Raw genomic sequence first — 288358 nt, 5'->3', positions numbered from 1 at the left:
GGGCTCTTCTGAGCCTTGCTGCTACATGGGGATTCAGTTGTCTGAAAAAACGCGTTTATTTCGGGCTGAAAAACACGTTTTGAAAAGTGTGCTGTTACTGCCCCATAACTTACATGGGGTTGACCAAACTTGCAGAAACATGTTTATTTCTGCTGAAAAACATGTTTTGAACCTTTCTGCACACTGGGGTTAAGATCTGAGTGTGTGGGCTCTTCTGAGCCTTGCTGCTACATGGGGATTCAGTTGTCTGAAAAAACGCGTTTATTTCGGGCTGAAAAACACGTTTTGCAGAGTGTACTGTTACTGCCCCATAACTTACATGGGGTTGACCAAACTTGCAGAAACATGTTTATTTCTGCTGAAAAACATGTTTTGACACTTTCAGCACACTGGGGTTAAGATCTGAGTGTGTGGGCTCTTCTGAGCCTTGTTGCTACATGGGGATTCAGTTGTCTGAAAAAACGCGTTTATTTCGGGCTGAAAAACACGTTTTGAAAAGTGTACTGTTACTGCCCCATAACTTACATGGGGTTGACCAAACTTGCAGAAACATGTTTATTTCTGCTGAAAAACATGTTTTGACACTTTCAGCACACTGGGGTTAAGATCTGAGTGTGTGGGCTCTTCTGAGCCTTGCTGCTACATGGGTATTCAGTTGTCTGAAAAAACGCGTTTATTTCGGGCTGAAAAACACGTTTTGAAAAGTGTACTGTTACTGCCCCATAACTTACATGGGGTTGACCAAACTTGCAGAAACATGTTTATTTCTGCTGAAAAACATGTTTTGACACTTTCAGCACACTGGGGTTAAGATCTGAGTGTGTGGGCTCTTCTGAGCCTTGTTGCTACATGGGGATTCAGTTGTCTGAAAAAACGCGTTTATTTCGGGCTGAAAAACACGTTTTGAAAAGTGTACTGTTACTGCCCCATAACTTACATGGGGTTGACCAAACTTGCAGAAACATGTTTATTTCTGCTGAAAAACATGTTTTGACACTTTCAGCACACTGGGGTTAAGATCTGAGTGTGTGGGCTCTTCTGAGCCTTGTTGCTACATGGGGATTCAGTTGTCTGAAAAAACGCGTTTATTTCGGGCTGAAAAACACGTTTTGAAAAGTGTACTGTTACTGCCCCATAACTTACATGGGGTTGACCAAACTTGCAGAAACATGTTTATTTCTGCTGAAAAACATGTTTTGACACTTTCAGCACACTGGGGTTAAGATCTGAGTGTGTGGGCTCTTCTGAGCCTTGCTGCTACATGGATATTCAGTTGTCTGAAAAAACGCGTTTATTTCGGGCTGAAAAACACGTTTTGAAAAGTGTACTGTTACTGCCCCATAACTTACATGGGGTTGACCAAACTTGCAGAAACATGTTTATTTCTGCTGAAAAACATGTTTTGACACTTTCAGCACACTGGGGTTAAGATCTGAGTGTGTGGGCTCTTCTGAGCCTTGTTGCTACATGGGGATTCAGTTGTCTGAAAAAACGCGTTTATTTCGGGCTGAAAAACACGTTTTGAAAAGTGTACTGTTACTGCCCCATAACTTACATGGGGTTGACCAAACTTGCAGAAACATGTTTATTTCTGCTGAAAAACATGTTTTGACACTTTCAGCACACTGGGGTTCAGATCTGAGTGTGTGGGCTCTTCTGAGCCTTGCTGCTACATGGGGATTCAGTTGTCTGAAAAAACGCGTTTATTTCGGGCTGAAAAACACGTTTTGCAGAGTGTACTGTTACTGCCCCATAACTTACATGGGGTTGACCAAACTTGCAGAAACATGTTTATTTCTGCTGAAAAACATGTTTTGACACTTTCAGCACACTGGGGTTAAGATCTGAGTGTGTGGGCTCTTCTGAGCCTTGCTGCTACATGGGGATTCAGTTGTCTGAAAAAACGCGTTTATTTCGGGCTGAAAAACACGTTTTGCAGAGTGTACTGTTACTGCCCCATAACTTACATGGGGTTGACCAAACTTGCAGAAACATGTTTATTTCTGCTGAAAAACACGTTTTGACCCTTTCTGCACACTGGGGTTAAGATCTGAGTGTGTGGGCTCTTCTGAGCCTTGCTGCTACATGGGTATTCAGTTGTCTGAAAAAACGCGTTTATTTCGGGCTGAAAAACACGTTTTGAAAAGTGTACTGTTACTGCCCCATAACTTACATGGGGTTGACCAAACTTGCAGAAACATGTTTATTTCTGCTGAAAAACATGTTTTGACACTTTCAGCACACTGGGGTTAAGATCTGAGTGTGTGGGCTCTTCTGAGCCTTGTTGCTACATGGGGATTCAGTTGTCTGAAAAAACGCGTTTATTTCGGGCTGAAAAACACGTTTTGAAAAGTGTACTGTTACTGCCCCATAACTTACATGGGGTTGACCAAACTTGCAGAAACATGTTTATTTCTGCTGAAAAACATGTTTTGACACTTTCAGCACACTGGGGTTAAGATCTGAGTGTGTGGGCTCTTCTGAGCCTTGCTGCTACATGGGGATTCAGTTGTCTGAAAAAACGCGTTTATTTCGGGCTGAAAAACACGTTTTGCAGAGTGTACTGTTACTGCCCCATAACTTACATGGGATTGACCAAACTTGCAGAAACATGTTTATTTCTGCTGAAAAACACGTTTTGACCCTTTCTGCACACTGGGGTTAAGAGCTGAGTGTGTGGGCTCTTCTGAGACTTGCTGCTACATGGGTATTCAGTTGTCTGAAAAAACGCGTTTATTTCGGGCTGAAAAACACGTTTTGAAAAGTGTAGTGTTACTGCCCCATAACTTACATGGGGTTGACCAAACTTGCAGAAACATGTTTATTTCTGCTGAAAAACATGTTTTGACACTTTCAGCACACTGGGGTTAAGATCTGAGTGTGTGGGCTCTTCTGAGCCTTGTTGCTACATGGGGATTCAGTTGTCTGAAAAAACGCGTTTATTTCGGGCTGAAAAACACGTTTTGAAAAGTGTACTGTTACTGCCCCATAACTTACATGGGGTTGACCAAACTTGCAGAAACATGTTTATTTCTGCTGAAAAACATGTTTTGACACTTTCAGCACACTGGGGTTAAGATCTGAGTGTGTGGGCTCTTCTGAGCCTTGCTGCTACATGGGTATTCAGTTGTCTGAAAAAACGCGTTTATTTCGGTCTGAAAAACACGTTTTGAAAAGTGTACTGTTACTGCCCCATAACTTACATGGGGTTGACCAAACTTGCAGAAACATGTTTATTTCTGCTGAAAAACATGTTTTGAACCTTTCTGCACACTGGGGTTAAGATCTGAGTGTGTGGGCTCTTCTGAGCCTTGCTGCTACATGGGGATTCAGTTGTCTGAAAAAACGCGTTTATTTCGGGCTGAAAAACACGTTTTGCAGAGTGTACTGTTACTGCCCCATAACTTACATGGGGTTGACCAAACTTGCAGAAACATGTTTATTTCTGCTGAAAAACACGTTTTGACCCTTTCTGCACACTGGGGTTAAGAGCTGAGTGTGTGGGCTCTTCTGAGACTTGTTGCTACATGGGGATTCAGTTGTCTGAAAAAAGGCGTTTATTTCGGGCTGAAAAACACGTTTTGAAAAGTGTACTGTTACTGCCCCATAACTTACATGGGGTTGACCAAACTTGCAGAAACATGTTTATTTCTGCTGAAAAACATGTTTTGACACTTTCAGCACACTGGGGTTAAGATCTGAGTGTGTGGGCTATTCTGAGCCTTGCTGCTACATGGGTATTCAGTTGTCTGAAAAAACGCGTTTATTTCGGGCTGAAAAACACGTTTTGAAAAGTGTACTGTTACTGCCCCATAACTTACATGGGGTTGACCAAACTTGCAGAAACATGTTTATTTCTGCTGAAAAACATGTTTTGACACTTTCAGCACACTGGGGTTAAGATCTGACTGTGTGGGCTCTTCTGAGCCTTGTTGCTACATGGGGATTCAGTTGTCTGAAAAAACGCGTTTATTTCGGGCTGAAAAACACGTTTTGAAAAGTGTACTGTTACTGCCCCATAACTTACATGGGGTTGACCAAACTTGCAGAAACATGTTTATTTCTGCTGAAAAACATGTTTTGACACTTTCAGCACACTGGGGTTAAGATCTGAGTGTGTGGGCTATTCTGAGCGTTGCTGCTACATGGGTATTCAGTTGTCTGAAAAAACGCGTTTATTTCGGGCTGAAAAACACGTTTTGAAAAGTGTACTGTTACTGCCCCATAACTTACATGGGGTTGACCAAACTTGCAGAAACATGTTTATTTCTGCTGAAAAACATGTTTTGACACTTTCAGCACACTGGGGTTAAGATCTGAGTGTGTGGGCTCTTCTGAGCCTTGTTGCTACATGGGGATTCAGTTGTCTGAAAAAACGCGTTTATTTCGGGCTGAAAAACACGTTTTGAAAAGTGTACTGTTACTGCCCCATAACTTACATGGGGTTGACCAAACTTGCAGAAACATGTTTATTTCTGCTGAAAAACACGTTTTGACACTTTCAGCACACTGGGGTTAAGATCTGAGTGTGTGGGCTCTTCTGAGCCTTGTTGCTACATGGGGATTCAGTTGTCTGAAAAAACGCGTTTATTTCGGGCTGAAAAACACGTTTTGAAAAGTGTACTGTTACTGCCCCATAACTTACATGGGGTTGACCAAACTTGCAGAAACATGTTTATTTCTGCTGAAAAACATGTTTTGACACTTTCAGCACACTGGGGTTAAGATCTGAGTGTGTGGGCTCTTCTGAGCCTTGCTGCTACATGGGTATTCAGTTGTCTGAAAAAACGCGTTTATTTCGGGCTGAAAAACACGTTTTGAAAAGTGTACTGTTACTGCCCCATAACTTACATGGGGTTGACCAAACTTGCAGAAACATGTTTATTTCTGCTGAAAAACATGTTTTGACACTTTCAGCACACTGGGGTTAAGATCTGAGTGTGTGGGCTCTTCTGAGCCTTGTTGCTACATGGGGATTCAGTTGTCTGAAAAAACGCTTTTATTTCGGGCTGAAAAACACGTTTTGAAAAGTGTACTGTTACTGCCCCATAACTTACATGGGGTTGACCAAACTTGCAGAAACATGTTTATTTCTGCTGAAAAACATGTTTTGACACTTTCAGCACACTGGGGTTAAGATCTGAGTGTGTGGGCTCTTCTGAGCCTTGCTGCTACATGGGTATTCAGTTGTCTGAAAAAACGCGTTTATTTCGGGCTGAAAAACACGTTTTGAAAAGTGTACTGTTACTGCCCCATAACTTACATGGGGTTGACCAAACTTGCAGAAACATGTTTATTTCTGCTGAAAAACATGTTTTGACACTTTCAGCACACTGGGGTTAAGAGCTGAGTGTGTGGGCTCTTCTGAGCCTTGCTGCTACATGGGTATTCAGTTGTCTGAAAAAACGCGTTTATTTCGGGCTGAAAAACACGTTTTGAAAAGTGTACTGTTACTGCCCCATAACTTACATGGGGTTGACCAAACTTGCAGAAACATGTTTATTTCTGCTGAAAAACACGTTTTGACCCTTTCTGCACACTGGGGTTAAGATCTGAGTGTGTGGGCTCTTCTGAGCCTTGCTGCTACATGGGGATTCAGTTGTCTGAAAAAACGCGTTTATTTCGGGCTGAAAAACACGTTTTGCAGAGTGTACTGTTACTGCCCCATAACTTACATGGGATTGACCAAACTTGCAGAAACATGTTTATTTCTGCTGAAAAACACGTTTTGACCCTTTCTGCACACTGGGGTTAAGAGCTGAGTGTGTGGGCTCTTCTGAGACTTGCTGCTACATGGGTATTCAGTTGTCTGAAAAAACGCGTTTATTTCGGGCTGAAAAACACGTTTTGAAAAGTGTACTGTTACTGCCCCATAACTTACATGGGGTTGACCAAACTTGCAGAAACATGTTTATTTCTGCTGAAAAACATGTTTTGACACTTTCAGCACACTGGGGTTAAGATCTGAGTGTGTGGGCTCTTCTGAGCCTTGCTGCTACATGGGTATTCAGTTGTCTGAAAAAACGCGTTTATTTCGGTCTGAAAAACACGTTTTGAAAAGTGTACTGTTACTGCCCCATAACTTACATGGGGTTGACCAAACTTGCAGAAACATGTTTATTTCTGCTGAAAAACACGTTTTGACCCTTTCTGCACACTGGGGTTAAGAGCTGAGTGTGTGGGCTCTTCTGAGACTTGTTGCTACATGGGGATTCAGTTGTCTGAAAAAACGCGTTTATTTCGGGCTGAAAAACACGTTTTGAAAAGTGTACTGTTACTGCCCCATAACTTACATGGGGTTGACCAAACTTGCAGAAACATGTTTATTTCTGCTGAAAAACATGTTTTGACACTTTCAGCACACTGGGGTTAAGATCTGAGTGTGTGGGCTATTCTGAGCCTTGCTGCTACATGGGTATTCAGTTGTCTGAAAAAACGCGTTTATTTCGGGCTGAAAAACACGTTTTGAAAAGTGTACTGTTACTGCCCCATAACTTACATGGGGTTGACCAAACTTGCAGAAACATGTTTATTTCTGCTGAAAAACATGTTTTGACACTTTCAGCACACTGGGGTTAAGATCTGAGTGTGTGGGCTCTTCTGAGCCTTGTTGCTACATGGGGATTCAGTTGTCTGAAAAAACGCGTTTATTTCGGGCTGAAAAACACGTTTTGAAAAGTGTACTGTTACTGCCCCATAACTTACATGGGGTTGACCAAACTTGCAGAAACATGTTTATTTCTGCTGAAAAACATGTTTTGACACTTTCAGCACACTGGGGTTAAGATCTGAGTGTGTGGGCTATTCTGAGCGTTGCTCCTACATGGGTATTCAGTTGTCTGAAAAAACGCGTTTATTTCGGGCTGAAAAACACGTTTTGAAAAGTGTACTGTTACTGCCCCATAACTTACATGGGGTTGACCAAACTTGCAGAAACATGTTTATTTCTGCTGAAAAACATGTTTTGACACTTTCAGCACACTGGGGTTAAGATCTGAGTGTGTGGGCTCTTCTGAGCCTTGTTGCTACATGGGGATTCAGTTGTCTGAAAAAACGCGTTTATTTCGGGCTGAAAAACACGTTTTGAAAAGTGTACTGTTACTGCCCCATAACTTACATGGGGTTGACCAAACTTGCAGAAACATGTTTATTTCTGCTGAAAAACATGTTTTGACACTTTCAGCACACTGGGGTTAAGATCTGAGTGTGTGGGCTCTTCTGAGCCTTGTTGCTACATGGGGATTCAGTTGTCTGAAAAAACGCGTTTATTTCGGGCTGAAAAACACGTTTTGAAAAGTGTACTGTTACTGCCCCATAACTTACATGGGGTTGACCAAACTTGCAGAAACATGTTTATTTCTGCTGAAAAACATGTTTTGACACTTTCAGCACACTGGGGTTAAGATCTGAGTGTGTGGGCTCTTCTGAGCCTTGCTGCTACATGGGTATTCAGTTGTCTGAAAAAACGCGTTTATTTCGGGCTGAAAAACACGTTTTGAAAAGTGTACTGTTACTGCCCCATAACTTACATGGGGTTGACCAAACTTGCAGAAACATGTTTATTTCTGCTGAAAAACATGTTTTGACACTTTCAGCACACTGGGGTTAAGATCTGAGTGTGTGGGCTCTTCTGAGCCTTGTTGCTACATGGGGATTCAGTTGTCTGAAAAAACGCTTTTATTTCGGGCTGAAAAACACGTTTTGAAAAGTGTACTGTTACTGCCCCATAACTTACATGGGGTTGACCAAACTTGCAGAAACATGTTTATTTCTGCTGAAAAACATGTTTTGACACTTTCAGCACACTGGGGTTAAGATCTGAGTGTGTGGGCTCTTCTGAGCCTTGCTGCTACATGGGTATTCAGTTGTCTGAAAAAACGCGTTTATTTCGGGCTGAAAAACACGTTTTGAAAAGTGTACTGTTACTGCCCCATAACTTACATGGGGTTGACCAAACTTGCAGAAACATGTTTATTTCTGCTGAAAAACACGTTTTGACACTTTCAGCACACTGGGGTTAAGAGCTGAGTGTGTGGGCTCTTCTGAGCCTTGCTGCTACATGGGTATTCAGTTGTCTGAAAAAACGCGTTTATTTCGGGCTGAAAAACACGTTTTGAAAAGTGTACTGTTACTGCCCCATAACTTACATGGGGTTGACCAAACTTGCAGAAACATGTTTATTTCTGCTGAAAAACACGTTTTGACCCTTTCTGCACACTGGGGTTAAGAGCTGAGTGTGTGGGCTCTTCTGAGACTTGTTGCTACATGGGGATTCAGTTGTCTGAAAAAACGCGTTTATTTCGGGCTGAAAAACACGTTTTGAAAAGTGTACTGTTACTGCCCCATAACTTACATGGGGTTGACCAAACTTGCAGAAACATGTTTATTTCTGCTGAAAAACATGTTTTGACACTTTCAGCACACTGGGGTTAAGATCTGAGTGTGTGGGCTATTCTGAGCCTTGCTGCTACATGGGTATTCAGTTGTCTGAAAAAACGCGTTTATTTCGGGCTGAAAAACACGTTTTGAAAAGTGTACTGTTACTGCCCCATAACTTACATGGGGTTGACCAAACTTGCAGAAACATGTTTATTTCTGCTGAAAAACATGTTTTGACACTTTCAGCACACTGGGGTTAAGATCTGAGTGTGTGGGCTCTTCTGAGCCTTGTTGCTACATGGGGATTCAGTTGTCTGAAAAAACGCGTTTATTTCGGGCTGAAAAACACGTTTTGAAAAGTGTACTGTTACTGCCCCATAACTTACATGGGGTTGACCAAACTTGCAGAAACATGTTTATTTCTGCTGAAAAACATGTTTTGACACTTTCAGCACACTGGGGTTAAGATCTGAGTGTGTGGGCTCTTCTGAGCCTTGTTGCTACATGGGGATTCAGTTGTCTGAAAAAACGCGTTTATTTCGGGCTGAAAAACACGTTTTGAAAAGTGTACTGTTACTGCCCCATAACTTACATGGGGTTGACCAAACTTGCAGAAACATGTTTATTTCTGCTGAAAAACATGTTTTGACACTTTCAGCACACTGGGGTTAAGATCTGAGTGTGTGGGCTCTTCTGAGCCTTGTTGCTACATGGGGATTCAGTTGTCTGAAAAAACGCGTTTATTTCGGGCTGAAAAACACGTTTTGAAAAGTGTACTGTTACTGCCCCATAACTTACATGGGGTTGACCAAACTTGCAGAAACATGTTTATTTCTGCTGAAAAACATGTTTTGACACTTTCAGCACACTGGGGTTAAGATCTGAGTGTGTGGGCTCTTCTGAGCCTTACTGCTACATGGGGATTCAGTTGTCTGAAAAAACGCGTTTATTTCGGGCTGAAAAACACGTTTTGCAGAGTGTACTGTTACTGCCCCATAACTTACATGGGGTTGACCAAACTTGCAGAAACATGTTTATTTCTGCTGAAAAACACGTTTTGACCCTTTCTGCACACTGGGGTTAAGATCTGAGTGTGTGGGCTCTTCTGAGCCTTGCTGCTACATGGGTATTCAGTTGTCTGAAAAAACGCGTTTATTTCGGGCTGAAAAACACGTTTTGAAAAGTGTACTGTTACTGCCCCATAACTTACATGGGGTTGACCAAACTTGCAGAAACATGTTTATTTCTGCTGAAAAACACGTTTTGACCCTTTCTGCACACTGGGGTTAAGATCTGAGTGTGTGGGCTCTTCTGAGCCTTGCTGCTACATGGGTATTCAGTTGTCTGAAAAAACGCGTTTATTTCGGGCTGAAAAACACGTTTTGAAAAGTGTACTGTTACTGCCCCATAACTTACATGGGGTTGACCAAACTTGCAGAAACATGTTTATTTCTGCTGAAAAACATGTTTTGACACTTTCAGCACACTGGGGTTAAGATCTGAGTGTGTGGGCTCTTCTGAGCCTTGTTGCTACATGGGGATTCAGTTGTCTGAAAAAACGCGTTTATTTCGGGCTGAAAAACACGTTTTGAAAAGTGTACTGTTACTGCCCCATAACTTACATGGGGTTGACCAAACTTGCAGAAACATGTTTATTTCTGCTGAAAAACATGTTTTGACACTTTCAGCACACTGGGGTTAAGATCTGAGTGTGTGGGCTATTCTGAGCCTTGCTGCTACATGGGTATTCAGTTGTCTGAAAAAACGCGTTTATTTCGGGCTGAAAAACACGTTTTGAAAAGTGTACTGTTACTGCCCCATAACTTACATGGGGTTGACCAAACTTGCAGAAACATGTTTATTTCTGCTGAAAAACATGTTTTGACACTTTCAGCACACTGGGGTTAAGATCTGAGTGTGTGGGCTCTTCTGAGCCTTGTTGCTACATGGGGATTCAGTTGTCTGAAAAAACGCGTTTATTTCGGGCTGAAAAACACGTTTTGAAAAGTGTACTGTTACTGCCCCATAACTTACATGGGGTTGACCAAACTTGCAGAAACATGTTTATTTCTGCTGAAAAACATGTTTTGACACTTTCAGCACACTGGGGTTAAGATCTGAGTGTGTGGGCTCTTCTGAGCCTTGTTGCTACATGGGGATTCAGTTGTCTGAAAAAACGCGTTTATTTCGGGCTGAAAAACACGTTTTGAAAAGTGTACTGTTACTGCCCCATAACTTACATGGGGTTGACCAAACTTGCAGAAACATGTTTATTTCTGCTGAAAAACATGTTTTGACACTTTCAGCACACTGGGGTTAAGATCTGAGTGTGTGGGCTCTTCTGAGCCTTACTGCTACATGGGGATTCAGTTGTCTGAAAAAACGCGTTTATTTCGGGCTGAAAAACACGTTTTGCAGAGTGTACTGTTACTGCCCCATAACTTACATGGGGTTGACCAAACTTGCAGAAACATGTTTATTTCTGCTGAAAAACACGTTTTGACCCTTTCTGCACACTGGGGTTAAGATCTGAGTGTGTGGGCTCTTCTGAGCCTTGCTGCTACATGGGTATTCAGTTGTCTGAAAAAACGCGTTTATTTCGGGCTGAAAAACACGTTTTGAAAAGTGTACTGTTACTGCCCCATAACTTACATGGGGTTGACCAAACTTGCAGAAACATGTTTATTTCTGCTGAAAAACATGTTTTGACACTTTCAGCACACTGGGGTTAAGATCTGAGTGTGTGGGCTCTTCTGAGCCTTGCTGCTACATGGGGATTCAGTTGTCTGAAAAAACGCGTTTATTTCGGGCTGAAAAACACGTTTTGAAAAGTGTACTGTTACTGCCCCATAACTTACATGGGGTTGACCAAACTTGCAGAAACATGTTTATTTCTGCTGAAAAACATGTTTTGACACTTTCAGCACACTGGGGTTAAGAGCTGAGTGTGTGGGCTCTTCTGAGCCTTGCTGCTACATGGGTATTCAGTTGTCTGAAAAAACGCGTTTATTTCGGGCTGAAAAACACGTTTTGAAAAGTGTACTGTTACTGCCCCATAACTTACATGGGGTTGACCAAACTTGCAGAAACATGTTTATTTCTGCTGAAAAACATGTTTTGACACTTTCAGCACACTGGGGTTAAGATCTGAGTGTGTGGGCTCTTCTGAGCCTTGCTGCTACATGGGGATTCAGTTGTCTGAAAAAACGCGTTTATTTCGGGCTGAAAAACACGTTTTGCAGAGTGTACTGTTACTGCCCCATAACTTACATGGGGTTGACCAAACTTGCAGAAACATGTTTATTTCTGCTGAAAAACATGTTTTGACACTTTCAGCACACTGGGGTTAAGATCTGAGTGTGTGGGCTCTTCTGAGCCTTGTTGCTACATGGGGATTCAGTTGTCTGAAAAAACGCGTTTATTTCGGGCTGAAAAACATGTTTTGAAAAGTGTACTGTTACTGCCCCATAACTTACATGGGGTTGACCAAACTTGCAGAAACATGTTTATTTCTGCTGAAAAACATGTTTTGACACTTTCAGCACACTGGGGTTAAGATCTGAGTGTGTGGGCTCTTCTGAGCCTTGCTGCTACATGGGGATTCAGTTGTCTGAAAAAACGCGTTTATTTCGGGCTGAAAAACACGTTTTGCAGAGTGTACTGTTACTGCCCCATAACTTACATGGGGTTGACCAAACTTGCAGAAACATGTTTATTTCTGCTGAAAAACACGTTTTGACCCTTTCTGCACACTGGGGTTAAGATCTGAGTGTGTGGGCTCTTCTGAGCCTTGCTGCTACATGGGTATTCAGTTGTCTGAAAAAACGCGTTTATTTCGGGCTGAAAAACACGTTTTGAAAAGTGTACTGTTACTGCCCCATAACTTACATGGGGTTGACCAAACTTGCAGAAACATGTTTATTTCTGCTGAAAAACATGTTTTGACACTTTCAGCACACTGGGGTTAAGATCTGAGTGTGTGGGCTCTTCTGAGCCTTGCTGCTACATGGGGATTCAGTTGTCTGAAAAAACGCGTTTATTTCGGGCTGAAAAACACGTTTTGCAGAGTGTACTGTTACTGCCCCATAACTTACATGGGGTTGACCAAACTTGCAGAAACATGTTTATTTCTGCTGAAAAACACGTTTTGACCCTTTCTGCACACTGGGGTTAAGATCTGAGTGTGTGGGCTCTTCTGAGCCTTGCTGCTACATGGGTATTCAGTTGTCTGAAAAAACGCGTTTATTTCGGGCTGAAAAACACGTTTTGAAAAGTGTACTGTTACTGCCCCATAACTTACATGGGGTTGACCAAACCTGCAGAAACATGTTTATATCTGCTGAAAAACATGTTTTGACACTTTCAGCACACTGGGGTTAAGATCTGAGTGTGTGGGCTCTTCTGAGCCTTGCTGCTACATGGGGATTCAGTTGTCTGAAAAAACGCGTTTATTTCGGGCTGAAAAACACGTTTTGAAAAGTGTGCTGTTACTGCCCCATAACTTACATGGGGTTGACCAAACTTGCAGAAACATGTTTATTTCTGCTGAAAAACATGTTTTGAACCTTTCTGCACACTGGGGTTAAGATCTGAGTGTGTGGGCTCTTCTGAGCCTTGCTGCTACATGGGGATTCAGTTGTCTGAAAAAACGCGTTTATTTCGGGCTGAAAAACACGTTTTGCAGAGTGTACTGTTACTGCCCCATAACTTACATGGGGTTGACCAAACTTGCAGAAACATGTTTATTTCTGCTGAAAAACATGTTTTGACACTTTCAGCACACTGGGGTTAAGATCTGAGTGTGTGGGCTCTTCTGAGCCTTGTTGCTACATGGGGATTCAGTTGTCTGAAAAAACGCGTTTATTTCGGGCTGAAAAACACGTTTTGAAAAGTGTACTGTTACTGCCCCATAACTTACATGGGGTTGACCAAACTTGCAGAAACATGTTTATTTCTGCTGAAAAACATGTTTTGACACTTTCAGCACACTGGGGTTAAGATCTGAGTGTGTGGGCTCTTCTGAGCCTTGCTGCTACATGGGTATTCAGTTGTCTGAAAAAACGCGTTTATTTCGGGCTGAAAAACACGTTTTGAAAAGTGTACTGTTACTGCCCCATAACTTACATGGGGTTGACCAAACTTGCAGAAACATGTTTATTTCTGCTGAAAAACATGTTTTGACACTTTCAGCACACTGGGGTTAAGATCTGAGTGTGTGGGCTCTTCTGAGCCTTGTTGCTACATGGGGATTCAGTTGTCTGAAAAAACGCGTTTATTTCGGGCTGAAAAACACGTTTTGAAAAGTGTACTGTTACTGCCCCATAACTTACATGGGGTTGACCAAACTTGCAGAAACATGTTTATTTCTGCTGAAAAACATGTTTTGACACTTTCAGCACACTGGGGTTAAGATCTGAGTGTGTGGGCTCTTCTGAGCCTTGTTGCTACATGGGGATTCAGTTGTCTGAAAAAACGCGTTTATTTCGGGCTGAAAAACACGTTTTGAAAAGTGTACTGTTACTGCCCCATAACTTACATGGGGTTGACCAAACTTGCAGAAACATGTTTATTTCTGCTGAAAAACATGTTTTGACACTTTCAGCACACTGGGGTTAAGATCTGAGTGTGTGGGCTCTTCTGAGCCTTGCTGCTACATGGATATTCAGTTGTCTGAAAAAACGCGTTTATTTCGGGCTGAAAAACACGTTTTGAAAAGTGTACTGTTACTGCCCCATAACTTACATGGGGTTGACCAAACTTGCAGAAACATGTTTATTTCTGCTGAAAAACATGTTTTGACACTTTCAGCACACTGGGGTTAAGATCTGAGTGTGTGGGCTCTTCTGAGCCTTGTTGCTACATGGGGATTCAGTTGTCTGAAAAAACGCGTTTATTTCGGGCTGAAAAACACGTTTTGAAAAGTGTACTGTTACTGCCCCATAACTTACATGGGGTTGACCAAACTTGCAGAAACATGTTTATTTCTGCTGAAAAACATGTTTTGACACTTTCAGCACACTGGGGTTCAGATCTGAGTGTGTGGGCTCTTCTGAGCCTTGCTGCTACATGGGGATTCAGTTGTCTGAAAAAACGCGTTTATTTCGTGCTGAAAAACACGTTTTGCAGAGTGTACTGTTACTGCCCCATAACTTACATGGGGTTGACCAAACTTGCAGAAACATGTTTATTTCTGCTGAAAAACATGTTTTGACACTTTCAGCACACTGGGGTTAAGATCTGAGTGTGTGGGCTCTTCTGAGCCTTGCTGCTACATGGGGATTCAGTTGTCTGAAAAAACGCGTTTATTTCGGGCTGAAAAACACGTTTTGCAGAGTGTACTGTTACTGCCCCATAACTTACATGGGGTTGACCAAACTTGCAGAAACATGTTTATTTCTGCTGAAAAACACGTTTTGACCCTTTCTGCACACTGGGGTTAAGATCTGAGTGTGTGGGCTCTTCTGAGCCTTGCTGCTACATGGGTATTCAGTTGTCTGAAAAAACGCGTTTATTTCGGGCTGAAAAACACGTTTTGAAAAGTGTACTGTTACTGCCCCATAACTTACATGGGGTTGACCAAACTTGCAGAAACATGTTTATTTCTGCTGAAAAACATGTTTTGACACTTTCAGCACACTGGGGTTAAGATCTGAGTGTGTGGGCTCTTCTGAGCCTTGTTGCTACATGGGGATTCAGTTGTCTGAAAAAACGCGTTTATTTCGGGCTGAAAAACACGTTTTGAAAAGTGTACTGTTACTGCCCCATAACTTACATGGGGTTGACCAAACTTGCAGAAACATGTTTATTTCTGCTGAAAAACATGTTTTGACACTTTCAGCACACTGGGGTTAAGATCTGAGTGTGTGGGCTCTTCTGAGCCTTGCTGCTACATGGGGATTCAGTTGTCTGAAAAAACGCGTTTATTTCGGGCTGAAAAACACGTTTTGCAGAGTGTACTGTTACTGCCCCATAACTTACATGGGATTGACCAAACTTGCAGAAACATGTTTATTTCTGCTGAAAAACACGTTTTGACCCTTTCTGCACACTGGGGTTAAGAGCTGAGTGTGTGGGCTCTTCTGAGACTTGCTGCTACATGGGTATTCAGTTGTCTGAAAAAACGCGTTTATTTCGGGCTGAAAAACACGTTTTGAAAAGTGTACTGTTACTGCCCCATAACTTACATGGGGTTGACCAAACTTGCAGAAACATGTTTATTTCTGCTGAAAAACATGTTTTGACACTTTCAGCACACTGGGGTTAAGATCTGAGTGTGTGGGCTCTTCTGAGCCTTGTTGCTACATGGGGATTCAGTTGTCTGAAAAAACGCGTTTATTTCGGGCTGAAAAACACGTTTTGAAAAGTGTACTGTTACTGCCCCATAACTTACATGGGGTTGACCAAACTTGCAGAAACATGTTTATTTCTGCTGAAAAACATGTTTTGACACTTTCAGCACACTGGGGTTAAGATCTGAGTGTGTGGGCTCTTCTGAGCCTTGCTGCTACATGGATATTCAGTTGTCTGAAAAAACGCGTTTATTTCGGGCTGAAAAACACGTTTTGAAAAGTGTACTGTTACTGCCCCATAACTTACATGGGGTTGACCAAACTTGCAGAAACATGTTTATTTCTGCTGAAAAACATGTTTTGACACTTTCAGCACACTGGGGTTAAGATCTGAGTGTGTGGGCTCTTCTGAGCCTTGTTGCTACATGGGGATTCAGTTGTCTGAAAAAACGCGTTTATTTCGGGCTGAAAAACACGTTTTGAAAAGTGTACTGTTACTGCCCCATAACTTACATGGGGTTGACCAAACTTGCAGAAACATGTTTATTTCTGCTGAAAAACATGTTTTGACACTTTCAGCACACTGGGGTTCAGATCTGAGTGTGTGGGCTCTTCTGAGCCTTGCTGCTACATGGGGATTCAGTTGTCTGAAAAAACGCGTTTATTTCGGGCTGAAAAACACGTTTTGCAGAGTGTACTGTTACTGCCCCATAACTTACATGGGGTTGACCAAACTTGCAGAAACATGTTTATTTCTGCTGAAAAACATGTTTTGACACTTTCAGCACACTGGGGTTAAGATCTGAGTGTGTGGGCTCTTCTGAGCCTTGCTGCTACATGGGGATTCAGTTGTCTGAAAAAACGCGTTTATTTCGGGCTGAAAAACACGTTTTGCAGAGTGTACTGTTACTGCCCCATAACTTACATGGGGTTGACCAAACTTGCAGAAACATGTTTATTTCTGCTGAAAAACACGTTTTGACCCTTTCTGCACACTGGGGTTAAGATCTGAGTGTGTGGGCTCTTCTGAGCCTTGCTGCTACATGGGTATTCAGTTGTCTGAAAAAACGCGTTTATTTCGGGCTGAAAAACACGTTTTGAAAAGTGTACTGTTACTGCCCCATAACTTACATGGGGTTGACCAAACTTGCAGAAACATGTTTATTTCTGCTGAAAAACATGTTTTGACACTTTCAGCACACTGGGGTTAAGATCTGAGTGTGTGGGCTCTTCTGAGCCTTGTTGCTACATGGGGATTCAGTTGTCTGAAAAAACGCGTTTATTTCGGGCTGAAAAACACGTTTTGAAAAGTGTACTGTTACTGCCCCATAACTTACATGGGGTTGACCAAACTTGCAGAAACATGTTTATTTCTGCTGAAAAACATGTTTTGACACTTTCAGCACACTGGGGTTAAGATCTGAGTGTGTGGGCTCTTCTGAGCCTTGCTGCTACATGGGGATTCAGTTGTCTGAAAAAACGCGTTTATTTCGGGCTGAAAAACACGTTTTGCAGAGTGTACTGTTACTGCCCCATAACTTACATGGGATTGACCAAACTTGCAGAAACATGTTTATTTCTGCTGAAAAACACGTTTTGACCCTTTCTGCACACTGGGGTTAAGAGCTGAGTGTGTGGGCTCTTCTGAGACTTGCTGCTACATGGGTATTCAGTTGTCTGAAAAAACGCGTTTATTTCGGGCTGAAAAACACGTTTTGAAAAGTGTACTGTTACTGCCCCATAACTTACATGGGGTTGACCAAACTTGCAGAAACATGTTTATTTCTGCTGAAAAACATGTTTTGACACTTTCAGCACACTGGGGTTAAGATCTGAGTGTGTGGGCTCTTCTGAGCCTTGTTGCTACATGGGGATTCAGTTGTCTGAAAAAACGCGTTTATTTCGGGCTGAAAAACACGTTTTGAAAAGTGTACTGTTACTGCCCCATAACTTACATGGGGTTGACCAAACTTGCAGAAACATGTTTATTTCTGCTGAAAAACATGTTTTGACACTTTCAGCACACTGGGGTTAAGATCTGAGTGTGTGGGCTCTTCTGAGCCTTGCTGCTACATGGGTATTCAGTTGTCTGAAAAAACGCGTTTATTTCGGTCTGAAAAACACGTTTTGAAAAGTGTACTGTTACTGCCCCATAACTTACATGGGGTTGACCAAACTTGCAGAAACATGTTTATTTCTGCTGAAAAACACGTTTTGACCCTTTCTGCACACTGGGGTTAAGAGCTGAGTGTGTGGGCTCTTCTGAGACTTGTTGCTACATGGGGATTCAGTTGTCTGAAAAAACGCGTTCATTTCGGGCTGAAAAACACGTTTTGAAAAGTGTACTGTTACTGCCCCATAACTTACATGGGGTTGACCAAACTTGCAGAAACATGTTTATTTCTGCTGAAAAACATGTTTTGACAGTTTCAGCACACTGGGGTTAAGATCTGAGTGTGTGGGCTCTTCTGAGCCTTGCTGCTACATGGGGATTCAGTTGTCTGAAAAAACGCGTTTATTTCGGGCTGAAAAACACGTTTTGCAGAGTGTACTGTTACTGCCCCATAACTTACATGGGGTTGACCAAACTTGCAGAAACATGTTTATTTCTGCTGAAAAACATGTTTTGACACTTTCAGCACACTGGGGTTAAGATCTGAGTGTGTGAGCTCTTCTGAGCCTTGTTGCTACATGGGGATTCAGTTGTCTGAAAAAACGCGTTTATTTCGGGCTGAAAAACACGTTTTGAAAAGTGTACTGTTACTGCCCCATAACTTACATGGGGTTGACCAAACTTGCAGAAACATGTTTATTTCTGCTGAAAAACATGTTTTGACACTTTCAGCACACTGGGGTTAAGATCTGAGTGTGTGGGCTCTTCTGAGCCTTGCTGCTACATGGGGATTCAGTTGTCTGAAAAAACGCGTTTATTTCGGGCTGAAAAACACGTTTTGCAGAGTGTACTGTTACTGCCCCATAACTTACATGGGGTTGACCAAACTTGCAGAAACATGTTTATTTCTGCTGAAAAACACGTTTTGACCCTTTCTGCACACTGGGGTTAAGATCTGAGTGTGTGGGCTCTTCTGAGCCTTGCTGCTACATGGGTATTCAGTTGTCTGAAAAAACGCGTTTATTTCGGGCTGAAAAACACGTTTTGAAAAGTGTACTGTTACTGCCCCATAACTTACATGGGGTTGACCAAACTTGCAGAAACATGTTTATTTCTGCTGAAAAACATGTTTTGACACTTTCAGCACACTGGGGTTAAGATCTGAGTGTGTGGGCTCTTCTGAGCCTTGTTGCTACATGGGGATTCAGTTGTCTGAAAAAACGCGTTTATTTCGGGCTGAAAAACACGTTTTGAAAAGTGTACTGTTACTGCCCCATAACTTACATGGGGTTGACCAAACTTGCAGAAACATGTTTATTTCTGCTGAAAAACATGTTTTGACACTTTCAGCACACTGGGGTTAAGATCTGAGTGTGTGGGCTCTTCTGAGCCTTGCTGCTACATGGGGATTCAGTTGTCTGAAAAAACGCGTTTATTTCGGGCTGAAAAACACGTTTTGCAGAGTGTACTGTTACTGCCCCATAACTTACATGGGGTTGACCAAACTTGCAGAAACATGTTTATTTCTGCTGAAAAACACGTTTTGACCCTTTCTGCACACTGGGGTTAAGATCTGAGTGTGTGGGCTCTTCTGAGCCTTGCTGCTACATGGGTATTCAGTTGTCTGAAAAAACGCGTTTATTTCGGGCTGAAAAACACGTTTTGAAAAGTGTACTGTTACTGCCCCATAACTTACATGGGGTTGACCAAACCTGCAGAAACATGTTTATTTCTGCTGAAAAACATGTTTTGACACTTTCAGCACACTGGGGTTAAGATCTGAGTGTGTGGGCTCTTCTGAGCCTTGCTGCTACATGGGGATTCAGTTGTCTGAAAAAACGCGTTTATTTCGGGCTGAAAAACACGTTTTGAAAAGTGTGCTGTTACTGCCCCATAACTTACATGGGGTTGACCAAACTTGCAGAAACATGTTTATTTCTGCTGAAAAACATGTTTTGAACCTTTCTGCACACTGGGGTTAAGATCTGAGTGTGTGGGCTCTTCTGAGCCTTGCTGCTACATGGGGATTCAGTTGTCTGAAAAAACGCGTTTATTTCGGGCTGAAAAACACGTTTTGCAGAGTGTACTGTTACTGCCCCATAACTTACATGGGGTTGACCAAACTTGCAGAAACATGTTTATTTCTGCTGAAAAACATGTTTTGACACTTTCAGCACACTGGGGTTAAGATCTGAGTGTGTGGGCTCTTCTGAGCCTTGTTGCTACATGGGGATTCAGTTGTCTGAAAAAACGCGTTTATTTCGGGCTGAAAAACACGTTTTGAAAAGTGTACTGTTACTGCCCCATAACTTACATGGGGTTGACCAAACTTGCAGAAACATGTTTATTTCTGCTGAAAAACATGTTTTGACACTTTCAGCACACTGGGGTTAAGATCTGAGTGTGTGGGCTCTTCTGAGCCTTGCTGCTACATGGGTATTCAGTTGTCTGAAAAAACGCGTTTATTTCGGGCTGAAAAACGTTTTGAAAAGTGTACTGTTACTGCCCCATAACTTACATGGGGTTGACCAAACTTGCAGAAACATGTTTATTTCTGCTGAAAAACATGTTTTGACACTTTCAGCACACTGGGGTTAAGATCTGAGTGTGTGGGCTCTTCTGAGCCTTGTTGCTACATGGGGATTCAGTTGTCTGAAAAAACGCGTTTATTTCGGGCTGAAAAACACGTTTTGAAAAGTGTACTGTTACTGCCCCATAACTTACATGGGGTTGACCAAACTTGCAGAAACATGTTTATTTCTGCTGAAAAACATGTTTTGACACTTTCAGCACACTGGGGTTAAGATCTGAGTGTGTGGGCTCTTCTGAGCCTTGTTGCTACATGGGGATTCAGTTGTCTGAAAAAACGCGTTTATTTCGGGCTGAAAAACACGTTTTGAAAAGTGTACTGTTACTGCCCCATAACTTACATGGGGTTGACCAAACTTGCAGAAACATGTTTATTTCTGCTGAAAAACATGTTTTGACACTTTCAGCACACTGGGGTTAAGATCTGAGTGTGTGGGCTCTTCTGAGCCTTGCTGCTACATGGATATTCAGTTGTCTGAAAAAACGCGTTTATTTCGGGCTGAAAAACACGTTTTGAAAAGTGTACTGTTACTGCCCCATAACTTACATGGGGTTGACCAAACTTGCAGAAACATGTTTATTTCTGCTGAAAAACATGTTTTGACACTTTCAGCACACTGGGGTTAAGATCTGAGTGTGTGGGCTCTTCTGAGCCTTGTTGCTACATGGGGATTCAGTTGTCTGAAAAAACGCGTTTATTTCGGGCTGAAAAACACGTTTTGAAAAGTGTACTGTTACTGCCCCATAACTTACATGGGGTTGACCAAACTTGCAGAAACATGTTTATTTCTGCTGAAAAACATGTTTTGACACTTTCAGCACACTGGGGTTCAGATCTGAGTGTGTGGGCTCTTCTGAGCCTTGCTGCTACATGGGGATTCAGTTGTCTGAAAAAACGCGTTTATTTCGGGCTGAAAAACACGTTTTGCAGAGTGTACTGTTACTGCCCCATAACTTACATGGGGTTGACCAAACTTGCAGAAACATGTTTATTTCTGCTGAAAAACATGTTTTGACACTTTCAGCACACTGGGGTTAAGATCTGAGTGTGTGGGCTCTTCTGAGCCTTGCTGCTACATGGGGATTCAGTTGTCTGAAAAAACGCGTTTATTTCGGGCTGAAAAACACGTTTTGCAGAGTGTACTGTTACTGCCCCATAACTTACATGGGGTTGACCAAACTTGCAGAAACATGTTTATTTCTGCTGAAAAACACGTTTTGACCCTTTCTGCACACTGGGGTTAAGATCTGAGTGTGTGGGCTCTTCTGAGCCTTGCTGCTACATGGGTATTCAGTTGTCTGAAAAAACGCGTTTATTTCGGGCTGAAAAACACGTTTTGAAAAGTGTACTGTTACTGCCCCATAACTTACATGGGGTTGACCAAACTTGCAGAAACATGTTTATTTCTGCTGAAAAACATGTTTTGACACTTTCAGCACACTGGGGTTAAGATCTGAGTGTGTGGGCTCTTCTGAGCCTTGTTGCTACATGGGGATTCAGTTGTCTGAAAAAACGCGTTTATTTCGGGCTGAAAAACACGTTTTGAAAAGTGTACTGTTACTGCCCCATAACTTACATGGGGTTGACCAAACTTGCAGAAACATGTTTATTTCTGCTGAAAAACATGTTTTGACACTTTCAGCACACTGGGGTTAAGATCTGAGTGTGTGGGCTCTTCTGAGCCTTGCTGCTACATGGGGATTCAGTTGTCTGAAAAAACGCGTTTATTTCGGGCTGAAAAACACGTTTTGCAGAGTGTACTGTTACTGCCCCATAACTTACATGGGATTGACCAAACTTGCAGAAACATGTTTATTTCTGCTGAAAAACACGTTTTGACCCTTTCTGCACACTGGGGTTAAGAGCTGAGTGTGTGGGCTCTTCTGAGACTTGCTGCTACATGGGTATTCAGTTGTCTGAAAAAACGCGTTTATTTCGGGCTGAAAAACACGTTTTGAAAAGTGTACTGTTACTGCCCCATAACTTACATGGGGTTGACCAAACTTGCAGAAACATGTTTATTTCTGCTGAAAAACATGTTTTGACACTTTCAGCACACTGGGGTTAAGATCTGAGTGTGTGGGCTCTTCTGAGCCTTGTTGCTACATGGGGATTCAGTTGTCTGAAAAAACGCGTTTATTTCGGGCTGAAAAACACGTTTTGAAAAGTGTACTGTTACTGCCCCATAACTTACATGGGGTTGACCAAACTTGCAGAAACATGTTTATTTCTGCTGAAAAACATGTTTTGACACTTTCAGCACACTGGGGTTAAGATCTGAGTGTGTGGGCTCTTCTGAGCCTTGCTGCTACATGGGTATTCAGTTGTCTGAAAAAACGCGTTTATTTCGGGCTGAAAAACACGTTTTGAAAAGTGTACTGTTACTGCCCCATAACTTACATGGGGTTGACCAAACTTGCAGAAACATGTTTATTTCTGCTGAAAAACATGTTTTGACACTTTCAGCACACTGGGGTTAAGAGCTGAGTGTGTGGGCTCTTCTGAGCCTTGCTGCTACATGGGTATTCAGTTGTCTGAAAAAACGCGTTTATTTCGGGCTGAAAAACACGTTTTGAAAAGTGTACTGTTACTGCCCCATAACTTACATGGGGTTGACCAAACTTGCAGAAACATGTTTATTTCTGCTGAAAAAAACGTTTTGACCCTTTCTGCACACTGGGGTTAAGAGCTGAGTGTGTGGGCTCTTCTGAGACTTGTTGCTACATGGGGATTCAGTTGTCTGAAAAAACGCGTTTATTTCGGGCTGAAAAACACGTTTTGAAAAGTGTACTGTTACTGCCCCATAACTTACATGGGGTTGACCAAACTTGCAGAAACATGTTTATTTCTGCTGAAAAACATGTTTTGACACTTTCAGCACACTGGGGTTAAGATCTGAGTGTGTGGGCTATTCTGAGCCTTGCTGCTACATGGGTATTCAGTTGTCTGAAAAAACGCGTTTATTTCGGGCTGAAAAACACGTTTTGAAAAGTGTACTGTTACTGCCCCATAACTTACATGGGGTTGACCAAACTTGCAGAAACATGTTTATTTCTGCTGAAAAACATGTTTTGACACTTTCAGCACACTGGGGTTAAGATCTGAGTGTGTGGGCTCTTCTGAGCCTTGTTGCTACATGGGGATTCAGTTGTCTGAAAAAACGCGTTTATTTCGGGCTGAAAAACACGTTTTGAAAAGTGTACTGTTACTGCCCCATAACTTACATGGGGTTGACCAAACTTGCAGAAACATGTTTATTTCTGCTGAAAAACATGTTTTGACACTTTCAGCACACTGGGGTTAAGATCTGAGTGTGTGGGCTCTTCTGAGCCTTGTTGCTACATGGGGATTCAGTTGTCTGAAAAAACGCGTTTATTTCGGGCTGAAAAACACGTTTTGAAAAGTGTACTGTTACTGCCCCATAACTTACATGGGGTTGACCAAACTTGCAGAAACATGTTTATTTCTGCTGAAAAACATGTTTTGACACTTTCAGCACACTGGGGTTAAGATCTGAGTGTGTGGGCTCTTCTGAGCCTTGTTGCTACATGGGGATTCAGTTGTCTGAAAAAACGCGTTTATTTCGGGCTGAAAAACACGTTTTGAAAAGTGTACTGTTACTGCCCCATAACTTACATGGGGTTGACCAAACTTGCAGAAACATGTTTATTTCTGCTGAAAAACATGTTTTGACACTTTCAGCACACTGGGGTTAAGATCTGAGTGTGTGGGCTCTTCTGAGCCTTACTGCTACATGGGGATTCTGTTGTCTGAAAAAACGCGTTTATTTCGGGCTGAAAAACACGTTTTGCAGAGTGTACTGTTACTGCCCCATAACTTACATGGGGTTGACCAAACTTGCAGAAACATGTTTATTTCTGCTGAAAAACACGTTTTGACCCTTTCTGCACACTGGGGTTAAGATCTGAGTGTGTGGGCTCTTCTGAGCCTTGCTGCTACATGGGTATTCAGTTGTCTGAAAAAACGCGTTTATTTCGGGCTGAAAAACACGTTTTGAAAAGTGTACTGTTACTGCCCCATAACTTACATGGGGTTGACCAAACTTGCAGAAACATGTTTATTTCTGCTGAAAAACATGTTTTGACACTTTCAGCACACTGGGGTTAAGATCTGAGTGTGTGGGCTCTTCTGAGCCTTGCTGCTACATGGGGATTCAGTTGTCTGAAAAAACGCGTTTATTTCGGGCTGAAAAACACGTTTTGCAGAGTGTACTGTTACTGCCCCATAACTTACATGGGGTTGACCAAACTTGCAGAAACATGTTTATTTCTGCTGAAAAACACGTTTTGACCCTTTCTGCACACTGGGGTTAAGATCTGAGTGTGTGGGCTCTTCTGAGCCTTGCTGCTACATGGGTATTCAGTTGTCTGAAAAAACGCGTTTATTTCGGGCTGAAAAACACGTTTTGAAAAGTGTACTGTTACTGCCCCATAACTTACATGGGGTTGACCAAACTTGCAGAAACATGTTTATTTCTGCTGAAAAACATGTTTTGACACTTTCAGCACACTGGGGTTAAGATCTGAGTGTGTGGGCTCTTCTGAGCCTTGTTGCTACATGGGTATTCAGTTGTCTGAAAAAACGCGTTTATTTCGGGCTGAAAAACACGTTTTGAAAAGTGTACTGTTACTGCCCCATAACTTACATGGGGTTGACCAAACTTGCAGAAACATGTTTATTTCTGCTGAAAAACATGTTTTGACACTTTCAGCACACTGGGGTTAAGAGCTGAGTGTGTGGGCTCTTCTGAGCCTTGCTGCTACATGGGTATTCAGTTGTCTGAAAAAACGCGTTTATTTCGGGCTGAAAAACACGTTTTGAAAAGTGTACTGTTACTGCCCCATAACTTACATGGGGTTGACCAAACTTGCAGAAACATGTTTATTTCTGCTGAAAAACATGTTTTGACACTTTCAGCACACTGGGGTTAAGATCTGAGTGTGTGGGCTCTTCTGAGCCTTGTTGCTACATGGGGATTCAGTTGTCTGAAAAAACGCGTTTATTTCGGGCTGAAAAACACGTTTTGAAAAGTGTACTGTTACTGCCCCATAACTTACATGGGGTTGACCAAACTTGCAGAAACATGTTTATTTCTGCTGAAAAACATGTTTTGACACTTTCAGCACACTGGGGTTAAGATCTGAGTGTGTGGGCTCTTCTGAGCCTTGCTGCTACATGGGTATTCAGTTGTCTGAAAAAACGCGTTTATTTCGGGCTGAAAAACACGTTTTGAAAAGTGTACTGTTACTGCCCCATAACTTACATGGGGTTGACCAAACTTGCAGAAACATGTTTATTTCTGCTGAAAAACATGTTTTGAACCTTTCTGCACACTGGGGTTAAGATCTGAGTGTGTGGGCTCTTCTGAGCCTTGCTGCTACATGGGGATTCAGTTGTCTGAAAAAACGCGTTTATTTCGGGCTGAAAAACACGTTTTGAAAAGTGTACTGTTACTGCCCCATAACTTACATGGGGTTGACCAAACTTGCAGAAACATGTTTATTTCTGCTGAAAAACATGTTTTGACACTTTCAGCACACTGGGGTTAAGATCTGAGTGTGTGGGCTCTTCTGAGCCTTGCTGCTACATGGGTATTCAGTTGTCTGAAAAAACGCGTTTATTTCGGGCTGAAAAACACGTTTTGAAAAGTGTACTGTTACTGCCCCATAACTTACATGGGGTTGACCAAACTTGCAGAAACATGTTTATTTCTGCTGAAAAACATGTTTTGACACTTTCAGCACACTGGGGTTAAGATCTGAGTGTGTGGGCTCTTCTGAGCCTTGTTGCTACATGGGGATTCAGTTGTCTGAAAAAACGCGTTTATTTCGGGCTGAAAAACACGTTTTGAAAAGTGTACTGTTACTGCCCCATAACTTACATGGGGTTGACCAAACTTGCAGAAACATGTTTATTTCTGCTGAAAAACATGTTTTGACACTTTCAGCACACTGGGGTTAAGAGCTGAGTGTGTGGGCTCTTCTGAGCCTTGCTGCTACATGGGTATTCAGTTGTCTGAAAAAACGCGTTTATTTCGGGCTGAAAAACACGTTTTGAAAAGTGTACTGTTACTGCCCCATAACTTACATGGGGTTGACCAAACTTGCAGAAACATGTTTATTTCTGCTGAAAAACACGTTTTGACCCTTTCTGCACACTGGGGTTAAGAGCTGAGTGTGTGGGCTCTTCTGAGCCTTGTTGCTACATGGGGATTCAGTTGTCTGAAAAAACGCGTTTATTTCGGGCTGAAAAACACGTTTTGAAAAGTGTACTGTTACTGCCCCATAACTTACATGGGGTTGACCAAACTTGCAGAAACATGTTTATTTCTGCTGAAAAACATGTTTTGACACTTTCAGCACACTGGGGTTAAGATCTGAGTGTGTGGGCTCTTCTGAGCCTTGCTGCTACATGGATATTCAGTTGTCTGAAAAAACGCGTTTATTTCGGGCTGAAAAACACGTTTTGAAAAGTGTACTGTTACTGCCCCATAACTTACATGGGGTTGACCAAACTTGCAGAAACATGTTTATTTCTGCTGAAAAACATGTTTTGACACTTTCAGCACACTGGGGTTAAGATCTGAGTGTGTGGGCTCTTCTGAGCCTTGTTGCTACATGGGGATTCAGTTGTCTGAAAAAACGCGTTTATTTCGGGCTGAAAAACACGTTTTGAAAAGTGTACTGTTACTGCCCCATAACTTACATGGGGTTGACCAAACTTGCAGAAACATGTTTATTTCTGCTGAAAAACATGTTTTGACACTTTCAGCACACTGGGGTTCAGATCTGAGTGTGTGGGCTCTTCTGAGCCTTGCTGCTACATGGGGATTCAGTTGTCTGAAAAAACGCGTTTATTTCGGGCTGAAAAACACGTTTTGCAGAGTGTACTGTTACTGCCCCATAACTTACATGGGGTTGACCAAACTTGCAGAAACATGTTTATTTCTGCTGAAAAACATGTTTTGACACTTTCAGCACACTGGGGTTAAGATCTGAGTGTGTGGGCTCTTCTGAGCCTTGCTGCTACATGGGGATTCAGTTGTCTGAAAAAACGCGTTTATTTCGGGCTGAAAAACACGTTTTGCAGAGTGTACTGTTACTGCCCCATAACTTACATGGGGTTGACCAAACTTGCAGAAACATGTTTATTTCTGCTGAAAAACACGTTTTGACCCTTTCTGCACACTGGGGTTAAGATCTGAGTGTGTGGGCTCTTCTGAGCCTTGCTGCTACATGGGTATTCAGTTGTCTGAAAAAACGCGTTTATTTCGGGCTGAAAAACACGTTTTGAAAAGTGTACTGTTACTGCCCCATAACTTACATGGGGTTGACCAAACTTGCAGAAACATGTTTATTTCTGCTGAAAAACATGTTTTGACACTTTCAGCACACTGGGGTTAAGATCTGAGTGTGTGGGCTCTTCTGAGCCTTGTTGCTACATGGGGATTCAGTTGTCTGAAAAAACGCGTTTATTTCGGGCTGAAAAACACGTTTTGAAAAGTGTACTGTTACTGCCCCATAACTTACATGGGGTTGACCAAACTTGCAGAAACATGTTTATTTCTGCTGAAAAACATGTTTTGACACTTTCAGCACACTGGGGTTAAGATCTGAGTGTGTGGGCTCTTCTGAGCCTTGCTGCTTCATGGGGATTCAGTTGTCTGAAAAAACGCGTTTATTTCGGGCTGAAAAACACGTTTTGCAGAGTGTACTGTTACTGCCCCATAACTTACATGGGATTGACCAAACTTGCAGAAACATGTTTATTTCTGCTGAAAAACACGTTTTGACCCTTTCTGCACACTGGGGTTAAGAGCTGAGTGTGTGGGCTCTTCTGAGACTTGCTGCTACATGGGTATTCAGTTGTCTGAAAAAACGCGTTTATTTCGGGCTGAAAAACACGTTTTGAAAAGTGTACTGTTACTGCCCCATAACTTACATGGGGTTGACCAAACTTGCAGAAACATGTTTATTTCTGCTGAAAAACATGTTTTGACACTTTCAGCACACTGGGGTTAAGATCTGAGTGTGTGGGCTCTTCTGAGCCTTGTTGCTACATGGGGATTCAGTTGTCTGAAAAAACGCGTTTATTTCGGGCTGAAAAACACGTTTTGAAAAGTGTACTGTTACTGCCCCATAACTTACATGGGGTTGACCAAACTTGCAGAAACATGTTTATTTCTGCTGAAAAACATGTTTTGACACTTTCAGCACACTGGGGTTAAGATCTGAGTGTGTGGGCTCTTCTGAGCCTTGCTGCTACATGGGTATTCAGTTGTCTGAAAAAACGCGTTTATTTCGGTCTGAAAAACACGTTTTGAAAAGTGTACTGTTACTGCCCCATAACTTACATGGGGTTGACCAAACTTGCAGAAACATGTTTATTTCTGCTGAAAAACATGTTTTGAACCTTTCTGCACACTGGGGTTAAGATCTGAGTGTGTGGGCTCTTCTGAGCCTTGCTGCTACATGGGGATTCAGTTGTCTGAAAAAACGCGTTTATTTCGGGCTGAAAAACACGTTTTGCAGAGTGTACTGTTACTGCCCCATAACTTACATGGGGTTGACCAAACTTGCAGAAACATGTTTATTTCTGCTGAAAAACACGTTTTGACCCTTTCTGCACACTGGGGTTAAGAGCTGAGTGTGTGGGCTCTTCTGAGACTTGTTGCTACATGGGGATTCAGTTGTCTGAAAAAACGCGTTCATTTCGGGCTGAAAAACACGTTTTGAAAAGTGTACTGTTACTGCCCCATAACTTACATGGGGTTGACCAAACTTGCAGAAACATGTTTATTTCTGCTGAAAAACATGTTTTGACACTTTCAGCACACTGGGGTTAAGATCTGAGTGTGTGGGCTATTCTGAGCCTTGCTGCTACATGGGTATTCAGTTGTCTGAAAAAACGCGTTTATTTCGGGCTGAAAAACACGTTTTGAAAAGTGTACTGTTACTGCCCCATAACTTACATGGGGTTGACCAAACTTGCAGAAACATGTTTATTTCTGCTGAAAAACATGTTTTGACACTTTCAGCACACTGGGGTTAAGATCTGAGTGTGTGGGCTCTTCTGAGCCTTGTTGCTACATGGGGATTCAGTTGTCTGAAAAAACGCGTTTATTTCGGGCTGAAAAACACGTTTTGAAAAGTGTACTGTTACTGCCCCATAACTTACATGGGGTTGACCAAACTTGCAGAAACATGTTTATTTCTGCTGAAAAACATGTTTTGACACTTTCAGCACACTGGGGTTAAGATCTGAGTGTGTGGGCTATTCTGAGCGTTGCTGCTACATGGGTATTCAGTTGTCTGAAAAAACGCGTTTATTTCGGGCTGAAAAACACGTTTTGAAAAGTGTACTGTTACTGCCCCATAACTTACATGGGGTTGACCAAACTTGCAGAAACATGTTTATTTCTGCTGAAAAACATGTTTTGACACTTTCAGCACACTGGGGTTAAGATCTGAGTGTGTGGGCTCTTCTGAGCCTTGTTGCTACATGGGGATTCAGTTGTCTGAAAAAACGCGTTTATTTCGGGCTGAAAAACACGTTTTGAAAAGTGTACTGTTACTGCCCCATAACTTACATGGGGTTGACCAAACTTGCAGAAACATGTTTATTTCTGCTGAAAAACATGTTTTGACACTTTCAGCACACTGGGGTTAAGATCTGAGTGTGTGGGCTATTCTGAGCGTTGCTGCTACATGGGTATTCAGTTGTCTGAAAAAACGCGTTTATTTCGGGCTGAAAAACACGTTTTGAAAAGTGTACTGTTACTGCCCCATAACTTACATGGGGTTGACCAAACTTGCAGAAACATGTTTATTTCTGCTGAAAAACATGTTTTGACACTTTCAGCACACTGGGGTTAAGATCTGAGTGTGTGGGCTCTTCTGAGCCTTGTTGCTACATGGGGATTCAGTTGTCTGAAAAAACGCGTTTATTTCGGGCTGAAAAACACGTTTTGAAAAGTGTACTGTTACTGCCCCATAACTTACATGGGGTTGACCAAACTTGCAGAAACATGTTTATTTCTGCTGAAAAACATGTTTTGACACTTTCAGTACACTGGGGTTAAGATCTGAGTGTGTGGGCTCTTCTGAGCCTTGTTGCTACATGGGGATTCAGTTGTCTGAAAAAACGCGTTTATTTCGGGCTGAAAAACACGTTTTGAAAAGTGTACTGTTACTGCCCCATAACTTACATGGGGTTGACCAAACTTGCAGAAACATGTTTATTTCTGCTGAAAAACATGTTTTGACACTTTCAGCACACTGGGGTTAAGATCTGAGTGTGTGGGCTCTTCTGAGCCTTGCTGCTACATGGGTATTCAGTTGTCTGAAAAAACGCGTTTATTTCGGGCTGAAAAACACGTTTTGAAAAGTGTACTGTTACTGCCCCATAACTTACATGGGGTTGACCAAACTTGCAGAAACATGTTTATTTCTGCTGAAAAACATGTTTTGACACTTTCAGCACACTGGGGTTAAGATCTGAGTGTGTGGGCTCTTCTGAGCCTTGCTGCTACATGGGTATTCAGTTGTCTGAAAAAACGCGTTTATTTCGGGCTGAAAAACACGTTTTGAAAAGTGTACTGTTACTGCCCCATAACTTACATGGGGTTGACCAAACTTGCAGAAACATGTTTATTTCTGCTGAAAAACATGTTTTGACACTTTCAGCACACTGGGGTTAAGAGCTGAGTGTGTGGGCTCTTCTGAGCCTTGCTGCTACATGGGTATTCAGTTGTCTGAAAAAACGCGTTTATTTCGGGCTGAAAAACACGTTTTGAAAAGTGTACTGTTACTGCCCCATAACTTACATGGGGTTGACCAAACTTGCAGAAACATGTTTATTTCTGCTGAAAAAAACGTTTTGACCCTTTCTGCACACTGGGGTTAAGAGCTGAGTGTGTGGGCTCTTCTGAGACTTGTTGCTACATGGGGATTCAGTTGTCTGAAAAAACGCGTTTATTTCGGGCTGAAAAACACGTTTTGAAAAGTGTACTGTTACTGCCCCATAACTTACATGGGGTTGACCAAACTTGCAGAAACATGTTTATTTCTGCTGAAAAACATGTTTTGACACTTTCAGCACACTGGGGTTAAGATCTGAGTGTGTGGGCTATTCTGAGCCTTGCTGCTACATGGGTATTCAGTTGTCTGAAAAAACGCGTTTATTTCGGGCTGAAAAACACGTTTTGAAAAGTGTACTGTTACTGCCCCATAACTTACATGGGGTTGACCAAACTTGCAGAAACATGTTTATTTCTGCTGAAAAACATGTTTTGACACTTTCAGCACACTGGGGTTAAGATCTGAGTGTGTGGGCTCTTCTGAGCCTTGTTGCTACATGGGGATTCAGTTGTCTGAAAAAACGCGTTTATTTCGGGCTGAAAAACACGTTTTGAAAAGTGTACTGTTACTGCCCCATAACTTACATGGGGTTGACCAAACTTGCAGAAACATGTTTATTTCTGCTGAAAAACATGTTTTGACACTTTCAGCACACTGGGGTTAAGATCTGAGTGTGTGGGCTCTTCTGAGCCTTGTTGCTACATGGGGATTCAGTTGTCTGAAAAAACGCGTTTATTTCGGGCTGAAAAACACGTTTTGAAAAGTGTACTGTTACTGCTCCATAACTTACATGGGGTTGACCAAACTTGCAGAAACATGTTTATTTCTGCTGAAAAACATGTTTTGACACTTTCAGCACACTGGGGTTAAGATCTGAGTGTGTGGGCTCTTCAGAGCCTTGTTGCTACATGGGGATTCAGTTGTCTGAAAAAACGCGTTTATTTCGGGCTGAAAAACACGTTTTGAAAAGTGTACTGTTACTGCCCCATAACTTACATGGGGTTGACCAAACTTGCAGAAACATGTTTATTTCTGCTGAAAAACATGTTTTGACACTTTCAGCACACTGGGGTTAAGATCTGAGTGTGTGGGCTCTTCTGAGCCTTACTGCTACATGGGGATTCTGTTGTCTGAAAAAACGCGTTTATTTCGGGCTGAAAAACACGTTTTGCAGAGTGTACTGTTACTGCCCCATAACTTACATGGGGTTGACCAAACTTGCAGAAACATGTTTATTTCTGCTGAAAAACACGTTTTGACCCTTTCTGCACACTGGGGTTAAGATCTGAGTGTGTGGGCTCTTCTGAGCCTTGCTGCTACATGGGTATTCAGTTGTCTGAAAAAACGCGTTTATTTCGGGCTGAAAAACACGTTTTGAAAAGTGTACTGTTACTGCCCCATAACTTACATGGGGTTGACCAAACTTGCAGAAACATGTTTATTTCTGCTGAAAAACATGTTTTGACACTTTCAGCACACTGGGGTTAAGATCTGAGTGTGTGGGCTCTTCTGAGCCTTGCTGCTACATGGGGATTCAGTTGTCTGAAAAAACGCGTTTATTTCGGGCTGAAAAACACGTTTTGCAGAGTGTACTGTTACTGCCCCATAACTTACATGGGGTTGACCAAACTTGCAGAAACATGTTTATTTCTGCTGAAAAACACGTTTTGACCCTTTCTGCACACTGGGGTTAAGATCTGAGTGTGTGGGCTCTTCTGAGCCTTGCTGCTACATGGGTATTCAGTTGTCTGAAAAAACGCGTTTATTTCGGGCTGAAAAACACGTTTTGAAAAGTGTACTGTTACTGCCCCATAACTTACATGGGGTTGACCAAACTTGCAGAAACATGTTTATTTCTGCTGAAAAACATGTTTTGACACTTTCAGCACACTGGGGTTAAGATCTGAGTGTGTGGGCTCTTCTGAGCCTTGTTGCTACATGGGTATTCAGTTGTCTGAAAAAACGCGTTTATTTCGGGCTGAAAAACACGTTTTGAAAAGTGTACTGTTACTGCCCCATAACTTACATGGGGTTGACCAAACTTGCAGAAACATGATTATTTCTGCTGAAAAACATGTTTTGACACTTTCAGCACACTGGGGTTAAGAGCTGAGTGTGTGGGCTCTTCTGAGCCTTGCTGCTACATGGGTATTCAGTTGTCTGAAAAAACGCGTTTATTTCGGGCTGAAAAACACGTTTTGAAAAGTGTACTGTTACTGCCCCATAACTTACATGGGGTTGACCAAACTTGCAGAAACATGTTTATTTCTGCTGAAAAACATGTTTTGACACTTTCAGCACACTGGGGTTAAGATCTGAGTGTGTGGGCTCTTCTGAGCCTTGTTGCTACATGGGGATTCAGTTGTCTGAAAAAACGCGTTTATTTCGGGCTGAAAAACACGTTTTGAAAAGTGTACTGTTACTGCCCCATAACTTACATGGGGTTGACCAAACTTGCAGAAACATGTTTATTTCTGCTGAAAAACATGTTTTGACACTTTCAGCACACTGGGGTTAAGATCTGAGTGTGTGGGCTCTTCTGAGCCTTGCTGCTACATGGGTATTCAGTTGTCTGAAAAAACGCGTTTATTTCGGGCTGAAAAACACGTTTTGAAAAGTGTACTGTTACTGCCCCATAACTTACATGGGGTTGACCAAACTTGCAGAAACATGTTTATTTCTGCTGAAAAACATGTTTTGAACCTTTCTGCACACTGGGGTTAAGATCTGAGTGTGTGGGCTCTTCTGAGCCTTGCTGCTACATGGGGATTCAGTTGTCTGAAAAAACGCGTTTATTTCGGGCTGAAAAACACGTTTTGAAAAGTGTACTGTTACTGCCCCATAACTTACATGGGGTTGACCAAACTTGCAGAAACATGTTTATTTCTGCTGAAAAACATGTTTTGACACTTTCAGCACACTGGGGTTAAGATCTGAGTGTGTGGGCTCTTCTGAGCCTTGCTGCTACATGGGTATTCAGTTGTCTGAAAAAACGCGTTTATTTCGGGCTGAAAAACACGTTTTGAAAAGTGTACTGTTACTGCCCCATAACTTACATGGGGTTGACCAAACTTGCAGAAACATGTTTATTTCTGCTGAAAAACATGTTTTGACACTTTCAGCACACTGGGGTTAAGATCTGAGTGTGTGGGCTCTTCTGAGCCTTGTTGCTACATGGGGATTCAGTTGTCTGAAAAAACGCGTTTATTTCGGGCTGAAAAACACGTTTTGAAAAGTGTACTGTTACTGCCCCATAACTTACATGGGGTTGACCAAACTTGCAGAAACATGTTTATTTCTGCTGAAAAACATGTTTTGACACTTTCAGCACACTGGGGTTAAGAGCTGAGTGTGTGGGCTCTTCTGAGCCTTGCTGCTACATGGGTATTCAGTTGTCTGAAAAAACGCGTTTATTTCGGGCTGAAAAACACGTTTTGAAAAGTGTACTGTTACTGCCCCATAACTTACATGGGGTTGACCAAACTTGCAGAAACATGTTTATTTCTGCTGAAAAACACGTTTTGACCCTTTCTGCACACTGGGGTTAAGAGCTGAGTGTGTGGGCTCTTCTGAGACTTGTTGCTACATGGGGATTCAGTTGTCTGAAAAAACGCGTTTATTTCGGGCTGAAAAACACGTTTTGAAAAGTGTACTGTTACTGCCCCATAACTTACATGGGGTTGACCAAACTTGCAGAAACATGTTTATTTCTGCTGAAAAACATGTTTTGACACTTTCAGCACACTGGGGTTAAGATCTGAGTGTGTGGGCTCTTCTGAGCCTTGCTGCTACATGGGTATTCAGTTGTCTGAAAAAACGCGTTTATTTCGGGCTGAAAAACACGTTTTGAAAAGTGTACTGTTACTGCCCCATAACTTACATGGGGTTGACCAAACTTGCAGAAACATGTTTATTTCTGCTGAAAAACATGTTTTGAACCTTTCTGCACACTGGGGTTAAGATCTGAGTGTGTGGGCTCTTCTGAGCCTTGCTGCTACATGGGGATTCAGTTGTCTGAAAAAACGCGTTTATTTCGGGCTGAAAAACACGTTTTGAAAAGTGTACTGTTACTGCCCCATAACTTACATGGGGTTGACCAAACTTGCAGAAACATGTTTATTTCTGCTGAAAAACATGTTTTGACACTTTCAGCACACTGGGGTTAAGATCTGAGTGTGTGGGCTCTTCTGAGCCTTGTTGCTACATGGGGATTCAGTTGTCTGAAAAAACGCGTTTATTTCGGGCTGAAAAACACGTTTTGAAAAGTGTACTGTTACTGCCCCATAACTTACATGGGGTTGACCAAACTTGCAGAAACATGTTTATTTCTGCTGAAAAACATGTTTTGACACTTTCAGCACACTGGGGTTAAGATCTGAGTGTGTGGGCTCTTCTGAGCCTTACTGCTACATGGGGATTTAGTTGTCTGAAAAAACGCGTTTATTTCGGGCTGAAAAACACGTTTTGAAAAGTGTACTGTTACTGCCCCATAACTTACATGGGGTTGACCAAACTTGCAGAAACATGTTTATTTCTGCTGAAAAACACGTTTTGACCCTTTCTGCACACTGGGGTTAAGATCTGAGTGTGTGGGCTCTTCTGAGCCTTGCTGCTACATGGGTATTCAGTTGTCTGAAAAAACGCGTTTATTTCGGGCTGAAAAACACGTTTTGAAAAGTGTACTGTTACTGCCCCATAACTTACATGGGGTTGACCAAACTTGCAGAAACATGTTTATTTCTGCTGAAAAACATGTTTTGACACTTTCAGCACACTGGGGTTAAGATCTGAGTGTGTGGGCTATTCTGAGCCTTGCTGCTACATGGGGATTCAGTTGTCTGAAAAAACGCGTTTATTTCGGGCTGAAAAACACGTTTTGCAGAGTGTACTGTTACTGCCCCATAACTTACATGGGGTTGACCAAACTTGCAGAAACATGTTTATTTCTGCTGAAAAACATGTTTTGAACCTTTCTGCACACTGGGGTTAAGATCTGAGTGTGTGGGCTCTTCTGAGCCTTGCTGCTACATGGGGATTCAGTTGTCTGAAAAAACGCGTTTATTTCGGGCTGAAAAACACGTTTTGCAGAGTGTACTGTTACTGCCCCATAACTTACATGGGGTTGACCAAACTTGCAGAAACATGTTTATTTCTGCTGAAAAACATGTTTTGACACTTTCAGCACACTGGGGTTAAGATCTGAGTGTGTGGGCTCTTCTGAGCCTTGTTGCTACATGGGGATTCAGTTGTCTGAAAAAACGCGTTTATTTCGGGCTGAAAAACACGTTTTGAAAAGTGTACTGTTACTGCCCCATAACTTACATGGGGTTGACCAAACTTGCAGAAACATGTTTATTTCTGCTGAAAAACATGTTTTGACACTTTCAGCACACTGGGGTTAAGATCTGAGTGTGTGGGCTCTTCTGAGCCTTGCTGCTACATGGGTATTCAGTTGTCTGAAAAAACGCGTTTATTTCGGGCTGAAAAACACGTTTTGAAAAGTGTACTGTTACTGCCCCATAACTTACATGGGGTTGACCAAACTTGCAGAAACATGTTTATTTCTGCTGAAAAACATGTTTTGACACTTTCAGCACACTGGGGTTAAGATCTGAGTGTGTGGGCTCTTCTGAGCCTTGTTGCTACATGGGGATTCAGTTGTCTGAAAAAACGCGTTTATTTCGGGCTGAAAAACACGTTTTGAAAAGTGTACTGTTACTGCCCCATAACTTACATGGGGTTGACCAAACTTGCAGAAACATGTTTATTTCTGCTGAAAAACATGTTTTGACACTTTCAGCACACTGGGGTTAAGATCTGAGTGTGTGGGCTCTTCTGAGCCTTGTTGCTACATGGGGATTCAGTTGTCTGAAAAAACGCGTTTATTTCGGGCTGAAAAACACGTTTTGAAAAGTGTACTGTTACTGCCCCATAACTTACATGGGGTTGACCAAACTTGCAGAAACATGTTTATTTCTGCTGAAAAACATGTTTTGACACTTTCAGCACACTGGGGTTCAGATCTGAGTGTGTGGGCTCTTCTGAGCCTTGCTGCTACATGGGGATTCAGTTGTCTGAAAAAACGCGTTTATTTCGGGCTGAAAAACACGTTTTGCAGAGTGTACTGTTACTGCCCCATAACTTACATGGGGTTGACCAAACTTGCAGAAACATGTTTATTTCTGCTGAAAAACATGTTTTGACACTTTCAGCACACTGGGGTTAAGATCTGAGTGTGTGGGCTCTTCTGAGCCTTGCTGCTACATGGGGATTCAGTTGTCTGAAAAAACGCGTTTATTTCGGGCTGAAAAACACGTTTTGCAGAGTGTACTGTTACTGCCCCATAACTTACATGGGGTTGACCAAACTTGCAGAAACATGTTTATTTCTGCTGAAAAACACGTTTTGACCCTTTCTGCACACTGGGGTTAAGATCTGAGTGTGTGGGCTCTTCTGAGCCTTGCTGCTACATGGGTATTCAGTTGTCTGAAAAAACGCGTTTATTTCGGGCTGAAAAACACGTTTTGAAAAGTGTACTGTTACTGCCCCATAACTTACATGGGGTTGACCAAACTTGCAGAAACATGTTTATTTCTGCTGAAAAACATGTTTTGACACTTTCAGCACACTGGGGTTAAGATCTGAGTGTGTGGGCTCTTCTGAGCCTTGCTGCTACATGGGGATTCAGTTGTCTGAAAAAACGCGTTTATTTCGGGCTGAAAAACACGTTTTGCAGAGTGTACTGTTACTGCCCCATAACTTACATGGGATTGACCAAACTTGCAGAAACATGTTTATTTCTGCTGAAAAACACGTTTTGACCCTTTCTGCACACTGGGGTTAAGAGCTGAGTGTGTGGGCTCTTCTGAGACTTGCTGCTACATGGGTATTCAGTTGTCTGAAAAAACGCGTTTATTTCGGGCTGAAAAACACGTTTTGAAAAGTGTACTGTTACTGCCCCATAACTTACATGGGGTTGACCAAACTTGCAGAAACATGTTTATTTCTGCTGAAAAACATGTTTTGACACTTTCAGCACACTGGGGTTAAGATCTGAGTGTGTGGGCTCTTCTGAGCCTTGTTGCTACATGGGGATTCAGTTGTCTGAAAAAACGCGTTTATTTCGGGCTGAAAAACACGTTTTGAAAAGTGTACTGTTACTGCCCCATAACTTACATGGGGTTGACCAAACTTGCAGAAACATGTTTATTTCTGCTGAAAAACATGTTTTGACACTTTCAGCACACTGGGGTTAAGATCTGAGTGTGTGGGCTCTTCTGAGCCTTGCTGCTACATGGGTATTCAGTTGTCTGAAAAAACGCGTTTATTTCGGTCTGAAAAACACGTTTTGAAAAGTGTACTGTTACTGCCCCATAACTTACATGGGGTTGACCAAACTTGCAGAAACATGTTTATTTCTGCTGAAAAACATGTTTTGAACCTTTCTGCACACTGGGGTTAAGATCTGAGTGTGTGGGCTCTTCTGAGCCTTGCTGCTACATGGGGATTCAGTTGTCTGAAAAAACGCGTTTATTTCGGGCTGAAAAACACGTTTTGCAGAGTGTACTGTTACTGCCCCATAACTTACATGGGGTTGACCAAACTTGCAGAAACATGTTTATTTCTGCTGAAAAACACGTTTTGACCCTTTCTGCACACTGGGGTTAAGAGCTGAGTGTGTGGGCTCTTCTGAGACTTGTTGCTACATGGGGATTCAGTTGTCTGAAAAAACGCGTTCATTTCGGGCTGAAAAACACGTTTTGAAAAGTGTACTGTTACTGCCCCATAACTTACATGGGGTTGACCAAACTTGCAGAAACATATTTATTTCTGCTGAAAAACATGTTTTGACACTTTCAGCACACTGGGGTTAAGATCTGAGTGTGTGGGCTCTTCTGAGCCTTGCTGCTACATGGGGATTCAGTTGTCTGAAAAAACGCGTTTATTTCGGGCTGAAAAACACGTTTTGCAGAGTGTACTGTTACTGCCCCATAACTTACATGGGGTTGACCAAACTTGCAGAAACATGTTTATTTCTGCTGAAAAACATGTTTTGACACTTTCAGCACACTGGGGTTAAGATCTGAGTGTGTGGGCTCTTCTGAGCCTTGTTGCTACATGGGGATTCAGTTGTCTGAAAAAACGCGTTTATTTCGGGCTGAAAAACACGTTTTGAAAAGTGTACTGTTACTGCCCCATAACTTACTTGGGGTTGACCAAACTTGCAGAAACATGTTTATTTCTGCTGAAAAACACGTTTTGACCCTTTCTGCACACTGGGGTTAAGATCTGAGTGTGTGGGCTCTTCTGAGCCTTGCTGCTACATGGGTATTCAGTTGTCTGAAAAAACGCGTTTATTTCGGGCTGAAAAACACGTTTTGAAAAGTGTACTGTTACTGCCCCATAACTTACATGGGGTTGACCAAACTTGCAGAAACATGTTTATTTCTGCTGAAAAACATGTTTTGACACTTTCAGCACACTGGGGTTAAGATCTGAGTGTGTGGGCTCTTCTGAGCCTTGTTGCTACATGGGGATTCAGTTGTCTGAAAAAACGCGTTTATTTCGGGCTGAAAAACACGTTTTGAAAAGTGTACTGTTACTGCCCCATAACTTACATGGGGTTGACCAAACTTGCAGAAACATGTTTATTTCTGCTGAAAAACATGTTTTGACACTTTCAGCACACTGGGGTTAAGATCTGAGTGTGTGGGCTCTTCTGAGCCTTGCTGCTACATGGGGATTCAGTTGTCTGAAAAAACGCGTTTATTTCGGGCTGAAAAACACGTTTTGCAGAGTGTACTGTTACTGCCCCATAACTTACATGGGGTTGACCAAACTTGCAGAAACATGTTTATTTCTGCTGAAAAACACGTTTTGACCCTTTCTGCACACTGGGGTTAAGATCTGAGTGTGTGGGCTCTTCTGAGCCTTGCTGCTACATGGGGATTCAGTTGACTGAAAAAACGCGTTTATTTCGGGCTGAAAAACACGTTTTGAAAAGTGTGCTGTTACTGCCCCATAACTTACATGGGGTTGACCAAACTTGCAGAAACATGTTTATTTCTGCTGAAAAACATGTTTTGACACTTTCAGCACACTGGGGTTAAGATCTGAGTGTGTGGGCTCTTCTGAGCCTTGCTGCTACATGGATATTCAGTTGTCTGAAAAAACGCGTTTATTTCGGGCTGAAAAACACGTTTTGAAAAGTGTACTGTTACTGCCCCATAACTTACATGGGGTTGACCAAACTTGCAGAAACATGTTTATTTCTGCTGAAAAACATGTTTTGACACTTTCAGCACACTGGGGTTAAGATCTGAGTGTGTGGGCTCTTCTGAGCCTTGTTGCTACATGGGGATTCAGTTGTCTGAAAAAACGCGTTTATTTCGGGCTGAAAAACACGTTTTGAAAAGTGTACTGTTACTGCCCCATAACTTACATGGGGTTGACCAAACTTGCAGAAACATGTTTATTTCTGCTGAAAAACATGTTTTGACACTTTCAGCACACTGGGGTTCAGATCTGAGTGTGTGGGCTCTTCTGAGCCTTGCTGCTACATGGGGATTCAGTTGTCTGAAAAAACGCGTTTATTTCGGGCTGAAAAACACGTTTTGCAGAGTGTACTGTTACTGCCCCATAACTTACATGGGGTTGACCAAACTTGCAGAAACATGTTTATTTCTGCTGAAAAACATGTTTTGACACTTTCAGCACACTGGGGTTAAGATCTGAGTGTGTGGGCTCTTCTGAGCCTTGCTGCTACATGGGGATTCAGTTGTCTGAAAAAACGCGTTTATTTCGGGCTGAAAAACACGTTTTGCAGAGTGTACTGTTACTGCCCCATAACTTACATGGGGTTGACCAAACTTGCAGAAACATGTTTATTTCTGCTGAAAAACACGTTTTGACCCTTTCTGCACACTGGGGTTAAGATCTGAGTGTGTGGGCTCTTCTGAGCCTTGCTGCTACATGGGTATTCAGTTGTCTGAAAAAACGCGTTTATTTCGGGCTGAAAAACACGTTTTGAAAAGTGTACTGTTACTGCCCCATAACTTACATGGGGTTGACCAAACTTGCAGAAACATGTTTATTTCTGCTGAAAAACATGTTTTGACACTTTCAGCACACTGGGGTTAAGATCTGAGTGTGTGGGCTCTTCTGAGCCTTGTTGCTACATGGGGATTCAGTTGTCTGAAAAAACGCGTTTATTTCGGGCTGAAAAACACGTTTTGAAAAGTGTACTGTTACTGCCCCATAACTTACATGGGGTTGACCAAACTTGCAGAAACATGTTTATTTCTGCTGAAAAACATGTTTTGACACTTTCAGCACACTGGGGTTAAGATCTGAGTGTGTGGGCTCTTCTGAGCCTTGCTGCTACATGGGGATTCAGTTGTCTGAAAAAACGCGTTTATTTCGGGCTGAAAAACACGTTTTGCAGAGTGTACTGTTACTGCCCCATAACTTACATGGGATTGACCAAACTTGCAGAAACATGTTTATTTCTGCTGAAAAACACGTTTTGACCCTTTCTGCACACTGGGGTTAAGAGCTGAGTGTGTGGGCTCTTCTGAGACTTGCTGCTACATGGGTATTCAGTTGTCTGAAAAAACGCGTTTATTTCGGGCTGAAAAACACGTTTTGAAAAGTGTACTGTTACTGCCCCATAACTTACATGGGGTTGACCAAACTTGCAGAAACATGTTTATTTCTGCTGAAAAACATGTTTTGACACTTTCAGCACACTGGGGTTAAGATCTGAGTGTGTGGGCTCTTCTGAGCCTTGTTGCTACATGGGGATTCAGTTGTCTGAAAAAACGCGTTTATTTCGGGCTGAAAAACACGTTTTGAAAAGTGTACTGTTACTGCCCCATAACTTACATGGGGTTGACCAAACTTGCAGAAACATGTTTATTTCTGCTGAAAAACATGTTTTGACACTTTCAGCACACTGGGGTTAAGATCTGAGTGTGTGGGCTCTTCTGAGCCTTGCTGCTACATGGGTATTCAGTTGTCTGAAAAAACGCGTTTATTTCGGTCTGAAAAACACGTTTTGAAAAGTGTACTGTTACTGCCCCATAACTTACATGGGGTTGACCAAACTTGCAGAAACATGTTTATTTCTGCTGAAAAACATGTTTTGAACCTTTCTGCACACTGGGGTTAAGATCTGAGTGTGTGGGCTCTTCTGAGCCTTGCTGCTACATGGGGATTCAGTTGTCTGAAAAAACGCGTTTATTTCGGGCTGAAAAACACGTTTTGCAGAGTGTACTGTTACTGCCCCATAACTTACATGGGGTTGACCAAACTTGCAGAAACATGTTTATTTCTGCTGAAAAACACGTTTTGACCCTTTCTGCACACTGGGGTTAAGAGCTGAGTGTGTGGGCTCTTCTGAGACTTGTTGCTACATGGGGATTCAGTTGTCTGAAAAAACGCGTTCATTTCGGGCTGAAAAACACGTTTTGAAAAGTGTACTGTTACTGCCCCATAACTTACATGGGGTTGACCAAACTTGCAGAAACATGTTTATTTCTGCTGAAAAACATGTTTTGACACTTTCAGCACACTGGGGTTAAGATCTGAGTGTGTGGGCTCTTCTGAGCCTTGTTGCTACATGGGGATTCAGTTGTCTGAAAAAACGCGTTTATTTCGGGCTGAAAAACACGTTTTGAAAAGTGTACTGTTACTGCCCCATAACTTACATGGGGTTGACCAAACTTGCAGAAACATGTTTATTTCTGCTGAAAAACATGTTTTGACACTTTCAGCACACTGGGGTTAAGATCTGAGTGTGTGGGCTATTCTGAGCGTTGCTGCTACATGGGTATTCAGTTGTCTGAAAAAACGCGTTTATTTCGGGCTGAAAAACACGTTTTGAAAAGTGTACTGTTACTGCCCCATAACTTACATGGGGTTGACCAAACTTGCAGAAACATGTTTATTTCTGCTGAAAAACATGTTTTGACACTTTCAGCACACTGGGGTTAAGATCTGAGTGTGTGGGCTCTTCTGAGCCTTGTTGCTACATGGGGATTCAGTTGTCTGAAAAAACGCGTTTATTTCGGGCTGAAAAACACGTTTTGAAAAGTGTACTGTTACTGCCCCATAACTTACATGGGGTTGACCAAACTTGCAGAAACATGTTTATTTCTGCTGAAAAACATGTTTTGACACTTTCAGCACACTGGGGTTAAGATCTGAGTGTGTGGGCTCTTCTGAGCCTTGCTGCTACATGGGGATTCAGTTGTCTGAAAAAACGCGTTTATTTCGGGCTGAAAAACACGTTTTGAAAAGTGTACTGTTACTGCCCCATAACTTACATGGGGTTGACCAAACTTGCAGAAACATGTTTATTTCTGCTGAAAAACATGTTTTGACACTTTCAGCACACTGGGGTTAAGATCTGAGTGTGTGGGCTCTTCTGAGCCTTGTTGCTACATGGGGATTCAGTTGTCTGAAAAAACGCTTTTATTTCGGGCTGAAAAACACGTTTTGAAAAGTGTACTGTTACTGCCCCATAACTTACATGGGGTTGACCAAACTTGCAGAAGCATGTTTATTTCTGCTGAAAAACATGTTTTGACACTTTCAGCACACTGGGGTTAAGATCTGAGTGTGTGGGCTCTTCTGAGCCTTGCTGCTACATGGGTATTCAGTTGTCTGAAAAAACGCGTTTATTTCGGGCTGAAAAACACGTTTTGAAAAGTGTACTGTTACTGCCCCATAACTTACATGGGGTTGACCAAACTTGCAGAAACATGTTTATTTCTGCTGAAAAACATGTTTTGACACTTTCAGCACACTGGGGTTAAGAGCTGAGTGTGTGGGCTCTTCTGAGCCTTGCTGCTACATGGGTATTCAGTTGTCTGAAAAAACGCGTTTATTTCGGGCTGAAAAACACGTTTTGAAAAGTGTACTGTTACTGCCCCATAACTTACATGGGGTTGACCAAACTTGCAGAAACATGTTTATTTCTGCTGAAAAACACGTTTTGACCCTTTCTGCACACTGGGGTTAAGAGCTGAGTGTGTGGGCTCTTCTGAGACTTGTTGCTACATGGGGATTCAGTTGTCTGAAAAAACGCGTTTATTTCGGGCTGAAAAACACGTTTTGAAAAGTGTACTGTTACTGCCCCATAACTTACATGGGGTTGACCAAACTTGCAGAAACATGTTTATTTCTGCTGAAAAACATGTTTTGACACTTTCAGCACACTGGGGTTAAGATCTGAGTGTGTGGGCTATTCTGAGCCTTGCTGCTACATGGGTATTCAGTTGTCTGAAAAAACGCGTTTATTTCAGGCTGAAAAACACGTTTTGAAAAGTGTACTGTTACTGCCCCATAACTTACATGGGGTTGACCAAACTTGCAGAAACATGTTTATTTCTGCTGAAAAACATGTTTTGACACTTTCAGCACACTGGGGTTAAGATCTGAGTGTGTGGGCTCTTCTGAGCCTTGTTGCTACATGGGGATTCAGTTGTCTGAAAAAACGCGTTTATTTCGGGCTGAAAAACACGTTTTGAAAAGTGTACTGTTACTGCCCCATAACTTACATGGGGTTGACCAAACTTGCAGAAACATGTTTATTTCTGCTGAAAAACATGTTTTGACACTTTCAGCACACTGGGGTTAAGATCTGAGTGTGTGGGCTCTTCTGAGCCTTGTTGCTACATGGGGATTCAGTTGTCTGAAAAAACGCGTTTATTTCGGGCTGAAAAACACGTTTTGAAAAGTGTACTGTTACTGCCCCATAACTTACATGGGGTTGACCAAACTTGCAGAAACATGTTTATTTCTGCTGAAAAACATGTTTTGACACTTTCAGCACACTGGGGTTAAGATCTGAGTGTGTGGGCTCTTCTGAGCCTTGTTGCTACATGGGGATTCAGTTGTCTGAAAAAACGCGTTTATTTCGGGCTGAAAAACACGTTTTGAAAAGTGTACTGTTACTGCCCCATAACTTACATGGGGTTGACCAAACTTGCAGAAACATGTTTATTTCTGCTGAAAAACATGTTTTGACACTTTCAGCACACTGGGGTTAAGATCTGAGTGTGTGGGCTCTTCTGAGCCTTACTGCTACATGGGGATTCTGTTGTCTGAAAAAACGCGTTTATTTCGGGCTGAAAAACACGTTTTGCAGAGTGTACTGTTACTGCCCCATAACTTACATGGGGTTGACCAAACTTGCAGAAACATGTTTATTTCTGCTGAAAAACACGTTTTGACCCTTTCTGCACACTGGGGTTAAGATCTGAGTGTGTGGGCTCTTCTGAGCCTTGCTGCTACATGGGTATTCAGTTGTCTGAAAAAACGCGTTTATTTCGGGCTGAAAAACACGTTTTGAAAAGTGTACTGTTACTGCCCCATAACTTACATGGGGTTGACCAAACTTGCAGAAACATGTTTATTTCTGCTGAAAAACATGTTTTGACACTTTCAGCACACTGGGGTTAAGATCTGAGTGTGTGGGCTCTTCTGAGCCTTGCTGCTACATGGGGATTCAGTTGTCTGAAAAAACGTGTTTATTTCGGGCTGAAAAACACGTTTTGCAGAGTGTACTGTTACTGCCCCATAACTTACATGGGGTTGACCAAACTTGCAGAAACATGTTTATTTCTGCTGAAAAACACGTTTTGACCCTTTCTGCACACTGGGGTTAAGATCTGAGTGTGTGGGCTCTTCTGAGCCTTGCTGCTACATGGGTATTCAGTTGTCTGAAAAAACGCGTTTATTTCGGGCTGAAAAACACGTTTTGAAAAGTGTACTGTTACTGCCCCATAACTTACATGGGGTTGACCAAACTTGCAGAAACATGTTTATTTCTGCTGAAAAACATGTTTTGACACTTTCAGCACACTGGGGTTAAGATCTGAGTGTGTGGGCTCTTCTGAGCCTTGTTGCTACATGGGTATTCAGTTGTCTGAAAAAACGCGTTTATTTCGGGCTGAAAAACACGTTTTGAAAAGTGTACTGTTACTGCCCCATAACTTACATGGGGTTGACCAAACTTGCAGAAACATGTTTATTTCTGCTGAAAAACATGTTTTGACACTTTCAGCACACTGGGGTTAAGAGCTGAGTGTGTGGGCTCTTCTGAGCCTTGCTGCTACATGGGTATTCAGTTGTCTGAAAAAACGCGTTTATTTCGGGCTGAAAAACACGTTTTGAAAAGTGTACTGTTACTGCCCCATAACTTACATGGGGTTGACCAAACTTGCAGAAACATGTTTATTTCTGCTGAAAAACATGTTTTGACACTTTCAGCACACTGGGGTTAAGATCTGAGTGTGTGGGCTCTTCTGAGCCTTGTTGCTACATGGGGATTCAGTTGTCTGAAAAAACGCGTTTATTTCGGGCTGAAAAACACGTTTTGAAAAGTGTACTGTTACTGCCCCATAACTTACATGGGGTTGACCAAACTTGCAGAAACATGTTTATTTCTGCTGAAAAACATGTTTTGACACTTTCAGCACACTGGGGTTAAGATCTGAGTGTGTGGGCTCTTCTGAGCCTTGCTGCTACATGGGTATTCAGTTGTCTGAAAAAACGCGTTTATTTCGGGCTGAAAAACACGTTTTGAAAAGTGTACTGTTACTGCCCCATAACTTACATGGGGTTGACCAAACTTGCAGAAACATGTTTATTTCTGCTGAAAAACATGTTTTGAACCTTTCTGCACACTGGGGTTAAGATCTGAGTGTGTGGGCTCTTCTGAGCCTTGCTGCTACATGGGGATTCAGTTGTCTGAAAAAACGCGTTTATTTCGGGCTGAAAAACACGTTTTGAAAAGTGTACTGTTACTGCCCCATAACTTACATGGGGTTGACCAAACTTGCAGAAACATGTTTATTTCTGCTGAAAAACATGTTTTGACACTTTCAGCACACTGGGGTTAAGATCTGAGTGTGTGGGCTCTTCTGAGCCTTGCTGCTACATGGGTATTCAGTTGTCTGAAAAAACGCGTTTATTTCGGGCTGAAAAACACGTTTTGAAAAGTGTACTGTTACTGCCCCATAACTTACATGGGGTTGACCAAACTTGCAGAAACATGTTTATTTCTGCTGAAAAACATGTTTTGACACTTTCAGCACACTGGGGTTAAGATCTGAGTGTGTGGGCTCTTCTGAGCCTTGTTGCTACATGGGGATTCAGTTGTCTGAAAAAACGCGTTTATTTCGGGCTGAAAAACACGTTTTGAAAAGTGTACTGTTACTGCCCCATAACTTACATGGGGTTGACCAAACTTGCAGAAACATGTTTATTTCTGCTGAAAAACATGTTTTGACACTTTCAGCACACTGGGGTTAAGAGCTGAGTGTGTGGGCTCTTCTGAGCCTTGCTGCTACATGGGTATTCAGTTGTCTGAAAAAACGCGTTTATTTCGGGCTGAAAAACACGTTTTGAAAAGTGTACTGTTACTGCCCCATAACTTACATGGGGTTGACCAAACTTGCAGAAACATGTTTATTTCTGCTGAAAAACACGTTTTGACCCTTTCTGCACACTGGGGTTAAGAGCTGAGTGTGTGGGCTCTTCTGAGACTTGTTGCTACATGGGGATTCAGTTGTCTGAAAAAACGCGTTTATTTCGGGCTGAAAAACACGTTTTGAAAAGTGTACTGTTACTGCCCCATAACTTACATGGGGTTGACCAAACTTGCAGAAACATGTTTATTTCTGCTGAAAAACATGTTTTGACACTTTCAGCACACTGGGGTTAAGATCTGAGTGTGTGGGCTATTCTGAGCCTTGCTGCTACATGGGTATTCAGTTGTCTGAAAAAACGCGTTTATTTCGGGCTGAAAAACACGTTTTGAAAAGTGTACTGTTACTGCCCCATAACTTACATGGGGTTGACCAAACTTGCAGAAACATGTTTATTTCTGCTGAAAAACATGTTTTGACACTTTCAGCACACTGGGGTTAAGATCTGAGTGTGTGGGCTCTTCTGAGCCTTGTTGCTACATGGGGATTCAGTTGTCTGAAAAAACGCGTTTATTTCGGGCTGAAAAACACGTTTTGAAAAGTGTACTGTTACTGCCCCATAACTTACATGGGGTTGACCAAACTTGCAGAAACATGTTTATTTCTGCTGAAAAACATGTTTTGACACTTTCAGCACACTGGGGTTAAGATCTGAGTGTGTGGGCTCTTCTGAGCCTTGTTGCTACATGGGGATTCAGTTGTCTGAAAAAACGCGTTTATTTCGGGCTGAAAAACACGTTTTGAAAAGTGTACTGTTACTGCCCCATAACTTACATGGGGTTGACCAAACTTGCAGAAACATGTTTATTTCTGCTGAAAAACATGTTTTGACACTTTCAGCACACTGGGGTTAAGATCTGAGTGTGTGGGCTCTTCTGAGCCTTGTTGCTACATGGGGATTCAGTTGTCTGAAAAAACGCGTTTATTTCGGGCTGAAAAACACGTTTTGAAAAGTGTACTGTTACTGCCCCATAACTTACATGGGGTTGACCAAACTTGCAGAAACATGTTTATTTCTGCTGAAAAACATGTTTTGACACTTTCAGCACACTGGGGTTAAGATCTGAGTGTGTGGGCTCTTCTGAGCCTTACTGCTACATGGGGATTTAGTTGTCTGAAAAAACGCGTTTATTTCGGGCTGAAAAACACGTTTTGCAGAGTGTACTGTTACTGCCCCATAACTTACATGGGGTTGACCAAACTTGCAGAAACATGTTTATTTCTGCTGAAAAACACGTTTTGACCCTTTCTGCACACTGGGGTTAAGATCTGAGTGTGTGGGCTCTTCTGAGCCTTACTGCTACATGGGGATTTAGTTGTCTGAAAAAACGCGTTTATTTCGGGCTGAAAAACACGTTTTGCAGAGTGTACTGTTACTGCCCCATAACTTACATGGGGTTGACCAAACTTGCAGAAACATGTTTATTTCTGCTGAAAAACATGTTTTGACACTTTCAGCACACTGGGGTTAAGATCTGAGTGTGTGGGCTCTTCTGAGCCTTGTTGCTACATGGGGATTCAGTTGTCTGAAAAAACGCGTTTATTTCGGGCTGAAAAACACGTTTTGAAAAGTGTACTGTTACTGCCCCATAACTTACATGGGGTTGACCAAACTTGCAGAAACATGTTTATTTCTGCTGAAAAACATGTTTTGACACTTTCAGCACACTGGGGTTAAGATCTGAGTGTGTGGGCTCTTCTGAGCCTTGCTGCTACATGGGTATTCAGTTGTCTGAAAAAACGCGTTTATTTCGGGCTGAAAAACACGTTTTGAAAAGTGTACTGTTACTGCCCCATAACTTACATGGGGTTGACCAAACTTGCAGAAACATGTTTATTTCTGCTGAAAAACATGTTTTGACACTTTCAGCACACTGGGGTTAAGATCTGAGTGTGTGGGCTCTTCTGAGCCTTGTTGCTACATGGGGATTCAGTTGTCTGAAAAAACGCGTTTATTTCGGGCTGAAAAACACGTTTTGAAAAGTGTACTGTTACTGCCCCATAACTTACATGGGGTTGACCAAACTTGCAGAAACATGTTTATTTCTGCTGAAAAACATGTTTTGACACTTTCAGCACACTGGGGTTCAGATCTGAGTGTGTGGGCTCTTCTGAGCCTTGCTGCTACATGGGGATTCAGTTGTCTGAAAAAACGCGTTTATTTCGGGCTGAAAAACACGTTTTGCAGAGTGTACTGTTACTGCCCCATAACTTACATGGGGTTGACCAAACTTGCAGAAACATGTTTATTTCTGCTGAAAAACATGTTTTGACACTTTCAGCACACTGGGGTTAAGATCTGAGTGTGTGGGCTCTTCTGAGCCTTGCTGCTACATGGGGATTCAGTTGTCTGAAAAAACGCGTTTATTTCGGGCTGAAAAACACGTTTTGCAGAGTGTACTGTTACTGCCCCATAACTTACATGGGGTTGACCAAACTTGCAGAAACATGTTTATTTCTGCTGAAAAACACGTTTTGACCCTTTCTGCACACTGGGGTTAAGATCTGAGTGTGTGGGCTCTTCTGAGCCTTGCTGCTACATGGGTATTCAGTTGTCTGAAAAAACGCGTTTATTTCGGGCTGAAAAACACGTTTTGAAAAGTGTACTGTTACTGCCCCATAACTTACATGGGGTTGACCAAACTTGCAGAAACATGTTTATTTCTGCTGAAAAACATGTTTTGACACTTTCAGCACACTGGGGTTAAGATCTGAGTGTGTGGGCTCTTCTGAGCCTTGCTGCTACATGGGGATTCAGTTGTCTGAAAAAACGCGTTTATTTCGGGCTGAAAAACACGTTTTGCAGAGTGTACTGTTACTGCCCCATAACTTACATGGGATTGACCAAACTTGCAGAAACATGTTTATTTCTGCTGAAAAACACGTTTTGACCCTTTCTGCACACTGGGGTTAAGAGCTGAGTGTGTGGGCTCTTCTGAGACTTGCTGCTACATGGGTATTCAGTTGTCTGAAAAAACGCGTTTATTTCGGGCTGAAAAACACGTTTTGAAAAGTGTACTGTTACTGCCCCATAACTTACATGGGGTTGACCAAACTTGCAGAAACATGTTTATTTCTGCTGAAAAACATGTTTTGACACTTTCAGCACACTGGGGTTAAGATCTGAGTGTGTGGGCTCTTCTGAGCCTTGTTGCTACATGGGGATTCAGTTGTCTGAAAAAACGCGTTTATTTCGGGCTGAAAAACACGTTTTGAAAAGTGTACTGTTACTGCCCCATAACTTACATGGGGTTGACCAAACTTGCAGAAACATGTTTATTTCTGCTGAAAAACATGTTTTGACACTTTCAGCACACTGGGGTTAAGATCTGAGTGTGTGGGCTCTTCTGAGCCTTGCTGCTACATGGGTATTCAGTTGTCTGAAAAAACGCGTTTATTTCGGTCTGAAAAACACGTTTTGAAAAGTGTACTGTTACTGCCCCATAACTTACATGGGGTTGACCAAACTTGCAGAAACATGTTTATTTCTGCTGAAAAACATGTTTTGAACCTTTCTGCACACTGGGGTTAAGATCTGAGTGTGTGGGCTCTTCTGAGCCTTGCTGCTACATGGGGATTCAGTTGTCTGAAAAAACGCGTTTATTTCGGGCTGAAAAACACGTTTTGCAGAGTGTACTGTTACTGCCCCATAACTTACATGGGGTTGACCAAACTTGCAGAAACATGTTTATTTCTGCTGAAAAACACGTTTTGACCCTTTCTGCACACTGGGGTTAAGAGCTGAGTGTGTGGGCTCTTCTGAGACTTGTTGCTACATGGGGATTCAGTTGTCTGAAAAAACGCGTTCATTTCGGGCTGAAAAACACGTTTTGAAAAGTGTACTGTTACTGCCCCATAACTTACATGGGGTTGACCAAACTTGCAGAAACATATTTATTTCTGCTGAAAAACATGTTTTGACACTTTCAGCACACTGGGGTTAAGATCTGAGTGTGTGGGCTCTTCTGAGCCTTGCTGCTACATGGGGATTCAGTTGTCTGAAAAAACGCGTTTATTTCGGGCTGAAAAACACGTTTTGCAGAGTGTACTGTTACTGCCCCATAACTTACATGGGGTTGACCAAACTTGCAGAAACATGTTTATTTCTGCTGAAAAACATGTTTTGACACTTTCAGCACACTGGGGTTAAGATCTGAGTGTGTGGGCTCTTCTGAGCCTTGTTGCTACATGGGGATTCAGTTGTCTGAAAAAACGCGTTTATTTCGGGCTGAAAAACACGTTTTGAAAAGTGTACTGTTACTGCCCCATAACTTACTTGGGGTTGACCAAACTTGCAGAAACATGTTTATTTCTGCTGAAAAACACGTTTTGACCCTTTCTGCACACTGGGGTTAAGATCTGAGTGTGTGGGCTCTTCTGAGCCTTGCTGCTACATGGGTATTCAGTTGTCTGAAAAAACGCGTTTATTTCGGGCTGAAAAACACGTTTTGAAAAGTGTACTGTTACTGCCCCATAACTTACATGGGGTTGACCAAACTTGCAGAAACATGTTTATTTCTGCTGAAAAACATGTTTTGACACTTTCAGCACACTGGGGTTAAGATCTGAGTGTGTGGGCTCTTCTGAGCCTTGTTGCTACATGGGGATTCAGTTGTCTGAAAAAACGCGTTTATTTCGGGCTGAAAAACACGTTTTGAAAAGTGTACTGTTACTGCCCCATAACTTACATGGGGTTGACCAAACTTGCAGAAACATGTTTATTTCTGCTGAAAAACATGTTTTGACACTTTCAGCACACTGGGGTTAAGATCTGAGTGTGTGGGCTCTTCTGAGCCTTGCTGCTACATGGGGATTCAGTTGTCTGAAAAAACGCGTTTATTTCGGGCTGAAAAACACGTTTTGCAGAGTGTACTGTTACTGCCCCATAACTTACATGGGGTTGACCAAACTTGCAGAAACATGTTTATTTCTGCTGAAAAACACGTTTTGACCCTTTCTGCACACTGGGGTTAAGATCTGAGTGTGTGGGCTCTTCTGAGCCTTGCTGCTACATGGGTATTCAGTTGTCTGAAAAAACGCGTTTATTTCGGGCTGAAAAACACGTTTTGAAAAGTGTACTGTTACTGCCCCATAACTTACATGGGGTTGACCAAACCTGCAGAAACATGTTTATTTCTGCTGAAAAACATGTTTTGACACTTTCAGCACACTGGGGTTAAGATCTGAGTGTGTGGGCTCTTCTGAGCCTTGCTGCTACATGGGGATTCAGTTGACTGAAAAAACGCGTTTATTTCGGGCTGAAAAACACGTTTTGAAAAGTGTGCTGTTACTGCCCCATAACTTACATGGGGTTGACCAAACTTGCAGAAACATGTTTATTTCTGCTGAAAAACATGTTTTGAACCTTTCTGCACACTGGGGTTAAGATCTGAGTGTGTGGGCTCTTCTGAGCCTTGCTGCTACATGGGGATTCAGTTGTCTGAAAAAACGCGTTTATTTCGGGCTGAAAAACACGTTTTGCAGAGTGTACTGTTACTGCCCCATAACTTACATGGGGTTGACCAAACTTGCAGAAACATGTTTATTTCTGCTGAAAAACATGTTTTGACACTTTCAGCACACTGGGGTTAAGATCTGAGTGTGTGGGCTCTTCTGAGCCTTGTTGCTACATGGGGATTCAGTTGTCTGAAAAAACGCGTTTATTTCGGGCTGAAAAACACGTTTTGAAAAGTGTACTGTTACTGCCCCATAACTTACATGGGGTTGACCAAACTTGCAGAAACATGTTTATTTCTGCTGAAAAACATGTTTTGACACTTTCAGCACACTGGGGTTAAGATCTGAGTGTGTGGGCTCTTCTGAGCCTTGCTGCTACATGGGTATTCAGTTGTCTGAAAAAACGCGTTTATTTCGGGCTGAAAAACACGTTTTGAAAAGTGTACTGTTACTGCCCCATAACTTACATGGGGTTGACCAAACTTGCAGAAACATGTTTATTTCTGCTGAAAAACATGTTTTGACACTTTCAGCACACTGGGGTTAAGATCTGAGTGTGTGGGCTCTTCTGAGCCTTGTTGCTACATGGGGATTCAGTTGTCTGAAAAAACGCGTTTATTTCGGGCTGAAAAACACGTTTTGAAAAGTGTACTGTTACTGCCCCATAACTTACATGGGGTTGACCAAACTTGCAGAAACATGTTTATTTCTGCTGAAAAACATGTTTTGACACTTTCAGCACACTGGGGTTAAGATCTGAGTGTGTGGGCTCTTCTGAGCCTTGTTGCTACATGGGGATTCAGTTGTCTGAAAAAACGCGTTTATTTCGGGCTGAAAAACACGTTTTGAAAAGTGTACTGTTACTGCCCCATAACTTACATGGGGTTGACCAAACTTGCAGAAACATGTTTATTTCTGCTGAAAAACATGTTTTGACACTTTCAGCACACTGGGGTTAAGATCTGAGTGTGTGGGCTCTTCTGAGCCTTGCTGCTACATGGATATTCAGTTGTCTGAAAAAACGCGTTTATTTCGGGCTGAAAAACACGTTTTGAAAAGTGTACTGTTACTGCCCCATAACTTACATGGGGTTGACCAAACTTGCAGAAACATGTTTATTTCTGCTGAAAAACATGTTTTGACACTTTCAGCACACTGGGGTTAAGATCTGAGTGTGTGGGCTCTTCTGAGCCTTGTTGCTACATGGGGATTCAGTTGTCTGAAAAAACGCGTTTATTTCGGGCTGAAAAACACGTTTTGAAAAGTGTACTGTTACTGCCCCATAACTTACATGGGGTTGACCAAACTTGCAGAAACATGTTTATTTCTGCTGAAAAACATGTTTTGACACTTTCAGCACACTGGGGTTCAGATCTGAGTGTGTGGGCTCTTCTGAGCCTTGCTGCTACATGGGGATTCAGTTGTCTGAAAAAACGCGTTTATTTCGGGCTGAAAAACACGTTTTGCAGAGTGTACTGTTACTGCCCCATAACTTACATGGGGTTGACCAAACTTGCAGAAACATGTTTATTTCTGCTGAAAAACATGTTTTGACACTTTCAGCACACTGGGGTTAAGATCTGAGTGTGTGGGCTCTTCTGAGCCTTGCTGCTACATGGGGATTCAGTTGTCTGAAAAAACGCGTTTATTTCGGGCTGAAAAACACGTTTTGCAGAGTGTACTGTTACTGCCCCATAACTTACATGGGGTTGACCAAACTTGCAGAAACATGTTTATTTCTGCTGAAAAACACGTTTTGACCCTTTCTGCACACTGGGGTTAAGATCTGAGTGTGTGGGCTCTTCTGAGCCTTGCTGCTACATGGGTATTCAGTTGTCTGAAAAAACGCGTTTATTTCGGGCTGAAAAACACGTTTTGAAAAGTGTACTGTTACTGCCCCATAACTTACATGGGGTTGACCAAACTTGCAGAAACATGTTTATTTCTGCTGAAAAACATGTTTTGACACTTTCAGCACACTGGGGTTAAGATCTGAGTGTGTGGGCTCTTCTGAGCCTTGTTGCTACATGGGGATTCAGTTGTCTGAAAAAACGCGTTTATTTCGGGCTGAAAAACACGTTTTGAAAAGTGTACTGTTACTGCCCCATAACTTACATGGGGTTGACCAAACTTGCAGAAACATGTTTATTTCTGCTGAAAAACATGTTTTGACACTTTCAGCACACTGGGGTTAAGATCTGAGTGTGTGGGCTCTTCTGAGCCTTGCTGCTACATGGGGATTCAGTTGTCTGAAAAAACGCGTTTATTTCGGGCTGAAAAACACGTTTTGCAGAGTGTACTGTTACTGCCCCATAACTTACATGGGATTGACCAAACTTGCAGAAACATGTTTATTTCTGCTGAAAAACACGTTTTGACCCTTTCTGCACACTGGGGTTAAGAGCTGAGTGTGTGGGCTCTTCTGAGACTTGCTGCTACATGGGTATTCAGTTGTCTGAAAAAACGCGTTTATTTCGGGCTGAAAAACACGTTTTGAAAAGTGTACTGTTACTGCCCCATAACTTACATGGGGTTGACCAAACTTGCAGAAACATGTTTATTTCTGCTGAAAAACATGTTTTGACACTTTCAGCACACTGGGGTTAAGATCTGAGTGTGTGGGCTCTTCTGAGCCTTGTTGCTACATGGGGATTCAGTTGTCTGAAAAAACGCGTTTATTTCGGGCTGAAAAACACGTTTTGAAAAGTGTACTGTTACTGCCCCATAACTTACATGGGGTTGACCAAACTTGCAGAAACATGTTTATTTCTGCTGAAAAACATGTTTTGACACTTTCAGCACACTGGGGTTAAGATCTGAGTGTGTGGGCTCTTCTGAGCCTTGCTGCTACATGGGTATTCAGTTGTCTGAAAAAACGCGTTTATTTCGGTCTGAAAAACACGTTTTGAAAAGTGTACTGTTACTGCCCCATAACTTACATGGGGTTGACCAAACTTGCAGAAACATGTTTATTTCTGCTGAAAAACATGTTTTGAACCTTTCTGCACACTGGGGTTAAGATCTGAGTGTGTGGGCTCTTCTGAGCCTTGCTGCTACATGGGGATTCAGTTGTCTGAAAAAACGCGTTTATTTCGGGCTGAAAAACACGTTTTGCAGAGTGTACTGTTACTGCCCCATAACTTACATGGGGTTGACCAAACTTGCAGAAACATGTTTATTTCTGCTGAAAAACACGTTTTGACCCTTTCTGCACACTGGGGTTAAGAGCTGAGTGTGTGGGCTCTTCTGAGACTTGTTGCTACATGGGGATTCAGTTGTCTGAAAAAACGCGTTCATTTCGGGCTGAAAAACACGTTTTGAAAAGTGTACTGTTACTGCCCCATAACTTACATGGGGTTGACCAAACTTGCAGAAACATGTTTATTTCTGCTGAAAAACATGTTTTGACACTTTCAGCACACTGGGGTTAAGATCTGAGTGTGTGGGCTATTCTGAGCCTTGCTGCTACATGGGTATTCAGTTGTCTGAAAAAACGCGTTTATTTCGGGCTGAAAAACACGTTTTGAAAAGTGTACTGTTACTGCCCCATAACTTACATGGGGTTGACCAAACTTGCAGAAACATGTTTATTTCTGCTGAAAAACATGTTTTGACACTTTCAGCACACTGGGGTTAAGATCTGAGTGTGTGGGCTCTTCTGAGCCTTGTTGCTACATGGGGATTCAGTTGTTTGAAAAAACGCGTTTATTTCGGGCTGAAAAACACGTTTTGAAAAGTGTACTGTTACTGCCCCATAACTTACATGGGGTTGACCAAACTTGCAGAAACATGTTTATTTCTGCTGAAAAACATGTTTTGACACTTTCAGCACACTGGGGTTAAGATCTGAGTGTGTGGGCTATTCTGAGCGTTGCTGCTACATGGGTATTCAGTTGTCTGAAAAAACGCGTTTATTTCGGGCTGAAAAACACGTTTTGAAAAGTGTACTGTTACTGCCCCATAACTTACATGGGGTTGACCAAACTTGCAGAAACATGTTTATTTCTGCTGAAAAACATGTTTTGACACTTTCAGCACACTGGGGTTAAGATCTGAGTGTGTGGGCTCTTCTGAGCCTTGTTGCTACATGGGGATTCAGTTGTCTGAAAAAACGCGTTTATTTCGGGCTGAAAAACACGTTTTTAAAAGTGTACTGTTACTGCCCCATAACTTACATGGGGTTGACCAAACTTGCAGAAACATGTTTATTTCTGCTGAAAAACATGTTTTGACACTTTCAGCACACTGGGGTTAAGATCTGAGTGTGTGGGCTCTTCTGAGCCTTGCTGCTACATGGGGATTCAGTTGTCTGAAAAAACGCGTTTATTTCGGGCTGAAAAACACGTTTTGAAAAGTGTACTGTTACTGCCCCATAACTTACATGGGGTTGACCAAACTTGCAGAAACATGTTTATTTCTGCTGAAAAACATGTTTTGACACTTTCAGCACACTGGGGTTAAGATCTGAGTGTGTGGGCTCTTCTGAGCCTTGTTGCTACATGGGGATTCAGTTGTCTGAAAAAACGCTTTTATTTCGGGCTGAAAAACACGTTTTGAAAAGTGTACTGTTACTGCCCCATAACTTACATGGGGTTGACCAAACTTGCAGAAGCATGTTTATTTCTGCTGAAAAACATGTTTTGACACTTTCAGCACACTGGGGTTAAGATCTGAGTGTGTGGGCTCTTCTGAGCCTTGCTGCTACATGGGTATTCAGTTGTCTGAAAAAACGCGTTTATTTCGGGCTGAAAAACACGTTTTGAAAAGTGTACTGTTACTGCCCCATAACTTACATGGGGTTGACCAAACTTGCAGAAACATGTTTATTTCTGCTGAAAAACATGTTTTGACACTTTCAGCACACTGGGGTTAAGAGCTGAGTGTGTGGGCTCTTCTGAGCCTTGCTGCTACATGGGTATTCAGTTGTCTGAAAAAACGCGTTTATTTCGGGCTGAAAAACACGTTTTGAAAAGTGTACTGTTACTGCCCCATAACTTACATGGGGTTGACCAAACTTGCAGAAACATGTTTATTTCTGCTGAAAAACACGTTTTGACCCTTTCTGCACACTGGGGTTAAGAGCTGAGTGTGTGGGCTCTTCTGAGACTTGTTGCTACATGGGGATTCAGTTGTCTGAAAAAACGCGTTTATTTCGGGCTGAAAAACACGTTTTGAAAAGTGTACTGTTACTGCCCCATAACTTACATGGGGTTGACCAAACTTGCAGAAACATGTTTATTTCTGCTGAAAAACATGTTTTGACACTTTCAGCACACTGGGGTTAAGATCTGAGTGTGTGGGCTATTCTGAGCCTTGCTGCTACATGGGTATTCAGTTGTCTGAAAAAACGCGTTTATTTCAGGCTGAAAAACACGTTTTGAAAAGTGTACTGTTACTGCCCCATAACTTACATGGGGTTGACCAAACTTGCAGAAACATGTTTATTTCTGCTGAAAAACATGTTTTGACACTTTCAGCACACTGGGGTTAAGATCTGAGTGTGTGGGCTCTTCTGAGCCTTGTTGCTACATGGGGATTCAGTTGTCTGAAAAAACGCGTTTATTTCGGGCTGAAAAACACGTTTTGAAAAGTGTACTGTTACTGCCCCATAACTTACATGGGGTTGACCAAACTTGCAGAAACATGTTTATTTCTGCTGAAAAACATGTTTTGACACTTTCAGCACACTGGGGTTAAGATCTGAGTGTGTGGGCTCTTCTGAGCCTTGTTGCTACATGGGGATTCAGTTGTCTGAAAAAACGCGTTTATTTCGGGCTGAAAAACACGTTTTGAAAAGTGTACTGTTACTGCCCCATAACTTACATGGGGTTGACCAAACTTGCAGAAACATGTTTATTTCTGCTGAAAAACATGTTTTGACACTTTCAGCACACTGGGGTTAAGATCTGAGTGTGTGGGCTCTTCTGAGCCTTGTTGCTACATGGGGATTCAGTTGTCTGAAAAAACGCGTTTATTTCGGGCTGAAAAACACGTTTTGAAAAGTGTACTGTTACTGCCCCATAACTTACATGGGGTTGACCAAACTTGCAGAAACATGTTTATTTCTGCTGAAAAACATGTTTTGACACTTTCAGCACACTGGGGTTAAGATCTGAGTGTGTGGGCTCTTCTGAGCCTTACTGCTACATGGGGATTCTGTTGTCTGAAAAAACGCGTTTATTTCGGGCTGAAAAACACGTTTTGCAGAGTGTACTGTTACTGCCCCATAACTTACATGGGGTTGACCAAACTTGCAGAAACATGTTTATTTCTGCTGAAAAACACGTTTTGACCCTTTCTGCACACTGGGGTTAAGATCTGAGTGTGTGGGCTCTTCTGAGCCTTGCTGCTACATGGGTATTCAGTTGTCTGAAAAAACGCGTTTATTTCGGGCTGAAAAACACGTTTTGAAAAGTGTACTGTTACTGCCCCATAACTTACATGGGGTTGACCAAACTTGCAGAAACATGTTTATTTCTGCTGAAAAACATGTTTTGACACTTTCAGCACACTGGGGTTAAGATCTGAGTGTGTGGGCTCTTCTGAGCCTTGCTGCTACATGGGGATTCAGTTGTCTGAAAAAACGCGTTTATTTCGGGCTGAAAAACACGTTTTGCAGAGTGTACTGTTACTGCCCCATAACTTACATGGGGTTGACCAAACTTGCAGAAACATGTTTATTTCTGCTGAAAAACACGTTTTGACCCTTTCTGCACACTGGGGTTAAGATCTGAGTGTGTGGGCTCTTCTGAGCCTTGCTGCTACATGGGTATTCAGTTGTCTGAAAAAACGCGTTTATTTCGGGCTGAAAAACACGTTTTGAAAAGTGTACTGTTACTGCCCCATAACTTACATGGGGTTGACCAAACTTGCAGAAACATGTTTATTTCTGCTGAAAAACATGTTTTGACACTTTCAGCACACTGGGGTTAAGATCTGAGTGTGTGGGCTCTTCTGAGCCTTGTTGCTACATGGGTATTCAGTTGTCTGAAAAAACGCGTTTATTTCGGGCTGAAAAACACGTTTTGAAAAGTGTACTGTTACTGCCCCATAACTTACATGGGGTTGACCAAACTTGCAGAAACATGTTTATTTCTGCTGAAAAACATGTTTTGACACTTTCAGCACACTGGGGTTAAGAGCTGAGTGTGTGGGCTCTTCTGAGCCTTGCTGCTACATGGGTATTCAGTTGTCTGAAAAAACGCGTTTATTTCGGGCTGAAAAACACGTTTTGAAAAGTGTACTGTTACTGCCCCATAACTTACATGGGGTTGACCAAACTTGCAGAAACATGTTTATTTCTGCTGAAAAACATGTTTTGACACTTTCAGCACACTGGGGTTAAGATCTGAGTGTGTGGGCTCTTCTGAGCCTTGTTGCTACATGGGGATTCAGTTGTCTGAAAAAACGCGTTTATTTCGGGCTGAAAAACACGTTTTGAAAAGTGTACTGTTACTGCCCCATAACTTACATGGGGTTGACCAAACTTGCAGAAACATGTTTATTTCTGCTGAAAAACATGTTTTGACACTTTCAGCACACTGGGGTTAAGATCTGAGTGTGTGGGCTCTTCTGAGCCTTGCTGCTACATGGGTATTCAGTTGTCTGAAAAAACGCGTTTATTTCGGGCTGAAAAACACGTTTTGAAAAGTGTACTGTTACTGCCCCATAACTTACATGGGGTTGACCAAACTTGCAGAAACATGTTTATTTCTGCTGAAAAACATGTTTTGAACCTTTCAGCACACTGGGGTTAAGATCTGAGTGTGTGGGCTCTTCTGAGCCTTGCTGCTACATGGGTATTCAGTTGTCTGAAAAAACGCGTTTATTTCGGGCTGAAAAACACGTTTTGAAAAGTGTACTGTTACTGCCCCATAACTTACATGGGGTTGACCAAACTTGCAGAAACATGTTTATTTCTGCTGAAAAACATGTTTTGACACTTTCAGCACACTGGGGTTAAGATCTGAGTGTGTGGGCTCTTCTGAGCCTTGTTGCTACATGGGGATTCAGTTGTCTGAAAAAACGCGTTTATTTCGGGCTGAAAAACACGTTTTGAAAAGTGTACTGTTACTGCCCCATAACTTACATGGGGTTGACCAAACTTGCAGAAACATGTTTATTTCTGCTGAAAAACATGTTTTGACACTTTCAGCACACTGGGGTTAAGAGCTGAGTGTGTGGGCTCTTCTGAGCCTTGCTGCTACATGGGTATTCAGTTGTCTGAAAAAACGCGTTTATTTCGGGCTGAAAAACACGTTTTGAAAAGTGTACTGTTACTGCCCCATAACTTACATGGGGTTGACCAAACTTGCAGAAACATGTTTATTTCTGCTGAAAAACACGTTTTGACCCTTTCTGCACACTGGGGTTAAGAGCTGAGTGTGTGGGCTCTTCTGAGACTTGTTGCTACATGGGGATTCAGTTGTCTGAAAAAACGCGTTTATTTCGGGCTGAAAAACACGTTTTGAAAAGTGTACTGTTACTGCCCCATAACTTACATGGGGTTGACCAAACTTGCAGAAACATGTTTATTTCTGCTGAAAAACATGTTTTGACACTTTCAGCACACTGGGGTTAAGATCTGAGTGTGTGGGCTATTCTGAGCCTTGCTGCTACATGGGTATTCAGTTGTCTGAAAAAACGCGTTTATTTCGGGCTGAAAAACACGTTTTGAAAAGTGTACTGTTACTGCCCCATAACTTACATGGGGTTGACCAAACTTGCAGAAACATGTTTATTTCTGCTGAAAAACATGTTTTGACACTTTCAGCACACTGGGGTTAAGATCTGAGTGTGTGGGCTCTTCTGAGCCTTGTTGCTACATGGGGATTCAGTTGTCTGAAAAAACGCGTTTATTTCGGGCTGAAAAACACGTTTTGAAAAGTGTACTGTTACTGCCCCATAACTTACATGGGGTTGACCAAACTTGCAGAAACATGTTTATTTCTGCTGAAAAACATGTTTTGACACTTTCAGCACACTGGGGTTAAGATCTGAGTGTGTGGGCTCTTCTGAGCCTTGTTGCTACATGGGGATTCAGTTGTCTGAAAAAACGCGTTTATTTCGGGCTGAAAAACACGTTTTGAAAAGTGTACTGTTACTGCCCCATAACTTACATGGGGTTGACCAAACTTGCAGAAACATGTTTATTTCTGCTGAAAAACATGTTTTGACACTTTCAGCACACTGGGGTTAAGATCTGAGTGTGTGGGCTCTTCTGAGCCTTGTTGCTACATGGGGATTCAGTTGTCTGAAAAAACGCGTTTATTTCGGGCTGAAAAACACGTTTTGAAAAGTGTACTGTTACTGCCCCATAACTTACATGGGGTTGACCAAACTTGCAGAAACATGTTTATTTCTGCTGAAAAACATGTTTTGACACTTTCAGCACACTGGGGTTAAGATCTGAGTGTGTGGGCTCTTCTGAGCCTTACTGCTACATGGGGATTTAGTTGTCTGAAAAAACGCGTTTATTTCGGGCTGAAAAACACGTTTTGCAGAGTGTACTGTTACTGCCCCATAACTTACATGGGGTTGACCAAACTTGCAGAAACATGTTTATTTCTGCTGAAAAACACGTTTTGACCCTTTCTGCACACTGGGGTTAAGATCTGAGTGTGTGGGCTCTTCTGAGCCTTGCTGCTACATGGGTATTCAGTTGTCTGAAAAAACGCGTTTATTTCGGGCTGAAAAACACGTTTTGAAAAGTGTACTGTTACTGCCCCATAACTTACATGGGGTTGACCAAACTTGCAGAAACATGTTTATTTCTGCTGAAAAACATGTTTTGACACTTTCAGCACACTGGGGTTAAGATCTGAGTGTGTGGGCTCTTCTGAGCCTTGCTGCTACATGGGGATTCAGTTGTCTGAAAAAACGCGTTTATTTCGGGCTGAAAAACACGTTTTGCAGAGTGTACTGTTACTGCCCCATAACTTACATGGGGTTGACCAAACTTGCAGAAACATGTTTATTTCTGCTGAAAAACACGTTTTGACCCTTTCTGCACACTGGGGTTAAGATCTGAGTGTGTGGGCTCTTCTGAGCCTTGCTGCTACATGGGTATTCAGTTGTCTGAAAAAACGCGTTTATTTCGGGCTGAAAAACACGTTTTGAAAAGTGTACTGTTACTGCCCCATAACTTACATGGGGTTGACCAAACCTGCAGAAACATGTTTATTTCTGCTGAAAAACATGTTTTGACACTTTCAGCACACTGGGGTTAAGATCTGAGTGTGTGGGCTCTTCTGAGCCTTGCTGCTACATGGGGATTCAGTTGTCTGAAAAAACGCGTTTATTTCGGGCTGAAAAACACGTTTTGAAAAGTGTGCTGTTACTGCCCCATAACTTACATGGGGTTGACCAAACTTGCAGAAACATGTTTATTTCTGCTGAAAAACATGTTTTGAACCTTTCTGCACACTGGGGTTAAGATCTGAGTGTGTGGGCTCTTCTGAGCCTTGCTGCTACATGGGGATTCAGTTGTCTGAAAAAACGCGTTTATTTCGGGCTGAAAAACACGTTTTGCAGAGTGTACTGTTACTGCCCCATAACTTACATGGGGTTGACCAAACTTGCAGAAACATGTTTATTTCTGCTGAAAAACATGTTTTGACACTTTCAGCACACTGGGGTTAAGATCTGAGTGTGTGGGCTCTTCTGAGCCTTGTTGCTACATGGGGATTCAGTTGTCTGAAAAAACGCGTTTATTTCGGGCTGAAAAACACGTTTTGAAAAGTGTACTGTTACTGCCCCATAACTTACATGGGGTTGACCAAACTTGCAGAAACATGTTTATTTCTGCTGAAAAACATGTTTTGACACTTTCAGCACACTGGGGTTAAGATCTGAGTGTGTGGGCTCTTCTGAGCCTTGCTGCTACATGGGTATTCAGTTGTCTGAAAAAACGCGTTTATTTCGGGCTGAAAAACACGTTTTGAAAAGTGTACTGTTACTGCCCCATAACTTACATGGGGTTGACCAAACTTGCAGAAACATGTTTATTTCTGCTGAAAAACATGTTTTGACACTTTCAGCACACTGGGGTTAAGATCTGAGTGTGTGGGCTCTTCTGAGCCTTGTTGCTACATGGGGATTCAGTTGTCTGAAAAAACGCGTTTATTTCGGGCTGAAAAACACGTTTTGAAAAGTGTACTGTTACTGCCCCATAACTTACATGGGGTTGACCAAACTTGCAGAAACATGTTTATTTCTGCTGAAAAACATGTTTTGACACTTTCAGCACACTGGGGTTAAGATCTGAGTGTGTGGGCTCTTCTGAGCCTTGCTGCTACATGGGGATTCAGTTGTCTGAAAAAACGCGTTTATTTCGGGCTGAAAAACACGTTTTGAAAAGTGTACTGTTACTGCCCCATAACTTACATGGGGTTGACCAAACTTGCAGAAACATGTTTATTTCTGCTGAAAAACATGTTTTGACACTTTCAGCACACTGGGGTTAAGATCTGAGTGTGTGGGCTCTTCTGAGCCTTGCTGCTACATGGGTATTCAGTTGTCTGAAAAAACGCGTTTATTTCGGGCTGAAAAACACGTTTTGAAAAGTGTACTGTTACTGCCCCATAACTTACATGGGGTTGACCAAACTTGCAGAAACATGTTTATTTCTGCTGAAAAACATGTTTTGACACTTTCAGCACACTGGGGTTAAGATCTGAGTGTGTGGGCTCTTCTGAGCCTTGTTGCTACATGGGGATTCAGTTGTCTGAAAAAACGCGTTTATTTCGGGCTGAAAAACACGTTTTGAAAAGTGTACTGTTACTGCCCCATAACTTACATGGGGTTGACCAAACTTGCAGAAACATGTTTATTTCTGCTGAAAAACATGTTTTGACACTTTCAGCACACTGGGGTTAAGAGCTGAGTGTGTGGGCTCTTCTGAGCCTTGCTGCTACATGGGTATTCAGTTGTCTGAAAAAACGCGTTTATTTCGGGCTGAAAAACACGTTTTGAAAAGTGTACTGTTACTGCCCCATAACTTACATGGGGTTGACCAAACTTGCAGAAACATGTTTATTTCTGCTGAAAAACACGTTTTGACCCTTTCTGCACACTGGGGTTAAGAGCTGAGTGTGTGGGCTCTTCTGAGACTTGTTGCTACATGGGGATTCAGTTGTCTGAAAAAACGCGTTTATTTCGGGCTGAAAAACACGTTTTGAAAAGTGTACTGTTACTGCCCCATAACTTACATGGGGTTGACCAAACTTGCAGAAACATGTTTATTTCTGCTGAAAAACATGTTTTGACACTTTCAGCACACTGGGGTTAAGATCTGAGTGTGTGGGCTATTCTGAGCCTTGCTGCTACATGGGTATTCAGTTGTCTGAAAAAACGCGTTTATTTCGGGCTGAAAAACACGTTTTGAAAAGTGTACTGTTACTGCCCCATAACTTACATGGGGTTGACCAAACTTGCAGAAACATGTTTATTTCTGCTGAAAAACATGTTTTGACACTTTCAGCACACTGGGGTTAAGATCTGAGTGTGTGGGCTCTTCTGAGCCTTGTTGCTACATGGGGATTCAGTTGTCTGAAAAAACGCGTTTATTTCGGGCTGAAAAACACGTTTTGAAAAGTGTACTGTTACTGCCCCATAACTTACATGGGGTTGACCAAACTTGCAGAAACATGTTTATTTCTGCTGAAAAACATGTTTTGACACTTTCAGCACACTGGGGTTAAGATCTGAGTGTGTGGGCTCTTCTGAGCCTTGTTGCTACATGGGGATTCAGTTGTCTGAAAAAACGCGTTTATTTCGGGCTGAAAAACACGTTTTGAAAAGTGTACTGTTACTGCCCCATAACTTACATGGGGTTGACCAAACTTGCAGAAACATGTTTATTTCTGCTGAAAAACATGTTTTGACACTTTCAGCACACTGGGGTTAAGATCTGAGTGTGTGGGCTCTTCTGAGCCTTGTTGCTACATGGGGATTCAGTTGTCTGAAAAAACGCGTTTATTTCGGGCTGAAAAACACGTTTTGAAAAGTGTACTGTTACTGCCCCATAACTTACATGGGGTTGACCAAACTTGCAGAAACATGTTTATTTCTGCTGAAAAACATGTTTTGACACTTTCAGCACACTGGGGTTAAGATCTGAGTGTGTGGGCTCTTCTGAGCCTTACTGCTACATGGGGATTTAGTTGTCTGAAAAAACGCGTTTATTTCGGGCTGAAAAACACGTTTTGCAGAGTGTACTGTTACTGCCCCATAACTTACATGGGGTTGACCAAACTTGCAGAAACATGTTTATTTCTGCTGAAAAACACGTTTTGACCCTTTCTGCACACTGGGGTTAAGATCTGAGTGTGTGGGCTCTTCTGAGCCTTGCTGCTACATGGGTATTCAGTTGTCTGAAAAAACGCGTTTATTTCGGGCTGAAAAACACGTTTTGAAAAGTGTACTGTTACTGCCCCATAACTTACATGGGGTTGACCAAACTTGCAGAAACATGTTTATTTCTGCTGAAAAACATGTTTTGACACTTTCAGCACACTGGGGTTAAGATCTGAGTGTGTGGGCTCTTCTGAGCCTTGCTGCTACATGGGGATTCAGTTGTCTGAAAAAACGCGTTTATTTCGGGCTGAAAAACACGTTTTGCAGAGTGTACTGTTACTGCCCCATAACTTACATGGGGTTGACCAAACTTGCAGAAACATGTTTATTTCTGCTGAAAAACACGTTTTGACCCTTTCTGCACACTGGGGTTAAGATCTGAGTGTGTGGGCTCTTCTGAGCCTTGCTGCTACATGGGTATTCAGTTGTCTGAAAAAACGCGTTTATTTCGGGCTGAAAAACACGTTTTGAAAAGTGTACTGTTACTGCCCCATAACTTACATGGGGTTGACCAAACCTGCAGAAACATGTTTATTTCTGCTGAAAAACATGTTTTGACACTTTCAGCACACTGGGGTTAAGATCTGAGTGTGTGGGCTCTTCTGAGCCTTGCTGCTACATGGGGATTCAGTTGTCTGAAAAAACGCGTTTATTTCGGGCTGAAAAACACGTTTTGAAAAGTGTGCTGTTACTGCCCCATAACTTACATGGGGTTGACCAAACTTGCAGAAACATGTTTATTTCTGCTGAAAAACATGTTTTGAACCTTTCTGCACACTGGGGTTAAGATCTGAGTGTGTGGGCTCTTCTGAGCCTTGCTGCTACATGGGGATTCAGTTGTCTGAAAAAACGCGTTTATTTCGGGCTGAAAAACACGTTTTGCAGAGTGTACTGTTACTGCCCCATAACTTACATGGGGTTGACCAAACTTGCAGAAACATGTTTATTTCTGCTGAAAAACATGTTTTGACACTTTCAGCACACTGGGGTTAAGATCTGAGTGTGTGGGCTCTTCTGAGCCTTGTTGCTACATGGGGATTCAGTTGTCTGAAAAAACGCGTTTATTTCGGGCTGAAAAACACGTTTTGAAAAGTGTACTGTTACTGCCCCATAACTTACATGGGGTTGACCAAACTTGCAGAAACATGTTTATTTCTGCTGAAAAACATGTTTTGACACTTTCAGCACACTGGGGTTAAGATCTGAGTGTGTGGGCTCTTCTGAGCCTTGCTGCTACATGGGTATTCAGTTGTCTGAAAAAACGCGTTTATTTCGGGCTGAAAAACACGTTTTGAAAAGTGTACTGTTACTGCCCCATAACTTACATGGGGTTGACCAAACTTGCAGAAACATGTTTATTTCTGCTGAAAAACATGTTTTGACACTTTCAGCACACTGGGGTTAAGATCTGAGTGTGTGGGCTCTTCTGAGCCTTGTTGCTACATGGGGATTCAGTTGTCTGAAAAAACGCGTTTATTTCGGGCTGAAAAACACGTTTTGAAAAGTGTACTGTTACTGCCCCATAACTTACATGGGGTTGACCAAACTTGCAGAAACATGTTTATTTCTGCTGAAAAACATGTTTTGACACTTTCAGCACACTGGGGTTAAGATCTGAGTGTGTGGGCTCTTCTGAGCCTTGTTGCTACATGGGGATTCAGTTGTCTGAAAAAACGCGTTTATTTCGGGCTGAAAAACACGTTTTGAAAAGTGTACTGTTACTGCCCCATAACTTACATGGGGTTGACCAAACTTGCAGAAACATGTTTATTTCTGCTGAAAAACATGTTTTGACACTTTCAGCACACTGGGGTTCAGATCTGAGTGTGTGGGCTCTTCTGAGCCTTGCTGCTACATGGGGATTCAGTTGTCTGAAAAAACGCGTTTATTTCGGGCTGAAAAACACGTTTTGCAGAGTGTACTGTTACTGCCCCATAACTTACATGGGGTTGACCAAACTTGCAGAAACATGTTTATTTCTGCTGAAAAACATGTTTTGACACTTTCAGCACACTGGGGTTAAGATCTGAGTGTGTGGGCTCTTCTGAGCCTTGCTGCTACATGGGGATTCAGTTGTCTGAAAAAACGCGTTTATTTCGGGCTGAAAAACACGTTTTGCAGAGTGTACTGTTACTGCCCCATAACTTACATGGGGTTGACCAAACTTGCAGAAACATGTTTATTTCTGCTGAAAAACACGTTTTGACCCTTTCTGCACACTGGGGTTAAGATCTGAGTGTGTGGGCTCTTCTGAGCCTTGCTGCTACATGGGTATTCAGTTGTCTGAAAAAACGCGTTTATTTCGGGCTGAAAAACACGTTTTGAAAAGTGTACTGTTACTGCCCCATAACTTACATGGGGTTGACCAAACTTGCAGAAACATGTTTATTTCTGCTGAAAAACATGTTTTGACACTTTCAGCACACTGGGGTTAAGATCTGAGTGTGTGGGCTCTTCTGAGCCTTGTTGCTACATGGGGATTCAGTTGTCTGAAAAAACGCGTTTATTTCGGGCTGAAAAACACGTTTTGAAAAGTGTACTGTTACTGCCCCATAACTTACATGGGGTTGACCAAACTTGCAGAAACATGTTTATTTCTGCTGAAAAACATGTTTTGACACTTTCAGCACACTGGGGTTAAGATCTGAGTGTGTGGGCTCTTCTGAGCCTTGCTGCTACATGGGGATTCAGTTGTCTGAAAAAACGCGTTTATTTCGGGCTGAAAAACACGTTTTGCAGAGTGTACTGTTACTGCCCCATAACTTACATGGGATTGACCAAACTTGCAGAAACATGTTTATTTCTGCTGAAAAACACGTTTTGACCCTTTCTGCACACTGGGGTTAAGAGCTGAGTGTGTGGGCTCTTCTGAGACTTGCTGCTACATGGGTATTCAGTTGTCTGAAAAAACGCGTTTATTTCGGGCTGAAAAACACGTTTTGAAAAGTGTACTGTTACTGCCCCATAACTTACATGGGGTTGACCAAACTTGCAGAAACATGTTTATTTCTGCTGAAAAACATGTTTTGACACTTTCAGCACACTGGGGTTAAGATCTGAGTGTGTGGGCTCTTCTGAGCCTTGTTGCTACATGGGGATTCAGTTGTCTGAAAAAACGCGTTTATTTCGGGCTGAAAAACACGTTTTGAAAAGTGTACTGTTACTGCCCCATAACTTACATGAGGTTGACCAAACTTGCAGAAACATGTTTATTTCTGCTGAAAAACATGTTTTGACACTTTCAGCACACTGGGGTTAAGATCTGAGTGTGTGGGCTCTTCTGAGCCTTGCTGCTACATGGGTATTCAGTTGTCTGAAAAAACGCGTTTATTTCGGTCTGAAAAACACGTTTTGAAAAGTGTACTGTTACTGCCCCATAACTTACATGGGGTTGACCAAACTTGCAGAAACATGTTTATTTCTGCTGAAAAACATGTTTTGAACCTTTCTGCACACTGGGGTTAAGATCTGAGTGTGTGGGCTCTTCTGAGCCTTGCTGCTACATGGGGATTCAGTTGTCTGAAAAAACGCGTTTATTTCGGGCTGAAAAACACGTTTTGCAGAGTGTACTGTTACTGCCCCATAACTTACATGGGGTTGACCAAACTTGCAGAAACATGTTTATTTCTGCTGAAAAACACGTTTTGACCCTTTCTGCACACTGGGGTTAAGAGCTGAGTGTGTGGGCTCTTCTGAGACTTGTTGCTACATGGGGATTCAGTTGTCTGAAAAAACGCGTTCATTTCGGGCTGAAAAACACGTTTTGAAAAGTGTACTGTTACTGCCCCATAACTTACATGGGGTTGACCAAACTTGCAGAAACATATTTATTTCTGCTGAAAAACATGTTTTGACACTTTCAGCACACTGGGGTTAAGATCTGAGTGTGTGGGCTCTTCTGAGCCTTGCTGCTACATGGGGATTCAGTTGTCTGAAAAAACGCGTTTATTTCGGGCTGAAAAACACGTTTTGCAGAGTGTACTGTTACTGCCCCATAACTTACATGGGGTTGACCAAACTTGCAGAAACATGTTTATTTCTGCTGAAAAACATGTTTTGACACTTTCAGCACACTGGGGTTAAGATCTGAGTGTGTGGGCTCTTCTGAGCCTTGTTGCTACATGGGGATTCAGTTGTCTGAAAAAACGCGTTTATTTCGGGCTGAAAAACACGTTTTGAAAAGTGTACTGTTACTGCCCCATAACTTACTTGGGGTTGACCAAACTTGCAGAAACATGTTTATTTCTGCTGAAAAACACGTTTTGACCCTTTCTGCACACTGGGGTTAAGATCTGAGTGTGTGGGCTCTTCTGAGCCTTGCTGCTACATGGGTATTCAGTTGTCTGAAAAAACGCGTTTATTTCGGGCTGAAAAACACGTTTTGAAAAGTGTACTGTTACTGCCCCATAACTTACATGGGGTTGACCAAACTTGCAGAAACATGTTTATTTCTGCTGAAAAACATGTTTTGACACTTTCAGCACACTGGGGTTAAGATCTGAGTGTGTGGGCTCTTCTGAGCCTTGTTGCTACATGGGGATTCAGTTGTCTGAAAAAACGCGTTTATTTCGGGCTGAAAAACACGTTTTGAAAAGTGTACTGTTACTGCCCCATAACTTACATGGGGTTGACCAAACTTGCAGAAACATGTTTATTTCTGCTGAAAAACATGTTTTGACACTTTCAGCACACTGGGGTTAAGATCTGAGTGTGTGGGCTCTTCTGAGCCTTGCTGCTACATGGGGATTCAGTTGTCTGAAAAAACGCGTTTATTTCGGGCTGAAAAACACGTTTTGCAGAGTGTACTGTTACTGCCCCATAACTTACATGGGGTTGACCAAACTTGCAGAAACATGTTTATTTCTGCTGAAAAACACGTTTTGACCCTTTCTGCACACTGGGGTTAAGATCTGAGTGTGTGGGCTCTTCTGAGCCTTGCTGCTACATGGGTATTCAGTTGTCTGAAAAAACGCGTTTATTTCGGGCTGAAAAACACGTTTTGAAAAGTGTACTGTTACTGCCCCATAACTTACATGGGGTTGACCAAACCTGCAGAAACATGTTTATTTCTGCTGAAAAACATGTTTTGACACTTTCAGCACACTGGGGTTAAGATCTGAGTGTGTGGGCTCTTCTGAGCCTTGCTGCTACATGGGGATTCAGTTGACTGAAAAAACGCGTTTATTTCGGGCTGAAAAACACGTTTTGAAAAGTGTGCTGTTACTGCCCCATAACTTACATGGGGTTGACCAAACTTGCAGAAACATGTTTATTTCTGCTGAAAAACATGTTTTGAACCTTTCTGCACACTGGGGTTAAGATCTGAGTGTGTGGGCTCTTCTGAGCCTTGCTGCTACATGGGGATTCAGTTGTCTGAAAAAACGCGTTTATTTCGGGCTGAAAAACACGTTTTGCAGAGTGTACTGTTACTGCCCCATAACTTACATGGGGTTGACCAAACTTGCAGAAACATGTTTATTTCTGCTGAAAAACATGTTTTGACACTTTCAGCACACTGGGGTTAAGATCTGAGTGTGTGGGCTCTTCTGAGCCTTGTTGCTACATGGGGATTCAGTTGTCTGAAAAAACGCGTTTATTTCGGGCTGAAAAACACGTTTTGAAAAGTGTACTGTTACTGCCCCATAACTTACATGGGGTTGACCAAACTTGCAGAAACATGTTTATTTCTGCTGAAAAACATGTTTTGACACTTTCAGCACACTGGGGTTAAGATCTGAGTGTGTGGGCTCTTCTGAGCCTTGCTGCTACATGGGTATTCAGTTGTCTGAAAAAACGCGTTTATTTCGGGCTGAAAAACACGTTTTGAAAAGTGTACTGTTACTGCCCCATAACTTACATGGGGTTGACCAAACTTGCAGAAACATGTTTATTTCTGCTGAAAAACATGTTTTGACACTTTCAGCACACTGGGGTTAAGATCTGAGTGTGTGGGCTCTTCTGAGCCTTGTTGCTACATGGGGATTCAGTTGTCTGAAAAAACGCGTTTATTTCGGGCTGAAAAACACGTTTTGAAAAGTGTACTGTTACTGCCCCATAACTTACATGGGGTTGACCAAACTTGCAGAAACATGTTTATTTCTGCTGAAAAACATGTTTTGACACTTTCAGCACACTGGGGTTAAGATCTGAGTGTGTGGGCTCTTCTGAGCCTTGTTGCTACATGGGGATTCAGTTGTCTGAAAAAACGCGTTTATTTCGGGCTGAAAAACACGTTTTGAAAAGTGTACTGTTACTGCCCCATAACTTACATGGGGTTGACCAAACTTGCAGAAACATGTTTATTTCTGCTGAAAAACATGTTTTGACACTTTCAGCACACTGGGGTTAAGATCTGAGTGTGTGGGCTCTTCTGAGCCTTGCTGCTACATGGATATTCAGTTGTCTGAAAAAACGCGTTTATTTCGGGCTGAAAAACACGTTTTGAAAAGTGTACTGTTACTGCCCCATAACTTACATGGGGTTGACCAAACTTGCAGAAACATGTTTATTTCTGCTGAAAAACATGTTTTGACACTTTCAGCACACTGGGGTTAAGATCTGAGTGTGTGGGCTCTTCTGAGCCTTGTTGCTACATGGGGATTCAGTTGTCTGAAAAAACGCGTTTATTTCGGGCTGAAAAACACGTTTTGAAAAGTGTACTGTTACTGCCCCATAACTTACATGGGGTTGACCAAACTTGCAGAAACATGTTTATTTCTGCTGAAAAACATGTTTTGACACTTTCAGCACACTGGGGTTCAGATCTGAGTGTGTGGGCTCTTCTGAGCCTTGCTGCTACATGGGGATTCAGTTGTCTGAAAAAACGCGTTTATTTCGGGCTGAAAAACACGTTTTGCAGAGTGTACTGTTACTGCCCCATAACTTACATGGGGTTGACCAAACTTGCAGAAACATGTTTATTTCTGCTGAAAAACATGTTTTGACACTTTCAGCACACTGGGGTTAAGATCTGAGTGTGTGGGCTCTTCTGAGCCTTGCTGCTACATGGGGATTCAGTTGTCTGAAAAAACGCGTTTATTTCGGGCTGAAAAACACGTTTTGCAGAGTGTACTGTTACTGCCCCATAACTTACATGGGGTTGACCAAACTTGCAGAAACATGTTTATTTCTGCTGAAAAACACGTTTTGACCCTTTCTGCACACTGGGGTTAAGATCTGAGTGTGTGGGCTCTTCTGAGCCTTGCTGCTACATGGGTATTCAGTTGTCTGAAAAAACGCGTTTATTTCGGGCTGAAAAACACGTTTTGAAAAGTGTACTGTTACTGCCCCATAACTTACATGGGGTTGACCAAACTTGCAGAAACATGTTTATTTCTGCTGAAAAACATGTTTTGACACTTTCAGCACACTGGGGTTAAGATCTGAGTGTGTGGGCTCTTCTGAGCCTTGTTGCTACATGGGGATTCAGTTGTCTGAAAAAACGCGTTTATTTCGGGCTGAAAAACACGTTTTGAAAAGTGTACTGTTACTGCCCCATAACTTACATGGGGTTGACCAAACTTGCAGAAACATGTTTATTTCTGCTGAAAAACATGTTTTGACACTTTCAGCACACTGGGGTTAAGATCTGAGTGTGTGGGCTCTTCTGAGCCTTGTTGCTACATGGGGATTCAGTTGTCTGAAAAAACGCGTTTATTTCGGGCTGAAAAACACGTTTTGAAAAGTGTACTGTTACTGCCCCATAACTTACATGGGGTTGACCAAACTTGCAGAAACATGTTTATTTCTGCTGAAAAACATGTTTTGACACTTTCAGCACACTGGGGTTAAGATCTGAGTGTGTGGGCTCTTCTGAGCCTTGTTGCTACATGGGGATTCAGTTGTCTGAAAAAACGCGTTTATTTCGGGCTGAAAAACACGTTTTGAAAAGTGTACTGTTACTGCCCCATAACTTACATGGGGTTGACCAAACTTGCAGAAACATGTTTATTTCTGCTGAAAAACATGTTTTGACACTTTCAGCACACTGGGGTTAAGATCTGAGTGTGTGGGCTCTTCTGAGCCTTGTTGCTACATGGGGATTCAGTTGTCTGAAAAAACGCGTTTATTTCGGGCTGAAAAACACGTTTTGAAAAGTGTACTGTTACTGCCCCATAACTTACATGGGGTTGACCAAACTTGCAGAAACATGTTTATTTCTGCTGAAAAACATGTTTTGACACTTTCAGCACACTGGGGTTAAGATCTGAGTGTGTGGGCTCTTCTGAGCCTTACTGCTACATGGGGATTCTGTTGTCTGAAAAAACGCGTTTATTTCGGGCTGAAAAACACGTTTTGAAAAGTGTACTGTTACTGCCCCATAACTTACATGGGGTTGACCAAACTTGCAGAAACATGTTTATTTCTGCTGAAAAACATGTTTTGACACTTTCAGCACACTGGGGTTAAGATCTGAGTGTGTGGGCTCTTCTGAGCCTTGTTGCTACATGGGGATTCAGTTGTCTGAAAAAACGCGTTTATTTCGGGCTGAAAAACACGTTTTGAAAAGTGTACTGTTACTGCCCCATAACTTACATGGGGTTGACCAAACTTGCAGAAACATGTTTATTTCTGCTGAAAAACATGTTTTGACACTTTCAGCACACTGGGGTTAAGATCTGAGTGTGTGGGCTCTTCTGAGCCTTGCTGCTACATGGGTATTCAGTTGTCTGAAAAAACGCGTTTATTTCGGGCTGAAAAACACGTTTTGAAAAGTGTACTGTTACTGCCCCATAACTTACATGGGGTTGACCAAACTTGCAGAAACATGTTTATTTCTGCTGAAAAACATGTTTTGACACTTTCAGCACACTGGGGTTAAGATCTGAGTGTGTGGGCTCTTCTGAGCCTTGTTGCTACATGGGGATTCAGTTGTCTGAAAAAACGCTTTTATTTCGGGCTGAAAAACACGTTTTGAAAAGTGTACTGTTACTGCCCCATAACTTACATGGGGTTGACCAAACTTGCAGAAACATGTTTATTTCTGCTGAAAAACATGTTTTGACACTTTCAGCACACTGGGGTTAAGATCTGAGTGTGTGGGCTCTTCTGAGCCTTGCTGCTACATGGGTATTCAGTTGTCTGAAAAAACGCGTTTATTTCGGGCTGAAAAACACGTTTTGAAAAGTGTACTGTTACTGCCCCATAACTTACATGGGGTTGACCAAACTTGCAGAAACATGTTTATTTCTGCTGAAAAACATGTTTTGACACTTTCAGCACACTGGGGTTAAGAGCTGAGTGTGTGGGCTATTCTGAGCCTTGCTGCTACATGGGTATTCAGTTGTCTGAAAAAACGCGTTTATTTCGGGCTGAAAAACACGTTTTGAAAAGTGTACTGTTACTGCCCCATAACTTACATGGGGTTGACCAAACTTGCAGAAACATGTTTATTTCTGCTGAAAAACACGTTTTGACCCTTTCTGCACACTGGGGTTAAGAGCTGAGTGTGTGGGCTCTTCTGAGACTTGTTGCTACATGGGGATTCAGTTGTCTGAAAAAACGCGTTTATTTCGGGCTGAAAAACACGTTTTGAAAAGTGTACTGTTACTGCCCCATAACTTACATGGGGTTGACCAAACTTGCAGAAACATGTTTATTTCTGCTGAAAAACATGTTTTGACACTTTCAGCACACTGGGGTTAAGATCTGAGTGTGTGGGCTATTCTGAGCCTTGCTGCTACATGGGTATTCAGTTGTCTGAAAAAACGCGTTTATTTCGGGCTGAAAAACACGTTTTGAAAAGTGTACTGTTACTGCCCCATAACTTACATGGGGTTGACCAAACTTGCAGAAACATGTTTATTTCTGCTGAAAAACATGTTTTGACACTTTCAGCACACTGGGGTTAAGATCTGAGTGTGTGGGCTCTTCTGAGCCTTGTTGCTACATGGGGATTCAGTTGTCTGAAAAAACGCGTTTATTTCGGGCTGAAAAACACGTTTTGAAAAGTGTACTGTTACTGCCCCATAACTTACATGGGGTTGACCAAACTTGCAGAAACATGTTTATTTCTGCTGAAAAACATGTTTTGACACTTTCAGCACACTGGGGTTAAGATCTGAGTGTGTGGGCTCTTCTGAGCCTTGTTGCTACATGGGGATTCAGTTGTCTGAAAAAACGCGTTTATTTCGGGCTGAAAAACACGTTTTGAAAAGTGTACTGTTACTGCCCCATAACTTACATGGGGTTGACCAAACTTGCAGAAACATGTTTATTTCTGCTGAAAAACATGTTTTGACACTTTCAGCACACTGGGGTTAAGATCTGAGTGTGTGGGCTCTTCTGAGCCTTGTTGCTACATGGGGATTCAGTTGTCTGAAAAAACGCGTTTATTTCGGGCTGAAAAACACGTTTTGAAAAGTGTACTGTTACTGCCCCATAACTTACATGGGGTTGACCAAACTTGCAGAAACATGTTTATTTCTGCTGAAAAACATGTTTTGACACTTTCAGCACACTGGGGTTAAGATCTGAGTGTGTGGGCTCTTCTGAGCCTTACTGCTACATGGGGATTTAGTTGTCTGAAAAAACGCGTTTATTTCGGGCTGAAAAACACGTTTTGCAGAGTGTACTGTTACTGCCCCATAACTTACATGGGGTTGACCAAACTTGCAGAAACATGTTTATTTCTGCTGAAAAACACGTTTTGACCCTTTCTGCACACTGGGGTTAAGATCTGAGTGTGTGGGCTCTTCTGAGCCTTGCTGCTACATGGGTATTCAGTTGTCTGAAAAAACGCGTTTATTTCGGGCTGAAAAACACGTTTTGAAAAGTGTACTGTTACTGCCCCATAACTTACATGGGGTTGACCAAACTTGCAGAAACATGTTTATTTCTGCTGAAAAACATGTTTTGACACTTTCAGCACACTGGGGTTAAGATCTGAGTGTGTGGGCTCTTCTGAGCCTTGCTGCTACATGGGGATTCAGTTGTCTGAAAAAACGCGTTTATTTCGGGCTGAAAAACACGTTTTGCAGAGTGTACTGTTACTGCCCCATAACTTACATGGGGTTGACCAAACTTGCAGAAACATGTTTATTTCTGCTGAAAAACACGTTTTGACCCTTTCTGCACACTGGGGTTAAGATCTGAGTGTGTGGGCTCTTCTGAGCCTTGCTGCTACATGGGTATTCAGTTGTCTGAAAAAACGCGTTTATTTCGGGCTGAAAAACACGTTTTGAAAAGTGTACTGTTACTGCCCCATAACTTACATGGGGTTGACCAAACCTGCAGAAACATGTTTATTTCTGCTGAAAAACATGTTTTGACACTTTCAGCACACTGGGGTTAAGATCTGAGTGTGTGGGCTCTTCTGAGCCTTGCTGCTACATGGGGATTCAGTTGTCTGAAAAAACGCGTTTATTTCGGGCTGAAAAACACGTTTTGAAAAGTGTGCTGTTACTGCCCCATAACTTACATGGGGTTGACCAAACTTGCAGAAACATGTTTATTTCTGCTGAAAAACATGTTTTGAACCTTTCTGCACACTGGGGTTAAGATCTGAGTGTGTGGGCTCTTCTGAGCCTTGCTGCTACATGGGGATTCAGTTGTCTGAAAAAACGCGTTTATTTCGGGCTGAAAAACACGTTTTGCAGAGTGTACTGTTACTGCCCCATAACTTACATGGGGTTGACCAAACTTGCAGAAACATGTTTATTTCTGCTGAAAAACATGTTTTGACACTTTCAGCACACTGGGGTTAAGATCTGAGTGTGTGGGCTCTTCTGAGCCTTGTTGCTACATGGGGATTCAGTTGTCTGAAAAAACGCGTTTATTTCGGGCTGAAAAACACGTTTTGAAAAGTGTACTGTTACTGCCCCATAACTTACATGGGGTTGACCAAACTTGCAGAAACATGTTTATTTCTGCTGAAAAACATGTTTTGACACTTTCAGCACACTGGGGTTAAGATCTGAGTGTGTGGGCTCTTCTGAGCCTTGCTGCTACATGGGTATTCAGTTGTCTGAAAAAACGCGTTTATTTCGGGCTGAAAAACACGTTTTGAAAAGTGTACTGTTACTGCCCCATAACTTACATGGGGTTGACCAAACTTGCAGAAACATGTTTATTTCTGCTGAAAAACATGTTTTGACACTTTCAGCACACTGGGGTTAAGATCTGAGTGTGTGGGCTCTTCTGAGCCTTGTTGCTACATGGGGATTCAGTTGTCTGAAAAAACGCGTTTATTTCGGGCTGAAAAACACGTTTTGAAAAGTGTACTGTTACTGCCCCATAACTTACATGGGGTTGACCAAACTTGCAGAAACATGTTTATTTCTGCTGAAAAACATGTTTTGACACTTTCAGCACACTGGGGTTAAGATCTGAGTGTGTGGGCTCTTCTGAGCCTTGCTGCTACATGGGGATTCAGTTGTCTGAAAAAACGCGTTTATTTCGGGCTGAAAAACACGTTTTGAAAAGTGTACTGTTACTGCCCCATAACTTACATGGGGTTGACCAAACTTGCAGAAACATGTTTATTTCTGCTGAAAAACATGTTTTGACACTTTCAGCACACTGGGGTTAAGATCTGAGTGTGTGGGCTCTTCTGAGCCTTGCTGCTACATGGGTATTCAGTTGTCTGAAAAAACGCGTTTATTTCGGGCTGAAAAACACGTTTTGAAAAGTGTACTGTTACTGCCCCATAACTTACATGGGGTTGACCAAACTTGCAGAAACATGTTTATTTCTGCTGAAAAACATGTTTTGACACTTTCAGCACACTGGGGTTAAGATCTGAGTGTGTGGGCTCTTCTGAGCCTTGTTGCTACATGGGGATTCAGTTGTCTGAAAAAACGCGTTTATTTCGGGCTGAAAAACACGTTTTGAAAAGTGTACTGTTACTGCCCCATAACTTACATGGGGTTGACCAAACTTGCAGAAACATGTTTATTTCTGCTGAAAAACATGTTTTGACACTTTCAGCACACTGGGGTTAAGAGCTGAGTGTGTGGGCTCTTCTGAGCCTTGCTGCTACATGGGTATTCAGTTGTCTGAAAAAACGCGTTTATTTCGGGCTGAAAAACACGTTTTGAAAAGTGTACTGTTACTGCCCCATAACTTACATGGGGTTGACCAAACTTGCAGAAACATGTTTATTTCTGCTGAAAAACACGTTTTGACCCTTTCTGCACACTGGGGTTAAGAGCTGAGTGTGTGGGCTCTTCTGAGACTTGTTGCTACATGGGGATTCAGTTGTCTGAAAAAACGCGTTTATTTCGGGCTGAAAAACACGTTTTGAAAAGTGTACTGTTACTGCCCCATAACTTACATGGGGTTGACCAAACTTGCAGAAACATGTTTATTTCTGCTGAAAAACATGTTTTGACACTTTCAGCACACTGGGGTTAAGATCTGAGTGTGTGGGCTATTCTGAGCCTTGCTGCTACATGGGTATTCAGTTGTCTGAAAAAACGCGTTTATTTCGGGCTGAAAAACACGTTTTGAAAAGTGTACTGTTACTGCCCCATAACTTACATGGGGTTGACCAAACTTGCAGAAACATGTTTATTTCTGCTGAAAAACATGTTTTGACACTTTCAGCACACTGGGGTTAAGATCTGAGTGTGTGGGCTCTTCTGAGCCTTGTTGCTACATGGGGATTCAGTTGTCTGAAAAAACGCGTTTATTTCGGGCTGAAAAACACGTTTTGAAAAGTGTACTGTTACTGCCCCATAACTTACATGGGGTTGACCAAACTTGCAGAAACATGTTTATTTCTGCTGAAAAACATGTTTTGACACTTTCAGCACACTGGGGTTAAGATCTGAGTGTGTGGGCTCTTCTGAGCCTTGTTGCTACATGGGGATTCAGTTGTCTGAAAAAACGCGTTTATTTCGGGCTGAAAAACACGTTTTGAAAAGTGTACTGTTACTGCCCCATAACTTACATGGGGTTGACCAAACTTGCAGAAACATGTTTATTTCTGCTGAAAAACATGTTTTGACACTTTCAGCACACTGGGGTTAAGATCTGAGTGTGTGGGCTCTTCTGAGCCTTGTTGCTACATGGGGATTCAGTTGTCTGAAAAAACGCGTTTATTTCGGGCTGAAAAACACGTTTTGAAAAGTGTACTGTTACTGCCCCATAACTTACATGGGGTTGACCAAACTTGCAGAAACATGTTTATTTCTGCTGAAAAACATGTTTTGACACTTTCAGCACACTGGGGTTAAGATCTGAGTGTGTGGGCTCTTCTGAGCCTTACTGCTACATGGGGATTTAGTTGTCTGAAAAAACGCGTTTATTTCGGGCTGAAAAACACGTTTTGCAGAGTGTACTGTTACTGCCCCATAACTTACATGGGGTTGACCAAACTTGCAGAAACATGTTTATTTCTGCTGAAAAACACGTTTTGACCCTTTCTGCACACTGGGGTTAAGATCTGAGTGTGTGGGCTCTTCTGAGCCTTGCTGCTACATGGGTATTCAGTTGTCTGAAAAAACGCGTTTATTTCGGGCTGAAAAACACGTTTTGAAAAGTGTACTGTTACTGCCCCATAACTTACATGGGGTTGACCAAACTTGCAGAAACATGTTTATTTCTGCTGAAAAACATGTTTTGACACTTTCAGCACACTGGGGTTAAGATCTGAGTGTGTGGGCTCTTCTGAGCCTTGCTGCTACATGGGGATTCAGTTGTCTGAAAAAACGCGTTTATTTCGGGCTGAAAAACACGTTTTGCAGAGTGTACTGTTACTGCCCCATAACTTACATGGGGTTGACCAAACTTGCAGAAACATGTTTATTTCTGCTGAAAAACACGTTTTGACCCTTTCTGCACACTGGGGTTAAGATCTGAGTGTGTGGGCTCTTCTGAGCCTTGCTGCTACATGGGTATTCAGTTGTCTGAAAAAACGCGTTTATTTCGGGCTGAAAAACACGTTTTGAAAAGTGTACTGTTACTGCCCCATAACTTACATGGGGTTGACCAAACCTGCAGAAACATGTTTATTTCTGCTGAAAAACATGTTTTGACACTTTCAGCACACTGGGGTTAAGATCTGAGTGTGTGGGCTCTTCTGAGCCTTGCTGCTACATGGGGATTCAGTTGTCTGAAAAAACGCGTTTATTTCGGGCTGAAAAACACGTTTTGAAAAGTGTGCTGTTACTGCCCCATAACTTACATGGGGTTGACCAAACTTGCAGAAACATGTTTATTTCTGCTGAAAAACATGTTTTGAACCTTTCTGCACACTGGGGTTAAGATCTGAGTGTGTGGGCTCTTCTGAGCCTTGCTGCTACATGGGGATTCAGTTGTCTGAAAAAACGCGTTTATTTCGGGCTGAAAAACACGTTTTGCAGAGTGTACTGTTACTGCCCCATAACTTACATGGGGTTGACCAAACTTGCAGAAACATGTTTATTTCTGCTGAAAAACATGTTTTGACACTTTCAGCACACTGGGGTTAAGATCTGAGTGTGTGGGCTCTTCTGAGCCTTGTTGCTACATGGGGATTCAGTTGTCTGAAAAAACGCGTTTATTTCGGGCTGAAAAACACGTTTTGAAAAGTGTACTGTTACTGCCCCATAACTTACATGGGGTTGACCAAACTTGCAGAAACATGTTTATTTCTGCTGAAAAACATGTTTTGACACTTTCAGCACACTGGGGTTAAGATCTGAGTGTGTGGGCTCTTCTGAGCCTTGCTGCTACATGGGTATTCAGTTGTCTGAAAAAACGCGTTTATTTCGGGCTGAAAAACACGTTTTGAAAAGTGTACTGTTACTGCCCCATAACTTACATGGGGTTGACCAAACTTGCAGAAACATGTTTATTTCTGCTGAAAAACATGTTTTGACACTTTCAGCACACTGGGGTTAAGATCTGAGTGTGTGGGCTCTTCTGAGCCTTGTTGCTACATGGGGATTCAGTTGTCTGAAAAAACGCGTTTATTTCGGGCTGAAAAACACGTTTTGAAAAGTGTACTGTTACTGCCCCATAACTTACATGGGGTTGACCAAACTTGCAGAAACATGTTTATTTCTGCTGAAAAACATGTTTTGACACTTTCAGCACACTGGGGTTAAGATCTGAGTGTGTGGGCTCTTCTGAGCCTTGTTGCTACATGGGGATTCAGTTGTCTGAAAAAACGCGTTTATTTCGGGCTGAAAAACACGTTTTGAAAAGTGTACTGTTACTGCCCCATAACTTACATGGGGTTGACCAAACTTGCAGAAACATGTTTATTTCTGCTGAAAAACATGTTTTGACACTTTCAGCACACTGGGGTTCAGATCTGAGTGTGTGGGCTCTTCTGAGCCTTGCTGCTACATGGGGATTCAGTTGTCTGAAAAAACGCGTTTATTTCGGGCTGAAAAACACGTTTTGCAGAGTGTACTGTTACTGCCCCATAACTTACATGGGGTTGACCAAACTTGCAGAAACATGTTTATTTCTGCTGAAAAACATGTTTTGACACTTTCAGCACACTGGGGTTAAGATCTGAGTGTGTGGGCTCTTCTGAGCCTTGCTGCTACATGGGGATTCAGTTGTCTGAAAAAACGCGTTTATTTCGGGCTGAAAAACACGTTTTGCAGAGTGTACTGTTACTGCCCCATAACTTACATGGGGTTGACCAAACTTGCAGAAACATGTTTATTTCTGCTGAAAAACACGTTTTGACCCTTTCTGCACACTGGGGTTAAGATCTGAGTGTGTGGGCTCTTCTGAGCCTTGCTGCTACATGGGTATTCAGTTGTCTGAAAAAACGCGTTTATTTCGGGCTGAAAAACACGTTTTGAAAAGTGTACTGTTACTGCCCCATAACTTACATGGGGTTGACCAAACTTGCAGAAACATGTTTATTTCTGCTGAAAAACATGTTTTGACACTTTCAGCACACTGGGGTTAAGATCTGAGTGTGTGGGCTCTTCTGAGCCTTGTTGCTACATGGGGATTCAGTTGTCTGAAAAAACGCGTTTATTTCGGGCTGAAAAACACGTTTTGAAAAGTGTACTGTTACTGCCCCATAACTTACATGGGGTTGACCAAACTTGCAGAAACATGTTTATTTCTGCTGAAAAACATGTTTTGACACTTTCAGCACACTGGGGTTAAGATCTGAGTGTGTGGGCTCTTCTGAGCCTTGCTGCTACATGGGGATTCAGTTGTCTGAAAAAACGCGTTTATTTCGGGCTGAAAAACACGTTTTGCAGAGTGTACTGTTACTGCCCCATAACTTACATGGGATTGACCAAACTTGCAGAAACATGTTTATTTCTGCTGAAAAACACGTTTTGACCCTTTCTGCACACTGGGGTTAAGAGCTGAGTGTGTGGGCTCTTCTGAGACTTGCTGCTACATGGGTATTCAGTTGTCTGAAAAAACGCGTTTATTTCGGGCTGAAAAACACGTTTTGAAAAGTGTACTGTTACTGCCCCATAACTTACATGGGGTTGACCAAACTTGCAGAAACATGTTTATTTCTGCTGAAAAACATGTTTTGACACTTTCAGCACACTGGGGTTAAGATCTGAGTGTGTGGGCTCTTCTGAGCCTTGTTGCTACATGGGGATTCAGTTGTCTGAAAAAACGCGTTTATTTCGGGCTGAAAAACACGTTTTGAAAAGTGTACTGTTACTGCCCCATAACTTACATGAGGTTGACCAAACTTGCAGAAACATGTTTATTTCTGCTGAAAAACATGTTTTGACACTTTCAGCACACTGGGGTTAAGATCTGAGTGTGTGGGCTCTTCTGAGCCTTGCTGCTACATGGGTATTCAGTTGTCTGAAAAAACGCGTTTATTTCGGTCTGAAAAACACGTTTTGAAAAGTGTACTGTTACTGCCCCATAACTTACATGGGGTTGACCAAACTTGCAGAAACATGTTTATTTCTGCTGAAAAACATGTTTTGAACCTTTCTGCACACTGGGGTTAAGATCTGAGTGTGTGGGCTCTTCTGAGCCTTGCTGCTACATGGGGATTCAGTTGTCTGAAAAAACGCGTTTATTTCGGGCTGAAAAACACGTTTTGCAGAGTGTACTGTTACTGCCCCATAACTTACATGGGGTTGACCAAACTTGCAGAAACATGTTTATTTCTGCTGAAAAACACGTTTTGACCCTTTCTGCACACTGGGGTTAAGAGCTGAGTGTGTGGGCTCTTCTGAGACTTGTTGCTACATGGGGATTCAGTTGTCTGAAAAAACGCGTTCATTTCGGGCTGAAAAACACGTTTTGAAAAGTGTACTGTTACTGCCCCATAACTTACATGGGGTTGACCAAACTTGCAGAAACATATTTATTTCTGCTGAAAAACATGTTTTGACACTTTCAGCACACTGGGGTTAAGATCTGAGTGTGTGGGCTCTTCTGAGCCTTGCTGCTACATGGGGATTCAGTTGTCTGAAAAAACGCGTTTATTTCGGGCTGAAAAACACGTTTTGCAGAGTGTACTGTTACTGCCCCATAACTTACATGGGGTTGACCAAACTTGCAGAAACATGTTTATTTCTGCTGAAAAACATGTTTTGACACTTTCAGCACACTGGGGTTAAGATCTGAGTGTGTGGGCTCTTCTGAGCCTTGTTGCTACATGGGGATTCAGTTGTCTGAAAAAACGCGTTTATTTCGGGCTGAAAAACACGTTTTGAAAAGTGTACTGTTACTGCCCCATAACTTACTTGGGGTTGACCAAACTTGCAGAAACATGTTTATTTCTGCTGAAAAACACGTTTTGACCCTTTCTGCACACTGGGGTTAAGATCTGAGTGTGTGGGCTCTTCTGAGCCTTGCTGCTACATGGGTATTCAGTTGTCTGAAAAAACGCGTTTATTTCGGGCTGAAAAACACGTTTTGAAAAGTGTACTGTTACTGCCCCATAACTTACATGGGGTTGACCAAACTTGCAGAAACATGTTTATTTCTGCTGAAAAACATGTTTTGACACTTTCAGCACACTGGGGTTAAGATCTGAGTGTGTGGGCTCTTCTGAGCCTTGTTGCTACATGGGGATTCAGTTGTCTGAAAAAACGCGTTTATTTCGGGCTGAAAAACACGTTTTGAAAAGTGTACTGTTACTGCCCCATAACTTACATGGGGTTGACCAAACTTGCAGAAACATGTTTATTTCTGCTGAAAAACATGTTTTGACACTTTCAGCACACTGGGGTTAAGATCTGAGTGTGTGGGCTCTTCTGAGCCTTGCTGCTACATGGGGATTCAGTTGTCTGAAAAAACGCGTTTATTTCGGGCTGAAAAACACGTTTTGCAGAGTGTACTGTTACTGCCCCATAACTTACATGGGGTTGACCAAACTTGCAGAAACATGTTTATTTCTGCTGAAAAACACGTTTTGACCCTTTCTGCACACTGGGGTTAAGATCTGAGTGTGTGGGCTCTTCTGAGCCTTGCTGCTACATGGGTATTCAGTTGTCTGAAAAAACGCGTTTATTTCGGGCTGAAAAACACGTTTTGAAAAGTGTACTGTTACTGCCCCATAACTTACATGGGGTTGACCAAACCTGCAGAAACATGTTTATTTCTGCTGAAAAACATGTTTTGACACTTTCAGCACACTGGGGTTAAGATCTGAGTGTGTGGGCTCTTCTGAGCCTTGCTGCTACATGGGGATTCAGTTGACTGAAAAAACGCGTTTATTTCGGGCTGAAAAACACGTTTTGAAAAGTGTGCTGTTACTGCCCCATAACTTACATGGGGTTGACCAAACTTGCAGAAACATGTTTATTTCTGCTGAAAAACATGTTTTGAACCTTTCTGCACACTGGGGTTAAGATCTGAGTGTGTGGGCTCTTCTGAGCCTTGCTGCTACATGGGGATTCAGTTGTCTGAAAAAACGCGTTTATTTCGGGCTGAAAAACACGTTTTGCAGAGTGTACTGTTACTGCCCCATAACTTACATGGGGTTGACCAAACTTGCAGAAACATGTTTATTTCTGCTGAAAAACATGTTTTGACACTTTCAGCACACTGGGGTTAAGATCTGAGTGTGTGGGCTCTTCTGAGCCTTGTTGCTACATGGGGATTCAGTTGTCTGAAAAAACGCGTTTATTTCGGGCTGAAAAACACGTTTTGAAAAGTGTACTGTTACTGCCCCATAACTTACATGGGGTTGACCAAACTTGCAGAAACATGTTTATTTCTGCTGAAAAACATGTTTTGACACTTTCAGCACACTGGGGTTAAGATCTGAGTGTGTGGGCTCTTCTGAGCCTTGCTGCTACATGGGTATTCAGTTGTCTGAAAAAACGCGTTTATTTCGGGCTGAAAAACACGTTTTGAAAAGTGTACTGTTACTGCCCCATAACTTACATGGGGTTGACCAAACTTGCAGAAACATGTTTATTTCTGCTGAAAAACATGTTTTGACACTTTCAGCACACTGGGGTTAAGATCTGAGTGTGTGGGCTCTTCTGAGCCTTGTTGCTACATGGGGATTCAGTTGTCTGAAAAAACGCGTTTATTTCGGGCTGAAAAACACGTTTTGAAAAGTGTACTGTTACTGCCCCATAACTTACATGGGGTTGACCAAACTTGCAGAAACATGTTTATTTCTGCTGAAAAACATGTTTTGACACTTTCAGCACACTGGGGTTAAGATCTGAGTGTGTGGGCTCTTCTGAGCCTTGTTGCTACATGGGGATTCAGTTGTCTGAAAAAACGCGTTTATTTCGGGCTGAAAAACACGTTTTGAAAAGTGTACTGTTACTGCCCCATAACTTACATGGGGTTGACCAAACTTGCAGAAACATGTTTATTTCTGCTGAAAAACATGTTTTGACACTTTCAGCACACTGGGGTTAAGATCTGAGTGTGTGGGCTCTTCTGAGCCTTGCTGCTACATGGATATTCAGTTGTCTGAAAAAACGCGTTTATTTCGGGCTGAAAAACACGTTTTGAAAAGTGTACTGTTACTGCCCCATAACTTACATGGGGTTGACCAAACTTGCAGAAACATGTTTATTTCTGCTGAAAAACATGTTTTGACACTTTCAGCACACTGGGGTTAAGATCTGAGTGTGTGGGCTCTTCTGAGCCTTGTTGCTACATGGGGATTCAGTTGTCTGAAAAAACGCGTTTATTTCGGGCTGAAAAACACGTTTTGAAAAGTGTACTGTTACTGCCCCATAACTTACATGGGGTTGACCAAACTTGCAGAAACATGTTTATTTCTGCTGAAAAACATGTTTTGACACTTTCAGCACACTGGGGTTCAGATCTGAGTGTGTGGGCTCTTCTGAGCCTTGCTGCTACATGGGGATTCAGTTGTCTGAAAAAACGCGTTTATTTCGGGCTGAAAAACACGTTTTGCAGAGTGTACTGTTACTGCCCCATAACTTACATGGGGTTGACCAAACTTGCAGAAACATGTTTATTTCTGCTGAAAAACATGTTTTGACACTTTCAGCACACTGGGGTTAAGATCTGAGTGTGTGGGCTCTTCTGAGCCTTGCTGCTACATGGGGATTCAGTTGTCTGAAAAAACGCGTTTATTTCGGGCTGAAAAACACGTTTTGCAGAGTGTACTGTTACTGCCCCATAACTTACATGGGGTTGACCAAACTTGCAGAAACATGTTTATTTCTGCTGAAAAACACGTTTTGACCCTTTCTGCACACTGGGGTTAAGATCTGAGTGTGTGGGCTCTTCTGAGCCTTGCTGCTACATGGGTATTCAGTTGTCTGAAAAAACGCGTTTATTTCGGGCTGAAAAACACGTTTTGAAAAGTGTACTGTTACTGCCCCATAACTTACATGGGGTTGACCAAACTTGCAGAAACATGTTTATTTCTGCTGAAAAACATGTTTTGACACTTTCAGCACACTGGGGTTAAGATCTGAGTGTGTGGGCTCTTCTGAGCCTTGTTGCTACATGGGGATTCAGTTGTCTGAAAAAACGCGTTTATTTCGGGCTGAAAAACACGTTTTGAAAAGTGTACTGTTACTGCCCCATAACTTACATGGGGTTGACCAAACTTGCAGAAACATGTTTATTTCTGCTGAAAAACATGTTTTGACACTTTCAGCACACTGGGGTTAAGATCTGAGTGTGTGGGCTCTTCTGAGCCTTGTTGCTACATGGGGATTCAGTTGTCTGAAAAAACGCGTTTATTTCGGGCTGAAAAACACGTTTTGAAAAGTGTACTGTTACTGCCCCATAACTTACATGGGGTTGACCAAACTTGCAGAAACATGTTTATTTCTGCTGAAAAACATGTTTTGACACTTTCAGCACACTGGGGTTAAGATCTGAGTGTGTGGGCTCTTCTGAGCCTTGTTGCTACATGGGGATTCAGTTGTCTGAAAAAACGCGTTTATTTCGGGCTGAAAAACACGTTTTGAAAAGTGTACTGTTACTGCCCCATAACTTACATGGGGTTGACCAAACTTGCAGAAACATGTTTATTTCTGCTGAAAAACATGTTTTGACACTTTCAGCACACTGGGGTTAAGATCTGAGTGTGTGGGCTCTTCTGAGCCTTGTTGCTACATGGGGATTCAGTTGTCTGAAAAAACGCGTTTATTTCGGGCTGAAAAACACGTTTTGAAAAGTGTACTGTTACTGCCCCATAACTTACATGGGGTTGACCAAACTTGCAGAAACATGTTTATTTCTGCTGAAAAACATGTTTTGACACTTTCAGCACACTGGGGTTAAGATCTGAGTGTGTGGGCTCTTCTGAGCCTTACTGCTACATGGGGATTCTGTTGTCTGAAAAAACGCGTTTATTTCGGGCTGAAAAACACGTTTTGAAAAGTGTACTGTTACTGCCCCATAACTTACATGGGGTTGACCAAACTTGCAGAAACATGTTTATTTCTGCTGAAAAACATGTTTTGACACTTTCAGCACACTGGGGTTAAGATCTGAGTGTGTGGGCTCTTCTGAGCCTTGTTGCTACATGGGGATTCAGTTGTCTGAAAAAACGCGTTTATTTCGGGCTGAAAAACACGTTTTGAAAAGTGTACTGTTACTGCCCCATAACTTACATGGGGTTGACCAAACTTGCAGAAACATGTTTATTTCTGCTGAAAAACATGTTTTGACACTTTCAGCACACTGGGGTTAAGATCTGAGTGTGTGGGCTCTTCTGAGCCTTGCTGCTACATGGGTATTCAGTTGTCTGAAAAAACGCGTTTATTTCGGGCTGAAAAACACGTTTTGAAAAGTGTACTGTTACTGCCCCATAACTTACATGGGGTTGACCAAACTTGCAGAAACATGTTTATTTCTGCTGAAAAACATGTTTTGACACTTTCAGCACACTGGGGTTAAGATCTGAGTGTGTGGGCTCTTCTGAGCCTTGTTGCTACATGGGGATTCAGTTGTCTGAAAAAACGCTTTTATTTCGGGCTGAAAAACACGTTTTGAAAAGTGTACTGTTACTGCCCCATAACTTACATGGGGTTGACCAAACTTGCAGAAACATGTTTATTTCTGCTGAAAAACATGTTTTGACACTTTCAGCACACTGGGGTTAAGATCTGAGTGTGTGGGCTCTTCTGAGCCTTGCTGCTACATGGGTATTCAGTTGTCTGAAAAAACGCGTTTATTTCGGGCTGAAAAACACGTTTTGAAAAGTGTACTGTTACTGCCCCATAACTTACATGGGGTTGACCAAACTTGCAGAAACATGTTTATTTCTGCTGAAAAACATGTTTTGACACTTTCAGCACACTGGGGTTAAGAGCTGAGTGTGTGGGCTATTCTGAGCCTTGCTGCTACATGGGTATTCAGTTGTCTGAAAAAACGCGTTTATTTCAGGCTGAAAAACACGTTTTGAAAAGTGTACTGTTACTGCCCCATAACTTACATGGGGTTGACCAAACTTGCAGAAACATGTTTATTTCTGCTGAAAAACATGTTTTGACACTTTCAGCACACTGGGGTTAAGATCTGAGTGTGTGGGCTCTTCTGAGCCTTGTTGCTACATGGGGATTCAGTTGTCTGAAAAAACGCGTTTATTTCGGGCTGAAAAACACGTTTTGAAAAGTGTACTGTTACTGCCCCATAACTTACATGGGGTTGACCAAACTTGCAGAAACATGTTTATTTCTGCTGAAAAACATGTTTTGACACTTTCAGCACACTGGGGTTAAGATCTGAGTGTGTGGGCTCTTCTGAGCCTTGTTGCTACATGGGGATTCAGTTGTCTGAAAAAACGCGTTTATTTCGGGCTGAAAAACACGTTTTGAAAAGTGTACTGTTACTGCCCCATAACTTACATGGGGTTGACCAAACTTGCAGAAACATGTTTATTTCTGCTGAAAAACATGTTTTGACACTTTCAGCACACTGGGGTTAAGATCTGAGTGTGTGGGCTCTTCTGAGCCTTGTTGCTACATGGGGATTCAGTTGTCTGAAAAAACGCGTTTATTTCGGGCTGAAAAACACGTTTTGAAAAGTGTACTGTTACTGCCCCATAACTTACATGGGGTTGACCAAACTTGCAGAAACATGTTTATTTCTGCTGAAAAACATGTTTTGACACTTTCAGCACACTGGGGTTAAGATCTGAGTGTGTGGGCTCTTCTGAGCCTTACTGCTACATGGGGATTCTGTTGTCTGAAAAAACGCGTTTATTTCGGGCTGAAAAACACGTTTTGCAGAGTGTACTGTTACTGCCCCATAACTTACATGGGGTTGACCAAACTTGCAGAAACATGTTTATTTCTGCTGAAAAACACGTTTTGACCCTTTCTGCACACTGGGGTTAAGATCTGAGTGTGTGGGCTCTTCTGAGCCTTGCTGCTACATGGGTATTCAGTTGTCTGAAAAAACGCGTTTATTTCGGGCTGAAAAACACGTTTTGAAAAGTGTACTGTTACTGCCCCATAACTTACATGGGGTTGACCAAACTTGCAGAAACATGTTTATTTCTGCTGAAAAACATGTTTTGACACTTTCAGCACACTGGGGTTAAGATCTGAGTGTGTGGGCTCTTCTGAGCCTTGCTGCTACATGGGGATTCAGTTGTCTGAAAAAACGCGTTTATTTCGGGCTGAAAAACACGTTTTGCAGAGTGTACTGTTACTGCCCCATAACTTACATGGGGTTGACCAAACTTGCAGAAACATGTTTATTTCTGCTGAAAAACACGTTTTGACCCTTTCTGCACACTGGGGTTAAGATCTGAGTGTGTGGGCTCTTCTGAGCCTTGCTGCTACATGGGTATTCAGTTGTCTGAAAAAACGCGTTTATTTCGGGCTGAAAAACACGTTTTGAAAAGTGTACTGTTACTGCCCCATAACTTACATGGGGTTGACCAAACTTGCAGAAACATGTTTATTTCTGCTGAAAAACATGTTTTGACACTTTCAGCACACTGGGGTTAAGATCTGAGTGTGTGGGCTCTTCTGAGCCTTGTTGCTACATGGGTATTCAGTTGTCTGAAAAAACGCGTTTATTTCGGGCTGAAAAACACGTTTTGAAAAGTGTACTGTTACTGCCCCATAACTTACATGGGGTTGACCAAACTTGCAGAAACATGTTTATTTCTGCTGAAAAACATGTTTTGACACTTTCAGCACACTGGGGTTAAGAGCTGAGTGTGTGGGCTCTTCTGAGCCTTGCTGCTACATGGGTATTCAGTTGTCTGAAAAAACGCGTTTATTTCGGGCTGAAAAACACGTTTTGAAAAGTGTACTGTTACTGCCCCATAACTTACATGGGGTTGACCAAACTTGCAGAAACATGTTTATTTCTGCTGAAAAACATGTTTTGACACTTTCAGCACACTGGGGTTAAGATCTGAGTGTGTGGGCTCTTCTGAGCCTTGTTGCTACATGGGGATTCAGTTGTCTGAAAAAACGCGTTTATTTCGGGCTGAAAAACACGTTTTGAAAAGTGTACTGTTACTGCCCCATAACTTACATGGGGTTGACCAAACTTGCAGAAACATGTTTATTTCTGCTGAAAAACATGTTTTGACACTTTCAGCACACTGGGGTTAAGATCTGAGTGTGTGGGCTCTTCTGAGCCTTGCTGCTACATGGGTATTCAGTTGTCTGAAAAAACGCGTTTATTTCGGGCTGAAAAACACGTTTTGAAAAGTGTACTGTTACTGCCCCATAACTTACATGGGGTTGACCAAACTTGCAGAAACATGTTTATTTCTGCTGAAAAACATGTTTTGAACCTTTCTGCACACTGGGGTTAAGATCTGAGTGTGTGGGCTCTTCTGAGCCTTGCTGCTACATGGGGATTCAGTTGTCTGAAAAAACGCGTTTATTTCGGGCTGAAAAACACGTTTTGAAAAGTGTACTGTTACTGCCCCATAACTTACATGGGGTTGACCAAACTTGCAGAAACATGTTTATTTCTGCTGAAAAACATGTTTTGACACTTTCAGCACACTGGGGTTAAGATCTGAGTGTGTGGGCTCTTCTGAGCCTTGCTGCTACATGGGTATTCAGTTGTCTGAAAAAACGCGTTTATTTCGGGCTGAAAAACACGTTTTGAAAAGTGTACTGTTACTGCCCCATAACTTACATGGGGTTGACCAAACTTGCAGAAACATGTTTATTTCTGCTGAAAAACATGTTTTGACACTTTCAGCACACTGGGGTTAAGAGCTGAGTGTGTGGGCTCTTCTGAGACTTGTTGCTACATGGGGATTCAGTTGTCTGAAAAAACGCGTTTATTTCGGGCTGAAAAACACGTTTTGAAAAGTGTACTGTTACTGCCCCATAACTTACATGGGGTTGACCAAACTTGCAGAAACATGTTTATTTCTGCTGAAAAACATGTTTTGACACTTTCAGCACACTGGGGTTAAGATCTGAGTGTGTGGGCTATTCTGAGCCTTGCTGCTACATGGGTATTCAGTTGTCTGAAAAAACGCGTTTATTTCGGGCTGAAAAACACGTTTTGAAAAGTGTACTGTTACTGCCCCATAACTTACATGGGGTTGACCAAACTTGCAGAAACATGTTTATTTCTGCTGAAAAACATGTTTTGACACTTTCAGCACACTGGGGTTAAGATCTGAGTGTGTGGGCTCTTCTGAGCCTTGTTGCTACATGGGGATTCAGTTGTCTGAAAAAACGCGTTTATTTCGGGCTGAAAAACACGTTTTGAAAAGTGTACTGTTACTGCCCCATAACTTACATGGGGTTGACCAAACTTGCAGAAACATGTTTATTTCTGCTGAAAAACATGTTTTGACACTTTCAGCACACTGGGGTTAAGATCTGAGTGTGTGGGCTCTTCTGAGCCTTGTTGCTACATGGGGATTCAGTTGTCTGAAAAAACGCGTTTATTTCGGGCTGAAAAACACGTTTTGAAAAGTGTACTGTTACTGCCCCATAACTTACATGGGGTTGACCAAACTTGCAGAAACATGTTTATTTCTGCTGAAAAACATGTTTTGACACTTTCAGCACACTGGGGTTAAGATCTGAGTGTGTGGGCTCTTCTGAGCCTTGTTGCTACATGGGGATTCAGTTGTCTGAAAAAACGCGTTTATTTCGGGCTGAAAAACACGTTTTGAAAAGTGTACTGTTACTGCCCCATAACTTACATGGGGTTGACCAAACTTGCAGAAACATGTTTATTTCTGCTGAAAAACATGTTTTGACACTTTCAGCACACTGGGGTTAAGATCTGAGTGTGTGGGCTCTTCTGAGCCTTACTGCTACATGGGGATTCAGTTGTCTGAAAAAACGCGTTTATTTCGGGCTGAAAAACACGTTTTGCAGAGTGTACTGTTACTGCCCCATAACTTACATGGGGTTGACCAAACTTGCAGAAACATGTTTATTTCTGCTGAAAAACACGTTTTGACCCTTTCTGCACACTGGGGTTAAGATCTGAGTGTGTGGGCTCTTCTGAGCCTTGCTGCTACATGGGTATTCAGTTGTCTGAAAAAACGCGTTTATTTCGGGCTGAAAAACACGTTTTGAAAAGTGTACTGTTACTGCCCCATAACTTACATGGGGTTGACCAAACTTGCAGAAACATGTTTATTTCTGCTGAAAAACATGTTTTGACACTTTCAGCACACTGGGGTTAAGATCTGAGTGTGTGGGCTCTTCTGAGCCTTGCTGCTACATGGGGATTCAGTTGTCTGAAAAAACGCGTTTATTTCGGGCTGAAAAAACACGTTTTGCAGAGTGTACTGTTACTGCCCCATAACTTACATGGGGTTGACCAAACTTGCAGAAACATGTTTATTTCTGCTGAAAAACACGTTTTGACCCTTTCTGCACACTGGGGTTAAGATCTGAGTGTGTGGGCTCTTCTGAGCCTTGCTGCTACATGGGTATTCAGTTGTCTGAAAAAACGCGTTTATTTCGGGCTGAAAAACACGTTTTGAAAAGTGTACTGTTACTGCCCCATAACTTACATGGGGTTGACCAAACTTGCAGAAACATGTTTATTTCTGCTGAAAAACATGTTTTGACACTTTCAGCACACTGGGGTTAAGATCTGAGTGTGTGGGCTCTTCTGAGCCTTGTTGCTACATGGGGATTCAGTTGTCTGAAAAAACGCGTTTATTTCGGGCTGAAAAACACGTTTTGAAAAGTGTACTGTTACTGCCCCATAACTTACATGGGGTTGACCAAACTTGCAGAAACATGTTTATTTCTGCTGAAAAACATGTTTTGACACTTTCAGCACACTGGGGTTAAGATCTGAGTGTGTGGGCTCTTCTGAGCCTTACTGCTACATGGGGATTCAGTTGTCTGAAAAAACGCGTTTATTTCGGGCTGAAAAACACGTTTTGCAGAGTGTACTGTTACTGCCCCATAACTTACATGGGGTTGACCAAACTTGCAGAAACATGTTTATTTCTGCTGAAAAACACGTTTTGACCCTTTCTGCACACTGGGGTTAAGATCTGAGTGTGTGGGCTCTTCTGAGCCTTGCTGCTACATGGGTATTCAGTTGTCTGAAAAAACGCGTTTATTTCGGGCTGAAAAACACGTTTTGAAAAGTGTACTGTTACTGCCCCATAACTTACATGGGGTTGACCAAACTTGCAGAAACATGTTTATTTCTGCTGAAAAACATGTTTTGACACTTTCAGCACACTGGGGTTAAGATCTGAGTGTGTGGGCTCTTCTGAGCCTTGCTGCTACATGGGGATTCAGTTGTCTGAAAAAACGCGTTTATTTCGGGCTGAAAAACACGTTTTGCAGAGTGTACTGTTACTGCCCCATAACTTACATGGGGTTGACCAAACTTGCAGAAACATGTTTATTTCTGCTGAAAAACACGTTTTGACCCTTTCTGCACACTGGGGTTAAGATCTGAGTGTGTGGGCTCTTCTGAGCCTTGCTGCTACATGGGTATTCAGTTGTCTGAAAAAACGCGTTTATTTCGGGCTGAAAAACACGTTTTGAAAAGTGTACTGTTACTGCCCCATAACTTACATGGGGTTGACCAAACTTGCAGAAACATGTTTATTTCTGCTGAAAAACATGTTTTGACACTTTCAGCACACTGGGGTTAAGATCTGAGTGTGTGGGCTCTTCTGAGCCTTGTTGCTACATGGGTATTCAGTTGTCTGAAAAAACGCGTTTATTTCGGGCTGAAAAACACGTTTTGAAAAGTGTACTGTTACTGCCCCATAACTTACATGGGGTTGACCAAACTTGCAGAAACATGTTTATTTCTGCTGAAAAACATGTTTTGACACTTTCAGCACACTGGGGTTAAGAGCTGAGTGTGTGGGCTCTTCTGAGCCTTGCTGCTACATGGGTATTCAGTTGTCTGAAAAAACGCGTTTATTTCGGGCTGAAAAACACGTTTTGAAAAGTGTACTGTTACTGCCCCATAACTTACATGGGGTTGACCAAACTTGCAGAAACATGTTTATTTCTGCTGAAAAACATGTTTTGACACTTTCAGCACACTGGGGTTAAGATCTGAGTGTGTGGGCTCTTCTGAGCCTTGTTGCTACATGGGGATTCAGTTGTCTGAAAAAACGCGTTTATTTCGGGCTGAAAAACACGTTTTGAAAAGTGTACTGTTACTGCCCCATAACTTACATGGGGTTGACCAAACTTGCAGAAACATGTTTATTTCTGCTGAAAAACATGTTTTGACACTTTCAGCACACTGGGGTTAAGATCTGAGTGTGTGGGCTCTTCTGAGCCTTGCTGCTACATGGGTATTCAGTTGTCTGAAAAAACGCGTTTATTTCGGGCTGAAAAACACGTTTTGAAAAGTGTACTGTTACTGCCCCATAACTTACATGGGGTTGACCAAACTTGCAGAAACATGTTTATTTCTGCTGAAAAACATGTTTTGAACCTTTCTGCACACTGGGGTTAAGATCTGAGTGTGTGGGCTCTTCTGAGCCTTGCTGCTACATGGGGATTCAGTTGTCTGAAAAAACGCGTTTATTTCGGGCTGAAAAACACGTTTTGCAGAGTGTACTGTTACTGCCCCATAACTTACATGGGGTTGACCAAACTTGCAGAAACATGTTTATTTCTGCTGAAAAACATGTTTTGACACTTTCAGCACACTGGGGTTAAGATCTGAGTGTGTGGGCTCTTCTGAGCCTTGTTGCTACATGGGGATTCAGTTGTCTGAAAAAACGCGTTTATTTCGGGCTGAAAAACACGTTTTGAAAAGTGTACTGTTACTGCCCCATAACTTACATGGGGTTGACCAAACTTGCAGAAACATGTTTATTTCTGCTGAAAAACATGTTTTGACACTTTCAGCACACTGGGGTTAAGATCTGAGTGTGTGGGCTCTTCTGAGCCTTGTTGCTACATGGGGATTCAGTTGTCTGAAAAAACGCGTTTATTTCGGGCTGAAAAACACGTTTTGAAAAGTGTACTGTTACTGCCCCATAACTTACATGGGGTTGACCAAACTTGCAGAAACATGTTTATTTCTGCTGAAAAACATGTTTTGACACTTTCAGCACACTGGGGTTAAGATCTGAGTGTGTGGGCTCTTCTGAGCCTTGCTGCTACATGGGGATTCAGTTGTCTGAAAAAACGCGTTTATTTCGGGCTGAAAAACACGTTTTGCAGAGTGTACTGTTACTGCCCCATAACTTACATGGGGTTGACCAAACTTGCAGAAACATGTTTATTTCTGCTGAAAAACACGTTTTGACCCTTTCTGCACACTGGGGTTAAGATCTGAGTGTGTGGGCTCTTCTGAGCCTTGCTGCTACATGGGTATTCAGTTGTCTGAAAAAACGCGTTTATTTCGGGCTGAAAAACACGTTTTGAAAAGTGTACTGTTACTGCCCCATAACTTACATGGGGTTGACCAAACTTGCAGAAACATGTTTATTTCTGCTGAAAAACATGTTTTGACACTTTCAGCACACTGGGGTTAAGAGCTGAGTGTGTGGGCTCTTCTGAGCCTTGCTGCTACATGGGTATTCAGTTGTCTGAAAAAACGCGTTTATTTCGGGCTGAAAAACACGTTTTGAAAAGTGTACTGTTACTGCCCCATAACTTACATGGGGTTGACCAAACTTGCAGAAACATGTTTATTTCTCTGAAAAACATGTTTTGACACTTTCAGCACACTGGGGTTAAGATCTGAGTGTGTGGGCTCTTCTGAGCCTTGCTGCTACATGGGTATTCAGTTGTCTGAAAAAACGCGTTTATTTCGGGCTGAAAAACACGTTTTGAAAAGTGTACTGTTACTGCCCCATAACTTACATGGGGTTGACCAAACTTGCAGAAACATGTTTATTTCTGCTGAAAAACATGTTTTGAACCTTTCTGCACACTGGGGTTAAGATCTGAGTGTGTGGGCTCTTCTGAGCCTTGCTGCTACATGGGGATTCAGTTGTCTGAAAAAACGCGTTTATTTCGGGCTGAAAAACACGTTTTGCAGAGTGTACTGTTACTGCCCCATAACTTACATGGGGTTGACCAAACTTGCAGAAACATGTTTATTTCTGCTGAAAAACATGTTTTGACACTTTCAGCACACTGGGGTTAAGATCTGAGTGTGTGGGCTCTTCTGAGCCTTGTTGCTACATGGGGATTCAGTTGTCTGAAAAAACGCGTTTATTTCGGCTGAAAAACACGTTTTGAAAAGTGTACTGTTACTGCCCCATAACTTACATGGGGTTGACCAAACTTGCAGAAACATGTTTATTTCTGCTGAAAAACATGTTTTGACACTTTCAGCACACTGGGGTTAAGATCTGAGTGTGTGGGCTCTTCTGAGCCTTGTTGCTACATGGGGATTCAGTTGTCTGAAAAAACGCGTTTATTTCGGGCTGAAAAACACGTTTTGAAAAGTGTACTGTTACTGCCCCATAACTTACATGGGGTTGACCAAACTTGCAGAAACATGTTTATTTCTGCTGAAAAACATGTTTTGACACTTTCAGCACACTGGGGTTAAGATCTGAGTGTGTGGGCTCTTCTGAGCCTTGCTGCTACATGGGGATTCAGTTGTCTGAAAAAACGCGTTTATTTCGGGCTGAAAAACACGTTTTGCAGAGTGTACTGTTACTGCCCCATAACTTACATGGGGTTGACCAAACTTGCAGAAACATGTTTATTTCTGCTGAAAAACACGTTTTGACCCTTTCTGCACACTGGGGTTAAGATCTGAGTGTGTGGGCTCTTCTGAGCCTTGCTGCTACATGGGTATTCAGTTGTCTGAAAAAACGCGTTTATTTCGGGCTGAAAAACACGTTTTGAAAAGTGTACTGTTACTGCCCCATAACTTACATGGGGTTGACCAAACTTGCAGAAACATGTTTATTTCTGCTGAAAAACATGTTTTGACACTTTCAGCACACTGGGGTTAAGATCTGAGTGTGTGGGCTCTTCTGAGCCTTGTTGCTACATGGGGATTCAGTTGTCTGAAAAAACGCGTTTATTTCGGGCTGAAAAACACGTTTTGAAAAGTGTACTGTTACTGCCCCATAACTTACATGGGGTTGACCAAACTTGCAGAAACATGTTTATTTCTGCTGAAAAACATGTTTTGACACTTTCAGCACACTGGGGTTAAGATCTGAGTGTGTGGGCTCTTCTGAGCCTTGTTGCTACATGGGGATTCAGTTGTCTGAAAAAACGCGTTTATTTCGGGCTGAAAAACACGTTTTGAAAAGTGTACTGTTACTGCCCCATAACTTACATGGGGTTGACCAAACTTGCAGAAACATGTTTATTTCTGCTGAAAAACATGTTTTGACACTTTCAGCACACTGGGGTTAAGATCTGAGTGTGTGGGCTCTTCTGAGCCTTGCTGCTACATGGGTATTCAGTTGTCTGAAAAAACGCGTTTATTTCGGGCTGAAAAACACGTTTTGAAAAGTGTACTGTTACTGCCCCATAACTTACATGGGGTTGACCAAACTTGCAGAAACATGTTTATTTCTGCTGAAAAACATGTTTTGAACCTTTCTGCACACTGGGGTTAAGATCTGAGTGTGTGGGTTCTTCTGAGCCTTGCTGCTACATGGGGATTCAGTTGTCTGAAAAAACGCGTTTATTTCGGGCTGAAAAACACGTTTTGCAGAGTGTACTGTTACTGCCCCATAACTTACATGGGGTTGACCAAACTTGCAGAAACATGTTTATTTCTGCTGAAAAACATGTTTTGACACTTTCAGCACACTGGGGTTAAGATCTGAGTGTGTGGGCTCTTCTGAGCCTTGTTGCTACATGGGGATTCAGTTGTCTGAAAAAACGCGTTTATTTCGGGCTGAAAAACACGTTTTGAAAAGTGTACTGTTACTGCCCCATAACTTACATGGGGTTGACCAAACTTGCAGAAACATGTTTATTTCTGCTGAAAAACATGTTTTGACACTTTCAGCACACTGGGGTTAAGATCTGAGTGTGTGGGCTCTTCTGAGCCTTGCTGCTACATGGGTATACAGTTGTCTGAAAAAACGCGTTTATTTCGGGCTGAAAAACACGTTTTGCATAGTGTACTGTTACTGCCCCATAACTTACATGGGGTTGACCAAACTTGCAGAAACATGTTTATTTCTGCTGAAAAACACGTTTTGACCCTTTCTGCACACTGGGGTTAAGATCTGAGTGTGTGGGCTCTTCTGAGCCTTGCTGCTACATGGGTATTCAGTTGTCTGAAAAAACGCGTTTATTTCGGGCTGAAAAACACGTTTTGAAAAGTGTACTGTTACTGCCCCATAACTTACATGGGGTTGACCAAACTTGCAGAAACATGTTTATTTCTGCGGAAAAACATGTTTTGACACTTTCAGCACACTGGGGTTAAGATCTGAGTGTGTGGGCTCTTCTGAGCCTTGCTGCTACATGGGGATTCAGTTGTCTGAAAAAACGCGTTTATTTCGGGCTGAAAAACACGTTTTGCAGAGTGTACTGTTACTGCCCCATAACTTACATGGGGTTGACCAAACTTGCAGAAACATGTTTATTTCTGCTGAAAAACACGTTTTGACCCTTTCTGCACACTGGGGTTAAGATCTGAGTGTGTGGGCTCTTCTGAGCATTGCTGCTACATGGGTATTCAGTTGTCTGAAAAAACGCGTTTATTTCGGGCTGAAAAACACGTTTTGAAAAGTGTACTGTTACTGCCCCATAACTTACATGGGGTTGACCAAACTTGCAGAAACATGTTTATTTCTGCTGAAAAACATGTTTTGAAACTTTCTGCACACTGGGGTTAAGATCTGAGTGTGTGGGCTCTTCTGAGCCTTGCTGCTACATGGGGATTCAGTTGTCTGAAAAAACGCGTTTATTTCGGGCTGAAAAACACGTTTTGAAAAGTGTACTGTTACTGCCCCATAACTTACATGGGGTTGACCAAACTTGCAGAAACATGTTTATTTCTGCTGAAAAACATGTTTTGACACTTTCAGCACACTGGGGTTAAGATCTGAGTGTGTGGGCTCTTCTGAGCCTTGCTGCTACATGGGGATTCAGTTGTCTGAAAAAACGCGTTTATTTCGGGCTGAAAAACACGTTTTGAAAAGTGTACTGTTACTGCCCCATAACTTACATGGGGTTGACCAAACTTGCAGAAACATGTTTATTTCTGCTGAAAAACATGTTTTGACACTTTCAGCACACTGGGGTTAAGATCTGAGTGTGTGGGCTCTTCTGAGCCTTGCTGCTACATGGGGATTCAGTTGTCTGAAAAAACGCGTTTATTTCGGGCTGAAAAACACGTTTTGCAGAGTGTACTGTTACTGCCCCATAACTTACATGGGATTGACCAAACTTGCAGAAACATGTTTATTTCTGCTGAAAAACACGTTTTGACCCTTTCTGCACACTGGGGTTAAGAGCTGAGTGTGTGGGCTCTTCTGAGACTTGCTGCTACATGGGTATTCAGTTGTCTGAAAAAACGCGTTTATTTCGGGCTGAAAAACACGTTTTGAAAAGTGTACTGTTACTGCCCCATAACTTACATGGGGTTGACCAAACTTGCAGAAACATGTTTATTTCTGCTGAAAAACATGTTTTGACACTTTCAGCACACTGGGGTTAAGATCTGAGTGTGTGGGCTCTTCTGAGCCTTGTTGCTACATGGGGATTCAGTTGTCTGAAAAAACGCGTTTATTTCGGGCTGAAAAACACGTTTTGAAAAGTGTTCTGTTACTGCCCCATAACTTACATGGGGTTGACCAAACTTGCAGAAACATGTTTATTTCTGCTGAAAAACATGTTTTGACACTTTCAGCACACTGGGGTTAAGATCTGAGTGTGTGGGCTCTTCTGAGCCTTGCTGCTACATGGGTATTCAGTTGTCTGAAAAAACGCGTTTATTTCGGGCTGAAAAACACGTTTTGAAAAGTGTGCTGTTACTGCCCCATAACTTACATGGGGTTGACCAAACTTGCAGAAACATGTTTATTTCTGCTGAAAAACATGTTTTGAACCTTTCTGCACACTGGGGTTAAGATCTGAGTGTGTGGGCTCTTCTGAGCCTTGCTGCTACATGGGGATTCAGTTGTCTGAAAAAACGCGTTTATTTCGGGCTGAAAAACACGTTTTGCAGAGTGTACTGTTACTGCCCCATAACTTACATGGGGTTGACCAAACTTGCAGAAACATGTTTATTTCTGCTGAAAAACATGTTTTGACACTTTCAGCACACTGGGGTTAAGATCTGAGTGTGTGGGCTCTTCTGAGCCTTACTGCTACATGGGGATTCAGTTGTCTGAAAAAACGCGTTTATTTCGGGCTGAAAAACACGTTTTGCAGAGTGTACTGTTACTGCCCCATAACTTACATGGGGTTGACCAAACTTGCAGAAACATGTTTATTTCTGCTGAAAAACACGTTTTGACCCTTTCTGCACACTGGGGTTAAGATCTGAGTGTGTGGGCTCTTCTGAGCCTTGCTGCTACATGGGTATTCAGTTGTCTGAAAAAACGCGTTTATTTCGGGCTGAAAAACACGTTTTGAAAAGTGTACTGTTACTGCCCCATAACTTACATGGGGTTGACCAAACTTGCAGAAACATGTTTATTTCTGCTGAAAAACATGTTTTGACACTTTCAGCACACTGGGGTTAAGATCTGAGTGTGTGGGCTCTTCTGAGCCTTGCTGCTACATGGGGATTCAGTTGTCTGAAAAAACGCGTTTATTTCGGGCTGAAAAACACGTTTTGCAGAGTGTACTGTTACTGCCCCATAACTTACATGGGGTTGACCAAACTTGCAGAAACATGTTTATTTCTGCTGAAAAACACGTTTTGACCCTTTCTGCACACTGGGGTTAAGATCTGAGTGTGTGGGCTCTTCTGAGCCTTGCTGCTACATGGGTATTCAGTTGTCTGAAAAAACGCGTTTATTTCGGGCTGAAAAACACGTTTTGAAAAGTGTACTGTTACTGCCCCATAACTTACATGGGGTTGACCAAACTTGCAGAAACATGTTTATTTCTGCTGAAAAACATGTTTTGACACTTTCAGCACACTGGGGTTAAGAGCTGAGTGTGTGGGCTCTTCTGAGCCTTGCTGCTACATGGGTATTCAGTTGTCTGAAAAAACGCGTTTATTTCGGGCTGAAAAACACGTTTTGAAAAGTGTACTGTTACTGCCCCATAACTTACATGGGGTTGACCAAACTTGCAGAAACATGTTTATTTCTGCTGAAAAACACGTTTTGACCCTTTCTGCACACTGGGGTTAAGAGCTGAGTGTGTGGGCTCTTCTGAGACTTGTTGCTACATGGGGATTCAGTTGTCTGAAAAAACGCGTTTATTTCGGGCTGAAAAACACGTTTTGAAAAGTGTACTGTTACTGCCCCATAACTTACATGGGGTTGACCAAACTTGCAGAAACATGTTTATTTCTGCTGAAAAACATGTTTTGACACGTTCAGCACACTGGGGTTAAGATCTGAGTGTGTGGGCTATTCTGAGCCTTGCTGCTACATGGGTATTCAGTTGTCTGAAAAAACGCGTTTATTTCGGGCTGAAAAACACGTTTTGAAAAGTGTACTGTTACTGCCCCATAACTTACATGGGGTTGACCAAACTTGCAGAAACATGTTTATTTCTGCTGAAAAACATGTTTTGACACTTTCAGCACACTGGGGTTAAGATCTGAGTGTGTGGGCTCTTCTGAGCCTTGTTGCTACATGGGGATTCAGTTGTCTGAAAAAACGCGTTTATTTCGGGCTGAAAAACACGTTTTGAAAAGTGTACTGTTACTGCCCCATAACTTACATGGGGTTGACCAAACTTGCAGAAACATGTTTATTTCTGCTGAAAAACATGTTTTGACACTTTCAGCACACTGGGGTTAAGATCTGAGTGTGTGAGCTCTTCTGAGCCTTGTTGCTACATGGGGATTCAGTTGTCTGAAAAAACGCGTTTATTTCGGGCTGAAAAACACGTTTTGCAGAGTGTACTGTTACTGCCCCATAACTTACATGGGGTTGACCAAACTTGCAGAAACATGTTTATTTCTGCTGAAAAACACGTTTTGACCCTTTCTGCACACTGGGGTTAAGATCTGAGTGTGTGGGCTCTTCTGAGCCTTGCTGCTACATGGGTATTCAGTTGTCTGAAAAAACGCGTTTATTTCGGGCTGAAAAACACGTTTTGAAAAGTGTACTGTTACTGCCCCATAACTTACATGGGGTTGACCAAACTTGCAGAAACATGTTTATTTCTGCTGAAAAACATGTTTTGACACTTTCAGCACACTGGGGTTAAGATCTGAGTGTGTGGGCTCTTCTGAGCCTTGCTGCTACATGGGGATTCAGTTGTCTGAAAAAACGCGTTTATTTCGGGCTGAAAAACACGTTTTGCAGAGTGTACTGTTACTGCCCCATAACTTACATGGGGTTGACCAAACTTGCAGAAACATGTTTATTTCTGCTGAAAAACACGTTTTGACCCTTTCTGCACACTGGGGTTAAGATCTGAGTGTGTGGGCTCTTCTGAGCCTTGCTGCTACATGGGTATTCAGTTGTCTGAAAAAACGCGTTTATTTCGGGCTGAAAAACACGTTTTGAAAAGTGTACTGTTACTGCCCCATAACTTACATGGGGTTGACCAAACTTGCAGAAACATGTTTATTTCTGCTGAAAAACATGTTTTGACACTTTCAGCACACTGGGGTTAAGATCTGAGTGTGTGGGCTCTTCTGAGCCTTGTTGCTACATGGGTATTCAGTTGTCTGAAAAAACGCGTTTATTTCGGGCTGAAAAACACGTTTTGAAAAGTGTACTGTTACTGCCCCATAACTTACATGGGGTTGACCAAACTTGCAGAAACATGTTTATTTCTGCTGAAAAACATGTTTTGACACTTTCAGCACACTGGGGTTAAGAGCTGAGTGTGTGGGCTCTTCTGAGCCTTGCTGCTACATGGGTATTCAGTTGTCTGAAAAAACGCGTTTATTTCGGGCTGAAAAACACGTTTTGAAAAGTGTACTGTTACTGCCCCATAACTTACATTGGGTTGACCAAACTTGCAGAAACATGTTTATTTCTGCTGAAAAACATGTTTTGACACTTTCAGCACACTGGGGTTAAGATCTGAGTGTGTGGGCTCTTCTGAGCCTTGTTGCTACATGGGGATTCAGTTGTCTGAAAAAACGCGTTTATTTCGGGCTGAAAAACACGTTTTGAAAAGTGTACTGTTACTGCCCCATAACTTACATGGGGTTGACCAAACTTGCAGAAACATGTTTATTTCTGCTGAAAAACATGTTTTGACACTTTCAGCACACTGGGGTTAAGATCTGAGTGTGTGGGCTCTTCTGAGCCTTGCTGCTACATGGGTATTCAGTTGTCTGAAAAAACGCGTTTATTTCGGGCTGAAAAACACGTTTTGAAAAGTGTACTGTTACTGCCCCATAACTTACATGGGGTTGACCAAACTTGCAGAAACATGTTTATTTCTGCTGAAAAACATGTTTTGAACCTTTCTGCACACTGGGGTTAAGATCTGAGTGTGTGGGCTCTTCTGAGCCTTGCTGCTACATGGGGATTCAGTTGTCTGAAAAAACGCGTTTATTTCGGGCTGAAAAACACGTTTTGCAGAGTGTACTGTTACTGCCCCATAACTTACATGGGGTTGACCAAACTTGCAGAAACATGTTTATTTCTGCTGAAAAACATGTTTTGACACTTTCAGCACACTGGGGTTAAGATCTGAGTGTGTGGGCTCTTCTGAGCCTTGTTGCTACATGGGGATTCAGTTGTCTGAAAAAACGCGTTTATTTTGGGCTGAAAAACACATTTTGAAAAGTGTACTGTTACTGCCCCATAACTTACATGGGGTTGACCAAACTTGCAGAAACATGTTTATTTCTGCTGAAAAACATGTTTTGACACTTTCAGCACACTGGGGTTAAGATCTGAGTGTGTGGGCTCTTCTGAGCCTTGTTGCTACATGGGGATTCAGTTGTCTGAAAAAACGCGTTTATTTCGGGCTGAAAAACACGTTTTGAAAAGTGTACTGTTACTGCCCCATAACTTACATGGGGTTGACCAAACTTGCAGAAACATGTTTATTTCTGCTGAAAAACATGTTTTGACACTTTCAGCACACTGGGGTTAAGATCTGAGTGTGTGAGCTCTTCTGAGCCTTGTTGCTACATGGGGATTCAGTTGTCTGAAAAAACGCGTTTATTTCGGGCTGAAAAACACGTTTTGCAGAGTGTACTGTTACTGCCCCATAACTTACATGGGGTTGACCAAACTTGCAGAAACATGTTTATTTCTGCTGAAAAACACGTTTTGACCCTTTCTGCACACTGGGGTTAAGATCTGAGTGTGTGGGCTCTTCTGAGCCTTGCTGCTACATGGGTATTCAGTTGTCTGAAAAAACGCGTTTATTTCGGGCTGAAAAACACGTTTTGAAAAGTGTACTGTTACTGCCCCATAACTTACATGGGGTTGACCAAACTTGCAGAAACATGTTTATTTCTGCTGAAAAACATGTTTTGACACTTTCAGCACACAGGGGTTAAGATCTGAGTGTGTGGGCTCTTCTGAGCCTTGCTGCTACATGGGGATTCAGTTGTCTGAAAAAACGCGTTTATTTCGGGCTGAAAAACACGTTTTGCAGAGTGTACTGTTACTGCCCCATAACTTACATGGGGTTGACCAAACTTGCAGAAACATGTTTATTTCTGCTGAAAAACACGTTTTGACCCTTTCTGCACACTGGGGTTAAGATCTGAGTGTGTGGGCTCTTCTGAGCCTTGCTGCTACATGGGTATTCAGTTGTCTGAAAAAACGCGTTTATTTCGGGCTGAAAAACACGTTTTGAAAAGTGTACTGTTACTGCCCCATAACTTACATGGGGTTGACCAAACTTGCAGAAACATGTTTATTTCTGCTGAAAAACATGTTTTGACACTTTCAGCACACTGGGGTTAAGATCTGAGTGTGTGGGCTCTTCTGAGCCTTGTTGCTACATGGGTATTCAGTTGTCTGAAAAAACGCGTTTATTTCGGGCTGAAAAACACGTTTTGAAAAGTGTACTGTTACTGCCCCATAACTTACATGGGGTTGACCAAACTTGCAGAAACATGTTTATTTCTGCTGAAAAACATGTTTTGACACTTTCAGCACACTGGGGTTAAGAGCTGAGTGTGTGGGCTCTTCTGAGCCTTGCTGCTACATGGGTATTCAGTTGTCTGAAAAAACGCGTTTATTTCGGGCTGAAAAACACGTTTTGAAAAGTGTACTGTTACTGCCCCATAACTTACATTGGGTTGACCAAACTTGCAGAAACATGTTTATTTCTGCTGAAAAACATGTTTTGACACTTTCAGCACACTGGGGTTAAGATCTGAGTGTGTGGGCTCTTCTGAGCCTTGTTGCTACATGGGGATTCAGTTGTCTGAAAAAACGCGTTTATTTCGGGCTGAAAAACACGTTTTGAAAAGTGTACTGTTACTGCCCCATAACTTACATGGGGTTGACCAAACTTGCAGAAACATGTTTATTTCTGCTGAAAAACATGTTTTGACACTTTCAGCACACTGGGGTTAAGATCTGAGTGTGTGGGCTCTTCTGAGCCTTGCTGCTACATGGGTATTCAGTTGTCTGAAAAAACGCGTTTATTTCGGGCTGAAAAACACGTTTTGAAAAGTGTACTGTTACTGCCCCATAACTTACATGGGGTTGACCAAACTTGCAGAAACATGTTTATTTCTGCTGAAAAACATGTTTTGAACCTTTCTGCACACTGGGGTTAAGATCTGAGTGTGTGGGCTCTTCTGAGCCTTGCTGCTACATGGGGATTCAGTTGTCTGAAAAAACGCGTTTATTTCGGGCTGAAAAACACGTTTTGCAGAGTGTACTGTTACTGCCCCATAACTTACATGGGGTTGACCAAACTTGCAGAAACATGTTTATTTCTGCTGAAAAACATGTTTTGACACTTTCAGCACACTGGGGTTAAGATCTGAGTGTGTGGGCTCTTCTGAGCCTTGTTGCTACATGGGGATTCAGTTGTCTGAAAAAACGCGTTTATTTTGGGCTGAAAAACACATTTTGAAAAGTGTACTGTTACTGCCCCATAACTTACATGGGGTTGACCAAACTTGCAGAAACATGTTTATTTCTGCTGAAAAACATGTTTTGACACTTTCAGCACACTGGGGTTAAGATCTGAGTGTGTGGGCTCTTCTGAGCCTTGTTGCTACATGGGGATTCAGTTGTCTGAAAAAACGCGTTTATTTCGGGCTGAAAAACACGTTTTGCAGAGTGTACTGTTACTGCCCCATAACTTACATGGGGTTGACCAAACTTGCAGAAACATGTTTATTTCTGCTGAAAAACACGTTTTGACCCTTTCTGCACACTGGGGTTAAGATCTGAGTGTGTGGGCTCTTCTGAGCCTTGCTGCTACATGGGTATTCAGTTGTCTGAAAAAACGCGTTTATTTCGGGCTGAAAAACACGTTTTGAAAAGTGTACTGTTACTGCCCCATAACTTACATGGGGTTGACCAAACTTGCAGAAACATGTTTATTTCTGCTGAAAAACATGTTTTGACACTTTCAGCACACTGGGGTTAAGATCTGAGTGTGTGGGCTCTTCTGAGCCTTGTTGCTACATGGGTATTCAGTTGTCTGAAAAAACGCGTTTATTTCGGGCTGAAAAACACGTTTTGAAAAGTGTACTGTTACTGCCCCATAACTTACATGGGGTTGACCAAACTTGCAGAAACATGTTTATTTCTGCTGAAAAACATGTTTTGACACTTTCAGCACACTGGGGTTAAGAGCTGAGTGTGTGGGCTCTTCTGAGCCTTGCTGCTACATGGGTATTCAGTTGTCTGAAAAAACGCGTTTATTTCGGGCTGAAAAACACGTTTTGAAAAGTGTACTGTTACTGCCCCATAACTTACATTGGGTTGACCAAACTTGCAGAAACATGTTTATTTCTGCTGAAAAACATGTTTTGACACTTTCAGCACACTGGGGTTAAGATCTGAGTGTGTGGGCTCTTCTGAGCCTTGTTGCTACATGGGGATTCAGTTGTCTGAAAAAACGCGTTTATTTCGGGCTGAAAAACACGTTTTGAAAAGTGTACTGTTACTGCCCCATAACTTACATGGGGTTGACCAAACTTGCAGAAACATGTTTATTTCTGCTGAAAAACATGTTTTGACACTTTCAGCACACTGGGGTTAAGATCTGAGTGTGTGGGCTCTTCTGAGCCTTGCTGCTACATGGGTATTCAGTTGTCTGAAAAAACGCGTTTATTTCGGGCTGAAAAACACGTTTTGAAAAGTGTACTGTTACTGCCCCATAACTTACATGGGGTTGACCAAACTTGCAGAAACATGTTTATTTCTGCTGAAAAACATGTTTTGAACCTTTCTGCACACTGGGGTTAAGATCTGAGTGTGTGGGCTCTTCTGAGCCTTGCTGCTACATGGGGATTCAGTTGTCTGAAAAAACGCGTTTATTTCGGGCTGAAAAACACGTTTTGCAGAGTGTACTGTTACTGCCCCATAACTTACATGGGGTTGACCAAACTTGCAGAAACATGTTTATTTCTGCTGAAAAACATGTTTTGACACTTTCAGCACACTGGGGTTAAGATCTGAGTGTGTGGGCTCTTCTGAGCCTTGTTGCTACATGGGGATTCAGTTGTCTGAAAAAACGCGTTTATTTTGGGCTGAAAAACACATTTTGAAAAGTGTACTGTTACTGCCCCATAACTTACATGGGGTTGACCAAACTTGCAGAAACATGTTTATTTCTGCTGAAAAACATGTTTTGACACTTTCAGCACACTGGGGTTAAGATCTGAGTGTGTGGGCTCTTCTGAGCCTTGTTGCTACATGGGGATTCAGTTGTCTGAAAAAACGCGTTTATTTCGGGCTGAAAAACACGTTTTGAAAAGTGTACTGTTACTGCCCCATAACTTACATGGGGTTGACCAAACTTGCAGAAACATGTTTATTTCTGCTGAAAAACATGTTTTGACACTTTCAGCACACTGGGGTTAAGATCTGAGTGTGTGGGCTCTTCTGAGCCTTGCTGCTACATGGGGATTCAGTTGTCTGAAAAAACGCGTTTATTTCGGGCTGAAAAACACGTTTTGCAGAGTGTACTGTTACTGCCCCATAACTTACATGGGGTTGACCAAACTTGCAGAAACATGTTTATTTCTGCTGAAAAACACGTTTTGACCCTTTCTGCACACTGGGGTTAAGATCTGAGTGTGTGGGCTCTTCTGAGCCTTGCTGCTACATGGGTATTCAGTTGTCTGAAAAAACGCGTTTATTTCGGGCTGAAAAACACGTTTTGAAAAGTGTACTGTTACTGCCCCATAACTTACATGGGGTTGACCAAACTTGCAGAAACATGTTTATTTCTGCTGAAAAACATGTTTTGACACTTTCAGCACACTGGGGTTAAGATCTGAGTGTGTGGGCTCTTCTGAGCCTTGTTGCTACATGGGGATTCAGTTGTCTGAAAAAACGCGTTTATTTCGGGCTGAAAAACACGTTTTGAAAAGTGTACTGTTACTGCCCCATAACTTACATGGGGTTGACCAAACTTGCAGAAACATGTTTATTTCTGCTGAAAAACATGTTTTGACACTTTCAGCACACTGGGGTTAAGAGCTGAGTGTGTGGGCTCTTCTGAGCCTTGCTGCTACATGGGTATTCAGTTGTCTGAAAAAACGCGTTTATTTCGGGCTGAAAAACACGTTTTGAAAAGTGTACTGTTACTGCCCCATAACTTACATGGGGTTGACCAAACTTGCAGAAACATGTTTATTTCTCTGAAAAACATGTTTTGACACTTTCAGCACACTGGGGTTAAGATCTGAGTGTGTGGGCTCTTCTGAGCCTTGCTGCTACATGGGTATTCAGTTGTCTGAAAAAACGCGTTTATTTCGGGCTGAAAAACACGTTTTGAAAAGTGTACTGTTACTGCCCCATAACTTACATGGGGTTGACCAAACTTGCAGAAACATGTTTATTTCTGCTGAAAAACATGTTTTGAACCTTTCTGCACACTGGGGTTAAGATCTGAGTGTGTGGGCTCTTCTGAGCCTTGCTGCTACATGGGGATTCAGTTGTCTGAAAAAACGCGTTTATTTCGGGCTGAAAAACACGTTTTGCAGAGTGTACTGTTACTGCCCCATAACTTACATGGGGTTGACCAAACTTGCAGAAACATGTTTATTTCTGCTGAAAAACATGTTTTGACACTTTCAGCACACTGGGGTTAAGATCTGAGTGTGTGGGCTCTTCTGAGCCTTGTTGCTACATGGGGATTCAGTTGTCTGAAAAAACGCGTTTATTTCGGGCTGAAAAACACGTTTTGAAAAGTGTACTGTTACTGCCCCATAACTTACATGGGGTTGACCAAACTTGCAGAAACATGTTTATTTCTGCTGAAAAACATGTTTTGACACTTTCAGCACACTGGGGTTAAGATCTGAGTGTGTGGGCTCTTCTGAGCCTTGTTGCTACATGGGGATTCAGTTGTCTGAAAAAACGCGTTTATTTCGGGCTGAAAAACACGTTTTGAAAAGTGTACTGTTACTGCCCCATAACTTACATGGGGTTGACCAAACTTGCAGAAACATGTTTATTTCTGCTGAAAAACATGTTTTGACACTTTCAGCACACTGGGGTTAAGATCTGAGTGTGTGGGCTCTTCTGAGCCTTGCTGCTACATGGGGATTCAGTTGTCTGAAAAAACGCGTTTATTTCGGGCTGAAAAACACGTTTTGCAGAGTGTACTGTTACTGCCCCATAACTTACATGGGGTTGACCAAACTTGCAGAAACATGTTTATTTCTGCTGAAAAACACGTTTTGACCCTTTCTGCACACTGGGGTTAAGATCTGAGTGTGTGGGCTCTTCTGAGCCTTGCTGCTACATGGGTATTCAGTTGTCTGAAAAAACGCGTTTATTTCGGGCTGAAAAACACGTTTTGAAAAGTGTACTGTTACTGCCCCATAACTTACATGGGGTTGACCAAACTTGCAGAAACATGTTTATTTCTGCTGAAAAACATGTTTTGACACTTTCAGCACACTGTGGTTAAGATCTGAGTGTGTGGGCTCTTCTGAGCCTTGTTGCTACATGGGGATTCAGTTGTCTGAAAAAACGCGTTTATTTCGGGCTGAAAAACACGTTTTGAAAAGTGTACTGTTACTGCCCCATAACTTACATGGGGTTGACCAAACTTGCAGAAACATGTTTATTTCTGCTGAAAAACATGTTTTGACACTTTCAGCACACTGGGGTTAAGATCTGAGTGTGTGGGCTCTTCTGAGCCTTGTTGCTACATGGGGATTCAGTTGTCTGAAAAAACGCGTTTATTTCGGGCTGAAAAACACGTTTTGAAAAGTGTACTGTTACTGCCCCATAACTTACATGGGGTTGACCAAACTTTCAGAAACATGTTTATTTCTGCTGAAAAACATGTTTTGACACTTTCAGCACACTGGGGTTAAGATCTGAGTGTGTGGGCTCTTCTGAGCCTTGCTGCTACATGGGTATTCAGTTGTCTGAAAAAACGCGTTTATTTCGGGCTGAAAAACACGTTTTGAAAAGTGTACTGTTACTGCCCCATAACTTACATGGGGTTGACCAAACCTGCAGAAACATGTTTATTTCTGCTGAAAAACATGTTTTGACACTTTCAGCACACTGGGGTTAAGATCTGAGTGTGTGGGCTCTTCTGAGCCTTGCTGCTACATGGGGATTCAGTTGTCTGAAAAAACGCGTTTATTTCGGGCTGAAAAACACGTTTTGAAAAGTGTGCTGTTACTGCCCCATAACTTACATGGGGTTGACCAAACTTGCAGAAACATGTTTATTTCTGCTGAAAAACATGTTTTGAACCTTTCTGCACACTGGGGTTAAGATCTGAGTGTGTGGGCTCTTCTGAGCCTTGCTGCTACATGGGGATTCAGTTGTCTGAAAAAACGCGTTTATTTCGGGCTGAAAAACACGTTTTGCAGAGTGTACTGTTACTGCCCCATAACTTACATGGGGTTGACCAAACTTGCAGAAACATGTTTATTTCTGCTGAAAAACATGTTTTGACACTTTCAGCACACTGGGGTTAAGATCTGAGTGTGTGGGCTCTTCTGAGCCTTGTTGCTACATGGGGATTCAGTTGTCTGAAAAAACGCGTTTATTTCGGGCTGAAAAACACGTTTTGAAAAGTGTACTGTTACTGCCCTATAACTTACATGGGGTTGACCAAACTTGCAGAAACATGTTTATTTCTGCTGAAAAACATGTTTTGACACTTTCAGCACACTGGGGTTAAGATCTGAGTGTGTGGGCTCTTCTGAGCCTTGCTGCTACATGGGGATTCAGTTGTCTGAAAAAACGCGTTTATTTCGGGCTGAAAAACACGTTTTGAAAAGTGTACTGTTACTGCCCCATAACTTACATGGGGTTGACCAAACTTGCAGAAACATGTTTATTTCTGCTGAAAAACATGTTTTGACACTTTCAGCACACTGGGGTTAAGATCTGAGTGTGTGGGCTCTTCTGAGCCTTGTTGCTACATGGGGATTCAGTTGTCTGAAAAAACGCGTTTATTTCGGGCTGAAAAACACGTTTTGAAAAGTGTACTGTTACTGCCCCATAACTTACATGGGGTTGACCAAACTTGCAGAAACATGTTTATTTCTGCTGAAAAACATGTTTTGACACTTTCAGCACACTGGGGTTAAGATCTGAGTGTGTGGGCTCTTCTGAGCCTTGTTGCTACATGGGGATTCAGTTGTCTGAAAAAACGCGTTTATTTCGGGCTGAAAAACACGTTTTGAAAAGTGTACTGTTACTGCCCCATAACTTACATGGGGTTGACCAAACTTGCAGAAACATGTTTATTTCTGCTGAAAAACATGTTTTGACACTTTCAGCACACTGGGGTTAAGATCTGAGTGTGTGGGCTCTTCTGAGCCTTGCTGCTACATGGATATTCAGTTGTCTGAAAAAACGCGTTTATTTCGGGCTGAAAAACACGTTTTGAAAAGTGTACTGTTACTGCCCCATAACTTACATGGGGTTGACCAAACTTGCAGAAACATGTTTATTTCTGCTGAAAAACATGTTTTGACACTTTCAGCACACTGGGGTTAAGATCTGAGTGTGTGGGCTCTTCTGAGCCTTGTTGCTACATGGGGATTCAGTTGTCTGAAAAAACGCGTTTATTTCGGGCTGAAAAACACGTTTTGAAAAGTGTACTGTTACTGCCCCATAACTTACATGGGGTTGACCAAACTTGCAGAAACATGTTTATTTCTGCTGAAAAACATGTTTTGACACTTTCAGCACACTGGGGTTCAGATCTGAGTGTGTGGGCTCTTCTGAGCCTTGCTGCTACATGGGGATTCAGTTGTCTGAAAAAACGCGTTTATTTCGGGCTGAAAAACACGTTTTGCAGAGTGTACTGTTACTGCCCCATAACTTACATGGGGTTGACCAAACTTGCAGAAACATGTTTATTTCTGCTGAAAAACACGTTTTGACCCTTTCTGCACACTGGGGTTAAGATCTGAGTGTGTGGGCTCTTCTGAGCCTTGCTGCTACATGGGTATTCAGTTGTCTGAAAAAACGCGTTTATTTCGGGCTGAAAAACACGTTTTGAAAAGTGTACTGTTACTGCCCCATAACTTACATGGGGTTGACCAAACTTGCAGAAACATGTTTATTTCTGCTGAAAAACACGTTTTGACCCTTTCTGCACACTGGGGTTAAGAGCTGAGTGTGTGGGCTCTTCTGAGACTTGCTGCTACATGGGTATTCAGTTGTCTGAAAAAACGCGTTTATTTCGGGCTGAAAAACACGTTTTGAAAAGTGTACTGTTACTGCCCCATAACTTACATGGGGTTGACCAAACTTGCAGAAACATGTTTATTTCTGCTGAAAAACATGTTTTGACACTTTCAGCACACTGGGGTTAAGATCTGAGTGTGTGGGCTCTTCTGAGCCTTGTTGCTACATGGGGATTCAGTTGTCTGAAAAAACGCGTTTATTTCGGGCTGAAAAACACGTTTTGAAAAGTGTACTGTTACTGCCCCATAACTTACATGGGGTTGACCAAACTTGCAGAAACATGTTTATTTCTGCTGAAAAACATGTTTTGACACTTTCAGCACACTGGGGTTAAGATCTGAGTGTGTGGGCTCTTCTGAGCCTTGCTGCTACATGGGTATTCAGTTGTCTGAAAAAACGCGTTTATTTCGGTCTGAAAAACACGTTTTGAAAAGTGTACTGTTACTGCCCCATAACTTACATGGGGTTGACCAAACTTGCAGAAACATGTTTATTTCTGCTGAAAAACATGTTTTGAACCTTTCTGCACACTGGGGTTAAGATCTGAGTGTGTGGGCTCTTCTGAGCCTTGCTGCTACATGGGGATTCAGTTGTCTGAAAAAACGCGTTTATTTCGGGCTGAAAAACACGTTTTGCAGAGTGTACTGTTACTGCCCCATAACTTACATGGGGTTGACCAAACTTGCAGAAACATGTTTATTTCTGCTGAAAAACACGTTTTGACCCTTTCTGCACACTGGGGTTAAGAGCTGAGTGTGTGGGCTCTTCTGAGACTTGTTGCTACATGGGGATTCAGTTGTCTGAAAAAACGCGTTTATTTCGGGCTGAAAAACACGTTTTGAAAAGTGTACTGTTACTGCCCCATAACTTACATGGGGTTGACCAAACTTGCAGAAACATGTTTATTTCTGCTGAAAAACATGTTTTGACACTTTCAGCACACTGGGGTTAAGATCTGAGTGTGTGGGCTATTCTGAGCCTTGCTGCTACATGGGTATTCAGTTGTCTGAAAAAACGCGTTTATTTCGGGCTGAAAAACACGTTTTGAAAAGTGTACTGTTACTGCCCCATAACTTACATGGGGTTGACCAAACTTGCAGAAACATGTTTATTTCTGTTGAAAAACATGTTTTGACACTTTCAGCACACTGGGGTTAAGATCTGAGTGTGTGGGCTCTTCTGAGCCTTGTTGCTACATGGGGATTCAGTTGTCTGAAAAAACGCGTTTATTTCGGGCTGAAAAACACGTTTTGAAAAGTGTACTGTTACTGCCCCATAACTTACATGGGGTTGACCAAACTTGCAGAAACATGTTTATTTCTGCTGAAAAACATGTTTTGACACTTTCAGCACACTGGGGTTAAGATCTGAGTGTGTGGGCTATTCTGAGCGTTGCTGCTACATGGGTATTCAGTTGTCTGAAAAAACGCGTTTATTTCGGGCTGAAAAACACGTTTTGAAAAGTGTACTGTTACTGCCCCATAACTTACATGGGGTTGACCAAACTTGCAGAAACATGTTTATTTCTGCTGAAAAACATGTTTTGACACTTTCAGCACACTGGGGTTAAGATCTGAGTGTGTGGGCTCTTCTGAGCCTTGTTGCTACATGGGGATTCAGTTGTCTGAAAAAACGCGTTTATTTCGGGCTGAAAAACACGTTTTGAAAAGTGTACTGTTACTGCCCCATAACTTACATGGGGTTGACCAAACTTGCAGAAACATGTTTATTTCTGCTGAAAAACATGTTTTGACACTTTCAGCACACTGGGGTTAAGATCTGAGTGTGTGGGCTCTTCTGAGCCTTGTTGCTACATGGGGATTCAGTTGTCTGAAAAAACGCGTTTATTTCGGGCTGAAAAACACGTTTTGAAAAGTGTACTGTTACTGCCCCATAACTTACATGGGGTTGACCAAACTTGCAGAAACATGTTTATTTCTGCTGAAAAACATGTTTTGACACTTTCAGCACACTGGGGTTAAGATCTGAGTGTGTGGGCTCTTCTGAGCCTTGCTGCTACATGGGTATTCAGTTGTCTGAAAAAACGCGTTTATTTCGGGCTGAAAAACACGTTTTGAAAAGTGTACTGTTACTGCCCCATAACTTACATGGGGTTGACCAAACTTGCAGAAACATGTTTATTTCTGCTGAAAAACATGTTTTGACACTTTCAGCACACTGGGGTTAAGATCTGAGTGTGTGGGCTCTTCTGAGCCTTGTTGCTACATGGGGATTCAGTTGTCTGAAAAAACGCTTTTATTTCGGGCTGAAAAACACGTTTTGAAAAGTGTACTGTTACTGCCCCATAACTTACATGGGGTTGACCAAACTTGCAGAAACATGTTTATTTCTGCTGAAAAACATGTTTTGACACTTTCAGCACACTGGGGTTAAGATCTGAGTGTGTGGGCTCTTCTGAGCCTTGCTGCTACATGGGTATTCAGTTGTCTGAAAAAACGCGTTTATTTCGGGCTGAAAAACACGTTTTGAAAAGTGTACTGTTACTGCCCCATAACTTACATGGGGTTGACCAAACTTGCAGAAACATGTTTATTTCTGCTGAAAAACATGTTTTGACACTTTCAGCACACTGGGGTTAAGAGCTGAGTGTGTGGGCTCTTCTGAGCCTTGCTGCTACATGGGTATTCAGTTGTCTGAAAAAACGCGTTTATTTCGGGCTGAAAAACACGTTTTGAAAAGTGTACTGTTACTGCCCCATAACTTACATGGGGTTGACCAAACTTGCAGAAACATGTTTATTTCTGCTGAAAAACACGTTTTGACCCTTTCTGCACACTGGGGTTAAGAGCTGAGTGTGTGGGCTCTTCTGAGACTTGTTGCTACATGGGGATTCAGTTGTCTGAAAAAACGCGTTTATTTCGGGCTGAAAAACACGTTTTGAAAAGTGTACTGTTACTGCCCCATAACTTACATGGGGTTGACCAAACTTGCAGAAACATGTTTATTTCTGCTGAAAAACATGTTTTGACACTTTCAGCACACTGGGGTTAAGATCTGAGTGTGTGGGCTATTCTGAGCCTTGCTGCTACATGGGTATTCAGTTGTCTGAAAAAACGCGTTTATTTCGGGCTGAAAAACACGTTTTGAAAAGTGTACTGTTACTGCCCCATAACTTACATGGGGTTGACCAAACTTGCAGAAACATGTTTATTTCTGCTGAAAAACATGTTTTGACACTTTCAGCACACTGGGGTTAAGATCTGAGTGTGTGGGCTCTTCTGAGCCTTGTTGCTACATGGGGATTCAGTTGTCTGAAAAAACGCGTTTATTTCGGGCTGAAAAACACGTTTTGAAAAGTGTACTGTTACTGCCCCATAACTTACATGGGGTTGACCAAACTTGCAGAAACATGTTTATTTCTGCTGAAAAACATGTTTTGACACTTTCAGCACACTGGGGTTAAGATCTGAGTGTGTGGGCTCTTCTGAGCCTTGTTGCTACATGGGGATTCAGTTGTCTGAAAAAACGCGTTTATTTCGGGCTGAAAAACACGTTTTGAAAAGTGTACTGTTACTGCCCCATAACTTACATGGGGTTGACCAAACTTGCAGAAACATGTTTATTTCTGCTGAAAAACATGTTTTGACACTTTCAGCACACTGGGGTTAAGATCTGAGTGTGTGGGCTCTTCTGAGCCTTGTTGCTACATGGGGATTCAGTTGTCTGAAAAAACGCGTTTATTTCGGGCTGAAAAACACGTTTTGAAAAGTGTACTGTTACTGCCCCATAACTTACATGGGGTTGACCAAACTTGCAGAAACATGTTTATTTCTGCTGAAAAACATGTTTTGACACTTTCAGCACACTGGGGTTAAGATCTGAGTGTGTGGGCTCTTCTGAGCCTTACTGCTACATGGGGATTCTGTTGTCAGAAAAAACGCGTTTATTTCGGGCTGAAAAACACGTTTTGCAGAGTGTACTGTTACTGCCCCATAACTTACATGGGGTTGACCAAACTTGCAGAAACATGTTTATTTCTGCTGAAAAACACGTTTTGACCCTTTCTGCACACTGGGGTTAAGATCTGAGTGTGTGGGCTCTTCTGAGCCTTGCTGCTACATGGGTATTCAGTTGTCTGAAAAAACGCGTTTATTTCGGGCTGAAAAACACGTTTTGAAAAGTGTACTGTTACTGCCCCATAACTTACATGGGGTTGACCAAACTTGCAGAAAAATGTTTATTTCTGCTGAAAAACATGTTTTGACACTTTCAGCACACTGGGGTTAAGATCTGAGTGTGTGGGCTCTTCTGAGCCTTGCTGCTACATGGGGATTCAGTTGTCTGAAAAAACGCGTTTATTTCGGGCTGAAAAACACGTTTTGCAGAGTGTACTGTTACTGCCCCATAACTTACATGGGGTTGACCAAACTTGCAGAAACATGTTTATTTCTGCTGAAAAACACGTTTTGACCCTTTCTGCACACTGGGGTTAAGATCTGAGTGTGTGGGCTCTTCTGAGCCTTGCTGCTACATGGGTATTCAGTTGTCTGAAAAAACGCGTTTATTTCGGGCTGAAAAACACGTTTTGAAAAGTGTACTGTTACTGCCCCATAACTTACATGGGGTTGACCAAACTTGCAGAAACATGTTTATTTCTGCTGAAAAACATGTTTTGACACTTTCAGCACACTGGGGTTAAGATCTGAGTGTGTGGGCTCTTCTGAGCCTTGTTGCTACATGGGTATTCAGTTGTCTGAAAAAACGCGTTTATTTCGGGCTGAAAAACACGTTTTGAAAAGTGTACTGTTACTGCCCCATAACTTACATGGGGTTGACCAAACTTGCAGAAACATGTTTATTTCTACTGAAAAACATGTTTTGACACTTTCAGCACACTGGGGTTAAGAGCTGAGTGTGTGGGCTCTTCTGAGCCTTGCTGCTACATGGGTATTCAGTTGTCTGAAAAAACGCGTTTATTTCGGGCTGAAAAACACGTTTTGAAAAGTGTACTGTTACTGCCCCATAACTTACATGGGGTTGACCAAACTTGCAGAAACATGTTTATTTCTGCTGAAAAACATGTTTTGACACTTTCAGCACACTGGGGTTAAGATCTGAGTGTGTGGGCTCTTCTGAGCCTTGTTGCTACATGGGGATTCAGTTGTCTGAAAAAACGCGTTTATTTCGGGCTGAAAAACACGTTTTGAAAAGTGTACTGTTACTGCCCCATAACTTACATGGGGTTGACCAAACTTGCAGAAACATGTTTATTTCTGCTGAAAAACATGTTTTGACACTTTCAGCACACTGGGGTTAAGATCTGAGTGTGTGGGCTCTTCTGAGCCTTGCTGCTACATGGGTATTCAGTTGTCTGAAAAAACGCGTTTATTTCGGGCTGAAAAACACGTTTTGAAAAGTGTACTGTTACTGCCCCATAACTTACATGGGGTTGACCAAACTTGCAGAAACATGTTTATTTCTGCTGAAAAACATGTTTTGAACCTTTCTGCACACTGGGGTTAAGATCTGAGTGTGTGGGCTCTTCTGAGCCTTGCTGCTACATGGGGATTCAGTTGTCTGAAAAAACGCGTTTATTTCGGGCTGAAAAACACGTTTTGAAAAGTGTACTGTTACTGCCCCATAACTTACATGGGGTTGACCAAACTTGCAGAAACATGTTTATTTCTGCTGAAAAACATGTTTTGACACTTTCAGCACACTGGGGTTAAGATCTGAGTGTGTGGGCTCTTCTGAGCCTTGCTGCTACATGGGTATTCAGTTGTCTGAAAAAACGCGTTTATTTCGGGCTGAAAAACACGTTTTGAAAAGTGTACTGTTACTGCCCCATAACTTACATGGGGTTGACCAAACTTGCAGAAACATGTTTATTTCTGCTGAAAAACACGTTTTGACCCTTTCTGCACACTGGGGTTAAGATCTGAGTGTGTGGGCTCTTCTGAGCCTTGCTGCTACATGGGTATTCAGTTGTCTGAAAAAACGCGTTTATTTCGGGCTGAAAAACACGTTTTGAAAAGTGTACTGTTACTGCCCCATAACTTACATGGGGTTGACCAAACTTGCAGAAACATGTTTATTTCTGCTGAAAAACATGTTTTGACACTTTCAGCACACTGGGGTTAAGATCTGAGTGTGTGGGCTCTTCTGAGCCTTGCTGCTACATGGGGATTCAGTTGTCTGAAAAAACGCGTTTATTTCGGGCTGAAAAACACGTTTTGCAGAGTGTACTGTTACTGCCCCATAACTTACATGGGGTTGACCAAACTTGCAGAAACATGTTTATTTCTGCTGAAAAACACGTTTTGACCCTTTCTGCACACTGGGGTTAAGATCTGAGTGTGTGGGCTCTTCTGAGCCTTGCTGCTACATGGGTATTCAGTTGTCTGAAAAAACGCGTTTATTTCGGGCTGAAAAACACGTTTTGAAAAGTGTACTGTTACTGCCCCATAACTTACATGGGGTTGACCAAACTTGCAGAAACATGTTTATTTCTGCTGAAAAACATGTTTTGACACTTTCAGCACACTGGGGTTAAGATCTGAGTGTGTGGGCTCTTCTGAGCCTTGTTGCTACATGGGGATTCAGTTGTCTGAAAAAACGCGTTTATTTCGGGCTGAAAAACACGTTTTGAAAAGTGTACTGTTACTGCCCCATAACTTACATGGGGTTGACCAAACTTGCAGAAACATGTTTATTTCTGCTGAAAAACATGTTTTGACACTTTCAGCACACTGGGGTTAAGATCTGAGTGTGTGGGCTCTTCTGAGCCTTACTGCTACATGGGGATTCAGTTGTCTGAAAAAACGCGTTTATTTCGGGCTGAAAAACACGTTTTGCAGAGTGTACTGTTACTGCCCCATAACTTACATGGGGTTGACCAAACTTGCAGAAACATGTTTATTTCTGCTGAAAAACACGTTTTGACCCTTTCTGCACACTGGGGTTAAGATCTGAGTGTGTGGGCTCTTCTGAGCCTTGCTGCTACATGGGTATTCAGTTGTCTGAAAAAACGCGTTTATTTCGGGCTGAAAAACACGTTTTGAAAAGTGTACTGTTACTGCCCCATAACTTACATGGGGTTGACCAAACTTGCAGAAACATGTTTATTTCTGCTGAAAAACATGTTTTGACACTTTCAGCACACTGGGGTTAAGATCTGAGTGTGTGGGCTCTTCTGAGCCTTGCTGCTACATGGGGATTCAGTTGTCTGAAAAAACGCGTTTATTTCGGGCTGAAAAACACGTTTTGCAGAGTGTACTGTTACTGCCCCATAACTTACATGGGGTTGACCAAACTTGCAGAAACATGTTTATTTCTGCTGAAAAACACGTTTTGACCCTTTCTGCACACTGGGGTTAAGATCTGAGTGTGTGGGCTCTTCTGAGCCTTGCTGCTACATGGGTATTCAGTTGTCTGAAAAAACGCGTTTATTTCGGGCTGAAAAACACGTTTTGAAAAGTGTACTGTTACTGCCCCATAACTTACATGGGGTTGACCAAACTTGCAGAAACATGTTTATTTCTGCTGAAAAACATGTTTTGACACTTTCAGCACACTGGGGTTAAGATCTGAGTGTGTGGGCTCTTCTGAGCCTTGTTGCTACATGGGTATTCAGTTGTCTGAAAAAACGCGTTTATTTCGGGCTGAAAAACACGTTTTGAAAAGTGTACTGTTACTGCCCCATAACTTACATGGGGTTGACCAAACTTGCAGAAACATGTTTATTTCTGCTGAAAAACATGTTTTGACACTTTCAGCACACTGGGGTTAAGAGCTGAGTGTGTGGGCTCTTCTGAGCCTTGCTGCTACATGGGTATTCAGTTGTCTGAAAAAACGCGTTTATTTCGGGCTGAAAAACACGTTTTGAAAAGTGTACTGTTACTGCCCCATAACTTACATGGGGTTAACCAAACTTGCAGAAACATGTTTATTTCTGCTGAAAAACATGTTTTGACACTTTCAGCACACTGGGGTTAAGATCTGAGTGTGTGGGCTCTTCTGAGCCTTGTTGCTACATGGGGATTCAGTTGTCTGAAAAAACGCGTTTATTTCGGGCTGAAAAACACGTTTTGAAAAGTGTACTGTTACTGCCCCATAACTTACATGGGGTTGACCAAACTTGCAGAAACATGTTTATTTCTGCTGAAAAACATGTTTTGACACTTTCAGCACACTGGGGTTAAGATCTGAGTGTGTGGGCTCTTCTGAGCCTTGCTGCTACATGGGTATTCAGTTGTCTGAAAAAACGCGTTTATTTCGGGCTGAAAAACACGTTTTGAAAAGTGTACTGTTACTGCCCCATAACTTACATGGGGTTGACCAAACTTGCAGAAACATGTTTATTTCTGCTGAAAAACATGTTTTGAACCTTTCTGCACACTGGGGTTAAGATCTGAGTGTGTGGGCTCTTCTGAGCCTTGCTGCTACATGGGGATTCAGTTGTCTGAAAAAACGCGTTTATTTCGGGCTGAAAAACACGTTTTGCAGAGTGTACTGTTACTGCCCCATAACTTACATGGGGTTGACCAAACTTGCAGAAACATGTTTATTTCTGCTGAAAAACATGTTTTGACACTTTCAGCACACTGGGGTTAAGATCTGAGTGTGTGGGCTCTTCTGAGCCTTGTTGCTACATGGGGATTCAGTTGTCTGAAAAAACGCGTTTATTTCGGGCTGAAAAACACGTTTTGAAAAGTGTACTGTTACTGCCCCATAACTTACATGGGGTTGACCAAACTTGCAGAAACATGTTTATTTCTGCTGAAAAACATGTTTTGACACTTTCAGCACACTGGGGTTAAGATCTGAGTGTGTGGGCTCTTCTGAGCCTTGTTGCTACATGGGGATTCAGTTGTCTGAAAAAACGCGTTTATTTCGGGCTGAAAAACACGTTTTGAAAAGTGTACTGTTACTGCCCCATAACTTACATGGGGTTGACCAAACTTGCAGAAACATGTTTATTTCTGCTGAAAAACATGTTTTGACACTTTCAGCACACTGGGGTTAAGATCTGAGTGTGTGGGCTCTTCTGAGCCTTGCTGCTACATGGGGATTCAGTTGTCTGAAAAAACGCGTTTATTTCGGGCTGAAAAACACGTTTTGCAGAGTGTACTGTTACTGCCCCATAACTTACATGGGGTTGACCAAACTTGCAGAAACATGTTTATTTCTGCTGAAAAACACGTTTTGACCCTTTCTGCACACTGGGGTTAAGATCTGAGTGTGTGGGCTCTTCTGAGCCTTGCTGCTACATGGGTATTCAGTTGTCTGAAAAAACGCGTTTATTTCGGGCTGAAAAACACGTTTTGAAAAGTGTACTGTTACTGCCCCATAACTTACATGGGGTTGACCAAACTTGCAGAAACATGTTTATTTCTGCTGAAAAACATGTTTTGACACTTTCAGCACACTGGGGTTAAGAGCTGAGTGTGTGGGCTCTTCTGAGCCTTGCTGCTACATGGGTATTCAGTTGTCTGAAAAAACGCGTTTATTTCGGGCTGAAAAACACGTTTTGAAAAGTGTACTGTTACTGCCCCATAACTTACATGGGGTTGACCAAACTTGCAGAAACATGTTTATTTCTCTGAAAAACATGTTTTGACACTTTCAGCACACTGGGGTTAAGATCTGAGTGTGTGGGCTCTTCTGAGCCTTGCTGCTACATGGGTATTCAGTTGTCTGAAAAAACGCGTTTATTTCGGGCTGAAAAACACGTTTTGAAAAGTGTACTGTTACTGCCCCATAACTTACATGGGGTTGACCAAACTTGCAGAAACATGTTTATTTCTGCTGAAAAACATGTTTTGAACCTTTCTGCACACTGGGGTTAAGATCTGAGTGTGTGGGCTCTTCTGAGCCTTGCTGCTACATGGGGATTCAGTTGTCTGAAAAAACGCGTTTATTTCGGGCTGAAAAACACGTTTTGCAGAGTGTACTGTTACTGCCCCATAACTTACATGGGGTTGACCAAACTTGCAGAAACATGTTTATTTCTGCTGAAAAACATGTTTTGACCCTTTCAGCACACTGGGGTTAAGATCTGAGTGTGTGGGCTCTTCTGAGCCTTGTTGCTACATGGGGATTCAGTTGTCTGAAAAAACGCGTTTATTTCGGCTGAAAAACACGTTTTGAAAAGTGTACTGTTACTGCCCCATAACTTACATGGGGTTGACCAAACTTGCAGAAACATGTTTATTTCTGCTGAAAAACATGTTTTGACACTTTCAGCACACTGGGGTTAAGATCTGAGTGTGTGGGCTCTTCTGAGCCTTGTTGCTACATGGGGATTCAGTTGTCTGAAAAAACGCGTTTATTTCGGGCTGAAAAACACGTTTTGAAAAGTGTACTGTTACTGCCCCATAACTTACATGGGGTTGACCAAACTTGCAGAAACATGTTTATTTCTGCTGAAAAACATGTTTTGACACTTTCAGCACACTGGGGTTAAGATCTGAGTGTGTGGGCTCTTCTGAGCCTTGCTGCTACATGGGGATTCAGTTGTCTGAAAAAACGCGTTTATTTCGGGCTGAAAAACACGTTTTGCAGAGTGTACTGTTACTGCCCCATAACTTACATGGGGTTGACCAAACTTGCAGAAACATGTTTATTTCTGCTGAAAAACACGTTTTGACCCTTTCTGCACACTGGGGTTAAGATCTGAGTGTGTGGGCTCTTCTGAGCCTTGCTGCTACATGGGTATTCAGTTGTCTGAAAAAACGCGTTTATTTCGGGCTGAAAAACACGTTTTGAAAAGTGTACTGTTACTGCCCCATAACTTACATGGGGTTGACCAAACTTGCAGAAACATGTTTATTTCTGCTGAAAAACATGTTTTGACACTTTCAGCACACTGGGGTTAAGATCTGAGTGTGTGGGCTCTTCTGAGCCTTGCTGCTACATGGGTATTCAGTTGTCTGAAAAAACGCGTTTATTTCGGGCTGAAAAACACGTTTTGAAAAGTGTACTGTTACTGCCCCATAACTTACATGGGGTTGACCAAACTTGCAGAAACATGTTTATTTCTGCTGAAAAACATGTTTTGACACTTTCAGCACACTGGGGTTAAGATCTGAGTGTGTGGGCTCTTCTGAGCCTTGTTGCTACATGGGGATTCAGTTGTCTGAAAAAACGCGTTTATTTCGGGCTGAAAAACACGTTTTGAAAAGTGTACTGTTACTGCCCCATAACTTACATGGGGTTGACCAAACTTGCAGAAACATGTTTATTTCTGCTGAAAAACATGTTTTGACACTTTCAGCACACTGGGGTTAAGATCTGAGTGTGTGGGCTCTTCTGAGCCTTGCTGCTACATGGGGATTCAGTTGTCTGAAAAAACGCGTTTATTTCGGGCTGAAAAACACGTTTTGCAGAGTGTACTGTTACTGCCCCATAACTTACATGGGATTGACCAAACTTGCAGAAACATGTTTATTTCTGCTGAAAAACACGTTTTGACCCTTTCTGCACACTGGGGTTAAGAGCTGAGTGTGTGGGCTCTTCTGAGACTTGCTGCTACATGGGTATTCAGTTGTCTGAAAAAACGCGTTTATTTCGGGCTGAAAAACACGTTTTGAAAAGTGTACTGTTACTGCCCCATAACTTACATGGGGTTGACCAAACTTGCAGAAACATGTTTATTTCTGCTGAAAAACATGTTTTGACACTTTCAGCACACTGGGGTTAAGATCTGAGTGTGTGGGCTCTTCTGAGCCTTGTTGCTACATGGGGATTCAGTTGTCTGAAAAAACGCGTTTATTTCGGGCTGAAAAACACGTTTTGAAAAGTGTTCTGTTACTGCCCCATAACTTACATGGGGTTGACCAAACTTGCAGAAACATGTTTATTTCTGCTGAAAAACATGTTTTGACACTTTCAGCACACTGGGGTTAAGATCTGAGTGTGTGGGCTCTTCTGAGCCTTGCTGCTACATGGGTATTCAGTTGTCTGAAAAAACGCGTTTATTTCGGGCTGAAAAACACGTTTTGAAAAGTGTGCTGTTACTGCCCCATAACTTACATGGGGTTGACCAAACTTGCAGAAACATGTTTATTTCTGCTGAAAAACATGTTTTGAACCTTTCTGCACACTGGGGTTAAGATCTGAGTGTGTGGGCTCTTCTGAGGCTTGCTGCTACATGGGGATTCAGTTGTCTGAAAAAACGCGTTTATTTCGGGCTGAAAAACACGTTTTGCAGAGTGTACTGTTACTGCCCCATAACTTACATGGGGTTGACCAAACTTGCAGAAACATGTTTATTTCTGCTGAAAAACATGTTTTGACACTTTCAGCACACTGGGGTTAAGATCTGAGTGTGTGGGCTTTTCTGAGCCTTGTTGCTACATGGGGATTCAGTTGTCTGAAAAAACGCGTTTATTTCGGGCTGAAAAACACGTTTTGAAAAGTGTACTGTTACTGCCCCATAACTTACATGGGGTTGACCAAACTTGCAGAAACATGTTTATTTCTGCTGAAAAACATGTTTTGACACTTTCAGCACACTGGGGTTAAGATCTGAGTGTGTGGGCTCTTCTGAGCCTTGCTGCTACATGGGGATTCAGTTGTCTGAAAAAACGCGTTTATTTCGGGCTGAAAAACACGTTTTGAAAAGTGTACTGTTACTGCCCCATAACTTACATGGGGTTGACCAAACTTGCAGAAACATGTTTATTTCTGCTGAAAAACATGTTTTGACACTTTCAGCACACTGGGGTTAAGATCTGAGTGTGTGGGCTCTTCTGAGCCTTGTTGCTACATGGGGATTCAGTTGTCTGAAAAAACGCGTTTATTTCGGGCTGAAAAACACGTTTTGAAAAGTGTACTGTTACTGCCCCATAACTTACATGGGGTTGACCAAACTTGCAGAAACATGTTTATTTCTGCTGAAAAACATGTTTTGACACTTTCAGCACACTGGGGTTAAGATCTGAGTGTGTGGGCTCTTCTGAGCCTTGTTGCTACATGGGGATTCAGTTGTCTGAAAAAACGCGTTTATTTCGGGCTGAAAAACACGTTTTGAAAAGTGTACTGTTACTGCCCCATAACTTACATGGGGTTGACCAAACTTGCAGAAACATGTTTATTTCTGCTGAAAAACATGTTTTGACACTTTCAGCACACTGGGGTTAAGATCTGAGTGTGTGGGCTCTTCTGAGCCTTGTTGCTACATGGGGATTCAGTTGTCTGAAAAAACGCGTTTATTTCGGGCTGAAAAACACGTTTTGAAAAGTGTACTGTTACTGCCCCATAACTTACATGGGGTTGACCAAACTTGCAGAAACATGTTTATTTCTGCTGAAAAACATGTTTTGACACTTTCAGCACACTGGGGTTAAGATCTGAGTGTGTGGGCTCTTCTGAGCCTTGCTGCTACATGGGGATTCAGTTGTCTGAAAAAACGCGTTTATTTCGGGCTGAAAAACACGTTTTGCAGAGTGTACTGTTACTGCCCCATAACTTACATGGGGTTGACCAAACTTGCAGAAACATGTTTATTTCTGCTGAAAAACACGTTTTGACCCTTTCTGCACACTGGGGTTAAGATCTGAGTGTGTGGGCTCTTCTGAGCCTTGCTGCTACATGGGTATTCAGTTGTCTGAAAAAACGCGTTTATTTCGGGCTGAAAAACACGTTTTGAAAAGTGTACTGTTACTGCCCCATAACTTACATGGGGTTGACCAAACTTGCAGAAACATGTTTATTTCTGCTGAAAAACATGTTTTGACACTTTCAGCACACTGGGGTTAAGATCTGAGTGTGTGGGCTCTTCTGAGCCTTGTTGCTACATGGGGATTCAGTTGTCTGAAAAAACGCGTTTATTTCGGGCTGAAAAACACGTTTTGAAAAGTGTACTGTTACTGCCCCATAACTTACATGGGGTTGACCAAACTTGCAGAAACATGTTTATTTCTGCTGAAAAACATGTTTTGACACTTTCAGCACACTGGGGTTAAGATCTGAGTGTGTGGGCTCTTCTGAGCCTTGCTGCTACATGGGGATTCAGTTGTCTGAAAAAACGCGTTTATTTCGGGCTGAAAAACACGTTTTGCAGAGTGTACTGTTACTGCCCCATAACTTACATGGGATTGACCAAACTTGCAGAAACATGTTTATTTCTGCTGAAAAACACGTTTTGACCCTTTCTGCACACTGGGGTTAAGAGCTGAGTGTGTGGGCTCTTCTGAGACTTGCTGCTACATGGGTATTCAGTTGTCTGAAAAAACGCGTTTATTTCGGGCTGAAAAACACGTTTTGAAAAGTGTACTGTTACTGCCCCATAACTTACATGGGGTTGACCAAACTTGCAGAAACATGTTTATTTCTGCTGAAAAACATGTTTTGACACTTTCAGCACACTGGGGTTAAGATCTGAGTGTGTGGGCTCTTCTGAGCCTTGTTGCTACATGGGGATTCAGTTGTCTGAAAAAACGCGTTTATTTCGGGCTGAAAAACACGTTTTGAAAAGTGTACTGTTACTGCCCCATAACTTACATGGGGTTGACCAAACTTGCAGAAACATGTTTATTTCTGCTGAAAAACATGTTTTGACACTTTCAGCACACTGGGGTTAAGATCTGAGTGTGTGGGCTCTTCTGAGCCTTGCTGCTACATGGGTATTCAGTTGTCTGAAAAAACGCGTTTATTTCGGGCTGAAAAAAACGTTTTGAAAAGTGTACTGTTACTGCCCCATAACTTACATGGGGTTGACCAAACTTGCAGAAACATGTTTATTTCTGCTGAAAAACATGTTTTGACACTTTCAGCACACTGGGGTTAAGATCTGAGTGTGTGGGCTCTTCTGAGCCTTGTTGCTACATGGGGATTCAGTTGTCTGAAAAAAACGCGTTTATTTCGGGCTGAAAAACACGTTTTGAAAAGTGTACTGTTACTGCCCCATAACTTACATGGGGTTGACCAAACTTGCAGAAACATGTTTATTTCTGCTGAAAAACATGTTTTGACACTTTCAGCACACTGGGGTTAAGATCTGAGTGTGTGGGCTCTTCTGAGCCTTGTTGCTACATGGGGATTCAGTTGTCTGAAAAAACGCGTTTATTTCGGGCTGAAAAACACGTTTTGAAAAGTGTACTGTTACTGCCCCATAACTTACATGGGGTTGACCAAACTTGCAGAAACATGTTTATTTCTGCTGAAAAACATGTTTTGACACTTTCAGCACACTGGGGTTAAGATCTGAGTGTGTGGGCTCTTCTGAGCCTTGCTGCTACATGGGGATTCAGTTGTCTGAAAAAACGCGTTTATTTCGGGCTGAAAAACACGTTTTGCAGAGTGTACTGTTACTGCCCCATAACTTACATGGGATTGACCAAACTTGCAGAAACATGTTTATTTCTGCTGAAAAACACGTTTTGACCCTTTCTGCACACTGGGGTTAAGAGCTGTGTGTGTGGGCTCTTCTGAGACTTGCTGCTACATGGGTATTCAGTTGTCTGAAAAAACGCGTTTATTTCGGGCTGAAAAACACGTTTTGAAAAGTGTACTGTTACTGCCCCATAACTTACATGGGGTTGACCAAACTTGCAGAAACATGTTTATTTCTGCTGAAAAACATGTTTTGAACCTTTCTGCACACTGGGGTTAAGATCTGAGTGTGTGGGCTCTTCTGAGCCTTGCTGCTACATGGGGATTCAGTTGTCTGAAAAAACGCGTTTATTTCGGGCTGAAAAACACGTTTTGAAAAGTGTACTGTTACTGCCCCATAACTTACATGGGGTTGACCAAACTTGCAGAAACATGTTTATTTCTGCTGAAAAACATGTTTTGACACTTTCAGCACACTGGGGTTAAGATCTGAGTGTGTGGGCTCTTCTGAGCCTTGCTGCTACATGGGGATTCAGTTGTCTGAAAAAACGCGTTTATTTCGGGCTGAAAAACACGTTTTGCAGAGTGTACTGTTACTGCCCCATAACTTACATGGGGTTGACCAAACTTGCAGAAACGTTTATTTCTGCTGAAAAACACGTTTTGACCCTTTCTGCACACTGGGGTTAAGATCTGAGTGTGTGGGCTCTTCTGAGCCTTGCTGCTACATGGGTATTCAGTTGTCTGAAAAAACGCGTTTATTTCGGGCTGAAAAACACGTTTTGAAAAGTGTACTGTTACTGCCCCATAACTTACATGGGGTTGACCAAACTTGCAGAAACATGTTTATTTCTGCTGAAAAACATGTTTTGACACTTTCAGCACACTGGGGTTAAGATCTGAGTGTGTGGGCTCTTCTGAGCCTTGTTGCTACATGGGGATTCAGTTGTCTGAAAAAACGCGTTTATTTCGGGCTGAAAAACACGTTTTGCAGAGTGTACTGTTACTGCCCCATAACTTACATGGGGTTGACCAAACTTGCAGAAACATGTTTATTTCTGCTGAAAAACACGTTTTGACCCTTTCTGCACACTGGGGTTAAGATCTGAGTGTGTGGGCTCTTCTGAGCCTTGCTGCTACATGGGTATTCAGTTGTCTGAAAAAACGCGTTTATTTCGGGCTGAAAAACACGTTTTGAAAAGTGTACTGTTACTGCCCCATAACTTACATGGGGTTGACCAAACTTGCAGAAACATGTTTATTTCTGCTGAAAAACATGTTTTGAACCTTTCTGCACACTGGGGTTAAGATCTGAGTGTGTGGGCTCTTCTGAGCCTTGCTGCTACATGGGGATTCAGTTGTCTGAAAAAACGCGTTTATTTCGGGCTGAAAAACACGTTTTGCAGAGTGTACTGTTACTGCCCCATAACTTACATGGGGTTGACCAAACTTGCAGAAACATGTTTATTTCTGCTGAAAAACATGTTTTGACACTTTCAGCACACTGGGGTTAAGATCTGAGTGTGTGGGCTCTTCTGAGCCTTGTTGCTACATGGGGATTCAGTTGTCTGAAAAAACGCGTTTATTTCGGGCTGAAAAACACGTTTTGAAAAGTGTACTGTTACTGCCCCATAACTTACATGGGGTTGACCAAACTTGCAGAAACATGTTTATTTCTGCTGAAAAACATGTTTTGACACTTTCAGCACACTGGGGTTAAGATCTGAGTGTGTGGGCTCTTCTGAGCCTTGCTGCTACATGGGGATTCAGTTGTCTGAAAAAACGCGTTTATTTCGGGCTGAAAAACACGTTTTGCAGAGTGTACTGTTACTGCCCCATAACTTACATGGGGTTGACCAAACTTGCAGAAACATGTTTATTTCTGCTGAAAAACACGTTTTGACCCTTTCTGCACACTGGGGTTAAGATCTGAGTGTGTGGGCTCTTCTGAGCCTTGCTGCTACATGGGTATTCAGTTGTCTGAAAAAACGCGTTTATTTCGGGCTGAAAAACACGTTTTGAAAAGTGTACTGTTACTGCCCCATAACTTACATGGGGTTGACCAAACTTGCAGAAACATGTTTATTTCTGCTGAAAAACATGTTTTGACACTTTCAGCACACTGGGGTTAAGATCTGAGTGTGTGGGCTCTTCTGAGCCTTGTTGCTACATGGGGATTCAGTTGTCTGAAAAAACGCGTTTATTTCGGGCTGAAAAACACGTTTTGAAAAGTGTACTGTTACTGCCCCATAACTTACATGGGGTTGACCAAACTTGCAGAAACATGTTTATTTCTGCTGAAAAACATGTTTTGACACTTTCAGCACACTGGGGTTAAGATCTGAGTGTGTGGGCTCTTCTGAGCCTTGCTGCTACATGGGGATTCAGTTGTCTGAAAAAACGCGTTTATTTCGGGCTGAAAAACACGTTTTGCAGAGTGTACTGTTACTGCCCCATAACTTACATGGGGTTGACCAAACTTGCAGAAACATGTTTATTTCTGCTGAAAAACACGTTTTGACCCTTTCTGCACACTGGGGTTAAGATCTGAGTGTGTGGGCTCTTCTGAGCCTTGCTGCTACATGGGTATTCAGTTGTCTGAAAAAACGCGTTTATTTCGGGCTGAAAAACACGTTTTGAAAAGTGTACTGTTACTGCCCCATAACTTACATGGGGTTGACCAAACCTGCAGAAACATGTTTATTTCTGCTGAAAAACATGTTTTGACACTTTCAGCACACTGGGGTTAAGATCTGAGTGTGTGGGCTCTTCTGAGCCTTGCTGCTACATGGGTATTCAGTTGTCTGAAAAAACGCGTTTATTTCGGGCTGAAAAACACGTTTTGAAAAGTGTGCTGTTACTGCCCCATAACTTACATGGGGTTGTCCAAACTTGCAGAAACATGTTTATTTCTGCTGAAAAACATGTTTTGAACCTTTCTGCACACTGGGGTTAAGATCTGAGTGTGTGGGCTCTTCTGAGCCTTGCTGCTACATGGGGATTCAGTTGTCTGAAAAAACGCGTTTATTTCGGGCTGAAAAACACGTTTTGCAGAGTGTACTGTTACTGCCCCATAACTTACATGGGGTTGACCAAACTTGCAGAAACATGTTTATTTCTGCTGAAAAACATGTTTTGACACTTTCAGCACACTGGGGTTAAGATCTGAGTGTGTGGGCTCTTCTGAGCCTTGTTGCTACATGGGGATTCAGTTGTCTGAAAAAACGCGTTTATTTCGGGCTGAAAAACACGTTTTGAAAAGTGTACTGTTACTGCCCCATAACTTACATGGGGTTGACCAAACTTGCAGAAACATGTTTATTTCTGCTGAAAAACATGTTTTGACACTTTCAGCACACTGGGGTTAAGATCTGAGTGTGTGGGCTCTTCTGAGCCTTGCTGCTACATGGGTATTCAGTTGTCTGAAAAAACGCGTTTATTTCGGGCTGAAAAACACGTTTTGAAAAGTGTACTGTTACTGCCCCATAACTTACATGGGGTTGACCAAACTTGCAGAAACATGTTTATTTCTGCTGAAAAACATGTTTTGACACTTTCAGCACACTGGGGTTAAGATCTGAGTGTGTGGGCTCTTCTGAGCCTTGTTGCTACATGGGGATTCAGTTGTCTGAAAAAACGCGTTTATTTCGGGCTGAAAAACACGTTTTGAAAAGTGTACTGTTACTGCCCCATAACTTACATGGGGTTGACCAAACTTGCAGAAACATGTTTATTTCTGCTGAAAAACATGTTTTGACACTTTCAGCACACTGGGGTTAAGATCTGAGTGTGTGGGCTCTTCTGAGCCTTGTTGCTACATGGGGATTCAGTTGTCTGAAAAAACGCGTTTATTTCGGGCTGAAAAACACGTTTTGAAAAGTGTACTGTTACTGCCCCATAACTTACATGGGGTTGACCAAACTTGCAGAAACATGTTTATTTCTGCTGAAAAACATGTTTTGACACTTTCAGCACACTGGGGTTAAGATCTGAGTGTGTGGGCTCTTCTGAGCCTTGCTGCTACATGGGGATTCAGTTGTCTGAAAAAACGCGTTTATTTCGGGCTGAAAAACACGTTTTGCAGAGTGTACTGTTACTGCCCCATAACTTACATGGGATTGACCAAACTTGCAGAAACATGTTTATTTCTGCTGAAAAACACGTTTTGACCCTTTCTGCACACTGGGGTTAAGAGCTGTGTGTGTGGGCTCTTCTGAGACTTGCTGCTACATGGGTATTCAGTTGTCTGAAAAAACGCGTTTATTTCGGGCTGAAAAACACGTTTTGAAAAGTGTACTGTTACTGCCCCATAACTTACATGGGGTTGACCAAACTTGCAGAAACATGTTTATTTCTGCTGAAAAACATGTTTTGACACTTTCAGCACACTGGGGTTAAGATCTGAGTGTGTGGGCTCTTCTGAGCCTTGCTGCTACATGGGGATTCAGTTGTCTGAAAAAACGCGTTTATTTCGGGCTGAAAAACACGTTTTGCAGAGTGTACTGTTACTGCCCCATAACTTACATGGGGTTGACCAAACTTGCAGAAACATGTTTATTTCTGCTGAAAAACACGTTTTGACCCTTTCTGCACACTGGGGTTAAGATCTGAGTGTGTGGGCTCTTCTGAGCCTTGCTGCTACATGGGTATTCAGTTGTCTGAAAAAACGCGTTTATTTCGGGCTGAAAAACACGTTTTGAAAAGTGTACTGTTACTGCCCCATAACTTACATGGGGTTGACCAAACTTGCAGAAACATGTTTATTTCTGCTGAAAAACATGTTTTGACACTTTCAGCACACTGGGGTTAAGATCTGAGTGTGTGGGCTCTTCTGAGCCTTGTTGCTACATGGGGATTCAGTTGTCTGAAAAAACGCGTTTATTTCGGGCTGAAAAACACGTTTTGAAAAGTGTACTGTTACTGCCCCATAACTTACATGGGGTTGACCAAACTTGCAGAAACATGTTTATTTCTGCTGAAAAACATGTTTTGACACTTTCAGCACACTGGGGTTAAGATCTGAGTGTGTGGGCTCTTCTGAGCCTTGCTGCTACATGGGGATTCAGTTGTCTGAAAAAACGCGTTTATTTCGGGCTGAAAAACACGTTTTGCAGAGTGTACTGTTACTGCCCCATAACTTACATGGGATTGACCAAACTTGCAGAAACATGTTTATTTCTGCTGAAAAACACGTTTTGACCCTTTCTGCACACTGGGGTTAAGAGCTGAGTGTGTGGGCTCTTCTGAGACTTGCTGCTACATGGGTATTCAGTTGTCTGAAAAAACGCGTTTATTTCGGGCTGAAAAACACGTTTTGAAAAGTGTACTGTTACTGCCCCATAACTTACATGGGGTTGACCAAACTTGCAGAAACATGTTTATTTCTGCTGAAAAACATGTTTTGACACTTTCAGCACACTGGGGTTAAGATCTGAGTGTGTGGGCTCTTCTGAGCCTTGTTGCTACATGGGGATTCAGTTGTCTGAAAAAACGCGTTTATTTCGGGCTGAAAAACACGTTTTGAAAAGTGTACTGTTACTGCCCCATAACTTACATGGGGTTGACCAAACTTGCAGAAACATGTTTATTTCTGCTGAAAAACATGTTTTGACACTTTCAGCACACTGGGGTTAAGATCTGAGTGTGTGGGCTCTTCTGAGCCTTGCTGCTACATGGGTATTCAGTTGTCTGAAAAAACGCGTTTATTTCGGGCTGAAAAAAACGTTTTGAAAAGTGTACTGTTACTGCCCCATAACTTACATGGGGTTGACCAAACTTGCAGAAACATGTTTATTTCTGCTGAAAAACATGTTTTGACACTTTCAGCACACTGGGGTTAAGATCTGAGTGTGTGGGCTCTTCTGAGCCTTGTTGCTACATGGGGATTCAGTTGTCTGAAAAAAACGCGTTTATTTCGGGCTGAAAAACACGTTTTGAAAAGTGTACTGTTACTGCCCCATAACTTACATGGGGTTGACCAAACTTGCAGAAACATGTTTATTTCTGCTGAAAAACATGTTTTGAACCTTTCTGCACACTGGGGTTAAGATCTGAGTGTGTGGGCTCTTCTGAGCCTTGCTGCTACATGGGGATTCAGTTGTCTGAAAAAACGCGTTTATTTCGGGCTGAAAAACACGTTTTGAAAAGTGTACTGTTACTGCCCCATAACTTACATGGGGTTGACCAAACTTGCAGAAACATGTTTATTTCTGCTGAAAAACATGTTTTGACACTTTCAGCACACTGGGGTTAAGATCTGAGTGTGTGGGCTCTTCTGAGCCTTGCTGCTACATGGGGATTCAGTTGTCTGAAAAAACGCGTTTATTTCGGGCTGAAAAACACGTTTTGCAGAGTGTACTGTTACTGCCCCATAACTTACATGGGGTTGACCAAACTTGCAGAAACATGTTTATTTCTGCTGAAAAACACGTTTTGACCCTTTCTGCACACTGGGGTTAAGATCTGAGTGTGTGGGCTCTTCTGAGCCTTGCTGCTACATGGGTATTCAGTTGTCTGAAAAAACGCGTTTATTTCGGGCTGAAAAACACGTTTTGAAAAGTGTACTGTTACTGCCCCATAACTTACATGGGGTTGACCAAACTTGCAGAAACATGTTTATTTCTGCTGAAAAACATGTTTTGACACTTTCAGCACACTGGGGTTAAGATCTGAGTGTGTGGGCTCTTCTGAGCCTTGTTGCTACATGGGGATTCAGTTGTCTGAAAAAACGCGTTTATTTCGGGCTGAAAAACACGTTTTGAAAAGTGTACTGTTACTGCCCCATAACTTACATGGGGTTGACCAAACTTGCAGAAACATGTTTATTTCTGCTGAAAAACATGTTTTGACACTTTCAGCACACTGGGGTTAAGATCTGAGTGTGTGGGCTCTTCTGAGCCTTGTTGCTACATGGGGATTCAGTTGTCTGAAAAAACGCGTTTATTTCGGGCTGAAAAACACGTTTTGAAAAGTGTACTGTTACTGCCCCATAACTTACATGGGGTTGACCAAACTTGCAGAAACATGTTTATTTCTGCTGAAAAACATGTTTTGACACTTTCAGCACACTGGGGTTAAGATCTGAGTGTGTGGGCTCTTCTGAGCCTTGCTGCTACATGGGGATTCAGTTGTCTGAAAAAACGCGTTTATTTAGGGCTGAAAAACACGTTTTGCAGAGTGTACTGTTACTGCCCCATAACTTACATGGGGTTGACCAAACTTGCAGAAACATGTTTATTTCTGCTGAAAAACACGTTTTGACCCTTTCTGCACACTGGGGTTAAGATCTGAGTGTGTGGGCTCTTCTGAGCCTTGCTGCTACATGGGTATTCAGTTGTCTGAAAAAACGCGTTTATTTCGGGCTGAAAAACACGTTTTGAAAAGTGTACTGTTACTGCCCCATAACTTACATGGGGTTGACCAAACTTGCAGAAACATGTTTATTTCTGCTGAAAAACATGTTTTGACACTTTCAGCACACTGGGGTTAAGATCTGAGTGTGTGGGCTCTTCTGAGCCTTGTTGCTACATGGGGATTCAGTTGTCTGAAAAAACGCGTTTATTTCGGGCTGAAAAACACGTTTTGAAAAGTGTACTGTTACTGCCCCATAACTTACATGGGGTTGACCAGACTTGCAGAAACATGTTTATTTCTGCTGAAAAACATGTTTTGACACTTTCAGCACACTGGGGTTAAGATCTGAGTGTGTGGGCTCTTCTGAGCCTTGCTGCTACATGGGGATTCAGTTGTCTGAAAAAACGCGTTTATTTCGGGCTGAAAAACACGTTTTGCAGAGTGTACTGTTACTGCCCCATAACTTACATGGGGTTGACCAAACTTGCAGAAACATGTTTATTTCTGCTGAAAAACACGTTTTGACCCTTTCTGCACACTGGGGTTAAGATCTGAGTGTGTGGGCTCTTCTGAGCCTTGCTGCTACATGGGTATTCAGTTGTCTGAAAAAACGCGTTTATTTCGGGCTGAAAAACACGTTTTGAAAAGTGTACTGTTACTGCCCCATAACTTACATGGGGTTGACCAAACTTGCAGAAACATGTTTATTTCTGCTGAAAAACATGTTTTGACACTTTCAGCACACTGGGGTTAAGATCTGAGTGTGTGGGCTCTTCTGAGCCTTGTTGCTACATGGGGATTCAGTTGTCTGAAAAAACGCGTTTATTTCGGGCTGAAAAACACGTTTTGAAAAGTGTACTGTTACTGCCCCATAACTTACATGGGGTTGACCAAACTTGCAGAAACATGTTTATTTCTGCTGAAAAACATGTTTTGACACTTTCAGCACACTGGGGTTAAGATCTGAGTGTGTGGGCTCTTCTGAGCCTTGCTGCTACATGGGGATTCAGTTGTCTGAAAAAACGCGTTTATTTCGGGCTGAAAAACACGTTTTGCAGAGTGTACTGTTACTGCCCCATAACTTACATGGGGTTGACCAAACTTGCAGAAACATGTTTATTTCTGCTGAAAAACACGTTTTGACCCTTTCTGCACACTGGGGTTAAGATCTGAGTGTGTGGGCTCTTCTGAGCCTTGCTGCTACATGGGTATTCAGTTGTCTGAAAAAACGCGTTTATTTCGGGCTGAAAAACACGTTTTGAAAAGTGTACTGTTACTGCCCCATAACTTACATGGGGTTGACCAAACCTGCAGAAACATGTTTATTTCTGCTGAAAAACATGTTTTGACACTTTCAGCACACTGGGGTTAAGATCTGAGTGTGTGGGCTCTTCTGAGCCTTGCTGCTACATGGGTATTCAGTTGTCTGAAAAAACGCGTTTATTTCGGGCTGAAAAACACGTTTTGAAAAGTGTGCTGTTACTGCCCCATAACTTACATGGGGTTGTCCAAACTTGCAGAAACATGTTTATTTCTGCTGAAAAACATGTTTTGAACCTTTCTGCACACTGGGGTTAAGATCTGAGTGTGTGGGCTCTTCTGAGCCTTGCTGCTACATGGGGATTCAGTTGTCTGAAAAAACGCGTTTATTTCGGGCTGAAAAACACGTTTTGCAGAGTGTACTGTTACTGCCCCATAACTTACATGGGGTTGACCAAACTTGCAGAAACATGTTTATTTCTGCTGAAAAACATGTTTTGACACTTTCAGCACACTGGGGTTAAGATCTGAGTGTGTGGGCTCTTCTGAGCCTTGTTGCTACATGGGGATTCAGTTGTCTGAAAAAACGCGTTTATTTCGGGCTGAAAAACACGTTTTGAAAAGTGTACTGTTACTGCCCCATAACTTACATGGGGTTGACCAAACTTGCAGAAACATGTTTATTTCTGCTGAAAAACATGTTTTGACACTTTCAGCACACTGGGGTTAAGATCTGAGTGTGTGGGCTCTTCTGAGCCTTGCTGCTACATGGGTATTCAGTTGTCTGAAAAAACGCGTTTATTTCGGGCTGAAAAACACGTTTTGAAAAGTGTACTGTTACTGCCCCATAACTTACATGGGGTTGACCAAACTTGCAGAAACATGTTTATTTCTGCTGAAAAACATGTTTTGACACTTTCAGCACACTGGGGTTAAGATCTGAGTGTGTGGGCTCTTCTGAGCCTTGTTGCTACATGGGGATTCAGTTGTCTGAAAAAACGCGTTTATTTCGGGCTGAAAAACACGTTTTGAAAAGTGTACTGTTACTGCCCCATAACTTACATGGGGTTGACCAAACTTGCAGAAACATGTTTATTTCTGCTGAAAAACATGTTTTGACACTTTCAGCACACTGGGGTTAAGATCTGAGTGTGTGGGCTCTTCTGAGCCTTGTTGCTACATGGGGATTCAGTTGTCTGAAAAAACGCGTTTATTTCGGGCTGAAAAACACGTTTTGAAAAGTGTACTGTTACTGCCCCATAACTTACATGGGGTTGACCAAACTTGCAGAAACATGTTTATTTCTGCTGAAAAACATGTTTTGACACTTTCAGCACACTGGGGTTAAGATCTGAGTGTGTGGGCTCTTCTGAGCCTTGCTGCTACATGGGGATTCAGTTGTCTGAAAAAACGCGTTTATTTCGGGCTGAAAAACACGTTTTGCAGAGTGTACTGTTACTGCCCCATAACTTACATGGGGTTGACCAAACTTGCAGAAACATGTTTATTTCTGCTGAAAAACATGTTTTGACACTTTCAGCACACTGGGGTTAAGATCTGAGTGTGTGGGCTCTTCTGAGCCTTGTTGCTACATGGGGATTCAGTTGTCTGAAAAAACGCGTTTATTTCGGGCTGAAAAACACGTTTTGAAAAGTGTACTGTTACTGCCCCATAACTTACATGGGGTTGACCAAACTTGCAGAAACATGTTTATTTCTGCTGAAAAACATGTTTTGACACTTTCAGCACACTGGGGTTAAGATCTGAGTGTGTGGGCTCTTCTGAGCCTTGCTGCTACATGGGGATTCAGTTGTCTGAAAAAACGCGTTTATTTCGGGCTGAAAAACACGTTTTGCAGAGTGTACTGTTACTGCCCCATAACTTACATGGGGTTGACCAAACTTGCAGAAACATGTTTATTTCTGCTGAAAAACACGTTTTGACCCTTTCTGCACACTGGGGTTAAGATCTGAGTGTGTGGGCTCTTCTGAGCCTTGCTGCTACATGGGTATTCAGTTGTCTGAAAAAACGCGTTTATTTCGGGCTGAAAAACACGTTTTGAAAAGTGTACTGTTACTGCCCCATAACTTACATGGGGTTGACCAAACTTGCAGAAACATGTTTATTTCTGCTGAAAAACATGTTTTGACACTTTCAGCACACTGGGGTTAAGATCTGAGTGTGTGGGCTCTTCTGAGCCTTGTTGCTACATGGGGATTCAGTTGTCTGAAAAAACGCGTTTATTTCGGGCTGAAAAACACGTTTTGAAAAGTGTACTGTTACTGCCCCATAACTTACATGGGGTTGACCAAACTTGCAGAAACATGTTTATTTCTGCTGAAAAACACGTTTTGACCCTTTCTGCACACTGGGGTTAAGATCTGAGTGTGTGGGCTCTTCTGAGCCTTGCTGCTACATGGGTATTCAGTTGTCTGAAAAAACGCGTTTATTTCGGGCTGAAAAACACGTTTTGAAAAGTGTACTGTTACTGCCCCATAACTTACATGGGGTTGACCAAACCTGCAGAAACATGTTTATTTCTGCTGAAAAACATGTTTTGACACTTTCAGCACACTGGGGTTAAGATCTGAGTGTGTGGGCTCTTCTGAGCCTTGCTGCTACATGGGTATTCAGTTGTCTGAAAAAACGCGTTTATTTCGGGCTGAAAAACACGTTTTGAAAAGTGTGCTGTTACTGCCCAATAACTTACATGGGGTTGTCCAAACTTGCAGAAACATGTTTATTTCTGCTGAAAAACATGTTTTGAACCTTTCTGCACACTGGGGTTAAGATCTGAGTGTGTGGGCTCTTCTGAGCCTTGCTGCTACATGGGGATTCAGTTGTCTGAAAAAACGCGTTTATTTCGGGCTGAAAAACACGTTTTGCAGAGTGTACTGTTACTGCCCCATAACTTACATGGGGTTGACCAAACTTGCAGAAACATGTTTATTTCTGCTGAAAAACATGTTTTGACACTTTCAGCACACTGGGGTTAAGATCTGAGTGTGTGGGCTCTTCTGAGCCTTGTTGCTACATGGGGATTCAGTTGTCTGAAAAAACGCGTTTATTTCGGGCTGAAAAACACGTTTTGAAAAGTGTACTGTTACTGCCCCATAACTTACATGGGGTTGACCAAACTTGCAGAAACATGTTTATTTCTGCTGAAAAACATGTTTTGACACTTTCAGCACACTGGGGTTAAGATCTGAGTGTGTGGGCTCTTCTGAGCCTTGCTGCTACATGGGTATTCAGTTGTCTGAAAAAACGCGTTTATTTCGGGCTGAAAAACACGTTTTGAAAAGTGTACTGTTACTGCCCCATAACTTACATGGGGTTGACCAAACTTGCAGAAACATGTTTATTTCTGCTGAAAAACATGTTTTGACACTTTCAGCACACTGGGGTTAAGATCTGAGTGTGTGGGCTCTTCTGAGCCTTGTTGCTACATGGGGATTCAGTTGTCTGAAAAAACGCGTTTATTTCGGGCTGAAAAACACGTTTTGAAAAGTGTACTGTTACTGCCCCATAACTTACATGGGGTTGACCAAACTTGCAGAAACATGTTTATTTCTGCTGAAAAACATGTTTTGACACTTTCAGCACACTGGGGTTAAGATCTGAGTGTGTGGGCTCTTCTGAGCCTTGTTGCTACATGGGGATTCAGTTGTCTGAAAAAACGCGTTTATTTCGGGCTGAAAAACACGTTTTGAAAAGTGTACTGTTACTGCCCCATAACTTACATGGGGTTGACCAAACTTGCAGAAACATGTTTATTTCTGCTGAAAAACATGTTTTGACACTTTCAGCACACTGGGGTTAAGATCTGAGTGTGTGGGCTCTTCTGAGCCTTGCTGCTACATGGGGATTCAGTTGTCTGAAAAAACGCGTTTATTTCGGGCTGAAAAACACGTTTTGCAGAGTGTACTGTTACTGCCCCATAACTTACATGGGATTGACCAAACTTGCAGAAACATGTTTATTTCTGCTGAAAAACACGTTTTGACCCTTTCTGCACACTGGGGTTAAGAGCTGTGTGTGTGGGCTCTTCTGAGACTTGCTGCTACATGGGTATTCAGTTGTCTGAAAAAACGCGTTTATTTCGGGCTGAAAAACACGTTTTGAAAAGTGTACTGTTACTGCCCCATAACTTACATGGGGTTGACCAAACTTGCAGAAACATGTTTATTTCTGCTGAAAAACATGTTTTGACACTTTCAGCACACTGGGGTTAATATCTGAGTGTGTGGGCTCTTCTGAGCCTTGCTGCTACATGGGTATTCAGTTGTCTGAAAAAACGCGTTTATTTCGGTCTGAAAAACACGTTTTGAAAAGTGTACTGTTACTGCCCCATAACTTACATGGGGTTGACCAAACTTGCAGAAACATGTTTATTTCTGCTGAAAAACATGTTTTGAACCTTTCTGCACACTGGGGTTAAGATCTGAGTGTGTGGGCTCTTCTGAGCCTTGCTGCTACATGGGGATTCAGTTGTCTGAAAAAACGCGTTTATTTCGGGCTGAAAAACACGTTTTGCAGAGTGTACTGTTACTGCCCCATAACTTACATGGGGTTGACCAAACTTGCAGAAACATGTTTATTTCTGCTGAAAAACATGTTTTGACACTTTCAGCACACTGGGGTTAAGATCTGAGTGTGTGGGCTCTTCTGAGCCTTGTTGCTACATGGGGATTCAGTTGTCTGAAAAAACGCGTTTATTTCGGGCTGAAAAACACGTTTTGAAAAGTGTACTGTTACTGCCCCATAACTTACATGGGGTTGACCAAACTTGCAGAAACATGTTTATTTCTGCTGAAAAACATGTTTTGACACTTTCAGCACACTGGGGTTAAGATCTGAGTGTGTGGGCTATTCTGAGCCTTGCTGCTACATGGGTATTCAGTTGTCTGAAAAAACGCGTTTATTTCGGGCTGAAAAACACGTTTTGAAAAGTGTACTGTTACTGCCCCATAACTTACATGGGGTTGACCAAACTTGCAGAAACATGTTTATTTCTGCTGAAAAACATGTTTTGACACTTTCAGCACACTGGGGTTAAGATCTGAGTGTGTGGGCTCTTCTGAGCCTTGTTGCTACATGGGGATTCAGTTGTCTGAAAAAACGCGTTTATTTCGGGCTGAAAAACACGTTTTGAAAAGTGTACTGTTACTGCCCCATAACTTACATGGGGTTGACCAAACTTGCAGAAACATGTTTATTTCTGCTGAAAAACATGTTTTGACACTTTCAGCACACTGGGGTTAAGATCTGAGTGTGTGGGCTCTTCTGAGCCTTGTTGCTACATGGGGATTCAGTTGTCTGAAAAAACGCGTTTATTTCGGGCTGAAAAACACGTTTTGAAAAGTGTACTGTTACTGCCCCATAACTTACATGGGGTTGACCAAACTTGCAGAAACATGTTTATTTCTGCTGAAAAACATGTTTTGACACTTTCAGCACACTGGGGTTAAGATCTGAGTGTGTGGGCTCTTCTGAGCCTTGTTGCTACATGGGGATTCAGTTGTCTGAAAAAACGCGTTTATTTCGGGCTGAAAAACACGTTTTGAAAAGTGTACTGTTACTGCCCCATAACTTACATGGGGTTGACCAAACTTGCAGAAACATGTTTATTTCTGCTGAAAAACATGTTTTGACACTTTCAGCACACTGGGGTTAAGATCTGAGTGTGTGGGCTCTTCTGAGCCTTACTGCTACATGGGGATTCAGTTGTCTGAAAAAACGCGTTTATTTCGGGCTGAAAAACACGTTTTGCAGAGTGTACTGTTACTGCCCCATAACTTACATGGGGTTGACCAAACTTGCAGAAACATGTTTATTTCTGCTGAAAAACACGTTTTGACCCTTTCTGCACACTGGGGTTAAGATCTGAGTGTGTGGGCTCTTCTGAGCCTTGCTGCTACATGGGTATTCAGTTGTCTGAAAAAACGCGTTTATTTCGGGCTGAAAAACACGTTTTGAAAAGTGTACTGTTACTGCCCCATAACTTACATGGGGTTGACCAAACTTGCAGAAACATGTTTATTTCTGCTGAAAAACATGTTTTGACACTTTCAGCACACTGGGGTTAAGATCTGAGTGTGTGGGCTCTTCTGAGCCTTGCTGCTACATGGGGATTCAGTTGTCTGAAAAAACGCGTTTATTTCGGGCTGAAAAACACGTTTTGCAGAGTGTACTGTTACTGCCCCATAACTTACATGGGGTTGACCAAACTTGCAGAAACATGTTTATTTCTGCTGAAAAACACGTTTTGACCCTTTCTGCACACTGGGGTTAAGATCTGAGTGTGTGGGCTCTTCTGAGCCTTGCTGCTACATGGGTATTCAGTTGTCTGAAAAAACGCGTTTATTTCGGGCTGAAAAACACGTTTTGAAAAGTGTACTGTTACTGCCCCATAACTTACATGGGGTTGACCAAACTTGCAGAAACATGTTTATTTCTGCTGAAAAACATGTTTTGACACTTTCAGCACACTGGGGTTAAGATCTGAGTGTGTGGGCTATTCTGAGCCTTGCTGCTACATGGGTATTCAGTTGTCTGAAAAAACGCGTTTATTTCGGGCTGAAAAACACGTTTTGAAAAGTGTACTGTTACTGCCCCATAACTTACATGGGGTTGACCAAACTTGCAGAAACATGTTTATTTCTGCTGAAAAACATGTTTTGACACTTTCAGCACACTGGGGTTAAGATCTGAGTGTGTGGGCTCTTCTGAGCCTTGTTGCTACATGGGGATTCAGTTGTCTGAAAAAACGCGTTTATTTCGGGCTGAAAAACACGTTTTGAAAAGTGTACTGTTACTGCCCCATAACTTACATGGGGTTGACCAAACTTGCAGAAACATGTTTATTTCTGCTGAAAAACATGTTTTGACACTTTCAGCACACTGGGGTTAAGATCTGAGTGTGTGGGCTCTTCTGAGCCTTGTTGCTACATGGGGATTCAGTTGTCTGAAAAAACGCGTTTATTTCGGGCTGAAAAACACGTTTTGAAAAGTGTACTGTTACTGCCCCATAACTTACATGGGGTTGACCAAACTTGCAGAAACATGTTTATTTCTGCTGAAAAACATGTTTTGACACTTTCAGCACACTGGGGTTAAGATCTGAGTGTGTGGGCTCTTCTGAGCCTTGCTGCTACATGGGTATTCAGTTGTCTGAAAAAACGCGTTTATTTCGGGCTGAAAAACACGTTTTGAAAAGTGTACTGTTACTGCCCCATAACTTACATGGGGTTGACCAAACTTGCAGAAACATGTTTATTTCTGCTGAAAAACATGTTTTGACACTTTCAGCACACTGGGGTTAAGATCTGAGTGTGTGGGCTCTTCTGAGCCTTGCTGCTACATGGGGATTCAGTTGTCTGAAAAAACGCGTTTATTTCGGGCTGAAAAACACGTTTTGAAAAGTGTACTGTTACTGCCCCATAACTTACATGGGGTTGACCAAACTTGCAGAAACATGTTTATTTCTGCTGAAAAACATGTTTTGACACTTTCAGCACACTGGGGTTAAGATCTGAGTGTGTGGGCTCTTCTGAGCCTTGTTGCTACATGGGGATTCAGTTGTCTGAAAAAACGCGTTTATTTCGGGCTGAAAAACACGTTTTGAAAAGTGTACTGTTACTGCCCCATAACTTACATGGGGTTGACCAAACTTGCAGAAACATGTTTATTTCTGCTGAAAAACATGTTTTGACACTTTCAGCACACTGGGGTTAAGATCTGAGTGTGTGGGCTCTTCTGAGCCTTGCTGCTACATGGGGATTCAGTTGTCTGAAAAAACGCGTTTATTTCGGGCTGAAAAACACGTTTTGCAGAGTGTACTGTTACTGCCCCATAACTTACATGGGGTTGACCAAACTTGCAGAAACATGTTTATTTCTGCTGAAAAACATGTTTTGACACTTTCAGCACACTGGGGTTAAGATCTGAGTGTGTGGGCTCTTCTGAGCCTTGCTGCTACATGGGGATTCAGTTGTCTGAAAAAACGCGTTTATTTCGGGCTGAAAAACACGTTTTGCAGAGTGTACTGTTACTGCCCCATAACTTACATGGGGTTGACCAAACTTGCAGAAACATGTTTATTTCTGCTGAAAAACACGTTTTGACCCTTTCTGCACACTGGGGTTAAGATCTGAGTGTGTGGGCTCTTCTGAGCCTTGCTGCTACATGGGTATTCAGTTGTCTGAAAAAACGCGTTTATTTCGGGCTGAAAAACACGTTTTGAAAAGTGTACTGTTACTGCCCCATAACTTACATGGGGTTGACCAAACTTGCAGAAACATGTTTATTTCTGCTGAAAAACATGTTTTGACACTTTCAGCACACTGGGGTTAAGATCTGAGTGTGTGGGCTCTTCTGAGCCTTGTTGCTACATGGGGATTCAGTTGTCTGAAAAAACGCGTTTATTTCGGGCTGAAAAACACGTTTTGAAAAGTGTACTGTTACTGCCCCATAACTTACATGGGGTTGACCAAACTTGCAGAAACATGTTTATTTCTGCTGAAAAACATGTTTTGACACTTTCAGCACACTGGGGTTAAGATCTGAGTGTGTGGGCTATTCTGAGCCTTGCTGCTACATGGGTATTCAGTTGTCTGAAAAAACGCGTTTATTTCGGGCTGAAAAACACGTTTTGAAAAGTGTACTGTTACTGCCCCATAACTTACATGGGGTTGACCAAACTTGCAGAAACATGTTTATTTCTGCTGAAAAACATGTTTTGACACTTTCAGCACACTGGGGTTAAGATCTGAGTGTGTGGGCTCTTCTGAGCCTTGTTGCTACATGGGGATTCAGTTGTCTGAAAAAACGCGTTTATTTCGGGCTGAAAAACACGTTTTGAAAAGTGTACTGTTACTGCCCCATAACTTACATGGGGTTGACCAAACTTGCAGAAACATGTTTATTTCTGCTGAAAAACATGTTTTGACACTTTCAGCACACTGGGGTTAAGATCTGAGTGTGTGGGCTCTTCTGAGCCTTGTTGCTACATGGGGATTCAGTTGTCTGAAAAAACGCGTTTATTTCGGGCTGAAAAACACGTTTTGAAAAGTGTACTGTTACTGCCCCATAACTTACATGGGGTTGACCAAACTTGCAGAAACATGTTTATTTCTGCTGAAAAACATGTTTTGACACTTTCAGCACACTGGGGTTAAGATCTGAGTGTGTGGGCTCTTCTGAGCCTTGTTGCTACATGGGGATTCAGTTGTCTGAAAAAACGCGTTTATTTCGGGCTGAAAAACACGTTTTGAAAAGTGTACTGTTACTGCCCCATAACTTACATGGGGTTGACCAAACTTGCAGAAACATGTTTATTTCTGCTGAAAAACATGTTTTGACACTTTCAGCACACTGGGGTTAAGATCTGAGTGTGTGGGCTCTTCTGAGCCTTGTTGCTACATGGGGATTCAGTTGTCTGAAAAAACGCGTTTATTTCGGGCTGAAAAACACGTTTTGCAGAGTGTACTGTTACTGCCCCATAACTTACATGGGGTTGACCAAACTTGCAGAAACATGTTTATTTCTGCTGAAAAACACGTTTTGACCCTTTCTGCACACTGGGGTTAAGATCTGAGTGTGTGGGCTCTTCTGAGCCTTGCTGCTACATGGGTATTCAGTTGTCTGAAAAAACGCGTTTATTTCGGGCTGAAAAACACGTTTTGAAAAGTGTACTGTTACTGCCCCATAACTTACATGGGGTTGACCAAACTTGCAGAAACATGTTTATTTCTGCTGAAAAACATGTTTTGACACTTTCAGCACACTGGGGTTAAGATCTGAGTGTGTGGGCTCTTCTGAGCCTTGTTGCTACATGGGGATTCAGTTGTCTGAAAAAACGCGTTTATTTCGGGCTGAAAAACACGTTTTGAAAAGTGTACTGTTACTGCCCCATAACTTACATGGGGTTGACCAAACTTGCAGAAACATGTTTATTTCTGCTGAAAAACATGTTTTGACACTTTCAGCACACTGGGGTTAAGATCTGAGTGTGTGGGCTATTCTGAGCCTTGCTGCTACATGGGTATTCAGTTGTCTGAAAAAACGCGTTTATTTCGGGCTGAAAAACACGTTTTGAAAAGTGTACTGTTACTGCCCCATAACTTACATGGGGTTGACCAAACTTGCAGAAACATGTTTATTTCTGCTGAAAAACATGTTTTGACACTTTCAGCACACTGGGGTTAAGATCTGAGTGTGTGGGCTCTTCTGAGCCTTGTTGCTACATGGGGATTCAGTTGTCTGAAAAAACGCGTTTATTTCGGGCTGAAAAACACGTTTTGAAAAGTGTACTGTTACTGCCCCATAACTTACATGGGGTTGACCAAACTTGCAGAAACATGTTTATTTCTGCTGAAAAACATGTTTTGACACTTTCAGCACACTGGGGTTAAGATCTGAGTGTGTGGGCTCTTCTGAGCCTTGTTGCTACATGGGGATTCAGTTGTCTGAAAAAACGCGTTTATTTCGGGCTGAAAAACACGTTTTGAAAAGTGTACTGTTACTGCCCCATAACTTACATGGGGTTGACCAAACTTGCAGAAACATGTTTATTTCTGCTGAAAAACATGTTTTGACACTTTCAGTACACTGGGGTTAAGATCTGAGTGTGTGGGCTCTTCTGAGCCTTGCTGCTACATGGGTATTCAGTTGTCTGAAAAAACGCGTTTATTTCGGGCTGAAAAACACGTTTTGAAAAGTGTACTGTTACTGCCCCATAACTTACATGGGGTTGACCAAACTTGCAGAAACATGTTTATTTCTGCTGAAAAACATGTTTTGACACTTTCAGCACACTGGGGTTAAGATCTGAGTGTGTGGGCTCTTCTGAGCCTTGTTGCTACATGGGGATTCAGTTGTCTGAAAAAACGCGTTTATTTCGGGCTGAAAAACACGTTTTGAAAAGTGTACTGTTACTGCCCCATAACTTACATGGGGTTGACCAAACTTGCAGAAACATGTTTATTTCTGCTGAAAAACATGTTTTGACACTTTCAGCACACTGGGGTTAAGATCTGAGTGTGTGGGCTCTTCTGAGCCTTGTTGCTACATGGGGATTCAGTTGTCTGAAAAAACGCGTTTATTTCGGGCTGAAAAACACGTTTTGAAAAGTGTACTGTTACTGCCCCATAACTTACATGGGGTTGACCAAACTTGCAGAAACATGTTTATTTCTGCTGAAAAACATGTTTTGACACTTTCAGCACACTGGGGTTAAGATCTGAGTGTGTGGGCTCTTCTGAGCCTTGCTGCTACATGGGGATTCAGTTGTCTGAAAAAACGCGTTTATTTCGGGCTGAAAAACACGTTTTGCAGAGTGTACTGTTACTGCCCCATAACTTACATGGGGTTGACCAAACTTGCAGAAACATGTTTATTTCTGCTGAAAAACACGTTTTGACCCTTTCTGCACACTGGGGTTAAGATCTGAGTGTGTGGGCTCTTCTGAGCCTTGCTGCTACATGGGTATTCAGTTGTCTGAAAAAACGCGTTTATTTCGGGCTGAAAAACACGTTTTGAAAAGTGTACTGTTACTGCCCCATAACTTACATGGGGTTGACCAAACTTGCAGAAACATGTTTATTTCTGCTGAAAAACATGTTTTGACACTTTCAGCACACTGGGGTTAAGATCTGAGTGTGTGGGCTCTTCTGAGCCTTGTTGCTACATGGGGATTCAGTTGTCTGAAAAAACGCGTTTATTTCGGGCTGAAAAACACGTTTTGAAAAGTGTACTGTTACTGCCCCATAACTTACATGGGGTTGACCAAACTTGCAGAAACATGTTTATTTCTGCTGAAAAACATGTTTTGACACTTTCAGCACACTGGGGTTAAGATCTGAGTGTGTGGGCTCTTCTGAGCCTTGCTGCTACATGGGGATTCAGTTGTCTGAAAAAACGCGTTTATTTCGGGCTGAAAAACACGTTTTGCAGAGTGTACTGTTACTGCCCCATAACTTACATGGGATTGACCAAACTTGCAGAAACATGTTTATTTCTGCTGAAAAACACGTTTTGACCCTTTCTGCACACTGGGGTTAAGAGCTGAGTGTGTGGGCTCTTCTGAGACTTGCTGCTACATGGGTATTCAGTTGTCTGAAAAAACGCGTTTATTTCGGGCTGAAAAACACGTTTTGAAAAGTGTACTGTTACTGCCCCATAACTTACATGGGGTTGACCAAACTTGCAGAAACATGTTTATTTCTGCTGAAAAACATGTTTTGACACTTTCAGCACACTGGGGTTAAGATCTGAGTGTGTGGGCTCTTCTGAGCCTTGTTGCTACATGGGGATTCAGTTGTCTGAAAAAACGCGTTTATTTCGGGCTGAAAAACACGTTTTGAAAAGTGTACTGTTACTGCCCCATAACTTACATGGGGTTGACCAAACTTGCAGAAACATGTTTATTTCTGCTGAAAAACATGTTTTGACACTTTCAGCACACTGGGGTTAAGATCTGAGTGTGTGGGCTCTTCTGAGCCTTGCTGCTACATGGGTATTCAGTTGTCTGAAAAAACGCGTTTATTTCGGTCTGAAAAACACGTTTTGAAAAGTGTACTGTTACTGCCCCATAACTTACATGGGGTTGACCAAACTTGCAGAAACATGTTTATTTCTGCTGAAAAACATGTTTTGAACCTTTCTGCACACTGGGGTTAAGATCTGAGTGTGTGGGCTCTTCTGAGCCTTGCTGCTACATGGGGATTCAGTTGTCTGAAAAAACGCGTTTATTTCGGGCTGAAAAACACGTTTTGCAGAGTGTACTGTTACTGCCCCATAACTTACATGGGGTTGACCAAACTTGCAGAAACATGTTTATTTCTGCTGAAAAACACGTTTTGACCCTTTCTGCACACTGGGGTTAAGAGCTGAGTGTGTGGGCTCTTCTGAGACTTGTTGCTACATGGGGATTCAGTTGTCTGAAAAAACGCGTTTATTTCGGGCTGAAAAACACGTTTTGAAAAGTGTACTGTTACTGCCCCATAACTTACATGGGGTTGACCAAACTTGCAGAAACATGTTTATTTCTGCTGAAAAACATGTTTTGACACTTTCAGCACACTGGGGTTAAGATCTGAGTGTGTGGGCTATTCTGAGCCTTGCTGCTACATGGGTATTCAGTTGTCTGAAAAAACGCGTTTATTTCGGGCTGAAAAACACGTTTTGAAAAGTGTATTGTTACTGCCCCATAACTTACATGGGGTTGACCAAACTTGCAGAAACATGTTTATTTCTGCTGAAAAACATGTTTTGACACTTTCAGCACACTGGGGTTAAGATCTGAGTGTGTGGGCTCTTCTGAGCCTTGTTGCTACATGGGGATTCAGTTGTCTGAAAAAACGCGTTTATTTCGGGCTGAAAAACACGTTTTGAAAAGTGTACTGTTACTGCCCCATAACTTACATGGGGTTGACCAAACTTGCAGAAACATGTTTATTTCTGCTGAAAAACATGTTTTGACACTTTCAGCACACTGGGGTTAAGATCTGAGTGTGTGGGCTCTTCTGAGCCTTGTTGCTACATGGGGATTCAGTTGTCTGAAAAAACGCGTTTATTTCGGGCTGAAAAACACGTTTTGAAAAGTGTACTGTTACTGCCCCATAACTTACATGGGGTTGACCAAACTTGCAGAAACATGTTTATTTCTGCTGAAAAACATGTTTTGACACTTTCAGCACACTGGGGTTAAGATCTGAGTGTGTGGGCTCTTCTGAGCCTTGCTGCTACATGGGTATTCAGTTGTCTGAAAAAACGCGTTTATTTCGGGCTGAAAAACACGTTTTGAAAAGTGTACTGTTACTGCCCCATAACTTACATGGGGTTGACCAAACTTGCAGAAACATGTTTATTTCTGCTGAAAAACACGTTTTGACCCTTTCTGCACACTGGGGTTAAGAGCTGAGTGTGTGGGCTCTTCTGAGACTTGTTGCTACATGGGGATTCAGTTGTCTGAAAAAACGCGTTTATTTCGGGCTGAAAAACACGTTTTGAAAAGTGTACTGTTACTGCCCCATAACTTACATGGGGTTGACCAAACTTGCAGAAACATGTTTATTTCTGCTGAAAAACATGTTTTGACACTTTCAGCACACTGGGGTTAAGATCTGAGTGTGTGGGCTATTCTGAGCCTTGCTGCTACATGGGTATTCAGTTGTCTGAAAAAACGCGTTTATTTCGGGCTGAAAAACACGTTTTGAAAAGTGTACTGTTACTGCCCCATAACTTACATGGGGTTGACCAAACTTGCAGAAACATGTTTATTTCTGCTGAAAAACATGTTTTGACACTTTCAGCACACTGGGGTTAAGATCTGAGTGTGTGGGCTCTTCTGAGCCTTGTTGCTACATGGGGATTCAGTTGTCTGAAAAAACGCGTTTATTTCGGGCTGAAAAACACGTTTTGAAAAGTGTACTGTTACTGCCCCATAACTTACATTGGGTTGACCAAACTTGCAGAAACATGTTTATTTCTGCTGAAAAACATGTTTTGACACTTTCAGCACACTGGGGTTAAGATCTGAGTGTGTGGGCTCTTCTGAGCCTTTTTGCTACATGGGGATTCAGTTGTCTGAAAAAACGCGTTTATTTCGGGCTGAAAAACACGTTTTGAAAAGTGTACTGTTACTGCCCCATAACTTACATGGGGTTGACCAAACTTGCAGAAACATGTTTATTTCTGCTGAAAAACATGTTTTGACACTTTCAGCACACTGGGGTTAAGATCTGAGTGTGTGGGCTCTTCTGAGCCTTGTTGCTACATGGGGATTCAGTTGTCTGAAAAAACGCGTTTATTTCGGGCTGAAAAACACGTTTTGAAAAGTGTACTGTTACTGCCCCATAACTTACATGGGGTTGACCAAACTTGCAGAAACATGTTTATTTCTGCTGAAAAACATGTTTTGACACTTTCAGCACACTGGGGTTAAGATCTGAGTGTGTGGGCTCTTCTGAGCCTTACTGCTACATGGGGATTCAGTTGTCTGAAAAAACGCGTTTATTTCGGGCTGAAAAACACGTTTTGCAGAGTGTACTGTTACTGCCCCATAACTTACATGGGGTTGACCAAACTTGCAGAAACATGTTTATTTCTGCTGAAAAACACGTTTTGACCCTTTCTGCACACTGGGGTTAAGATCTGAGTGTGTGGGCTCTTCTGAGCCTTGCTGCTACATGGGTATTCAGTTGTCTGAAAAAACGCGTTTATTTCGGGCTGAAAAACACGTTTTGAAAAGTGTACTGTTACTGCCCCATAACTTACATGGGGTTGACCAAACTTGCAGAAACATGTTTATTTCTGCTGAAAAACATGTTTTGACACTTTCAGCACACTGGGGTTAAGATCTGAGTGTGTGGGCTCTTCTGAGCCTTGCTGCTACATGGGGATTCAGTTGTCTGAAAAAACGCGTTTATTTCGGGCTGAAAAACACGTTTTGCAGAGTGTACTGTTACTGCCCCATAACTTACATGGGATTGACCAAACTTGCAGAAACATGTTTATTTCTGCTGAAAAACACGTTTTGACCCTTTCTGCACACTGGGGTTAAGAGCTGAGTGTGTGGGCTCTTCTGAGACTTGCTGCTACATGGGTATTCAGTTGTCTGAAAAAACGCGTTTATTTCGGGCTGAAAAACACGTTTTGAAAAGTGTACTGTTACTGCCCCATAACTTACATGGGGTTGACCAAACTTGCAGAAACATGTTTATTTCTGCTGAAAAACATGTTTTGACACTTTCAGCACACTGGGGTTAAGATCTGAGTGTGTGGGCTCTTCTGAGCCTTGTTGCTACATGGGGATTCAGTTGTCTGAAAAAACGCGTTTATTTCGGGCTGAAAAACACGTTTTGAAAAGTGTACTGTTACTGCCCCATAACTTACATGGGGTTGACCAAACTTGCAGAAACATGTTTATTTCTGCTGAAAAACATGTTTTGACACTTTCAGCACACTGGGGTTAAGATCTGAGTGTGTGGGCTCTTCTGAGCCTTGCTGCTACATGGGTATTCAGTTGTCTGAAAAAACGCGTTTATTTCGGGCTGAAAAACACGTTTTGAAAAGTGTACTGTTACTGCCCCATAACTTACATGGGGTTGACCAAACTTGCAGAAACATGTTTATTTCTGCTGAAAAACATGTTTTGAACCTTTCTGCACACTGGGGTTAAGATCTGAGTGTGTGGGCTCTTCTGAGCCTTGCTGCTACATGGGGATTCAGTTGTCTGAAAAAACGCGTTTATTTCGGGCTGAAAAACACGTTTTGCAGAGTGTACTGTTACTGCCCCATAACTTACATGGGGTTGACCAAACTTGCAGAAACATGTTTATTTCTGCTGAAAAACATGTTTTGACACTTTCAGCACACTGGGGTTAAGATCTGAGTGTGTGGGCTCTTCTGAGCCTTGTTGCTACATGGGGATTCAGTTGTCTGAAAAAACGCGTTTATTTCGGGCTGAAAAACACGTTTTGAAAAGTGTACTGTTACTGCCCCATAACTTACATGGGGTTGACCAAACTTGCAGAAACATGTTTATTTCTGCTGAAAAACACGTTTTGACACTTTCAGCACACTGGGGTTAAGAGCTGAGTGTGTGGGCTCTTCTGAGCCTTGCTGCTACATGGGTATTCAGTTGTCTGAAAAAACGCGTTTATTTCGGGCTGAAAAACACGTTTTGAAAAGTGTACTGTTACTGCCCCATAACTTACATGGGGTTGACCAAACTTGCAGAAACATGTTTATTTCTGCTGAAAAACATGTTTTGACACTTTCAGCACACTGGGGTTAAGATCTGAGTGTGTGGGCTCTTCTGAGCCTTGTTGCTACATGGGGATTCAGTTGTCTGAAAAAACGCGTTTATTTCGGGCTGAAAAACACGTTTTGAAAAGTGTACTGTTACTGCCCCATAACTTACATGGGGTTGACCAAACTTGCAGAAACATGTTTATTTCTGCTGAAAAACATGTTTTGACACTTTCAGCACACTGGGGTTAAGATCTGAGTGTGTGGGCTCTTCTGAGCCTTGCTGCTACATGGGTATTCAGTTGTCTGAAAAAACGCGTTTATTTCGGGCTGAAAAACACGTTTTGAAAAGTGTACTGTTACTGCCCCATAACTTACATGGGGTTGACCAAACTTGCAGAAACATGTTTATTTCTGCTGAAAAACATGTTTTGAACCTTTCTGCACACTGGGGTTAAGATCTGAGTGTGTGGGCTCTTCTGAGCCTTGCTGCTACATGGGGATTCAGTTGTCTGAAAAAACGCGTTTATTTCGGGCTGAAAAACACGTTTTGAAAAGTGTACTGTTACTGCCCCATAACTTACATGGGGTTGACCAAACTTGCAGAAACATGTTTATTTCTGCTGAAAAACATGTTTTGAAACTTTCTGCACACTGGGGTTAAGATCTGAGTGTGTGGGCTCTTCTGAGCCTTGCTGCTACATGGGGATTCAGTTGTCTGAAAAAACGCGTTTATTTCGGGCTGAAAAACACGTTTTGAAAAGTGTACTGTTACTGCCCCATAACTTACATGGGGTTGACCAAACTTGCAGAAACATGTTTATTTCTGCTGAAAAACATGTTTTGACACTTTCAGCACACTGGGGTTAAGATCTGAGTGTGTGGGCTCTTCTGAGCCTTGCTGCTACATGGGGATTCAGTTGTCTGAAAAAACGCGTTTATTTCGGGCTGAAAAACACGTTTTGCAGAGTGTACTGTTACTGCCCCATAACTTACATGGGGTTGACCAAACTTGCAGAAACATGTTTATTTCTGCTGAAAAACACGTTTTGACCCTTTCTGCACACTGGGGTTAAGATCTGAGTGTGTGGGCTCTTCTGAGCCTTGCTGCTACATGGGTATTCAGTTGTCTGAAAAAACGCGTTTATTTCGGGCTGAAAAACACGTTTTGAAAAGTGTACTGTTACTGCCCCATAACTTACATGGGGTTGACCAAACTTGCAGAAACATGTTTATTTCTGCTGAAAAACATGTTTTGACACTTTCAGCACACTGGGGTTAAGATCTGAGTGTGTGGGCTCTTCTGAGCCTTGTTGCTACATGGGGATTCAGTTGTCTGAAAAAACGCGTTTATTTCGGGCTGAAAAACACGTTTTGAAAAGTGTACTGTTACTGCCCCATAACTTACATGGGGTTGACCAAACTTGCAGAAACATGTTTATTTCTGCTGAAAAACATGTTTTGACACTTTCAGCACACTGGGGTTAAGATCTGAGTGTGTGGGCTCTTCTGAGCCTTGCTGCTACATGGGTATTCAGTTGTCTGAAAAAACGCGTTTATTTCGGTCTGAAAAACACGTTTTGAAAAGTGTACTGTTACTGCCCCATAACTTACATGGGGTTGACCAAACTTGCAGAAACATGTTTATTTCTGCTGAAAAACATGTTTTGAACCTTTCTGCACACTGGGGTTAAGATCTGAGTGTGTGGGCTCTTCTGAGCCTTGCTGCTACATGGGGATTCAGTTGTCTGAAAAAACGCGTTTATTTCGGGCTGAAAAACACGTTTTGCAGAGTGTACTGTTACTGCCCCATAACTTACATGGGGTTGACCAAACTTGCAGAAACATGTTTATTTCTGCTGAAAAACACGTTTTGACCCTTTCTGCACACTGGGGTTAAGAGCTGAGTGTGTGGGCTCTTCTGAGACTTGTTGCTACATGGGGATTCAGTTGTCTGAAAAAACGCGTTTATTTCGGGCTGAAAAACACGTTTTGAAAAGTGTACTGTTACTGCCCCATAACTTACATGGGGTTGACCAAACTTGCAGAAACATGTTTATTTCTGCTGAAAAACATGTTTTGACACTTTCAGCACACTGGGGTTAAGATCTGAGTGTGTGGGCTATTCTGAGCCTTGCTGCTACATGGGTATTCAGTTGTCTGAAAAAACGCGTTTATTTCGGGCTGAAAAACACGTTTTGAAAAGTGTACTGTTACTGCCCCATAACTTACATGGGGTTGACCAAACTTGCAGAAACATGTTTATTTCTGCTGAAAAACATGTTTTGACACTTTCAGCACACTGGGGTTAAGATCTGAGTGTGTGGGCTCTTCTGAGCCTTGTTGCTACATGGGGATTCAGTTGTCTGAAAAAACGCGTTTATTTCGGGCTGAAAAACACGTTTTGAAAAGTGTACTGTTACTGCCCCATAACTTACATGGGGTTGACCAAACTTGCAGAAACATGTTTATTTCTGCTGAAAAACACGTTTTGACCCTTTCTGCACACTGGGGTTAAGAGCTGAGTGTGTGGGCTCTTCTGAGACTTGTTGCTACATGGGGATTCAGTTGTCTGAAAAAACGCGTTTATTTCGGGCTGAAAAACACGTTTTGAAAAGTGTACTGTTACTGCCCCATAACTTACATGGGGTTGACCAAACTTGCAGAAACATGTTTATTTCTGCTGAAAAACATGTTTTGACACTTTCAGCACACTGGGGTTAAGATCTGAGTGTGTGGGCTATTCTGAGCCTTGCTGCTACATGGGTATTCAGTTGTCTGAAAAAACGCGTTTATTTCGGGCTGAAAAACACGTTTTGAAAAGTGTACTGTTACTGCCCCATAACTTACATGGGGTTGACCAAACTTGCAGAAACATGTTTATTTCTGCTGAAAAACATGTTTTGACACTTTCAGCACACTGGGGTTAAGATCTGAGTGTGTGGGCTCTTCTGAGCCTTGTTGCTACATGGGGATTCAGTTGTCTGAAAAAACGCGTTTATTTCGGGCTGAAAAACACGTTTTGAAAAGTGTACTGTTACTGCCCCATAACTTACATTGGGTTGACCAAACTTGCAGAAACATGTTTATTTCTGCTGAAAAACATGTTTTGACACTTTCAGCACACTGGGGTTAAGATCTGAGTGTGTGGGCTCTTCTGAGCCTTTTTGCTACATGGGGATTCAGTTGTCTGAAAAAACGCGTTTATTTCGGGCTGAAAAACACGTTTTGAAAAGTGTACTGTTACTGCCCCATAACTTACATGGGGTTGACCAAACTTGCAGAAACATGTTTATTTCTGCTGAAAAACATGTTTTGACACTTTCAGCACACTGGGGTTAAGATCTGAGTGTGTGGGCTCTTCTGAGCCTTGTTGCTACATGGGGATTCAGTTGTCTGAAAAAACGCGTTTATTTCGGGCTGAAAAACACGTTTTGAAAAGTGTACTGTTACTGCCCCATAACTTACATGGGGTTGACCAAACTTGCAGAAACATGTTTATTTCTGCTGAAAAACATGTTTTGACACTTTCAGCACACTGGGGTTAAGATCTGAGTGTGTGGGCTCTTCTGAGCCTTACTGCTACATGGGGATTCAGTTGTCTGAAAAAACGCGTTTATTTCGGGCTGAAAAACACGTTTTGCAGAGTGTACTGTTACTGCCCCATAACTTACATGGGGTTGACCAAACTTGCAGAAACATGTTTATTTCTGCTGAAAAACACGTTTTGACCCTTTCTGCACACTGGGGTTAAGATCTGAGTGTGTGGGCTCTTCTGAGCCTTGCTGCTACATGGGTATTCAGTTGTCTGAAAAAACGCGTTTATTTCGGGCTGAAAAACACGTTTTGAAAAGTGTACTGTTACTGCCCCATAACTTACATGGGGTTGACCAAACTTGCAGAAACATGTTTATTTCTGCTGAAAAACATGTTTTGACACTTTCAGCACACTGGGGTTAAGATCTGAGTGTGTGGGCTCTTCTGAGCCTTGCTGCTACATGGGGATTCAGTTGTCTGAAAAAACGCGTTTATTTCGGGCTGAAAAACACGTTTTGCAGAGTGTACTGTTACTGCCCCATAACTTACATGGGATTGACCAAACTTGCAGAAACATGTTTATTTCTGCTGAAAAACACGTTTTGACCCTTTCTGCACACTGGGGTTAAGAGCTGAGTGTGTGGGCTCTTCTGAGACTTGCTGCTACATGGGTATTCAGTTGTCTGAAAAAACGCGTTTATTTCGGGCTGAAAAACACGTTTTGAAAAGTGTACTGTTACTGCCCCATAACTTACATGGGGTTGACCAAACTTGCAGAAACATGTTTATTTCTGCTGAAAAACATGTTTTGACACTTTCAGCACACTGGGGTTAAGATCTGAGTGTGTGGGCTCTTCTGAGCCTTGTTGCTACATGGGGATTCAGTTGTCTGAAAAAACGCGTTTATTTCGGGCTGAAAAACACGTTTTGAAAAGTGTACTGTTACTGCCCCATAACTTACATGGGGTTGACCAAACTTGCAGAAACATGTTTATTTCTGCTGAAAAACATGTTTTGACACTTTCAGCACACTGGGGTTAAGATCTGAGTGTGTGGGCTCTTCTGAGCCTTGCTGCTACATGGGTATTCAGTTGTCTGAAAAAACGCGTTTATTTCGGGCTGAAAAACACGTTTTGAAAAGTGTACTGTTACTGCCCCATAACTTACATGGGGTTGACCAAACTTGCAGAAACATGTTTATTTCTGCTGAAAAACATGTTTTGAACCTTTCTGCACACTGGGGTTAAGATCTGAGTGTGTGGGCTCTTCTGAGCCTTGCTGCTACATGGGGATTCAGTTGTCTGAAAAAACGCGTTTATTTCGGGCTGAAAAACACGTTTTGCAGAGTGTACTGTTACTGCCCCATAACTTACATGGGGTTGACCAAACTTGCAGAAACATGTTTATTTCTGCTGAAAAACATGTTTTGACACTTTCAGCACACTGGGGTTAAGATCTGAGTGTGTGGGCTCTTCTGAGCCTTGTTGCTACATGGGGATTCAGTTGTCTGAAAAAACGCGTTTATTTCGGGCTGAAAAACACGTTTTGAAAAGTGTACTGTTACTGCCCCATAACTTACATGGGGTTGACCAAACTTGCAGAAACATGTTTATTTCTGCTGAAAAACACGTTTTGACACTTTCAGCACACTGGGGTTAAGAGCTGAGTGTGTGGGCTCTTCTGAGCCTTGCTGCTACATGGGTATTCAGTTGTCTGAAAAAACGCGTTTATTTCGGGCTGAAAAACACGTTTTGAAAAGTGTACTGTTACTGCCCCATAACTTACATGGGGTTGACCAAACTTGCAGAAACATGTTTATTTCTGCTGAAAAACATGTTTTGACACTTTCAGCACACTGGGGTTAAGATCTGAGTGTGTGGGCTCTTCTGAGCCTTGTTGCTACATGGGGATTCAGTTGTCTGAAAAAACGCGTTTATTTCGGGCTGAAAAACACGTTTTGAAAAGTGTACTGTTACTGCCCCATAACTTACATGGGGTTGACCAAACTTGCAGAAACATGTTTATTTCTGCTGAAAAACATGTTTTGACACTTTCAGCACACTGGGGTTAAGATCTGAGTGTGTGGGCTCTTCTGAGCCTTGCTGCTACATGGGTATTCAGTTGTCTGAAAAAACGCGTTTATTTCGGGCTGAAAAACACGTTTTGAAAAGTGTACTGTTACTGCCCCATAACTTACATGGGGTTGACCAAACTTGCAGAAACATGTTTATTTCTGCTGAAAAACATGTTTTGAACCTTTCTGCACACTGGGGTTAAGATCTGAGTGTGTGGGCTCTTCTGAGCCTTGCTGCTACATGGGGATTCAGTTGTCTGAAAAAACGCGTTTATTTCGGGCTGAAAAACACGTTTTGAAAAGTGTACTGTTACTGCCCCATAACTTACATGGGGTTGACCAAACTTGCAGAAACATGTTTATTTCTGCTGAAAAACATGTTTTGAAACTTTCTGCACACTGGGGTTAAGATCTGAGTGTGTGGGCTCTTCTGAGCCTTGCTGCTACATGGGGATTCAGTTGTCTGAAAAAACGCGTTTATTTCGGGCTGAAAAACACGTTTTGAAAAGTGTACTGTTACTGCCCCATAACTTACATGGGGTTGACCAAACTTGCAGAAACATGTTTATTTCTGCTGAAAAACATGTTTTGACACTTTCAGCACACTGGGGTTAAGATCTGAGTGTGTGGGCTCTTCTGAGCCTTGTTGCTACATGGGGATTCAGTTGTCTGAAAAAACGCGTTTATTTCGGGCTGAAAAACACGTTTTGAAAAGTGTACTGTTACTGCCCCATAACTTACATGGGGTTGACCAAACTTGCAGAAACATGTTTATTTCTGCTGAAAAACATGTTTTGACACTTTCAGCACACTGGGGTTAAGATCTGAGTGTGTGGGCTCTTCTGAGCCTTGCTGCTACATGGGGATTCAGTTGTCTGAAAAAACGCGTTTATTTCGGGCTGAAAAACACGTTTTGCAGAGTGTACTGTTACTGCCCCATAACTTACATGGGGTTGACCAAACTTGCAGAAACATGTTTATTTCTGCTGAAAAACACGTTTTGACCCTTTCTGCACACTGGGGTTAAGATCTGAGTGTGTGGGCTCTTCTGAGCCTTGCTGCTACATGGGTATTCAGTTGTCTGAAAAAACGCGTTTATTTCGGGCTGAAAAACACGTTTTGAAAAGTGTACTGTTACTGCCCCATAACTTACATGGGGTTGACCAAACTTGCAGAAACATGTTTATTTCTGCTGAAAAACATGTTTTGAACCTTTCTGCACACTGGGGTTAAGATCTGAGTGTGTGGGCTCTTCTGAGCCTTGCTGCTACATGGGGATTCAGTTGTCTGAAAAAACGCGTTTATTTCGGGCTGAAAAACACGTTTTGCAGAGTGTACTGTTACTGCCCCATAACTTACATGGGGTTGACCAAACTTGCAGAAACATGTTTATTTCTGCTGAAAAACATGTTTTGACACTTTCAGCACACTGGGGTTAAGATCTGAGTGTGTGGGCTCTTCTGAGCCTTGTTGCTACATGGGGATTCAGTTGTCTGAAAAAACGCGTTTATTTCGGGCTGAAAAACACGTTTTGAAAAGTGTACTGTTACTACCCCATAACTTACATGGGGTTGACCAAACTTGCAGAAACATGTTTATTTCTGCTGAAAAACATGTTTTGACACTTTCAGCACACTGGGGTTAAGATCTGAGTGTGTGGGCTCTTCTGAGCCTTGCTGCTACATGGGGATTCAGTTGTCTGAAAAAACGCGTTTATTTCGGGCTGAAAAACACGTTTTGCAGAGTGTACTGTTACTGCCCCATAACTTACATGGGGTTGACCAAACTTGCAGAAACATGTTTATTTCTGCTGAAAAACACGTTTTGACCCTTTCTGCACACTGGGGTTAAGATCTGAGTGTGTGGGCTCTTCTGAGCCTTGCTGCTACATGGGTATTCAGTTGTCTGAAAAAACGCGTTTATTTCGGGCTGAAAAACACGTTTTGAAAAGTGTACTGTTACTGCCCCATAACTTACATGGGGTTGACCAAACTTGCAGAAACATGTTTATTTCTGCTGAAAAACATGTTTTGACACTTTCAGCACACTGGGGTTAAGATCTGAGTGTGTGGGCTCTTCTGAGCCTTTTTGCTACATGGGGATTCAGTTGTCTGAAAAAACGCGTTTATTTCGGGCTGAAAAACACGTTTTGAAAAGTGTACTGTTACTGCCCCATAACTTACATGGGGTTGACCAAACTTGCAGAAACATGTTTATTTCTGCTGAAAAACATGTTTTGACACTTTCAGCACACTGGGGTTAAGATCTGAGTGTGTGGGCTCTTCTGAGCCTTGCTGCTACATGGGGATTCAGTTGTCTGAAAAAACGCGTTTATTTCGGGCTGAAAAACACGTTTTGCAGAGTGTACTGTTACTGCCCCATAACTTACATGGGGTTGACCAAACTTGCAGAAACATGTTTATTTCTGCTGAAAAACACGTTTTGACCCTTTCTGCACACTGGGGTTAAGATCTGAGTGTGTGGGCTCTTCTGAGCCTTGCTGCTACATGGGTATTCAGTTGTCTAAAAAAACGCGTTTATTTCGGGCTGAAAAACACGTTTTGAAAAGTGTACTGTTACTGCCCCATAACTTACATGGGGTTGACCAAACCTGCAGAAACATGTTTATTTCTGCTGAAAAACATGTTTTGACACTTTCAGCACACTGGGGTTAAGATCTGAGTGTGTGGGCTCTTCTGAGCCTTGCTGCTACATGGGGATTCAGTTGTCTGAAAAAACGCGTTTATTTCGGGCTGAAAAACACGTTTTGAAAAGTGTGCTGTTACTGCCCCATAACTTACATGGGGTTGACCAAACTTGCAGAAACATGTTTATTTCTGCTGAAAAACATGTTTTGAACCTTTCTGCACACTGGGGTTAAGATCTGAGTGTGTGGGCTCTTCTGAGCCTTGCTGCTACATGGGGATTCAGTTGTCTGAAAAAACGCGTTTATTTCGGGCTGAAAAACACGTTTTGCAGAGTGTACTGTTACTGCCCCATAACTTACATGGGGTTGACCAAACTTGCAGAAACATGTTTATTTCTGCTGAAAAACATGTTTTGACACTTTCAGCACACTGGGGTTAAGATCTGAGTGTGTGGGCTCTTCTGAGCCTTGTTGCTACATGGGGATTCAGTTGTCTGAAAAAACGCGTTTATTTCGGGCTGAAAAACACGTTTTGAAAAGTGTACTGTTACTGCCCCATAACTTACATGGGGTTGACCAAACTTGCAGAAACATGTTTATTTCTGCTGAAAAACATGTTTTGACACTTTCTGCACACTGGGGTTAAGAGCTGAGTGTATGGGCTCTTTTGAGCCTTGCAGTTACATAGGGATTCAGTTGTCTGAAAAAACGCGTTTATTTCGGGCTGAAAAACACGTTTTCAAAAGTGTGCTGTTACTGCCCCATAACTTACATGGGGTTGACCAAACTTGCAGAAACATGTTTATTTCTGCTGAAAAACATGTTTTGACACTTTCAGCACACTGGGGTTAAGATCTGAGTGTGTGGGCTCTTCTGAGCCTTGCTGCTACATGGGTATTCAGTTGTCTGAAAAAACGCGTTTATTTCGGGCTGAAAAACACGTTTTGAAAAGTGTACTGTTACTGCCCCATAACTTACATGGGGTTGACCAAACTTGCAGAAACATGTTTATTTCTGCTGAAAAACATGTTTTGACACTTTCAGCACACTGGGGTTAAGATCTGAGTGTGTGGGCTCTTCTGAGCCTTGTTGCTACATGGGGATTCAGTTGTCTGAAAAAACGCGTTTATTTCGGGCTGAAAAACACGTTTTGAAAAGTGTACTGTTACTGCCCCATAACTTACATGGGGTTGACCAAACTTGCAGAAACATGTTTATTTCTGCTGAAAAACATGTTTTGACACTTTCAGCACACTGGGGTTAAGATCTGAGTGTGTGGGCTCTTCTGAGCCTTGCTGCTACATGGGGATTCAGTTGTCTGAAAAAACGCGTTTATTTCGGGCTGAAAAACACGTTTTGCAGAGTGTACTGTTACTGCCCCATAACTTACATGGGGTTGACCAAACTTGCAGAAACATGTTTATTTCTGCTGAAAAACATGTTTTGACACTTTCTGCACACTGGGGTTAAGAGCTGATTGTATGGGCTCTTTTGAGCCTTGCAGTTACATAGGGATTCAGTTGTCTGAAAAAACGCGTTTATTTCGGGCTGAAAAACACGTTTTCAAAAGTGTGCTGTTACTGCCCCATAACTTACATGGGGTTGACCAAACTTGCAGAAACATGTTTATTTCTGCTGAAAAACATGTTTTGACACTTTCAGCACACTGGGGTTAAGATCTGAGTGTGTGGGCTCTTCTGAGCCTTGCTGCTACATGGGTATTCAGTTGTCTGAAAAAACGCGTTTATTTCGGGCTGAAAAACACGTTTTGAAAAGTGTACTGTTACTGCCCCATAACTTACATGGGGTTGACCAAACTTGCAGAAACATGTTTATTTCTGCTGAAAAACATGTTTTGACACTTTCAGCACACTGGGGTTAAGATCTGAGTGTGTGGGCTCTTCTGAGCCTTGTTGCTACATGGGGATTCAGTTGTCTGAAAAAACGCGTTTATTTCGGGCTGAAAAACACGTTTTGAAAAGTGTACTGTTACTGCCCCATAACTTACATGGGGTTGACCAAACTTGCAGAAACATGTTTATTTCTGCTGAAAAACATGTTTTGACACTTTCAGCACACTGGGGTTAAGATCTGAGTGTGTGGGCTCTTCTGAGCCTTGCTGCTACATGGGGATTCAGTTGTCTGAAAAAACGCGTTTATTTCGGGCTGAAAAACACGTTTTGCAGAGTGTACTGTTACTGCCCCATAACTTACATGGGGTTGACCAAACTTGCAGAAACATGTTTATTTCTGCTGAAAAACATGTTTTGACACTTTCAGCACACTGGGGTTAAGATCTGAGTGTGTGGGCTCTTCTGAGCCTTGCTGCTACATGGGGATTCAGTTGTCTGAAAAAAACGCGTTTATTTCGGGCTGAAAAACACGTTTTGCAGAGTGTACTGTTACTGCCCCATAACTTACATGGGGTTGACCAAACTTGCAGAAACATGTTTATTTCTGCTGAAAAACACGTTTTGACCCTTTCTGCACACTGGGGTTAAGATCTGAGTGTGTGGGCTCTTCTGAGCCTTGCTGCTACATGGGTATTCAGTTGTCTGAAAAAACGCGTTTATTTCGGGCTGAAAAACACGTTTTGAAAAGTGTACTGTTACTGCCCCATAACTTACATGGGGTTGACCAAACTTGCAGAAACATGTTTATTTCTGCTGAAAAACATGTTTTGACACTTTCAGCACACTGGGGTTAAGATCTGAGTGTGTGGGCTCTTCTGAGCCTTGTTGCTACATGGGGATTCAGTTGTCTGAAAAAACGCGTTTATTTCGGGCTGAAAAACACGTTTTGAAAAGTGTACTGTTACTGCCCCATAACTTACATGGGGTTGACCAAACTTGCAGAAACATGTTTATTTCTGCTGAAAAACACGTTTTGACCCTTTCTGCACACTGGGGTTAAGAGCTGAGTGTGTGGGCTCTTCTGAGACTTGCTGCTACATGGGTATTCAGTTGTCTGAAAAAACGCGTTTTTTTCGGGCTGAAAAACACGTTTTGAAAAGTGTACTGTTACTGCCCCATAACTTACATGGGGTTGACCAAACTTGCAGAAACATGTTTATTTCTGCTGAAAAACATGTTTTGACACTTTCAGCACACTGGGGTTAAGATCTGAGTGTGTGGGCTCTTCTGAGCCTTGTTGCTACATGGGGATTCAGTTGTCCGAAAAAACGCGTTTATTTCGGGCTGAAAAACACGTTTTGAAAAGTGTACTGTTACTGCCCCATAACTTACATGGGGTTGACCAAACTTGCAGAAACATGTTTATTTCTGCTGAAAAACATGTTTTGACACTTTCTGCACACTGGGGTTAAGAGCTGAGTGTATGGGCTCTTTTGAGCCTTGCAGTTACATAGGGATTCAGTTGTCTGAAAAAACGCGTTTATTTCGGGCTGAAAAACACGTTTTCAAAAGTGTGCTGTTACTGCCCCATAACTTACATGGGGTTGACCAAACTTGCAGAAACATGTTTATTTCTGCTGAAAAACATGTTTTGACACTTTCAGCACACTGGGGTTAAGATCTGAGTGTGTGGGCTCTTCTGAGCCTTGCTGCTACATGGGTATTCAGTTGTCTGAAAAAACGCGTTTATTTCGGGCTGAAAAACACGTTTTGAAAAGTGTACTGTTACTGCCCCATAACTTACATGGGGTTGACCAAACTTGCAGAAACATGTTTATTTCTGCTGAAAAACATGTTTTGACACTTTCAGCACACTGGGGTTAAGATCTGAGTGTGTGGGCTCTTCTGAGCCTTGTTGCTACATGGGGATTCAGTTGTCTGAAAAAACGCGTTTATTTCGGGCTGAAAAACACGTTTTGAAAAGTGTACTGTTACTGCCCCATAACTTACATGGGGTTGACCAAACTTGCAGAAACATGTTTATTTCTGCTGAAAAACATGTTTTGACACTTTCAGCACACTGGGGTTAAGATCTGAGTGTGTGGGCTCTTCTGAGCCTTGCTGCTACATGGGGATTCAGTTGTCTGAAAAAACGCGTTTATTTCGGGCTGAAAAACACGTTTTGCAGAGTGTACTGTTACTGCCCCATAACTTACATGGGGTTGACCAAACTTGCAGAAACATGTTTATTTCTGCTGAAAAACATGTTTTGACACTTTCAGCACACTGGGGTTAAGATCTGAGTGTGTGGGCTCTTCTGAGCCTTGTTGCTACATGGGGATTCAGTTGTCTGAAAAAACGCGTTTATTTCGGGCTGAAAAACACGTTTTGAAAAGTGTACTGTTACTGCCCCATAACTTACATGGGGTTGACCAAACTTGCAGAAACATGTTTATTTCTGCTGAAAAACATGTTTTGACACTTTCTGCACACTGGGGTTAAGAGCTGAGTGTATGGGCTCTTCTGAGCCTTGCAGTTACATAGGGATTCAGTTGTCTGAAAAAACGCGTTTATTTCGGGCTGAAAAACACGTTTTCAAAAGTGTGCTGTTACTGCCCCATAACTTACATGGGGTTGACCAAACTTGCAGAAACATGTTTATTTCTGCTGAAAAACATGTTTTGACACTTTCAGCACACTGGGGTTAAGATCTGAGTGTGTGGGCTCTTCTGAGCCTTGCTGCTACATGGGTATTCAGTTGTCTGAAAAAACGCGTTTATTTCGGGCTGAAAAACACGTTTTGAAAAGTGTACTGTTACTGCCCCATAACTTACATGGGGTTGACCAAACTTGCAGAAACATGTTTATTTCTGCTGAAAAACATGTTTTGACACTTTCAGCACACTGGGGTTAAGATCTGAGTGTGTGGGCTCTTCTGAGCCTTGTTGCTACATGGGGATTCAGTTGTCTGAAAAAACGCGTTTATTTCGGGCTGAAAAACACGTTTTGAAAAGTGTACTGTTACTGCCCCATAACTTACATGGGGTTGACCAAACTTGCAGAAACATGTTTATTTCTGCTGAAAAACATGTTTTGACACTTTCAGCACACTGGGGTTAAGATCTGAGTGTGTGGGCTCTTCTGAGCCTTGCTGCTACATGGGGATTCAGTTGTCTGAAAAAACGCGTTTATTTCGGGCTGAAAAACACGTTTTGCAGAGTGTACTGTTACTGCCCCATAACTTACATGGGGTTGACCAAACTTGCAGAAACATGTTTATTTCTGCTGAAAAACATGTTTTGACACTTTCAGCACACTGGGGTTAAGATCTGAGTGTGTGGGCTCTTCTGAGCCTTGCTGCTACATGGGGATTCAGTTGTCTGAAAAAAACGCGTTTATTTCGGGCTGAAAAACACGTTTTGCAGAGTGTACTGTTACTGCCCCATAACTTACATGGGGTTGACCAAACTTGCAGAAACATGTTTATTTCTGCTGAAAAACACATTTTGACCCTTTCTGCACACTGGGGTTAAGATCTGAGTGTGTGGGCTCTTCTGAGCCTTGCTGCTACATGGGTATTCAGTTGTCTGAAAAAACGCGTTTATTTCGGGCTGAAAAACACGTTTTGAAAAGTGTACTGTTACTGCCCCATAACTTACATGGGGTTGACCAAACTTGCAGAAACATGTTTATTTCTGCTGAAAAACATGTTTTGACACTTTCAGCACACTGGGGTTAAGATCTGAGTGTGTGGGCTCTTCTGAGCCTTGTTGCTACATGGGGATTCAGTTGTCTGAAAAAACGCGTTTATTTCGGGCTGAAAAACACGTTTTGAAAAGTGTACTGTTACTGCCCCATAACTTACATGGGGTTGACCAAACTTGCAGAAACATGTTTATTTCTGCTGAAAAACATGTTTTGACACTTTCAGCACACTGGGGTTAAGATCTGAGTGTGTGGGCTCTTCTGAGCCTTGCTGCTACATGGGGATTCAGTTGTCTGAAAAAACGCGTTTATTTCGGGCTGAAAAACACGTTTTGCAGAGTGTACTGTTACTGCCCCATAACTTACATGGGATTGACCAAACTTGCAGAAACATGTTTATTTCTGCTGAAAAACACGTTTTGACCCTTTCTGCACACTGGGGTTAAGAGCTGAGTGTGTGGGCTCTTCTGAGACTTGCTGCTACATGGGTATTCAGTTGTCTGAAAAAACGCGTTTTTTTCGGGCTGAAAAACACGTTTTGAAAAGTGTACTGTTACTGCCCCATAACTTACATGGGGTTGACCAAACTTGCAGAAACATGTTTATTTCTGCTGAAAAACATGTTTTGACACTTTCAGCACACTGGGGTTAAGATCTGAGTGTGTGGGCTCTTCTGAGCCTTGTTGCTACATGGGGATTCAGTTGTCTGAAAAAACGCGTTTATTTCGGGCTGAAAAACACGTTTTGAAAAGTGTACTGTTACTGCCCCATAACTTACATGGGGTTGACCAAACTTGCAGAAACATGTTTATTTCTGCTGAAAAACATGTTTTGACACTTTCAGCACACTGGGGTTAAGATCTGAGTGTGTGGGCTCTTCTGAGCCTTGCTGCTACATGGGTATTCAGTTGTCTGAAAAAACGCGTTTATTTCGGTCTGAAAAACACGTTTTCAAAAGTGTGCTGTTACTGCCCCATAACTTACATGGGGGTGACCAAACTTGCAGAAACATGTTTATTTCTGCTGAAAAACACGTTTTGACACTTTCTGCACACTGGGGTTAAGAGCTGAGTGCGTGGGCTCTTTTGAGCCTTTCAGATACATAGGGATTCAGTTGTCTGAAAAAACATGTTTATTTCGGGCTGAAAAACACGTTTTCAAAAGTGTGCTGTTACTGCCCCATAACTTACATGGGGGTGACCAAACTTGCAGAAACATGTTTATTTCTGCTGAAAAAACATGTTTTGACACTTTCTGCACACTGGGGTTAAGAGCTGAGTGTGTGGGCTCTTTTGAGCCTTGCAGTTACACAGGGATTCAGTTGTCTGAAAAAACGCGTTCATTTCGGGCTGAAAAACACGTTTTTAAAAGTGTCCTGTTACTGCCCCATAACTTACATGGGGGTGACCAAACTTGCAGAAACATGTTTATTTCTGCTGAAAAACACGTTTTGACACTTTCTGCACACTGGGGTTAAGAGCTGAGTGTGTGGGCTCTTTTGAGCCTTTCAGTTACATAAGGATTCAGTTGTCTGAAAAAACGCGTTTATTTCGGGCTGAAAAACACGTTTTCAAAAGTGTGCTGTTACTGCCCCATAACTTACATGGGGGTGACCAAACTTGCAGAAACATGTTTATTTCTGCTGAAAAACATGTTTTGACACTTTCTGCACACTGGGGTTAAGAGCTGAGTGTGTGGGCTCTTTTGAGCCTTTCAGTTACATAGGGATTCAGTTGTCTGAAAAAACACGTTTATTTCGGGCTGAAAAACACGTTTTCAAAAGTGTGCTGTTACTGCCCCATAACTTACATGGGGGTGACCAAACTTGCAGAAACTTGTTTATTTCTGCTGAAAAACATGTTTTGACACTTTCTGCACACTGGGGTTAAGAGCTGAGTGTGTGGGCTCTTTTGAGCCTTGCAGTTACACAGGGATTCAGTTGTCTGAAAAAACGCGTTTATTTCGGGCTGAAAAACACGTTTTTAAAAGTGTCCTGTTACTGTCCCATAACTTACATGGGGGTGACCAAACTTGCAGAAACATGTTTATTTCTGCTGAAAAACACGTTTTGACACTTTCTGCACACTGGGGTTAAGAGCTGAGTGTGTGGGCTCTTTTGAGCCTTTCAGTTACATAGGGATTCAGTTGTCTGAAAAAACGCGTTTATTTCGGGCTGAAAAACACGTTTTCAAAAGTGTGCTGTTACTGCCCCATAACTTACATGGGGGTGACCAAACTTGCAGAAACATGTTTATTTCTGCTGAAAAACATGTTTTGACACTTTCTGCACACTGGGGTTAAGAGCTGAGTGTGTGGGCTCTTTTGAGCCTTGCAGTTACATAGGGATTCAGTTGTCTGAAAAAACGCGTTTATTTCGGGCTGAAAAACACGTTTTCAAAAGTGTGCTGTTACTGCCCCATAACTTACATGGGGTTGACCAAACTTGCAGAAACATGTTTATTTCTGCTGAAAAACACGTTTTGACACTTTCTGCACACTGGGGTTAAGAGCTGAGTGTGTGGGCTCTTTTGAGCCTTTCAGTTACATAGGGATTCAGTTGTCTGAAAAAACACGTTTATTTCGGGCTGAAAAACACGTTTTCAAAAGTGTGCTGTTACTGCCCCATAACTTACATGGGGGTGACCAAACTTGCAGAAACTTGTTTATTTCTGCTGAAAAACATGTTTTGACACTTTCTGCACACTGGGGTTAAGAGCTGAGTGTGTGGGCTCTTTTGTGCCTTGCAGTTACATAGGGATTCAGTTGTCTGAAAAAACGCGTTTATTTCGGGCTGAAAAACACGTTTTCAAAAGTGTGCTGTTACTGCCCCATAACTTACATGGGGTTGACCAAACTTGCAGAAACATGTTTATTTCTGCTGAAAAACACGTTTTGACACTTTCTGCACACTGGGGTTAAGAGCTGAGTGTGTGGGCTCTTTTGAGCCTTTCAGTTACATAGGGATTCAGTTGTCTGAAAAAACGCGTTTATTTCGGGCTGAAAAACACGTTTTGAAAAGTGTACTGTTACTGCCCCATAACTTACATGGGGTTGACCAAACTTGCAGAAACATGTTTATTTCTGCTGAAAAACATGTTTTGACACTTTCAGCACACTGGGGTTAAGATCTGAGTGTGTGGGCTCTTCTGATCCTTGTTGCTACATGGGGATTCAGTTGTCTGAAAAAACGCGTTTATTTCGGGCTGAAAAACACGTTTTGAAAAGTGTACTGTTACTGCCCCATAACTTACATGGGGTTGACCAAACTTGCAGAAACATGTTTATTTCTGCTGAAAAACATGTTTTGACACTTTCAGCACACTGGGGTTAAGATCTGAGTGTGTGGGCTCTTCTGAGCCTTGTTGCTACATGGGGATTCAGTTGTCTGAAAAAACGCGTTTATTTCGGGCTGAAAAACACGTTTTGAAAAGTGTACTGTTACTGCCCCATAACTTACATGGGGTTGACCAAACTTGCAGAAACATGTTTATTTCTGCTGAAAAACATGTTTTGACACTTTCAGCACACTGGGGTTAAGATCTGAGTGTGTGGGCTCTTCTGAGCCTTGTTGCTACATGGGGATTCAGTTGTCTGAAAAAACGCGTTTATTTCGGGCTGAAAAACACGTTTTGAAAAGTGTACTGTTACTGCCCCATAACTTACATGGGGTTGACCAAACTTGCAGAAACATGTTTATTTCTGCTGAAAAACATGTTTTGACACTTTCAGCACACTGGGGTTAAGATCTGAGTGTGTGGGCTCTTCTGAGCCTTGCTGCTACATGGGGATTCAGTTGTCTGAAAAAACGCGTTTATTTCGGGCTGAAAAACACGTTTTGCAGAGTGTACTGTTACTGCCCCATAACTTACATGGGGTTGACCAAACTTGCAGAAACATGTTTATTTCTGCTGAAAAACACGTTTTGTCCCTTTCTGCACACTGGGGTTAAGATCTGAGTGTGTGGGCTCTTCTGAGCCTTGCTGCTACATGGGTATTCAGTTGTCTGAAAAAACGCGTTTATTTCGGGCTGAAAAACACGTTTTGAAAAGTGTACTGTTACTGCCCCATAACTTACATGGGGTTGACCAAACTTGCAGAAACATGTTTATTTCTGCTGAAAAACATGTTTTGACACTTTCAGCACACTGGGGTTAAGATCTGAGTGTGTGGGCTCTTCTGAGCCTTGTTGCTACATGGGGATTCAGTTGTCTGAAAAAACGCGTTTATTTCGGGCTGAAAAACACGTTTTGAAAAGTGTACTGTTACTGCCCCATAACTTACATGGGGTTGACCAAACTTGCAGAAACATGTTTATTTCTGCTGAAAAACATGTTTTGACACTTTCAGCACACTGGGGTTAAGATCTGAGTGTGTGGGCTCTTCTGAGCCTTGCTGCTACATGGGGATTCAGTTGTCTGAAAAAACGCGTTTATTTCGGGCTGAAAAACACGTTTTGCAGAGTGTACTGTTACTGCCCCATAACTTACATGGGATTGACCAAACTTGCAGAAACATGTTTATTTCTGCTGAAAAACACGTTTTGACCCTTTCTGCACACTGGGGTTAAGAGCTGAGTGTGTGGGCTCTTCTGAGACTTGCTGCTACATGGGTATTCAGTTGTCTGAAAAAACGCGTTTATTTCGGGCTGAAAAACACGTTTTGAAAAGTGTACTGTTACTGCCCCATAACTTACATGGGGTTGACCAAACTTGCAGAAACATGTTTATTTCTGCTGAAAAACATGTTTTGACACTTTCAGCACACTGGGGTTAAGATCTGAGTGTGTGGGCTCTTCTGAGCCTTGTTGCTACATGGGGATTCAGTTGTCTGAAAAAACGCGTTTATTTCGGGCTGAAAAACACGTTTTGAAAAGTGTACTGTTACTGCCCCATAACTTACATGGGGTTGACCAAACTTGCAGAAACATGTTTATTTCTGCTGAAAAACATGTTTTGAACCTTTCTGCACACTGGGGTTAAGATCTGAGTGTGTGGGCTCTTCTGAGCCTTGCTGCTACATGGGGATTCAGTTGTCTGAAAAAACGCGTTTATTTCGGGCTGAAAAACACGTTTTGAAAAGTGTACTGTTACTGCCCCATAACTTACATGGGGTTGACCAAACTTGCAGAAACATGTTTATTTCTGCTGAAAAACATGTTTTGACACTTTCAGCACACTGGGGTTAAGATCTGAGTGTGTGGGCTCTTCTGAGCCTTGCTGCTACATGGGGATTCAGTTGTCTGAAAAAACGCGTTTATTTCGGGCTGAAAAACACGTTTTGCAGAGTGTACTGTTACTGCCCCATAACTTACATGGGGTTGACCAAACTTGCAGAAACATGTTTATTTCTGCTGAAAAACACGTTTTGACCCTTTCTGCACACTGGGGTTAAGATCTGAGTGTGTGGGCTCTTCTGAGCCTTGCTGCTACATGGGTATTCAGTTGTCTGAAAAAACGCGTTTATTTCGGGCTGAAAAACACGTTTTGAAAAGTGTACTGTTACTGCCCCATAACTTACATGGGGTTGACCAAACTTGCAGAAACATGTTTATTTCTGCTGAAAAACATGTTTTGACACTTTCAGCACACTGGGGTTAAGATCTGAGTGTGTGGGCTCTTCTGAGCCTTGTTGCTACATGGGGATTCAGTTGTCTGAAAAAACGCGTTTATTTCGGGCTGAAAAACACGTTTTGAAAAGTGTACTGTTACTGCCCCATAACTTACATGGGGTTGACCAAACTTGCAGAAACATGTTTATTTCTGCTGAAAAACATGTTTTGACACTTTCAGCACACTGGGGTTAAGATCTGAGTGTGTGGGCTCTTCTGAGCCTTGTTGCTACATGGGGATTCAGTTGTCTGAAAAAACGCGTTTATTTCGGGCTGAAAAACACGTTTTGAAAAGTGTACTGTTACTGCCCCATAACTTACATGGGGTTGACCAAACTTGCAGAAACATGTTTATTTCTGCTGAAAAACATGTTTTGACACTTTCAGCACACTGGGGTTAAGATCTGAGTGTGTGGGCTCTTCTGAGCCTTGCTGCTACATGGGGATTCAGTTGTCTGAAAAAACGCGTTTATTTAGGGCTGAAAAACACGTTTTGCAGAGTGTACTGTTACTGCCCCATAACTTACATGGGGTTGACCAAACTTGCAGAAACATGTTTATTTCTGCTGAAAAACACGTTTTGACCCTTTCTGCACACTGGGGTTAAGATCTGAGTGTGTGGGCTCTTCTGAGCCTTGCTGCTACATGGGTATTCAGTTGTCTGAAAAAAACGCGTTTATTTCGGGCTGAAAAACACGTTTTGAAAAGTGTACTGTTACTGCCCCATAACTTACATGGGGTTGACCAAACTTGCAGAAACATGTTTATTTCTGCTGAAAAACATGTTTTGAACCTTTCTGCACACTGGGGTTAAGATCTGAGTGTGTGGGCTCTTCTGAGCCTTGCTGCTACATGGGGATTCAGTTGTCTGAAAAAACGCGTTTATTTCGGGCTGAAAAACACGTTTTGCAGAGTGTACTGTTACTGCCCCATAACTTACATGGGGTTGACCAAACTTGCAGAAACATGTTTATTTCTGCTGAAAAACATGTTTTGACACTTTCAGCACACTGGGGTTAAGATCTGAGTGTGTGGGCTCTTCTGAGCCTTGTTGCTACATGGGGATTCAGTTGTCTGAAAAAACGCGTTTATTTCGGGCTGAAAAACACGTTTTGAAAAGTGTACTGTTACTGCCCCATAACTTACATGGGGTTGACCAAACTTGCAGAAACATGTTTATTTCTGCTGAAAAACATGTTTTGACACTTTCAGCACACTGGGGTTAAGATCTGAGTGTGTGGGCTCTTCTGAGCCTTGCTGCTACATGGGGATTCAGTTGTCTGAAAAAACGCGTTTATTTCGGGCTGAAAAACACGTTTTGCAGAGTGTACTGTTACTGCCCCATAACTTACATGGGGTTGACCAAACTTGCAGAAACATGTTTATTTCTGCTGAAAAACACGTTTTGACCCTTTCTGCACACTGGGGTTAAGATCTGAGTGTGTGGGCTCTTCTGAGCCTTGCTGCTACATGGGTATTCAGTTGTCTGAAAAAACGCGTTTATTTCGGGCTGAAAAACACGTTTTGAAAAGTGTACTGTTACTGCCCCATAACTTACATGGGGTTGACCAAACTTGCAGAAACATGTTTATTTCTGCTGAAAAACATGTTTTGACACTTTCAGCACACTGGGGTTAAGATCTGAGTGTGTGGGCTCTTCTGAGCCTTGTTGCTACATGGGGATTCAGTTGTCTGAAAAAACGCGTTTATTTCGGGCTGAAAAACACGTTTTGAAAAGTGTACTGTTACTGCCCCATAACTTACATGGGGTTGACCAAACTTGCAGAAACATGTTTATTTCTGCTGAAAAACATGTTTTGACACTTTCAGCACACTGGGGTTAAGATCTGAGTGTGTGGGCTCTTCTGAGCCTTGCTGCTAAATGGGGATTCAGTTGTCTGAAAAAACGCGTTTATTTCGGGCTGAAAAACACGTTTTGCAGAGTGTACTGTTACTGCCCAATAACTTACATGGGGTTGACCAAACTTGCAGAAACATGTTTATTTCTGCTGAAAAACACGTTTTGACCCTTTCTGCACACTGGGGTTAAGATCTGAGTGTGTGGGCTCTTCTGAGCCTTGCTGCTACATGGGTATTCAGTTGTCTGAAAAAACGCGTTTATTTCGGGCTGAAAAACACGTTTTGAAAAGTGTACTGTTACTGCCCCATAACTTACATGGGGTTGACCAAACCTGCAGAAACATGTTTATTTCTGCTGAAAAACATGTTTTGACACTTTCAGCACACTGGGGTTAAGATCTGAGTGTGTGGGCTCTTCTGAGCCTTGCTGCTACATGGGTATTCAGTTGTCTGAAAAAACGCGTTTATTTCGGGCTGAAAAACACGTTTTGAAAAGTGTGCTGTTACTGCCCCATAACTTACATGGGGTTGACCAAACTTGCAGAAACATGTTTATTTCTGCTGAAAAACATGTTTTGAACTTTTCTGCACACTGGGGTTAAGATCTGAGTGTGTGGGCTCTTCTGAGCCTTGCTGCTACATGGGGATTCAGTTGTCTGAAAAAACGCGTTTATTTCGGGCTGAAAAACACGTTTTGCAGAGTGTACTTTTACTGCCCCATAACTTACATGGGGTTGACCAAACTTGCAGAAACATGTTTATTTCTGCTGAAAAACATGTTTTGACACTTTCAGCACACTGGGGTTAAGATCTGAGTGTGTGGGCTCTTCTGAGCCTTGTTGCTACATGGGGATTCAGTTGTCTGAAAAAACGCGTTTATTTCGGGCTGAAAAACACGTTTTGAAAAGTGTACTGTTACTGCCCCATAACTTACATGGGGTTGACCAAACTTGCAGAAACATGTTTATTTCTGCTGAAAAACATGTTTTGACACTTTCAGCACACTGGGGTTAAGATCTGAGTGTGTGGGCTCTTCTGAGCCTTGCTGCTACATGGGTATTCAGTTGTCTGAAAAAACGCGTTTATTTCGGGCTGAAAAACACGTTTTGAAAAGTGTACTGTTACTGCCCCATAACTTACATGGGGTTGACCAAACTTGCAGAAACATGTTTATTTCTGCTGAAAAACATGTTTTGACACTTTCAGCACACTGGGGTTAAGATCTGAGTGTGTGGGCTCTTCTGAGCCTTGCTGCTACATGGGGATTCAGTTGTCTGAAAAAACGCGTTTATTTCGGGCTGAAAAACACGTTTTGCAGAGTGTACTGTTACTGCCCCATAACTTACATGGGGTTGACCAAACTTGCAGAAACATGTTTATTTCTGCTGAAAAACATGTTTTGACACTTTCAGCACACTGGGGTTAAGATCTGAGTGTGTGGGCTCTTCTGAGCCTTGCTGCTACATGGGGATTCAGTTGTCTGAAAAAACGCGTTTATTTCGGGCTGAAAAACACGTTTTGCAGAGTGTACTGTTACTGCCCCATAACTTACATGGGGTTGACCAAACTTGCAGAAACATGTTTATTTCTGCTGAAAAACACGTTTTGACCCTTTCTGCACACTGGGGTTAAGATCTGAGTGTGTGGGCTCTTCTGAGCCTTGCTGCTACATGGGTATTCAGTTGTCTGAAAAACCGCGTTTATTTCGGGCTGAAAAACACGTTTTGAAAAGTGTACTGTTACTGCCCCATAACTTACATGGGGTTGACCAAACTTGCAGAAACATGTTTATTTCTGCTGAAAAACATGTTTTGACACTTTCAGCACACTGGGGTTAAGATCTGAGTGTGTGGGCTCTTCTGAGCCTTGTTGCTACATGGGGATTCAGTTGTCTGAAAAAACGCGTTTATTTCGGGCTGAAAAACACGTTTTGAAAAGTGTACTGTTACTGCCCCATAACTTACATGGGGTTGACCAAACTTGCAGAAACATGTTTATTTCTGCTGAAAAACATGTTTTGACACTTTCAGCACACTGGGGTTAAGATCTGAGTGTGTGGGCTCTTCTGAGCCTTGCTGCTACATGGGGATTCAGTTGTCTGAAAAAACGCGTTTATTTCGGGCTGAAAAACACGTTTTGCAGAGTGTACTGTTACTGCCCCATAACTTACATGGGATTGACCAAACTTGCAGAAACATGTTTATTTCTGCTGAAAAACACGTTTTGACCCTTTCTGCACACTGGGGTTAAGAGCTGAGTGTGTGGGCTCTTCTGAGACTTGCTGCTACATGGGTATTCAGTTGTCTGAAAAAACGCGTTTATTTCGGGCTGAAAAACACGTTTTGAAAAGTGTACTGTTACTGCCCCATAACTTACATGGGGTTGACCAAACTTGCAGAAACATGTTTATTTCTGCTGAAAAACATGTTTTGACACTTTCAGCACACTGGGGTTAAGATCTGAGTGTGTGGGCTCTTCTGAGCCTTGCTGCTACATGGGGATTCAGTTGTCTGAAAAAACGCGTTTATTTCGGGCTGAAAAACACGTTTTGCAGAGTGTACTGTTACTGCCCAATAACTTACATGGGGTTGACCAAACTTGCAGAAACATGTTTATTTCTGCTGAAAAACACGTTTTGACCCTTTCTGCACACTGGGGTTAAGATCTGAGTGTGTGGGCTCTTCTGAGCCTTGCTGCTACATGGGTATTCAGTTGTCTGAAAAAACGCGTTTATTTCGGGCTGAAAAACACGTTTTGAAAAGTGTACTGTTACTGCCCCATAACTTACATGGGGTTGACCAAACCTGCAGAAACATGTTTATTTCTGCTGAAAAACATGTTTTGACACTTTCAGCACACTGGGGTTAAGATCTGAGTGTGTGGGCTCTTCTGAGCCTTGCTGCTACATGGGTATTCAGTTGTCTGAAAAAACGCGTTTATTTCGGGCTGAAAAACACGTTTTGAAAAGTGTGCTGTTACTGCCCCATAACTTACATGGGGTTGACCAAACTTGCAGAAACATGTTTATTTCTGCTGAAAAACATGTTTTGAACTTTTCTGCACACTGGGGTTAAGATCTGAGTGTGTGGGCTCTTCTGAGCCTTGCTGCTACATGGGGATTCAGTTGTCTGAAAAAACGCGTTTATTTCGGGCTGAAAAACACGTTTTGCAGAGTGTACTGTTACTGCCCCATAACTTACATGGGGTTGACCAAACTTGCAGAAACATGTTTATTTCTGCTGAAAAACATGTTTTGACACTTTCAGCACACTGGGGTTAAGATCTGAGTGTGTGGGCTCTTCTGAGCCTTGTTGCTACATGGGGATTCAGTTGTCTGAAAAAACGCGTTTATTTCGGGCTGAAAAACACGTTTTGAAAAGTGTACTGTTACTGCCCCATAACTTACATGGGGTTGACCAAACTTGCAGAAACATGTTTATTTCTGCTGAAAAACATGTTTTGACACTTTCAGCACACTGGGGTTAAGATCTGAGTGTGTGGGCTCTTCTGAGCCTTGCTGCTACATGGGTATTCAGTTGTCTGAAAAAACGCGTTTATTTCGGGCTGAAAAACACGTTTTGAAAAGTGTACTGTTACTGCCCCATAACTTACATGGGGTTGACCAAACTTGCAGAAACATGTTTATTTCTGCTGAAAAACATGTTTTGACACTTTCAGCACACTGGGGTTAAGATCTGAGTGTGTGGGCTCTTCTGAGCCTTGCTGCTACATGGGGATTCAGTTGTCTGAAAAAACGCGTTTATTTCGGGCTGAAAAACACGTTTTGCAGAGTGTACTGTTACTGCCCCATAACTTACATGGGGTTGACCAAACTTGCAGAAACATGTTTATTTCTGCTGAAAAACATGTTTTGACACTTTCAGCACACTGGGGTTAAGATCTGAGTGTGTGGGCTCTTCTGAGCCTTGCTGCTACATGGGGATTCAGTTGTCTGAAAAAACGCGTTTATTTCGGGCTGAAAAACACGTTTTGCAGAGTGTACTGTTACTGCCCCATAACTTACATGGGGTTGACCAAACTTGCAGAAACATGTTTATTTCTGCTGAAAAACACGTTTTGACCCTTTCTGCACACTGGGGTTAAGATCTGAGTGTGTGGGCTCTTCTGAGCCTTGCTGCTACATGGGTATTCAGTTGTCTGAAAAACCGCGTTTATTTCGGGCTGAAAAACACGTTTTGAAAAGTGTACTGTTACTGCCCCATAACTTACATGGGGTTGACCAAACTTGCAGAAACATGTTTATTTCTGCTGAAAAACATGTTTTGACACTTTCAGCACACTGGGGTTAAGATCTGAGTGTGTGGGCTCTTCTGAGCCTTGTTGCTACATGGGGATTCAGTTGTCTGAAAAAACGCGTTTATTTCGGGCTGAAAAACACGTTTTGAAAAGTGTACTGTTACTGCCCCATAACTTACATGGGGTTGACCAAACTTGCAGAAACATGTTTATTTCTGCTGAAAAACATGTTTTGACACTTTCAGCACACTGGGGTTAAGATCTGAGTGTGTGGGCTCTTCTGAGCCTTGCTGCTACATGGGGATTCAGTTGTCTGAAAAAACGCGTTTATTTCGGGCTGAAAAACACGTTTTGCAGAGTGTACTGTTACTGCCCCATAACTTACATGGGATTGACCAAACTTGCAGAAACATGTTTATTTCTGCTGAAAAACACGTTTTGACCCTTTCTGCACACTGGGGTTAAGAGCTGAGTGTGTGGGCTCTTCTGAGACTTGCTGCTACATGGGTATTCAGTTGTCTGAAAAAACGCGTTTATTTCGGGCTGAAAAACACGTTTTGAAAAGTGTACTGTTACTGCCCCATAACTTACATGGGGTTGACCAAACTTGCAGAAACATGTTTATTTCTGCTGAAAAACATGTTTTGACACTTTCAGCACACTGGGGTTAAGATCTGAGTGTGTGGGCTCTTCTGAGCCTTGTTGCTACATGGGGATTCAGTTGTCTGAAAAAACGCGTTTATTTCGGGCTGAAAAACACGTTTTGAAAAGTGTACTGTTACTGCCCCATAACTTACATGGGGTTGACCAAACTTGCAGAAACATGTTTATTTCTGCTGAAAAACATGTTTTGACACTTTCAGCACACTGGGGTTAAGATCTGAGTGTGTGGGCTCTTCTGAGCCTTGCTGCTACATGGGGATTCAGTTGTCTGAAAAAACGCGTTTATTTCGGGCTGAAAAACACGTTTTGAAAAGTGTACTGTTACTGCCCCATAACTTACATGGGGTTGACCAAACTTGCAGAAACATGTTTATTTCTGCTGAAAAACATGTTTTGACACTTTCAGCACACTGGGGTTAAGATCTGAGTGTGTGGGCTCTTCTGAGCCTTGCTGCTACATGGGGATTCAGTTGTCTGAAAAAACGCGTTTATTTCGGGCTGAAAAACACGTTTTGCAGAGTGTACTGTTACTGCCCCATAACTTACATGGGGTTGACCAAACTTGCAGAAACATGTTTATTTCTGCTGAAAAACACGTTTTGACCCTTTCTGCACACTGGGGTTAAGATCTGAGTGTGTGGGCTCTTCTGAGCCTTGCTGCTACATGGGTATTCAGTTGTCTGAAAAAACGCGTTTATTTCGGGCTGAAAAACACGTTTTGAAAAGTGTACTGTTACTGCCCCATAACTTACATGGGGTTGACCAAACTTGCAGAAACATGTTTATTTCTGCTGAAAAACATGTTTTGAACCTTTCTGCACACTGGGGTTAAGATCTGAGTGTGTGGGCTCTTCTGAGCCTTGCTGCTACATTGGGATTCAGTTGTCTGAAAAAACGCGTTTATTTCGGGCTGAAAAACACGTTTTGCAGAGTGTACTGTTACTGCCCCATAACTTACATGGGGTTGACCAAACTTGCAGAAACATGTTTATTTCTGCTGAAAAACATGTTTTGACACTTTCAGCACACTGGGGTTAAGATCTGAGTGTGTGGGCTCTTCTGAGCCTTGTTGCTACATGGGGATTCAGTTGTCTGAAAAAACGCGTTTATTTCGGGCTGAAAAACACGTTTTGAAAAGTGTACTGTTACTGCCCCATAACTTACATGGGGTTGACCAAACTTGCAGAAACATGTTTATTTCTGCTGAAAAACATGTTTTGACACTTTCAGCACACTGGGGTTAAGATCTGAGTGTGTGGGCTCTTCTGAGCCTTGCTGCTACATGGGGATTCAGTTGTCTGAAAAAACGCGTTTATTTCGGGCTGAAAAACACGTTTTGCAGAGTGTACTGTTACTGCCCCATAACTTACATGGGGTTGACCAAACTTGCAGAAACATGTTTATTTCTGCTGAAAAACACGTTTTGACCCTTTCTGCACACTGGGGTTAAGATCTGAGTGTGTGGGCTCTTCTGAGCCTTGCTGCTACATGGGTATTCAGTTGTCTGAAAAAACGCGTTTATTTCGGGCTGAAAAACACGTTTTGAAAAGTGTACTGTTACTGCCCCATAACTTACATGGGGTTGACCAAACTTGCAGAAACATGTTTATTTCTGCTGAAAAACATGTTTTGACACTTTCAGCACACTGGGGTTAAGATCTGAGTGTGTGGGCTCTTCTGAGCCTTGCTGCTACATGGGTATTCAGTTGTCTGAAAAAACGCGTTTATTTCGGGCTGAAAAACACGTTTTGAAAAGTGTACTGTTACTGCCCCATAACTTACATGGGGTTGACCAAACTTGCAGAAACATGTTTATTTCTGCTGAAAAACATGTTTTGACACTTTCAGCACACTGGGGTTAAGATCTGAGTGTGTGGGCTCTTCTGAGCCTTGTTGCTACATGGGGATTCAGTTGTCTGAAAAAACGCGTTTATTTCGGGCTGAAAAACACGTTTTGAAAAGTGTACTGTTACTGCCCCATAACTTACATGGGGTTGACCAAACTTGCAGAAACATGTTTATTTCTGCTGAAAAACATGTTTTGACACTTTCAGCACACTGGGGTTAAGATCTGAGTGTGTGGGCTCTTCTGAGCCTTGCTGCTACATGGGGATTCAGTTGTCTGAAAAAACGCGTTTATTTCGGGCTGAAAAACACGTTTTGCAGAGTGTACTGTTACTGCCCAATAACTTACATGGGGTTGACCAAACTTGCAGAAACATGTTTATTTCTGCTGAAAAACACGTTTTGACCCTTTCTGCACACTGGGGTTAAGATCTGAGTGTGTGGGCTCTTCTGAGCCTTGCTGCTACATGGGTATTCAGTTGTCTGAAAAAACGCGTTTATTTCGGGCTGAAAAACACGTTTTGAAAAGTGTACTGTTACTGCCCCATAACTTACATGGGGTTGACCAAACCTGCAGAAACATGTTTATTTCTGCTGAAAAACATGTTTTGACACTTTCAGCACACTGGGGTTAAGATCTGAGTGTGTGGGCTCTTCTGAGCCTTGCTGCTACATGGGTATTCAGTTGTCTGAAAAAACGCGTTTATTTCGGGCTGAAAAACACGTTTTGAAAAGTGTGCTGTTACTGCCCCATAACTTACATGGGGTTGACCAAACTTGCAGAAACATGTTTATTTCTGCTGAAAAACATGTTTTGAACTTTTCTGCACACTGGGGTTAAGATCTGAGTGTGTGGGCTCTTCTGAGCCTTGCTGCTACATGGGGATTCAGTTGTCTGAAAAAACGCGTTTATTTCGGGCTGAAAAACACGTTTTGCAGAGTGTACTGTTACTGCCCCATAACTTACATGGGGTTGACCAAACTTGCAGAAACATGTTTATTTCTGCTGAAAAACATGTTTTGACACTTTCAGCACACTGGGGTTAAGATCTGAGTGTGTGGGCTCTTCTGAGCCTTGTTGCTACATGGGGATTCAGTTGTCTGAAAAAACGCGTTTATTTCGGGCTGAAAAACACGTTTTGAAAAGTGTACTGTTACTGCCCCATAACTTACATGGGGTTGACCAAACTTGCAGAAACATGTTTATTTCTGCTGAAAAACATGTTTTGACACTTTCAGCACACTGGGGTTAAGATCTGAGTGTGTGGGCTCTTCTGAGCCTTGCTGCTACATGGGTATTCAGTTGTCTGAAAAAACGCGTTTATTTCGGGCTGAAAAACACGTTTTGAAAAGTGTACTGTTACTGCCCCATAACTTACATGGGGTTGACCAAACTTGCAGAAACATGTTTATTTCTGCTGAAAAACATGTTTTGACACTTTCAGCACACTGGGGTTAAGATCTGAGTGTGTGGGCTCTTCTGAGCCTTGCTGCTACATGGGGATTCAGTTGTCTGAAAAAACGCGTTTATTTCGGGCTGAAAAACACGTTTTGCAGAGTGTACTGTTACTGCCCCATAACTTACATGGGGTTGACCAAACTTGCAGAAACATGTTTATTTCTGCTGAAAAACATGTTTTGACACTTTCAGCACACTGGGGTTAAGATCTGAGTGTGTGGGCTCTTCTGAGCCTTGCTGCTACATGGGGATTCAGTTGTCTGAAAAAACGCGTTTATTTCGGGCTGAAAAACACGTTTTGCAGAGTGTACTGTTACTGCCCCATAACTTACATGGGGTTGACCAAACTTGCAGAAACATGTTTATTTCTGCTGAAAAACACGTTTTGACCCTTTCTGCACACTGGGGTTAAGATCTGAGTGTGTGGGCTCTTCTGAGCCTTGCTGCTACATGGGTATTCAGTTGTCTGAAAAACCGCGTTTATTTCGGGCTGAAAAACACGTTTTGAAAAGTGTACTGTTACTGCCCCATAACTTACATGGGGTTGACCAAACTTGCAGAAACATGTTTATTTCTGCTGAAAAACATGTTTTGACACTTTCAGCACACTGGGGTTAAGATCTGAGTGTGTGGGCTCTTCTGAGCCTTGTTGCTACATGGGGATTCAGTTGTCTGAAAAAACGCGTTTATTTCGGGCTGAAAAACACGTTTTGAAAAGTGTACTGTTACTGCCCCATAACTTACATGGGGTTGACCAAACTTGCAGAAACATGTTTATTTCTGCTGAAAAACATGTTTTGACACTTTCAGCACACTGGGGTTAAGATCTGAGTGTGTGGGCTCTTCTGAGCCTTGCTGCTACATGGGGATTCAGTTGTCTGAAAAAACGCGTTTATTTCGGGCTGAAAAACACGTTTTGCAGAGTGTACTGTTACTGCCCCATAACTTACATGGGATTGACCAAACTTGCAGAAACATGTTTATTTCTGCTGAAAAACACGGATTGACCCTTTCTGCACACTGGGGTTAAGAGCTGAGTGTGTGGGCTCTTCTGAGACTTGCTGCTACATGGGTATTCAGTTGTCTGAAAAAACGCGTTTATTTCGGGCTGAAAAACACGTTTTGAAAAGTGTACTGTTACTGCCCCATAACTTACATGGGGTTGACCAAACTTGCAGAAACATGTTTATTTCTGCTGAAAAACATGTTTTGACACTTTCAGCACACTGGGGTTAAGATCTGAGTGTGTGGGCTCTTCTGAGCCTTGCTGCTACATGGGGATTCAGTTGTCTGAAAAAACGCGTTTATTTCGGGCTGAAAAACACGTTTTGAAAAGTGTACTGTTACTGCCCCATAACTTACATGGGGTTGACCAAACTTGCAGAAACATGTTTATTTCTGCTGAAAAACATGTTTTGACACTTTCAGCACACTGGGGTTAAGATCTGAGTGTGTGGGCTCTTCTGAGCCTTGCTGCTACATGGGGATTCAGTTGTCTGAAAAAACGCGTTTATTTCGGGCTGAAAAACACGTTTTGCAGAGTGTACTGTTACTGCCCCATAACTTACATGGGGTTGACCAAACTTGCAGAAACATGTTTATTTCTGCTGAAAAACATGTTTTGACCCTTTCTGCACACTGGGGTTAAGATCTGAGTGTGTGGGCTCTTCTGAGCCTTGCTGCTACATGGGTATTCAGTTGTCTGAAAAAACGCGTTTATTTCGGGCTGAAAAACACGTTTTGAAAAGTGTACTGTTACTGCCCCATAACTTACATGGGGTTGACCAAACTTGCAGAAACATGTTTATTTCTGCTGAAAAACATGTTTTGAACCTTTCTGCACACTGGGGTTAAGATCTGAGTGTGTGGGCTCTTCTGAGCCTTGCTGCTACATTGGGATTCAGTTGTCTGAAAAAACGCGTTTATTTCGGGCTGAAAAACACGTTTTGCAGAGTGTACTGTTACTGCCCCATAACTTACATGGGGTTGACCAAACTTGCAGAAACATGTTTATTTCTGCTGAAAAACATGTTTTGACACTTTCAGCACACTGGGGTTAAGATCTGAGTGTGTGGGCTCTTCTGAGCCTTGTTGCTACATGGGGATTCAGTTGTCTGAAAAAACGCGTTTATTTCGGGCTGAAAAACACGTTTTGAAAAGTGAACTGTTACTGCCCCATAACTTACATGGGGTTGACCAAACTTGCAGAAACATGTTTATTTCTGCTGAAAAACATGTTTTGACACTTTCAGCACACTGGGGTTAAGATCTGAGTGTGTGGGCTCTTCTGAGCCTTGCTGCTACATGGGTATTCAGTTGTCTGAAAAAACGCGTTTATTTCGGGCTGAAAAACACGTTTTGAAAAGTGTACTGTTACTGCCCCATAACTTACATGGGGTTGACCAAACTTGCAGAAACATGTTTATTTCTGCTGAAAAACATGTTTTGACACTTTCAGCACACTGGGGTTAAGATCTGAGTGTGTGGGCTCTTCTGAGCCTTGTTGCTACATGGGGATTCAGTTGTCTGAAAAAACGCGTTTATTTCGGGCTGAAAAACACGTTTTGAAAAGTGTACTGTTACTGCCCCATAACTTACATGGGGTTGACCAAACTTGCAGAAACATGTTTATTTCTGCTGAAAAACATGTTTTGACACTTTCAGCACACTGGGGTTAAGATCTGAGTGTGTGGGCTCTTCTGAGCCTTGCTGCTACATGGGGATTCATTTGTCTGAAAAAACGCGTTTATTTCGGGCTGAAAAACACGTTTTGCAGAGTGTACTGTTACTGCCCCATAACTTACATGGGGTTGACCAAACTTGCAGAAACATGTTTATTTCTGCTGAAAAACATGTTTTGACACTTTCAGCACACTGGGGTTAAGATCTGAGTGTGTGGGCTCTTCTGAGCCTTGTTGCTACATGGGGATTCAGTTGTCTGAAAAAACGCGTTTATTTCGGGCTGAAAAACACGTTTTGAAAAGTGTACTGTTACTGCCCCATAACTTACATGGGGTTGACCAAACTTGCAGAAGCATGTTTATTTCTGCTGAAAAACATGTTTTGACACTTTCTGCACACTGGGGTTAAGAGCTGAGTGTATGGGCTCTTTTGAGCCTTGCAGTTACATAGGGATTCAGTTGTCTGAAAAAACGCGTTTATTTCGGGCTGAAAAACACGTTTTCAAAAGTGTGCTGTTACTGCCCCATAACTTACATGGGGTTGACCAAACTTGCAGAAACATGTTTATTTCTGCTGAAAAACATGTTTTGACACTTTCAGCACACTGGGGTTAAGATCTGAGTGTGTGGGCTCTTCTGAGCCTTGCTGCTACATGGGTATTCAGTTGTCTGAAAAAACGCGTTTATTTCGGGCTGAAAAACACGTTTTGAAAAGTGTACTGTTACTGCCCCATAACTTACATGGGGTTGACCAAACTTGCAGAAACATGTTTATTTCTGCTGAAAAACATGTTTTGACACTTTCAGCACACTGGGGTTAAGATCTGAGTGTGTGGGCTCTTCTGAGCCTTGTTGCTACATGGGGATTCAGTTGTCTGAAAAAACGCGTTTATTTCGGGCTGAAAAACACGTTTTGAAAAGTGTACTGTTACTGCCCCATAACTTACATGGGGTTGACCAAACTTGCAGAAACATGTTTATTTCTGCTGAAAAACATGTTTTGACACTTTCAGCACACTGGGGTTAAGATCTGAGTGTGTGGGCTCTTCTGAGCCTTGCTGCTACATGGGGATTCAGTTGTCTGAAAAAACGCGTTTATTTCGGGCTGAAAAACACGTTTTGCAGAGTGTACTGTTACTGCCCCATAACTTACATGGGGTTGACCAAACTTGCAGAAACATGTTTATTTCTGCTGAAAAACATGTTTTGACACTTTCAGCACACTGGGGTTAAGATCTGAGTGTGTGGGCTCTTCTGAGCCTTGCTGCTACATGGGGATTCAGTTGTCTGAAAAAAACGCGTTTATTTCGTGCTGAAAAACACGTTTTGCAGAGTGTACTGTTACTGCCCCATAACTTACATGGGGTTGACCAAACTTGCAGAAACATGTTTATTTCTGCTGAAAAACACGTTTTGACCCTTTCTGCACACTGGGGTTAAGATCTGAGTGTGTGGGCTCTTCTGAGCCTTGCTGCTACATGGGTATTCAGTTGTCTGAAAAAACGCGTTTATTTCGGGCTGAAAAACACGTTTTGAAAAGTGTACTGTTACTGCCCCATAACTTACATGGGGTTGACCAAACTTGCAGAAACATGTTTATTTCTGCTGAAAAACATGTTTTGACACTTTCAGCACACTGGGGTTAAGATCTGAGTGTGTGGGCTCTTCTGAGCCTTGTTGCTACATGGGGATTCAGTTGTCTGAAAAAACGCGTTTATTTCGGGCTGAAAAACACGTTTTGAAAAGTGTACTGTTACTGCCCCATAACTTACATGGGGTTGACCAAACTTGCAGAAACATGTTTATTTCTGCTGAAAAACATGTTTTGACACTTTCAGCACACTGGGGTTAAGATCTGAGTGTGTGGGCTCTTCTGAGCCTTGCTGCTACATGGGGATTCAGTTGTCTGAAAAAACGCGTTTATTTCGGGCTGAAAAACACGTTTTGCAGAGTGTACTGTTACTGCCCCATAACTTACATGGGATTGACCAAACTTGCAGAAACATGTTTATTTCTGCTGAAAAACACGTTTTGACCCTTTCTGCACACTGGGGTTAAGAGCTGAGTGTGTGGGCTCTTCTGAGCCTTGCTGCTACATGGGGATTCAGTTGTCTGAAAAAACGCGTTTATTTCGGGCTGAAAAACACGTTTTGCAGAGTGTACTGTTACTGCCCCATAACTTACATGGGGTTGACCAAACTTGCAGAAACATGTTTATTTCTGCTGAAAAACACGTTTTGACCCTTTCTGCACACTGGGGTTAAGAGCTGAGTGTGTGGGCTCTTCTGAGACTTGTTGCTACATGGGGATTCAGTTGTCTGAAAAAACGCGTTTATTTCGGGCTGAAAAACACGTTTTGAAAAGTGTACTGTTACTGCCCCATAACTTACATGGGGTTGACCAAACTTGCAGAAACATGTTTATTTCTGCTGAAAAACATGTTTTGACACTTTCAGCACACTGGGGTTAAGATCTGAGTGTGTGGGCTATTCTGAGCCTTGCTGCTACATGGGTATTCAGTTGTCTGAAAAAACGCGTTTATTTCGGGCTGAAAAACACGTTTTGAAAAGTGTACTGTTACTGCCCCATAACTTACATGGGGTTGACCAAACTTGCAGAAACATGTTTATTTCTGCTGAAAAACATGTTTTGACACTTTCAGCACACTGGGGTTAAGATCTGAGTGTGTGGGCTCTTCTGAGCCTTGTTGCTACATGGGGATTCAGTTGTCTGAAAAAACGCGTTTATTTCGGGCTGAAAAACACGTTTTGAAAAGTGTACTGTTACTGCCCCATAACTTACATGGGGTTGACCAAACTTGCAGAAACATGTTTATTTCTGCTGAAAAACATGTTTTGACACTTTCAGCACACTGGGGTTAAGATCTGAGTGTGTGGGCTATTCTGAGCGTTGCTGCTACATGGGTATTCAGTTGTCTGAAAAAACGCGTTTATTTCGGGCTGAAAAACACGTTTTGAAAAGTGTACTGTTACTGCCCCATAACTTACATGGGGTTGACCAAACTTGCAGAAACATGTTTATTTCTGCTGAAAAACATGTTTTGACACTTTCAGCACACTGGGGTTAAGATCTGAGTGTGTGGGCTCTTCTGAGCCTTGTTGCTACATGGGGATTCAGTTGTCTGAAAAAACGCGTTTATTTCGGGCTGAAAAACACGTTTTGAAAAGTGTACTGTTACTGCCCCATAACTTACATGGGGTTGACCAAACTTGCAGAAACATGTTTATTTCTGCTGAAAAACATGTTTTGACACTTTCAGCACACTGGGGTTAAGATCTGAGTGTGTGGGCTCTTCTGAGCCTTGTTGCTACATGGGGATTCAGTTGTCTGAAAAAACGCGTTTATTTCGGGCTGAAAAACACGTTTTGAAAAGTGTACTGTTACTGCCCCATAACTTACATGGGGTTGACCAAACTTGCAGAAACATGTTTATTTCTGCTGAAAAACATGTTTTGACACTTTCAGCACACTGGGGTTAAGATCTGAGTGTGTGGGCTCTTCTGAGCCTTGCTGCTACATGGGTATTCAGTTGTCTGAAAAAACGCGTTTATTTCGGGCTGAAAAACACGTTTTGAAAAGTGTACTGTTACTGCCCCATAACTGACATGGGGTTGACCAAACTTGCAGAAACATGTTTATTTCTGCTGAAAAACACGTTTTGACCCTTTCTGCACACTGGGGTTAAGAGCTGAGTGTGTGGGCTCTTCTGAGACTTGTTGCTACATGGGGATTCAGTTGTCTGAAAAAACGCGTTTATTTCGGGCTGAAAAACACGTTTTGAAAAGTGTACTGTTACTGCCCCATAACTTACATGGGGTTGACCAAACTTGCAGAAACATGTTTATTTCTGCTGAAAAACATGTTTTGACACTTTCAGCACACTGGGGTTAAGATCTGAGTGTGTGGGCTCTTCTGAGCCTTGCTGCTACATGGGTATTCAGTTGTCTGAAAAAACGCGTTTATTTCGGGCTGAAAAACACGTTTTGAAAAGTGTACTGTTACTGCCCCATAACTTACATGGGGTTGACCAAACTTGCAGAAACATGTTTATTTCTGCTGAAAAACATGTTTTGACACTTTCAGCACACTGGGGTTAAGATCTGAGTGTGTGGGCTCTTCTGAGCCTTGTTGCTACATGGGGATTCAGTTGTCTGAAAAAACGCGTTTATTTCGGGCTGAAAAACACGTTTTGAAAAGTGTACTGTTACTGCCCCATAACTTACATGGGGTTGACCAAACTTGCAGAAACATGTTTATTTCTGCTGAAAAACATGTTTTGACACTTTCAGCACACTGGGGTTAAGATCTGAGTGTGTGGGCTCTTCTGAGCCTTGTTGCTACATGGGGATTCAGTTGTCTGAAAAAACGCGTTTATTTCGGGCTGAAAAACACGTTTTGAAAAGTGTACTGTTACTGCCCCATAACTTACATGGGGTTGACCAAACTTGCAGAAACATGTTTATTTCTGCTGAAAAACATGTTTTGACACTTTCAGCACACTGGGGTTAAGATCTGAGTGTGTGGGCTCTTCTGAGCCTTGCTGCTACATGGGGATTCAGTTGTCTGAAAAAACGCGTTTATTTCGGGCTGAAAAACACGTTTTGCAGAGTGTACTGTTACTGCCCCATAACTTACATGGGGTTGACCAAACTTGCAGAAACATGTTTATTTCTGCTGAAAAACACGTTTTGATCCTTTCTGCACACTGGGGTTAAGATCTGAGTGTGTGGGCTCTTCTGAGCCTTGCTGCTACATGGGTATTCAGTTGTCTGAAAAAACGCGTTTATTTCGGGCTGAAAAACACGTTTTGAAAAGTGTACTGTTACTGCCCCATAACTTACATGGGGTTGACCAAACTTGCAGAAACATGTTTATTTCTGCTGAAAAACATGTTTTGACACTTTCAGCACACTGGGGTTAAGATCTGAGTGTGTGGGCTCTTCTGAGCCTTGTTGCTACATGGGGATTCAGTTGTCTGAAAAAACGCGTTTATTTCGGGCTGAAAAACACGTTTTGAAAAGTGTACTGTTACTGCCCCATAACTTACATGGGGTTGACCAAACTTGCAGAAACATGTTTATTTCTGCTGAAAAACATGTTTTGACACTTTCAGCACACTGGGGTTAAGATCTGAGTGTGTGGGCTATTCTGAGCGTTGCTGCTACATGGGTATTCAGTTGTCTGAAAAAACGCGTTTATTTCGGGCTGAAAAACACGTTTTGAAAAGTGTACTGTTACTGCCCCATAACTTACATGGGGTTGACCAAACTTGCAGAAACATGTTTATTTCTGCTGAAAAACATGTTTTGACACTTTCAGCACACTGGGGTTAAGATCTGAGTGTGTGGGCTCTTCTGAGCCTTGTTGCTACATGGGGATTCAGTTGTCTGAAAAAACGCGTTTATTTCGGGCTGAAAAACACGTTTTGAAAAGTGTACTGTTACTGCCCCATAACTTACATGGGGTTGACCAAACTTGCAGAAACATGTTTATTTCTGCTGAAAAACACGTTTTGACCCTTTCTGCACACTGGGGTTAAGAGCTGAGTGTGTGGGCTCTTCTGAGACTTGTTGCTACATGGGGATTCAGTTGTCTGAAAAAACGCGTTTATTTCGGGCTGAAAAACACGTTTTGAAAAGTGTACTGTTACTGCCCCATAACTTACATGGGGTTGACCAAACTTGCAGAAACATGTTTATTTCTGCTGAAAAACATGTTTTGACACTTTCAGCACACTGGGGTTAAGATCTGAGTGTGTGGGCTCTTCTGAGCCTTGCTGCTACATGGGTATTCAGTTGTCTGAAAAAACGCGTTTATTTCGGGCTGAAAAACACGTTTTGAAAAGTGTACTGTTACTGCCCCATAACTTACATGGGGTTGACCAAACTTGCAGAAACATGTTTATTTCTGCTGAAAAACATGTTTTGACACTTTCAGCACACTGGGGTTAAGATCTGAGTGTGTGGGCTCTTCTGAGCCTTGTTGCTACATGGGGATTCAGTTGTCTGAAAAAACGCGTTTATTTCGGGCTGAAAAACACGTTTTGAAAAGTGTACTGTTACTGCCCCATAACTTACATGGGGTTGACCAAACTTGCAGAAACATGTTTATTTCTGCTGAAAAACATGTTTTGACACTTTCAGCACACTGGGGTTAAGATCTGAGTGTGTGGGCTCTTCTGAGCCTTGTTGCTACATGGGGATTCAGTTGTCTGAAAAAACGCGTTTATTTCGGGCTGAAAAACACGTTTTGCAGAGTGTACTGTTACTGCCCCATAACTTACATGGGGTTGACCAAACTTGCAGAAACATGTTTATTTCTGCTGAAAAACATGTTTTGACACTTTCAGCACACTGGGGTTAAGATCTGAGTGTGTGGGCTATTCTGAGCCTTGCTGCTACATGGGTATTCAGTTGTCTGAAAAAACGCGTTTATTTCGGGCTGAAAAACACGTTTTGAAAAGTGTACTGTTACTGCCCCATAACTTACATGGGGTTGACCAAACTTGCAGAAACATGTTTATTTCTGCTGAAAAACATGTTTTGACACTTTCAGCACACTGGGGTTAAGATCTGAGTGTGTGGGCTCTTCTGAGCCTTGTTGCTACATGGGGATTCAGTTGTCTGAAAAAACGCGTTTATTTCGGGCTGAAAAACACGTTTTGAAAAGTGTACTGTTACTGCCCCATAACTTACATGGGGTTGACCAAACTTGCAGAAACATGTTTATTTCTGCTGAAAAACATGTTTTGACACTTTCAGCACACTGGGGTTAAGATCTGAGTGTGTGGGCTATTCTGAGCGTTGCTGCTACATGGGTATTCAGTTGTCTGAAAAAACGCGTTTATTTCGGGCTGAAAAACACGTTTTGAAAAGTGTACTGTTACTGCCCCATAACTTACATGGGGTTGACCAAACTTGCAGAAACATGTTTATTTCTGCTGAAAAACATGTTTTGACACTTTCAGCACACTGGGGTTAAGATCTGAGTGTGTGGGCTCTTCTGAGCCTTGTTGCTACATGGGGATTCAGTTGTCTGAAAAAACGCGTTTATTTCGGGCTGAAAAACACGTTTTGAAAAGTGTACTGTTACTGCCCCATAACTTACATGGGGTTGACCAAACTTGCAGAAACATGTTTATTTCTGCTGAAAAACACGTTTTGACCCTTTCTGCACACTGGGGTTAAGAGCTGAGTGTGTGGGCTCTTCTGAGACTTGTTGCTACATGGGGATTCAGTTGTCTGAAAAAACGCGTTTATTTCGGGCTGAAAAACACGTTTTGAAAAGTGTACTGTTACTGCCCCATAACTTACATGGGGTTGACCAAACTTGCAGAAACATGTTTATTTCTGCTGAAAAACATGTTTTGACACTTTCAGCACACTGGGGTTAAGAGCTGAGTGTGTGGGCTCTTCTGAGCCTTGCTGCTACATGGGTATTCAGTTGTCTGAAAAAACGCGTTTATTTCGGGCTGAAAAACACGTTTTGAAAAGTGTACTGTTACTGCCCCATAACTTACATGGGGTTGACCAAACTTGCAGAAACATGTTTATTTCTGCTGAAAAACATGTTTTGACACTTTCAGCACACTGGGGTTAAGATCTGAGTGTGTGGGCTCTTCTGAGCCTTGTTGCTACATGGGGATTCAGTTGTCTGAAAAAACGCGTTTATTTCGGGCTGAAAAACACGTTTTGAAAAGTGTACTGTTACTGCCCCATAACTTACATGGGGTTGACCAAACTTGCAGAAACATGTTTATTTCTGCTGAAAAACATGTTTTGACACTTTCAGCACACTGGGGTTAAGATCTGAGTGTGTGGGCTATTCTGAGCGTTGCTGCTACATGGGTATTCAGTTGTCTGAAAAAACGCGTTTATTTCGGGCTGAAAAACACGTTTTGAAAAGTGTACTGTTACTGCCCCATAACTTACATGGGGTTGACCAAACTTGCAGAAACATGTTTATTTCTGCTGAAAAACATGTTTTGACACTTTCAGCACACTGGGGTTAAGATCTGAGTGTGTGGGCTATTCTGAGCGTTGCTGCTACATGGGTATTCAGTTGTCTGAAAAAACGCGTTTATTTCGGGCTGAAAAACACGTTTTGAAAAGTGTACTGTTACTGCCCCATAACTTACATGGGGTTGACCAAACTTGCAGAAACATGTTTATTTCTGCTGAAAAACATGTTTTGACACTTTCAGCACACTGGGGTTAAGATCTGAGTGTGTGGGCTCTTCTGAGCCTTGTTGCTACATGGGGATTCAGTTGTCTGAAAAAACGCGTTTATTTCGGGCTGAAAAACACGTTTTGAAAAGTGTACTGTTACTGCCCCATAACTTACATGGGGTTGACCAAACTTGCAGAAACATGTTTATTTCTGCTGAAAAACATGTTTTGACACTTTCAGCACACTGGGGTTAAGATCTGAGTGTGTGGGCTCTTCTGAGCCTTGCTGCTACATGGGTATTCAGTTGTCTGAAAAAACGCGTTTATTTCGGGCTGAAAAACACGTTTTGAAAAGTGTACTGTTACTGCCCCATAACTTACATGGGGTTGACCAAACTTGCAGAAACATGTTTATTTCTGCTGAAAAACATGTTTTGACACTTTCAGCACACTGGGGTTAAGATCTGAGTGTGTGGGCTCTTCTGAGCCTTGTTGCTACATGGGGATTCAGTTGTCTGAAAAAACGCGTTTATTTCGGGCTGAAAAACACGTTTTGAAAAGTGTACTGTTACTGCCCCATAACTTACATGGGGTTGACCAAACTTGCAGAAACATGTTTATTTCTGCTGAAAAACATGTTTTGACACTTTCAGCACACTGGGGTTAAGATCTGAGTGTGTGGGCTCTTCTGAGCCTTGTTGCTACATGGGGATTCAGTTGTCTGAAAAAACGCGTTTATTTCGGGCTGAAAAACACGTTTTGAAAAGTGTACTGTTACTGCCCCATAACTTACATGGGGTTGACCAAACTTGCAGAAACATGTTTATTTCTGCTGAAAAACATGTTTTGACACTTTCAGCACACTGGGGTTAAGATCTGAGTGTGTGGGCTCTTCTGAGCCTTGCTGCTACATGGGGATTCAGTTGTCTGAAAAAACGCGTTTATTTCGGGCTGAAAAACACGTTTTGCAGAGTGTACTGTTACTGCCCCATAACTTACATGGGGTTGACCAAACTTGCAGAAACATGTTTATTTCTGCTGAAAAACACGTTTTGATCCTTTCTGCACACTGGGGTTAAGATCTGAGTGTGTGGGCTCTTCTGAGCCTTGCTGCTACATGGGTATTCAGTTGTCTGAAAAAACGCGTTTATTTCGGGCTGAAAAACACGTTTTGAAAAGTGTACTGTTACTGCCCCATAACTTACATGGGGTTGACCAAACTTGCAGAAACATGTTTATTTCTGCTGAAAAACATGTTTTGACACTTTCAGCACACTGGGGTTAAGATCTGAGTGTGTGGGCTCTTCTGAGCCTTGTTGCTACATGGGGATTCAGTTGTCTGAAAAAACGCGTTTATTTCGGGCTGAAAAACACGTTTTGAAAAGTGTACTGTTACTGCCCCATAACTTACATGGGGTTGACCAAACTTGCAGAAACATGTTTATTTCTGCTGAAAAACATGTTTTGACACTTTCAGCACACTGGGGTTAAGATCTGAGTGTGTGGGCTATTCTGAGCGTTGCTGCTACATGGGTATTCAGTTGTCTGAAAAAACGCGTTTATTTCGGGCTGAAAAACACGTTTTGAAAAGTGTACTGTTACTGCCCCATAACTTACATGGGGTTGACCAAACTTGCAGAAACATGTTTATTTCTGCTGAAAAACATGTTTTGACACTTTCAGCACACTGGGGTTAAGATCTGAGTGTGTGGGCTCTTCTGAGCCTTGTTGCTACATGGGGATTCAGTTGTCTGAAAAAACGCGTTTATTTCGGGCTGAAAAACACGTTTTGAAAAGTGTACTGTTACTGCCCCATAACTTACATGGGGTTGACCAAACTTGCAGAAACATGTTTATTTCTGCTGAAAAACATGTTTTGACACTTTCAGCACACTGGGGTTAAGATCTGAGTGTGTGGGCTCTTCTGAGCCTTGTTGCTACATGGGGATTCAGTTGTCTGAAAAAACGCGTTTATTTCGGGCTGAAAAACACGTTTTGAAAAGTGTACTGTTACTGCCCCATAACTTACATGGGGTTGACCAAACTTGCAGAAACATGTTTATTTCTGCTGAAAAACATGTTTTGACACTTTCAGCACACTGGGGTTAAGATCTGAGTGTGTGGGCTCTTCTGAGCCTTGCTGCTACATGGGTATTCAGTTGTCTGAAAAAACGCGTTTATTTCGGGCTGAAAAACACGTTTTGAAAAGTGTACTGTTACTGCCCCATATCTTACATGGGGTTGACCAAACTTGCAGAAACATGTTTATTTCTGCTGAAAAACACGTTTTGACCCTTTCTGCACACTGGGGTTAAGAGCTGAGTGTGTGGGCTCTTCTGAGACTTGTTGCTACATGGGTATTCAGTTGTCTGAAAAAACGCGTTTATTTCGGGCTGAAAAACACGTTTTGAAAAGTGTACTGTTACTGCCCCATAACTTACATGGGGTTGACCAAACTTGCAGAAACATGTTTATTTCTGCTGAAAAACATGTTTTGACACTTTCAGCACACTGGGGTTAAGATCTGAGTGTGTGGGCTCTTCTGAGCCTTGTTGCTACATGGGGATTCAGTTGTCTGAAAAAACGCGTTTATTTCGGGCTGAAAAACACGTTTTGAAAAGTGTACTGTTACTGCCCCATAACTTACATGGGGTTGACCAAACTTGCAGAAACATGTTTATTTCTGCTGAAAAACACGTTTTGACCCTTTCTGCACACTGGGGTTAAGAGCTGAGTGTGTGGGCTCTTCTGAGACTTGTTGCTACATGGGGATTCAGTTGTCTGAAAAAACGCGTTTATTTCGGGCTGAAAAACACGTTTTGAAAAGTGTACTGTTACTGCCCCATAACTTACATGGGGTTGACCAAACTTGCAGAAACATGTTTATTTCTGCTGAAAAACATGTTTTGACACTTTCAGCACACTGGGGTTAAGATCTGAGTGTGTGGGCTCTTCTGAGCCTTGCTGCTACATGGGTATTCAGTTGTCTGAAAAAACGCGTTTATTTCGGGCTGAAAAACACGTTTTGAAAAGTGTACTGTTACTGCCCCATAACTTACATGGGGTTGACCAAACTTGCAGAAACATGTTTATTTCTGCTGAAAAACATGTTTTGACACTTTCAGCACACTGGGGTTAAGATCTGAGTGTGTGGGCTCTTCTGAGCCTTGTTGCTACATGGGGATTCAGTTGTCTGAAAAAACGCGTTTATTTCGGGCTGAAAAACACGTTTTGAAAAGTGTACTGTTACTGCCCCATAACTTACATGGGGTTGACCAAACTTGCAGAAACATGTTTATTTCTGCTGAAAAACACGTTTTGACACTTTCAGCACACTGGGGTTAAGATCTGAGTGTGTGGGCTCTTCTGAGCCTTGTTGCTACATGGGGATTCAGTTGTCTGAAAAAACGCGTTTATTTCGGGCTGAAAAACACGTTTTGAAAAGTGTACTGTTACTGCCCCATAACTTACATGGGGTTGACCAAACTTGCAGAAACATGTTTATTTCTGCTGAAAAACATGTTTTGACACTTTCAGCACACTGGGGTTAAGATCTGAGTGTGTGGGCTCTTCTGAGCCTTGCTGCTACATGGGGATTCAGTTGTCTGAAAAAACGCGTTTATTTCGGGCTGAAAAACACGTTTTGCAGAGTGTACTGTTACTGCCCCATAACTTACATGGGGTTGACCAAACTTGCAGAAACATGTTTATTTCTGCTGAAAAACACGTTTTGATCCTTTCTGCACACTGGGGTTAAGATCTGAGTGTGTGGGCTCTTCTGAGCCTTGCTGCTACATGGGTATTCAGTTGTCTGAAAAAACGCGTTTATTTCGGGCTGAAAAACACGTTTTGAAAAGTGTACTGTTACTGCCCCATAACTTACATGGGGTTGACCAAACTTGCAGAAACATGTTTATTTCTGCTGAAAAACATGTTTTGACACTTTCAGCACACTGGGGTTAAGATCTGAGTGTGTGGGCTCTTCTGAGCCTTGTTGCTACATGGGGATTCAGTTGTCTGAAAAAACGCGTTTATTTCGGGCTGAAAAACACGTTTTGAAAAGTGTACTGTTACTGCCCCATAACTTACATGGGGTTGACCAAACTTGCAGAAACATGTTTATTTCTGCTGAAAAACATGTTTTGACACTTTCAGCACACTGGGGTTAAGATCTGAGTGTGTGGGCTATTCTGAGCGTTGCTGCTACATGGGTATTCAGTTGTCTGAAAAAACGCGTTTATTTCGGGCTGAAAAACACGTTTTGAAAAGTGTACTGTTACTGCCCCATAACTTACATGGGGTTGACCAAACTTGCAGAAACATGTTTATTTCTGCTGAAAAACATGTTTTGACACTTTCAGCACACTGGGGTTAAGATCTGAGTGTGTGGGCTCTTCTGAGCCTTGTTGCTACATGGGGATTCAGTTGTCTGAAAAAACGCGTTTATTTCGGGCTGAAAAACACGTTTTGAAAAGTGTACTGTTACTGCCCCATAACTTACATGGGGTTGACCAAACTTGCAGAAACATGTTTATTTCTGCTGAAAAACATGTTTTGACACTTTCAGCACACTGGGGTTAAGATCTGAGTGTGTGGGCTCTTCTGAGCCTTGTTGCTACATGGGGATTCAGTTGTCTGAAAAAACGCGTTTATTTCGGGCTGAAAAACACGTTTTGAAAAGTGTACTGTTACTGCCCCATAACTTACATGGGGTTGACCAAACTTGCAGAAACATGTTTATTTCTGCTGAAAAACATGTTTTGACACTTTCAGCACACTGGGGTTAAGATCTGAGTGTGTGGGCTCTTCTGAGCCTTGCTGCTACATGGGTATTCAGTTGTCTGAAAAAACGCGTTTATTTCGGGCTGAAAAACACGTTTTGAAAAGTGTACTGTTACTGCCCCATATCTTACATGGGGTTGACCAAACTTGCAGAAACATGTTTATTTCTGCTGAAAAACACGTTTTGACCCTTTCTGCACACTGGGGTTAAGAGCTGAGTGTGTGGGCTCTTCTGAGACTTGTTGCTACATGGGTATTCAGTTGTCTGAAAAAACGCGTTTATTTCGGGCTGAAAAACACGTTTTGAAAAGTGTACTGTTACTGCCCCATAACTTACATGGGGTTGACCAAACTTGCAGAAACATGTTTATTTCTGCTGAAAAACATGTTTTGACACTTTCAGCACACTGGGGTTAAGATCTGAGTGTGTGGGCTCTTCTGAGCCTTGTTGCTACATGGGGATTCAGTTGTCTGAAAAAACGCGTTTATTTCGGGCTGAAAAACACGTTTTGAAAAGTGTACTGTTACTGCCCCATAACTTACATGGGGTTGACCAAACTTGCAGAAACATGTTTATTTCTGCTGAAAAACACGTTTTGACCCTTTCTGCACACTGGGGTTAAGAGCTGAGTGTGTGGGCTCTTCTGAGACTTGTTGCTACATGGGGATTCAGTTGTCTGAAAAAACGCGTTTATTTCGGGCTGAAAAACACGTTTTGAAAAGTGTACTGTTACTGCCCCATAACTTACATGGGGTTGACCAAACTTGCAGAAACATGTTTATTTCTGCTGAAAAACATGTTTTGACACTTTCAGCACACTGGGGTTAAGATCTGAGTGTGTGGGCTCTTCTGAGCCTTGCTGCTACATGGGTATTCAGTTGTCTGAAAAAACGCGTTTATTTCGGGCTGAAAAACACGTTTTGAAAAGTGTACTGTTACTGCCCCATAACTTACATGGGGTTGACCAAACTTGCAGAAACATGTTTATTTCTGCTGAAAAACATGTTTTGACACTTTCAGCACACTGGGGTTAAGATCTGAGTGTGTGGGCTCTTCTGAGCCTTGTTGCTACATGGGGATTCAGTTGTCTGAAAAAACGCGTTTATTTCGGGCTGAAAAACACGTTTTGAAAAGTGTACTGTTACTGCCCCATAACTTACATGGGGTTGACCAAACTTGCAGAAACATGTTTATTTCTGCTGAAAAACATGTTTTGACACTTTCAGCACACTGGGGTTAAGATCTGAGTGTGTGGGCTCTTCTGAGCCTTGTTGCTACATGGGGATTCAGTTGTCTGAAAAAACGCGTTTATTTCGGGCTGAAAAACACGTTTTGAAAAGTGTACTGTTACTGCCCCATAACTTACATGGGGTTGACCAAACTTGCAGAAACATGTTTATTTCTGCTGAAAAACATGTTTTGACACTTTCAGCACACTGGGGTTAAGATCTGAGTGTGTGGGCTCTTCTGAGCCTTGCTGCTACATGGGGATTCAGTTGTCTGAAAAAACGCGTTTATTTCGGGCTGAAAAACACGTTTTGCAGAGTGTACTGTTACTGCCCCATAACTTACATGGGGTTGACCAAACTTGCAGAAACATGTTTATTTCTGCTGAAAAACACGTTTTGATCCTTTCTGCACACTGGGGTTAAGATCTGAGTGTGTGGGCTCTTCTGAGCCTTGCTGCTACATGGGTATTCAGTTGTCTGAAAAAACGCGTTTATTTCGGGCTGAAAAACACGTTTTGAAAAGTGTACTGTTACTGCCCCATAACTTACATGGGGTTGACCAAACTTGCAGAAACATGTTTATTTCTGCTGAAAAACATGTTTTGACACTTTCAGCACACTGGGGTTAAGATCTGAGTGTGTGGGCTCTTCTGAGCCTTGTTGCTACATGGGGATTCAGTTGTCTGAAAAAACGCGTTTATTTCGGGCTGAAAAACACGTTTTGAAAAGTGTACTGTTACTGCCCCATAACTTACATGGGGTTGACCAAACTTGCAGAAACATGTTTATTTCTGCTGAAAAACATGTTTTGACACTTTCAGCACACTGGGGTTAAGATCTGAGTGTGTGGGCTATTCTGAGCGTTGCTGCTACATGGGTATTCAGTTGTCTGAAAAAACGCGTTTATTTCGGGCTGAAAAACACGTTTTGAAAAGTGTACTGTTACTGCCCCATAACTTACATGGGGTTGACCAAACTTGCAGAAACATGTTTATTTCTGCTGAAAAACATGTTTTGACACTTTCAGCACACTGGGGTTAAGATCTGAGTGTGTGGGCTCTTCTGAGCCTTGTTGCTACATGGGGATTCAGTTGTCTGAAAAAACGCGTTTATTTCGGGCTGAAAAACACGTTTTGAAAAGTGTACTGTTACTGCCCCATAACTTACATGGGGTTGACCAAACTTGCAGAAACATGTTTATTTCTGCTGAAAAACATGTTTTGACACTTTCAGCACACTGGGGTTAAGATCTGAGTGTGTGGGCTCTTCTGAGCCTTGTTGCTACATGGGGATTCAGTTGTCTGAAAAAACGCGTTTATTTCGGGCTGAAAAACACGTTTTGAAAAGTGTACTGTTACTGCCCCATAACTTACATGGGGTTGACCAAACTTGCAGAAACATGTTTATTTCTGCTGAAAAACATGTTTTGACACTTTCAGCACACTGGGGTTAAGATCTGAGTGTGTGGGCTCTTCTGAGCCTTGCTGCTACATGGGTATTCAGTTGTCTGAAAAAACGCGTTTATTTCGGGCTGAAAAACACGTTTTGAAAAGTGTACTGTTACTGCCCCATATCTTACATGGGGTTGACCAAACTTGCAGAAACATGTTTATTTCTGCTGAAAAACACGTTTTGACCCTTTCTGCACACTGGGGTTAAGAGCTGAGTGTGTGGGCTCTTCTGAGACTTGTTGCTACATGGGTATTCAGTTGTCTGAAAAAACGCGTTTATTTCGGGCTGAAAAACACGTTTTGAAAAGTGTACTGTTACTGCCCCATAACTTACATGGGGTTGACCAAACTTGCAGAAACATGTTTATTTCTGCTGAAAAACATGTTTTGACACTTTCAGCACACTGGGGTTAAGATCTGAGTGTGTGGGCTCTTCTGAGCCTTGTTGCTACATGGGGATTCAGTTGTCTGAAAAAACGCGTTTATTTCGGGCTGAAAAACACGTTTTGAAAAGTGTACTGTTACTGCCCCATAACTTACATGGGGTTGACCAAACTTGCAGAAACATGTTTATTTCTGCTGAAAAACACGTTTTGACCCTTTCTGCACACTGGGGTTAAGATCTGAGTGTGTGGGCTCTTCTGAGCCTTGTTGCTACATGGGGATTCAGTTGTCTGAAAAAACGCGTTTATTTCGGGCTGAAAAACACGTTTTGAAAAGTGTACTGTTACTGCCCCATAACTTACATGGGGTTGACCAAACTTGCAGAAACATGTTTATTTCTGCTGAAAAACATGTTTTGACACTTTCAGCACACTGGGGTTAAGATCTGAGTGTGTGGGCTATTCTGAGCGTTGCTGCTACATGGGTATTCAGTTGTCTGAAAAAACGCGTTTATTTCGGGCTGAAAAACACGTTTTGAAAAGTGTACTGTTACTGCCCCATAACTTACATGGGGTTGACCAAACTTGCAGAAACATGTTTATTTCTGCTGAAAAACATGTTTTGACACTTTCAGCACACTGGGGTTAAGATCTGAGTGTGTGGGCTCTTCTGAGCCTTGTTGCTACATGGGGATTCAGTTGTCTGAAAAAACGCGTTTATTTCGGGCTGAAAAACACGTTTTGAAAAGTGTACTGTTACTGCCCCATAACTTACATGGGGTTGACCAAACTTGCAGAAACATGTTTATTTCTGCTGAAAAACATGTTTTGACACTTTCAGCACACTGGGGTTAAGATCTGAGTGTGTGGGCTCTTCTGAGCCTTGTTGCTACATGGGGATTCAGTTGTCTGAAAAAACGCGTTTATTTCGGGCTGAAAAACACGTTTTGAAAAGTGTACTGTTACTGCCCCATAACTTACATGGGGTTGACCAAACTTGCAGAAACATGTTTATTTCTGCTGAAAAACATGTTTTGACACTTTCAGCACACTGGGGTTAAGATCTGAGTGTGTGGGCTCTTCTGAGCCTTGCTGCTACATGGGTATTCAGTTGTCTGAAAAAACGCGTTTATTTCGGGCTGAAAAACACGTTTTGAAAAGTGTACTGTTACTGCCCCATATCTTACATGGGGTTGACCAAACTTGCAGAAACATGTTTATTTCTGCTGAAAAACACGTTTTGACCCTTTCTGCACACTGGGGTTAAGAGCTGAGTGTGTGGGCTCTTCTGAGCCTTGTTGCTACATGGGGATTCAGTTGTCTGAAAAAACGCGTTTATTTCGGGCTGAAAAACACGTTTTGAAAAGTGTACTGTTACTGCCCCATAACTTACATGGGGTTGACCAAACTTGCAGAAACATGTTTATTTCTGCTGAAAAACATGTTTTGACACTTTCAGCACACTGGGGTTAAGATCTGAGTGTGTGGGCTCTTCTGAGCCTTGCTGCTACATGGGTATTCAGTTGTCTGAAAAAACGCGTTTATTTCGGGCTGAAAAACACGTTTTGAAAAGTGTACTGTTACTGCCCCATATCTTACATGGGGTTGACCAAACTTGCAGAAACATGTTTATTTCTGCTGAAAAACACGTTTTGACCCTTTCTGCACACTGGGGTTAAGAGCTGAGTGTGTGGGCTCTTCTGAGACTTGTTGCTACATGGGTATTCAGTTGTCTGAAAAAACGCGTTTATTTCGGGCTGAAAAACACGTTTTGAAAAGTGTACTGTTACTGCCCCATAACTTACATGGGGTTGACCAAACTTGCAGAAACATGTTTATTTCTGCTGAAAAACATGTTTTGACACTTTCAGCACACTGGGGTTAAGATCTGAGTGTGTGGGCTCTTCTGAGCCTTGTTGCTACATGGGGATTCAGTTGTCTGAAAAAACGCGTTTATTTCGGGCTGAAAAACACGTTTTGAAAAGTGTACTGTTACTGCCCCATAACTTACATGGGGTTGACCAAACTTGCAGAAACATGTTTATTTCTGCTGAAAAACACGTTTTGACCCTTTCTGCACACTGGGGTTAAGATCTGAGTGTGTGGGCTCTTCTGAGCCTTGTTGCTACATGGGGATTCAGTTGTCTGAAAAAACGCGTTTATTTCGGGCTGAAAAACACGTTTTGAAAAGTGTACTGTTACTGCCCCATAACTTACATGGGGTTGACCAAACTTGCAGAAACATGTTTATTTCTGCTGAAAAACATGTTTTGACACTTTCAGCACACTGGGGTTAAGATCTGAGTGTGTGGGCTATTCTGAGCGTTGCTGCTACATGGGTATTCAGTTGTCTGAAAAAACGCGTTTATTTCGGGCTGAAAAACACGTTTTGAAAAGTGTACTGTTACTGCCCCATAACTTACATGGGGTTGACCAAACTTGCAGAAACATGTTTATTTCTGCTGAAAAACATGTTTTGACACTTTCAGCACACTGGGGTTAAGATCTGAGTGTGTGGGCTCTTCTGAGCCTTGTTGCTACATGGGGATTCAGTTGTCTGAAAAAACGCGTTTATTTCGGGCTGAAAAACACGTTTTGAAAAGTGTACTGTTACTGCCCCATAACTTACATGGGGTTGACCAAACTTGCAGAAACATGTTTATTTCTGCTGAAAAACATGTTTTGACACTTTCAGCACACTGGGGTTAAGATCTGAGTGTGTGGGCTCTTCTGAGCCTTGTTGCTACATGGGGATTCAGTTGTCTGAAAAAACGCGTTTATTTCGGGCTGAAAAACACGTTTTGAAAAGTGTACTGTTACTGCCCCATAACTTACATGGGGTTGACCAAACTTGCAGAAACATGTTTATTTCTGCTGAAAAACATGTTTTGACACTTTCAGCACACTGGGGTTAAGATCTGAGTGTGTGGGCTCTTCTGAGCCTTGCTGCTACATGGGTATTCAGTTGTCTGAAAAAACGCGTTTATTTCGGGCTGAAAAACACGTTTTGAAAAGTGTACTGTTACTGCCCCATATCTTACATGGGGTTGACCAAACTTGCAGAAACATGTTTATTTCTGCTGAAAAACACGTTTTGACCCTTTCTGCACACTGGGGTTAAGAGCTGAGTGTGTGGGCTCTTCTGAGACTTGTTGCTACATGGGTATTCAGTTGTCTGAAAAAACGCGTTTATTTCGGGCTGAAAAACACGTTTTGAAAAGTGTACTGTTACTGCCCCATAACTTACATGGGGTTGACCAAACTTGCAGAAACATGTTTATTTCTGCTGAAAAACATGTTTTGACACTTTCAGCACACTGGGGTTAAGATCTGAGTGTGTGGGCTCTTCTGAGCCTTGTTGCTACATGGGGATTCAGTTGTCTGAAAAAACGCGTTTATTTCGGGCTGAAAAACACGTTTTGAAAAGTGTACTGTTACTGCCCCATAACTTACATGGGGTTGACCAAACTTGCAGAAACATGTTTATTTCTGCTGAAAAACACGTTTTGACCCTTTCTGCACACTGGGGTTAAGAGCTGAGTGTGTGGGCTCTTCTGAGACTTGTTGCTACATGGGGATTCAGTTGTCTGAAAAAACGCGTTTATTTCGGGCTGAAAAACACGTTTTGAAAAGTGTACTGTTACTGCCCCATAACTTACATGGGGTTGACCAAACTTGCAGAAACATGTTTATTTCTGCTGAAAAACATGTTTTGACACTTTCAGCACACTGGGGTTAAGATCTGAGTGTGTGGGCTCTTCTGAGCCTTGCTGCTACATGGGTATTCAGTTGTCTGAAAAAACGCGTTTATTTCGGGCTGAAAAACACGTTTTGAAAAGTGTACTGTTACTGCCCCATAACTTACATGGGGTTGACCAAACTTGCAGAAACATGTTTATTTCTGCTGAAAAACATGTTTTGACACTTTCAGCACACTGGGGTTAAGATCTGAGTGTGTGGGCTCTTCTGAGCCTTGTTGCTACATGGGGATTCAGTTGTCTGAAAAAACGCGTTTATTTCGGGCTGAAAAACACGTTTTGAAAAGTGTACTGTTACTGCCCCATAACTTACATGGGGTTGACCAAACTTGCAGAAACATGTTTATTTCTGCTGAAAAACATGTTTTGACACTTTCAGCACACTGGGGTTAAGATCTGAGTGTGTGGGCTCTTCTGAGCCTTGTTGCTACATGGGGATTCAGTTGTCTGAAAAAACGCGTTTATTTCGGGCTGAAAAACACGTTTTGAAAAGTGTACTGTTACTGCCCCATAACTTACATGGGGTTGACCAAACTTGCAGAAACATGTTTATTTCTGCTGAAAAACATGTTTTGACACTTTCAGCACACTGGGGTTAAGATCTGAGTGTGTGGGCTCTTCTGAGCCTTGCTGCTACATGGGGATTCAGTTGTCTGAAAAAACGCGTTTATTTCGGGCTGAAAAACACGTTTTGCAGAGTGTACTGTTACTGCCCCATAACTTACATGGGGTTGACCAAACTTGCAGAAACATGTTTATTTCTGCTGAAAAACACGTTTTGATCCTTTCTGCACACTGGGGTTAAGATCTGAGTGTGTGGGCTCTTCTGAGCCTTGCTGCTACATGGGTATTCAGTTGTCTGAAAAAACGCGTTTATTTCGGGCTGAAAAACACGTTTTGAAAAGTGTACTGTTACTGCCCCATAACTTACATGGGGTTGACCAAACTTGCAGAAACATGTTTATTTCTGCTGAAAAACATGTTTTGACACTTTCAGCACACTGGGGTTAAGATCTGAGTGTGTGGGCTCTTCTGAGCCTTGTTGCTACATGGGGATTCAGTTGTCTGAAAAAACGCGTTTATTTCGGGCTGAAAAACACGTTTTGAAAAGTGTACTGTTACTGCCCCATAACTTACATGGGGTTGACCAAACTTGCAGAAACATGTTTATTTCTGCTGAAAAACATGTTTTGACACTTTCAGCACACTGGGGTTAAGATCTGAGTGTGTGGGCTATTCTGAGCGTTGCTGCTACATGGGTATTCAGTTGTCTGAAAAAACGCGTTTATTTCGGGCTGAAAAACACGTTTTGAAAAGTGTACTGTTACTGCCCCATAACTTACATGGGGTTGACCAAACTTGCAGAAACATGTTTATTTCTGCTGAAAAACATGTTTTGACACTTTCAGCACACTGGGGTTAAGATCTGAGTGTGTGGGCTCTTCTGAGCCTTGTTGCTACATGGGGATTCAGTTGTCTGAAAAAACGCGTTTATTTCGGGCTGAAAAACACGTTTTGAAAAGTGTACTGTTACTGCCCCATAACTTACATGGGGTTGACCAAACTTGCAGAAACATGTTTATTTCTGCTGAAAAACATGTTTTGACACTTTCAGCACACTGGGGTTAAGATCTGAGTGTGTGGGCTCTTCTGAGCCTTGTTGCTACATGGGGATTCAGTTGTCTGAAAAAACGCGTTTATTTCGGGCTGAAAAACACGTTTTGAAAAGTGTACTGTTACTGCCCCATAACTTACATGGGGTTGACCAAACTTGCAGAAACATGTTTATTTCTGCTGAAAAACATGTTTTGACACTTTCAGCACACTGGGGTTAAGATCTGAGTGTGTGGGCTCTTCTGAGCCTTGCTGCTACATGGGTATTCAGTTGTCTGAAAAAACGCGTTTATTTCGGGCTGAAAAACACGTTTTGAAAAGTGTACTGTTACTGCCCCATATCTTACATGGGGTTGACCAAACTTGCAGAAACATGTTTATTTCTGCTGAAAAACACGTTTTGACCCTTTCTGCACACTGGGGTTAAGAGCTGAGTGTGTGGGCTCTTCTGAGACTTGTTGCTACATGGGTATTCAGTTGTCTGAAAAAACGCGTTTATTTCGGGCTGAAAAACACGTTTTGAAAAGTGTACTGTTACTGCCCCATAACTTACATGGGGTTGACCAAACTTGCAGAAACATGTTTATTTCTGCTGAAAAACATGTTTTGACACTTTCAGCACACTGGGGTTAAGATCTGAGTGTGTGGGCTCTTCTGAGCCTTGTTGCTACATGGGGATTCAGTTGTCTGAAAAAACGCGTTTATTTCGGGCTGAAAAACACGTTTTGAAAAGTGTACTGTTACTGCCCCATAACTTACATGGGGTTGACCAAACTTGCAGAAACATGTTTATTTCTGCTGAAAAACACGTTTTGACCCTTTCTGCACACTGGGGTTAAGAGCTGAGTGTGTGGGCTCTTCTGAGACTTGTTGCTACATGGGGATTCAGTTGTCTGAAAAAACGCGTTTATTTCGGGCTGAAAAACACGTTTTGAAAAGTGTACTGTTACTGCCCCATAACTTACATGGGGTTGACCAAACTTGCAGAAACATGTTTATTTCTGCTGAAAAACATGTTTTGACACTTTCAGCACACTGGGGTTAAGATCTGAGTGTGTGGGCTCTTCTGAGCCTTGCTGCTACATGGGTATTCAGTTGTCTGAAAAAACGCGTTTATTTCGGGCTGAAAAACACGTTTTGAAAAGTGTACTGTTACTGCCCCATAACTTACATGGGGTTGACCAAACTTGCAGAAACATGTTTATTTCTGCTGAAAAACATGTTTTGACACTTTCAGCACACTGGGGTTAAGATCTGAGTGTGTGGGCTCTTCTGAGCCTTGTTGCTACATGGGGATTCAGTTGTCTGAAAAAACGCGTTTATTTCGGGCTGAAAAACACGTTTTGAAAAGTGTACTGTTACTGCCCCATAACTTACATGGGGTTGACCAAACTTGCAGAAACATGTTTATTTCTGCTGAAAAACATGTTTTGACACTTTCAGCACACTGGGGTTAAGATCTGAGTGTGTGGGCTCTTCTGAGCCTTGTTGCTACATGGGGATTCAGTTGTCTGAAAAAACGCGTTTATTTCGGGCTGAAAAACACGTTTTGAAAAGTGTACTGTTACTGCCCCATAACTTACATGGGGTTGACCAAACTTGCAGAAACATGTTTATTTCTGCTGAAAAACATGTTTTGACACTTTCAGCACACTGGGGTTAAGATCTGAGTGTGTGGGCTCTTCTGAGCCTTGCTGCTACATGGGGATTCAGTTGTCTGAAAAAACGCGTTTATTTCGGGCTGAAAAACACGTTTTGCAGAGTGTACTGTTACTGCCCCATAACTTACATGGGGTTGACCAAACTTGCAGAAACATGTTTATTTCTGCTGAAAAACACGTTTTGATCCTTTCTGCACACTGGGGTTAAGATCTGAGTGTGTGGGCTCTTCTGAGCCTTGCTGCTACATGGGTATTCAGTTGTCTGAAAAAACGCGTTTATTTCGGGCTGAAAAACACGTTTTGAAAAGTGTACTGTTACTGCCCCATAACTTACATGGGGTTGACCAAACTTGCAGAAACATGTTTATTTCTGCTGAAAAACATGTTTTGACACTTTCAGCACACTGGGGTTAAGATCTGAGTGTGTGGGCTCTTCTGAGCCTTGTTGCTACATGGGGATTCAGTTGTCTGAAAAAACGCGTTTATTTCGGGCTGAAAAACACGTTTTGAAAAGTGTACTGTTACTGCCCCATAACTTACATGGGGTTGACCAAACTTGCAGAAACATGTTTATTTCTGCTGAAAAACATGTTTTGACACTTTCAGCACACTGGGGTTAAGATCTGAGTGTGTGGGCTATTCTGAGCGTTGCTGCTACATGGGTATTCAGTTGTCTGAAAAAACGCGTTTATTTCGGGCTGAAAAACACGTTTTGAAAAGTGTACTGTTACTGCCCCATAACTTACATGGGGTTGACCAAACTTGCAGAAACATGTTTATTTCTGCTGAAAAACATGTTTTGACACTTTCAGCACACTGGGGTTAAGATCTGAGTGTGTGGGCTCTTCTGAGCCTTGTTGCTACATGGGGATTCAGTTGTCTGAAAAAACGCGTTTATTTCGGGCTGAAAAACACGTTTTGAAAAGTGTACTGTTACTGCCCCATAACTTACATGGGGTTGACCAAACTTGCAGAAACATGTTTATTTCTGCTGAAAAACATGTTTTGACACTTTCAGCACACTGGGGTTAAGATCTGAGTGTGTGGGCTCTTCTGAGCCTTGTTGCTACATGGGGATTCAGTTGTCTGAAAAAACGCGTTTATTTCGGGCTGAAAAACACGTTTTGAAAAGTGTACTGTTACTGCCCCATAACTTACATGGGGTTGACCAAACTTGCAGAAACATGTTTATTTCTGCTGAAAAACATGTTTTGACACTTTCAGCACACTGGGGTTAAGATCTGAGTGTGTGGGCTCTTCTGAGCCTTGCTGCTACATGGGTATTCAGTTGTCTGAAAAAACGCGTTTATTTCGGGCTGAAAAACACGTTTTGAAAAGTGTACTGTTACTGCCCCATATCTTACATGGGGTTGACCAAACTTGCAGAAACATGTTTATTTCTGCTGAAAAACACGTTTTGACCCTTTCTGCACACTGGGGTTAAGAGCTGAGTGTGTGGGCTCTTCTGAGCCTTGCTGCTACATGGGTATTCAGTTGTCTGAAAAAACGCGTTTATTTCGGGCTGAAAAACACGTTTTGAAAAGTGTACTGTTACTGCCCCATAACTTACATGGGGTTGACCAAACTTGCAGAAACATGTTTATTTCTGCTGAAAAACATGTTTTGACACTTTCAGCACACTGGGGTTAAGATCTGAGTGTGTGGGCTCTTCTGAGCCTTGTTGCTACATGGGGATTCAGTTGTCTGAAAAAACGCGTTTATTTCGGGCTGAAAAACACGTTTTGAAAAGTGTACTGTTACTGCCCCATAACTTACATGGGGTTGACCAAACTTGCAGAAACATGTTTATTTCTGCTGAAAAACATGTTTTGACACTTTCAGCACACTGGGGTTAAGATCTGAGTGTGTGGGCTATTCTGAGCGTTGCTGCTACATGGGTATTCAGTTGTCTGAAAAAACGCGTTTATTTCGGGCTGAAAAACACGTTTTGAAAAGTGTACTGTTACTGCCCCATAACTTACATGGGGTTGACCAAACTTGCAGAAACATGTTTATTTCTGCTGAAAAACATGTTTTGACACTTTCAGCACACTGGGGTTAAGATCTGAGTGTGTGGGCTCTTCTGAGCCTTGTTGCTACATGGGGATTCAGTTGTCTGAAAAAACGCGTTTATTTCGGGCTGAAAAACACGTTTTGAAAAGTGTACTGTTACTGCCCCATAACTTACATGGGGTTGACCAAACTTGCAGAAACATGTTTATTTCTGCTGAAAAACATGTTTTGACACTTTCAGCACACTGGGGTTAAGATCTGAGTGTGTGGGCTCTTCTGAGCCTTGTTGCTACATGGGGATTCAGTTGTCTGAAAAAACGCGTTTATTTCGGGCTGAAAAACACGTTTTGAAAAGTGTACTGTTACTGCCCCATAACTTACATGGGGTTGACCAAACTTGCAGAAACATGTTTATTTCTGCTGAAAAACATGTTTTGACACTTTCAGCACACTGGGGTTAAGATCTGAGTGTGTGGGCTCTTCTGAGCCTTGTTGCTACATGGGGATTCAGTTGTCTGAAAAAACGCGTTTATTTCGGGCTGAAAAACACGTTTTGAAAAGTGTACTGTTACTGCCCCATAACTTACATGGGGTTGACCAAACTTGCAGAAACATGTTTATTTCTGCTGAAAAACATGTTTTGACACTTTCAGCACACTGGGGTTAAGATCTGAGTGTGTGGGCTATTCTGAGCGTTGCTGCTACATGGGTATTCAGTTGTCTGAAAAAACGCGTTTATTTCGGGCTGAAAAACACGTTTTGAAAAGTGTACTGTTACTGCCCCATAACTTACATGGGGTTGACCAAACTTGCAGAAACATGTTTATTTCTGCTGAAAAACATGTTTTGACACTTTCAGCACACTGGGGTTAAGATCTGAGTGTGTGGGCTCTTCTGAGCCTTGTTGCTACATGGGGATTCAGTTGTCTGAAAAAACGCGTTTATTTCGGGCTGAAAAACACGTTTTGAAAAGTGTACTGTTACTGCCCCATAACTTACATGGGGTTGACCAAACTTGCAGAAACATGTTTATTTCTGCTGAAAAACATGTTTTGACACTTTCAGCACACTGGGGTTAAGATCTGAGTGTGTGGGCTCTTCTGAGCCTTGTTGCTACATGGGGATTCAGTTGTCTGAAAAAACGCGTTTATTTCGGGCTGAAAAACACGTTTTGAAAAGTGTACTGTTACTGCCCCATAACTTACATGGGGTTGACCAAACTTGCAGAAACATGTTTATTTCTGCTGAAAAACACGTTTTGACCCTTTCTGCACACTGGGGTTAAGAGCTGAGTGTGTGGGCTCTTCTGAGACTTGTTGCTACATGGGGATTCAGTTGTCTGAAAAAACGCGTTTATTTCGGGCTGAAAAACACGTTTTGAAAAGTGTACTGTTACTGCCCCATAACTTACATGGGGTTGACCAAACTTGCAGAAACATGTTTATTTCTGCTGAAAAACATGTTTTGACACTTTCAGCACACTGGGGTTAAGATCTGAGTGTGTGGGCTCTTCTGAGCCTTGCTGCTACATGGGTATTCAGTTGTCTGAAAAAACGCGTTTATTTCGGGCTGAAAAACACGTTTTGAAAAGTGTACTGTTACTGCCCCATAACTTACATGGGGTTGACCAAACTTGCAGAAACATGTTTATTTCTGCTGAAAAACATGTTTTGACACTTTCAGCACACTGGGGTTAAGATCTGAGTGTGTGGGCTCTTCTGAGCCTTGTTGCTACATGGGGATTCAGTTGTCTGAAAAAACGCGTTTATTTCGGGCTGAAAAACACGTTTTGAAAAGTGTACTGTTACTGCCCCATAACTTACATGGGGTTGACCAAACTTGCAGAAACATGTTTATTTCTGCTGAAAAACATGTTTTGACACTTTCAGCACACTGGGGTTAAGATCTGAGTGTGTGGGCTCTTCTGAGCCTTGTTGCTACATGGGGATTCAGTTGTCTGAAAAAACGCGTTTATTTCGGGCTGAAAAACACGTTTTGAAAAGTGTACTGTTACTGCCCCATAACTTACATGGGGTTGACCAAACTTGCAGAAACATGTTTATTTCTGCTGAAAAACATGTTTTGACACTTTCAGCACACTGGGGTTAAGATCTGAGTGTGTGGGCTCTTCTGAGCCTTGTTGCTACATGGGGATTCAGTTGTCTGAAAAAACGCGTTTATTTCGGGCTGAAAAACACGTTTTGAAAAGTGTACTGTTACTGCCCCATAACTTACATGGGGTTGACCAAACTTGCAGAAACATGTTTATTTCTGCTGAAAAACATGTTTTGACACTTTCAGCACACTGGGGTTAAGATCTGAGTGTGTGGGCTATTCTGAGCGTTGCTGCTACATGGGTATTCAGTTGTCTGAAAAAACGCGTTTATTTCGGGCTGAAAAACACGTTTTGAAAAGTGTACTGTTACTGCCCCATAACTTACATGGGGTTGACCAAACTTGCAGAAACATGTTTATTTCTGCTGAAAAACATGTTTTGACACTTTCAGCACACTGGGGTTAAGATCTGAGTGTGTGGGCTCTTCTGAGCCTTGTTGCTACATGGGGATTCAGTTGTCTGAAAAAACGCGTTTATTTCGGGCTGAAAAACACGTTTTGAAAAGTGTACTGTTACTGCCCCATAACTTACATGGGGTTGACCAAACTTGCAGAAACATGTTTATTTCTGCTGAAAAACATGTTTTGACACTTTCAGCACACTGGGGTTAAGATCTGAGTGTGTGGGCTCTTCTGAGCCTTGTTGCTACATGGGGATTCAGTTGTCTGAAAAAACGCGTTTATTTCGGGCTGAAAAACACGTTTTGAAAAGTGTACTGTTACTGCCCCATAACTTACATGGGGTTGACCAAACTTGCAGAAACATGTTTATTTCTGCTGAAAAACATGTTTTGACACTTTCAGCACACTGGGGTTAAGATCTGAGTGTGTGGGCTCTTCTGAGCCTTGCTGCTACATGGGTATTCAGTTGTCTGAAAAAACGCGTTTATTTCGGGCTGAAAAACACGTTTTGAAAAGTGTACTGTTACTGCCCCATATCTTACATGGGGTTGACCAAACTTGCAGAAACATGTTTATTTCTGCTGAAAAACACGTTTTGACCCTTTCTGCACACTGGGGTTAAGAGCTGAGTGTGTGGGCTCTTCTGAGACTTGTTGCTACATGGGTATTCAGTTGTCTGAAAAAACGCGTTTATTTCGGGCTGAAAAACACGTTTTGAAAAGTGTACTGTTACTGCCCCATAACTTACATGGGGTTGACCAAACTTGCAGAAACATGTTTATTTCTGCTGAAAAACATGTTTTGACACTTTCAGCACACTGGGGTTAAGATCTGAGTGTGTGGGCTCTTCTGAGCCTTGTTGCTACATGGGGATTCAGTTGTCTGAAAAAACGCGTTTATTTCGGGCTGAAAAACACGTTTTGAAAAGTGTACTGTTACTGCCCCATAACTTACATGGGGTTGACCAAACTTGCAGAAACATGTTTATTTCTGCTGAAAAACACGTTTTGACCCTTTCTGCACACTGGGGTTAAGAGCTGAGTGTGTGGGCTCTTCTGAGACTTGTTGCTACATGGGGATTCAGTTGTCTGAAAAAACGCGTTTATTTCGGGCTGAAAAACACGTTTTGAAAAGTGTACTGTTACTGCCCCATAACTTACATGGGGTTGACCAAACTTGCAGAAACATGTTTATTTCTGCTGAAAAACATGTTTTGACACTTTCAGCACACTGGGGTTAAGATCTGAGTGTGTGGGCTCTTCTGAGCCTTGCTGCTACATGGGTATTCAGTTGTCTGAAAAAACGCGTTTATTTCGGGCTGAAAAACACGTTTTGAAAAGTGTACTGTTACTGCCCCATAACTTACATGGGGTTGACCAAACTTGCAGAAACATGTTTATTTCTGCTGAAAAACATGTTTTGACACTTTCAGCACACTGGGGTTAAGATCTGAGTGTGTGGGCTCTTCTGAGCCTTGTTGCTACATGGGGATTCAGTTGTCTGAAAAAACGCGTTTATTTCGGGCTGAAAAACACGTTTTGAAAAGTGTACTGTTACTGCCCCATAACTTACATGGGGTTGACCAAACTTGCAGAAACATGTTTATTTCTGCTGAAAAACATGTTTTGACACTTTCAGCACACTGGGGTTAAGATCTGAGTGTGTGGGCTATTCTGAGCCTTGCTGCTACATGGGTATTCAGTTGTCTGAAAAAACGCGTTTATTTCGGGCTGAAAAACACGTTTTGAAAAGTGTACTGTTACTGCCCCATAACTTACATGGGGTTGACCAAACTTGCAGAAACATGTTTATTTCTGCTGAAAAACATGTTTTGACACTTTCAGCACACTGGGGTTAAGATCTGAGTGTGTGGGCTCTTCTGAGCCTTGTTGCTACATGGGGATTCAGTTGTCTGAAAAAACGCGTTTATTTCGGGCTGAAAAACACGTTTTGAAAAGTGTACTGTTACTGCCCCATAACTTACATGGGGTTGACCAAACTTGCAGAAACATGTTTATTTCTGCTGAAAAACATGTTTTGACACTTTCAGCACACTGGGGTTAAGATCTGAGTGTGTGGGCTCTTCTGAGCCTTGTTGCTACATGGGGATTCAGTTGTCTGAAAAAACGCGTTTATTTCGGGCTGAAAAACACGTTTTGAAAAGTGTACTGTTACTGCCCCATAACTTACATGGGGTTGACCAAACTTGCAGAAACATGTTTATTTCTGCTGAAAAACATGTTTTGACACTTTCAGCACACTGGGGTTAAGATCTGAGTGTGTGGGCTCTTCTGAGCCTTACTGCTACATGGGGATTCAGTTGTCTGAAAAAACGCGTTTATTTCGGGCTGAAAAACACGTTTTGAAAAGTGTACTGTTACTGCCCCATAACTTACATGGGGTTGACCAAACTTGCAGAAACATGTTTATTTCTGCTGAAAAACATGTTTTGACACTTTCAGCACACTGGGGTTAAGATCTGAGTGTGTGGGCTCTTCTGAGCCTTGCTGCTACATGGGTATTCAGTTGTCTGAAAAAACGCGTTTATTTCGGGCTGAAAAACACGTTTTGAAAAGTGTACTGTTACTGCCCCATAACTTACATGGGGTTGACCAAACTTGCAGAAACATGTTTATTTCTGCTGAAAAACACGTTTTGACACTTTCAGCACACTGGGGTTAAGATCTGAGTGTGTGGGCTCTTCTGAGCCTTGCTTCTACATGGGGATTCAGTTGTCTGAAAAAACGCGTTTATTTCGGGCTGAAAAACACGTTTTGCAGAGTGTACTGTTACTGCCCCATAACTTACATGGGGTTGACCAAACTTGCAGAAACATGTTTATTTCTGCTGAAAAACACGTTTTGACCCTTTCTGCACACTGGGGTTAAGATCTGAGTGTGTGGGCTCTTCTGAGCCTTGCTGCTACATGGGTATTCAGTTGTCTGAAAAAACGCGTTTATTTCGGGCTGAAAAACACGTTTTGAAAAGTGTACTGTTACTGCCCCATAACTTACATGGGGTTGACCAAACTTGCAGAAACATGTTTATTTCTGCTGAAAAACATGTTTTGACACTTTCAGCACACTGGGGTTAAGATCTGAGTGTGTGGGCTCTTCTGAGCCTTGTTGCTACATGGGGATTCAGTTGTCTGAAAAAACGCGTTTATTTCGGGCTGAAAAACACGTTTTGAAAAGTGTACTGTTACTGCCCCATAACTTACATGGGGTTGACCAAACTTGCAGAAACATGTTTATTTCTGCTGAAAAACATGTTTTGACACTTTCAGCACACTGGGGTTAAGATCTGAGTGTGTGGGCTCTTCTGAGCCTTGTTGCTACATGGGGATTCAGTTGTCTGAAAAAACGCGTTTATTTCGGGCTGAAAAACACGTTTTGAAAAGTGTACTGTTACTGCCCCATAACTTACATGGGGTTGACCAAACTTGCAGAAACATGTTTATTTCTGCTGAAAAACATGTTTTGACACTTTCAGCACACTGGGGTTAAGATCTGAGTGTGTGGGCTCTTCTGAGCCTTGTTGCTACATGGGGATTCAGTTGTCTGAAAAAACGCGTTTATTTCGGGCTGAAAAACACGTTTTGAAAAGTGTACTGTTACTGCCCCATAACTTACATGGGGTTGACCAAACTTGCAGAAACATGTTTATTTCTGCTGAAAAACATGTTTTGACACTTTCAGCACACTGGGGTTAACATCTGAGTGTGTGGGCTCTTCTGAGCCTTGTTGCTACATGGGGATTCAGTTGTCTGAAAAAACGCGTTTATTTCGGGCTGAAAAACACGTTTTGAAAAGTGTACTGTTACTGCCCCATAACTTACATGGGGTTGACCAAACTTGCAGAAACATGTTTATTTCTGCTGAAAAACATGTTTTGACACTTTCAGCACACTGGGGTTAAGATCTGAGTGTGTGGGCTCTTCTGAGCCTTGCTGCTACATGGGGATTCAGTTGTCTGAAAAAACGCGTTTATTTCGGGCTGAAAAACACGTTTTGCAGAGTGTACTGTTACTGCCCCATAACTTACATGGGGTTGACCAAACTTGCAGAAACATGTTTATTTCTGCTGAAAAACACGTTTTGATCCTTTCTGCACACTGGGGTTAAGATCTGAGTGTGTGGGCTCTTCTGAGCCTTGCTGCTACATGGGTATTCAGTTGTCTGAAAAAACGCGTTTATTTCGGGCTGAAAAACACGTTTTGAAAAGTGTACTGTTACTGCCCCATAACTTACATGGGGTTGACCAAACTTGCAGAAACATGTTTATTTCTGCTGAAAAACATGTTTTGACACTTTCAGCACACTGGGGTTAAGATCTGAGTGTGTGGGCTCTTCTGAGCCTTGCTGCTACATGGGGATTCAGTTGTCTGAAAAAACGCGTTTATTTCGGGCTGAAAAACACGTTTTGCAGAGTGTACTGTTACTGCCCCATAACTTACATGGGGTTGACCAAACTTGCAGAAACATGTTTATTTCTGCTGAAAAACACGTTTTGACCCTTTCTGCACACTGGGGTTAAGATCTGAGTGTGTGGGCTCTTCTGAGCCTTGCTGCTACATGGGTATTCAGTTGTCTGAAAAAACGCGTTTATTTCGGGCTGAAAAACACGTTTTGAAAAGTGTACTGTTACTGCCCCATAACTTACATGGGGTTGACCAAACTTGCAGAAACATGTTTATTTCTGCTGAAAAACATGTTTTGACACTTTCAGCACACTGGGGTTAAGATCTGAGTGTGTGGGCTCTTCTGAGCCTTGTTGCTACATGGGGATTCAGTTGTCTGAAAAAACGCGTTTATTTCGGGCTGAAAAACACGTTTTGAAAAGTGTACTGTTACTGCCCCATAACTTACATGGGGTTGACCAAACTTGCAGAAACATGTTTATTTCTGCTGAAAAACATGTTTTGACACTTTCAGCACACTGGGGTTAAGATCTGAGTGTGTGGGCTCTTCTGAGCCTTGTTCCTACATGGGGATTCAGTTGTCTGAAAAAACGCGTTTATTTCGGGCTGAAAAACACGTTTTGAAAAGTGTACTGTTACTGCCCCATAACTTACATGGGGTTGACCAAACTTGCAGAAACATGTTTATTTCTGCTGAAAAACATGTTTTGACACTTTCAGCACACTGGGGTTAAGATCTGAGTGTGTGGGCTCTTCTGAGCCTTGCTGCTACATGGGGATTCAGTTGTCTGAAAAAACGCGTTTATTTCGGGCTGAAAAACACGTTTTGCAGAGTGTACTGTTACTGCCCCATAACTTACATGGGGTTGACCAAACTTGCAGAAACATGTTTATTTCTGCTGAAAAACATGTTTTGACACTTTCAGCACACTGGGGTTAAGATCTGAGTGTGTGGGCTCTTCTGAGCCTTGCTGCTACATGGGTATTCAGTTGTCTGAAAAAACGCGTTTATTTCGGGCTGAAAAACACGTTTTGAAAAGTGTACTGTTACTGCCCCATAACTTACATAGGGTTGACCAAACTTGCAGAAACATGTTTATTTCTGCTGAAAAACATGTTTTGACACTTTCAGCACACTGGGGTTAAGATCTGAGTGTGTGGGCTCTTCTGAGCCTTGCTGCTACATGGGTATTCAGTTGTCTGAAAAAACGCGTTTATTTCGGGCTGAAAAACACGTTTTGAAAAGTGTACTGTTACTGCCCCATAACTTACATGGGGTTGACCAAACTTGCAGAAACATGTTTATTTCTGCTGAAAAACATGTTTTGACACTTTCAGCACACTGGGGTTAAGATCTGAGTGTGTGGGCTCTTCTGAGCCTTGTTGCTACATGGGGATTCAGTTGTCTGAAAAAACGCGTTTATTTCGGGCTGAAAAACACGTTTTGAAAAGTGTACTGTTACTGCCCCATAACTTACATGGGGTTGACCAAACTTGCAGAAACATGTTTATTTCTGCTGAAAAACATGTTTTGACACTTTCAGCACACTGGGGTTAAGATCTGAGTGTGTGGGCTCTTCTGAGCCTTGTTGCTACATGGGGATTCAGTTGTCTGAAAAAACGCGTTTATTTCGGGCTGAAAAACACGTTTTGAAAAGTGTACTGTTACTGCCCCATAACTTACATGGGGTTGACCAAACTTGCAGAAACATGTTTATTTCTGCTGAAAAACATGTTTTGACACTTTCAGCACACTGGGGTTAAGATCTGAGTGTGTGGGCTCTTCTGAGCCTTGCTGCTACATGGGGATTCAGTTGTCTGAAAAAACGCGTTTATTTCGGGCTGAAAAACACGTTTTGCAGAGTGTACTGTTACTGCCCCATAACTTACATGGGATTGACCAAACTTGCAGAAACATGTTTATTTCTGCTGAAAAACACGTTTTGACCCTTTCTGCACACTGGGGTTAAGATCTGTGTGTGTGGGCTCTTCTGAGACTTGCTGCTACATGGGTATTCAGTTGTCTGAAAAAACGCGTTTATTTCGGTCTGAAAAACACGTTTTGAAAAGTGTACTGTTACTGCCCCATAACTTACATGGGGTTGACCAAACTTGCAGAAACATGTTTATTTCTGCTGAAAAACATGTTTTGAACCTTTCTGCACACTGGGGTTAAGATCTGAGTGTGTGGGCTCTTCTGAGCCTTGCTGCTACATGGGGATTCAGTTGTCTGAAAAAACGCGTTTATTTCGGGCTGAAAAACACGTTTTGCAGAGTGTACTGTTACTGCCCCATAACTTACATGGGGTTGACCAAACTTGCAGAAACATGTTTATTTCTGCTGAAAAACATGTTTTGACACTTTCAGCACACTGGGGTTAAGATCTGAGTGTGTGGGCTCTTCTGAGCCTTGTTGCTACATGGGGATTCAGTTGTCTGAAAAAACGCGTTTATTTCGGGCTGAAAAACACGTTTTGAAAAGTGTACTGTTACTGCCCCATAACTTACATGGGGTTGACCAAACTTGCAGAAACATGTTTATTTCTGCTGAAAAACATGTTTTGACACTTTCAGCACACTGGGGTTAAGATCTGAGTGTGTGGGCTATTCTGAGCCTTGCTGCTACATGGGTATTCAGTTGTCTGAAAAAACGCGTTTATTTCGGGCTGAAAAACACGTTTTGAAAAGTGTACTGTTACTGCCCCATAACTTACATGGGGTTGACCAAACTTGCAGAAACATGTTTATTTCTGCTGAAAAACATGTTTTGACACTTTCAGCACACTGGGGTTAAGATCTGAGTGTGTGGGCTCTTCTGAGCCTTGTTGCTACATGGGGATTCAGTTGTCTGAAAAAACGCGTTTATTTCGGGCTGAAAAACACGTTTTGAAAAGTGTACTGTTACTGCCCCATAACTTACATGGGGTTGACCAAACTTGCAGAAACATGTTTATTTCTGCTGAAAAACATGTTTTGACACTTTCAGCACACTGGGGTTAAGATCTGAGTGTGTGGGCTCTTCTGAGCCTTGTTGCTACATGGGGATTCAGTTGTCTGAAAAAACGCGTTTATTTCGGGCTGAAAAACACGTTTTGAAAAGTGTACTGTTACTGCCCCATAACTTACATGGGGTTGACCAAACTTGCAGAAACATGTTTATTTCTGCTGAAAAACATGTTTTGACACTTTCAGCACACTGGGGTTAAGATCTGAGTGTGTGGGCTCTTCTGAGCCTTACTGCTACATGGGGATTCAGTTGTCTGAAAAAACGCGTTTATTTCGGGCTGAAAAACATGTTTTGAAAAGTGTACTGTTACTGCCCCATAACTTACATGGGGTTGACCAAACTTGCAGAAACATGTTTATTTCTGCTGAAAAACATGTTTTGACACTTTCAGCACACTGGGGTTAAGATCTGAGTGTGTGGGCTCTTCTGAGCCTTGCTGCTACATGGGTATTCAGTTGTCTGAAAAAACGCGTTTATTTCGGGCTGAAAAACACGTTTTGAAAAGTGTACTGTTACTGCCCCATAACTTACATGGGGTTGACCAAACTTGCAGAAACATGTTTATTTCTGCTGAAAAACACGTTTTGACACTTTCAGCACACTGGGGTTAAGATCTGAGTGTGTGGGCTCTTCTGAGCCTTGCTTCTACATGGGGATTCAGTTGTCTGAAAAAACGCGTTTATTTCGGGCTGAAAAACACGTTTTGCAGAGTGTACTGTTACTGCCCCATAACTTACATGGGGTTGACCAAACTTGCAGAAACATGTTTATTTCTGCTGAAAAACACGTTTTGACCCTTTCTGCACACTGGGGTTAAGATCTGAGTGTGTGGGCTCTTCTGAGCCTTGCTGCTACATGGGTATTCAGTTGTCTGAAAAAACGCGTTTATTTCGGGCTGAAAAACACGTTTTGAAAAGTGTACTGTTACTGCCCCATAACTTACATGGGGTTGACCAAACTTGCAGAAACATGTTTATTTCTGCTGAAAAACATGTTTTGACACTTTCAGCACACTGGGGTTAAGATCTGAGTGTGTGGGCTCTTCTGAGCCTTGTTGCTACATGGGGATTCAGTTGTCTGAAAAAACGCGTTTATTTCGGGCTGAAAAACACGTTTTGAAAAGTGTACTGTTACTGCCCCATAACTTACATGGGGTTGACCAAACTTGCAGAAACATGTTTATTTCTGCTGAAAAACATGTTTTGACACTTTCAGCACACTGGGGTTAAGATCTGAGTGTGTGGGCTCTTCTGAGCCTTGTTGCTACATGGGGATTCAGTTGTCTGAAAAAACGCGTTTATTTCGGGCTGAAAAACACGTTTTGAAAAGTGTACTGTTACTGCCCCATAACTTACATGGGGTTGACCAAACTTGCAGAAACATGTTTATTTCTGCTGAAAAACATGTTTTGACACTTTCAGCACACTGGGGTTAAGATCTGAGTGTGTGGGCTCTTCTGAGCCTTGTTGCTACATGGGGATTCAGTTGTCTGAAAAAACGCGTTTATTTCGGGCTGAAAAACACGTTTTGAAAAGTGTACTGTTACTGCCCCATAACTTACATGGGGTTGACCAAACTTGCAGAAACATGTTTATTTCTGCTGAAAAACATGTTTTGACACTTTCAGCACACTGGGGTTAAGATCTGAGTGTGTGGGCTCTTCTGAGCCTTACTGCTACATGGGGATTCAGTTGTCTGAAAAAACGCGTTTATTTCGGGCTGAAAAACACGTTTTGCAGAGTGTACTGTTACTGCCCCATAACTTACATGGGGTTGACCAAACTTGCAGAAACATGTTTATTTCTGCTGAAAAACACGTTTTGACCCTTTCTGCACACTGGGGTTAAGATCTGAGTGTGTGGGCTCTTCTGAGCCTTGCTGCTACATGGGTATTCAGTTGTCTGAAAAAAACGCGTTTATTTCGGGCTGAAAAACACGTTTTGAAAAGTGTACTGTTACTGCCCCATAACTTACATGGGGTTGACCAAACTTGCAGAAACATGTTTATTTCTGCTGAAAAACATGTTTTGACACTTTCAGCACACTGGGGTTAAGATCTGAGTGTGTGGGCTCTTCTGAGCCTTGCTGCTACATGGGGATTCAGTTGTCTGAAAAAACGCGTTTATTTCGGGCTGAAAAACACGTTTTGCAGAGTGTACTGTTACTGCCCCATAACTTACATGGGGTTGACCAAACTTGCAGAAACATGTTTATTTCTGCTGAAAAACACGTTTTGACCCTTTCTGCACACTGGGGTTAAGATCTGAGTGTGTGGGCTCTTCTGAGCCTTGCTGCTACATGGGTATTCAGTTGTCTGAAAAAACGCGTTTATTTCGGGCTGAAAAACACGTTTTGAAAAGTGTACTGTTACTGCCCCATAACTTACATGGGGTTGACCAAACTTGCAGAAACATGTTTATTTCTGCTGAAAAACATGTTTTGACACTTTCAGCACACTGGGGTTAAGATCTGAGTGTGTGGGCTCTTCTGAGCCTTGTTGCTACATGGGGATTCAGTTGTCTGAAAAAACGCGTTTATTTCGGGCTGAAAAACACGTTTTGAAAAGTGTACTGTTACTGCCCCATAACTTACATGGGGTTGACCAAACTTGCAGAAACATGTTTATTTCTGCTGAAAAACATGTTTTGACACTTTCAGCACACTGGGGTTAAGATCTGAGTGTGTGGGCTCTTCTGAGCCTTGCTGCTACATGGGTATTCAGTTGTCTGAAAAAACGCGTTTATTTCGGGCTGAAAAACACGTTTTGAAAAGTGTACTGTTACTGCCCCATAACTTACATGGGGTTGACCAAACTTGCAGAAACATGTTTATTTCTGCTGAAAAACATGTTTTGAACCTTTCTGCACACTGGGGTTAAGATCTGAGTGTGTGGGCTCTTCTGAGCCTTGCTGCTACATGGGGATTCAGTTGTCTGAAAAAACGCGTTTATTTCGGGCTGAAAAACACGTTTTGCAGAGTGTACTGTTACTGCCCCATAACTTACATGGGGTTGACCAAACTTGCAGAAACATGTTTATTTCTGCTGAAAAACATGTTTTGACACTTTCAGCACACTGGGGTTAAGATCTGAGTGTGTGGGCTCTTCTGAGCCTTGTTGCTACATGGGGATTCAGTTGTCTGAAAAAACGCGTTTATTTCGGGCTGAAAAACACGTTTTGAAAAGTGTACTGTTACTGCCCCATAACTTACATGGGGTTGACCAAACTTGCAGAAACATGTTTATTTCTGCTGAAAAACATGTTTTGACACTTTCAGCACACTGGGGTTAAGATCTGAGTGTGTGGGCTCTTCTGAGCCTTGTTGCTACATGGGGATTCAGTTGTCTGAAAAAACGCGTTTATTTCGGGCTGAAAAACACGTTTTGAAAAGTGTACTGTTACTGCCCCATAACTTACATGGGGTTGACCAAACTTGCAGAAACATGTTTATTTCTGCTGAAAAACATGTTTTGACACTTTCAGCACACTGGGGTTAAGATCTGAGTGTGTGGGCTCTTCTGAGCCTTGCTGCTACATGGGGATTCAGTTGTCTGAAAAAACGCGTTTATTTCGGGCTGAAAAACACGTTTTGCAGAGTGTACTGTTACTGCCCCATAACTTACATGGGGTTGACCAAACTTGCAGAAACATGTTTATTTCTGCTGAAAAACACGTTTTGACCCTTTCTGCACACTGGGGTTAAGATCTGAGTGTGTGGGCTCTTCTGAGCCTTGCTGCTACATGGGTATTCAGTTGTCTGAAAAAACGCGTTTATTTCGGGCTGAAAAACACGTTTTGAAAAGTGTACTGTTACTGCCCCATAACTTACATGGGGTTGACCAAACTTGCAGAAACATGTTTATTTCTGCTGAAAAACATGTTTTGACACTTTCAGCACACTGGGGTTAAGATCTGAGTGTGTGGGCTCTTCTGAGCCTTGTTGCTACATGGGGATTCAGTTGTCTGAAAAAACGCGTTTATTTCGGGCTGAAAAACACGTTTTGAAAAGTGTACTGTTACTGCCCCATAACTTACATGGGGTTGACCAAACTTGCAGAAACATGTTTATTTCTGCTGAAAAACATGTTTTGACACTTTCAGCACACTGGGGTTAAGATCTGAGTGTGTGGGCTCTTCTGAGCCTTGTTGCTACATGGGGATTCAGTTGTCTGAAAAAACGCGTTTATTTCGGGCTGAAAAACACGTTTTGAAAAGTGTACTGTTACTGCCCCATAACTTACATGGGGTTGACCAAACTTGCAGAAACATGTTTATTTCTGCTGAAAAACATGTTTTGACACTTTCAGCACACTGGGGTTAAGATCTGAGTGTGTGGGCTCTTCTGAGCCTTGCTGCTACATGGGGATTCAGTTGTCTGAAAAAACGCGTTTATTTCGGGCTGAAAAACACGTTTTGCAGAGTGTACTGTTACTGCCCCATAACTTACATGGGGTTGACCAAACTTGCAGAAACATGTTTATTTCTGCTGAAAAACACGTTTTGATCCTTTCTGCACACTGGGGTTAAGATCTGAGTGTGTGGGCTCTTCTGAGCCTTGCTGCTACATGGGTATTCAGTTGTCTGAAAAAACGCGTTTATTTCGGGCTGAAAAACACGTTTTGAAAAGTGTACTGTTACTGCCCCATAACTTACATGGGGTTGACCAAACTTGCAGAAACATGTTTATTTCTGCTGAAAAACATGTTTTGACACTTTCAGCACACTGGGGTTAAGATCTGAGTGTGTGGGCTCTTCTGAGCCTTGCTGCTACATGGGGATTCAGTTGTCTGAAAAAACGCGTTTATTTCGGGCTGAAAAACACGTTTTGCAGAGTGTACTGTTACTGCCCCATAACTTACATGGGGTTGACCAAACTTGCAGAAACATGTTTATTTCTGCTGAAAAACACGTTTTGACCCTTTCTGCACACTGGGGTTAAGATCTGAGTGTGTGGGCTCTTCTGAGCCTTGCTGCTACATGGGTATTCAGTTGTCTGAAAAAACGCGTTTATTTCGGGCTGAAAAACACGTTTTGAAAAGTGTACTGTTACTGCCCCATAACTTACATGGGGTTGACCAAACTTGCAGAAACATGTTTATTTCTGCTGAAAAACACGTTTTGACCCTTTCTGCACACTGGGGTTAAGATCTGAGTGTGTGGGCTCTTCTGAGCCTTGTTGCTACATGGGGATTCAGTTGTCTGAAAAAACGCGTTTATTTCGGGCTGAAAAACACGTTTTGAAAAGTGTACTGTTACTGCCCCATAACTTACATGGGGTTGACCAAACTTGCAGAAACATGTTTATTTCTGCTGAAAAACATGTTTTGACACTTTCAGCACACTGGGGTTAAGATCTGAGTGTGTGGGCTCTTCTGAGCCTTGTTCCTACATGGGGATTCAGTTGTCTGAAAAAACGCGTTTATTTCGGGCTGAAAAACACGTTTTGAAAAGTGTACTGTTACTGCCCCATAACTTACATGGGGTTGACCAAACTTGCAGAAACATGTTTATTTCTGCTGAAAAACATGTTTTGACACTTTCAGCACACTGGGGTTAAGATCTGAGTGTGTGGGCTCTTCTGAGCCTTGCTGCTACATGGGTATTCAGTTGTCTGAAAAAACGCGTTTATTTCGGGCTGAAAAACACGTTTTGCAGAGTGTACTGTTACTGCCCCATAACTTACATGGGGTTGACCAAACTTGCAGAAACATGTTTATTTCTGCTGAAAAACACGTTTTGACCCTTTCTGCACACTGGGGTTAAGATCTGAGTGTGTGGGCTCTTCTGAGCCTTGCTGCTACATGGGTATTCAGTTGTCTGAAAAAACGCGTTTATTTCGGGCTGAAAAACATGTTTTGAAAAGTGTACTGTTACTGCCCCATAACTTACATGGGGTTGACCAAACTTGCAGAAACATGTTTATTTCTGCTGAAAAACATGTTTTGACACTTTCAGCACACTGGGGTTAAGATCTGAGTGTGTGGGCTCTTCTGAGCCTTGTTGCTACATGGGGATTCAGTTGTCTGAAAAAACGCGTTTATTTCGGGCTGAAAAACACGTTTTGAAAAGTGTCCTGTTACTGCCCCATAAGTTACATGGGGTTGACCAAACTTGCAGAAACATGTTTATTTCTGCTGAAAAACACGTTTTGATACTTTCTGCACACTGGGGTTAAGAGCTGAGTGTGTGGGCTCTTCTGAGCCTTGCAGTTACATGGTGATTCTGCAGTCTGAAAAAACGTGTTTATTTCGGGCTGAAAAACACGTTTTGAAAAGTGTCCTGTTACTGCCCCATAAGTTACATGGGGTTGACCAAACTTGCAGAAACATGTTTATTTCTACTGAAAAACACGTTTTGATACTTTCTGCACACTGGGGTTAAGAGCTGAGTGTGTGGGCTCTTCTGAGCCTTGCAGTTACATGGTGATTCTGCAGTCTGAAAAAACGCGTTTATTTCGGGCTGAAAAACACGTTTTGAAAAGTGTCCTGTTACTGCCCCATTACTTACATGAGGGTGACCAAACTAGCAGAAACATGTTTATTTCTGCTGAAAAACACGTTTTGACACTTTCTGCACACTGGGGTAAAGAGCTGAATGTGTGGGCTCTTCTGAGCCTTTCAGTTACATGGTGATTCTGCAGTCTGAAAAAACGCGTTTATTTCGGGCTGAAAAACACGTTTTGAAAAGTGTACTGTTACTGCCCCATAACTTACATGGGGTTGACCAAACTTGCAGAAACATGTTTATTTCTGCTGAAAAACATGTTTTGACACTTTCTGCACACTGGGGTTAAGAGCTGAGTGTATGGGCTCTTTTGAGCCTTGCAGTTACATAGGGATTCAGTTGTCTGAAAAAACGCGTTTATTTCGGGCTGAAAAACACGTTTTCAAAAGTGTGCTGTTACTGCCCCATAACTTACATGGGGTTGACCAAACTTGCAGAAACATGTTTATTTCTGCTGAAAAACATGTTTTGACACTTTCAGCACACTGGGGTTAAGATCTGAGTGTGTGGGCTCTTCTGAGCCTTGCTGCTACATGGGTATTCAGTTGTCTGAAAAAACGCGTTTATTTCGGGCTGAAAAACACGTTTTGAAAAGTGTACTGTTACTGCCCCATAACTTACATGGGGTTGACCAAACTTGCAGAAACATGTTTATTTCTGCTGAAAAACATGTTTTGACACTTTCAGCACACTGGGGTTAAGATCTGAGTGTGTGGGCTCTTCTGAGCCTTGTTGCTACATGGGGATTCAGTTGTCTGAAAAAACGCGTTTATTTCGGGCTGAAAAACACGTTTTGAAAAGTGTACTGTTACTGCCCCATAACTTACATGGGGTTGACCAAACTTGCAGAAACATGTTTATTTCTGCTGAAAAACATGTTTTGACACTTTCAGCACACTGGGGTTAAGATCTGAGTGTGTGGGCTCTTCTGAGCCTTGCTGCTACATGGGGATTCAGTTGTCTGAAAAAACGCGTTTATTTCGGGCTGAAAAACACGTTTTGCAGAGTGTACTGTTACTGCCCCATAACTTACATGGGGTTGACCAAACTTGCAGAAACATGTTTATTTCTGCTGAAAAACATGTTTTGACACTTTCAGCACACTGGGGTTAAGATCTGAGTGTGTGGGCTCTTCTGAGCCTTGCTGCTACTTGGGGATTCAGTTGTCTGAAAAAAACGCGTTTATTTCGGGCTGAAAAACACGTTTTGCAGAGTGTACTGTTACTGCCCCATAACTTACATGGGGTTGACCAAACTTGCAGAAACATGTTTATTTCTGCTGAAAAACACGTTTTGACCCTTTCTGCACACTGGGGTTAAGATCTGAGTGTGTGGGCTCTTCTGAGCCTTGCTGCTACATGGGTATTCAGTTGTCTGAAAAAACGCGTTTATTTCGGGCTGAAAAACACGTTTTGAAAAGTGTACTGTTACTGCCCCATAACTTACATGGGGTTGACCAAACTTGCAGAAACATGTTTATTTCTGCTGAAAAACATGTTTTGACACTTTCAGCACACTGGGGTTAAGATCTGAGTGTGTGGGCTCTTCTGAGCCTTGTTGCTACATGGGGATTCAGTTGTCTGAAAAAACGCGTTTATTTCGGGCTGAAAAACACGTTTTGAAAAGTGTACTGTTACTGCCCCATAACTTACATGGGGTTGACCAAACTTGCAGAAACATGTTTATTTCTGCTGAAAAACATGTTTTGACACTTTCAGCACACTGGGGTTAAGATCTGAGTGTGTGGGCTCTTCTGAGCCTTACTGCTACATGGGGATTCAGTTGTCTGAAAAAACGCGTTTATTTCGGGCTGAAAAACACGTTTTGCAGAGTGTACTGTTACTGCCCCATAACTTACATGGGGTTGACCAAACTTGCAGAAACATGTTTATTTCTGCTGAAAAACACGTTTTGACCCTTTCTGCACACTGGGGTTAAGATCTGAGTGTGTGGGCTCTTCTGAGCCTTGCTGCTACATGGGTATTCAGTTGTCTGAAAAAACGCGTTTATTTCGGGCTGAAAAACACGTTTTGAAAAGTGTACTGTTACTGCCCCATAACTTACATGGGGTTGACCAAACTTGCAGAAACATGTTTATTTCTGCTGAAAAACATGTTTTGACACTTTCAGCACACTGGGGTTAAGATCTGAGTGTGTGGGCTCTTCTGAGCCTTGCTGCTACATGGGGATTCAGTTGTCTGAAAAAACGCGTTTATTTCGGGCTGAAAAACACGTTTTGCAGAGTGTACTGTTACTGCCCCATAACTTACATGGGGTTGACCAAACTTGCAGAAACATGTTTATTTCTGCTGAAAAACACGTTTTGACCCTTTCTGCACACTGGGGTTAAGATCTGAGTGTGTGGGCTCTTCTGAGCCTTGCTGCTACATGGGTATTCAGTTGTCTGAAAAAACGCGTTTATTTCGGGCTGAAAAACACGTTTTGAAAAGTGTACTGTTACTGCCCCATAACTTACATGGGGTTGACCAAACTTGCAGAAACATGTTTATTTCTGCTGAAAAACATGTTTTGACACTTTCAGCACACTGGGGTTAAGATCTGAGTGTGTGGGCTCTTCTGAGCCTTGTTGCTACATGGGGATTCAGTTGTCTGAAAAAACGCGTTTATTTCGGGCTGAAAAACACGTTTTGAAAAGTGTACTGTTACTGCCCCATAACTTACATGGGGTTGACCAAACTTGCAGAAACATGTTTATTTCTGCTGAAAAACATGTTTTGACACTTTCAGCACACTGGGGTTAAGATCTGAGTGTGTGGGCTCTTCTGAGCCTTGCTGCTACATGGGTATTCAGTTGTCTGAAAAAACGCGTTTATTTCGGGCTGAAAAACACGTTTTGAAAAGTGTACTGTTACTGCCCCATAACTTACATGGGGTTGACCAAACTTGCAGAAACATGTTTATTTCTGCTGAAAAACATGTTTTGAACCTTTCTGCACACTGGGGTTAAGATCTGAGTGTGTGGGCTCTTCTGAGCCTTGCTGCTACATGGGGATTCAGTTGTCTGAAAAAACGCGTTTATTTCGGGCTGAAAAACACGTTTTGCAGAGTGTACTGTTACTGCCCCATAACTTACATGGGGTTGACCAAACTTGCAGAAACATGTTTATTTCTGCTGAAAAACATGTTTTGACACTTTCAGCACACTGGGGTTAAGATCTGAGTGTGTGGGCTCTTCTGAGCCTTGTTGCTACATGGGGATTCAGTTGTCTGAAAAAACGCGTTTATTTCGGGCTGAAAAACACGTTTTGAAAAGTGTACTGTTACTGCCCCATAACTTACATGGGGTTGACCAAACTTGCAGAAACATGTTTATTTCTGCTGAAAAACATGTTTTGACACTTTCAGCACACTGGGGTTAAGATCTGAGTGTGTGGGCTCTTCTGAGCCTTGTTGCTACATGGGGATTCAGTTGTCTGAAAAAACGCGTTTATTTCGGGCTGAAAAACACGTTTTGAAAAGTGTACTGTTACTGCCCCATAACTTACATGGGGTTGACCAAACTTGCAGAAACATGTTTATTTCTGCTGAAAAACATGTTTTGACACTTTCAGCACACTGGGGTTAAGATCTGAGTGTGTGGGCTCTTCTGAGCCTTGCTGCTACATGGGGATTCAGTTGTCTGAAAAAACGCGTTTATTTCGGGCTGAAAAACACGTTTTGCAGAGTGTACTGTTACTGCCCCATAACTTACATGGGGTTGACCAAACTTGCAGAAACATGTTTATTTCTGCTGAAAAACACGTTTTGACCCTTTCTGCACACTGGGGTTAAGATCTGAGTGTGTGGGCTCTTCTGAGCCTTGCTGCTACATGGGTATTCAGTTGTCTGAAAAAACGCGTTTATTTCGGGCTGAAAAACACGTTTTGAAAAGTGTACTGTTACTGCCCCATAACTTACATGGGGTTGACCAAACTTGCAGAAACATGTTTATTTCTGCTGAAAAACATGTTTTGACACTTTCAGCACACTGGGGTTAAGATCTGAGTGTGTGGGCTCTTCTGAGCCTTGTTGCTACATGGGGATTCAGTTGTCTGAAAAAACGCGTTTATTTCGGGCTGAAAAACACGTTTTGAAAAGTGTACTGTTACTGCCCCATAACTTACATGGGGTTGACCAAACTTGCAGAAACATGTTTATTTCTGCTGAAAAACATGTTTTGACACTTTCAGCACACTGGGGTTAAGATCTGAGTGTGTGGGCTCTTCTGAGCCTTGTTGCTACATGGGGATTCAGTTGTCTGAAAAAACGCGTTTATTTCGGGCTGAAAAACACGTTTTGAAAAGTGTACTGTTACTGCCCCATAACTTACATGGGGTTGACCAAACTTGCAGAAACATGTTTATTTCTGCTGAAAAACATGTTTTGACACTTTCAGCACACTGGGGTTAAGATCTGAGTGTGTGGGCTCTTCTGAGCCTTGCTGCTACATGGGGATTCAGTTGTCTGAAAAAACGCGTTTATTTCGGGCTGAAAAACACGTTTTGCAGAGTGTACTGTTACTGCCCCATAACTTACATGGGGTTGACCAAACTTGCAGAAACATGTTTATTTCTGCTGAAAAACACGTTTTGATCCTTTCTGCACACTGGGGTTAAGATCTGAGTGTGTGGGCTCTTCTGAGCCTTGCTGCTACATGGGTATTCAGTTGTCTGAAAAAACGCGTTTATTTCGGGCTGAAAAACACGTTTTGAAAAGTGTACTGTTACTGCCCCATAACTTACATGGGGTTGACCAAACTTGCAGAAACATGTTTATTTCTGCTGAAAAACATGTTTTGACACTTTCAGCACACTGGGGTTAAGATCTGAGTGTGTGGGCTCTTCTGAGCCTTGCTGCTACATGGGGATTCAGTTGTCTGAAAAAACGCGTTTATTTCGGGCTGAAAAACACGTTTTGCAGAGTGTACTGTTACTGCCCCATAACTTACATGGGGTTGACCAAACTTGCAGAAACATGTTTATTTCTGCTGAAAAACACGTTTTGACCCTTTCTGCACACTGGGGTTAAGATCTGAGTGTGTGGGCTCTTCTGAGCCTTGCTGCTACATGGGTATTCAGTTGTCTGAAAAAACGCGTTTATTTCGGGCTGAAAAACACGTTTTGAAAAGTGTACTGTTACTGCCCCATAACTTACATGGGGTTGACCAAACTTGCAGAAACATGTTTATTTCTGCTGAAAAACACGTTTTGACCCTTTCTGCACACTGGGGTTAAGATCTGAGTGTGTGGGCTCTTCTGAGCCTTGTTGCTACATGGGGATTCAGTTGTCTGAAAAAACGCGTTTATTTCGGGCTGAAAAACACGTTTTGAAAAGTGTACTGTTACTGCCCCATAACTTACATGGGGTTGACCAAACTTGCAGAAACATGTTTATTTCTGCTGAAAAACATGTTTTGACACTTTCAGCACACTGGGGTTAAGATCTGAGTGTGTGGGCTCTTCTGAGCCTTGTTCCTACATGGGGATTCAGTTGTCTGAAAAAACGCGTTTATTTCGGGCTGAAAAACACGTTTTGAAAAGTGTACTGTTACTGCCCCATAACTTACATGGGGTTGACCAAACTTGCAGAAACATGTTTATTTCTGCTGAAAAACATGTTTTGACACTTTCAGCACACTGGGGTTAAGATCTGAGTGTGTGGGCTCTTCTGAGCCTTGCTGCTACATGGGTATTCAGTTGTCTGAAAAAACGCGTTTATTTCGGGCTGAAAAACATGTTTTGAAAAGTGTACTGTTACTGCCCCATAACTTACATGGGGTTGACCAAACTTGCAGAAACATGTTTATTTCTGCTGAAAAACATGTTTTGACACTTTCAGCACACTGGGGTTAAGATCTGAGTGTGTGGGCTCTTCTGAGCCTTGTTGCTACATGGGGATTCAGTTGTCTGAAAAAACGCGTTTATTTCGGGCTGAAAAACACGTTTTGAAAAGTGTACTGTTACTGCCCCATAACTTACATGGGGTTGACCAAACTTGCAGAAACATGTTTATTTCTGCTGAAAAACATGTTTTGACACTTTCTGCACACTGGGGTTAAGAGCTGAGTGTATGGGCTCTTTTGAGCCTTGCAGTTACATAGGGATTCAGTTGTCTGAAAAAACGCGTTTATTTCGGGCTGAAAAACACGTTTTCAAAAGTGTGCTGTTACTGCCCCATAACTTACATGGGGTTGACCAAACTTGCAGAAACATGTTTATTTCTGCTGAAAAACATGTTTTGACACTTTCAGCACACTGGGGTTAAGATCTGAGTGTGTGGGCTCTTCTGAGCCTTGCTGCTACATGGGTATTCAGTTGTCTGAAAAAACGCGTTTATTTCGGGCTGAAAAACACGTTTTGAAAAGTGTACTGTTACTGCCCCATAACTTACATGGGGTTGACCAAACTTGCAGAAACATGTTTATTTCTGCTGAAAAACATGTTTTGACACTTTCAGCACACTGGGGTTAAGATCTGAGTGTGTGGGCTCTTCTGAGCCTTGTTGCTACATGGGGATTCAGTTGTCTGAAAAAACGCGTTTATTTCGGGCTGAAAAACACGTTTTGAAAAGTGTACTGTTACTGCCCCATAACTTACATGGGGTTGACCAAACTTGCAGAAACATGTTTATTTCTGCTGAAAAACATGTTTTGACACTTTCAGCACACTGGGGTTAAGATCTGAGTGTGTGGGCTCTTCTGAGCCTTGCTGCTACATGGGGATTCAGTTGTCTGAAAAAACGCGTTTATTTCGGGCTGAAAAACACGTTTTGCAGAGTGTACTGTTACTGCCCCATAACTTACATGGGGTTGACCAAACTTGCAGAAACATGTTTATTTCTGCTGAAAAACATGTTTTGACACTTTCAGCACACTGGGGTTAAGATCTGAGTGTGTGGGCTCTTCTGAGCCTTGCTGCTACTTGGGGATTCAGTTGTCTGAAAAAAACGCGTTTATTTCGGGCTGAAAAACACGTTTTGCAGAGTGTACTGTTACTGCCCCATAACTTACATGGGGTTGACCAAACTTGCAGAAACATGTTTATTTCTGCTGAAAAACACGTTTTGACCCTTTCTGCACACTGGGGTTAAGATCTGAGTGTGTGGGCTCTTCTGAGCCTTGCTGCTACATGGGTATTCAGTTGTCTGAAAAAACGCGTTTATTTCGGGCTGAAAAACACGTTTTGAAAAGTGTACTGTTACTGCCCCATAACTTACATGGGGTTGACCAAACTTGCAGAAACATGTTTATTTCTGCTGAAAAACATGTTTTGACACTTTCAGCACACTGGGGTTAAGATCTGAGTGTGTGGGCTCTTCTGAGCCTTGTTGCTACATGGGGATTCAGTTGTCTGAAAAAACGCGTTTATTTCGGGCTGAAAAACACGTTTTGAAAAGTGTACTGTTACTGCCCCATAACTTACATGGGGTTGACCAAACTTGCAGAAACATGTTTATTTCTGCTGAAAAACATGTTTTGACACTTTCAGCACACTGGGGTTAAGATCTGAGTGTGTGGGCTCTTCTGAGCCTTGTTGCTACATGGGGATTCAGTTGTCTGAAAAAACGCGTTTATTTCGGGCTGAAAAACACGTTTTGAAAAGTGTACTGTTACTGCCCCATAACTTACATGGGGTTGACCAAACTTGCAGAAACATGTTTATTTCTGCTGAAAAACATGTTTTGACACTTTCAGCACACTGGGGTTAAGATCTGAGTGTGTGGGCTCTTCTGAGCCTTGCTGCTACATGGGGATTCAGTTGTCTGAAAAAACGCGTTTATTTCGGGCTGAAAAACACGTTTTGCAGAGTGTACTGTTACTGCCCCATAACTTACATGGGGTTGACCAAACTTGCAGAAACATGTTTATTTCTGCTGAAAAACACGTTTTGACCCTTTCTGCACACTGGGGTTAAGATCTGAGTGTGTGGGCTCTTCTGAGCCTTGCTGCTACATGGGTATTCAGTTGTCTGAAAAAACGCGTTTATTTCGGGCTGAAAAACACGTTTTGAAAAGTGTACTGTTACTGCCCCATAACTTACATGGGGTTGACCAAACTTGCAGAAACATGTTTATTTCTGCTGAAAAACATGTTTTGACACTTTCAGCACACTGGGGTTAAGATCTGAGTGTGTGGGCTCTTCTGAGCCTTGTTGCTACATGGGGATTCAGTTGTCTGAAAAAACGCGTTTATTTCGGGCTGAAAAACACGTTTTGAAAAGTGTACTGTTACTGCCCCATAACTTACATGGGGTTGACCAAACTTGCAGAAACATGTTTATTTCTGCTGAAAAACATGTTTTGACACTTTCAGCACACTGGGGTTAAGATCTGAGTGTGTGGGCTCTTCTGAGCCTTGTTGCTACATGGGGATTCAGTTGTCTGAAAAAACGCGTTTATTTCGGGCTGAAAAACACGTTTTGAAAAGTGTACTGTTACTGCCCCATAACTTACATGGGGTTGACCAAACTTGCAGAAACATGTTTATTTCTGCTGAAAAACATGTTTTGACACTTTCAGCACACTGGGGTTAAGATCTGAGTGTGTGGGCTCTTCTGAGCCTTGCTGCTACATGGGGATTCAGTTGTCTGAAAAAACGCGTTTATTTCGGGCTGAAAAACACGTTTTGCAGAGTGTACTGTTACTGCCCCATAACTTACATGGGGTTGACCAAACTTGCAGAAACATGTTTATTTCTGCTGAAAAACACGTTTTGATCCTTTCTGCACACTGGGGTTAAGATCTGAGTGTGTGGGCTCTTCTGAGCCTTGCTGCTACATGGGTATTCAGTTGTCTGAAAAAACGCGTTTATTTCGGGCTGAAAAACACGTTTTGAAAAGTGTACTGTTACTGCCCCATAACTTACATGGGGTTGACCAAACTTGCAGAAACATGTTTATTTCTGCTGAAAAACATGTTTTGACACTTTCAGCACACTGGGGTTAAGATCTGAGTGTGTGGGCTCTTCTGAGCCTTGCTGCTACATGGGGATTCAGTTGTCTGAAAAAACGCGTTTATTTCGGGCTGAAAAACACGTTTTGCAGAGTGTACTGTTACTGCCCCATAACTTACATGGGGTTGACCAAACTTGCAGAAACATGTTTATTTCTGCTGAAAAACACGTTTTGACCCTTTCTGCACACTGGGGTTAAGATCTGAGTGTGTGGGCTCTTCTGAGCCTTGCTGCTACATGGGTATTCAGTTGTCTGAAAAAACGCGTTTATTTCGGGCTGAAAAACACGTTTTGAAAAGTGTACTGTTACTGCCCCATAACTTACATGGGGTTGACCAAACTTGCAGAAACATGTTTATTTCTGCTGAAAAACACGTTTTGACCCTTTCTGCACACTGGGGTTAAGATCTGAGTGTGTGGGCTCTTCTGAGCCTTGTTGCTACATGGGGATTCAGTTGTCTGAAAAAACGCGTTTATTTCGGGCTGAAAAACACGTTTTGAAAAGTGTACTGTTACTGCCCCATAACTTACATGGGGTTGACCAAACTTGCAGAAACATGTTTATTTCTGCTGAAAAACATGTTTTGACACTTTCAGCACACTGGGGTTAAGATCTGAGTGTGTGGGCTCTTCTGAGCCTTGTTCCTACATGGGGATTCAGTTGTCTGAAAAAACGCGTTTATTTCGGGCTGAAAAACACGTTTTGAAAAGTGTACTGTTACTGCCCCATAACTTACATGGGGTTGACCAAACTTGCAGAAACATGTTTATTTCTGCTGAAAAACATGTTTTGACACTTTCAGCACACTGGGGTTAAGATCTGAGTGTGTGGGCTCTTCTGAGCCTTGCTGCTACATGGGTATTCAGTTGTCTGAAAAAACGCGTTTATTTCGGGCTGAAAAACACGTTTTGCAGAGTGTACTGTTACTGCCCCATAACTTACATGGGGTTGACCAAACTTGCAGAAACATGTTTATTTCTGCTGAAAAACACGTTTTGACCCTTTCTGCACACTGGGGTTAAGATCTGAGTGTGTGGGCTCTTCTGAGCCTTGCTGCTACATGGGTATTCAGTTGTCTGAAAAAACGCGTTTATTTCGGGCTGAAAAACATGTTTTGAAAAGTGTACTGTTACTGCCCCATAACTTACATGGGGTTGACCAAACTTGCAGAAACATGTTTATTTCTGCTGAAAAACATGTTTTGACACTTTCAGCACACTGGGGTTAAGATCTGAGTGTGTGGGCTCTTCTGAGCCTTGTTGCTACATGGGGATTCAGTTGTCTGAAAAAACGCGTTTATTTCGGGCTGAAAAACACGTTTTGAAAAGTGTACTGTTACTGCCCCATAACTTACATGGGGTTGACCAAACTTGCAGAAACATGTTTATTTCTGCTGAAAAACATGTTTTGACACTTTCTGCACACTGGGGTTAAGAGCTGAGTGTATGGGCTCTTTTGAGCCTTGCAGTTACATAGGGATTCAGTTGTCTGAAAAAACGCGTTTATTTCGGGCTGAAAAACACGTTTTCAAAAGTGTGCTGTTACTGCCCCATAACTTACATGGGGTTGACCAAACTTGCAGAAACATGTTTATTTCTGCTGAAAAACATGTTTTGACACTTTCAGCACACTGGGGTTAAGATCTGAGTGTGTGGGCTCTTCTGAGCCTTGCTGCTACATGGGTATTCAGTTGTCTGAAAAAACGCGTTTATTTCGGGCTGAAAAACACGTTTTGAAAAGTGTACTGTTACTGCCCCATAACTTACATGGGGTTGACCAAACTTGCAGAAACATGTTTATTTCTGCTGAAAAACATGTTTTGACACTTTCAGCACACTGGGGTTAAGATCTGAGTGTGTGGGCTCTTCTGAGCCTTGTTGCTACATGGGGATTCAGTTGTCTGAAAAAACGCGTTTATTTCGGGCTGAAAAACACGTTTTGAAAAGTGTACTGTTACTGCCCCATAACTTACATGGGGTTGACCAAACTTGCAGAAACATGTTTATTTCTGCTGAAAAACATGTTTTGACACTTTCAGCACACTGGGGTTAAGATCTGAGTGTGTGGGCTCTTCTGAGCCTTGCTGCTACATGGGGATTCAGTTGTCTGAAAAAACGCGTTTATTTCGGGCTGAAAAACACGTTTTGCAGAGTGTACTGTTACTGCCCCATAACTTACATGGGGTTGACCAAACTTGCAGAAACATGTTTATTTCTGCTGAAAAACATGTTTTGACACTTTCAGCACACTGGGGTTAAGATCTGAGTGTGTGGGCTCTTCTGAGCCTTGCTGCTACTTGGGGATTCAGTTGTCTGAAAAAAACGCGTTTATTTCGGGCTGAAAAACACGTTTTGCAGAGTGTACTGTTACTGCCCCATAACTTACATGGGGTTGACCAAACTTGCAGAAACATGTTTATTTCTGCTGAAAAACACGTTTTGACCCTTTCTGCACACTGGGGTTAAGATCTGAGTGTGTGGGCTCTTCTGAGCCTTGCTGCTACATGGGTATTCAGTTGTCTGAAAAAACGCGTTTATTTCGGGCTGAAAAACACGTTTTGAAAAGTGTACTGTTACTGCCCCATAACTTACATGGGGTTGACCAAACTTGCAGAAACATGTTTATTTCTGCTGAAAAACATGTTTTGACACTTTCAGCACACTGGGGTTAAGATCTGAGTGTGTGGGCTCTTCTGAGCCTTGTTGCTACATGGGGATTCAGTTGTCTGAAAAAACGCGTTTATTTCGGGCTGAAAAACACGTTTTGAAAAGTGTACTGTTACTGCCCCATAACTTACATGGGGTTGACCAAACTTGCAGAAACATGTTTATTTCTGCTGAAAAACATGTTTTGACACTTTCAGCACACTGGGGTTAAGATCTGAGTGTGTGGGCTCTTCTGAGCCTTACTGCTACATGGGGATTCAGTTGTCTGAAAAAACGCGTTTATTTCGGGCTGAAAAACACGTTTTGCAGAGTGTACTGTTACTGCCCCATAACTTACATGGGGTTGACCAAACTTGCAGAAACATGTTTATTTCTGCTGAAAAACACGTTTTGACCCTTTCTGCACACTGGGGTTAAGATCTGAGTGTGTGGGCTCTTCTGAGCCTTGCTGCTACATGGGTATTCAGTTGTCTGAAAAAACGCGTTTATTTCGGGCTGAAAAACACGTTTTGAAAAGTGTACTGTTACTGCCCCATAACTTACATGGGGTTGACCAAACTTGCAGAAACATGTTTATTTCTGCTGAAAAACATGTTTTGACACTTTCAGCACACTGGGGTTAAGATCTGAGTGTGTGGGCTCTTCTGAGCCTTGCTGCTACATGGGGATTCAGTTGTCTGAAAAAACGCGTTTATTTCGGGCTGAAAAACACGTTTTGCAGAGTGTACTGTTACTGCCCCATAACTTACATGGGGTTGACCAAACTTGCAGAAACATGTTTATTTCTGCTGAAAAACACGTTTTGACCCTTTCTGCACACTGGGGTTAAGATCTGAGTGTGTGGGCTCTTCTGAGCCTTGCTGCTACATGGGTATTCAGTTGTCTGAAAAAACGCGTTTATTTCGGGCTGAAAAACACGTTTTGAAAAGTGTACTGTTACTGCCCCATAACTTACATGGGGTTGACCAAACTTGCAGAAACATGTTTATTTCTGCTGAAAAACATGTTTTGACACTTTCAGCACACTGGGGTTAAGATCTGAGTGTGTGGGCTCTTCTGAGCCTTGTTGCTACATGGGGATTCAGTTGTCTGAAAAAACGCGTTTATTTCGGGCTGAAAAACACGTTTTGAAAAGTGTACTGTTACTGCCCCATAACTTACATGGGGTTGACCAAACTTGCAGAAACATGTTTATTTCTGCTGAAAAACATGTTTTGACACTTTCAGCACACTGGGGTTAAGATCTGAGTGTGTGGGCTCTTCTGAGCCTTGCTGCTACATGGGTATTCAGTTGTCTGAAAAAACGCGTTTATTTCGGGCTGAAAAACACGTTTTGAAAAGTGTACTGTTACTGCCCCATAACTTACATGGGGTTGACCAAACTTGCAGAAACATGTTTATTTCTGCTGAAAAACATGTTTTGAACCTTTCTGCACACTGGGGTTAAGATCTGAGTGTGTGGGCTCTTCTGAGCCTTGCTGCTACATGGGGATTCAGTTGTCTGAAAAAACGCGTTTATTTCGGGCTGAAAAACACGTTTTGCAGAGTGTACTGTTACTGCCCCATAACTTACATGGGGTTGACCAAACTTGCAGAAACATGTTTATTTCTGCTGAAAAACATGTTTTGACACTTTCAGCACACTGGGGTTAAGATCTGAGTGTGTGGGCTCTTCTGAGCCTTGTTGCTACATGGGGATTCAGTTGTCTGAAAAAACGCGTTTATTTCGGGCTGAAAAACACGTTTTGAAAAGTGTACTGTTACTGCCCCATAACTTACATGGGGTTGACCAAACTTGCAGAAACATGTTTATTTCTGCTGAAAAACATGTTTTGACACTTTCAGCACACTGGGGTTAAGATCTGAGTGTGTGGGCTCTTCTGAGCCTTGTTGCTACATGGGGATTCAGTTGTCTGAAAAAACGCGTTTATTTCGGGCTGAAAAACACGTTTTGAAAAGTGTACTGTTACTGCCCCATAACTTACATGGGGTTGACCAAACTTGCAGAAACATGTTTATTTCTGCTGAAAAACATGTTTTGACACTTTCAGCACACTGGGGTTAAGATCTGAGTGTGTGGGCTCTTCTGAGCCTTGCTGCTACATGGGGATTCAGTTGTCTGAAAAAACGCGTTTATTTCGGGCTGAAAAACACGTTTTGCAGAGTGTACTGTTACTGCCCCATAACTTACATGGGGTTGACCAAACTTGCAGAAACATGTTTATTTCTGCTGAAAAACACGTTTTGACCCTTTCTGCACACTGGGGTTAAGATCTGAGTGTGTGGGCTCTTCTGAGCCTTGCTGCTACATGGGTATTCAGTTGTCTGAAAAAACGCGTTTATTTCGGGCTGAAAAACACGTTTTGAAAAGTGTACTGTTACTGCCCCATAACTTACATGGGGTTGACCAAACTTGCAGAAACATGTTTATTTCTGCTGAAAAACATGTTTTGACACTTTCAGCACACTGGGGTTAAGATCTGAGTGTGTGGGCTCTTCTGAGCCTTGTTGCTACATGGGGATTCAGTTGTCTGAAAAAACGCGTTTATTTCGGGCTGAAAAACACGTTTTGAAAAGTGTACTGTTACTGCCCCATAACTTACATGGGGTTGACCAAACTTGCAGAAACATGTTTATTTCTGCTGAAAAACATGTTTTGACACTTTCAGCACACTGGGGTTAAGATCTGAGTGTGTGGGCTCTTCTGAGCCTTGTTGCTACATGGGGATTCAGTTGTCTGAAAAAACGCGTTTATTTCGGGCTGAAAAACACGTTTTGAAAAGTGTACTGTTACTGCCCCATAACTTACATGGGGTTGACCAAACTTGCAGAAACATGTTTATTTCTGCTGAAAAACATGTTTTGACACTTTCAGCACACTGGGGTTAAGATCTGAGTGTGTGGGCTCTTCTGAGCCTTGCTGCTACATGGGGATTCAGTTGTCTGAAAAAACGCGTTTATTTCGGGCTGAAAAACACGTTTTGCAGAGTGTACTGTTACTGCCCCATAACTTACATGGGGTTGACCAAACTTGCAGAAACATGTTTATTTCTGCTGAAAAACACGTTTTGATCCTTTCTGCACACTGGGGTTAAGATCTGAGTGTGTGGGCTCTTCTGAGCCTTGCTGCTACATGGGTATTCAGTTGTCTGAAAAAACGCGTTTATTTCGGGCTGAAAAACACGTTTTGAAAAGTGTACTGTTACTGCCCCATAACTTACATGGGGTTGACCAAACTTGCAGAAACATGTTTATTTCTGCTGAAAAACATGTTTTGACACTTTCAGCACACTGGGGTTAAGATCTGAGTGTGTGGGCTCTTCTGAGCCTTGCTGCTACATGGGGATTCAGTTGTCTGAAAAAACGCGTTTATTTCGGGCTGAAAAACACGTTTTGCAGAGTGTACTGTTACTGCCCCATAACTTACATGGGGTTGACCAAACTTGCAGAAACATGTTTATTTCTGCTGAAAAACACGTTTTGACCCTTTCTGCACACTGGGGTTAAGATCTGAGTGTGTGGGCTCTTCTGAGCCTTGCTGCTACATGGGTATTCAGTTGTCTGAAAAAACGCGTTTATTTCGGGCTGAAAAACACGTTTTGAAAAGTGTACTGTTACTGCCCCATAACTTACATGGGGTTGACCAAACTTGCAGAAACATGTTTATTTCTGCTGAAAAACACGTTTTGACCCTTTCTGCACACTGGGGTTAAGATCTGAGTGTGTGGGCTCTTCTGAGCCTTGTTGCTACATGGGGTTTCAGTTGTCTGAAAAAACGCGTTTATTTCGGGCTGAAAAACACGTTTTGAAAAGTGTACTGTTACTGCCCCATAACTTACATGGGGTTGACCAAACTTGCAGAAACATGTTTATTTCTGCTGAAAAACATGTTTTGACACTTTCAGCACACTGGGGTTAAGATCTGAGTGTGTGGGCTCTTCTGAGCCTTGTTCCTACATGGGGATTCAGTTGTCTGAAAAAACGCGTTTATTTCGGGCTGAAAAACACGTTTTGAAAAGTGTACTGTTACTGCCCCATAACTTACATGGGGTTGACCAAACTTGCAGAAACATGTTTATTTCTGCTGAAAAACATGTTTTGACACTTTCAGCACACTGGGGTTAAGATCTGAGTGTGTGGGCTCTTCTGAGCCTTGCTGCTACATGGGTATTCAGTTGTCTGAAAAAACGCGTTTATTTCGGGCTGAAAAACATGTTTTGAAAAGTGTACTGTTACTGCCCCATAACTTACATGGGGTTGACCAAACTTGCAGAAACATGTTTATTTCTGCTGAAAAACATGTTTTGACACTTTCAGCACACTGGGGTTAAGATCTGAGTGTGTGGGCTCTTCTGAGCCTTGTTGCTACATGGGGATTCAGTTGTCTGAAAAAACGCGTTTATTTCGGGCTGAAAAACACGTTTTGAAAAGTGTACTGTTACTGCCCCATAACTTACATGGGGTTGACCAAACTTGCAGAAACATGTTTATTTCTGCTGAAAAACATGTTTTGACACTTTCTGCACACTGGGGTTAAGAGCTGAGTGTATGGGCTCTTTTGAGCCTTGCAGTTACATAGGGATTCAGTTGTCTGAAAAAACGCGTTTATTTCGGGCTGAAAAACACGTTTTCAAAAGTGTGCTGTTACTGCCCCATAACTTACATGGGGTTGACCAAACTTGCAGAAACATGTTTATTTCTGCTGAAAAACATGTTTTGACACTTTCAGCACACTGGGGTTAAGATCTGAGTGTGTGGGCTCTTCTGAGCCTTGCTGCTACATGGGTATTCAGTTGTCTGAAAAAACGCGTTTATTTCGGGCTGAAAAACACGTTTTGAAAAGTGTACTGTTACTGCCCCATAACTTACATGGGGTTGACCAAACTTGCAGAAACATGTTTATTTCTGCTGAAAAACATGTTTTGACACTTTCAGCACACTGGGGTTAAGATCTGAGTGTGTGGGCTCTTCTGAGCCTTGTTGCTACATGGGGATTCAGTTGTCTGAAAAAACGCGTTTATTTCGGGCTGAAAAACACGTTTTGAAAAGTGTACTGTTACTGCCCCATAACTTACATGGGGTTGACCAAACTTGCAGAAACATGTTTATTTCTGCTGAAAAACATGTTTTGACACTTTCAGCACACTGGGGTTAAGATCTGAGTGTGTGGGCTCTTCTGAGCCTTGCTGCTACATGGGGATTCAGTTGTCTGAAAAAACGCGTTTATTTCGGGCTGAAAAACACGTTTTGCAGAGTGTACTGTTACTGCCCCATAACTTACATGGGGTTGACCAAACTTGCAGAAACATGTTTATTTCTGCTGAAAAACATGTTTTGACACTTTCAGCACACTGGGGTTAAGATCTGAGTGTGTGGGCTCTTCTGAGCCTTGCTGCTACTTGGGGATTCAGTTGTCTGAAAAAAACGCGTTTATTTCGGGCTGAAAAACACGTTTTGCAGAGTGTACTGTTACTGCCCCATAACTTACATGGGGTTGACCAAACTTGCAGAAACATGTTTATTTCTGCTGAAAAACACGTTTTGACCCTTTCTGCACACTGGGGTTAAGATCTGAGTGTGTGGGCTCTTCTGAGCCTTGCTGCTACATGGGTATTCAGTTGTCTGAAAAAACGCGTTTATTTCGGGCTGAAAAACACGTTTTGAAAAGTGTACTGTTACTGCCCCATAACTTACATGGGGTTGACCAAACTTGCAGAAACATGTTTATTTCTGCTGAAAAACATGTTTTGACACTTTCAGCACACTGGGGTTAAGATCTGAGTGTGTGGGCTCTTCTGAGCCTTGTTGCTACATGGGGATTCAGTTGTCTGAAAAAACGCGTTTATTTCGGGCTGAAAAACACGTTTTGAAAAGTGTACTGTTACTGCCCCATAACTTACATGGGGTTGACCAAACTTGCAGAAACATGTTTATTTCTGCTGAAAAACATGTTTTGACACTTTCAGCACACTGGGGTTAAGATCTGAGTGTGTGGGCTCTTCTGAGCCTTGCTGCTACATGGGGATTCAGTTGTCTGAAAAAACGCGTTTATTTCGGGCTGAAAAACACGTTTTGCAGAGTGTACTGTTACTGCCCCATAACTTACATGGGATTGACCAAACTTGCAGAAACATGTTTATTTCTGCTGAAAAACACGTTTTGACCCTTTCTGCACACTGGGGTTAAGAGCTGAGTGTGTGGGCTCTTCTGAGACTTGCTGCTACATGGGTATTCAGTTGTCTGAAAAAACGCGTTTTTTTCGGGCTGAAAAACACGTTTTGAAAAGTGTACTGTTACTGCCCCATAACTTACATGGGGTTGACCAAACTTGCAGAAACATGTTTATTTCTGCTGAAAAACATGTTTTGACACTTTCAGCACACTGGGGTTAAGATCTGAGTGTGTGGGCTCTTCTGAGCCTTGTTGCTACATGGGGATTCAGTTGTCTGAAAAAACGCGTTTATTTCGGGCTGAAAAACACGTTTTGAAAAGTGTACTGTTACTGCCCCATAACTTACATGGGGTTGACCAAACTTGCAGAAACATGTTTATTTCTGCTGAAAAACATGTTTTGACACTTTCAGCACACTGGGGTTAAGATCTGAGTGTGTGGGCTCTTCTGAGCCTTGCTGCTACATGGGTATTCAGTTGTCTGAAAAAACGCGTTTATTTCGGTCTGAAAAACACGTTTTGAAAAGTGTACTGTTACTGCCCCATAACTTACATGGGGTTGACCAAACTTGCAGAAACATGTTTATTTCTGCTGAAAAACATGTTTTGAACCTTTCTGCACACTGGGGTTAAGATCTGAGTGTGTGGGCTCTTCTGAGCCTTGCTGCTACATGGGGATTCAGTTGTCTGAAAAAACGCGTTTATTTCGGGCTGAAAAACACGTTTTGCAGAGTGTACTGTTACTGCCCCATAACTTACATGGGGTTGACCAAACTTGCAGAAACATGTTTATTTCTGCTGAAAAACACGTTTTGACCCTTTCTGCACACTGGGGTTAAGAGCTGAGTGTGTGGGCTCTTCTGAGACTTGTTGCTACATGGGGATTCAGTTGTCTGAAAAAACGCGTTTATTTCGGGCTGAAAAACACGTTTTGAAAAGTGTACTGTTACTGCCCCATAACTTACATGGGGTTGACCAAACTTGCAGAAACATGTTTATTTCTGCTGAAAAACATGTTTTGACACTTTCAGCACACTGGGGTTAAGATCTGAGTGTGTGGGCTATTCTGAGCCTTGCTGCTACATGGGTATTCAGTTGTCTGAAAAAACGCGTTTATTTCGGGCTGAAAAACACGTTTTGAAAAGTGTACTGTTACTGCCCCATAACTTACATGGGGTTGACCAAACTTGCAGAAACATGTTTATTTCTGCTGAAAAACATGTTTTGACACTTTCAGCACACTGGGGTTAAGATCTGAGTGTGTGGGCTCTTCTGAGCCTTGTTGCTACATGGGGATTCAGTTGTCTGAAAAAACGCGTTTATTTCGGGCTGAAAAACACGTTTTGAAAAGTGTACTGTTACTGCCCCATAACTTACATGGGGTTGACCAAACTTGCAGAAACATGTTTATTTCTGCTGAAAAACATGTTTTGACACTTTCAGCACACTGGGGTTAAGATCTGAGTGTGTGGGCTATTCTGAGCGTTGCTGCTACATGGGTATTCAGTTGTCTGAAAAAACGCGTTTATTTCGGGCTGAAAAACACGTTTTGAAAAGTGTACTGTTACTGCCCCATAACTTACATGGGGTTGACCAAACTTGCAGAAACATGTTTATTTCTGCTGAAAAACATGTTTTGACACTTTCAGCACACTGGGGTTAAGATCTGAGTGTGTGGGCTCTTCTGAGCCTTGTTGCTACATGGGGATTCAGTTGTCTGAAAAAACGCGTTTATTTCGGGCTGAAAAACACGTTTTGAAAAGTGTACTGTTACTGCCCCATAACTTACATGGGGTTGACCAAACTTGCAGAAACATGTTTATTTCTGCTGAAAAACATGTTTTGACACTTTCAGCACACTGGGGTTAAGATCTGAGTGTGTGGGCTCTTCTGAGCCTTGTTGCTACATGGGGATTCAGTTGTCTGAAAAAACGCGTTTATTTCGGGCTGAAAAACACGTTTTGAAAAGTGTACTGTTACTGCCCCATAACTTACATGGGGTTGACCAAACTTGCAGAAACATGTTTATTTCTGCTGAAAAACATGTTTTGACACTTTCAGCACACTGGGGTTAAGATCTGAGTGTGTGGGCTCTTCTGAGCCTTGTTGCTACATGGGGATTCAGTTGTCTGAAAAAAAGCGTTTATTTCGGGCTGAAAAACACGTTTTGAAAAGTGTACTGTTACTGCCCCATAACTTACATGGGGTTGACCAAACTTGCAGAAACATGTTTATTTCTGCTGAAAAACACGTTTTGACCCTTTCTGCACACTGGGGTTAAGAGCTGAGTGTGTGGGCTCTTCTGAGACTTGTTGCTACATGGGGATTCAGTTGTCTGAAAAAACGCGTTTATTTCGGGCTGAAAAACACGTTTTGAAAAGTGTACTGTTACTGCCCCATAACTTACATGGGGTTGACCAAACTTGCAGAAACATGTTTATTTCTGCTGAAAAACATGTTTTGACACTTTCAGCACACTGGGGTTAAGATCTGAGTGTGTGGGCTCTTCTGAGCCTTGCTGCTACATGGGTATTCAGTTGTCTGAAAAAACGCGTTTATTTCGGGCTGAAAAACACGTTTTGAAAAGTGTACTGTTACTGCCCCATAACTTACATGGGGTTGACCAAACTTGCAGAAACATGTTTATTTCTGCTGAAAAACATGTTTTGACACTTTCAGCACACTGGGGTTAAGATCTGAGTGTGTGGGCTCTTCTGAGCCTTGTTGCTACATGGGGATTCAGTTGTCTGAAAAAACGCGTTTATTTCGGGCTGAAAAACACGTTTTGAAAAGTGTACTGTTACTGCCCCATAACTTACATGGGGTTGACCAAACTTGCAGAAACATGTTTATTTCTGCTGAAAAACATGTTTTGACACTTTCAGCACACTGGGGTTAAGATCTGAGTGTGTGGGCTCTTCTGAGCCTTGCTGCTACATGGGGATTCAGTTGTCTGAAAAAACGCGTTTATTTCGGGCTGAAAAACACGTTTTGCAGAGTGTACTGTTACTGCCCCATAACTTACATGGGGTTGACCAAACTTGCAGAAACATGTTTATTTCTGCTGAAAAACACGTTTTGATCCTTTCTGCACACTGGGGTTAAGATCTGAGTGTGTGGGCTCTTCTGAGCCTTGCTGCTACATGGGTATTCAGTTGTCTGAAAAAACGCGTTTATTTCGGGCTGAAAAACACGTTTTGAAAAGTGTACTGTTACTGCCCCATAACTTACATGGGGTTGACCAAACTTGCAGAAACATGTTTATTTCTGCTGAAAAACATGTTTTGACACTTTCAGCACACTGGGGTTAAGATCTGAGTGTGTGGGCTCTTCTGAGCCTTGCTGCTACATGGGGATTCAGTTGTCTGAAAAAACGCGTTTATTTCGGGCTGAAAAACACGTTTTGCAGAGTGTACTGTTACTGCCCCATAACTTACATGGGGTTGACCAAACTTGCAGAAACATGTTTATTTCTGCTGAAAAACACGTTTTGACCCTTTCTGCACACTGGGGTTAAGATCTGAGTGTGTGGGCTCTTCTGAGCCTTGCTGCTACATGGGTATTCAGTTGTCTGAAAAAACGCGTTTATTTCGGGCTGAAAAACACGTTTTGAAAAGTGTACTGTTACTGCCCCATAACTTACATGGGGTTGACCAAACTTGCAGAAACATGTTTATTTCTGCTGAAAAACATGTTTTGACACTTTCAGCACACTGGGGTTAAGATCTGAGTGTGTGGGCTCTTCTGAGCCTTGTTGCTACATGGGGATTCAGTTGTCTGAAAAAACGCGTTTATTTCGGGCTGAAAAACACATTTTGAAAAGTGTACTGTTACTGCCCCATAACTTACATGGGGTTGACCAAACTTGCAGAAACATGTTTATTTCTGCTGAAAAACATGTTTTGACACTTTCAGCACACTGGGGTTAAGATCTGAGTGTGTGGGCTCTTCTGAGCCTTGTTCCTACATGGGGATTCAGTTGTCTGAAAAAACGCGTTTATTTCGGGCTGAAAAAGACGTTTTGAAAAGTGTACTGTTACTGCCCCATAACTTACATGGGGTTGACCAAACTTGCAGAAACATGTTTATTTCTGCTGAAAAACATGTTTTGACACTTTCAGCACACTGGGGTTAAGATCTGAGTGTGTGGGCTCTTCTGAGCCTTGCTGCTACATGGGGATTCAGTTGTCTGAAAAAACGCGTTTATTTCGGGCTGAAAAACACGTTTTGCAGAGTGTACTGTTACTGCCCCATAACTTACATGGGGTTGACCAAACTTGCAGAAACATGTTTATTTCTGCTGAAAAACACGTTTTGACCCTTTCTGCACACTGGGGTTAAGATCTGAGTGTGTGGGCTCTTCTGAGCCTTGCTGCTACATGGGTATTCAGTTGTCTGAAAAAACGCGTTTATTTCGGGCTGAAAAACACGTTTTGAAAAGTGTACTGTTACTGCCCCATAACTTACATAGGGTTGACCAAACTTGCAGAAACATGTTTATTTCTGCTGAAAAACATGTTTTGACACTTTCAGCACACTGGGGTTAAGATCTGAGTGTGTGGGCTCTTCTGAGCCTTGTTGCTACATGGGGATTCAGTTGTCTGAAAAAACGCGTTTATTTCGGGCTGAAAAACACGTTTTGAAAAGTGTACTGTTACTGCCCCATAACTTACATGGGGTTGACCAAACTTGCAGAAACATGTTTATTTCTGCTGAAAAACATGTTTTGACACTTTCAGCACACTGGGGTTAAGATCTGAGTGTGTGGGCTCTTCTGAGCCTTGTTGCTACATGGGGATTCAGTTGTCTGAAAAAACGCGTTTATTTCGGGCTGAAAAACACGTTTTGAAAAGTGTACTGTTACTGCCCCATAACTTACATGGGGTTGACCAAACTTGCAGAAACATGTTTATTTCTGCTGAAAAACATGTTTTGACACTTTCAGCACACTGGGGTTAAGATCTGAGTGTGTGGGCTCTTCTGAGCCTTGTTGCTACATGGGTATTCAGTTGTCTGAAAAAACGCGTTTATTTCGGGCTGAAAAACACGTTTTGCAGAGTGTACTGTTACTGCCCCATAACTTACATGGGGTTGACCAAACTTGCAGAAACATGTTTATTTCTGCTGAAAAACATGTTTTGACACTTTCAGCACACTGGGGTTAAGATCTGAGTGTGTGGGCTCTTCTGAGCCTTGTTGCTACATGGGGATTCAGTTGTCTGAAAAAACGCGTTTATTTCGGGCTGAAAAACACGTTTTGAAAAGTGTACTGTTACTGCCCCATAACTTACATGGGGTTGACCAAACTTGCAGAAACATGTTTATTTCTGCTGAAAAACATGTTTTGACACTTTCAGCACACTGGGGTTAAGATCTGAGTGTGTGGGCTCTTCTGAGCCTTGTTGCTACATGGGGATTCAGTTGTCTGAAAAAACGCGTTTATTTCGGGCTGAAAAACACGTTTTGAAAAGTGTACTGTTACTGCCCCATAACTTACATGGGGTTGACCAAACTTGCAGAAACATGTTTATTTCTGCTGAAAAACATGTTTTGACACTTTCAGCACACTGGGGTTAAGATCTGAGTGTGTGGGCTCTTCTGAGCCTTGCTGCTACATGGGGATTCAGTTGTCTGAAAAAACGCGTTTATTTCGGGCTGAAAAACACGTTTTGCAGAGTGTACTGTTACTGCCCCATAACTTACATGGGGTTGACCAAACTTGCAGAAACATGTTTATTTCTGCTGAAAAACACGTTTTGACCCTTTCTGCACACTGGGGTTAAGATCTGAGTGTGTGGGCTCTTCTGAGCCTTGCTGCTACATGGGTATTCAGTTGTCTGAAAAAACGCGTTTATTTCGGGCTGAAAAACACGTTTTGAAAAGTGTACTGTTACTGCCCCATAACTTACATGGGGTTGACCAAACTTGCAGAAACATGTTTATTTCTGCTGAAAAACATGTTTTGACACTTTCAGCACACTGGGGTTAAGATCTGAGTGTGTGGGCTCTTCTGAGCCTTGTTGCTACATGGGGATTCAGTTGTCTGAAAAAACGCGTTTATTTCGGGCTGAAAAACACATTTTGAAAAGTGTACTGTTACTGCCCCATAACTTACATGGGGTTGACCAAACTTGCAGAAACATGTTTATTTCTGCTGAAAAACATGTTTTGACACTTTCAGCACACTGGGGTTAAGATCTGAGTGTGTGGGCTCTTCTGAGCCTTGTTCCTACATGGGGATTCAGTTGTCTGAAAAAACGCGTTTATTTCGGGCTGAAAAACACGTTTTGAAAAGTGTACTGTTACTGCCCCATAACTTACATGGGGTTGACCAAACTTGCAGAAACATGTTTATTTCTGCTGAAAAACATGTTTTGACACTTTCAGCACACTGGGGTTAAGATCTGAGTATGTGGGCTCTTCTGAGCCTTGCTGCTACATGGGGATTCAGTTGTCTGAAAAAACGCGTTTATTTCGGGCTGAAAAACACGTTTTGCAGAGTGTACTGTTACTGCCCCATAACTTACATGGGGTTGACCAAACTTGCAGAAACATGTTTATTTCTGCTGAAAAACACGTTTTGACCCTTTCTGCACACTGGGGTTAAGATCTGAGTGTGTGGGCTCTTCTGAGCCTTGCTGCTACATGGGTATTCAGTTGTCTGAAAAAACGCGTTTATTTCGGGCTGAAAAACACGTTTTGAAAAGTGTACTGTTACTGCCCCATAACTTACATAGGGTTGACCAAACTTGCAGAAACATGTTTATTTCTGCTGAAAAACATGTTTTGACACTTTCAGCACACTGGGGTTAAGATCTGAGTGTGTGGGCTCTTCTGAGCCTTGTTGCTACATGGGTATTCAGTTGTCTGAAAAAACGCGTTTATTTCGGGCTGAAAAACACGTTTTGAAAAGTGTACTGTTACTGCCCCATAACTTACATGGGGTTGACCAAACTTGCAGAAACATGTTTATTTCTGCTGAAAAACATGTTTTGACACTTTCAGCACACTGGGGTTAAGATCTGAGTGTGTGGGCTCTTCTGAGCCTTGTTGCTACATGGGGATTCAGTTGTCTGAAAAAACGCGTTTATTTCGGGCTGAAAAACACGTTTTGAAAAGTGTACTGTTACTGCCCCATAACTTACATGGGGTTGACCAAACTTGCAGAAACATGTTTATTTCTGCTGAAAAACATGTTTTGACACTTTCAGCACACTGGGGTTAAGATCTGAGTGTGTGGGCTCTTCTGAGCCTTGCTGCTACATGGGGATTCAGTTGTCTGAAAAAACGCGTTTATTTCGGGCTGAAAAACACGTTTTGCAGAGTGTACTGTTACTGCCCCATAACTTACATGGGGTTGACCAAACTTGCAGAAACATGTTTATTTCTGCTGAAAAACACGTTTTGACCCTTTCTGCACACTGGGGTTAAGATCTGAGTGTGTGGGCTCTTCTGAGCCTTGCTGCTACATGGGTATTCAGTTGTCTGAAAAAACGCGTTTATTTCGGGCTGAAAAACACGTTTTGAAAAGTGTACTGGTACTGCCCCATAACTTACATGGGGTTGACCAAACTTGCAGAAACATGTTTATTTCTGCTGAAAAACATGTTTTGAACCTTTCTGCACACTGGGGTTAAGATCTGAGTGTGTGGGCTCTTCTGAGCCTTGCTGCTACATGGGGATTCAGTTGTCTGAAAAAACGCGTTTATTTCGGGCTGAAAAACACGTTTTGCAGAGTGTACTGTTACTGCCCCATAACTTACATGGGGTTGACCAAACTTGCAGAAACATGTTTATTTCTGCTGAAAAACATGTTTTGACACTTTCAGCACACTGGGGTTAAGATCTGAGTGTGTGGGCTCTTCTGAGCCTTGTTGCTACATGGGGATTCAGTTGTCTGAAAAAACGCGTTTATTTCGGGCTGAAAAACACGTTTTGAAAAGTGTACTGTTACTGCCCCATAACTTACATGGGGTTGACCAAACTTGCAGAAACATGTTTATTTCTGCTGAAAAACATGTTTTGACACTTTCAGCACACTGGGGTTAAGATCTGAGTGTGTGGGCTCTTCTGAGCCTTGCTGCTACATGGGTATTCAGTTGTCTGAAAAAACGCGTTTATTTCGGGCTGAAAAACACGTTTTGAAAAGTGTACTGTTACTGCCCCATAACTTACATGGGGTTGACCAAACTTGCAGAAACATGTTTATTTCTGCTGAAAAACATGTTTTGACACTTTCAGCACACTGGGGTTAAGATCTGAGTGTGTGGGCTCTTCTGAGCCTTGTTGCTACATGGGGATTCAGTTGTCTGAAAAAACGCGTTTATTTCGGGCTGAAAAACACGTTTTGCAGAGTGTACTGTTACTGCCCCATAACTTACATGGGGTTGACCAAACTTGCAGAAACATGTTTATTTCTGCTGAAAAACACGTTTTGACCCTTTCTGCACACTGGGGTTAAGATCTGAGTGTGTGGGCTCTTCTGAGCCTTGCTGCTACATGGGTATTCAGTTGTCTGAAAAAACGCGTTTATTTCGGGCTGAAAAACACGTTTTGAATAGTGTACTGTTACTGCCCCATAACTTACATGGGGTTGACCAAACTTGCAGAAACATGTTTATTTCTGCTGAAAAACATGTTTTGACACTTTCAGCACACTGGGGTTAAGATCTGAGTGTGTGGGCTCTTCTGAGCCTTGTTGCTACATGGGGATTCAGTTGTCTGAAAAAACGCGTTTATTTCGGGCTGAAAAACACGTTTTGAAAAGTGTACTGTTACTGCCCCATAACTTACATGGGGTTGACCAAACTTGCAGAAACAAGTTTATTTCTGCTGAAAAACATGTTTTGACACTTTCAGCACACTGGGGTTAAGAGCTGAGTGTGTGGGCTCTTCTGAGCCTTGCTGTTACATGGGTATTCAGTTGTCTGAAAAAACGCGTTTATTTCGGGCTGAAAAACACGTTTTGAAAAGTGTACTGTTACTGCCCCATAACTTACATGGGGTTGACCAAACTTGCAGAAACATGTTTATTTCTGCTGAAAAACATGTTTTGACACTTTCAGCACACTGGGGTTAAGATCTGAGTGTGTGGGCTCTTCTGAGCCTTACTGCTACATGGGGATTCAGTTGTCTGAAAAAACGCGTTTATTTCGGGCTGAAAAACACGTTTTGCAGAGTGTACTGTTACTGCCCCATAACTTACATGGGGTTGACCAAACTTGCAGAAACATGTTTATTTCTGCTGAAAAACACGTTTTGACCCTTTCTGCACACTGGGGTTAAGATCTGAGTGTGTGGGCTCTTCTGAGCCTTGCTGCTACATGGGTATTCAGTTGTCTGAAAAAACGCGTTTATTTCGGGCTGAAAAACACGTTTTGAAAAGTGTACTGTTACTGCCCCATAACTTACATGGGGTTGACCAAACTTGCAGAAACATGTTTATTTCTGCTGAAAAACATGTTTTGACACTTTCAGCACACTGGGGTTAAGATCTGAGTGTGTGGGCTCTTCTGAGCCTTGCTGCTACATGGGGATTCAGTTGTCTGAAAAAACGCGTTTATTTCGGGCTGAAAAACACGTTTTGCAGAGTGTACTGTTACTGCCCCATAACTTACATGGGGTTGACCAAACTTGCAGAAACATGTTTATTTCTGCTGAAAAACACGTTTTGACCCTTTCTGCACACTGGGGTTAAGATCTGAGTGTGTGGGCTCTTCTGAGCCTTGCTGCTACATGGGTATTCAGTTGTCTGAAAAAACGCGTTTATTTCGGGCTGAAAAACACGTTTTGAAAAGTGTACTGTTACTGCCCCATAACTTACATGGGGTTGACCAAACTTGCAGAAACATGTTTATTTCTGCTGAAAAACATGTTTTGACACTTTCAGCACACTGGGGTTAAGATCTGAGTGTGTGGGCTCTTCTGAGCCTTGTTGCTACATGGGGATTCAGTTGTCTGAAAAAACGCGTTTATTTCGGGCTGAAAAACACGTTTTGAAAAGTGTACTGTTACTGCCCCATAACTTACATGGGGTTGACCAAACTTGCAGAAACATGTTTATTTCTGCTGAAAAACATGTTTTGACACTTTCAGCACACTGGGGTTAAGATCTGAGTGTGTGGGCTCTTCTGAGCCTTGCTGCTACATGGGTATTCAGTTGTCTGAAAAAACGCGTTTATTTCGGGCTGAAAAACACGTTTTGAAAAGTGTACTGTTACTGCCCCATAACTTACATGGGGTTGACCAAACTTGCAGAAACATGTTTATTTCTGCTGAAAAACATGTTTTGAACCTTTCTGCACACTGGGGTTAAGATCTGAGTGTGTGGGCTCTTCTGAGCCTTGCTGCTACATGGGGATTCAGTTGTCTGAAAAAACGCGTTTATTTCGGGCTGAAAAACACGTTTTGCAGAGTGTACTGTTACTGCCCCATAACTTACATGGGGTTGACCAAACTTGCAGAAACATGTTTATTTCTGCTGAAAAACATGTTTTGACACTTTCAGCACACTGGGGTTAAGATCTGAGTGTGTGGGCTCTTCTGAGCCTTGTTGCTACATGGGGATTCAGTTGTCTGAAAAAACGCGTTTATTTCGGGCTGAAAAACACGTTTTGAAAAGTGTACTGTTACTGCCCCATAACTTACATGGGGTTGACCAAACTTGCAGAAACATGTTTATTTCTGCTGAAAAACATGTTTTGACACTTTCAGCACACTGGGGTTAAGATCTGAGTGTGTGGGCTCTTCTGAGCCTTGTTGCTACATGGGGATTCAGTTGTCTGAAAAAACGCGTTTATTTCGGGCTGAAAAACACGTTTTGAAAAGTGTACTGTTACTGCCCCATAACTTACATGGGGTTGACCAAACTTGCAGAAACATGTTTATTTCTGCTGAAAAACATGTTTTGACACTTTCAGCACACTGGGGTTAAGATCTGAGTGTGTGGGCTCTTCTGAGCCTTGCTGCTACATGGGGATTCAGTTGTCTGAAAAAACGCGTTTATTTCGGGCTGAAAAACACGTTTTGAAGAGTGTACTGTTACTGCCCCATAACTTACATGGGGTTGACCAAACTTGCAGAAACATGTTTATTTCTGCTGAAAAACATGTTTTGACACTTTCAGCACACTGGGGTTAAGATCTGAGTGTGTGGGCTCTTCTGAGCCTTGTTGCTACATGGGGATTCAGTTGTCTGAAAAAACGCGTTTATTTCGGGCTGAAAAACACGTTTTGAAAAGTGTACTGTTACTGCCCCATAACTTACATGGGGTTGACCAAACTTGCAGAAACATGTTTATTTCTGCTGAAAAACATGTTTTGACACTTTCAGCACACTGGGGTTAAGATCTGAGTGTGTGGGCTCTTCTGAGCCTTGCTGCTAAATGGGGATTCAGTTGTCTGAAAAAACGCGTTTATTTCGGGCTGAAAAACACGTTTTGCAGAGTGTACTGTTACTGCCCCATAACTTACATGGGGTTGACCAAACTTGCAGAAACATGTTTATTTCTGCTGAAAAACACGTTTTGATCCTTTCTGCACACTGGGGTTAAGATCTGAGTGTGTGGGCTCTTCTGAGCCTTGCTGCTACATGGGTATTCAGTTGTCTGAAAAAACGCGTTTATTTCGGGCTGAAAAACACGTTTTGAAAAGTGTACTGTTACTGCCCCATAACTTACATGGGGTTGACCAAACTTGCAGAAACATGTTTATTTCTGCTGAAAAACATGTTTTGACACTTTCAGCACACTGGGGTTAAGATCTGAGTGTGTGGGCTCTTCTGAGCCTTGTTGCTACATGGGGATTCAGTTGTCTGAAAAAACGCGTTTATTTCGGGCTGAAAAACACGTTTTGAAAAGTGTACTGTTACTGCCCCATAACTTACATGGGGTTGACCAAACTTGCAGAAACATGTTTATTTCTGCTGAAAAACATGTTTTGACACTTTCAGCACACTGGGGTTAAGAGCTGAGTGTGTGGGCTCTTCTGAGCCTTGCTGCTACATGGGTATTCAGTTGTCTGAAAAAACGCGTTTATTTCGGGCTGAAAAACACGTTTTGAAAAGTGTACTGTTACTGCCCCATAACTTACATGGGGTTGACCAAACTTGCAGAAACATGTTTATTTCTGCTGAAAAACATGTTTTGACACTTTCAGCACACTGGGGTTAAGATCTGAGTGTGTGGGCTCTTCTGAGCCTTGCTGCTACATGGGTATTCAGTTGTCTGAAAAAACGCGTTTATTTCGGGCTGAAAAACACGTTTTGAAAAGTGTACTGTTACTGCCCCATAACTTACATGGGGTTGACCAAACTTGCAGAAACATGTTTATTTCTGCTGAAAAAAAAATTTTGAACCTTTCTGCACACTGGGGTTAAGATCTGAGTGTGTGGGCTCTTCTGAGCCTTGCTGCTACATGGGGATTCAGTTGTCTGAAAAAACGCGTTTATTTCGGGCTGAAAAACACGTTTTGCAGAGTGTACTGTTACTGCCCCATAACTTACATGGGGTTGACCAAACTTGCAGAAACATGTTTATTTCTGCTGAAAAACATGTTTTGACACTTTCAGCACACTGGGGTTAAGATCTGGGTGTGTGGGCTCTTCTGAGCCTTGTTGCTACATGGGGATTCAGTTGTCTGAAAAAACGCGTTTATTTCGGGCTGAAAAACACGTTTTGAAAAGTGTACTGTTACTGCCCCATAACTTACATGGGGTTGACCAAACTTGCAGAAACATGTTTATTTCTGCTGAAAAACATGTTTTGACACTTTCAGCACACTGGGGTTAAGATCTGAGTGTGTGGGCTCTTCTGAGCCTTGTTGCTACATGGGGATTCAGTTGTCTGAAAAAACGCGTTTATTTCGGGCTGAAAAACACGTTTTGAAAAGTGTACTGTTACTGCCCCATAACTTACATGGGGTTGACCAAACTTGCAGAAACATGTTTATTTCTGCTGAAAAACATGTTTTGACACTTTCAGCACACTGGGGTTAAGATCTGAGTGTGTGGGCTCTTCTGAGCCTTGCTGCTACATGGGGATTCAGTTGTCTGAAAAAACGCGTTTATTTCGGGCTGAAAAACACGTTTTGCAGAGTGTACTGTTACTGCCCCATAACTTACATGGGGTTGACCAAACTTGCAGAAACATGTTTATTTCTGCTGAAAAACACGTTTTGACCCTTTCTGCACACTGGGGTTAAGATCTGAGTGTGTGGGCTCTTCTGAGCCTTGCTGCTACATGGGTATTCAGTTGTCTGAAAAAACGCGTTTATTTCGGGCTGAAAAACACGTTTTGAAAAGTGTACTGTTACTGCCCCATAACTTACATGGGGTTGACCAAACTTGCAGAAACATGTTTATTTCTGCTGAAAAACATGTTTTGACACTTTCAGCACACTGGGGTTAAGATCTGAGTGTGTGGGCTCTTCTGAGCCTTGTTGCTACATGGGGATTCAGTTGTCTGAAAAAACGCGTTTATTTCGGGCTGAAAAACACGTTTTGAAAAGTGTACTGTTACTGCCCCATAACTTACATGGGGTTGACCAAACTTGCAGAAACATGTTTATTTCTGCTGAAAAACATGTTTTGACACTTTCAGCACACTGGGGTTAAGATCTGAGTGTGTGGGCTCTTCTGAGCCTTGCTGCTACATGGGTATTCAGTTGTCTGAAAAAACGCGTTTATTTCGGGCTGAAAAACACGTTTTGAAAAGTGTACTGTTACTGCCCCATAACTTACATGGGGTTGACCAAACTTGCAGAAACATGTTTATTTCTGCTGAAAAACATGTTTTGAACCTTTCTGCACACTGGGGTTAAGATCTGAGTGTGTGGGCTCTTCTGAGCCTTGCTGCTACATGGGGATTCAGTTGTCTGAAAAAACGCGTTTATTTCGGGCTGAAAAACACGTTTTGCAGAGTGTACTGTTACTGCCCCATAACTTACATGGGGTTGACCAAACTTGCAGAAACATGTTTATTTCTGCTGAAAAACATGTTTTGACACTTTCAGCACACTGGGGTTAAGATCTGAGTGTGTGGGCTCTTCTGAGCCTTGTTGCTACATGGGGATTCAGTTGTCTGAAAAAACGCGTTTATTTCGGGCTGAAAAACACGTTTTGAAAAGTGTACTGTTACTGCCCCATAACTTACATGGGGTTGACCAAACTTGCAGAAACATGTTTATTTCTGCTGAAAAACATGTTTTGACACTTTCAGCACACTGGGGTTAAGATCTGAGTGTGTGGGCTCTTCTGAGCCTTGTTGCTACATGGGGATTCAGTTGTCTGAAAAAACGCGTTTATTTCGGGCTGAAAAACACGTTTTGAAAAGTGTACTGTTACTGCCCCATAACTTACATGGGGTTGACCAAACTTGCAGAAACATGTTTATTTCTGCTGAAAAACATGTTTTGACACTTTCAGCACACTGGGGTTAAGATCTGAGTGTGTGGGCTCTTCTGAGCCTTGCTGCTACATGGGGATTCAGTTGTCTGAAAAAACGCGTTTATTTCGGGCTGAAAAACACGTTTTGAAGAGTGTACTGTTACTGCCCCATAACTTACATGGGGTTGACCAAACTTGCAGAAACATGTTTATTTCTGCTGAAAAACATGTTTTGAACCTTTCTGCACACTGGGGTTAAGATCTGAGTGTGTGGGCTCTTCTGAGCCTTGCTGCTACATGGGGATTCAGTTGTCTGAAAAAACGCGTTTATTTCGGGCTGAAAAACACGTTTTGCAGAGTGTACTGTTACTGCCCCATAACTTACATGGGGTTGACCAAACTTGCAGAAACATGTTTATTTCTGCTGAAAAACATGTTTTGACACTTTCAGCACACTGGGGTTAAGATCTGAGTGTGTGGGCTCTTCTGAGCCTTGTTGCTACATGGGGATTCAGTTGTCTGAAAAAACGCGTTTATTTCGGGCTGAAAAACACGTTTTGAAAAGTGTACTGTTACTGCCCCATAACTTACATGGGGTTGACCAAACTTGCAGAAACATGTTTATTTCTGCTGAAAAACATGTTTTGACACTTTCAGCACACTGGGGTTAAGATCTGAGTGTGTGGGCTCTTCTGAGCCTTGCTGCTACATGGGTATTCAGTTGTCTGAAAAAACGCGTTTATTTCGGGCTGAAAAACACGTTTTGAAAAGTGTACTGTTACTGCCCCATAACTTACATGGGGTTGACCAAACTTGCAGAAACATGTTTATTTCTGCTGAAAAACATGTTTTGACACTTTCAGCACACTGGGGTTAAGATCTGAGTGTGTGGGCTCTTCTGAGCCTTGTTGCTACATGGGGATTCAGTTGTCTGAAAAAACGCGTTTATTTCGGGCTGAAAAACACGTTTTGCAGAGTGTACTGTTACTGCCCCATAACTTACATGGGGTTGACCAAACTTGCAGAAACATGTTTATTTCTGCTGAAAAACACGTTTTGACCCTTTCTGCACACTGGGGTTAAGATCTGAGTGTGTGGGCTCTTCTGAGCCTTGCTGCTACATGGGTATTCAGTTGTCTGAAAAAACGCGTTTATTTCGGGCTGAAAAACACGTTTTGAATAGTGTACTGTTACTGCCCCATAACTTACATGGGGTTGACCAAACTTGCAGAAACATGTTTATTTCTGCTGAAAAACATGTTTTGACACTTTCAGCACACTGGGGTTAAGATCTGAGTGTGTGGGCTCTTCTGAGCCTTGTTGCTACATGGGGATTCAGTTGTCTGAAAAAACGCGTTTATTTCGGGCTGAAAAACACGTTTTGAAAAGTGTACTGTTACTGCCCCATAACTTACATGGGGTTGACCAAACTTGCAGAAACAAGTTTATTTCTGCTGAAAAACATGTTTTGACACTTTCAGCACACTGGGGTTAAGAGCTGAGTGTGTGGGCTCTTCTGAGCCTTGCTGTTACATGGGTATTCAGTTGTCTGAAAAAACGCGTTTATTTCGGGCTGAAAAACACGTTTTGAAAAGTGTACTGTTACTGCCCCATAACTTACATGGGGTTGACCAAACTTGCAGAAACATGTTTATTTCTGCTGAAAAACATGTTTTGACACTTTCAGCACACTGGGGTTAAGATCTGAGTGTGTGGGCTCTTCTGAGCCTTACTGCTACATGGGGATTCAGTTGTCTGAAAAAACGCGTTTATTTCGGGCTGAAAAACACGTTTTGCAGAGTGTACTGTTACTGCCCCATAACTTACATGGGGTTGACCAAACTTGCAGAAACATGTTTATTTCTGCTGAAAAACACGTTTTGACCCTTTCTGCACACTGGGGTTAAGATCTGAGTGTGTGGGCTCTTCTGAGCCTTGCTGCTACATGGGTATTCAGTTGTCTGAAAAAACGCGTTTATTTCGGGCTGAAAAACACGTTTTGAAAAGTGTACTGTTACTGCCCCATAACTTACATGGGGTTGACCAAACTTGCAGAAACATGTTTATTTCTGCTGAAAAACATGTTTTGACACTTTCAGCACACTGGGGTTAAGATCTGAGTGTGTGGGCTCTTCTGAGCCTTGCTGCTACATGGGGATTCAGTTGTCTGAAAAAACGCGTTTATTTCGGGCTGAAAAACACGTTTTGCAGAGTGTACTGTTACTGCCCCATAACTTACATGGGGTTGACCAAACTTGCAGAAACATGTTTATTTCTGCTGAAAAACACGTTTTGACCCTTTCTGCACACTGGGGTTAAGATCTGAGTGTGTGGGCTCTTCTGAGCCTTGCTGCTACATGGGTATTCAGTTGTCTGAAAAAACGCGTTTATTTCGGGCTGAAAAACACGTTTTGAAAAGTGTACTGTTACTGCCCCATAACTTACATGGGGTTGACCAAACTTGCAGAAACATGTTTATTTCTGCTGAAAAACATGTTTTGACACTTTCAGCACACTGGGGTTAAGATCTGAGTGTGTGGGCTCTTCTGAGCCTTGTTGCTACATGGGGATTCAGTTGTCTGAAAAAACGCGTTTATTTCGGGCTGAAAAACACGTTTTGAAAAGTGTACTGTTACTGCCCCATAACTTACATGGGGTTGACCAAACTTGCAGAAACATGTTTATTTCTGCTGAAAAACATGTTTTGACACTTTCAGCACACTGGGGTTAAGATCTGAGTGTGTGGGCTCTTCTGAGCCTTGTTGCTACATGGGGATTCAGTTGTCTGAAAAAACGCGTTTATTTCGGGCTGAAAAACACGTTTTGAAAAGTGTACTGTTACTGCCCCATAACTTACATGGGGTTGACCAAACTTGCAGAAACATGTTTATTTCTGCTGAAAAACATGTTTTGACACTTTCAGCACACTGGGGTTAAGATCTGAGTGTGTGGGCTCTTCTGAGCCTTGCTGCTACATGGGGATTCAGTTGTCTGAAAAAACGCGTTTATTTCGGGCTGAAAAACACGTTTTGCAGAGTGTACTGTTACTGCCCCATAACTTACATGGGGTTGACCAAACTTGCAGAAACATGTTTATTTCTGCTGAAAAACACGTTTTGACCCTTTCTGCACACTGGGGTTAAGATCTGAGTGTGTGGGCTCTTCTGAGCCTTGCTGCTACATGGGTATTCAGTTGTCTGAAAAAACGCGTTTATTTCGGGCTGAAAAACACGTTTTGAAAAGTGTACTGTTACTGCCCCATAACTTACATGGGGTTGACCAAACTTGCAGAAACATGTTTATTTCTGCTGAAAAACATGTTTTGAACCTTTCTGCACACTGGGGTTAAGATCTGAGTGTGTGGGCTCTTCTGAGCCTTGCTGCTACATGGGGATTCAGTTGTCTGAAAAAACGCGTTTATTTCGGGCTGAAAAACACGTTTTGCAGAGTGTACTGTTACTGCCCCATAACTTACATGGGGTTGACCAAACTTGCAGAAACATGTTTATTTCTGCTGAAAAACATGTTTTGACCCTTTCTGCACACTGGGGTTAAGATCTGAGTGTGTGGTCTCTTCTGAGCCTTGTTGCTACATGGGGATTCAGTTGTCTGAAAAAACGCGTTTATTTCGGGCTGAAAAACACGTTTTGAAAAGTGTACTGTTACTGCCCCATAACTTACATGGGGTTGACCAAACTTGCAGAAACATGTTTATTTCTGCTGAAAAACATGTTTTGACACTTTCAGCACACTGGGGTTAAGATCTGAGTGTGTGGGCTCTTCTGAGCCTTGCTGCTACATGGGTATTCAGTTGTCTGAAAAAACGCGTTTATTTCGGGCTGAAAAACACGTTTTGAAAAGTGTACTGTTACTGCCCCATAACTTACATGGGGTTGACCAAACTTGCAGAAACATGTTTATTTCTGCTGAAAAACATGTTTTGACACTTTCAGCACACTGGGGTTAAGATCTGAGTGTGTGGGCTCTTCTGAGCCTTGTTGCTACATGGGGATTCAGTTGTCTGAAAAAACGCGTTTATTTCGGGCTGAAAAACACGTTTTGAAAAGTGTACTGTTACTGCCCCATAACTTACATGGGGTTGACCAAACTTGCAGAAACATGTTTATTTCTGCTGAAAAACATGTTTTGACACTTTCAGCACACTGGGGTTAAGATCTGAGTGTGTGGGCTCTTCTGAGCCTTGTTGCTACATGGGGATTCAGTTGTCTGAAAAAACGCGTTTATTTCGGGCTGAAAAACACGTTTTGAAAAGTGTACTGTTACTGCCCCATAACTTACAAGGGGTTGACCAAACTTGCAGAAACATGTTTATTTCTGCTGAAAAACATGTTTTGACACTTTCAGCACACTGGGGTTAAGATCTGAGTGTGTGGGCTCTTCTGAGCCTTGTTGCTACATGGGGATTCAGTTGTCTGAAAAAACGCGTTTATTTCGGGCTGAAAAACACGTTTTGAAAAGTGTACTGTTACTGCCCCATAACTTACATGGGGTTGACCAAACTTGCAGAAACATGTTTATTTCTGCTGAAAAACATGTTTTGACACTTTCAGCACACTGGGGTTAAGATCTGAGTGTGTGGGCTCTTCTGAGCCTTGTTGCTACATGGGGATTCAGTTGTCTGAAAAAACGCGTTTATTTCGGGCTGAAAAACACGTTTTGAAAAGTGTACTGTTACTGCCCCATAACTTACATGGGGTTGACCAAACTTGCAGAAACATGTCTATTTCTGCTGAAAAACATGTTTTGACACTTTCAGCACACTGGGGTTAAGATCTGAGTGTGTGGGCTCTTCTGAGCCTTGCTGCTACATGGGGATTCAGTTGTCTGAAAAAACGCGTTTATTTCGGGCTGAAAAACACGTTTTGCAGAGTGTACTGTTACTGCCCCATAACTTACATGGGGTTGACCAAACTTGCAGAAACATGTTTATTTCTGCTGAAAAACACGTTTTGATCCTTTCTGCACACTGGGGTTAAGATCTGAGTGTGTGGGCTCTTCTGAGCCTTGCTGCTACATGGGTATTCAGTTGTCTGAAAAAACGCGTTTATTTCGGGCTGAAAAACACGTTTTGAAAAGTGTACTGTTACTGCCCCATAACTTACATGGGGTTGACCAAACTTGCAGAAACATGTTTATTTCTGCTGAAAAACATGTTTTGACACTTTCAGCACACTGGGGTTAAGATCTGAGTGTGTGGGCTCTTCTGAGCCTTGTTGCTACATGGGGATTCAGTTGTCTGAAAAAACGCGTTTATTTCGGGCTGAAAAACACGTTTTGAAAAGTGTACTGTTACTGCCCCATAACTTACATGGGGTTGACCAAACTTGCAGAAACATGTTTATTTCTGCTGAAAAACATGTTTTGACACTTTCAGCACACTGGGGTTAAGAGCTGAGTGTGTGGGCTCTTCTGAGCCTTGCTGCTACATGGGTATTCAGTTGTCTGAAAAAACGCGTTTATTTCGGGCTGAAAAACACGTTTTGAAAAGTGTACTGTTACTGCCCCATAACTTACATGGGGTTGACCAAACTTGCAGAAACATGTTTATTTCTGCTGAAAAACACGTTTTGACCCTTTCTGCACACTGGGGTTAAGATCTGAGTGTGTGGGCTCTTCTGAGCCTTGCTGCTACATGGGTATTCAGTTGTCTGAAAAAACGCGTTTATTTCGGGCTGAAAAACACGTTTTGAAAAGTGTACTGTTACTGCCCCATAACTTACATGGGGTTGACCAAACTTGCAGAAACATGTTTATTTCTGCTGAAAAACATGTTTTGACACTTTCAGCACACTGGGGTTAAGATCTGAGTGTGTGGGCTCTTCTGAGCCTTGTTGCTACATGGGGATTCAGTTGTCTGAAAAAACGCGTTTATTTCGGGCTGAAAAACACGTTTTGAAAAGTGTACTGTTACTGCCCCATAACTTACATGGGGTTGACCAAACTTGCAGAAACATGTTTATTTCTGCTGAAAAACATGTTTTGACACTTTCAGCACACTGGGGTTAAGAGCTGAGTGTGTGGGCTCTTCTGAGCCTTGCTGTTACATGGGTATTCAGTTGTCTGAAAAAACGCGTTTATTTCGGGCTGAAAAACACGTTTTGAAAAGTGTACTGTTACTGCCCCATAACTTACATGGGGTTGACCAAACTTGCAGAAACATGTTTATTTCTGCTGAAAAACATGTTTTGACACTTTCAGCACACTGGGGTTAAGATCTGAGTGTGTTGGCTCTTCTGAGCCTTGCTGCTACATGGGTATTCAGTTGTCTGAAAAAACGCGTTTATTTCGGGCTGAAAAACACGTTTTGAAAAGTGTACTGTTACTGCCCCATAACTTACATGGGGTTGACCAAACTTGCAGAAACATGTTTATTTCTGCTGAAAAACATGTTTTGAACCTTTCTGCACACTGGGGTTAAGATCTGAGTGTGTGGGCTCTTCTGAGCCTTGCTGCTACATGGGGATTCAGTTGTCTGAAAAAACGCGTTTATTTCGGGCTGAAAAACACGTTTTGCAGAGTGTACTGTTACTGCCCCATAACTTACATGGGGTTGACCAAACTTGCAGAAACATGTTTATTTCTGCTGAAAAACATGTTTTGACACTTTCAGCACACTGGGGTTAAGATCTGAGTGTGTGGGCTCTTCTGAGCCTTGTTGCTACATGGGGATTCAGTTGTCTGAAAAAACGCGTTTATTTCGGGCTGAAAAACACGTTTTGAAAAGTGTACTGTTACTGCCCCATAACTTACATGGGGTTGACCAAACTTGCAGAAACATGTTTATTTCTGCTGAAAAACATGTTTTGACACTTTCAGCACACTGGGGTTAAGATCTGAGTGTGTGGGCTCTTCTGAGCCTTGTTGCTACATGGGGATTCAGTTGTCTGAAAAAACGCGTTTATTTCGGGCTGAAAAACACGTTTTGAAAAGTGTACTGTTACTGCCCCATAACTTACATGGGGTTGACCAAACTTGCAGAAACATGTTTATTTCTGCTGAAAAACATGTTTTGACACTTTCAGCACACTGGGGTTAAGATCTGAGTGTGTGGGCTCTTCTGAGCCTTGCTGCTACATGGGGATTCAGTTGTCTGAAAAAACGCGTTTATTTCGGGCTGAAAAACACGTTTTGCAGAGTGTACTGTTACTGCCCCATAACTTACATGGGGTTGACCAAACTTGCAGAAACATGTTTATTTCTGCTGAAAAACACGTTTTGACCCTTTCTGCACACTGGGGTTAAGATCTGAGTGTGTGGGCTCTTCTGAGCCTTGCTGCTACATGGGTATTCAGTTGTCTGAAAAAACGCGTTTATTTCGGGCTGAAAAACACGTTTTGAAAAGTGTACTGTTACTGCCCCATAACTTACATGGGGTTGACCAAACTTGCAGAAACATGTTTATTTCTGCTGAAAAACATGTTTTGACACTTTCAGCACACTGGGGTTAAGATCTGAGTGTGTGGGCTCTTCTGAGCCTTGTTGCTACATGGGGATTCAGTTGTCTGAAAAAACGCGTTTATTTCGGGCTGAAAAACACGTTTTGAAAAGTGTACTGTTACTGCCCCATAACTTACATGGGGTTGACCAAACTTGCAGAAACATGTTTATTTCTGCTGAAAAACATGTTTTGACACTTTCAGCACACTGGGGTTAAGATCTGAGTGTGTGGGCTCTTCTGAGCCTTGCTGCTACATGGGGATTCAGTTGTCTGAAAAAACGCGTTTATTTCGGGCTGAAAAACACGTTTTGCAGAGTGTACTGTTACTGCCCCATAACTTACATGGGGTTGACCAAACTTGCAGAAACATGTTTATTTCTGCTGAAAAACACGTTTTGACCCTTTCTGCACACTGGGGTTAAGATCTGAGTGTGTGGGCTCTTCTGAGCCTTGCTGCTACATGGGTATTCAGTTGTCTGAAAAAACGCGTTTATTTCGGGCTGAAAAACACGTTTTGAAAAGTGTACTGTTACTGCCCCATAACTTACATGGGGTTGACCAAACTTGCAGAAACATGTTTATTTCTGCTGAAAAACATGTTTTGACACTTTCAGCACACTGGGGTTAAGATCTGAGTGTGTGGGCTCTTCTGAGCCTTGTTGCTACATGGGGATTCAGTTGTCTGAAAAAACGCGTTTATTTCGGGCTGAAAAACACGTTTTGAAAAGTGTACTGTTACTGCCCCATAACTTACATGGGGTTGACCAAACTTGCAGAAACATGTTTATTTCTGCTGAAAAACATGTTTTGACACTTTCAGCACACTGGGGTTAAGATCTGAGTGTGTGGGCTCTTCTGAGCCTTGTTGCTACATGGGGATTCAGTTGTCTGAAAAAACGCGTTTATTTCGGGCTGAAAAACACGTTTTGAAAAGTGTACTGTTACTGCCCCATAACTTACATGGGGTTGACCAAACTTGCAGAAACATGTTTATTTCTGCTGAAAAACATGTTTTGACACTTTCAGCACACTGGGGTTAAGATCTGAGTGTGTGGGCTCTTCTGAGCCTTGTTGCTACATGGGGATTCAGTTGTCTGAAAAAACGCGTTTATTTCGGGCTGAAAAACACGTTTTGAAAAGTGTACTGTTACTGCCCCATAACTTACATGGGGTTGACCAAACTTGCAGAAACATGTTTATTTCTGCTGAAAAACACGTTTTGACCCTTTCTGCACACTGGGGTTAAGATCTGAGTGTGTGGGCTCTTCTGAGCCTTGCTGCTACATGGGTATTCAGTTGTCTGAAAAAACGCGTTTATTTCGGGCTGAAAAACACGTTTTGAAAAGTGTACTGTTACTGCCCCATAACTTACATGGGGTTGACCAAACTTGCAGAAACATGTTTATTTCTGCTGAAAAACATGTTTTGAACCTTTCTGCACACTGGGGTTAAGATCTGAGTGTGTGGGCTCTTCTGAGCCTTGCTGCTACATGGGGATTCAGTTGTCTGAAAAAACGCGTTTATTTCGGGCTGAAAAACACGTTTTGCAGAGTGTACTGTTACTGCCCCATAACTTACATGGGGTTGACCAAACTTGCAGAAACATGTTTATTTCTGCTGAAAAACATGTTTTGACACTTTCAGCACACTGGGGTTAAGATCTGAGTGTGTGGGCTCTTCTGAGCCTTGTTGCTACATGGGGATTCAGTTGTCTGAAAAAACGCGTTTATTTCGGGCTGAAAAACACGTTTTGAAAAGTGTACTGTTACTGCCCCATAACTTACATGGGGTTGACCAAACTTGCAGAAACATGTTTATTTCTGCTGAAAAACATGTTTTGACACTTTCAGCACACTGGGGTTAAGATCTGAGTGTGTGGGCTCTTCTGAGCCTTGCTGCTACATGGGGATTCAGTTGTCTGAAAAAACGCGTTTATTTCGGGCTGAAAAACACGTTTTGCAGAGTGTACTGTTACTGCCCCATAACTTACATGGGGTTGACCAAACTTGCAGAAACATGTTTATTTCTGCTGAAAAACACGTTTTGATCCTTTCTGCACACTGGGGTTAAGATCTGAGTGTGTGGGCTCTTCTGAGCCTTGCTGCTACATGGGTATTCAGTTGTCTGAAAAAACGCGTTTATTTCGGGCTGAAAAACACGTTTTGAAAAGTGTACTGTTACTGCCCCATAACTTACATGGGGTTGACCAAACTTGCAGAAACATGTTTATTTCTGCTGAAAAACATGTTTTGACACTTTCAGCACACTGGGGTTAAGATCTGAGTGTGTGGGCTCTTCTGAGCCTTGCTGCTACATGGGGATTCAGTTGCCTGAAAAAACGCGTTTATTTCGGGCTGAAAAACACGTTTTGCAGAGTGTACTGTTACTGCCCCATAACTTACATGGGGTTGACCAAACTTGCAGAAACATGTTTATTTCTGCTGAAAAACACGTTTTGACCCTTTCTGCACACTGGGGTTAAGATCTGAGTGTGTGGGCTCTTCTGAGCCTTGCTGCTACATGGGTATTCAGTTGTCTGAAAAAACGCGTTTATTTCGGGCTGAAAAACACGTTTTGAAAAGTGTACTGTTACTGCCCCATAACTTACATGGGGTTGACCAAACTTGCAGAAACATGTTTATTTCTGCTGAAAAACATGTTTTGACACTTTCAGCACACTGGGGTTAAGATCTGAGTGTGTGGGCTCTTCTGAGCCTTGTTGCTACATGGGGATTCAGTTGTCTGAAAAAACGCGTTTATTTCGGGCTGAAAAACACGTTTTGAAAAGTGTACTGTTACTGCCCCATAACTTACATGGGGTTGACCAAACTTGCAGAAACATGTTTATTTCTGCTGAAAAACATGTTTTGACACTTTCAGCACACTGGGGTTAAGAGCTGAGTGTGTGGGCTCTTCTGAGCCTTGCTGTTACATGGGTATTCAGTTGTCTGAAAAAACGCGTTTATTTCGGGCTGAAAAACACGTTTTGAAAAGTGTACTGTTACTGCCCCATAACTTACATGGGGTTGACCAAACTTGCAGAAACATGTTTATTTCTGCTGAAAAACATGTTTTGACACTTTCAGCACACTGGGGTTAAGATCTGAGTGTGTTGGCTCTTCTGAGCCTTGCTGCTACATGGGTATTCAGTTGTCTGAAAAAACGCGTTTATTTCGGGCTGAAAAACACGTTTTGAAAAGTGTACTGTTACTGCCCCATAACTTACATGGGGTTGACCAAACTTGCAGAAACATGTTTATTTCTGCTGAAAAACATGTTTTGAACCTTTCTGCACACTGGGGTTAAGATCTGAGTGTGTGGGCTCTTCTGAGCCTTGCTGCTACATGGGGATTCAGTTGTCTGAAAAAACGCGTTTATTTCGGGCTGAAAAACACGTTTTGCAGAGTGTACTGTTACTGCCCCATAACTTACATGGGGTTGACCAAACTTGCAGAAACATGTTTATTTCTGCTGAAAAACATGTTTTGACACTTTCAGCACACTGGGGTTAAGATCTGAGTGTGTGGGCTCTTCTGAGCCTTGTTGCTACATGGGGATTCAGTTGTCTGAAAAAACGCGTTTATTTCGGGCTGAAAAACACGTTTTGAAAAGTGTACTGTTACTGCCCCATAACTTACATGGGGTTGACCAAACTTGCAGAAACATGTTTATTTCTGCTGAAAAACATGTTTTGACACTTTCAGCACACTGGGGTTAAGATCTGAGTGTGTGGGCTCTTCTGAGCCTTGTTGCTACATGGGGATTCAGTTGTCTGAAAAAACGCGTTTATTTCGGGCTGAAAAACACGTTTTGAAAAGTGTACTGTTACTGCCCCATAACTTACATGGGGTTGACCAAACTTGCAGAAACATGTTTATTTCTGCTGAAAAACATGTTTTGACACTTTCAGCACACTGGGGTTAAGATCTGAGTGTGTGGGCTCTTCTGAGCCTTGCTGCTACATGGGGATTCAGTTGTCTGAAAAAACGCGTTTATTTCGGGCTGAAAAACACGTTTTGCAGAGTGTACTGTTACTGCCCCATAACTTACATGGGGTTGACCAAACTTGCAGAAACATGTTTATTTCTGCTGAAAAACACGTTTTGACCCTTTCTGCACACTGGGGTTAAGATCTGAGTGTGTGGGCTCTTCTGAGCCTTGCTGCTACATGGGTATTCAGTTGTCTGAAAAAACGCGTTTATTTCGGGCTGAAAAACACGTTTTGAAAAGTGTACTGTTACTGCCCCATAACTTACATGGGGTTGACCAAACTTGCAGAAACATGTTTATTTCTGCTGAAAAACATGTTTTGACACTTTCAGCACACTGGGGTTAAGATCTGAGTGTGTGGGCTCTTCTGAGCCTTGTTGCTACATGGGGATTCAGTTGTCTGAAAAAACGCGTTTATTTCGGGCTGAAAAACACGTTTTGAAAAGTGTACTGTTACTGCCCCATAACTTACATGGGGTTGACCAAACTTGCAGAAACATGTTTATTTCTGCTGAAAAACATGTTTTGACACTTTCAGCACACTGGGGTTAAGATCTGAGTGTGTGGGCTCTTCTGAGCCTTGCTGCTACATGGGGATTCAGTTGTCTGAAAAAACGCGTTTATTTCGGGCTGAAAAACACGTTTTGCAGAGTGTACTGTTACTGCCCCATAACTTACATGGGGTTGACCAAACTTGCAGAAACATGTTTATTTCTGCTGAAAAACACGTTTTGACCCTTTCTGCACACTGGGGTTAAGATCTGAGTGTGTGGGCTCTTCTGAGCCTTGCTGCTACATGGGTATTCAGTTGTCTGAAAAAACGCGTTTATTTCGGGCTGAAAAACACGTTTTGAAAAGTGTACTGTTACTGCCCCATAACTTACATGGGGTTGACCAAACTTGCAGAAACATGTTTATTTCTGCTGAAAAACATGTTTTGACACTTTCAGCACACTGGGGTTAAGATCTGAGTGTGTGGGCTCTTCTGAGCCTTGTTGCTACATGGGGATTCAGTTGTCTGAAAAAACGCGTTTATTTCGGGCTGAAAAACACGTTTTGAAAAGTGTACTGTTACTGCCCCATAACTTACATGGGGTTGACCAAACTTGCAGAAACATGTTTATTTCTGCTGAAAAACATGTTTTGACACTTTCAGCACACTGGGGTTAAGATCTGAGTGTGTGGGCTCTTCTGAGCCTTGTTGCTACATGGGGATTCAGTTGTCTGAAAAAACGCGTTTATTTCGGGCTGAAAAACACGTTTTGAAAAGTGTACTGTTACTGCCCCATAACTTACATGGGGTTGACCAAACTTGCAGAAACATGTTTATTTCTGCTGAAAAACATGTTTTGACACTTTCAGCACACTGGGGTTAAGATCTGAGTGTGTGGGCTCTTCTGAGCCTTGTTGCTACATGGGGATTCAGTTGTCTGAAAAAACGCGTTTATTTCGGGCTGAAAAACACGTTTTGCAGAGTGTACTGTTACTGCCCCATAACTTACATGGGGTTGACCAAACTTGCAGAAACATGTTTATTTCTGCTGAAAAACACGTTTTGACCCTTTCTGCACACTGGGGTTAAGATCTGAGTGTGTGGGCTCTTCTGAGCCTTGCTGCTACATGGGTATTCAGTTGTCTGAAAAAACGCGTTTATTTCGGGCTGAAAAACACGTTTTGAAAAGTGTACTGTTACTGCCCCATAACTTACATGGGGTTGACCAAACTTGCAGAAACATGTTTATTTCTGCTGAAAAACATGTTTTGAACCTTTCTGCACACTGGGGTTAAGATCTGAGTGTGTGGGCTCTTCTGAGCCTTGCTGCTACATGGGGATTCAGTTGTCTGAAAAAACGCGTTTATTTCGGGCTGAAAAACACGTTTTGCAGAGTGTACTGTTACTGCCCCATAACTTACATGGGGTTGACCAAACTTGCAGAAACATGTTTATTTCTGCTGAAAAACATGTTTTGACACTTTCAGCACACTGGGGTTAAGATCTGAGTGTGTGGGCTCTTCTGAGCCTTGTTGCTACATGGGGATTCAGTTGTCTGAAAAAACGCGTTTATTTCGGGCTGAAAAACACGTTTTGAAAAGTGTACTGTTACTGCCCCATAACTTACATGGGGTTGACCAAACTTGCAGAAACATGTTTATTTCTGCTGAAAAACATGTTTTGACACTTTCAGCACACTGGGGTTAAGATCTGAGTGTGTGGGCTCTTCTGAGCCTTGCTGCTACATGGGGATTCAGTTGTCTGAAAAAACGCGTTTATTTCGGGCTGAAAAACACGTTTTGCAGAGTGTACTGTTACTGCCCCATAACTTACATGGGGTTGACCAAACTTGCAGAAACATGTTTATTTCTGCTGAAAAACACGTTTTGACCCTTTCTGCACACTGGGGTTAAGATCTGAGTGTGTGGGCTCTTCTGAGCCTTGCTGCTACATGGGTATTCAGTTGTCTGAAAAAACGCGTTTATTTCGGGCTGAAAAACACGTTTTGAAAAGTGTACTGTTACTGCCCCATAACTTACATGGGGTTGACCAAACTTGCAGAAACATGTTTATTTCTGCTGAAAAACATGTTTTGACACTTTCAGCACACTGGGGTTAAGATCTGAGTGTGTGGGCTCTTCTGAGCCTTGTTGCTACATGGGGATTCAGTTGTCTGAAAAAACGCGTTTATTTCGGGCTGAAAAACACGTTTTGAAAAGTGTACTGTTACTGCCCCATAACTTACATGGGGTTGACCAAACTTGCAGAAACATGTTTATTTCTGCTGAAAAACATGTTTTGACACTTTCAGCACACTGGGGTTAAGAGCTGAGTGTGTGGGCTCTTCTGAGCCTTGCTGTTACATGGGTATTCAGTTGTCTGAAAAAACGCGTTTATTTCGGGCTGAAAAACACGTTTTGAAAAGTGTACTGTTACTGCCCCATAACTTACATGGGGTTGACCAAACTTGCAGAAACATGTTTATTTCTGCTGAAAAACATGTTTTGACACTTTCAGCACACTGGGGTTAAGATCTGAGTGTGTTGGCTCTTCTGAGCCTTGCTGCTACATGGGTATTCAGTTGTCTGAAAAAACGCGTTTATTTCGGGCTGAAAAACACGTTTTGAAAAGTGTACTGTTACTGCCCCATAACTTACATGGGGTTGACCAAACTTGCAGAAACATGTTTATTTCTGCTGAAAAACATGTTTTGAACCTTTCTGCACACTGGGGTTAAGATCTGAGTGTGTGGGCTCTTCTGAGCCTTGCTGCTACATGGGGATTCAGTTGTCTGAAAAAACGCGTTTATTTCGGGCTGAAAAACACGTTTTGCAGAGTGTACTGTTACTGCCCCATAACTTACATGGGGTTGACCAAACTTGCAGAAACATGTTTATTTCTGCTGAAAAACATGTTTTGACACTTTCAGCACACTGGGGTTAAGATCTGAGTGTGTGGGCTCTTCTGAGCCTTGTTGCTACATGGGGATTCAGTTGTCTGAAAAAACGCGTTTATTTCGGGCTGAAAAACACGTTTTGAAAAGTGTACTGTTACTGCCCCATAACTTACATGGGGTTGACCAAACTTGCAGAAACATGTTTATTTCTGCTGAAAAACATGTTTTGACACTTTCAGCACACTGGGGTTAAGATCTGAGTGTGTGGGCTCTTCTGAGCCTTGTTGCTACATGGGGATTCAGTTGTCTGAAAAAACGCGTTTATTTCGGGCTGAAAAACACGTTTTGAAAAGTGTACTGTTACTGCCCCATAACTTACATGGGGTTGACCAAACTTGCAGAAACATGTTTATTTCTGCTGAAAAACATGTTTTGACACTTTCAGCACACTGGGGTTAAGATCTGAGTGTGTGGGCTCTTCTGAGCCTTGCTGCTACATGGGGATTCAGTTGTCTGAAAAAACGCGTTTATTTCGGGCTGAAAAACACGTTTTGCAGAGTGTACTGTTACTGCCCCATAACTTACATGGGGTTGACCAAACTTGCAGAAACATGTTTATTTCTGCTGAAAAACACGTTTTGACCCTTTCTGCACACTGGGGTTAAGATCTGAGTGTGTGGGCTCTTCTGAGCCTTGCTGCTACATGGGTATTCAGTTGTCTGAAAAAACGCGTTTATTTCGGGCTGAAAAACACGTTTTGAAAAGTGTACTGTTACTGCCCCATAACTTACATGGGGTTGACCAAACTTGCAGAAACATGTTTATTTCTGCTGAAAAACATGTTTTGACACTTTCAGCACACTGGGGTTAAGATCTGAGTGTGTGGGCTCTTCTGAGCCTTGTTGCTACATGGGGATTCAGTTGTCTGAAAAAACGCGTTTATTTCGGGCTGAAAAACACGTTTTGAAAAGTGTACTGTTACTGCCCCATAACTTACATGGGGTTGACCAAACTTGCAGAAACATGTTTATTTCTGCTGAAAAACATGTTTTGACACTTTCAGCACACTGGGGTTAAGATCTGAGTGTGTGGGCTCTTCTGAGCCTTGCTGCTACATGGGGATTCAGTTGTCTGAAAAAACGCGTTTATTTCGGGCTGAAAAACACGTTTTGCAGAGTGTACTGTTACTGCCCCATAACTTACATGGGGTTGACCAAACTTGCAGAAACATGTTTATTTCTGCTGAAAAACACGTTTTGACCCTTTCTGCACACTGGGGTTAAGATCTGAGTGTGTGGGCTCTTCTGAGCCTTGCTGCTACATGGGTATTCAGTTGTCTGAAAAAACGCGTTTATTTCGGGCTGAAAAACACGTTTTGAAAAGTGTACTGTTACTGCCCCATAACTTACATGGGGTTGACCAAACTTGCAGAAACATGTTTATTTCTGCTGAAAAACATGTTTTGACACTTTCAGCACACTGGGGTTAAGATCTGAGTGTGTGGGCTCTTCTGAGCCTTGTTGCTACATGGGGATTCAGTTGTCTGAAAAAACGCGTTTATTTCGGGCTGAAAAACACGTTTTGAAAAGTGTACTGTTACTGCCCCATAACTTACATGGGGTTGACCAAACTTGCAGAAACATGTTTATTTCTGCTGAAAAACATGTTTTGACACTTTCAGCACACTGGGGTTAAGATCTGAGTGTGTGGGCTCTTCTGAGCCTTGCTGCTACATGGGGATTCAGTTGTCTGAAAAAACGCGTTTATTTCGGGCTGAAAAACACGTTTTGCAGAGTGTACTGTTACTGCCCCATAACTTACATGGGGTTGACCAAACTTGCAGAAACATGTTTATTTCTGCTGAAAAACACGTTTTGACCCTTTCTGCACACTGGGGTTAAGATCTGAGTGTGTGGGCTCTTCTGAGCCTTGCTGCTACATGGGTATTCAGTTGTCTGAAAAAACGCGTTTATTTCGGGCTGAAAAACACGTTTTGAAAAGTGTACTGTTACTGCCCCATAACTTACATGGGGTTGACCAAACTTGCAGAAACATGTTTATTTCTGCTGAAAAACATGTTTTGACACTTTCAGCACACTGGGGTTAAGATCTGAGTGTGTGGGCTCTTCTGAGCCTTGTTGCTACATGGGGATTCAGTTGTCTGAAAAAACGCGTTTATTTCGGGCTGAAAAACACGTTTTGAAAAGTGTACTGTTACTGCCCCATAACTTACATGGGGTTGACCAAACTTGCAGAAACATGTTTATTTCTGCTGAAAAACATGTTTTGACACTTTCAGCACACTGGGGTTAAGATCTGAGTGTGTGGGCTCTTCTGAGCCTTGCTGCTACATGGGGATTCAGTTGTCTGAAAAAACGCGTTTATTTCGGGCTGAAAAACACGTTTTGCAGAGTGTACTGTTACTGCCCCATAACTTACATGGGGTTGACCAAACTTGCAGAAACATGTTTATTTCTGCTGAAAAACACGTTTTGACCCTTTCTGCACACTGGGGTTAAGATCTGAGTGTGTGGGCTCTTCTGAGCCTTGCTGCTACATGGGTATTCAGTTGTCTGAAAAAACGCGTTTATTTCGGGCTGAAAAACACGTTTTGAAAAGTGTACTGTTACTGCCCCATAACTTACATGGGGTTGACCAAACTTGCAGAAACATGTTTATTTCTGCTGAAAAACATGTTTTGACACTTTCAGCACACTGGGGTTAAGATCTGAGTGTGTGGGCTCTTCTGAGCCTTGTTGCTACATGGGGATTCAGTTGTCTGAAAAAACGCGTTTATTTCGGGCTGAAAAACACGTTTTGAAAAGTGTACTGTTACTGCCCCATAACTTACATGGGGTTGACCAAACTTGCAGAAACATGTTTATTTCTGCTGAAAAACATGTTTTGACACTTTCAGCACACTGGGGTTAAGATCTGAGTGTGTGGGCTCTTCTGAGCCTTGTTGCTACATGGGGATTCAGTTGTCTGAAAAAACGCGTTTATTTCGGGCTGAAAAACACGTTTTGAAAAGTGTACTGTTACTGCCCCATAACTTACATGGGGTTGACCAAACTTGCAGAAACATGTTTATTTCTGCTGAAAAACATGTTTTGACACTTTCAGCACACTGGGGTTAAGATCTGAGTGTGTGGGCTCTTCTGAGCCTTGTTGCTACATGGGGATTCAGTTGTCTGAAAAAACGCGTTTATTTCGGGCTGAAAAACACGTTTTGCAGAGTGTACTGTTACTGCCCCATAACTTACATGGGGTTGACCAAACTTGCAGAAACATGTTTATTTCTGCTGAAAAACACGTTTTGACCCTTTCTGCACACTGGGGTTAAGATCTGAGTGTGTGGGCTCTTCTGAGCCTTGCTGCTACATGGGTATTCAGTTGTCTGAAAAAACGCGTTTATTTCGGGCTGAAAAACACGTTTTGAAAAGTGTACTGTTACTGCCCCATAACTTACATGGGGTTGACCAAACTTGCAGAAACATGTTTATTTCTGCTGAAAAACATGTTTTGAACCTTTCTGCACACTGGGGTTAAGATCTGAGTGTGTGGGCTCTTCTGAGCCTTGCTGCTACATGGGGATTCAGTTGTCTGAAAAAACGCGTTTATTTCGGGCTGAAAAACACGTTTTGCAGAGTGTACTGTTACTGCCCCATAACTTACATGGGGTTGACCAAACTTGCAGAAACATGTTTATTTCTGCTGAAAAACATGTTTTGACACTTTCAGCACACTGGGGTTAAGATCTGAGTGTGTGGGCTCTTCTGAGCCTTGTTGCTACATGGGGATTCAGTTGTCTGAAAAAACGCGTTTATTTCGGGCTGAAAAACACGTTTTGAAAAGTGTACTGTTACTGCCCCATAACTTACATGGGGTTGACCAAACTTGCAGAAACATGTTTATTTCTGCTGAAAAACATGTTTTGACACTTTCAGCACACTGGGGTTAAGATCTGAGTGTGTGGGCTCTTCTGAGCCTTGCTGCTACATGGGGATTCAGTTGTCTGAAAAAACGCGTTTATTTCGGGCTGAAAAACACGTTTTGCAGAGTGTACTGTTACTGCCCCATAACTTACATGGGGTTGACCAAACTTGCAGAAACATGTTTATTTCTGCTGAAAAACACGTTTTGATCCTTTCTGCACACTGGGGTTAAGATCTGAGTGTGTGGGCTCTTCTGAGCCTTGCTGCTACATGGGTATTCAGTTGTCTGAAAAAACGCGTTTATTTCGGGCTGAAAAACACGTTTTGAAAAGTGTACTGTTACTGCCCCATAACTTACATGGGGTTGACCAAACTTGCAGAAACATGTTTATTTCTGCTGAAAAACATGTTTTGACACTTTCAGCACACTGGGGTTAAGATCTGAGTGTGTGGGCTCTTCTGAGCCTTGTTGCTACATGGGGATTCAGTTGTCTGAAAAAACGCGTTTATTTCGGGCTGAAAAACACGTTTTGAAAAGTGTACTGTTACTGCCCCATAACTTACATGGGGTTGACCAAACTTGCAGAAACATGTTTATTTCTGCTGAAAAACATGTTTTGACACTTTCAGCACACTGGGGTTAAGAGCTGAGTGTGTGGGCTCTTCTGAGCCTTGCTGCTACATGGGTATTCAGTTGTCTGAAAAAACGCGTTTATTTCGGGCTGAAAAACACGTTTTGAAAAGTGTACTGTTACTGCCCCATAACTTACATGGGGTTGACCAAACTTGCAGAAACATGTTTATTTCTGCTGAAAAACATGTTTTGACACTTTCAGCACACTGGGGTTAAGATCTGAGTGTGTGGGCTCTTCTGAGCCTTCCTGCTACATGGGTATTCAGTTGTCTGAAAAAACGCGTTTATTTCGGGCTGAAAAACACGTTTTGAAAAGTGTACTGTTACTGCCCCATAACTTACATGGGGTTGACCAAACTTGCAGAAACATGTTTATTTCTGCTGAAAAACATGTTTTGACACTTTCAGCACACTGGGGTTAAGATCTGAGTGTGTGGGCTCTTCTGAGCCTTGTTGCTACATGGGGATTCAGTTGTCTGAAAAAACGCGTTTATTTCGGGCTGAAAAACACGTTTTGAAAAGTGTACTGTTACTGCCCCATAACTTACATTTGGTTGACCAAACTTGCAGAAACATGTTTATTTCTGCTGAAAAACATGTTTTGACACTTTCAGCACACTGGGGTTAAGATCTGAGTGTGTGGGCTCTTCTGAGCCTTGCTGCTACATGGGGATTCAGTTGCCTGAAAAAACGCGTTTATTTCGGGCTGAAAAACACGTTTTGCAGAGTGTACTGTTACTGCCCCATAACTTACATGGGGTTGACCAAACTTGCAGAAACATGTTTATTTCTGCTGAAAAACACGTTTTGACCCTTTCTGCACACTGGGGTTAAGATCTGAGTGTGTGGGCTCTTCTGAGCCTTGCTGCTACATGGGTATTCAGTTGTCTGAAAAAACGCGTTTATTTCGGGCTGAAAAACACGTTTTGAAAAGTGTACTGTTACTGCCCCATAACTTACATGGGGTTGACCAAACTTGCAGAAACATGTTTATTTCTGCTGAAAAACATGTTTTGACACTTTCAGCACACTGGGGTTAAGATCTGAGTGTGTGGGCTCTTCTGAGCCTTGTTGCTACATGGGGATTCAGTTGTCTGAAAAAACGCGTTTATTTCGGGCTGAAAAACACGTTTTGAAAAGTGTACTGTTACTGCCCCATAACTTACATGGGGTTGACCAAACTTGCAGAAACATGTTTATTTCTGCTGAAAAACATGTTTTGACACTTTCAGCACACTGGGGTTAAGAGCTGAGTGTGTGGGCTCTTCTGAGCCTTGCTGTTACATGGGTATTCAGTTGTCTGAAAAAACGCGTTTATTTCGGGCTGAAAAACACGTTTTGAAAAGTGTACTGTTACTGCCCCATAACTTACATGGGGTTGACCAAACTTGCAGAAACATGTTTATTTCTGCTGAAAAACATGTTTTGACACTTTCAGCACACTGGGGTTAAGATCTGAGTGTGTTGGCTCTTCTGAGCCTTGCTGCTACATGGGTATTCAGTTGTCTGAAAAAACGCGTTTATTTCGGGCTGAAAAACACGTTTTGAAAAGTGTACTGTTACTGCCCCATAACTTACATGGGGTTGACCAAACTTGCAGAAACATGTTTATTTCTGCTGAAAAACATGTTTTGACACTTTCAGCACACTGGGGTTAAGATCTGAGTGTGTGGGCTCTTCTGAGCCTTGTTGCTACATGGGGATTCAGTTGTCTGAAAAAACGCGTTTATTTCGGGCTGAAAAACACGTTTTGAAAAGTGTACTGTTACTGCCCCATAACTTACATTTGGTTGACCAAACTTGCAGAAACATGTTTATTTCTGCTGAAAAACATGTTTTGACACTTTCAGCACACTGGGGTTAAGATCTGAGTGTGTGGGCTCTTCTGAGCCTTGCTGCTACATGGGGATTCAGTTGCCTGAAAAAACGCGTTTATTTCGGGCTGAAAAACACGTTTTGCAGAGTGTACTGTTACTGCCCCATAACTTACATGGGGTTGACCAAACTTGCAGAAACATGTTTATTTCTGCTGAAAAACACGTTTTGACCCTTTCTGCACACTGGGGTTAAGATCTGAGTGTGTGGGCTCTTCTGAGCCTTGCTGCTACATGGGTATTCAGTTGTCTGAAAAAACGCGTTTATTTCGGGCTGAAAAACACGTTTTGAAAAGTGTACTGTTACTGCCCCATAACTTACATGGGGTTGACCAAACTTGCAGAAACATGTTTATTTCTGCTGAAAAACATGTTTTGACACTTTCAGCACACTGGGGTTAAGATCTGAGTGTGTGGGCTCTTCTGAGCCTTGTTGCTACATGGGGATTCAGTTGTCTGAAAAAACGCGTTTATTTCGGGCTGAAAAACACGTTTTGAAAAGTGTACTGTTACTGCCCCATAACTTACATGGGGTTGACCAAACTTGCAGAAACATGTTTATTTCTGCTGAAAAACATGTTTTGACACTTTCAGCACACTGGGGTTAAGAGCTGAGTGTGTGGGCTCTTCTGAGCCTTGCTGTTACATGGGTATTCAGTTGTCTGAAAAAACGCGTTTATTTCGGGCTGAAAAACACGTTTTGAAAAGTGTACTGTTACTGCCCCATAACTTACATGGGGTTGACCAAACTTGCAGAAACATGTTTATTTCTGCTGAAAAACATGTTTTGACACTTTCAGCACACTGGGGTTAAGATCTGAGTGTGTTGGCTCTTCTGAGCCTTGCTGCTACATGGGTATTCAGTTGTCTGAAAAAACGCGTTTATTTCGGGCTGAAAAACACGTTTTGAAAAGTGTACTGTTACTGCCCCATAACTTACATGGGGTTGACCAAACTTGCAGAAACATGTTTATTTCTGCTGAAAAACATGTTTTGAACCTTTCTGCACACTGGGGTTAAGATCTGAGTGTGTGGGCTCTTCTGAGCCTTGCTGCTACATGGGGATTCAGTTGTCTGAAAAAACGCGTTTATTTCGGGCTGAAAAACACGTTTTGCAGAGTGTACTGTTACTGCCCCATAACTTACATGGGGTTGACCAAACTTGCAGAAACATGTTTATTTCTGCTGAAAAACATGTTTTGACACTTTCAGCACACTGGGGTTAAGATCTGAGTGTGTGGGCTCTTCTGAGCCTTGTTGCTACATGGGGATTCAGTTGTCTGAAAAAACGCGTTTATTTCGGGCTGAAAAACACGTTTTGAAAAGTGTACTGTTACTGCCCCATAACTTACATGGGGTTGACCAAACTTGCAGAAACATGTTTATTTCTGCTGAAAAACATGTTTTGACACTTTCAGCACACTGGGGTTAAGATCTGAGTGTGTGGGCTCTTCTGAGCCTTGTTGCTACATGGGGATTCAGTTGTCTGAAAAAACGCGTTTATTTCGGGCTGAAAAACACGTTTTGAAAAGTGTACTGTTACTGCCCCATAACTTACATGGGGTTGACCAAACTTGCAGAAACATGTTTATTTCTGCTGAAAAACATGTTTTGACACTTTCAGCACACTGGGGTTAAGATCTGAGTGTGTGGGCTCTTCTGAGCCTTGCTGCTACATGGGGATTCAGTTGTCTGAAAAAACGCGTTTATTTCGGGCTGAAAAACACGTTTTGCAGAGTGTACTGTTACTGCCCCATAACTTACATGGGGTTGACCAAACTTGCAGAAACATGTTTATTTCTGCTGAAAAACACGTTTTGACCCTTTCTGCACACTGGGGTTAAGATCTGAGTGTGTGGGCTCTTCTGAGCCTTGCTGCTACATGGGTATTCAGTTGTCTGAAAAAACGCGTTTATTTCGGGCTGAAAAACACGTTTTGAAAAGTGTACTGTTACTGCCCCATAACTTACATGGGGTTGACCAAACTTGCAGAAACATGTTTATTTCTGCTGAAAAACATGTTTTGACACTTTCAGCACACTGGGGTTAAGATCTGAGTGTGTGGGCTCTTCTGAGCCTTGTTGCTACATGGGGATTCAGTTGTCTGAAAAAACGCGTTTATTTCGGGCTGAAAAACACGTTTTGAAAAGTGTACTGTTACTGCCCCATAACTTACATGGGGTTGACCAAACTTGCAGAAACATGTTTATTTCTGCTGAAAAACATGTTTTGACACTTTCAGCACACTGGGGTTAAGATCTGAGTGTGTGGGCTCTTCTGAGCCTTGTTGCTACATGGGGATTCAGTTGTCTGAAAAAACGCGTTTATTTCGGGCTGAAAAACACGTTTTGAAAAGTGTACTGTTACTGCCCCATAACTTACATGGGGTTGACCAAACTTGCAGAAACATGTTTATTTCTGCTGAAAAACATGTTTTGACACTTTCAGCACACTGGGGTTAAGATCTGAGTGTGTGGGCTCTTCTGAGCCTTGCTGCTACATGGGGATTCAGTTGTCTGAAAAAACGCGTTTATTTCGGGCTGAAAAACACGTTTTGCAGAGTGTACTGTTACTGCCCCATAACTTACATGGGGTTGACCAAACTTGCAGAAACATGTTTATTTCTGCTGAAAAACACGTTTTGACCCTTTCTGCACACTGGGGTTAAGATCTGAGTGTGTGGGCTCTTCTGAGCCTTGCTGCTACATGGGTATTCAGTTGTCTGAAAAAACGCGTTTATTTCGGGCTGAAAAACACGTTTTGAAAAGTGTACTGTTACTGCCCCATAACTTACATGGGGTTGACCAAACTTGCAGAAACATGTTTATTTCTGCTGAAAAACATGTTTTGACACTTTCAGCACACTGGGGTTAAGATCTGAGTGTGTGGGCTCTTCTGAGCCTTGCTGCTACATGGGGATTCAGTTGTCTGAAAAAACGCGTTTATTTCGGGCTGAAAAACACGTTTTGCAGAGTGTACTGTTACTGCCCCATAACTTACATGGGGTTGACCAAACTTGCAGAAACATGTTTATTTCTGCTGAAAAACACGTTTTGACCCTTTCTGCACACTGGGGTTAAGATCTGAGTGTGTGGGCTCTTCTGAGCCTTGCTGCTACATGGGTATTCAGTTGTCTGAAAAAACGCGTTTATTTCGGGCTGAAAAACACGTTTTGAAAAGTGTACTGTTACTGCCCCATAACTTACATGGGGTTGACCAAACTTGCAGAAACATGTTTATTTCTGCTGAAAAACATGTTTTGACACTTTCAGCACACTGGGGTTAAGATCTGAGTGTGTGGGCTCTTCTGAGCCTTGTTGCTACATGGGGATTCAGTTGTCTGAAAAAACGCGTTTATTTCGGGCTGAAAAACACGTTTTGAAAAGTGTACTGTTACTGCCCCATAACTTACATGGGGTTGACCAAACTTGCAGAAACATGTTTATTTCTGCTGAAAAACATGTTTTGACACTTTCAGCACACTGGGGTTAAGATCTGAGTGTGTGGGCTCTTCTGAGCCTTGCTGCTACATGGGGATTCAGTTGTCTGAAAAAACGCGTTTATTTCGGGCTGAAAAACACGTTTTGCAGAGTGTACTGTTACTGCCCCATAACTTACATGGGGTTGACCAAACTTGCAGAAACATGTTTATTTCTGCTGAAAAACACGTTTTGACCCTTTCTGCACACTGGGGTTAAGATCTGAGTGTGTGGGCTCTTCTGAGCCTTGCTGCTACATGGGTATTCAGTTGTCTGAAAAAACGCGTTTATTTCGGGCTGAAAAACACGTTTTGAAAAGTGTACTGTTACTGCCCCATAACTTACATGGGGTTGACCAAACTTGCAGAAACATGTTTATTTCTGCTGAAAAACATGTTTTGACACTTTCAGCACACTGGGGTTAAGATCTGAGTGTGTGGGCTCTTCTGAGCCTTGTTGCTACATGGGGATTCAGTTGTCTGAAAAAACGCGTTTATTTCGGGCTGAAAAACACGTTTTGAAAAGTGTACTGTTACTGCCCCATAACTTACATGGGGTTGACCAAACTTGCAGAAACATGTTTATTTCTGCTGAAAAACATGTTTTGACACTTTCAGCACACTGGGGTTAAGATCTGAGTGTGTGGGCTCTTCTGAGCCTTGCTGCTACATGGGGATTCAGTTGTCTGAAAAAACGCGTTTATTTCGGGCTGAAAAACACGTTTTGCAGAGTGTACTGTTACTGCCCCATAACTTACATGGGGTTGACCAAACTTGCAGAAACATGTTTATTTCTGCTGAAAAACACGTTTTGACCCTTTCTGCACACTGGGGTTAAGATCTGAGTGTGTGGGCTCTTCTGAGCCTTGCTGCTACATGGGTATTCAGTTGTCTGAAAAAACGCGTTTATTTCGGGCTGAAAAACACGTTTTGAAAAGTGTACTGTTACTGCCCCATAACTTACATGGGGTTGACCAAACTTGCAGAAACATGTTTATTTCTGCTGAAAAACATGTTTTGAACCTTTCTGCACACTGGGGTTAAGATCTGAGTGTGTGGGCTCTTCTGAGCCTTGCTGCTACATGGGGATTCAGTTGTCTGAAAAAACGCGTTTATTTCGGGCTGAAAAACACGTTTTGCAGAGTGTACTGTTACTGCCCCATAACTTACATGGGGTTGACCAAACTTGCAGAAACATGTTTATTTCTGCTGAAAAACATGTTTTGACACTTTCAGCACACTGGGGTTAAGATCTGAGTGTGTGGGCTCTTCTGAGCCTTGTTGCTACATGGGGATTCAGTTGTCTGAAAAAACGCGTTTATTTCGGGCTGAAAAACACGTTTTGAAAAGTGTACTGTTACTGCCCCATAACTTACATGGGGTTGACCAAACTTGCAGAAACATGTTTATTTCTGCTGAAAAACATGTTTTGACACTTTCAGCACACTGGGGTTAAGATCTGAGTGTGTGGGCTCTTCTGAGCCTTGCTGCTACATGGGGATTCAGTTGTCTGAAAAAACGCGTTTATTTCGGGCTGAAAAACACGTTTTGCAGAGTGTACTGTTACTGCCCCATAACTTACATGGGGTTGACCAAACTTGCAGAAACATGTTTATTTCTGCTGAAAAACATGTTTTGACACTTTCAGCACACTGGGGTTAAGAGCTGAGTGTGTGGGCTCTTCTGAGCCTTGCTGCTACATGGGTATTCAGTTGTCTGAAAAAACGCGTTTATTTCGGGCTGAAAAACACGTTTTGAAAAGTGTACTGTTACTGCCCCATAACTTACATGGGGTTGACCAAACTTGCAGAAACATGTTTATTTCTGCTGAAAAA

This window comes from Lepisosteus platostomus, chromosome 8 (genome assembly GCF_059453375.1).
Source record: "Lepisosteus platostomus isolate fLepPlt1 chromosome 8, fLepPlt1.hap1, whole genome shotgun sequence".
Lineage (NCBI taxonomy): Eukaryota > Metazoa > Chordata > Actinopteri > Semionotiformes > Lepisosteidae > Lepisosteus > Lepisosteus platostomus.
This window is presented reverse-complemented; position numbering follows the sequence as displayed.